The sequence below is a fragment of the Saccopteryx bilineata genome, chromosome 1 (assembly GCF_036850765.1).
Source record: "Saccopteryx bilineata isolate mSacBil1 chromosome 1, mSacBil1_pri_phased_curated, whole genome shotgun sequence".
Lineage (NCBI taxonomy): Eukaryota > Metazoa > Chordata > Mammalia > Chiroptera > Emballonuridae > Saccopteryx > Saccopteryx bilineata.
This window is the reverse complement of record NC_089490.1, coordinates 152,711,098-152,996,832: the sequence shown is the minus strand read 5'-3', so window position 1 is coordinate 152,996,832 and position 285,735 is coordinate 152,711,098. Positions and strand designations below refer to the sequence as shown.

Sequence of the window (285,735 nt, the reverse complement as noted above, 5' to 3'; positions counted from 1 at the left end):
ACGGGCCCGGCTCTCTTGGCTCCTGGAGCCGTTGTTCAGCCACAAGAGGGCGCGAAAACCCTTCTTTGGCCGGGGGTCCTTAAGGGCAAAAACCGGATTTGAAGAAGAGGGGGCTGTGCCTCGTTTTCTTGCTTTTAAAAAGAGGCATTATCTTGCTCAGGATAACCTCAGAATTCTTCCAAGAGAAACAGTTTGGTGGTTAGGATTCATCAGACCAGGGGGCTGCAGACGGTGGGCAAGTTTGGGATGGGACTGGAGGGAAAATGGCCACTCGCAGGGGTTGCTGTCACCCCTGTCCCCTTCCCAGGAAGCAACAGGATATATTGTTGTGCCACTGGCCTTGCTTAGCGGGTCTGTGGTTACCTGCAAGGCTGGGCTACCAATCCAGATCTGGGGAGCATGGCCAGGGGCCTGGAAGGGGCAAGGAAGCTGGACCCTTGATTCTCCTTACCCGGCTTGCCCACCCTGCCTTCTCCCTGACCAACATCCTTCTGTGTGCCATGACATTCTTTGTCTGTCTTCAAGTGCCGCAGGCTGAGGAAGCCCCAATAGGGTGTGACTTGGTCTAGGCGGATGTCAGTGGAGGGAAGACTCCCAGCTTTGCCAGCTTTTCCCCACCCTCAGCCCCATGCCTTGTGGCCCTTTGAACACCCCTCCCAACTCCCTTTATCCCTGGACTCCTGAGGATGGGGATTTCAAAGCCACTCCTGGCCCTTCCAACCTGTCCTCAGCAAGTGGCAAAAAGCTGGGTGCAGGGAAGAAAACCAAACAGCCTCTCTCTGCAGGGGGTGCAGTGTCTGAAATTCCACCATCTATGCTTGTCCCTCAAGTTTCAGGCCTCAGTTTTCAGGGAGGGAGCAGAGGACATAGGACATAAAAAGTCTAGGGTGGGAGAAGGAATCAAACAGTTTGTATCCAGGCACAAAGACACAATCAAGAGATTGTTTCAACAAATGTTTGTTGGACAGCAATGGTATGGCTAACTGTTTGGTTTCAAGGATCCTGAGCCCAGTCCTTCAAGGGCAACAGACTTAGAACAAGGGCGGAGCCTGGAATGGGGAACAAAGGCTCTATCTTATGGAAGGGCAGTCGGGGAAGACTTCCTAAAGGAGGAATATTGGAGCTGGGACTGTGAAGGATGGATAGGATGTTGTTTTTTGTTTTTTAAGTGAGAAGAGGGGGAGATAAAGAGACTCCCGCATGCACCCTGACCAGGATCCACCCAGTTCCTGCCATCTGGAGCTGATGCTCGAATCAACCAAGCTATTCTCAGTGCCTGAGGCCGACACTCGGACCAACTGAGCTATTCTCAGTGCCTGGGCTGATGCTCAAACCAATTGAGCTACTGGCTGCAAAAGGGAAAGAGAAAGAGAACGGGCAGAGGGAGGGGAAGAGAAATAGACAGTCACTTCTTACGTGTGCCCTGACCAGGGATTGAACCCAAGACATCTGCACACCAGGCCAACATTCTATCCACTGAGCCAACCGGCAAAGACCAAGTAGGAGTTTTCTAAGTGGGAAAACATCGGTCATTACAAGTGGTGGGAACTACATAGGCAAAGATCTAGAGGCAGGAAAAAATAGACTGGCTGGTTGTGGCAAATCCTCAGTGCCAGGGTGAATGTGAGGAGAAACTGTTTTGAAAGGTTAGCAGAAGGAACACAGGGCTGGGGCATTAAAAGGCAGGTTACTGGAGGTGAGGACTAGAAATACAGAAGAGAGTAATGGGTCTTTAATGCATATGGTGTTGGTGGGCCTGGCCATCTTTGCTGAGGAGCTGTGGGATTCCTCTGAAGATGTGTCTATCTTGGTCTCCCAAGGTGAGGCAGAGAGGTCCAGGGCAGGAAGCAATTAGAGAGGGGCTCCTGCTGACAACAGGTGGATCTCACTTGTCATTTGGGGAAAGTAAGGTCCAGAGAGAGGTCACCATTCATGCCTAAATAGCTCAGTGTTTTGGGGACCTGAGGCAACACTTGAACTTGGGGAAAAGTTATTCAGGTACTGTAGTTTCCAGGAAACTAGTGTTAGAGTTTGAGCTGTGCCTTGGTTCTGTGCCTCAGTTTCCCTTTCTGTCCATTGACCAGCATTCTGTGATGTTCTGAGTACTCTCAGAAGACCCACATCCTTCATGTCACCCACTGGGCCCCACGCCAGCTGCTCAGCTGTGTCCTGTGCCAGGCCTCATTAGGCTGATCCTGTTATCCTACCCCAGGGAGCCCCCTCCTGCCAACCCCAGACGCCTGTGGGACCAGCTCCAGACCGGCCTGGTGTGGTCAAGGTGGGAATTTTACAGGCCAGCTGCAGCAGGCTAGGCTAGATATGGTGGGTCCGTGGGTTCAAAAAGCTGTAACCCTGAGCCATAGACACACTGTCATATACACATTCACACTCCCTAGCTCAGCCTTCCTGAGAAGGCAGAAGTGGATGCAGGAAGAGGTCTCCAGGCACTGGTGGAAAATGGAGGACTGATCCTGCAGGCAGGTCACAGGGCCCCTATGACTTCTCCCACCTCAACTCCCTGCACTGTCCTTGGTTCTGTCCCTCCAGTCATACTGGACACCTTGAACAGGCACAGTCCTGCCTCCAAGCCTTTGCCCCTGCAGTTTCCTCCACCTGGAACACTCTCCCCATATCTTCGCTTGGTCCTAGCTCAATTGCTGCCTCTTCTTCTTTTTTTTATTTAAATTTTTATTTATTCATTTTAGAGAGGAGAGAGAGAGAGAATGGGGGGAGGAGCAGGAAGCATCCACTCCCATATGTGCCTTGACCAGGCAAGCCCAGGGCTTTGAACTGGCGACCTCAGCATTTCCGGGTCGACGCTTTATCCACTGCGCCACCACAGGTCAGGCAGCTGACTCTTCTGAGAAGCACTTCTTGACCACTCAACCTTAAAGCAACCCCCAGTCATTGCCTCACCTCATTTTATTTTTTGTTTTGCATAGTCAACATCTAAATTACCATATTTATTTCCTATTTATTATTCATTGCTCTGATTGACCGTGAGTTGTCAGGGTGAGGCCCTGGCTGGCCTTGGTCATCCTGAATTCCCTGCCTGGCCAGGCACACAGTAGGGGCTTAGTAAGTGTTTGCTAAGTTAATGTGTTAGGGGCAGAGCCCAGCCTGGAAGTCTGGGCTTTCTGCCATCTGGCCCTTTGTTTACTTGCTAGTTCTGCTCTGCTGTGTGTCTTTAAAGAAAACACTTTCCTGAAGCTCAGGCCCACTTTTTCCCAAACAGCAGAGACTATCAAATCCTCCTCATGTCTCCTCTCTCCCCAGCATTACACCTGTTACCTAAGAGTCCAAGGGTTGTGGAGGCATTGAGAGAACAAGTCTGGAGTCAGACCCAGGTTTAACTGCAGCTCATCTACTTATTTGAACAAGTCACTCTACCTCTCCAAGCCTCAGTTTCCCTGTGTGGAAAATGGGGCTAATAATAACATCTTTTCCAGGGACTGTGGAAAGAATTAAATATGGAAAGCCCTTAGTACAGTGCTTGGCACTAAATAAATGGAATAGCCAACATTGCTGGTGTTAATGTCATTGTTGTTGGAGAGGCCATATGGTACAGTGGTTGAGAATGTGGAGTAGGGAGTGTTGGGGCTGGGGCTTTGAGGGATGAGTAGGAGTTTGCCCAATTACTTGAGTTCAGATTCCAGGTTGGCCACTTACATTCTGTTTGACCCTAAGCAAGTCACTTCACTTCTTTGAACCTCAGTTTTCCCATCTACAAAATGAGAATAAAATAGTCCATACCTTGCTATGTGTCATTACATGCAAAGTACCTATAGCAGTAACATTGTTTGCTAGGATTACTATGAGCTATTATTATTATCATCACAAAGCAACCAGTGCAGTCCTCCCCAGAAATCACTCTCACTGTCTGTCCACCCCTCAGCTGCACTTTGACAAAGACAAACCCAGAGCCCCTTAAGACCAGCTCAGGGGCTGACACTTGATTCTCAGAGTGGCAGGAAGCCAGGGATGGTGCAAGCATGTGGGCAGCAGGCAACTCCTGGTTTGGAGGAAGAAGAGGCTACAGCCCCACCGTTGGCCAGGCCTGGAAGGGTCTGCTGGGTTGTCTGTGACTGTGCCCTCCATGAGGCTGTCCCGTAGGCTGGCCTTCAGCCTCTGCAGATGAAGCATCGGAACCAGCTGTGCTAGCCAGATGTTCCTGGTTTATCCCCAGATGTGTGTCGCCAGCTCAAGATTGCCCTGGGCTCCCCGTTCCAACCATGGGGTGGGGCTGGGCCCTGGGGCCCTCTGAGGGAGGGGACACATTTTTGTGGGCTGAAGAATTTGTTTCTTGTTTTATAGAACTATTGAGTCTTGCCTTCAGAGAAGCTCAAGTCCTACCCATCATGGGGCCTCAGTTGCCCCATCGTTGGCTTCCCAGGGAACTCCCAGAGGCCATCTGGGGAAAAGGAGACAAGCAGGGCTATCCTAGGAATAGGCCCAGCTACTGGCTCTGGAGCTGTCAGCACTACTGATGGGGGAAACAGAGGCACAGGCATGCAAACAAGAGTGTCCAAGGGCCAGGCCAAGCTGTTACTGTCAGCAGGGTCTACAGAACTTCACTGAGTTAAATATATGGCCCTCCAAATGAGGGAGGGTGTCTGGGGCAGTCCATTGTACAGCTAGGGAAACTGAGAGAAACAGGAGGAGCACATGTTACCCAGTCAGGAAGAGGCAGAGCAGGAATCTAAACTCAACTGTCTGGAGTCCACGTGCTGCATTGTTCGCAGACACATGCCCTTCTTCGAGTGTGCAGGCCACCCCCACGTCTGCCCATAGAGCCTCAGTCTGGCTCGCCCAGCCTGTGGGTGGTAATGACAGTCCAACTAGCCACCCCATGAAGCTCTCCCAGGTCCTTCTTGGCATTCCCATGGTGCTGGGTGGCTCCCTTTGGACACTTTCTAAAGATGAGGAAACCAAGTCACGGGAAGGCCAGGGATGTGGCCAGGAGTGAGGTGGGAAGGAAAGAGAAGGATGCACGTGGAAGGAGGCACCAAAAGCATAGAGATGAGGGAGCTGCAGCTGGCTCCTGCCTCTATGAACAGAATTATTATTTCTTTTATTTTGAGAGTACATTTATTAAAGCTGGGACAGTGAAACAAAGAAGGGACTAGAATAGAAGAAGCAACAGGATAATGACTACGTGGGGCTGCTTTCACTCTTTAGAAATGTTATGGAAAAGAAACGAGCCTACACTGGGAAGTCAGAGAAAAGGGAACCTTGGAGAGAGGTTCAGGGGTTAGCCCAGGATGAGCTACCACTGCCCATTGATTGCTCCCTGGTTGCAAGTCTTGTGGGGACCCGTATAATTAGGAGATGCATGCCTGCCTGTGGGGGAAGAAGAGGGAATGGGGAAGGGAAAGACATGGGCATGCTCTGGGAGGGAGAGCATATCCAGAATTAGACTGCCCCTCCAGAAACCCGTACTCCAGAAAAGACAGACACGGACATAGACACTATGCTTCAGGGCTGGGCAAGAGGGAGGGATCTGTGGCCAGGGTCCAAGATGGGGAGCGGGGAAGGCTTCCTGGAGGAGGGGCTTTAGCAGCTAGGGCTTTGAAGGATGAGTAGGAGTTTGCCTAATGGTGACAGGTCCCAATTCCAGGCCTCCCCCACACTAGAGGAATGAGTAGATTGAGGGAGGTGTCACTTTCCATCCTTCCTGTCCCTGGGAACAAGCATGAAGCAGGTACCTCCCTGAGGCCAGGAGCTCTGTAGGATAGAGACTATTAAGCTATTAACCCTGGGAATAGGTATTCCTGGAAAATGTCCCTGGGAAGCTCTGTGGAGAGGTGGAGCCCAGGGTGTTGTCTGGACACCAGGATAATAAGCAGCATTTCTTGGCATCAACAAGGAAGCTGCCAGAAACACCCATACACTCTCACCTTGACTGCTCCTTGGATGATTGGAAGGAACTGCCTAGTTGTGTGACTTTGGGCTACGCATCACATCTCTCTGAGCCTGATTCCCCTCCCTGCCCACCCAGCCCCTGGGGACTCTGTGGCCTCCAGCTAGAGGTGGAGATCTAGCTTTAGTTCTTTTTGTTGCAGTTCAGACTGGCCTGACCCACAAGAAGAAAGGGTGCTCAACTCCACTGATGGTGAGGACTCTCCAGGGTCTGGACATTGTCTGAGGGCTGGAAAGGGAACAGGCTAGTCCCTGTCTGAGCAGTGTGGGCAGCACCTGAGATGCCAGCAGGTGTGGACCTGGCCCAGGTATACCAGTGGTCAGGGCGGTTCTCCCCTGGGTCATTCTGCTTCCTCCACTTTCATATGCCTATCTCACAGCCCACTGTGTTTGTGCTGGTCACTGTTCCCCTGGGACCTTTGCAGTCTGGGCCCAACATCACTGAGGCTGTGTTCATGTGTGTGCCCCTGTGTCTGTGAACATGTACCCGGAATGCAGAATCACACTACTGTGTGAGCATGGTAGTGTTCAAGTGTGATCATGTTCAAATGTAATGTAAAATGCCAAAGTGTGAAAGTGCATGAGTGTGAAACAGTAGCATGTGCACATGGTAGTGTGCAAGTGTCATAAAGCATGAGTCTAAAAATGACCAAGTATGTATGAAGCATTAGTCTGTGAGTGTGGTAATGCTCGAGTATGTGTGTGAGAAAACAGGAGTGTGTGATTGTGTTCAAATATATGTGAAATGTTTGAAGATTTAGGGCAAAAACATCCAAGTGTATGATAATGTTTGAGTAGGAGTGTGAAACCCTAGTGTATGTGTGTGATCATGTTTAAGTGTAAGTGTAAGAACTCCTAAATGTGTATGTCATAGTGTTTAAGTATTTGAATGTGAGGGTTTCATTGTATATGAAAATGTCCAAAGGGATGATTGTGTGAAAACACTGAGTGTGTAAATGGAATATGTTTGGAAGTGTATGAGTGGGATAGTTTGTGGAATTGTAAGAATGGGTGTGAGTGAGTGTGAGCCTCAAAGTGCTGTGAGGCCCCCACCTGCCCAGGTCCACACCTCCATTACACAAGCAGACCTAGCCTCTCCCCTGTGCCCTCAGCCACACCCGCATCACCCCCTCCAAGTCAGGTCCGTGCCAGAGACAAACCAGTTGGGTGACCCCCTTACAGAAAGGCCCATTGTTAACCAATGCTTATCAGCTGACTTGCTGGGCCCCCTCTCTGACAGCCCACCTGCCTTCCTGTCCCCCATCAGAGCTCTGGGAGGGGGAATATAGCTTCAAGGCCACTGTTGGGGGACTCCTATGGCTAGGTCATCTCTTGGCTAGTGTCTCATCCACCTTTTCAGCCCCCTCTTAAGCCCCTAACAGAGACAGAGGACCACAGTCTGGTACTGTGCAGGGGACTTGTTCCAGCCTAACAGGGAATCTGAGGCACACTATTCCAAGACTTGGGTGTGAGAGGAAACAGGGTGTTAGGGTCAAGAGAAAGCATGCCCACCTGAGGTCTTGAGCTCTGGTGGGTTTCCCTGCTGTCTCCCCCTCCCAGGGGCGGAGGCCACCAGAGTTCTAATCTCAGTTCAGTGACTTTGGGTAAGTCATGTGACTACTCAAGGCCTAGTTTCTGCATCTGTTAAATGGGGATAAAGACTCTTGTGAGGTTGAAATGACTTAATATGTGCTGTTTGTAAAACAGAATCTGGTATAAAGTAGGTGCTCTTTAAGAATAAAGCGGGTGCCTGACCTGTGGTGGCACAGTGGATAGAGCATTGACCTGGATGTTGAACTTGCAGTTCAAAACCCTGGTCTTGCCTGGTCAAATCACATACAAGCAATCAATGAACAACTAAAGTGAAGCAACTATGAGTTGATATTTCTTGCTCCACCCCACCCTCCCCTCTCTGTAAAATCAATAAATAAAACCTTTAAAAAAAAAGGGGGGGTAGACTTGACCCATAGTGGCACAGTGGACAGATTGTCCACCTGAAACCCTGAGGTCACTGGTTCAAAACCCTGAGGTCGCTGACTTGTGTGCAGGATCAAGTTGGTTCCAAGGTCTCCAGCCTGAGCCCAAAGGTTTCTGGCTTGAAAGCCTAGAGTCGCTGGCTTGAGCCCAAGGTCACTGACTTAAGTCCCCACGTCATGGCACGTATGAGAAGCAATCAATGCACAACTAAAGTGAAACAATCATAAGCTGATGCTACTCACTTTCTTTCCTCTCTCTTTAAAGAAAAAAATCAATTAAAAAATAAAGAATAGCCCTGGCTGGATAGTTTGGTTGGTTAGAGAATTGTCCTGAAGTGCAGAGGTTGCTGGTTTGATCCCCAGTCAGGTCACATAGAACAGATGTTCCTATCTTTTCCCTGCTCTCTCCCTTCTTCTAAGATCAATAAAATAAACATTAAAAAAAAATAGAGGGGGTGGGTTTTGGCACCAGACAAACAGGCTGACCTCTGCTTGCTGCATAACCTTGAGAAGGAAATATTCTCCCACAGCCCACAAGGTCCTACATAACCCGCCCTGTCACCTCCCCTCCCTCACTCTGCTCTAGCCAGGCTGGCGCCTCCCTGTTCCTTCAATAAGACAAGCCTCGTCCTGCCCCAGGGCCTTTGCAAGTGCTCTGCCCTCAGATATCCTGCTAGCTCAGGATTTGTTTATGTACCCCTATGTCTGGGAGCTCATTTTCTACCACCACCATGACCACCAACAGTAATAAAAATTGTGATTTCAAATAGTGGCAAATTGGCCTTGGGTGGGTTGCTCAATTGGTTAGAGCATCCTTCCAATTTGCCAAGGTTGTGGCTTCCATTCTTCTTTAAGGCACATACAAGAATCAACCACTGAATGCATAAATAAGTGGAACAACAACAACAAAAAACATTTCTTTCACTCCCTTCTTATCTTTCTAAAATCAACAACAATAATAATAATGGCAAGTCCTCTGGGTAACTCCACAGCATTTGCTCTCAAGCCCAGCCCAGCCCCTGTGACGTGAGTTGTTAAAGAACCTGCCTTCCAATCTCAGGTCCATTTCTAACCAATGTCCTTTGAATGAGCCCCTCCCAATCGGTTTTGTGCCTCAGTTTCCTCAGCTGTAAAATGGAGATAATAGTGCCTCTCTGGTGGGCTCAGCGCCGGGTCTGGTATAGACCAGTCTGATATACAGCAGGAACTTAACAAATGCCCCGTTACTGTCTGGTGGGTGTAGGTCGTGCGTACGACTGGAGGAGAGCACTTCGTAACCACGCCCGGCCGGAGCTACGCAAAGCACATGCAAATAAAATGCAAACAATACGCAAATAACTGTTTCGCCCCTGGGCGAGCAGCCTATTATCTGAGGTGCGCGCTTGGGGACGCCCGGCACCCCATGGCCAAACCCAGTCGCTGACCCGCGTCCAGCCTGGCTTTCAGCGCTCTGTGTAAATGTTTACACCGGGCCTGTCGCCAGGCCCCGCGCGGGCCGGCACCAGGCAGCCGGGTGGGGGAATGTAAACGCGGGCTAGGGGCTGCCAGGGAGTGGGGAGCAAGTCGGACACGGTTGGGGGTTGGGTGCACCAGGCTTATTAAACCTACTGTATGCACTAAGCACCAGGTAATGGATATCCTAGGGGGGACGCTTAGGACCTGGGATAGGGGACAGTCAGGGAAGGCTTCTTGGTGGTGGTGGGGTTGGTCCAAGCTGAGACTGAGAGGGGAACGGGAGTCGAGAGGGAAAAGAGAGTGCTCTGGGTGGAAGGACCAGCTTGTGCGACATCTTGAAAATGGATCAAGAGCGGCTTTGGCTCATCGCAGTCCCTTTCTGGGCATCAGTTTATCTGTCTGGAGAGTAAACCCAGGATCTGAAAGGGGCAGTAAATCACTCCCAAGGAAATCATATGTAGGGAACAAAATCTCAACCCCAGAATTCCTGCCTCCCAGACTGCCTTCTAAGTACCAGGGCTCCTGGCCACCCTTGTCCTACAGTGCCCCCTGCTGGGAAATGACTTTACTGTTCACTCTTTCCCTGAACTCACTGGGCTCCAGCCAACCCAGCCTCCTGGCTGGATTGGCCAAGCTTGGTTCAGCTTCAGTATATTTGTACTGGCTGTTCCCCTTGCCTGAGATGCCACTCTTTTCTGCTGAGCTGAATCCTATGTTCAAATCTCAACTTTTCTTAACTCTCAAGAAAGCACTCTGGGTCTGACCGGGCGGTGGCACAGTGGATAGAGCGTCGGACTGGGATGTGGAGGACCTAGATGTGAGACCCCGAGGTGGCCAGCTTGAGTGCGGGCTCATCTGGTTTGAGCAAAGCTCACCAGGTTGGACCCAAGGTCGCTGGCTTGAGCAAGGGGTTACTCGGTCTGCTGTAGCCCCACAGTCAAGGCACATATGAGAAAGCAATCAATGGACAACTAAAGTGCCACAATGAAAAACTGATTGAGGCTTCTCATCTCTCTGCGTTCCTGTCTGTCTGTCCCTATCTATCCCTCTGACTCTATCTCTGTAAAGAAAGAAAGAGAGAAAGAGAGAGAGAAGGAAGGAAGGAAGGAAGGAAGGAAGGAAGGAAGGAAGGAAGGGAGGGAGAAAGAGAGAAAGCGAGAGAGAGAAAGAGGAAGGGAGGGAGGAAGGAAGGAAAGAAAGAAAGAAAGAAAGAAAGGAAGAAAGAAAGGAGGAAGGAAGGAAGAAAGGAAGGAAGGAAGAGAGAAAGAGAGAGAGAGAGAAAGAAAGAAGAAAGAAAGAAAGAAAGAAAAAGAGAGAGAGAGAAAGAGAGAAAGGAAGAGGAAGGAAGGAAGGAAGGAAGGAAGGAAGGAAGGAAGGAAGGAAGGAACTCTGAGATCCCCAGATGGGGCATACCCCTGGCACAGTACCCACCCCCTCCTTAGCAGCATTTTTCTCTTTTTATTTTTCCACAGTTAGAAGCGGAAGGCAGTCAGACAGACTCCCGTATCCACCCAGCATGCCCACCAGGGGGTGATGCTCTACCCACCAGGGGGTGATGCTCTACCCATCTGGGGCGTTGCTCTTTTGCTGCCTGAGCCATTCTAGCACCTGAGGCAGAGGCCATGCAGCCATCCTCAGCGCCCGGGCCAACTTTGCTCCAGTGGAGCCTTGACTGTGGGAGGGGAAGAGAGAGACAGAGAAGAAGGAGAGGGGGAAGGGTGGAGCAGATGGGCGCTTCTCCTGTGTGCCCTGACTAGGAATCGAATCCGGGACTTCCAAACACCAGGCCGACGCTCTACTGCTGAGCCAACCGGCCAGGGTTGCATTTTTCTCTTTTTAAAATGTATTTATTGATTTGAGAGAGAGAGAAAGAGACAGAAACATCAATCTGTTTCTGTATATGCCCTGATGGGATCGGACTGGCTACCTTTCTATATTGAAACAATGCTCCAACCAAACTATCCAGCCAGGGCCTTAGTAGCATTTTTCACAACCATATTTGGTGGTTCCTTCCTGAATCATGCCTATTATTATTGATAATTAAGCAGCAGTGGTTCAAATTCAGGGGCTCCACTGTGTCCCAGTACCTTGTGCCCATTTGTTGCCTGGCAGACTGAGGCCGTTTGGCTGACCGTCCCATGCCCGCAGGCCGAGGATGCAGCGCTGGAAGGCAGCAGCCTTGGCCTCGGTTCTCTGCAGCTCTGTGCTCTCCATCTGGATGTGTCGGAACGGCTTGCTCCTCAGCCACCACCTTGGACCCGCATTAGCCCCGCTCCGCCGACCACCTCGCACCCTGGACACCCGGATCACTCGCCTGGCCCAGTGTAAGCCCTTCCCCTGGTCTTGGGTCAGATACCCCAAACATAAGGGCGGCCATACTGGTGGAATTTCAGGCAGTGGAACCAGGCCACAGAGGCTTTTTAAAGATGGTGTGGAGGGAGGGTGCAAATCTCCCAGTGGCCTGGCAGGTTCCTGGGAACTGGGGTCTCTTGGTTCAGCTGTCACAAGGAATTAGGCTCTGTTCTTCAGGGACCAGGGGGCCAGATGGAGATTAGGCCGAGGAACTTAGCTGGGTGGCCCCCCACAGCACAGCAAGGGGAGGGGAAGGCTGGACCCATGGCCCCAGTGACCTACATGAGTAGGTCAAGGACCGGGAAGAGCGGAGACAGAGAAAGATTTGGAAACAGAAATCTAGACTCTGGCAGTGTGGCCACCTGGTCCAACTCCCCCCATGCCCCTGGTGCCTGCCCTCTACAAGTTCTGCGTGGGTCCCAACTTTGTTTGTGTTCTCAAATGTCCACATGGTATGCCGGTATGGGTGATTGGGGTGTAGGCATGAGTTGGGTGCATGCATGGCGACTGCAGGTGGGGGTTGTGTGTATGCCAGCCCTGCCAGGCCACACAGTCCTTTCTTGTCTTCACAGTGGACAAGGGTGGCCTCCAGCACGGACTTCACTTCTGCCTGCATCACTTGCCTTTGCGGGCTGCAAAGTCCTTTCCAGGACACTGGGTCCCAGAGTCATGGTGGGGCCCCCAAAAGCTAGCATTCCAGGACCTGGGACCAAAGTACCAATGGTGAAATCCCCTAGGAAAGGTCTCCATCCATGGGTGGGTGCCTGCCAGTCCTGTATCTCATCCCTGGGCCTAGCTGTACTGATCCCCCAAGGCCTAATGTTCTAATGCGCTGATGGTGGAATTTCAGACTTTGGGGAGGGAGGAGGGAGCATTCGCATCTCTTTGCATTCCAGACCCTGTGCACGTGGCCAGGCGTGCAGGAACAGATATACTAAAAGATTATTCACTGTTTATCTGAAATTCAAATTTAACTGGGCATCTGTATTTCATCTGGCAAACCCCCAAATAACTCTAGATGCACACCTTAGGGTGTGCACATTAAATGGTGAAATTTTAGGCCCCAGAAGTGAGCCAGGCTCAAACTTAACCTCAGAGCAAACCGTGCTGGCTATCCCAGTCCTGCCCCGGGCTTCAAGAACTTGGTAAAGGCTGCTTAGTCTGCCCCCACTTTCCACCCCCCAGCCACAACCACAGCAGGGACTCTGCAAGCCATATTGAACAGACAGGGAAACTGGCACAGCAGGACCATCACCTGCCTGAAGTTGTACAAGGTGACTGGCAGGACTAGGTTAAGAACCTGGGCTAGTCCGCTTTCTGTGACCTCCAGTGGAAACAGACATCCCCAGGGTGACAGACACTCTGTCCCCCTCAGGCTTCCCAGTAAGCGACTTGTTTTGACCGCCAGGTGTGCTAGCCTTGGGGGAGGCTGAGAGCTAACCTCGGGATGACTGCAACCTGTCTGGCTGAGAGCCTCCTGCCAGCCATTCCAATGTCTGCTCTTCTCTCCCAGGGCTGCAGAGTACAACAGGTCCTCGAATAAAGTCATTTTCTTGAATATAGTTTTGTTATAATGATGAAATACCATAGGCATTTAACTCTTGCTTATATCATTTAGCCTTTGGTAAACTGGTTTCATTCTTTGTTGTTTTGCCGCAGAGATGTTAAATAAGGACTTACTATACCAGAGCAGGGCCAGCCTCTTGAGAAATAAATGTAGGCTATGGGACCCTGGGATTCTGTGACTCTGGGCACCTCCTAGCAGTTGTGGGAGAAGAGGACTGAACTTGGGCACTTGATGGAAGTAGGAAGAATGCTGTCTTGGTTTGTCTCTCACTGCCACCTGCTACTGGTGTGGCCTTGGCCAAGTCTCTGCCCCTTTGGGTGCCCAGTTTCCTTATGTATAGCATGAATGTGACCCTGACAATAGCTGCTGCCACCCCATGGGGTGGGATCCTCACATAGGTCTCACATGTAGGCCTCAGAGTGTTCTGAGAAGCTGAAACAACTCGGTTTGACTTCTAGATGATGAGGAAACTGAGTCCCACTGCATGGTAGAGCAGTAGGGACAGGGTGGGGTTGGTGAGCAGCCCAGTAACTCAGAGAAGATATGGGAACTTTGGGTGGGGACCCGTGGGAGGCAGAAACTCAAACAGTGCTCAGCTAAAGGGTGAGGGGTTGGGGTTGGGGAAGCAGAGGTCCCCCCAATCTCAGTGTTGGTCTGACCAACACTGGTCAGAGAGGATGTGTCAGTGTCCTGGAGCAGCAGCATGGGGATTGGATCCAGTGTTCAGGGGGGTGCCCAGAGGGGCTGAGACCCAGATAAGCTCAGCTCAGGTGGGGCAGGCTGGAAAGTGGTCCAGGGCACCAAAAAAAGTTAGCCAGGCTCTGAGCATCTCAACATAGGGGCAGGGTCCAGAGTGAGGTATTGGTAGCCTTGGAGGCTCAGAGTGGGGGTCTGGATATGCACCCCTCCAACACCACCCAGAGAAGGTGCATGGGCAAGAATTTGGGAGATACACTAGCGCACCAGTGTCCCAGCACAGTTCAGTTTTTGTAGGCTGACAGCGAGGGTAGGGGGCTCCCTCCCGCCCACCAAGTGACCCTCCACCCCCTTCTCTCTTTCCTCGCAGACCGTGCACTGCTGCACGGCGTCCCGGACGCTGTGGAGCTGAGCGAGCTGACGCCCTGGGCCGAGCGGTTCCCGAGTTCGCGCCGTCGGGAGGGGTCCCGGCGGCGGCGGGCGCGCGCGCGGTCGGGAACGCGGCCGTGCGGGCTGCGCGAGCTCGAGGTGCGCGTGAGCGAGCTGGGCCTGGGCTACACGTCGGACGAGACGGTGTTGTTCCGCTACTGCGCAGGCGTATGTGAGGCGGCCGTGCGTGTCTATGACCTGGGCCTGCGGCGCCTGCGCCAGCGGCGGCGCGTGCGGCGGGAGAGGGTACGTGCGCAGCCGTGCTGCCGCCCGACGGCCTACGAGGACGAAGTGTCATTCCTGGACACGCACAGCCGCTATCACACGGTGCACGAGCTTTCGGCGCGCGAGTGCGCCTGCGTGTGACCCTACCTCACCCATCCGGGCCAGACTGCAGCCACTTCATCTGCCCCGAAGCTACCCAACATCTTCTCCCGCAACAGACTGCCCGTGCGCAGAAGATGCTGTCGAGGCCTCGAGACTCTTGTGATAACTGTACAGAGATAAATAAAGTGTGGAAAATCGAGCCAGGGCTTGATTGTGCGCACCAGTGGTGTACACCTCTTATAGGGGCAGGAGGATTGTGGGGAAGTGGTGACATCTCCATTGGGAAAAGGGGGATAGGTGCACGTATCACTGCAGGATGGTGGGGAGATCTTCTTTGTTTTGGAGGGTAAAGATTCAAAGAGAGTCCTGTTTCCGTGGTACAAGTGGGAGAATTAGGGCGATGTTGTCAGGGAAGGTCCTTTTCACCTCCCTGCAGGTCACTGTGCTCCTCCCTAGCGTGTCCCATCCCAGCAAGATGTTTCTGGGGAAGGAAGATGGAGTCACAATGTAGATAAGACTGAGGTCCCCATCCCCACCTCCACACAATGTGTGCTTTGGGGGAGGGAAGGGGGCGTCACTCTGTAGAAGCGGAGATGAGATCCTGGAGGGTCTGGGCCTCCCTCACCCGAAGGGCATCTTAACGCTGGGGCAGCCCTCAGAAGAGTGAACTCTAAGCCACTATCTCCTTTTCCTAGCTAAAAATACATGTGCGCTGCCTATCTCCCTGTGGGGATAGGTCTGGGGAGGGCGCCAGCTCCGTCCAGCCTAAAACCGGCGCCTGCCGGGGGCAGAGCAAGTCCCGAGGGAATTAGGTTCTGGGCCATAAAAACCCTGGCCAGAGCTTGAGGGGGGATTTATGACGGGCCTCCGCGGAGGATGGAAAAAGCACTGTGCGGTGTTTAGATTTGCCCGCGGTGTCACCTTGATGCTTGGCAGGCCCAGGAAAGGCTCCGGGTGTTGAGTTTCCAGAGCACAGGGAGGGATCGGTGGGTCCCAGGGTCTGAAGAGGGGCGGGTGAAGGGGCGGGTGCTGCCAACTCGGGACTAGCACCCAAAAGACCAGAGCGTGGGGACCCTTTCCCTCCAACCCCTCAGACTGGGGGCTCCCAAGGGAACACCCCCCTTTCTCTTTTACTGCTTCCCTAGACTGGCTCCTCTCCTCTTTCCCACACATCTGAGTTCAGGACCACCCTCCAACCACCTCATCCTTTCCAGACCCAATCCTTGTTCAGACGCTGGGAGGCTCAAATCAGAAGCTGCCCCCAAGAAGGCTCACTTAGCTAAGGAGGAACATTCCTCAGCTCCCTGCTCACCAGGGCCCTGGTTACAACTAGAGAAACTTGAGGCAGCTAACAGGCAGGACTTACATGGAGCTCCAAGAGCATGGCTTGGCAGCCAGGCCCCAGCTAGTGGGTGGTCTACTTGGAAAGCAATTTCAGGATAGAGGCTGGCTGGGGTCCCTGCCCACTCCCACAGTTTTCTGACTCTGAGGTTTGTGGTGGTGGATTCCTCCACTGTTTAGGTTGACTCAGCCCGGTGTGGCAGAAAGGCTGAAGTTCCCAGACAGTAAAGAAGGTAAGTCTTAGTTTCTCCATCCTAGGTGGACTGAGCCTCAAAGAGGGATGTTTCTGAGCTCAGGACACAGCAGGGAAATTGGCCTCGAAGACTGGGTTTGTGGCCCCTGAAGCTTGGCTGCCGTGTATGTGTATGATGTGTGTGTGTGTGTACACCCCCCCCCCCATCTCCCGGGACCTCAGCCTCCCTGTCTCCCACCCAGACCCAGCATCCCAACCACAGAGCTCTGGCTTAGCTTGCCAAATAATTGAAATGTAAACAGACCCCTGGGGCAGGGGTTCTCAGCTCATGCCACACACACACACACACACACACACATACACACACACGGCACAGACACTGCCACCCATACAAGGCTTAGCAGACAGGATCACAAGCAGACCCACAGCCAACATGCTTACATACTCAGTTGTCATTCATACTCAGAGCTGCGCACAGGGAGAGGGACACTGTCAAAGGCACCACTCTTTAGAATAAAAAGGTAGCCCTGGCTGGTTGGCTCAGTGGTAGAACCTCGACCTGGCGTGCAGGAGTCCCGGGTTCGATTCCCGGCTAGGGCACACAGGAGAAGCGCCCATCTGTTTCTCCACCCCTCCCCCTCTCCTTCCTCTGTGTCTCTCTCTTCCCCTCCCGCAGCCAAGGCTCCATTGGAGCAAAGTTGGCCTGGGCGCTGAGGATGGCTCTATGGCCTCTGCCCCAGGTGCTAGAGTGGCTCTGGTTGCAACAGAGCGACGCCCGGATGGGCAGAGCATCGCCCCCTGGTGGGCGTGCCGGGTGGATCCCGGTCGGGCACATGCGGGAGTCTGTCTGACTGCATTCCCGTTTCTGGCTTCAGAAAAATACAAAAATACAAAAAAAAAAAAAAAAAAAAAAAAAGGTCACAGCATCACACATTCTGTCCTATGCTCACAGCCATGCACACCCATGTTGATGGTCATGCTCCAAGTCCTGCATGATCATAACATCAGCATCACACTCTCTACCCTTTGCCCTTCGAGGGGTGGTCCCTGCCCTTGTGCTAACCCTGTCACACATTGACCTGACAGGCTGGCTCCCATTTCCTCTAGGCCTTATTCTCCCCACTCTGCCGGTCCCAGTAGGGTGAGGCCCTTGGCAGATGAGGTTTCTGAAAGCAGAAGTGGCTGGCTGGTAGGTGAGGTCCCAGCAGATGAGGCCCCAGACTGGCCAGCTCATGTGAACCAAGAGGCTAGGCTGGTTACTCTCTGGTAGCTGGACTCCTGGTGCAGCCACCAGCAGGCCTTGCAGGACATCAGGACCCTGCTGAATATGGAGGCTACAGCATCTCCTGCCAGCAGAAGTAACTCAGGTAGCGGGTATGGTCTTTGTCCAGCACCAGCAGGTACTTGGCCAGCTCCTTGAGGCTCTAGAAGTTGTCCACGTGGATGAAGGTGTCGGGCAGCAAGAATTGTTTGTAGTTCCTCCTCCTGGGGCCCAACACCATGGCATGGTCCAGGCCTGCAGGACATTCTTTCACAGCTTCTCCATGATGTAGCTGGGGTGCAAGCCAGGTAAAACTTCTACTGGTGTCATGGTCCAGCCACGACTAGTCTGTTACAGGGTCCTCAAACGGGAAAAGGTATGGAATTAAATAAATGATAGACAGAGAATTAAAGATATATACATAAAGATGGGTTCGGGAGGACCGCACGGCAAACAGTTTCTATTGCTCCTAAGCTGATGCAATGGCGGCCCCCAGAAGCACATCCATCTTTATTCAGGGAAAAAAACATGGTCCATTAGCAATTCAATTGTTTCCAAGACAACTCAAAGACAACCCCCACCATAGCATTTAGATCTAACTTTACACCAATAAGAAACTAACTTCCAGCCTCTTCTGGAGAACATGGGTGGGATAAGCAATAATCAGGTATAGCTCTTTGTTAACTGGGCAGGTGAGATGGGTGGTTAGGCCCAGCACCTGTCCCCTGAATATAAAAACACCCTGTTTATATTTTGATCCCCAACATACTGGGACAGCCACTCAGTCATTACCGTCTGGGACAGTGGCTTGTGGGAGCACCTGTACACATCCACGTTGCGATGAACTTAAAGCATCCGGTCGAGCCTGACCAGGCGGTGGCGCAATGGATAGAGGGTCGAACTGGGATGCAGAGGACCCAGGTTCGAGACCCCAAGGTCGCCAGCTTGAGCGCGGGCTCATCTGGTTTGAGCAAAGCTCACCAGCTTGGACCCAAGGTCGCTGGCTCAAGCAAAAGGTTACTCGGTCCGCTGAAGGCCCACAATCAAGGCACATATGAGAAAGCAATCAATGAACAACTAAGGTGTCACACGTGCAACGAAAAACTAATGATTGATGCTTCTCATCTTTCCGTTCCTGTTTGTTTGTCCCTGTCTATCCCTCTCTCTGACTCTCTGTTTAAAAATAAATAAATAAATAAATAAATAAATAAAGGAAATTGTTTTAAAAAAAAAACATACGGTCGAATCCTTCCTCCAGTTGGACACCACCAAGGCCACCAACTCGATCTTGGCTGAGACGTTGGCCAACTGGCCAGGCCAAGGCTCAAGCTAACCGTGCCACGTGAAGATGTCCAAGTCTTTGCAGTAGGACGTGGTGGAACAGTAGTACCCATACAGGGCCTTCAGCTGTGGTCAGTGACTGGACAGCTCCAGACTGAACCAGACCCAGCACTGGCCGGACGGCCTTGGGAAAGCAGAAGCTGTGCCTGTGGTCGGTATCTACCTCAGGAGGATGTATGAGGGCTGCACCCACCTGAGGGTACACGCTGTGGTCAACAGCCCACTGGCAGTTGACTGTGCTGGACCACAGCTCTGAGCAGCGGGATGCAGCTGCAGGGTGTTGACTGCCTATGTCCATGGCAGAGAAGCAAGAGTGAGAGGGCAGGGGGCCCCGAGATGGCCTGGCAGGGCTTTGACCACTCATTAGGAGCTATGGTGACAGAGTCCATTATCAACTAAGGGGACTACATGGGCTCATGGGACACATGCAGGTAAGAGATGAAGCACATGGCCAAAAGCAGCTGCAACAGCACCCCAAGGAGATGATGGTGCCAGAGATATCTTGTCTTGGCCCAGCAGAGTGGATCTGTGGGTCAGAGCAGCTGGGAGGAGGAAGAGTGGAGGCAGTATCATTGGTAACAAAAATAATAACCCACACGTAGAGGGTGCACAGGGTTACCAAAGTTAATATTCATGAGTCCCAAGGTAGGTAGGCACTGTTATGATTCCTGTTTTACAGATAAGAAAACTGAGGCCAGATGACTCAGAGTGAGGAAATGGCAGAGTTGGAATTTCAACAAAGACAGTCTGACTCAAGTCGACTTTTTCCTACCCACTGGGCAACTTGACTTCTCTACCTGGGGATGGGTTCTTACGGAAGGTGGGAAAGGTCCCAACAGCTCTTAAGCCTCACTTTGACCCTGTCCTTTCTCAGCTTCCCCAGACTCTTCCTCAATATGGGGAGAAGACAGAGTTGATTACAAGAGGCTCCCAGTGCACTGGAGGCTTAAATCTCAAGATCTGTCTGGGAGGGGCACAATGGGATTGGGTTCTTCTTTTTTCTTTTTCTTTTTTTAATTTTTATGTATTGATTTTGGAGAGAAAGAGGGAAACATTATTTGTTGTTCCACTTATTTATGCATTCATTGGTTGATTCTTTTATGTGCCCTGACTGGGGATCGAACCCTCAACCTTGGTGTATAAGGATGACACTCCAACCAACTGAGCTACCAGGCCAGTGTGGGATTTGGTTTTGAAAGTTATATAAGAGCTCACCAGGTAAAGTAGGAGTCAAGGAGAAGAGTGTTCCTGGCAGAGGAAACAGCCAATGCAACAGTCTGGAGATGAAAGAGAGCCTGGCATGTTTGCAGGGAGAGCAGAGAAAGTGCTAGGTGATGCCAGTGTGGACTTGATTTTATATTTACTGTATTTGGTGTTTTACATTCAGTAAGTGCTCAGAAACAGCTCCTCTGGGTCTGTGCTGGCTGATTTCCCTCAATTCCCAGTCTTTCCTGCCCCCATGGACGATCACACAGTCCTCCCAGACCCCAGTTCCCAACCAGTGGACTGGAAATCTAAGACCTTGGGCTTGCAGCCCTGGAACTTCCCGTCTCACAGATGATAAAACTGAGACCCAGAGAGACACATCTATCTCTCTTTTTTTTTTTTTTTTTTGCATTTTTCTGAAGCTGGAAACAGGGAGAGACAGTCAGACAGACTCCCGCATGCGCCCTACCGGGATCCACCCGGCACGCCCACCAGGGGCGATGCTCTGCCCACCAGGGGGCGATGCTCTGCCCCTCCGGGGCGTCGCCATGTTGCGACCAGAGCCACTCTAGCGCCTGAGGCAGAGGCCACAGAGCCATCCCCAGCGCCCGGGCCATCTTTGCTCCAATGGAGCCTTGGCTGCGGGAGGGGAAGAGAGAGACAGAGAGAATGGAGGGAGGGGGGGTGGAGAAGCAAATGGGCGCTTCTCCTGTGTGCCCTGGCCGGGAATCGAATCCCGGTCCTCCGCACGCTAGGTCAACGCTCTACCACTGAGCCAACCGGCCAGGGCCACACATCTGTCTCTTGCCTAAATACACACAACTAGAGCCATTATGATCCAGAAACTTAACTCTCTCCTCTTAATGTAATCCCAAACTTCTCTCCCACTTCGTATGTAGAGCTCAAATCTACAGCCCGAAACTGTCCAATAGAACTTTCTGCACCATCCAATTCACTGGCCACTAGCCTGGCATAGCTACTGAGCCCTTGAAATGTGGCTGTTGTGTCTGAGGAGTGGAGATCTTCATGCTCATTTACACTTAACCATGGCTATTCTCTTCTATAAATCAAAAACAACTTGAAAATAAAAAGGAAAAACAAACCAAAAGCAGTGTCTGGTTCTCAATTCAATAACTGGAAAACTTTTAAGTACATTTGGAACACGTTGGATGTGCAAATCGCCTTCTTCCACCATGTTTCATGGAGTCCAAGGACAGATCAAGTCTCTACAATGAAAGCTGAGTGTCTGTATTAGGTATGTTGGGATGAACACACCAAGACTTGAGGTGAAAAAGAGAATGAGGTGGCTCAGTGGATCAAGCGTTGACTTGGAATGCTGAGGTCCCCGGTTCAAAACCCTGGGCTTGCCTGGTCAAGGCACATATGGGAGTTGATGCTTCCTGCTCCTTCCCACCTTCTCCCTCTCCCTCTCTCTCTCTTTCTCTCTCCTCTAAAAAGAATAAATTAAAAAAATAATAATAAGCCTGACCAGGCGGTGGCGCAGTGGATAGAGAGTCGGACTGGGATGCAGAGGACCCAGGTTCGAGACCCCGAGGTCACCAGCTTGAGCACGGGCTCATCTGGTTTGAGCAAAAGCCCACCAGCTTGAACCCAAGGTCGCTGGCTCCAGCAAGGGGTTACTCGGTCTGCTGAAGGCCCGCGGTTAAGGCACATATGAGAAAGCAATCAATGAACAACTAAGGTGTTGCAACATGCAACGAAAAACTAATGATTGATGCTTCTCGTCTCTCTCCATTCCTGTCTGTCTGTCCCTGTCTGTCCCTCTCTCTGACTCACTGTCTCTGTAAAAAATAAATAAATAAATAAAATTAAAAAAATAATAATAAAAAGAATGAAAATATCTCAAGCCTGACCAGGCGGTGGCACAGTGGATAGAGCAACAGACTGGGACACAGAGGACTCGGGTTCCAAACCCTGAGGTCACTGGCTTGAGCGCAGGCTCATCTGGTTTGAGCAAGGCTCACCAGCTTGAGCCCAAGGTCACTGGCTAGAGCAAGGGGTAACTCAGTCTGCTGTAGCCCCCCCAGTCAAGGCACATATGAGAAAGCAATCAATGAACAACTAAGGTGTTGCAATGAAGAGTTGATGCTTCTCATCTCTCTCCCTTTTGGTCTTTGTGTCTCTCTGTCTCTGTCACCAAAAAACCCCCCACCATAAAACAAAAAAAAAACCCTTCAATAATGTTTATATTGATCACACATTGGAATAATACTAGTTTGAATGTGTTGGGTTAAAGAAAGTATATTATTAAATTAATTTAATAAAATATACTCCAGGTTGCCAAAACTTCATATGAAAATATGGCTACTAGAAAAATACTAGCTATACATGTTGCTTGCATTGTATCCCTATTGGACAGTGTTTGTTGCTCTAGAATTTCTAAGAAATGAAAACTACTGAAATGAATTGTAATTTAAAATGCATTGACCTGGCTCTGGCTGGATAGCTTGGTTGGTCAGAGCATTGTCTCCCAACACAAAGGTTGTGGGGTTCAATCCCTGGTCAGGGAACATACAGGAACAGATCAGTGTTACTGTTTCTCTCTCTTCTCTTTCCCCCTTTCTTTCTCTCTAAAAATCAATAAATACAGAAAAATGTTTTTAAGTGTACCTGTGATGACAACAGCTAAGAGCACAAGCGCTTTTTTTTTTTTTTTTTACAGAGAGAGAGTCAGAGAGAGGGACAGACAGACAGGGAGGAAGAGAGGTGAGAAACATCAATTCTTTATTATAGACCTTAGTTGTTCAATTGCTTTCTCACATGTGCCTTGACCAGGGGGCTACTGCAGAGTGAGTGACACCTTGCTCAAACCAGCAACCTTTGGGCTCAAGCCAGCGATTATGGAGTCATGTCTATGATCCCACACTGAAACCAGTGACCCCTCCCTCAAGCCGGATGAGCCTGTGCTCAAGCCAGAGACCTGAGCACTAGGTCCTCTGCATCCTAGGCCGATGCTCTATCCACTGCACCACCACCTGGTCAGGCTAGAGCACAAGCTTTGAAAAAATAATAATAAATTGCCTGACCTGTGGTGGTGCAGTGGATAAAGTGTTGACCTGGAACAAAGAGGTCGCAGGTTGAAAACCAAGGGCTTGCCCAGTCAAGTCACATATGGGAGTTGATGCTTTCTGTCCCTACCCCCCACCCCGCCTTCTCTCTAAAATGATTAAATTAAAAAAGAAATAAACAAAAAATAATAATAATTATCCCTGGCCAGTTGGCTCAGTTGTAGAGTCTTGCTCCAGCATGTAGATGTTCTGGGTTCAATTCCTGGTCAGAGCACACAGGAGAAGCTTCCATCTGCTTCTCCACCCCTCCTCCTCTCTTTCTTTTCCTTCTTTGCCAGTGGCTTGATTGCTTTGGTTTGAGGGACTTGGCTCCACGTGCTGATGGCTGGTGGGGCCTCCTGCTCAGGCCTAAAAATAGCTCGGTTGCCAAGCAATGCCCAGATGGATAGAACATCGCCCTGTAGGGGGCTTGCCCTGTGGACCTTGTGCAGATGTATGCTGCAGTTTGTCTGTCTCCCTCTTCTCACTAAAAAAAATAAACAAAAATAAAAATAAATAAAAAATAATAAAGAAAAAATAAAATGCACCAATCTTAAGATATCCTTGCCTGACCAGGCGGTGGCGCGGTGGATAGAGCGTCGGACTGGGATGCGGAAGGACCCAGGTTCAAGACCCCGGGGTTGCCAGCTTGAGCTTGGGCTCATCTGGCTTGAGCAAAAAGCTCACTAGCATGGACCCAAGGTCACTGGCTCGAGCGGGGGGAGGGGGTTGTTAGTCGGTCTCCTGAAGGCCCGCAGTTATGGCACATATGAGAAAGCAATCAATGAACAACTACGGTGTTGCAACGAAAAACTGATGATTGATGCTTCTCATCTCTCTCTGTTCCTGTCTGTCTGTCCCTATCTATCCCTCTCTGACTCTCTCTCTCTGTCCCTGTAATAAATAAATAAATAAATAAATAAATAAAAATATACACTCTGGATTGATGACTTCATATTAAACAAGGATGTAAAATATCTCATTAATAATTTTCTATATTGATTACATATTGAGATAATGCACTGGATGAAATAATAAATGTCATTAACATTAATTTTACTAGTATCTTTCTAATCTTTTAAAAAAGTTATTTATTGATTTTTAAGAGAAAGGAATGGAGAGAGAGAGAGAGAGACATCAATTTGTTGTTCCACTTGTTTATGCACTCATTGGTTGATGCTTATATGAGCCCTGATCAGGGATTGAACACATAATTCTGGCATACTGGGATGACATTCTAACCACCTAAGCTACCTGGCCAGGTCTTTCTATTCTTTTTTTTTTTGTAGCAGAGACAGAGAGAGTCAGAGAGAGGGACAGATAGGGACAGACAGACAGGAACAGAGAGAGATGAGAAACATCAATTCTTCTTTGCTGTTCCTTAGTTGTTCATTGATTACTTTCTCATATGTGCCTTGACTGGGGGGCTACAGCAGACCGAGTGACCCCTTGCTCGAGCCAGCGACCTTCAGCTCAAGCTGGTGAGCCTTGGTCAAACCAGATGAGCCCGCGCTCAAACTGGCGAACTCGGGGTCTCGAACCTGGGTCCTCCACATCCCAGTCCTACGCTCTATCCACTGTGCCACTACCTGGTCAGGCTCTTTCGAATTATTTTTAATATGGCTGCTAGAAAATCGAAAATTACAGCCTGACCAGGCAGTGGCACAGTGAATAGAGTGTTGGACTGGGATGTGAAGGACCCAGGTTTGAGACCCCAAGGTCGCAGGCTTGAGCACGGGCTCATCTGGCTTGAGCGTGGGATCATAGACATGACTCCATGGTCGCTGGCTTGAAGCCTCAGGTCCCTGGCTTGAGCCCAAGGTCTCTGCCTTGAGCGCAGGGTTACTTGCTCTGCTGTAGCCCCCACTACCACCACCCAATCAAGGCACATATGAGAAAGCAATTAATGAACAACTAAGAAGCCACAACGAAGAATTGATGCTTCTCATCTCTCTCCTTGCCTGCCTCTCTGTCCCTCTCTGTCCCCTCTCTGTCTTTCACACAAAAAGGAAAACAGAAAATTACATAGTGAAAGAAAAAAGTTTGTGGTTCCTAAAAAAGCTAAACATAGAATTGTTGTAAGGCACCAGAAAGCTGAAAAATTAATATTGATATTCTAGGAGAAAAGGTCAGGCTTTCCCGTCCCATCCTTCCTTTAGGGAGGGGAGGGAGAAGAATGTAGAAGTTTCTGGCTTACAAGAACAATGGGTCATTTAGGGGTGTTTTTTTTTTAATTTTTTTTAATTATTCATTTTAGAGAGGAGAGGGAGAGACAGAGAGAGAGAAGGGGGAGGAGCTGGAAGCATCAATTCCCATATGTGCCTTGACCAGGCAAGCCCAGGGTTTCGAACCGGCAACCTCAGCATTTCCAGGTCCACGCTTTATCCACTGCACCACCACAGGTCAGGTCAACCCGTCCTGGAATCTTGAGAGTAAAATACCTCTAAGCAAAGGAGGGAAGATGAACCTTAAAAGATTTGTAAACATCTTTGAGTGTGTTACCTTGAAAGTCTTAATGTTTCTGTATATCCCCTAAACAAATGTGTTCTTGTGCCATGATGTCATAATCTCTCCTGCCCGTGTGTGATATAAACAGCCCCTGAAATATTTTAGGGGCTTGTACACGATTTGGGTCTGCTGCCTCGTGTCAGCCATATGCGGCTGGCATATTTAATAAATCTCCTTTAATAAAACTCTTCAAAATTCATCTGGACTTGGGTCTCTATGTAAACCCGATGGAGTGAGGTACAGTACTTTTCAGAATCTGGGGTATGGTACTTTATAACATATGAGGGCTTGTAAGGCCAGGAGCCGTCATCGTGACCATTCACATGCAGGTTCCCATTGGATTCGGGCAGACGATAAAGAAATGGCGGAGTCAGAGGATGGGGGGCCATCCTATTTATTGGTGTCTCACCAAGACAGGCAAACCACAAAAGAAGACAAGGGAAAAGCAGAAAACCAGCTCTTCCCATGAAGGGCAAGGGATCAGGGGAGCCCCTGCAATTGTGATAGCAGGAACTGTTTGTCTGAGCTCCTGGTCTGTCCCACTTTATAGTGTAGAAAACCAAAATCCCTTAATCCAATATACAAACAAGGAAGTCTCCGATACAAAGTCACTCATCCAAGGCATAATTGGATTTCTCATGATAGTGCACCACCCAGATCATACAATCAGTCAAGGGTGTGGGGAAAAGCTTAGTCCCAAAACCAAACCTCAGGCTACAACAACCTGGCCTGCTTATAGCCTGTCCCCCACACCCAATATAAGTCACAAGCGAGCAAACATATATATCATGTTTACAAACTTATTTGACCAACAGGGCTTATCTGGGATCCAGTGTTTCATGTCACTGGGCAGAGACACCCCAAATCGGCTGGACTCTTGAATCTCGAGGAGAGGCGTCACCTGAGACGTTCCAGGGCTCCCGGATTTCCTGTGGGTTCGGACAGTTCTCCAGTAGACGCCTCCTGGTTCCCAAATTCAACAATTTGGACAATTCGGCAGAGAAATCAAGGGGGTAGGTAAGGCAACTCTTTGGCTTTACTGAATTCTAGCTTTCCTTTGAATTCTCGCTTTCGCTTTCCTATTTGGGACTAGAAGTAAGAAGAGTGGATTTGGGGGCTTTGCTGAGTTGTGACTCCGGGTGTTGGGCAGATAAAATGTATTATGCTCACTTTGTTAAAGATGGCGCTGCCCATGTGAGGCCATTGCCCAGGTGATATTAATGTGTGTTGAGAATCCTTGTAGCCTGGGGCTTAGTTTTGGAATTAAGCCTTTCCCACCCTTTTTGATGTGGGGTGGTACAATCCAATCATGCCTCAGAGAAGTGACTTTGTATTAGAGACTTCCCTATTTTTATATTGGATTAAAGGTTTTGAATCTACACTATAAAATGGGGGCAGAATGAGAGCTTGCGCTCTTGGTTCCTGAGATTATCATTAGAGGAGAGAGCAGAGCAGAGAGCAGAGAAAGGCCATGTGGAGGAGGCCAGGAGAAGCAGCCAAGATGGCGGAGTGTTGAGTGAGAAGTCAGTTTGTGCAGTTTGTGCAGGGAGGAGGAAGGAGATGGGAAACAGAGGTGAATAAGTCTGGTGAGCTAGAAACCTTTGATTCTAGGAAACTCAGATAAGTCAGTAGCTTTGTGAGCACTGAACGTGAGTGAGTTTTGGAGCCCAGTGAGTGTTTTTACTTGCCCGCCGGGTGCAAGCTAGGATTAAAGATGACGGCCCACCAGTTTTTGGCTCCGTTGTTTCTTTACCGACTGTCCGAATCCAATGCGAACCTGCATGGGCCAGGCGGCTGCTGTGATAGTGGCCCTGGCAGCCCTGGCTACTGGCTCTACACCGGGGATGTGGAACTCCAGTGGTGTAGGTAGGGCCTTCAGAACTACTTTGCTGTTTGTAACTAGTCTATAGTCTATCTGGATTTGGGGTATCACGTGGGGATTAGACGTGGTCTCACTCATGTGATATGCTCTCCAAGACCGAGACGTCGGTGGGGAGTTTCTTGGCCCTGTCCAGGTTTTGGTGGGGGACATTTGATTATACTTTGGGAGGATGATTAGTGGGGATTGGGTCCTGCTTCAGGCTCTTGGGATATCTGCTCATACTTTAGAAGGACATTAGTGGGAATCGAGTGGACCAGGTCCACCAGGTCTGCTGCGGGACTTCAGAGACATCAGTTTCTCTAAGAGAGGCATTAGTAGGGACTTCATCCTGCCCAGAACTTCCAGAGGTGTCTAGTTGTGCTCTCAGTAAAATGGCATCAGTGGGGACAATTGTTTCTTCTCTGGAAAAGACATTAATGGAGATTGGGTCTGTCTAGAATTAGTCTCACATCGCACTGAATCAATGGAGGCTGAGCTAACCTGGATTGATTAATCTCACTCACCTCGGAATTCCAGAGTCTTCTCTTTGTATTTATTTATCCAGATCTCAGTCTTTGTTTTTAATGTGTCTGTCTCGAAACCCCTGGTTTAATGGAATCTCTGGTGCCGTGGCCTCTGTGCACCTGAGAGGCCACGAGGGAGTGCCCTTCCCTTGTCTATGAAGCATTGTCTTTGTTTGTCAAAATATTCGGTATTGGCCCTGGCCGGTTGGCTCAGTGGTAGAGCGTTGGCCTGGCATGCAGGAGTCCCAGGTTCGATTCCCGGCCAGGGCACACAGGAGAAGCGCCCATCTGCTTCTCCACCCCTCCCCCTCTCCTTCCTCTCTGTCTTTCTTTTCCCCCTCCCACAGCCAAGGCTCCATTGGAGCAAAGTTGGCCCGGGTGCTGAGGATGGCTCCATGGCCTCTGCCTCAAGCGCTAGAATGGCCCTGGTTGCAACAGAGCTACGTCTCAGATGGGCAGAGCATCGCCCCCAGGTGGGCGTGCTGGGTGGATCTCGGTCGGGCGCATGCGGGAGTCTGTCTGACTGCCTCCCCGTTTCCAACTTCAGAAAAATACACACACACAAAAAAATCCGGTATTATTCTAATTGAAATAAAGCGCACTCATGATTTGTTTGTATATGTGAAGTCCTTTGTTTAATGTCTAAATGTGTCTGTTTTAAGGCCTGGCTTGAGTTTTGTGTCAAAATTGGATGTTTCTGACTAAAAAGCAATCTTAAGTGGCGAATTGTTGTTCTCTTTGTTCTCAAATTCTAGCTTCAGGGCACTCTATCTGATTTCTCCCCTGAAGAAATTATTCTCTTCTATAGGCTTCTTCCCTTGGTTTTGTGTAACAATTAATACCTCTATAGTCAAACACCCTTTTATTCCAGGTGCTAGTTAATTATCTATCTCATCTTTCTTGTTTTTACTAGTGCACTAATTCTTTTTTTTTCTTTTTTCTTTTGTATTTTTCTGAAGCTGGAAACGGGGAGAGACAGTCAGACAGACTCCCGCATGCGCCCGACTGGGGTCCACCCGGCACGCCCACCAGGGGCGAAGCTCTGCCCACCAGGGGGCGATGCTCTGCCCCTCCGGGGCCTCTGCCGCGACCAGAGCCACTCTAGCACCTGGGGCAGAGGCCACAGAGCCATCCCCAGCGCCCCGGCCATCTTTGCTCCGATGGAGCCTTGGCTGCCGGAGGGGAAGAGAGAGACAGAGAGGAAGGAGGAGGGGGGGGTGGAGAAGCAAATGGTGCCGTGGCCTGTGTGCACCTGAGAGGCCACACGATTCCCGGCCAGGGCACGCTTCTCCTATGTGCCCTGGCCGGGAATCGAACCCAGGTCCCCCGCACGCCAGGCTGATGCTCTACCGCTGAGCCAACCGGCCAGGGCCGTGCACTAATTCTTATATTCTCCTGGAACAAGTTTCAGTTTTGTAATAGGTACCGCCAGCTGGAACTTTTAATCCCCAGATAGTAAGAAAAGTCTGGAATATCATAACTGAGGATCCAGGCTGTCCCGATCAGTTTCCATACTTTAATCAATAGCTAAATTTAACAATAAATCTGCCTCAGCGGCTTAAAGTCTTGCTCAATGAATGTACAGAATGGGTGTCACGTCTTCTTGGTCAAGCCAAAATTGAGTCAGAAACAGAAAAAAGAATGGCTAAAGTAGTAGTAGCAGCCCTCCAAGAGACAAACTCTTTTAAGGATAAGGAACCCCCAAGGGAGCGAAATAAAGAAGGGGAAGAAGGAAGCAATTTGAAAGGGACTAGAGCTCCCTTAGGAAAATATCAGTGTTCGTATTACAATAGGGAATACACCCAGGAAAGTGTTTCTCCAGCCTCTCTAGGGGAAAGTGCTGGCAAGCAAAAGATTTATTTTTTATTTTTTATTTTTTTGAATTTTTATAAGAGTTTATTTGAGCCATACTGATGACATATGCTGGGGAGCAAGATCTCAGATGCTCTGAAGAATAACAGTGTTGCAGCTTTTTATTTTATTTTATTATTAAATTTAATGGAGTGACATTGATAAATCAGGGTATATATGTTGAGAGAAAACTTCTCCAGATTATTTTGACATTTGATTATACTGCATACCCCTCACCCAAAGTCAAATTGCCTTCTGTCACCTTCTATCTGGTTTTCTTTGTGCCCTTCCCCTCCCCCACCCCCTCTCTCTCCTTCCTTGCCTGACCCCCCCCACCCCCCCACCCCCGTTACCATCACATTCTTGTCCATGTCTCTGAGTCTCATTTTTTTGTCCCATCTATGTATGGATTTATATAGTTCTTAGTTTTTTCTGATTTACTTATTTCACTCCATATAATGTTATCAAGGTCCATCCATGTTATATTGTAAATGATCCGATGTTATCATTTCGTATGGTTGAGTAGTATTCCATAGTATATATGTACCAAAGCTTTTTAATCCACTCGTCCTCTGACGGACACTTGGGCTGTTTCCAGATCTTTGCTATTGTGAACAATGCTGCCACAAACATGCGGGTGCATTTCTCCTTTTGGAGCAGTTCTATGGTGTTCTTGGGGTATATTCCTAAAAGTGGGATAGCTGGGTCAAAAGGCAGTTCGATTTTCAATTTTTTGAGGAATCTCCATACTGTTTTCCACAGAGGCTGCACCAGTCTGCATTCCCACTAGCAGTACAGGAGGGTTCCCTTTTCTCCACAGCCTCGCCAGCACTTTTTCTGTGTTGTTTTGCTGATGAGCGTCATTCTGACTGGTGTGAGGTGATATCTCATTGTGGTTTTAATTTGCATTTCTCTAATGATTAGTGATGTTGAGCATTTTTTCATATGCCTATTGGCCATCTGTATGTCCTCTTTGGAGAAGTGTCTATTCATCTCTTTTGCCCATTTTTTGATTGGATTGTTTGTCTTCCTGGTGTTGAGATTTACAAGTTCTTTATAAATTTTGGTTATTAACCCCTTATCAGACATATTGTCAAATATGTTCTCCCATTGTGTAGTTTGTCTTTTTATTCTGTTCTTATTGTCTTTAGCTGTGCAAAAGCTTTTCAGTTTGATAAAGTCCCATTTGTTTATCCTGTCTTTTATTTCACTTCCCGTGGAGATAAATCGGCAAATATATCTCTGCGAGAGAGGTCGGAGAGCTTACTGCCTATGTTTTCTTCTAAGATGCTTATGGTTTCACAACTTACATTTAAGTCTTTTATCCATTTTGAGTTTATTTTTGTGAATGGTGTAAGTTGGTGGTCTAGTTTCATTTTTTTTGCAGGTAGCTGTCCAATTTTCCCAACACCATTTATTAAAGAGGCTGTCTTTACTCCATTGTATGCTTTTACCTCCTTTGTCAAATATCAGTTGTCCATAGAGCTGTGGGTTTATTTCTGGGTTCTCTGTTCTGTTCCATTGATCTATATGCCTGTTCTTATGCCAGTACCAGGCTGTTTTGAGTACAATGGCCTCGTAGTATAACTTGATATCAGGAAGTGTGATACCTCCCACTTTATTCTTCTTTTTTAAGATTGCTGAGGCTATTCATGTTCTTTTTGGTTCCATATAAATTTTTGGAATATGTGATCTATATCTTTGAAGTATGTCATTGTTATTTTAATTGGTATTGCATTGAATTTATAGATTGCTTTAAGTAATATAGACATTTTAATGATGTTTATTCTTCCTAACCATGAGCACGGTATATGCTTCCACTTGTTTGTATCTTCCTTGATTTCTTTTATCAATGTTTTATAATTTTCTGAGTACAAGTCTTTAGTCTCCTTGGTTAAATTTACCCCTAGGTACTTTATTTTTTTGGTTGTAATAGTGAAGGGGATTGTTTCCTTAATTTCTCTTTCTGACTGTTCATTGTTGGCGTATAAAAATGCCTCTGATTTCTGAGTATTAATTTTATATCCTGACACTTTGTTGAATTCATTTATCAGGTCCAGTAGTTTTTTGACTGAGACTTTAGGGTTTTCTATATACAATATCATATCATCTGCAAATAATGATAGTTTTACTTCTTCTTTTCCAACTTGAATGTTTTTTATTTCTTCTTTTGTCTGATTGCTGTGGCTTGGACTTCCAGGACTTTGTTGAATAAGAGTGGTGAAAGAGGGCACCCCTGCCTTGTTCCTGATCCTAAGGGGACTGCTTTTCATTTTTGCCCATTGAGTATGATGTTGGCTGTGGGTTTGTCATAGATGGCTTTTATCATGTTAGGTATGTTCCCTGTATTCCCACTTTGCTGAGAGTTTTGATCATGAACGGGTGCTGGATTTTATCAAATGCTTTTTCTGCATCTATTGAAATTATCATGTGGTTTTTCTCCTTCTTTTTTTGTTTATGTGATAAATCACATTGATTGATTTGTGAATATTGTACCAGCCTTGCCTTCCCAGAATAAATCCCACTTGATCATGGTGTATGATTTTTTCCATATATTGTTGGATCCGGTTTGCTATTTTGTTGAGGATTTTAGCATCTATATTCATCAGGGATATTGGTCTATAATTTTCTTTCTTTGTGGTGCCTTTGCCTGGTTTTGGAATCAGAATTATGCTCACCTCATAAAAGGAGCGTGGAAGTCTTCCTTCCTCTTGAATTTTTTGAAATAGCTTGAGGAGGATAGGAGTTAGTTCTTCTTTGAATATTTGGTAGAATTCCATTGTGAAGCCATCAGGCCCTGGACTTTTCTTTGTTGGGAGTTTTTTGATAACTGTTTCGATCTCATTTGGTGTAATCGGTCTGTTTAGGTTTTCTGATTCTTCCAGATTGATTTTTGGAAGATTGTATGTTTCAAGGAATTTGTCCATTTCATCTAGGTTGTCTAACTTTTTGGCATACAGTTCTTCATAGTATTTTCTTACAATATTTTGTATTTCTGTTGTGTCAGTTGTTATTTCTCCACTCTTATTTCTAATTTTATTTATTTGAGTCCTCTCTCTTTTTTCCTTGGTGAGTCTAGTTAAAGGTTCATCGACCTTGTTTACCTTTTCAAAGAACCAGCTCCTAGTTTCATTGATCCTCTGTATTGTTTGTTTAGCCTCTATGTCATTTATTTCTGCTCTGATCTTTATTATTTCCTTCCTTCTACTACATTTTGGCTTTACTTGCTGTTCTTTTTCTAATTCTTTTAGATGCAGGGTTAAGTTGTTTATTTGAGCTTTTTCTAGTTTCTTAAAGTATGCCTGTAGTGCTATGAACTTCCCTTTCAGTACTGCTTTTGCTGTCCCATAGATTTTGAGTTGTTGTATGCTCATTGTCATTTGTTTCTAGGAATTTTTTTATTTCTTCTTTGATCTCATTCTTAATCCATTCGTTATTTTTTTTTTTGTATTTTTTTTTTTTTCTTAAGCTGGAAATGGGGAGAGACAGTCAGACAGACTCCCGCATGCGCCCAACCGGGATCCACCTGGCACGCCCACCAGGGGCGATGCTCTGCCCACCAGGGGGCGATGCTCTGCCCCTCCGAGGCGTCGCTCTGCCATGACCAGAGCCACTCTAGCGCCTGGGGCAGAGGTCAAGGAGCCATCCCCAGCGCCCGGGCTATCTTTGCTCTAGTGGAGCCTTGGCTGCGGGAGGGGAAGAGAGAGACAGAGAGGAAGGAGGGGGCGGGGATGGAGAAGCAAATGGGCGCTTCTCCTATGTGCCCTGGCCGGGAATCGAACGCGGGTCCCCCGCACGACAGGCCAACGCTCTACCGCTGAGCCAACCGGCCAGGGCCTCCATTCGTTATTTAACAACCTGCTATTTAGTTTCCATGTGTTTGAGAGTTTTTGAGCTTTTCTGTTGTGGTTCATTTCTAGTTTCATGCCATTGTGATCAGAGAAAATGCTTGATATGATTTCAGTCTTCTTAAATTTGTTGAGACCACTTTTGTGTCCTAACATGTGGTCTATCCTAGAGAATGTACCATGAACACTTGAAAAGAATGTATATTCTGCTGCTTTAGGGTGAAAGGTTCTGAAGATATTTATTAAATCGAGTTGATCTAGTGTGTCCTTTAAGTATGCTGTTGCTTTGTTAATTTTCTTTCTTTTTCTTTTTTTTTTCCTTTTCCCTGTATCCTTCTGAAGCTGGAAACGGGGAGAGACAGTCAGACAGACTCCCGCATGCGCCCGACTGGTATCCACCCGGCACGCCCACCACGGGCGACGCTCTGCCCACCAGGGGGCGATGCTCTGCCCCTCCGGGGCGTTGCTCCGCCGTGACCAGAGCTACTCCAGCGCCTGGGGCAGAGGCCAAGGAGCCATCCCCAGCGCCCGGGCCATCTTTGCTCCAATGGAGCCCTGGCTGCGGGAGGGGAAGAGAGAGACAGAGAGGAAGGGGGAGGGTGGAGAGGCAAATGGGCGCCTCTCCTATGTACCCTGGCCGGGAATCGAACCTGGGTCCCCTGCACACCAGGCCGACGCTCTACTGCTGAGCCAACCGGCCAGGGCTGGGTCCTGTTTTCTTATCCATGTAGCTACCCTATGTCTTTTGATCGGATCACTTAATCCATTTACATTTAAGGTTATTATTGATATGTAATTGTTTATTGCCATTTTATTCTTTAAAATTGTATTGCTGCTTGACTGGGTGGTGGCGCACTGGATAGAGCATTGGACTGGGATGTAGAGGACCCAGGTTCGAGACCTTGAGGTCACCAGCTTAAGCATGGGCTCATCTGGTTTGAGCAAAGCTCACCAGCTTGGACCCAAGGTCATGGGCTCAAGCAAGAGGTTACTCCGTCTGCTGAAGGTCCATGGTCAAGGCACATATGAGAGAGCAATCAATGAACAACTAAAGTGCCACAATGAAAAACTGATGATTGATGCTTCTCATCTCTCTCCATTCTTCTTTTCTTTTTTTTTTTTTTTTTTTTTTTTTTTCTTCATTTTTCTGAAGCTGGAAACAGGGAGAGACAGTCAGACAGACTCCCGCATGCGCCCGACCGGGATCCACCCGGCACGCCCACTAGGGGCGACGCTCTGCCCACCAGGGGGCGATGCTCTGCCCATCCTGGGCGTCGCCATGTTGCGACCAGAGCCACTCTAGCTCCTGGGGCAGAGGCCACAGAGCCATCCCCAGCGCCCGGGCCATCTTTGCTCCAATGGAGCCTTGGCTGCGGGAGGGGACGAGAGAGACAGAGAGGAAAGCGCGGCAGAGGGGTGGAGAAGCAAATGGGCGCTTCTCCTGTGTGCCCTGGCCGGGAATCGAACCCGGGTCCTCCGCACGCTAGGCCGACGCTCTACCGCTGAGCCAACCGGCCAGGGCCTCATCTCTCTCCATTCTTATCTGTCTGTCCCTCCCTATCCCTCTCTCTGAATCTGTCTCTGTCTCTGAAAAAAAACAAAACAAAACTGTATTCCTCTTTTGCTATATTCTTTTTCTCCTTTGATCTGTTTACAACAGGCCCCTTAGCATTTCTTGCAGCCTTGGTTCGGTTGTAGTGAATTCCTTGAGTTTTTTTTTTTTTGTCTGGAAAGCTTTTTCTTTCTCCTTCAATTTTAAACGATAGCCTTGCTGGATAAAGTAGTCTTGGTTGTAGGCTCTTGTTCTGCATTACTTTGAATATTTCTTGCCATTCCCTTCTGGCCTCCACTGTTTCTGTTGAGAAGTCGGAAGTCATCCTTATGGGGGCTCCTTTGTAGGTGATAGTCTTTTTTTCTCTAGCAGCTTTTAATATTTTCTCTTTATCACTTAGTTTTGGTATTTTAATTATGATGTGTCTTGGTGTAGATTTCTTTGGGTTTCTCTTTAATGGAGTTCTCTGTGCTTCTTTTTTTTTTTTTTTTTTTTACAGAGACAGAGAGAGAGTCAGAGACAGGACAGACAGAACAGAGAGAGATGAGAAGCATCAATCAGTTTCTCGTTGTGACACCCTAGCTGTTCACCGACCGCTTTCTCACATGTGCCCTGACTGCGGGCCTCCAGCAGACCAAGCAACCCCTTGCTCGAGCCAGCGACCCTGGGTCCAAGCTGGTAAGCTTTTGCTCAAACCAGTTGAGCCCACGCTCAAGCTGGCGACTTCGGGGTCCCGAATCTGGGTCCTTGGCATCCCAGTCCGACGCTCTATCCACTGCGCCACCGCCTGGCCAGGCTCTCTGTGCTTCTTGAACTTGTGAGATGTTTTCCTGCCTTAATTGAGGGAAATTTTCAGCTATGATATGTTTGAGCAAAGTCTCTATCCCTTGTTCTTTCTCTTCTTCTTCAGGAACCCCTACGATGCAAATGTTATTTCTCTTCATGTTGTCACAGAGCTCTCTTAGAGTTTCCTCTGACTTTTTGAGTCTCTTTTCTTTTTTCTGCTCTGCTTCATGCCTTTATTTATCTTGTCCTCTAACTCGCTGATTCGATCCTCAGCTTCATCCATCCTGCTTTTAATTCCTTCCATTGTGTTCTTCATTTATGATATTCTTTTTTATTTATTGATTTTATTTTTTAGAGAGAGAGGAGTGAGAGAGAGAGAGACAGAGAGAGAAGGGGGAGGAGCATGAAGCATCAACTCCCATATGTGCCTTGACCAGGCAAGCCCAAGGTTTCGAACCGGCGACCTCAGTGTTCCAGGTCGATGCTTTATGTATCCCACTGCGCCACCACAGGTCAGGCCCATTTCTGATATTGTATTTGTCATTTCTGACTGATTCCTTTTTATTATTTCAATGTTCTTTTTTATATTTACTATCTCTTTTTTTTTACTATCTCTTTATTTAGGTGTTCATAATGATCATCTATTGTTGTTCTCTAATATCTTTGAGCATCCTAACTATCGTTATTTTAAACTCTGCATCTGGTAATTTGGTTATATCTGACTCATTCTGGTCCTTTTCTGGGGATTTATCTCGATTCATTTGTGTTGCATTTCTCTGCTTTCTCATTTTGTCTGTGTAAAAGAAGGTTTTGGCCACTGGAGTCCACTGGGTGGGGTCTCTGTGTTTCCTAGATGTGGTCTGTCTGCAGGCCCACCACCCCCTCTGCTCTTGCTGCCTAGGGCGTTCGGGTATGGGCGTTGCTGGTGCTCACCCACTGGGGTTGTTGCTGTGGTTTCCACCTCTCCTTCACAGGAGTGGCTGTGATCATGTGCTTGGGTATACAAGCCTTTTTGGCTTTGGCCTTTGCCCTGCCCCCGCGGGTGGCATTATGCTTGGCCTTGAGGGCAGGGTTGAGCACCTTTGCTCAGCTGTGGGTCTCCGCCTGATTCTGGGCTTTTGCCCTGCTCTTGCAGGAGGGGCCCACTTGTGGGATGGCTGCAAGCCTTGGCTCCACAGGCTGGGCCCGACTGCTTGCCCACACTCAGTAGCGGGACTCCACCTGTTCTGGGCTTTTGGCTCCATCCCCGCGAGAGGAGCTGGCTTCCAAGTCAGGCCACAAGCCTTGGTTCCATGGGCGGGGCAGGGCTGTGCTCCTGGGCCCTTGCTCAAGGGTGGGTCTCTGCCCCTTCCGGGACTCCTGCCATTCCCCCACAGGCTGGATTGCAGGCGGCCCGCAGCTGGGCTTGACCACTTTTGCACGTCCCCTCCTCCCCAGCCGGGCAAGACTGAACTCACACCTGAGCCTCAGTGGTGGCCAGCTGGCTTCTGCCCTTGCTGACAGAACCACGCTTCCGCGTCCCACTGCTGTCCACCCTCAGGTGAGCCCTCAGCCGTGTGGGTGGGGGCGCTGCAGCTCAGACCCTAACACTCACTACTGTAGTCCCGAAAGTTCCCTCCTTCTAAGCGACTCTGCTCTGAGTGCTGTGGGAGAGCTTGTTTGGCTGGTGTCCTGCTTCCCTTTGCTGGTATTACTGTTTCCAGGGGAAATATTCACTTCAGATTTGGGAAGTGACTCATCCCAGGGGTTAGGGTGGCTGTCTCTCAAAATGTTTCTCCCCATGCCTCCTAGATTACACTCTCTTCCTGCTACTCCAGTCCTCTCCTCTCTCCCCATCCCCTGGAGACCCGGGTGAGTGGTTGTGAGAGAGGTTTTCTGCGCGGTCCCTTTAAGAAGAATCCTGGGTCTGAGAAATCAGTCTCTTTCTCACAAACATATCCTGTCTTGTTTCCAGCTAAATACTGTCCATATGCCTCTTCTAGGCTCTGGGGCTGCAGGCTGGGGCTTTGTTCCTGGGACTCAGGACCCTCCCCTCTCTGCTAAACTCACTTCCTGCCATGCGACTCTCTCCCAGCTGCCGTTCGCTTCGGGGAGCTGGGCAGCCCTCTCTGCTTTTCCCCTTTTCCTACCAGTCTCAGTGTGGCTTCTTCAGTGTTCCTTGATTTAAGAATCCTCTTAGTTTAGTCCAAAGTTGGTTTTTTCAGATGATGGTTCTTAGAATTTGTTTGTAATCCACTTTGGTTCTGGGAGGTGGAAGTTGGTACATCCGCCTACTCCATCGCCATCTTGTCTCTCCCTTCAAGCAAGCGATTTAGATGAAAGACAAGAGAAAAACCGAGCTGGGATGTGCGTTGTGCGGAGCGACAGGAAAGGTGCTAGAGAAAGGGTGAGGAAATATAGAAAAGAAACTAGTTTCAAATATCCACCTACTGACCCAAAGAGGTTTTGCCCATTTGGAAAATACAGGGTAGGAATAGTATTAAAAATTAAAACTTTGCTTAAAAAAAAAAAGTGGAAACCTCATATAGGCTAAAGCAACTCACTATTGGGAAAGTAATTTTGTGAAAATTGTATTTAACTGCTCAAAGCAAGGCAGTTAGTTACAGGTAGCAAACTGGATTACACAAGACAAACAGCAGGAAAAAATATATAAAAGCAGCAGACTCCACTACCAGTCCTTGGAATCTGCTTCCCCCTTAGGTATCCTGCCCCTCATGTTGACTTAATAGTGTAAATTACTTTGGGTCAAAAGAGAGCCAATATCTCTTTGCCAGCTGGGTAGTTTGTACCAAGAATCCCTCATTGTGTAAAAAGTATTTTCCGGCCCTGGCCGGTTGGCTAAGTGGTAGAGCATCAGCCTGGCATGCGGGGGACCCAGGTTTGATTCCTGGCCAGGGTACATAGGAGGGGCACCCATTTGCTTCTCCATCCCCCCTCCCTCCTTCCTCTCTGTCTCTCTCTTCCCCTCCCACAGCTGAGGCTCCATTAGAGCAAAAGATGGCCCAGAAGCTGGGGATGGCTCCTTGGCCTCTGCCCCAGGCGCTAGAGTGGCTCTGGTCACGGCAGGGCGATGCCCCAGAGGGGCAGAGCATCGCCCCCTGGTGGGCAGAGCGTTGCCCATGGTGGGCATGCCGGGTGGATCCCGGTTGGGCGCATGCGGGAGTCTGTCTGACTGTCTCTCCCTGTTTCCAGCTTCAGAAAAATACAAAAAAAAAAAGTATTTTCCATGTTAAAATGTATATGTTATTTCAAAGGCCTTTTTCTAACTTTTATTTACTGTTTTATAGCCCTGTAATGTTGAAATCTTAGTTTAAACATTAGGAATTGTTAATAATGTTTTTTTATGTAATGTTTAGTTTACTATCATTTTGAAACAATATTGTTCAAAGCTAAGTAATATAAGAAAAGGAGTCATATCCCAGAACTCCTGTTTTTCTTGCAAGCTTTTACCCTCTTTTATTTGATCCAGCTAATAACGCTGCTTTTGTCTTTTTCCAAAAGTTTATATAGACAGGAAAGGACCCTCAAGCCCCTCAGCGAGATCTTCTGAGCATGACTTTTAAGGTCTATAATGACCAAAGTAGGAACAGGAAAGGCAAATAGAGCCCAAAAGAGATCAGAAAAATACTAGCTTTTGGCATATGCACTTAAAGGCTCCAGCATCCCAAAGGGGCTTCATAGGATTCCATCAGGGCCCTGCTTCAAAAGTGGAAAGAAAGGTCATAGAGTTGAATCCTGCCAGGCTTCTCAGTCCCACCAGGGGACATGCCTTTGCTGTGGGAAAAAGGGACATGAGAAGGTAAGCTGCTCCCTTGCTCTGTGGAGGGAGGGTTCAGTCTCTTCCAGCCCTAATCCAGCTACCCGGGACCTGACATTGCCCAGCCTGCTGGGACTTGCCACTGAAAGTTAAAGGTACCCAAGGACGTTGACCCCTCCCAATCTCATGTCACCATGAACGAGCCTAGAGTATTTCTTCCAAGTAGCAGGTAAACTGATCTCATTTCTTGTAAACAAGAGGGCCACTTACTATGCCTTGCTTAATATTTGAGTTTTATTTATCCCTCGAAGACCTCTACTGTGGGTATTGACAGTTTGATTTCTGTTGCGTTGTTTAATGTATAATATCTCCTTTATTTCTCTTGTCTTAATGCCCCCCCATGCCTATTCTAGGCTGGGACCTGCTCCTAATTCAATTTAAAAGCAGTGATCATTAGGACTTAGACTCTAGATACAGAATGTAGAATGTGACCACAACTCCAGTGCCTTGTGGACTTTTCTTGAATATATGTGATTCCTGCTCTTTGGGATATTTCTCAGAGTGAAGTAAAATTAGGTTACATTTGCAAAATAATATGAAGCAGTCATTATAAAGTACCATACCCCAGATTCTGAAAGGCACTGTACCTCATTTCATCGAGTTCGCATAGAGACACCCAGTCCAGATGAATTTTTGAAGGGTTTTATTAGAGGAGGAAATTTTAATATGCCGGCCACATATGGCTGACATGGGGCATCTGCAAACCCAAATTGTGCAGTGCCAAAAATAGCTCAGGGGCTGTTTATATACCCTTGATCACACACGGATGAGGGAGAGCATGACATCATGGTACAAGCTGGCAACATTTGCTTAGGGGATACACAGAAAAATTAAGACCTTTAAAGTAACACAATCTAAGATGTTTACAAATCTTTCAGGGTTCATCTTCCCTCACTAGCCTAAAGGTATTTTACCCTCAAGATTCCAGGAAGGGGGAGGGACTACAATCAATGCAAAGTGGTATGTAAATTCTGCCTCCTATTGAAAGAGAAGAAGTTTCCAGGTTAACCTTTATTTTATTTTATTTATTTTTGTTTTGTTTTTTTAAAGACTATTCAATGTTCAGAGAGGAGAGAGAGGGAATGAAGGAGAGAGAGAGAGAGAAGGGGGAGGACAGGAAGCATCAACTCCCATATGTGGCTTGACCAGGTAAGCCTGGGGTTTCGAACTGGTGACCTCAGTGTTCCAAATCTATGCTTTATCCAATTGTGCCACCACAGGTCAGGCGATTAACCTTTATTTTAGATTTAAAATGGAATGGCCTATTGTTCTTGTAAGCCAGAAACTTCTACATTCTTCTCCCTCCCCTCCCTAAGTGAGGGATGAGACAGGAAAACCTGATAGGAAAGTCTGACCTTTCCTCCCAGAATATCAATATCAATTTTCAGCTTTTTGGTACCTTACAACATGGTAATGGTATCAACATAGACTTAGTAAAATTACGTTAACATGTTAAAAACATTTGTGACTGTAAGAATTTTATTTTGAATCATTATATTGGTTAGAACTTTGTTTTTGTTTAATAATTTAGTAGGCTTTAGTCATTTTATTGTATTAGAATACTTTTTATAGTGTTTATTAACATTAGCTGTTTTAATTTTATTGTTTATTATATATTATTTTTCCAGTCTGCCTCAAAATAGGAACATAGTAATTCAAATGAGTAGATGCCACCCAAAACCAGTGGGGTTTTGGGACCCTTATTGCCAAAGGTTTATTCAAAACCAATTAGAAAAAGATTTTGCCAATAGAAAAAGAATAATTAAAGAAGCCAGACTTAAAATCTATTACAGAAGGCATAATATCTGAATGTTTAATTTATGTGCAAATAAATACTAAACAAAATAAGGAAATTATTAAAAAATCAGAAATAAAGGAATTTTCCCAAATAAACATTAGAAATAGACTTTAATAATTAATTAATAAACAAATAAAAGCTTTTCCTTCTAAAATAGGGCACAGTAACAGTTATTGGGAAATTACTATGTAGAATTCTTTCCAAATTTAGCTCACCCATTCTAGTGTTAGGTCTGCATTTGAGTCCACAGTCTCAAAGCTGGTAGGAAAGGAACCCAATATTAATTAGAAGCTAATTTGAAGTTACATTGTACCCACAGGCACCAAAAGGTTCAGGGCAAATAAAATGAATAAATCAAATCATAAAGGAAACGTAACCACTCTTTCCTTACGTGCTTGCAGGGTTGGCAGGTTACTCAGCAATCTATTCAAAAGACTGTCCGAAAGGCACTTCCAGCATTACCAAGAGATCCAGTACATCACCCAAGGGCTGACTCTCACGTGGATGCGTCCACACATTGTGCACACACCGTGATCCTGACAACTCCCACTGCTGCCAAGGTAGAAGGATAGCGTGCCCTACTCCAACCACAAACCAGAAGCTGGTTGGTCTATGTATGGTTAATGCATGAAGAAACTCACTAAAATTCCCTTTTAATCAGACAATGAAAACCAACTTAATTGTCACTAAAAGTTAAAAGTTTTAAAATGAAGAGTTCTGACTAAAGGTAAATTGTTATAAAAGCCAGTTAGTTTTATGTAAATTGAAAAAAGGTTTGTGTAATTTATAGGAAATTAATCAGTAATATTTATTTCTTTAGTGAACTGTATTGCTATTAATGCTGTCTGTTAAATATCTGTTACGTGTTATAAGTTAATATTTTCTACAAAACAGCCTCATGCTCTTCAGTAAATTAAGTCAGGAATTTGACTTAGGAAATAAAACCAGTGGGGATGTTGTAAGGTACCATAAAGCTGAAAAATTAATATTGATATTCTAGGAGAAAAGGTCAGGCTTTCCTGTCCCATCCTTCCTTTGGGGAGGGGAGGGAGAAAAATGTAGAAGTTTCTGGCTTGCAAGAACAATGGGTCATTTAGTTTTAAATCTAAAATAAAGGTTAGCCAAGAAACTTCTCTTTCAATAGGAGACAGAATTTACATACCATCTTTTTTTTTTTTAATATATATTTTTTATTAAATTTAATGCAGTGACATTGATAAATCAGGGTACATATGTTGAGAGAAAACTTCTCCAGATTATTTTGACATTTGATTGTGCTGTATACCCCTCCCGCAAAGTTAAATTGTCTTCTGTCACCTTCTATCTGGTTTTCTTTGTGCCCCTCCCCTCCCCTAACCCCTCTCTCCTTCTTCAACCCATCCCCCCTCCCCCAACCCCCCCGCCCCTGTTGCCATCACATTCTTGTTCATGTCTCTGAGTCTCATTTTTATGTCCCTTCTATGTATGGATTCATCTCAGTTTTTTTTCTGATTTACTTATTTCACTCCATATAATGTTATCAAGGTCCATCCATGTTATTGTAAATGATCCGATGTCATCATTTCTTATGGCTGAGTAGTATTCCATAGTATATATGTACCAAAGCTTTTTAATCCACTCGTCCTCTGACGGACACTTGGGCTGTTTCCAGATCTTCGCTATTGTGAACAATGCTGCCACAAACATGCGGGTGCATTTCTCCTTTTCGAGCTGTTCTATGGTGTCCTTGGGGTATATTCCTAAAAGTGGGATAGCTGGGTCAAAAGGCGGTTCGATTTTCAGTTTTTTGAGGAATCTCCATACTGTTTTCCACAGTGGCTGCACCAGTCTGCATTCCCACCAGCAGTGCAGGAGGGTTCCCTTATCTCCACAGCCTCGCCAGCACTTATTCTGTGTTGTTTTGTTGATAAGCGCCATTCTGACTGGTGTAAGGTGATATCTCATTGTGGTTTTAATTTGCATTTCTCTAATGATTAGTGATGTTGAGCATTTTTTCATATGCCTATTGGCCATCTGTATGTCCTCTTTGGAGAAGTGTCTATTCATCTCTTTTGCCCATTTTTGGATTGGATTGTTTGTCTTCCTGGTGTTGAGTTTTACAAGTTCTTTATAAATTTTGGTTATTAACCCCTTATCAGACGTATTGTCAAATATGTTCTCCCATTGTGTAGTTTGTCTTTTTATTCTGTTCTTGTTGTCTTTAGCTGTGCAAAAGCTTTTTAGTTTGATATAGTCCCATTTGTTTATCCTGTCTTTTATTTCACTTCCCCGTGGAGATAAATCAGCAAATATATTGCTGCGAGAGATGTTGGAGAGCTACATACCATCTTATATTGATTGTAGTTCCTCCCCCTTCTTGGAATCTTGAGAGTAAAATACCTTTAGGCTAGTGAGAGAAGATGAACCCTAAAAGATTTGTAAACATCTTTGATTGTGTTACCTTGAAAGTCTTAATGTTTCTGTGTGTCCCCTAAACAAATGTTGTCAGCTTGTGCCATGATGTCATGCCCCTGCCCCTGTGTGATCAAGGGTATATAAACAGCCCCTAAAATATTTTAGGGTCTAACACACGATTTGGGTCTGCTGCCTCATCTCAGCCATATGCAGCCGACATAGTTAATAAATCTCCTTTAATAAAACTCTTCAAAATTCATCTGGACGTGGGTCTCTGCATAAACCCAATGGAATGAGTTACAGTATTTTTCAGAATCTGGGGAACAGTACATTATAACAGAATTACCAAATCACCCAGCAATTTCATTCCTAGGTATCTATCCACAGGAACAGAAAAGAGGGACTGGAACAGGTATTTATTCATACACACATGTTCACAGCAGCATTATTCACAACAGCCAAAGGTTGCAAACATCACAAATGCTGATTGACAGATGATGGATAAACACAATGTGGTCCATTCACACAGTAGAATGTTATTCAGCCTTCAAAAGGAAGGAAATTCTGACATGTGCTACAATATGGGTGAACCCCAAAAATATTATGCTCAATGAAATAAACTAACCTAACCAGGTGGTGGCGCAGTGGATAGAGTGTTGGACTGGGATGTGGAGGACCCAGGTTCGAGATCCCGAGGTTGCCAGCTTGAGCGCAGGCTCATCTGGTTTGAGCAAGGCTCACTGGTTTGAGCCCAAGGTCACTGGCTCAAGCAAGGGGTTACTCAGTCTGCTGTAGCCCCCGGGTCAAGGCACATATGAGAAATCAATCAATAAACAACTAAGGAACCACAACGAAGAGTTGATGTTTCTCATTTCTCTCCCTTCCTGTCTGTCCCTATCTGTCCCTCTCTCTGACTCTCTCTGCCTCTGCCACAAAACCCCCCCCAAAAAAACCAAACAAACAAAAAAATGAAATAAACTAGAAGGGTAAATATGTATGATCCCACTGCTATGAAATATCTAGAATAGAATAATTCATAGATACAGGAAGTAGATTAGAGGTTACCAGGGCTTAGGAGGCTTGAAAGGGGAATGGGAGTTTTTGCTTACAGAGTACAGAGATTGTTGTTTGGAGTGATAAAAATGTTTTGGAAATATATAGCAGCAGTGGTTGCACAAAATGTGAATGGAACTAATGCATATTTAAAATGGGTAAATTGGCGCCTTGCCTACTTGTGGTAGTGCAGTGGATAAAGCATAAAGTGTGGACTTGGAACATTGAGGTCACCAGTTCAAAACCCTGAGCTTGCCCGGTCAAGGCACATATGGGAGTTGATGCTTCCTGCTCCTCCCCCCTTTTCTGTCTCTCTCCCTCTTCTCCCTCTCTAAAATGAATAAAGCCTTTAAAAATAAATAAATAAATAATGGTTAAAACGGCAAGTTTTATTTATTTATTTATTTTTGGCAGAGACAGAGAGAGAGAGTCAGAGGGACAAATAGGTTCAGACAGACAGGAAGAGAAAGAGATGAGAAGCATCAATTCTTCGATGTAGCTCTTTAGTTGTTCAGTAATTGCTTTCTCATATGTGTTTTGACAGGGGGCTGGGGGCGGTTACAGCAGAGTGAGTGACCCCTTGCTCAAGTCAGCAACCTTTGGGCTCAAGCCCAGGGGGTCATTGCTCAAGCAACCATGGGGTCATTTCTATGATCCCACACTCAAGCCAGTGACCTCGTGCTCAAGCTGGTGAGCCCACGCTCAAGCCTGCTACCTTGGGGTTTTGAACCTGGGTCCTCCGCATCCCAGTCTCATGCTCTATCCACTGTGCCACCACCTTGTCAGGCAAAAATGGCAAATTTTATATTATATATATTTGGCCACAATTTAAAAAATAATGTGATATGACAAAAACCTTTGGATTGTATGCTTTAAATGGGTGAACTGTATAGGAACTAAATTATTTTTCAATGAAGCTGTTTTAAAACCTGATGTCAGGCCCTGGCCGGTTGGCTCAGCGGTAGAGCGTTGGCCTAGCGTGCGGAGGACCCGGGTTCGATTCCCGGCTAGGGCACACAGGAGAAGCACCCATTTGCTTCTCCACTACCTCCGCCGCGCTTTCCTCTCTGTCTCTCTCTTCCCCTCCCGCAGCCAGGGCTCCATTGGAGCAAAGATGGCCCGGGCGCTGGGGATGGCTGTGGCCTCTGCCTCAGGCGCTAGAGTGGCTCTGGTCGCAACATGGCGACGCCCAGGATGGGCAGAGCATCGCCCCCTGGTGGGCAGAGCGTCGCCCCTGGTGGGCGTGCCGGGTGGATCCCGGTCGGGCGCATGCGGGAGTCTGTCTGACTGTCTCTCCCCGTTTCCAGCTTCAGAAAAATGAAAAAAAAAAAAACAACAAAAAACCAGAGCCAAAAACTGATGGGCCATCATCTTTAATCCTAGCTTGCACCCGGCAGGCAAGTAAAAAAACACACTGGGCTCCAAAACCCACTCATTCAGTGCTCACAAAGCTACTGACTTATCTGAGTTTCCTAGAATCAAAGGTTTCTAGCTCACCAGACTTATTCACCTCTGTTCCCCATCTCCTTCCTTCTCTCTGCACAAACTCTGCACAAACTGGCTTTTCCTTCAGCACTCTGCCATCTTGGCTGCTTCTCCTGGTCTCCTCCACGTGGTCTCTCTCTGCTCTCCTCTCTGCTCTCTCCTCTAATGCTAATCTCAGGAACCAAGAGCGCAAGTTCCTGTTCTGCCCCCATTTTATAGTGTAGAAATCAAAACCTGCCTGACCAGGTGGTGGCACAGTGAATAGAATGTCAGACTGGGATGTGGAGGATCCAGGTTTGAGACCCCAAGGTCGCCAGCTTGAGCGCGGGCTCATCTGGTTTGAGCAAAGCTCACCAGCTTGGATCCAAGGTCACTGGCTTGAGCAAGGGGTTACTCAGTCTGCTGAAGGCCCATGGTCAAGGCACATATGAGAAAGCAATCAATGAGCAACTAAGAAATCAAAACCTTTCATCTAATATACAAAATAGGGAAGGCTCTAATACAAAGTCACTTATCTGAGGCATGATAGGATTGCACCACCCCACATCAAAAAGGGTGGGAAAGGCTTAGTCCTAAAACCAAGCCCCAGGCTACAAGGATCCTGCCTGCCCACAGCTCGACCCCAACACACATCAATATCACCTGGGCAACAGGCTTCCATGTGGGCAGCGCCATCTTTAACAAAGTGAACATAATATATTTTATCTGCCCAACAATCCATCCCTATGCTCACTTTACTACCCACAATCTACACCACCGGCATCCCTGTGCAAGGAAATTAGGCACATTATACAAATTACAACAGCACAAATCATACAGTTTCAATAATCACAAAGGTACACTTCACTAGTCTCTAAGCACTTTGCCCAAAGCACAAAATGTCCTCGGTCTTCTTTCTAGCCATGGGAAAAGCTTCCTGGGGCAGGGAAAGAGCCTCTAGCAAAGCCACCCCCCATCAGGGTATTTCACATTGTCCAAAATCCATAAGTCCATCCAACAAAGGAGCCAGTGCTCACTCCAGTTGTAGTCCAGGAAATCAGCCCACACACATGGGGCGTCAGCCACCCCCCTCATCCCTGCCTTCCTGGCAGGTCTTACACTGTCTCAAAGAGGAGTACATGGGCCCTGGCCAGTTGGCTCAGCGGTAGAGCGTCAGCCTGGCGTGCCAGGGACCTGGGTTCGATTCCCGGCCAGGGCACACAGGAGAAGCGCCCATCTGCTTCTCCACCCCTCCCCCTCTCCTTCCTCTCTGTCTCTCTCTTCCCCTCCCGCAGCCGAGGCTCCATTGGAGCAAAGATGGCCCGGGCGCTGGGGATGGCTCCTTGGCCTCTGCCCCAGGCGCTAGAGTGGCTCTGGTCGCAACAGAGCGACGCCCCAGAGGAGCAGAGCTTCGCCCCTGGTGGGCGTGCCGGGTGGATCCCGGTTGGGCGCATGCGGGAGTCTGTCTGACTGTCTCTTCCCGTTTCCAGCTTCAGAAAAAAATACAAAAAAAAAAAAAAAAGGAGCACATGGCAATGGCAGTCAGTATTTCCATCTCTGCTCCGGAGAGCATGTTAGCGTCCAACCCTATGTCCCAAAATCACAGACCTACCAGGAACATAGTAAGTATTCCTTGCTGCTGGGTTCTCACCTTCTGGAGACTACGGATTGCCACTCCAGCCTGATGTTCCTCATCCTCCAAAGAGGAACTGGAAATATCGGCTCCTGCTGCCGGCCTTGCAGTCCCGGGCCCAGCCTCAGCCCCGACCTCAGCCTCGGCCCCGGCCTCCTGCCGCTGCTGGCTCTCCACAACATCCAGGGCAATCTGCAACGCACGAACTTGTGATTCCTTCTCCAGCATCTGCTCCATTTCCAAACGAATCTCGCGAACCTGGTCGGCCTCCTTCAGTGCTTGCTTCAGCTCCAGGGTCGCATCTCTTTCTCCCACATTTGCTCCAGCTCCTTCCACTGCTCGGTTTGCAGGTCTCGGGCAGCCTCTTCCACAGAGCTCTCAGTTTCCTCTCGCATGGCTGTAAGCAGTCAGCCAGCCTACGGCCCCTAAAAGGACAGCCATGGGGAACCATAACAGCAGCCAGTCCTCTACTCCACCACGCAAAGGTGGTGGCGGCTCCATATCCATCTGTATCGAATCCTGCCACAGACTACGTCAAATGTATGGCCAGTTGCCATGGCCACCACTAAGCAGCTTGGCCCCTGCAGGTTCGCATTGGATTCGGACAGTCGGTAAAGAAACAACGGAGCCAAAAACTGATGGGCCATCATCTTTAATCCTAGCTCGCACCCAGCGGGCAAGTAAAAACACACACTGGGCTCCAAAACCCACTCATTCCGTGCTCACAAAGCTACTGACTTATCTGAGTTTCCTAGAATCAAAGGTTTCTAGCTCACCAGCCTTATTCACCTCTGTTCCCCATCTCCTTCCCTCTCCCTGCACAAACTCTGCCCAAACTGGCTTTTTCTTCAGCACTCCGCCATCTTGGCTGCTTCTCCTGCCCTCCTCCATGTGGCCTTTCTCTGCTCTCTTCTCTAATGCTAATCTCAGGAACCAAGAGAGCAAGCTCCCGGTCTGCCCCACTTTATAGTGCAGAAATCAAAACCTTTAATCCAATATACAAATAAGGAAGTCTCTGATACAAAGTCACTTATCAGAGACATGATGGGATTGCACCACCCCACATCAAAAAGGGTGGGAAAGACTTAGTCCTAAAACCAAACCCTAGGCTACAAGGGTCCTGCCTGCCCACAGCCCGCCCCCAACACACATTAATATCACCTGGGCGACAGCTTCCTTGTGGGCAGCGCCATCAAAGTGAGCATAATATATTTTATCTGTCCAACACCTCAGAACTCACAATTGGGGAATTCACAGGCCTCTACTAGCCTCAGCATTCTCCAGCCAAACAAGCTGGGTGGCAATATACCTTCTCCAGCAAACAGTTGCCTGTCCCCAAGGCAGCAGGCAGTCTGCAATTTGCAATCTGCAGCCCTGAGGGCAAGCAGCCACAGGCTTCCATAGACATGCACACATGGCCCTGTCCCATTACAAGCAAGCAAACCTAAAAACACTTGTTATAAACGTATTTGCACAACAGGAAAGATGAGGGTTCTAGGCTGCTATGGGGGCCAGGAAGCAGTAGAGTTCCTAATCTGGAACTTTCCAGACAAATGCTCAGTTCCTCCTGATTTGGCCACTTCCCACACCTCCCTTCACCTCTGCTTCACCCAGTACCCACAAGATCCCTGGGACTGCAGCCAGGAGGCTTTTCCCAGGGGACACAGATGCATTTGCCCCAAGAGCATTACCTGGGGGCAGTGTGCAGTTGTACCGAGCAGCTGACCAGCAAGTTTAGGATTGAGCACGCTGGTCTCCCAGGGTGTAGATAAGGTGTCACCAGGAAGGCAAAGGAAATATACCTTTAGTAAGGTGACCAACTGTAAAGCCAGCAGGCAGGGCCAGAATCACAGCAGCCCAGCCCATGCAGGTTCGCATTGGATTCGGACAGTCAGTAAAGAAACAACGGAGCCAAGAACTGATGGGCTGTCATCTTTAATCCTAGCTTGCACCCGGCAGGCAAGTAAAAACACACACTGGGCTCCAAAACCCACTCACGTTCAGTGCTCACAAAGCCACTGACTTATCTGAGTTTCCTAGAATCAAAGGTTTCTAGCTCACCAGCCTTATTTTCCTCAATTCCCCATCTCCTTCCTTATCCCTGCATAAACTGCACAAACTGGCATCTCACTCAGCACTCCGCCATCTTGGCTGCTTCTCCTGGCCACATGGCCTCTTTCTGCTCTCTGCTCTGCTCCCTCTGCTCTCTCATGCTAATGATCCCAGGAACCAAGAGCACAAGCTCCCGCTCCGTCCCCATTTTATAGTGTAGAAATCCAAACCTGGCCCTGGCCGGTTGGCTCAGCGGTAGAGCGTCGGCCTAGCGTGCGGAGGACCCGGGTTCGATTCCCGGCCAGGGCACACAGGAGAAGCGCCCATTTGCTTCTCCACCCCTCCCTCCTTCCTCTCTGTCTCTCTCTTCCCCTCCCGCAGCCGAGGCTCTATTGGAGCAAAGATGGCCCGGGTGCTGGGGATGGCTCTGTGGCCTCTGCCTCAGGCGCTGGAGTGGCTCTGGTCGCAACATGGCGACGCCCCGGAGGGGCAGAGCATCGCCCCCTGGTGGGCAGAGCGTGGCCCCTGGTGGGCGTGCCGGGTGGATCCCGGTCGGGCGCATGCGGGAGTCTGTCTGACTGTCTCTCCCTGTTTCCAGCTTCAGAAAGAAAAAAAAAAAAAAAAAAAAGAGAAATCCAAACCTTTAATCCAATATACAAAACAGGGAAGTCTCTAATACAAAGTCACTTCTCTGAGGCATGATTGGATTGTACCGCCCTACATCAAAAAGGATAGAAAAGGCTTAATCCCAAAACCAAGCCCCAGGCTACAAGGATTCTGCCTGCCTTTAGCCCACCCTAACACACATTAATATCACCTGGGCGATGGCCTTCTCCTGGGCAGCGCCGTCTTTAACAAAGTGAGCATAATATATTTTATCTGCCCAACACCAACTTTTTTACAATGAAAAGGACAAAAATAAATTGAAGAAAACAATATCATAAATAAAAGAAACATTTTATTTATTGCAACAATAATACACTATAATATGATAAATACATAATAAAAATATTTGTAATATTTTATATTGTAATTATGTTTACATGCCTATTAATTTTTAATAATTGTAAGAAAAATACTCATATAGTAAAACTAAATATCAAACAAAACCACTAATTTGGAGTGATATTCGGGTGTATTTATCATTTTCTAATTAAAAAGCGTCTATTTTATGCAATTATTTAATCAAAATACATTATTAATAGATATGGTTTGAGGTTAGATTTCCATTTTAAAACTCGAATTTCGGGAAAATACTTGTAAATAAAATTATACGTATTCGGAAATTATTAAATAGATAATGAATTAATAAAACGTGAATTGTGCTGCCTGACCAGGCGGTGGCGCAGTGGATAGAGAGTCGGACTGGGATGCAGAGGACCCAAGTTTGAGACCCCGAGGTCGCCAGCTTGAGCGCGGGCTCATCTGGTTTGAGCAAAAAGCCCACCAGCTTAAAACCCAAGGTCGCTGGCTCCAGCAAGGAGTTACTCGGTCTGCTGAAGGCCCGCGGTCAAGGCACATATGAGAAAGCAATCAATGAACAACTAAGGTGTTGCAGCACGCAATGAAAAACTAATGATTGATGCTTCTCATCTCTCTCTGTTCCTATCTCTCTGTCCCTGTCTATCCCTCTCTCTGACTCACTCTCAGTCTCTGTAAAAAAAAACAAAAAACAAAAACGTGAATTGTGCTTACCTATGATTGAATATTCACTGAGAAAGAAATAATCTTGAGTCTACAATGTAGTACGTGTCGTGTCATGTTTCAGTAAGAAGTACACAAAGCCATTTGTGCGCTCAGTATATCGCGAGCTCTCTCAAGGTGTCCTGAGCAGAGCACATGCATTTCTTGTTTCATAATTGTGTCTCTCCGCACTGTACTGATCCCTGACAAATCATAATGTCAAATACAAATACGTCACATCACATGCAATGGATCAACTCTGCATCGATGCAATATGGACATTTACAGATGAGTCTTCCAATATCAAAAAGAGGCCTGACCAGGCGGCGGTGCAGTGGATAGAGTGTAGGACTGGGATGCGGAGGACCCAGGTTCGAGACCCCGAGGTTGCCAGCTTGAGCGCGGGCTCATCTGGTTTCAGCAAAGAGCTCACCAGCTTGGACCCAAGGTCGCTGGCTTGAGCAAGGGGTTACTCAGTCTGCTGAAGGCCCACGGTCAAGGCACATATGAGAAAGCAATCAATGAACAACTAAGGTGCCACAACAAAAAACTGATGATTGATGCTTCTCATCTCTCTCTCCGTTCCTGTCTGTCTGTCCCTATCTATCCTTCTCTCTGACTCTCTCTGTCCTTGTAAAAAAAAAAAAAAAAAAAAAAAAAAAAAATATATATATATATATATATATATATATATATATATATATGATTTTTATGTTTGCTTGCTTACCCTTTGCATTGGGGGCTGGGAAGCACCAGGTGTGTGTGTGTGTGTGTGTGTGTGTGTGTGTGTGTGTGTGTATATATATATATATATATATGATCTGTGAAATTGCAAATTACCTTCCTGCTTGGGAAGGGTCATTGTTTTGCTAATGTGTGCTGGAGGAGAGGTTTACCAGCCAGAAAGTTTTGAAAGGAAAGAGCTGGAGGGGAAGAGAGATTATGCCCCCTCCACAGAGAGGTGTGGTAGGATTTCTTTTCCCTCCCTGACCCCTTGACTTCTTTAGTGGTTTGCCTGTCTTGGTGAGATAAACCAATAAACAGAATGGCCCACCATCCTCTGGCTCTGCTATTTCTTTACCGTCTGCCCGAATTCTATGACAACCTGCATGTGAATAGCCATGATGGCAGCGACCCTTGGCCTTACATATTTTTGGGCAGATAAAATATATTATGCTCACTTTGTTAAAGATGGTGCTTCCCACGTGGAAGCCTTCGCCTAGGTGATATTAATGTGTGTTGGGGGTGAGCTGTGGGCAGGCAGGATCCTTGTAGTCTGGGGCTTGGTTTTAGGACTAAGCTTTTCCCACCCTTTTTGATGTGGGGTGGTACAATCCCATCATGCCTCAGATAGGTGACTTTGTATTAGAGACTTCCCTATTTTGTATATTGGATTAAAGGTTTTGATTTCTGCACTATAAAGTGGGGCAGACCGGGAGCTTGCTCTCTCGGTTCCTGAGATTAGCATTAGAGGGGAGAGCAGAGAAAGGCCACGTGGAGGAGACCAGGAGAAGCAGCCAAGATGGTGGAGTGCTGAGTGAGAAGCCAGTTTGGGCAGAGTTTGTGCAGGGAGAAGGAAGGAGATGGGGAACAGAGGTGAATAAGTCTGGTGAGCTAGAAACCTTTGATTCTAGGAAACTCAGATAAGTCAGTAGCTTTGTGAGCACTGAATGAGTGGGTTTTGGAGCCCAGTGTGTGTTTTTACTTGCCCACCGGATGCAAGCTAGGATTAAAGATAATGGCCCACCAGTTCCTGGCTCCGTTGTTTCTTTACCGACTGTTCAAATCCAATGTGAACCTGCATGGGCCAAGTGGCTATGATAGTGGCTGTGGCTACTGGCTTTACACATGTGTAAAGTGAGGAGGGTGTAGCCTGGTCTGGACTTCCTGGACATGTCATATGTGAGCTAAAGCCCCGCCAAGTTCTCAATGTAAAACGGAGGGAATAGCATTCTAGGCAGAGGGAACAACCCATACAAAGGCCCTGAGGCAGCAAGGAATAGAGGAATTGGAGGAAATTCAGTAAGGCTAGGTGTTCATGAGCAGGAGATGAGGTCAGAACTGATCAAGCCACATCTGGAGAAGTTAGCACTAGGGCGATAGCAGTTACACAAGGCTTCCACCAGTGCAGTTTGTGGGGAGCAGAGCAGAGACAGGAGGGCAAGAGAAGGAGGCTGCTGCAGGAGAGTCAAGGCCAAGGTCCAGCTCCCAAGTATCCCTACTTCTCTGTTCCCAGACAAACATTTGTGACAAGGCTTCATGCTGCCTGGAGTCCCCTTATCTGAATGTTCAGCTAGTCCCAGGCCAGCAGAGGTCCCAAGAGGCTGGGGCCAGGGGGTCTTCCAGGGCAAGGCGTTTGCAGAAGAGAGTGACTCAAATGTCCTCATGGCTCACTTTCACTCTTTGGCCGGTGGAATTATCCAGTAACTTATTAAAATATAACTCATGGAGGCCTGACCTATGGTGGCGCAGTGGATGAGGCATCGATCTGGAATGCTGAGGTCGCCGGTTCAAAACTGTGCACTTGTCTGGTCAAGGCACATATGGGACTTGATGTTTCCTGCTCCTCTCCTCTCTCTCTCTCTCTCTCTCTCTCTCTCTCTCCTTTCTAAAATTAATAAATAAATTTTTTTTAAAAAAATAAAATAAAATATAACTCGTGGAGCTGTCAGTTTTCATGTCACTTTGTCCTGGGTCTATGGCCAAAACTAGAGTCTTCCTTCCCTCAGCCACCCTGCTGATATAGAAATCAAAGACCAGAGAGGTCTTTCTTTTCTTTTCTTTCCTCTTCTCTTTTCTTTTCTTTCTTTCTTTCTTTCTTTCTTTCTTTCTTTCTTTCTTTCTTTCTTTCTTTCTCTTTTTCTTTTCTTCTTTCTCTTTTTCCTCCCTCCCTCCCTTCCTTCCCTCCCTCCCTCCCTCCCTCCCTCCTTCCTTCCTTCCTTCCTTCCTTCCTTCCTTCCTTCCTTCCTTCCTTCCTTCCTTCCTCCTTTCCTTCCTTTCTCTCATTCTCTCTTTCCTTCTCTTTCTTTCTTTCTTTCTTTCTTTCTTTCTTTCTTTCTTTCCTAATTTAAAGATCTTATTTATTCATTTTAGAGAGGGGGGAGAAAGAGAGAGAGAAAAGAGAAAGAGAAGAGGGGAAGTAGCAGGAAGCATCAACTCCCATATGTACCTTAACCAGACAAGCCCAGGGTTTCTAACTGGCAACCTCAGCGTTCCAGGTTGACTCTTTATCCACTGCGCCACCAAAGGTCAGGCCATTGGTTGATTCTTGTATGTGCCCTGATTGCGGTTCAAATCCCCAAACTTGGGATATTGGGATGTATTGTAGTAATATAAGGTTATAGTAATTAAATATATAGAAATATAAAAATATGGATGATATATAAAAGTAATTAAAAGGATATTAAAAATAATTATTAAAATTAAGTAAAGTTATGCCAGTTGGATAGGAATTAATATAGTGGCTTAGTGCCATAACTCTGTAATGTGATAAACAGACTCTGACTTACAAGCAGGGCCCAGTTAGTGTGTGTGTGAAGTTATACATAGATAGGAAGTGGCTTGGTGTTATTTACATTAACTTTGTAAATTAATGAAAATAAGAACATTTTAAAAAGTGGTTTAATGTAAACATTTCAGTAGATTGACATAAAGGGGATTCCCTGCGAGGAACTCCCAAAAAGGTGGTTTGAGGTGATAATCCTGTAGATTGACACCTGTTAGAAGGCGTTGGCTAGAAAAGGTACTAAAGCTGAGGGGCCCCCTGCTGCAGTAGTCGCCCAGACTCCAACGTTGATGTGGACTGTCTCCACGCTGCTCTGAGCTCTGACCAAAGCCAGCCGAGAGGAGCACGCTGACGGGGCCCCCTTAAGCTGTACCCAGGCACGCCAAAAAGATTTGTGAGTAATAAATTTCCTGTGTGATTATTGCAACTAATTTGTGTGTTGGCCGTGTCTTTCCTCCAGTGGCATTTAACAGTAGCATCCTCATAGCCGCCTCAAGAGTAGTCTCGAAGAGGCTGCCAGCCCTGCTGATAAACAGGAGTGTCCCACTGCACGGGAAGTCGAATCAGGGACGCCTTATCGACATAGAGCTTGGGCTCTACTGGGACAGAATGACTTTCTAACCAACTGAGCTAGCTGGCCAGGGCCTCGATTTCTTCCCTTTACATTGGGCTTGTACTAGTGTCATTGGGAGCACTCACTGTTACTGTCTTCAGAGGGACTGAGCCCCCTGTCAAGGGGAGGATACAGGCAGGATGGCACTACTGTGCAAGGAGTCTTGCTCAACACCATTTTGAGATGCCCCAGTGGAACCAGGAGGGGCTTTATGTGCCTGGGGTTGAGCCAGGAAGGTTCCAGGAGGCGTCTGCCCGAGAGCTGCTGAAGGGCCGGGACTGCAGCCGGAGGGAGGCCCCCCGTCTGTCCTTCTCCTACCTGCTTCTGGGCATTCTGGTTCAGACCCCCGTGTCAGCACATGGTCTGAAGGGTAGTGCTGTCCACAGGTAGTCTCCACACACAACTGTACCACAAGACCCCAAGAAGCTGGTCCCTGGAAGCTCTAGGTCACAGGTCACAAGGTCACAGGTAGGGTGTGGGTTGAGGCAGGAGCAGCCAAGCCGGGGGCACTAATGGAGACTTTCCATATAGCAGCACTCAACCTTGCCTGATTGGACCTCCCACAGGCCTGCTGCAGCCTGAACTCAGGGCAACAGGGGGCTGGTCAACCCATCAGCCTTGTGGGTAGTGTTCCTGGGGTCCGAAGTACAGCCAGGCTGAGCCCCGACCCCAGCTGAGCATTGATCCTGGGCTGAGGTCCCCATAGCCAAGAAGGGAAAGTTCCTAGGAGGCTTTTGGGGCTCCTGATCGCAATAATTCTACCCGCCCAGACCCTCCCTAGCAAGCCCTGTCCTTCCACAGGGACTAAATAAAACCATGAGTGTAACAAGGGTTAGGGAAGTCAGCTCACCTCCTATCCACCCAAACCACCCCACTGGCTCCGCAGCCAGGCGCGCTCCTGCACCGGCCCAGCGTCATGCCCGCAGCCACTGCACACAGGGACCCCGCCCTCGCCCAACCCTCCCCCGTGCCCTTCACACTGTCACTCATTCCCTCCACCCAGAACACCTTATCCTGCCCTAGCCTCTACCTTCTGAGAGTCACCTTCTTCAAGAGGCCTTCTGCCACTCTCCTTCCCATTATTCAATTTTAGGGCCTCAAATCACCTACAATTTTACTTCAGACCATTTGACATTTTTGTGTGGTCACAGAGCTGGGAAATGGGGAGAAGGTGGGAGGGGGGTTGGGTTTGAACAGAGGCCTCCTGGCATCAGGCTGAGGAGGAGCTGGGACCATGGTATGGGATGAGGTGGGACCCTTTGTGTTCCCCAAGCTGGGATCTCGGCCTACATCGAACCCACCAGCCCAGAGCCTTGTTTGGCTTGGGCTGGGTGGGTGATGGAGCAGCCAGACTGCTGGAAATTTCATTCCCCCTGGGGCCCCAGGGATGCCAGCCAGGGTGGCTGGCAGCTCAGGAGGAGGGCAGGGGGCCTCCTGCCTGGGACGAGTGAGAAATTAATCACACGTGTACTCTGGGGCGTAGGGGAAGGTGATGGGCTCTGAGGGTGGTGCTTGGGTATGGAGGGGGGCACTCTGACATCTTTTCAGGCTAACCAGGTGTCCAGGCTTCAAGGAGGGTTCCCATTCCCCTCTGAGCTTCAGAGAAACTTCCAGAAAGAAGCAGATCAAAAGAGGGAGAAAGGGTGACAGGTGCAGCTATCAGACATCAGTTCAGTTGGAGGGGCGGCTATAGAGACAAAGGGACTCCAGGCACCACCCTGTGCTCCCCTCTCTTCAGGGAGGAAGTCCTGTCCTGGCCTCCCTAGACCCCTGGCTTGCAGCCAGCTGGTGGAGAGAGGGGCTCCAGATGTGTGGTGTGCGTGGCAGGTGAGTGATGGGCCCAGCAAGGCTGGCTCAGGTCTGAGGTCACTGCCAGTCTTGGCAGGGGTACTCCAGGCGCCCCACACCCTCCTTCCTGGGTCCCAGTCCCAGTCAAAGGCATCATAGAGATCCCTGTCCACTGTACAAATAGGGAAGCTGAGGCTCAGAAAGTTCCCAGAATTCATATCCACCCCCAACTTAGTCTTCCTTGGCATTCTCCAGAGAGCAGCAACCCCCTCCCCCACCAGAATGTTCTGGAATGTTCAAGAAATCCTCCTTTAGCAGTAAAATCTACTTGCAGCCCTTAAGTGGTGGTTAGGCTAAAACTTGGGCCTGTCTGACCTCAAAGTTCTTGGTTACAAGTGCTTCAGAGAACAGACTTTGACCTTGGGCTGTGTGACCTTGGCTGAGTTATGTCACTTCTATGAACCTCAGTCATCTTATCTTGTCTGCAAAATGGAGCCAACACCAACTGATCCTCCCAGAATCCTCAAGGGTCTCTGCACACCATCTTATCAAGGAAGAATTGTGGGCAGAGGCTGAAAATGGGCAGAGGCTGGAAACCCACAGGCCTGGGGTCCTGGCCCTTCTGGACCTTAGGTTCCACTCTCATGGTATTTTTTTTTTAATTTTTTTAAAAAAATTTTGACAGAGACAGAAAGAGAGTCAGAGAAGGGACAGATAGGAACAGACAGGAAGAGAGAGAGATGAGAAGCATCAGTTCTTTGTTGTGGCACCTTAGTTGTTCACTGATTGCTTTCTCATATGTGCCTTGATGGGAGGGTGGGGGGGGACTACAGCAGAACAAGTGACCCCGTGCTCAAGTCAGCGAGCTTGGACTCAAATCAGAGACCATGGGATTATGTCTATGATCCCACGCTTAAGCCAGCGACCCCATGCTCAAGCCAGAGACCTCGGGGTTTCAAACCTGGGTCCTCTGTGTCCCAGTCCGACGCTCTATCCACTGAGCCACTGCCTGGTCAGGCTCCCCCCTCCCTTGGTATTTTAAAGAAGGCAGCCTCTCCCTACCCAGGAGCCGGTGCTGGGGCGGTCACGTGGGGAGGGAGTAGGGAAAGCTTGAGGTAACAGGAACTTGGCACCCCTGCACTGCCTGCCCTCTGCTTTCTTCACCCTGACCATGGCGTGTTGGGGTCTGCCCACCGCAGGTTCATGTGGCTTAAATTGCAGCCTGTGGTGGGTGAGGGGGTGGGGGGCTAGACACGTTTCATTTTCCAATTTCTGGAAATAAAAGCTGTGGGGCTATCTATTGTTGAGTGGAAAAGAGGCTGTTGTAAAACTGTGTGTGAAAAAAACAACACAGCATCTAGGTGCGTTGCTGCTGCTGGGAGAGAAACTTCCAGGGAACACGGGGCTGGGGAACAAAGGGCCCTTTCTCTGTCTCTGGAGAGGGTTAGTAGAGCGTGTGTGGCAGCTTCGGAATCAGAAAAGCCAGTGAAGGTATTTTACAAGAAAGAAAAACAGCTTGGAGAAGATCTGTTGGGACAAGGATATGGAAAAGAAGAGGTTTTGTTGGTTTGTTTTTGAAGGATGTTTTCCAGTTTTCTGATATACCTGTCCCTCCACTGGCAAAAACCCGAGCCAGGAATGCGGGCAAACTGGGCACTGGCCCAGCCTGGCAGTGAGAGGCCATGTGTGGAAAACGTGCCCTGATTTTGTCCTCCATCATCCCTATTGGTAGGCTCTCCAAATGTCCTGGAAGTCCTCATTTATAGTCAGAATCCACATGCAGCCACTCTGGTCCCTGGCCCAGCTGCAGGCCCTGGCCTGGCCCTTCGCTTAAAGACTAACAGTTCTGGGGTTGACCTTGGAACAAGGGGAGAGTGCAGATGAGAGAATTTCATGCTACATCTCACCTATCCTTTGCTCAAGACCCCCATCAACCTCAGAGGTAAAGCCCACAAGTCCTGCTGTATCTCCAATGGGCCTCCTCACTGTATCTCAGGAACTTTGCAAGTGCTGTTCCCTCTGCCTGAGACTCTATCCTCCTAATGCCCACATAATTCCCTTAAATATCTCCCTCTTGCCTGACCAGTTGTGGTGCAGTGGATAGATCATTGGCCTGGAACACTGATGTCCCAGGTTCGAAGCCCCAAAGTCACGGGCTTGAGCACGGGTTTGCTGGCTTAAGCACAGGGTCACTGGCGTGAGTGCAGGATTATTGACATGATTCCAAGGTCGCTGGCTTGAGCCCTGAGGTTGCTGGCTTGGGCAAGGGGTCACTGGCTCGGCTTGAACCCTCCGATCAAGGCACATACAAGAAGCAATCAATGAACAACTAAAGTGAAGTAATTATGAGTTGATGTTTCTTACTTTCTCTCTCCATCTCTCTCTTCCTGTGTTTGTCTCTTTCTCAAAATCTCAGAATCAATTAAAAAACACATCTCCCCCTTGAATCATTTTACTTCAAATTATCTCCCTCCCACCAGCACTACCCATCCCTTTTCCTGCTATATTTTTCTTCATAGCAAACACTACCATTTAACTAGACTATATATTTGACTTCTTTGCATCATTTATTGTCTCTTGCCTCCATCCCCCACCAGAATGTCAGCTCCACGAGGGAACTTGGTCTGCTTTGTTCCCTGCTGAGCCCGGAGCACCTTGAATAGTGCCTGGCACACAGGAAGGGCTCAAGAAATACACCTTAGCCCTGGCCAGATAGTCAGTTGATTACACAAAGGTTGCGGGTTTGATCCCCGGTCAGGACACATACAGGAACAGATTGATGTGTATCTTTCTCTCCCCCTTCCTCTAAAGATCAGTAAAACAAACAAACAATCAACCAATGACTGCATGAATAAGTGGAAGAATAAATCGATCTTTCTTTCTCTCTGTCTCTCTCCCTTCCTCTCTCTCTAAAAAAAAAAGAAGCACACCCTGAATGAATGAATAAAAGAGCAAATAAGTGAACAGTAATGAACACACTGGAAATCTCTCCTGTTTCTTGGTTTGCCATTGCCTCCCCTGAAGACACGGAGCCCCATGGGGCAGGGCCTGGCTCTCTAGTATGTACCCAACAAGTGCTCAGTAAATGAATGGCAGTGTCTGTGAGTCACTGCAGACATGAGTTCAGAATCTTACTTGGAGAATTAGAAACAAAGACTCCAGGGGACTCTGGACTTTGGGGCAGCAGTGACCTTTGTCCACACTCTCCCCTGCCCCCCACCCTGACCGCCCAGTCAGGGGCTGTCTCCGAAGGGCCTGCAGGTGAGCTGGTCCTGAACCTGGGTGATACAGGGTGAGCGACAGGGGCTGAGTGGAGCGGGATGGCAGGCGCAGGCAGATGAGGAATGCTCCAGCCCAGGAATGAATAAACAGGTTCCTTGGATGTCAGACATTGGGAGGCAGGGGATTCTTTGAACTTCAGCTTGGCTGAGGACATTTGGACAAGGACTGCAGCCAGGGGGTGTCATCAGGGCTAAAATTAGCATCTGATTTCTGCTCAGCCCCTCTCTCCAGGGACAGAGGGGAGGGAAGGTGGACCAGCCATCAGTGAAGTGAGCACTAACTTTGTGCCAGACCAAGCTCCTTGAATATGTTAATGCATTTAATTCTCTCAATGACCTGACAGGTACTATAGTATTAGTAGTCGTAGTATTCCCATTTTATAGGTAAGGAAACCGAGGTAGAGAGAAAGCACTTAACTCACAGTCATACAACACAAGGGGCAGGATTTGAATCCAGGACTTTGGGACTGTGCCCTCACCACTAGGGCCTTGCTGAAGGCCAGAGAGATGGCAGACTTGACACAGTAGGGACTTGAGAGAGGCAGACACGTGACCCCTTCTTTCTTCTCCCCCGGGACCTCTGGAGCCACAGTTCTAGCACCAAATTCAAATACGTCCACTGCACAGATGTCCCCTGTGTGGTTCATTGTACAGATGTGTGTGGGAATGAGTGCCTGGGGAGGGCAGGGATCCAGTTAAAGTTATTGGATATTTTCTAAAAAAACAAAAAACAAATATCTTATCTGCAGTTGGCAGATAGATGTGGACTCAACCTCCCCAGGGCTCCTCAAAGGCTTCTCCTGGGCTCCTTAGAAGGCCCAAGGTCCAGTACATAAGAGGGTCACAGCTAACAGGGAGGCCACCAGCATCCTGTGGCGACAGGGTCCCTCTAATGGGTTAGTATTTTTTTTTTTAGACAGAGACAGAGAGAGTCAGAGAGAGGGACAGATAGGGACAGACAGACAGGAAGGGAGAGAGATGAGAAGCATCAATTCTTCGTTGTGGCTCCTTAGCTGTTCATTCATTGCTTTCTCATATGTGCCTTGACTGGGGGGCTCCAGTAGACTGAGTGACCCCTTGCTCAAGCCAGCGACCTTGGGCTCAATCTGGTGAGCCTTGCTCAAACCAGGTGAGCCCCCACTCAAGCTGGCGACCTCGGGGTCTCGAACCTGGGTCCTTCGCATCCCAGTGCGATGCTCTATCCACTGCACCACCGCCTGGTCAGGCTGATGGGTTAGTATTGATCAGTATCCGGGCATTCATCCATAACACATGAGGAATAGCGGAGGCCCACTGTTGCTAGGGATGAGAAAAGGGTGCCAGAGAGGATCCAGCTGGATTCAAATTTCAATAAACAAATAAATCACACCTTAGTTTAAGAATGTCCCATATATCGGACGGGTCATAGACTAAACGTGGTTCATTTTACATCTAAAGTTCAAATGCAACTGGCCGTCTGTATTTTTATTTGCTTAATCTGACAACCTTAACTGGGGATATTAAGGAGGGCAGGCTGGCAATAATGGCCTGCTAATAAGGTGACTCCTGCTGAGTTTCCCAGGGGCTGGAGTAGAAGGGTGGGCTGGGAAACAGGATGGGGAGGAGGCCTTGGGCCTCTCTGCACTCGCCCCCCCCCCCCCCAGCTCCCTCCAAGTCTTGCCTGCTCTGGCTCATTATTCATTTTTAATGGTGGTCACTGGGCCAGAGTGTGGGCAGCAACACCTGGGACTGAAGCTCCCACAGCAGATGGCCTCACTAATGGGGGTGAGGAAGGGAGCCTTGGCCCACCAGGGGACTGGCCCAGGACAGGAAGTGTCCAATTTGGGGCAGGAGCAGGAAGACAGGTGGCCAGGGCTGCATCTCGGGCCGCCTTCACTGGTCCCTAGTGTCAACTGTGCTGGGTCCTCCTGAGCCCCAAATGTAGGGGTGAGGGGCTGCTCTGCCATTCCTGGCTTCCCCCAGCCTCTGGCTCCCCAGATGCTGCCATCGCCCGAACTTGTTACCCTCAGGAGCTTGCTGAAGCCTCAGCCACACTGAGGAGTACAGACTGAAGCTCAAGAAGGGGCTGATGGATCACCAGTGGCAGAGCTGGGATTCTTGGCCTTGCCCTTTTATTTTCTTAACTCTAAACCAGGGGTCCCCAAACTTTTTACACAGGGGGCCAGTTCACTGTCCCTCAGACCGTTGGAGGGCCAGACTATAAAAAAAACTATGAACAAATCCCTGTGCACACTGCACATATCTTATTTTAAAGTAAAAAAACAAAACAGGAGCAAATACAATATTTAAAATAAAGAACAAGTAAATTTAAATCAACAAACTGACCAGTATTTCAGTGGGAACTATGAGCCTGCTTTTGGCTAATGGGATGGTCAATGTGCTCCTCTCACTGACCACCAATGAAAGAGGTGCCCCTTCCGGAAGTGTGGTGGGGGCCGGATAAATGGCCTCAGGGGGCCACATGCGGCCCGCAGGCCGTAGTTTGGGGACCCCTGCTCTAAACCATTCTTTATGCTAGTCCTCCTGCCTGGTCACTCTTTCCCCTTTCTCTAGAAAATCTTCCTGGACACTCAGGCCAGATCAGGTGCTTCCTCTTCGTCCTCCCCCCTCTGAGTGTGACCAATGCAGCCCTGATCAACCTGAGTTGTAACTGGCAATGTGTCTCTCTCCTCTACTGGACTGAGTCTTCGGATGGTGGGCTGGGTCTGCCTTGGTCAGCACTGTGTCCCTACCACCAGACACAGGGCCTGTGACATTGCAGACCAAAGTGCACTGGAGTCAGCCACAGAGCCCTGGCTCTACTCCTCTTTGCTGTGTAACACTGGGAAAGTAGCTGTCCATCTCTGAGCCTTTATTTGCCCATCTGTAAAATGAGGTACTAGCACCTCCTTCTTATCCTGATTTGCAAAGAAATAATGTTATATAAAAGATACTGGAACGATGTATGGCTCTGGGGTGGGGGAGGCTCAACAAATATTTAAATATTTATGCAAATTAAAACACCTAGAGGAATGGCCAGAATCTGAAACACTGACAACACCAAATGCTGGTGAGGATGTGGAACAACAGGAACTCTCACTCATGACTGGTGGGAATGCACAATGGTGCAGCCACTTTGAAAGATAGTTAATTGATTTCTTTTTTTTTTAAATTTAAGATTTTCTTTTATTTATTCATTTTAGAGAAGAGAGAGAAAGAGAGAAGGCGGGGAGGAGCAGGAGGCATCAACTCCCATATGTGCCTTGACCAGGCAAGCCCAGGGTTTCGAACCAGCAACCTCAGAGTTCCAGGTCGATGCTTTATCTACTGCACCACCACAGGTCAGGCAACAGTTTGATGATTTCTTACAAAACTAAGCATACTCTTACGATATGATCCAGCAACCGTGCCTTGTAGTATTTACCCAAAGGGGTTGAAAACTTATGTCCATGGCCCTGGCTGGTTAGCTCAGTCAGGTAGAGTGTCCTCCCAAAACATCAAGTTTGCAAGTTTGATCCCTAGTCAGGGCACATACGGGGAGCAACCAATGAGTGTACAACTAAATGGAACCATAAATGAATGCTTCTCTCTCTCTTCTTTCCTCTGTCCCTCTAAAATCAATTAATCAAAAAGAAAAGTAGAAATAAACCCAAATAAACTTACGTCCGCACAAAACCCTGCACATAAATATTCATGGCAGCTTTACTCATAATTGTCAACATCTGGAAGCAAGCCAGATGTTCTTCAGGAGGTGATAAACTGGGACATTCAGACAGTGGGATGTTATCGGTGCTAAAAAGAAATGATCTATCCAGCTGTGAAGAGGCATGCAGGAAGCTTCAAATGTGTATTACTGAGTTAAAGAAGCCAGTTTGAAAAGACTACAACTGCATGATTCCAACTCTGTGACATTCTGGAAAAGGTGAAGCTATGGAGACAGCCAAAGGATCAGCGCTTGCCAAGGAGGGATGACCGGGTGGCGCTCAGAGGATTTTCAGGGCAGCAAAACTACTCAGTATGATACTGTAATGGAGGACACACATCATCACACAATTGTCTAAACTCACAGAATGTACACCACCAAGAGTGAGCCCCTCATGTCAACTGTGGATCTGGGTGAAGACGTGTCAGTGCAGGCCATCGACTGGAACAAATGTAGCCACAAATGCAAGGCCTTAATGCAGTAACGGGAAACTGTGTGTGCCTTTGGGGGGCAAGGTGGTATATGGGAACTCCGTACATTCTGCTAATTTTTCCTGTAAATCTAAACGCTTCTAAAAATAGTTAATTAATTTAACATTGTTTTTAGAAAGGCTGTGAGTATATCACCCATATACAAAATGACATTTACTGCATCATTAAAATTTTTTTTAAAAGATTTTATTTATTCATTTTTAGAGAAAGAGAGAGAGTGAGAGAGAGAGAAGGGTGGGGGGAGCAGGAAGCATCAACTCCCTTATGCTTCCTGCTTGACCAGGCAAGCCCAGGGTTTTGAACTGGCAACCTCAGCGTTCCAGGTAGACATTCATCCACTGTGCCACCACAAGTCAGGCCCACCATTAAAATTTTTTTAAAATTTATTAATTGATTTTAGAGGAGGGAGGGATGGGGAAAGAGAAAGAGAGAGAAACATTGATTTCTTATGTTCCACTTATGTGTTCATTGTTTGATTCTTGTATGTGCCCTGACCAGGGATAGAACCTGCAACCTTAGCATATTGGATGACTCTCTAACCAACTGAATTGCCTGGCCAGGGCTGCTGCACTACTTATAGTAGCAAAAACTTGGGAATAAAAAAATGTGCTTTAAAGGCACGACAATCTAGTTGCAGGATAGGATGTTTGTTTGTTTTGTTTTTTTTTTCAGGATAAAAAGCAAGAGATATTTTTCTAGTCCTGTTATTCCTTGTGATGCTTCCATCCTAGATAACCTTTACTACATTAAACCCGAATAGTCAACTTAAGCCCTTCAATGCCCATATTGTATATTGAGTGTAGGACCAACATTCAATACCATGTTGAATTGAATTCCCAGCAACCAACAAGATTGTGGCTGTTTGATGACAAGGGAATTCCTGCTTTCCCTGAATCAGACAACCTTTTCAAATGGGTGCAGATCATCCATGCAGTAGCTGGCACAATACATGAAGACCTGAGGTACAAACTCTCCCTAGAGTTCCCCCGTGGCTACCTGTATGTGCCCACGGTGAAGCTCCTCATGCCCTGCAACCACCTCAACATGGACACCTAGGTTAACATCTGCCTGAACATCCTGAACGACAAGTGGTCTGCCCTTTGTGACATCAGAACCATCCTACTTTCCACCCAGAGCCTGCTAAGACAAGTCAACATCAATAGCCCACTGAACACTTATGCTGCCAAGCTCTGGAAAAACCCCACCACTTTTAAGAAGTACTTGCAAGAAACCTATACAAAGCAGTTCTACAGCCAAGAGTCCTGACCCGCCTGTCCAGCCTTTCTCCTTGTTTTATTTTATTCTTTGATGGTCTATCCTTGCCTTGATTTCTGTATAGGACCCTGTATCTTCAGCTGTGGTGTCATATTTGTTTTGTTTCCGGTTTTCTTTTTTCTTTTTTTAGGTGAGAGGAGGGGAGATAGTGAGGCAGACTCCCACATGCACCCTGATGGGGATCCACCTGATAACCTCATCTGGGGTCAATGCTCAAGTACCAAGCTATTTTTAGTGCCTGTGGCTGTCACGCTCCCCTCAGCTCCCAGAGCCATGCTAGAACCAATCAAGCCACTGGCTGTGGGAGGAAAAGAGAGAGATATGGGAGAGAGAGAGAAGCAAGAGGGGGAGGGGTGGAGAAGCAGATGGTAGCTTCTCCTGTGTGCCCTGACTGGAAATCAAACCTGGGATGTCCGTACGATGCTCTATCCACTGGCCATGGCCTTGTTTCTGTTTTTCAAATTAAGTCTGGTTGAGCCTCTGTGATGACTATATTAAATAAATACAGTAAAAAAAGAGCAAGAAAAAGTTCTTTACAGAAATGTATTGTTATGAGGGAGCCAGACTAAGATTTGTGAACCAACAGGGATAGTGTGCTATGTTTCTGCAGGGGGAAAGTAAATATACAGTCATGTTTGTTTCGGCATGGAACATGGCTGGAGGGGAAAACAAGAAACCTGGCCAGGCCCCTGGGGAGAGCAGCAGGTCGGGGGAGAGGTGGGAGGGTGAATGGCAAATTTTTTCTGAATACCCTTTGGTATATTTTAAATTCTGTGGCCTGGGTCTGTTTTACCAATTGAAAAATCAACTGAGGTATATTTTAGAAAGACAGCTGTGAAAAAAACGAGCAAAATTAAAGTGTCTGGATGTGTGTACAAAAAAGGAGGGGGAGTTTAGGCCAGGCCGTGGGTCTGCCTGCAGCTCCTCCATTTGGGCTGAAAGTCTTCCCATGGGCTCTGAGCTGTGCTCTTGCCTGGCTCACACCTTTCTTGCTCTGGTTCAGCAAATATTCAGAGCCCAGCGGGTCCCTGGAGGTGAGACGTAGGCTGGGCTGGGGCCAGGCCTGATGGAACCCCTCATGACTCAGCCAACCACCCAGCATTCCTGGAAGCCACCAGGAAGCTTTGCTGGCTCTGAGGAGGGACCTGTAAACACCAGTATGGGGCTAGGGGCTGAGCCAGGCTATGCTTGGCTCCCAAATCCAAGGAGGACCTGAGGGAGGGGAGAGAGTGATTGGAGGGTAGCTCGGGGTGGGGGAAACTGCTCCATGCCTCAGTTTCCATACAGGCCAAGTCTTCTCTGGCAGTGGATTCCAGAGATGACCTGCACCCAGGGAACTAGGGGCTTCGCTGGGTCCTGAGCCCTAGATGTCAAGCCAGACAGGGTAGGAAGAGGCAAAGCTCTGCCCCACTTGCAGACCCCTGAAGTGATGACCAACCCAGCTTTGGCTTTAGGCTTTGAGGGTCAGGTGGGAAAGTGGGCTTTACTTCCCTGCCCCCCCCCCCGAATCCAGGGTCCTCCTTTCCTGAAACTGCCTCCTTCCCCTCTAGGATGGGGTCCTGCAGGCTCAATGGCGTGTTACCCCCAAGGCATCCAGGTCTTGGCCCCCTTTTGGTGCTGCTCCAGGGGCTCTTGCCAGGACAAGAACAATGTTTTCCTCCAGAAGGGCCCACTACAATGGAAGGACAGATTTCGTGGCATCTGGTGCCAGCACTCCCCACGGCAGTAAATCCTGCCCTCACTTGCTGTGTCCACCTGGGCAAGATGCCTTACTTGGCCTCTCCTCTCACTCATGATCCCCCCACCCCACCGCATGGCCCAGCTGTTATGAAGGGTTCAGCCCTGAGGCCTTTACACGCTGTTCTCTCTGCCTGGAACACCCCTTCCCCACAGTACCCCAGACTGGCTTCTTCCGGTCCCTCCCTAACCACCTCAGCTAAAGACAACCTCACCATTGTACCTGTGTCTTTTATGTCACCTTAGTTTTATCTCTCAAGCACAGTTCATGACCATTTACCTGTTTGCTCATTTAAAAAAATTATTCATTTTAGAGAGAGAGAGAGAGAGAGAAGGGGGGGAGGAGCAGGAAGCATCAACTCCCATATGTGCCTTGACCAGGCAAGCCCGGGGTTTCGAACTGGCGACCTCGGTGTTCTAGGTTGATGCTTCATCCACTGCGCCACCACAGGCCAGGCCTCATTTTTAACTGTTTTACTATTTCTCCCTCTATACCAGACTTTGAACACTCAGACGGCAGGGTCCTTGTTGGCTGATGTGACCTCAGGCTTGAGACTATGCCTGGCATAGATAGGTGCTCAATAAACACGACTCTTGACTTTGAGACTTGAGTATGGCTGGTTTCTCTCCCCTGCCCCCCTCCCCAGTCATCTAATTGGATGAAGTGAGGGGGACCCTGCCCAGAGCTGGCATCCAGGAAGCAGGGGCTGGGTCACACATTTATGGAGTCCTATGTTTCTAGGCTTGGTGCTGACTCAAGGGTACCAGCCAGAATGTCTCAGATCTCAAGGAGACCCATGTCTCAATAAACAATACACAATGGTGACATGGGATTTAGAAGCTAAATGCTACAGGCAAAAGTGCAGAGGGGAAAGGGAGTGTGGTGCCTGCTGGCCAGGTAGGATGACAAGTAAACGGGGTGTCAGGGAGGCTTCAATGAGGTGACATTTGAACTGAGATATGAAGGAGGTAAGGGGGAGAGCCGTGAGGACTTCTGGGGGAAGAGCAGTCCAGGTAGAGGGAACAGCATGTGCCAAGGTCCTGGGCTGGACCATGTGTGTTAGAGATCGGGGAGGAAGCTCATGTGGCTAGAGCAGTGAGCAAAGGGAAAAAGGAAGTGAGGGCAGGAAGGAGATGGGCAGGTTGTGCAGGGCCTTGTGGGCCATGGGGAGAAGTGGGGCTTTCACCCCAGAAAAGTGGGAGCCCTGGAGGGCTGTGGGCATAAGAGAGTCAGGACCTGACTCGGGTGCTCATAGGCACCCCCTGGTGGCTGTGGTGGGGCATACAGCCTGTTGTTCGTAGGGGAAGAGAGTCAACTCTGGGACACCAGGAAGGAGGCTGGTGCAGCAGTCCAGAGATGGAGACTGCCTGGAATAGCTGGGGTTGAGGCAGTGACGGTGGTAAGAAGTGGGGGTAACCTGGACATGCACACATAATGTTTTCCATCGAGGAGAAAATTTTCATCAGGGCCGAGGGTGACCAAGCAGTAAGGAGGGGACCTGACTCATGCTCACAGGTACTATCTGGTGGCTGCTGAGGGGAGAACAGACTGTGTGGAGTTGGGACCAGGGTGGAGATGAATGCACTGGTCCAGGCTGGTGATGATGGGGGCTGGGCTCAGGGGGAACCATGAAAGGGGAGAGAAGTGGGCAGACCTGGGTGAGACTGAGGGCAGAAGGGCTCACAAGGGGGTGAAAGAGCAAAAGAGCCCAGGCAGTGGGGTCAAACCCCAGCCCCTAGAAGTCTTCTACATTGCCTCTTGTGTTCCCAATGGATCAACAGGTACCTCAGCCTACACCCAACAAAACTTTGTGCAGGAACTGGAGGGGGTGTAGTTTTGTTTTGGAGATCCCCTTGTCCATTGGGTTGCGTTTGTTCCAGTCACCGACAGCTCCACTTGGAAGGTCTTTCTGAGACAATTTATATGTTGTATCCAACAGTAGTCCATAACAACAAAAGAACACCGCTGAGTGCCCACTGTGAGCCCAGCCCTCTGATGTCACCTCTCTGGGCCTCAGCTTCCTGTCTGTAAAACAGGGCCTAACAGCTGGCAGGTGGGAAAGGCTTTAGTTTTTCTCCTCCTGTCTTATTGAATCCCTTACATTTCCTTGGGTTAGAAAGAACTCAGAGACCCATCTGGCCCAACAGTTCCTGAGGGCTTTCCCCCACTGGGAAGTCTCTCAGGGCTAGTCCTCAGGAAGTGCCTGCTGGGGTAGGAAGGGAGGCCCTGCGATCGCTCTGCTGCTGTGCGCTCTCCTCCGCGCCAGGCCTGAGATCTTGCCATGACCTCTGTCCCATGTACTTCACCCTGGTGCACATCTGGAAAGATTTCTTCATCTTCACCTGGGGGCAGGAGGAAGTCTGCACAGGCCTTCCACTGCCCCAGGGAGGGGCTGCTCGAGCAGAAGCTGGGGTTTCAGGCGGGAGCGGGGACTGGATGCTCTGAACAGGAGCCTGCGTGTGGGGTGGGATGATGTCAGCCCCTGAAAGACTAGTAAATGTTTACAGGCAAGGGGGCCTGGGTTTTGGGGGTCCCTGGAGTCTGGCAGGCAGTTGCTTCCTCCTGCCGCATTCTGGGAGGCCTGGCAGGTTTGTTTTAGTGCTGGCGGCTGGCCAGGCAAGGGCTGGGCGGGTGGTGAGCGCAGCCCCTGGTCTGAGTTGTCTATAGAGGGGAAACCAAGGCTGGGAAGCAGGAAGAGGCTGGCTGGCTGCAAACTTCACCTTCCTTCCCACCTGGCACGGAGCTTGGGCTTCAAGGAGAAGTGGTGGGGGAGGCCGAGGATGGGTGTGCAGGAGAGGAAGGCCCAGGCGGACCTGGTTCTGGCTGCCGTCCTGGCACTAAGTGACCAGCTCCCTCCCTGCTCCAGGACTCTGTCTTCCCTCCATGCAAGGGTCTTGGTCTGTGGTACCTACTTCTACAAGTTGTTGCCGCTGCTGCTTCGGGCAGGATGAATGGGAAGTGGATACGGAGGCAGGGACAATGTGGCTCCTCTATGGACACCACAGGTCTGCGGACCTGGGGGTGGCCAGCCGTCCAGCTGAGCATGGTGGGCTCTGCCCCCTGCTGGCCACTGCAGGAACAGACTAGGCTGGTGCAGGAGCAGAGGGGCCTAGTTCCCCAGAGGGGAACCAAATATTTCTGAGGGACCCTGTTAACTCTACTTCTCAGGAGGGAGAACTGAGGGCAGATCAGGAAAGCACCACCTGCTGGGATCTGAAGGCAGGTCTGGGAACCCGGCATGCTCTCAGGGCTCTGGCAGGCCTCTGGGCCCCTCCTGTCAGAGCCCTTGGGGGGGGGGGGTGTCTCCATCCCTTCTCAGGGAACCCCAAGGCCAGACTCAGAATGCCTGTGCCCGTGAAGGAAGGGCCTTCATGGGAGACAGGGAGACTAAGGCAGCAGGGCACAAGAGAACCGGAATGACTGTGCTGGGCACTAAAGAATCAGCAGTGCGGCCAGCGGTGGACAGCGGCAGTGCCCATGTTTTTGGTCCACAGAGGTTTAGTTTTAGCTGATCACTACCCGACTGAGTTATTACCTGCGGTAGACAGAAGAGGAAAGCAAGGCTCTAGGTTTGGCTTTCAACCATGTCTAGGCCCCAGGGGTGGGTGTGAGAGAAAGAGGAAGGGACAGGGAGGACATGGGTAAAGAGGGGCAAGAGGGCTGCAACCAGCCTAGCTGCCCCTGCCGCTAGGACCACCTGCAGAGCCCAGACCTTGCCAGGGCACAACCCAGCTCCCCGGGGCGGGGCCTGGAGAGCTCTAATTTATGACCCTTCTCAGCGTGTTGGAGCAAGCCAGGCCTTCCTCTCCAGCTGCCAGGAAGCACTGAGCCAGTTTTGCAGAAAGCCTGGGGGCTCAGCCGGCCAGTATTCTGGGGCTGCCTAAATCACTGTGCCTGACAGCTGGTCCCCCGTGAGGATCTGAGTCTCTCCTTTTGTTGCTGCCACAGGCCCTTACCCTGCTGCCACAGTTTCCCAGTGGCCTGTCACCCACCTGTCTGATGGGGACAAGGCTCTGGGGCCTGGCCATCTGGGCTCTCTGCTCCAATGCCCAGGAATTTGGAGTTGGGCTGTGTGTAGGCCTTGGGCGTATTTTCCAAATGTTTTTGGCTTTGGGGGGAGGCCTAGACTGGGGATGACCTGTGACCTGCAGGGGAGTGGCAGGAAAAGCTGTGAGAGGCTGTCCCAGCTCCCACCCACAGGTTCCTGCCTCCCAATGCCCTCTCCCTGCTTCAAGGCCCCCTTGGTGCCTGTGGCTCGGTGGGAGAACAAACCCAGATGCCTAATCTCCTGCCCCGTTCCTCCTTTCCACCCAATCCATCCTGATGCACCCTGGCTGGCACTGGCCTGCCACTGTACCCAAGAACAGCAGGTGAGGAGGAAAGGGAGATGCACACACAAATCTACACAGAATTTAATTTTAGGGGCATTTCCACTTGTCCAGGGTTGAGGGACGTGGTGGGGCTCACACCTTGGGCTCTGCGAATAACCTCCAGCCCTCCAGCTGGCCCATCTTGACCAGGGCTGCTGTTAAGCCCATGTACGCGCAGGCTGCAGCTCCAATCCCGTAGCTGTGGGCTGTAAGGGTGGAGAGTGGTGTTAAGCTCTGTGCAGCCTGCCCCTGCCCCTGCCCCTGCCCAGTCTGAGCAGGCACCCCTTCCTTAAGGGATTAAGTCACTTGGCCCTCTGACTTGGAAGGTGTGTGTGAAAACTAAGGCTGAAAGAGAGGCAGGAATACTGGCTGTCGAGGCAGGGGGCATTCAAGCCGCATTGGTGAGTCTCAGCCTGTGCCCCCCTTGTAGGCACAAGGCCCTGTGTCTGCCATGTAAGCTGCCACCAGAACCTCTGCTGAGGGTAGGGCTCACACCCCTTCACAGGCCTGGGGGCACATGTCAACCCCAGACTTTGCCCAAGGCCTCAAAGCAAAGGCAGGATGGTGCGGGCTGCTCCCTCTGTGGCATCCCTCCCTCTCTGCCACCTGGCACCTTCCGACACTCCCAGCCTGTTGGGCCAGGGTAGTTGAACTGCGTGTGGTCTCTGAGGCTATGGGAGGCAGGAAGAAAGGTGCCTGCTCCATTTCAGGTGTTTCCACCATGCCAGGCTGGCCTGGGCTTGCCCCGCCCACCAGGGAGGCATGCTCTACTGGGTCCCAGGTGACCTCAGGCTACCTTAGCCCTGTCTCTGAGCCTTAGTTTCTGCATCTGTAAAGTGGGGATGGTGAGAGTAGCACCCCCACAGGGCTGTGTGTTCAGTCCTTCAGTCAACTAGGGCTGTGGAATGGGGAGAGGGATGGCAGTGCGAGAGCCAGTACCACCACCTCCGTGTTCATGGGCTGATGGCAGAAACAGGCAGTGACCTCTAATTCTCTGACAAAGTACAGCAGACAAAGGAGAGGGATATGGAATGAGGGTGGCGGGGGTCCTAGATTGTACACAGAGAAGTTGGTGACAGAGGGAGCTGTACTGACATCTGGGGGAAGAATGTTTAAGCAGAGGGAATAAACAGCCCATGCAAAGGTCCTGGGGCAGAATGGTACCTGGTGTGTTGGAGGAACAGGAAGGACAGGAGGGCTGTGAGGTGGGTGTACGGCAGGTGCTTAAGCAACAGCAGCTGTTACTATCATTAAACTGGCTGGTAGCTGAGGTTCAAAAGTACTGGGAGCTTTCACGGAGTGGGTGTCCTACACACTTGGCCTTGCCTGGCTGCCCCCGTCCAGGACATAACACAGAGAGCAGAGGGTCAGTGGGGCGGGGGGCAGGGTTGGGGAGCTCACTCACTGCGTGCTCCCAGGGTCAGGCCTCCAGCGCAGCCTCCAATGAAGTAGTTAAGGGGGTCGTCGGGCTTCTCGCGGACCTGAGCACTGACACAGGAGGCAATGCCAAATATGGCACCGATGGCAGCTGTGGGACAGATGGGAAGGGGCAGGCACTGAGTCAGGGGCCCAGAGGGGCGTGCAGACAGACCATGTCAGAAAGGACCTTGAAGAGAAGCAAAATGCTGCCCCAGGCTCACTCACCTGCAGTAAATGTGTACCTTCCTGTCCTGGCCACACCCTCCAGGAAGGAGTCAGGGGGCTTGAGTGCAACACTGTAAGCGGAGGTGATCAGGCCTGCAGGATGAAAGGTGTACGAGGTGGCTCAGACGACTTGGTCCTCTGCATTGAGCAGTGGTCCTGGCTGGGGAGCAGGCCCCTCTACCACCTGATAAGCCCTCTCTTCCCTGGTCCCTACTGCACTCCCCAAGGTAGCTCAGCTGGGATGGGAACGGGGTCTGCCGCTACAAGCTGGGGCTGTCACCTTGCCTCTAGCCCCCAGGTGTCCCTCCTAAGACCGCTCCTGCAGAAGGCCTGCTGAGTCCCCTTCACCCTCATGGGCCAGCCCACTATGCAGAGGACATGTGGACGGGCCTGGGGCCTCAATGGCCAGGCTGCTCCCCAGCCTTGAGTGTAGGCATAGCTGCCACAGCAGCACCCCCAGAGACTCTGGTACCCGGGCCCTACTCCCATCAAAGGTTCTATTCTCCTGTGGGGGCTGGGGCTCCCTGGCCTAATCCTCCTTGGCAAAGGCTTGACTCCTGGGGCGCCAACATCTCCTCGTTGCCACCAAAGGCCCCCTCCCTGCTGGCAACTCTGGCCTGGGCCCATCCCTCCCACCTGGCTGGCTGGGCGGCCCCCATTCCCACTTGGCATCGCTACTGCTGTCAGTTTTTCCATCTCTGCCACTGGCCTGGCTACCCTATCCCTGACATCGGCTTTTACACATGAGGGACCTGAGTTGGGGCTGGGACTAGAACTGAGCGTCAAGTGGGTTGCAAGGACCAAGGTTCTCTCCTGAAGCATCCTGAGTGAACACTGATCTGGGCCACTGTGAGGGTCTGGGGTGAGGCTGGGGCAGGCTCTCAGCAGCTTCCTCCACCAGACCCTCCTCAGTGAATGGGCAGACGAGGGTCCACCTGGCTGGCTGCTTGAAACCAGAACAGCTCAACAGGGGCTCCCCGTCTTTGAGCTGCCCCTGCTCAGGGAAATAACGTACCCTCCTCTCCCTAGAGACCCCCAGTGTTGCCCAATTGTCAGCGGGGACCTCTTGGGGCAAGCCCATTCCATCCCAGAGAAAACAGAACTGTTACCTGCCACGTGGCAAGCATAGGCACTGCTCTACTCACTCTCCTCAGGGACTGTGGGGCTCAGTACCCTTATTATCTGTTGCATCCTGGGAGGAAAAAGGAGGTGGCCTCAGAGAGGCAGAGAGACTTGTCTGAGGTCACCAAACAGAGCAGTCTGGAAGCCAGGTGAGTCTTCCCCTACCTAGGGCCATGGTTGAACCCTCACAGCAGCCCCAGGGAGTGGGCTCCTCAGTCCCCAAGCTTCCTACTTCTCAGGAGCCACCCACCAGGAGCCACCCACGGGACCTTTCAGGCTGGGCAGGGCCGTCCACACTAGCCTAGGCTCAGATTCAGCACACAGAAGCTGCTGTGGGAGACTTTTCTCTCTGGATAATGGAGTTAATATTCAGAGTAACTGTAAGAAAAACCAAGATGGCACCTTACATCCCAAGTGGATAAACTGAGGCCCAGGTATGAGGGGAAAAGAGTCACATGGAAAGAGAGCTCTAGTATACCTTCAGTTCACACAATGTTATTTCTTTTTTTTTTTTTTCTTCTCTTTTCTGAAGCTGGAAATGGGGAGAGACAGTCAGACAGACTCCCGCATGCGCCCGACCGGGATCCACCCAGCACGCCCACCAGGGGCCACGCTCTGCCCACCAGAGGGCGATGCTCTGCCCCTCCAGGGCGTCGCTCTGCCGCGACCAGAGCCACTCTAGCGCCTGGGGCAGAGGCCAAGGAGCCATCCCCAGCGCCCAGGCCATCTTTGCTCCAATGGAGCCTTGGCTGCAGGAGGGGAAGAGAGAGACAGAGAGGAAGGAGGGAGGGGTGGAGAAGCAAATGGGCGCTTCTCCTATGTGCCCTGGCCGGGAGTTGAACCCGGGTCCCCCGCACACCAGGCCGACGCTCTACCGCTGAGCCAACCAGCCAGGGCCCAGTTCACACAATGTTACATGTCAAATTTATCCACTAAACCCCCCCACAAAAGAGGTCTCATGTGCAAAGCACCTGTCTGCAGACTCTCCAATCTTTTTTCTCCTGACCTCATGATGAACCCGTGTCCCCACTTGACCTCAGAGAGGCTGGATAGAGGGGGTTAGACTCTGTTCCAGCCCAGCAAGCACTTTCCCCCAGGAACTGTCATTCCCACATGATACCCCCACCCCACCACTTGTAAAGAGGCCTCGTCAGAGGGGGCTCCTAGTCCTGCCTGGAACCTGGTGAGTCTTGATCTCAGGAGCTGGGTCAGGAAAGAGTCTCTAAGGAACCCCTGAAGGAGAACCACTGACAAGATTCAGTGATGCCCCCAAACCCAGTCATACAGTGAACTCTGGAGGCACCTTATCAACATTATCCCATATGCCTGTGGCCATGCTGGACACAGAGAGTGCTCTGACAATTCTGCGTGCTCTTAGAAGTCCTTGAACTGGGAGTGAATGACCCAAGAGCCCCCTGATTATTCCAGGATCAAGCCTGTCCCATGCCAACTCTCCCAAAGCAATCACCCAGTATGCTGGCCTGCCATAACTCCTCATGCTGCAACCCCCAGCACACAGAGTCTCTGACTTCCTCAAAGGACTTCTTCCCCAACACCTCAGCCTGCTCGAGTTTCCTCTTAGCTTCCCATAATGACTTCCAGACATGGTACATTTGTTCATTCATTCATTTAGTTACTGTGTGCCATCATTAATTCATTAACTCGGTTCACCCATGCATTCATTCAGTCACACCCACATTTGTATGTGGGTACAAATAGCTACTGTGTACCCACAACCATTCAATCAAAAATTCATTCACTCGCCTGACCTGTGGTGGCGCACTGAATAAAGTCTCCAGGTGGAATGCTGAGGTCGCTGGTTCGAAACCCTGGGCTTGTCCGGTCAAGGCACATGTGAGAAGCAACGATTACTATGAGTTGATGCTTCCCGCTCCTCCCTCCCTTTTATTCTCTTCTCCCTCTAAAAATCAATAAATAAAATCTTAAAAAAAAATTTATTCACTCATAGTTACCATGTGCATTCATTCATTTATTCACAGTTACTGTCTTCTTTCCTTGAACACCAGTTATGGTGCAGCTACAAGGTGTTGGGCTCCGCTGGCAGTAGGGCTCCCTCCAGGGGCTCACCAGCTCAGGGAAGCCAAACATGAAACCAGTCCTCTTGTGAGGGCTCAGCAGAGGTAAGGAATGAAGGAGTGGGTAGGTGAGGGAAGATAAAGGAGCATGTTTAAGCCAAGTTCTGCATGGTGAACGGCGGCTAGTGAAAGTGCACATACACACTCCCACTCAAACACCAGTGTTAATGTCTTCCTCAGTTTCAAAATGCCCCAATGCAGTGATTTTCAACTGGTGTGCTGCAAGAATTTTTAATGAGGTCGCCAGTTCGAAACCCCGGGCTTGCCTGGCCGAGGCACATATGGGAGTTTATGCCTCCTGCTCCTCTCCCCCTTTCTCTCTTCCTCCTTAATTTAAAAAAATGGAAGAAAAAAAAAAAAGCATAAATCGCCTTGGCCAGTTGGCTCAGTGGTAGGGCTTTGGCCCATCGTGTGGAAGTCCTGGGTTTAATTCCCAATCAGGGAACACAGAAGAAGCGACCATCTGCTTCTTCACCCCTCCCCCTTCTCTCTCTCTCCCACTCTCCTGCAGCCATAGGTCAAATGATTCAAGGACGGTTGGTCCTGGGCTCTGAGGATGGCTCCATGGGCTCACCTCAGGTGCTGGAATGGCTTGGTTGCCGAGCAACACAGCAATGGCTCCAGATGGGCAGAGCATTGCCCTGGTGGAAGGCTTGCCAGGTGGATCCCGGTTGGGACGCATGCAGGAGTCTGCATCTGTTTCCCCACCTCTCACGTAATTAAAAAAAACCCCACATATGTGTGTGTGTGTGTGTGTGTGTGTTTTAACAGAGACAGAGAGAGAGTCAGAGTAAGAGAGAGGGATAGATAGGGACAGATAGACAGGAACGGAGAGAGATGAGAAGCATCAATCATTAGTTTTTCATTGCGACACCTTAGTTCAGTGGTAGTCAACCTGGTTCCTACAGCCCACTAGTGGGTGTTCCAGCTTTCATGGTGGGCGGTAGCTGAGCAAACAAAGTATAAATAAAAAGATAGATTTAACTATAGTAAGTTGTTTTCTTTTTTTTACAGAGGCAGAGATAGACAGGGACAGACAGACAGGAATGGAGAGAGATGAGAAGCATCAATCATCAGTTCCTCGTTGCGCACTGCGACTTCTTAGTTGTTCATTGATTGCTATCTCACATGTGCCTTGACCGTGGGCCTTCAGCAGACGGAGTGACCCCTTGCTTGAGCCAGCGACCTTGGGTCCAAGCTGGTGAGCTCTTTGCTCAAGCCAGATGAGCTCGCACTCAAGCTGGCGACCTCGGGGTCTTGAACCTGGGGGGTCTTCCGCATCCCAGTCCGACGCGCTATCCACTGCGCCACCACCTGGTCAGGCATATAGTAAGTTGTTTTATAAAGATTTATTCTGCCAAACTTAGCAAAAATCTGACATAAAGTACTTGGTAAGTAATTATTATTATATGCTTTAACTTGCTGTAACTCTGCTTTATAAATTTTATAAAGTAAAGTTACTTCCCTACTTTATAAATCACCATTACTGTGGAACCTGTGGGCGGTTAGAAAAGTTTACTACTAACAGAGATACAAAAGTGGGCGGTAGGTATAAAAAGGTTGACTACTCCTGCCTTAGTTGTTCATTGATTGCTTTCTCATATGTGCCTTGATGGGGAGGGGGGAGGCAGCACAGCACACCGAGTAACCCCTTGCTTGAGCCAGCGACCTTAGGTCCAAGCTGGTGAGCTTTGCTCAAACTAGATGAGCCCACGCTCAAGCTGGCGACCTTGGAAGTCTCGAACCTGGGTTCTCTGCATCCCAGTCTGACGCTCTATCCACTGCGCTACCGCCTGGTCAGGCCATATATTCTTAAAACATGCAATATCTGATTATTTAGTCAGGGGCACTGATATCTTTTTTCTTAGATTGTCATATAAAAAAATGACAACAGTCAATACAACAGTAGCTATCTGGAGTGAATGAATCAAAATTATACCTATTTTTTCATCAGATTGGCAAAAAATATATTTTTTGGTATGCTACAGAACTTTATCTTATTTTAAATTAAATTTAATTAACTATAGAGACAGAGAAACAATTTTTTGTTCCACTTATTTATGCATCCACTGGTTGATTCTTGTATGTGCCCTGACTGGGGATTGAACCTAGGTCAACCTTGGTGAATTGATATGATGCTTTAACTAAATTAGCTACTGGTCAGGGCAGAATTTTAGTAGTTTCTGTGTGCCATGAGATGAAAAAGGTTGAAAATCGCTGCTCTAAAGCACCCATTTCTCCAATCTTCTCCCTGAAAGGCCCACACATCCTTCAGTTGACCCTCCCTCCACATTAATTTCCAGAGACACAACCATGAACCTCCAGACATTCGCCAATGTCAGCATCTTCCCATAAAAATTCACCAGAATAACTTCTTCTACAGTGACCCGATCTCACACTACTCAGCCCTCCCAGGCTTTCTAAGTGCCCCCATAGGAATCCCATTACACACACACACCCTTAACTGTCCCAATACCTTGCCATTCAAGCACTCTACATAACCCATCCCCTGGGATGCCCTCTTCAGTCTTTTCTCTTGACGACCCTCCATAAGGACTGTGGGCACACATTCCTTGCCCCAGCCACCTCCAGGAGATCAGCAGACCTGGATTTGCAGCCTGGCTTCAAAAGACCCTGGGGCAGTTAATACACCTCTTCGACCTTCAGTTTCCATTTCTGAGAAATGAAGATGATAATGGTCTTAATAAATATGTTGATAATGATAGTGATTATTAGGTCTACCCTAATGCAAATGCCTCCCAATGGGGACTCTGCTTCTACTAGGCTGTTTCAGGAGCTGGAGATACAGAGATACAGAGGTGGCCAAAACCACAGTATCTACTTCCAGGGAGACTGAGAATGAAAGGGGACTAAAAGGGGTAAGACTCAGGGGTTTTCCCGGCAGCGGAATGCCAGTTCTGTGGGTCCCCTCACACCCTCAAGGCTTTCCTTGTAGTAGTCCTCCACCCACTACACCTTCGATCTCCTCAGCATCCCTAGGATCCCTCTAGTGGCCCCAGTAAAACTTCAGGTGTCCCAAACCATCTGACTCCTCTGCATCCTAAAAAGACCTCATCTCATTTCAGAACTTCCTCAAACTTGTGTACCCCTCTCAGATATTCCAATAACACATGACCTCTCCCCGAAATAATCTCAAAGTTACCCTGTTGGGGAGTCTCAGGACTCTCCCGCTCTGTAACCCAGATAAAGGCCCTGTCTCACTCCAAGACCTCCAAAGAGCCTGATGATCACTTCAACAATAACTTCCAAACCCCAGCATCCAGGGACCGCTTCCAATAATGCCAGTGACTAGCCTGTAACATGGACCACAACCTCCCTGTGCCCTCCAACTCTGCGACACTCCCCCGCCCCAAAAGAAACTTTTCTCTCACACAATACGTCCCCATGACTGTCCTGGACACCCAGTCGAGGACCACCTACCATCCCGCGAGATTCCCAGCCCCGATGTGACTGACACCCTTGGATAGCTTCAACTGACCCTATGACTTCTCTGCACCATCTGAATTAGTCCGACACTCCGCAAAGTTTACATCGTAAAGGCGCCCCCCAGACACCCTGACAACAACCATACGCCACCCGGCCAGTTCCCCCGGTCACCCTCGGATCGCCCCTAGTGATCTTATGACCTCCCTGCACCCTCCGCCCTCGGGGCCTGGCTGGCCGGTGCTCACCAACGGCACCACTGATACTGGTGCTGGCGTAGGCCTTGCGGTGACACTCAGTGCCGTCGGGGATGTCCCAGTACCTCTGAATAAGCGTCCGCGCCATGGCTACGCACCCCGACCCCCACACTATACACCGAACAGTACCCACGGGCCAAGGGCAACTGTCGCTCGCTATCGCGAGACTTCCTGGATGGCGCGCGCAGCAGCCTTTGCGGACCGGCCGACAACAAGCATGCAACTTTATTGAGTGCCGCGGCCAGAGAGAAACACGGGTTGCGCGCACGCGCCGAGTTTGGAACTGGCGTGAAGAGGGCGTGTCCACCGGCCGATTTCCGGAAGGGGAACCTGAGGTCAACCAGGATCAGGGAAGGTAGATCTCACTAGTTCTAGCTCAGAAAGACCTAGGTTAGGAGTGGTCTGACTCCCGGAGGTGGGGGCGTAATCTAGGGGCTGGATTATAATAGGAACTAGGTAAATCGCCAGTCACAGGTTAGGGAGCGGGCGGGGCAAAACTGCGTTTAATAGGAGCAAGAGGGTGGGGCAGCGGGAATGTAGCCGCTCCTAGCGCCAGAATCTGCGTGGGGGGCGTGGTCACTCACTGTGGCCAGTTCCCCATGTCGGAGTCTGAACCACGTGCGACTATTTTGGGGCGTGGCCAGATCTAGAGGCGGACTTTAATGGGAAAGTGACCAATCCTAGGGCTAGGGTCTTTGAGAGACGTGGCCTGTGCTCAGTTTCAGGCTTGTCTAAATCCTACGCCAGATAAAGTACGCGCTACGCTTGGGGGTGTGGTAAGTACCAGAGACATTTCTGTGAGGGACCTGACCAATCCGAAGCTGTAAGATTGCCTAATTGCGTGGTCGTGGCTAAACATGTGGATCTGAGAGTAGGGCAGCCTATTCCGGGGATGTGGTCAGGTTTGTTTGGTCGCAGAATCCGGACCCATCCTCGTGTCACTTCCTGAGCAGAGTGACCAATACCGTTGCCAGAGCCTGAACAGGGTGTGGCGTCGGAGGGCAAGACGGGGCCCAGGGGCGAAGTTTCGAGGTGCTGGAACCAGTAAGGGTGTTGGGGCTTGAGGAGGGCACCACCCAGTCGGCTGTGGCCAATCCCATCTAGGTCTTGAGCGCCTCTGGGGGCGTGGTCCATCAGGGAGCGAGGCGGGTTCCGGGCAGCTCAGGGGCGTGGCTAGGCCTGGATCGCCGCGGGGGCCATGGCCGCGCCGCCGCCCCTGCAGATCCGCGAGGCGAATGCACACCTGGTGGCCGTGCACCGGCGTGCTGCAGAGCTGGAGGCGCGGCTGGACGCGGCGGAGCGAACGGTGCGCGCCCAGGCCGAACGCCTGGCCCACCACGACCAGCAGCTGCGCGCCGCCCTAGACGAACTGGGCCGCGCCAAGGACCGGTGAGGCCCGGGGCCCGCCAGGTGAACTTCTAGGAGGAGGTGGGCGGAGGCGGAGCCGTGATTGGAAAGGGAACACTGGCAGGGGGAACTGAATGCATCCACGTGGAGGCTGGATTACTAGAGGGACTGAAAAAACACACCACAAAACTTGAACTAGTCATCAGCATGTAAAAAGATGCCACACAAGTGTGGATTTTTAAGTTTTCCACAAGGCAAAAATCAGCTGAGGCTGAGTGGTGCAGGAACTGCCAACTTTCTGAAGTAGATATTGGGAGCCATGACAGGTTCTCGAACAGGAGAGGATGTGATCTATCAGAAGTTTTAAAGAGTCCCTCTAGCAGCTAAGAATTGAGAGACAAGTGCATAGGGAGGTGCTGAGGCTCAGGTGGGAAACAGATCAGAGCTGGTTGGATTCATTCATCTTTACTGAGCACCTACTCTGTCCCAGACACTGCTGGGTACTAGGGCACATCTGTGCAACTCTGTACACATAACTAAGACATTTAAAACTTGGGTGATGGGGTTGTCATGGAGGTACACACAGGATTCTGAGGGGACCCAGAGGAAGGCTTTCTGGAGGAGGAGTCATCTCAGCTGAACAGCAAATAGGAAGATGTAGGAAAATGGGACTGCAGTAAGAGCTAGAGGGAGCCATGAACCTGCTCAGGATGGGTGGCTTAAACAACACATTTATCACAGTTCTGGAGGCTGGGAAGTCCAAGATCAAAGTACTAGCAAATTCAGTTCCTAGTGAGGACTCTTCCTGGCTTCCAGATTGTGTCCTCACAGGGCAGAGACAAAGTTTTCTATTGTTTCTTCCTGTAAGACCCATCATGAGAATCCCAATCTCATGACCTCATCTAACCATACCTTCCAAAGGCCCCCACCTTCTGATACCACACTGAGATGTAGCAATTCAACATATGAATTTGGGGAGGAGATAACCATTGAATCCATAACAGTGGAGGCCTTGAGGCAGTGGTGAGGGAGCATAGCCTTTATCCTGATGATGATGGGGAGCATCACAGGGGAGGAGTAGGGAGAGGAGCACTTCTGGTCCCCAGTACCATTAATACTTTTATCTTCTTGCCAGTGAGATTGCCGCTCTCCAGGAGCAGCTGCTGACTTCTGAGGCCACTGTCCACAGCCTGCAGACTGCCGTGTACCAGAGGGACAAGCTCATCAGGCAGCTGCAGCCCCGGGCTGAGCTGCTGCAGGACATATGCCGCCTGCGGCCACCCCTAGCTGGACTGCTGGAAGCCCTGGCTGAAGCCGAGCGCCTGGGTCCCCTGCCAGCCAGTGACCCTGGCCACCCACTCTCTGACGAGCCCAGTTTACTCCTTGCCAGCAGGACTGGGGAGGATGGAGACAGAGAACACTTCCAGCCAGCAGTGTTTGGGACCACTGTGTGAGCCAGAGCACAGATTCTAGAATGGAAATAGAGGGTGCCTGTGGAGACTTTTTCAATTACTGTGGATGTTCTTAGTGTCCCAGAGGGTACCCCTATGGCAAAGCCATAATCCTTTCCAATATCAGAAACCTATCTATGACTCGCTAAAAAGACTCCTTGAAAAATTGGCAACATTGACTCACACAAATCTAGATTTCTGGCTTCTGACTTGGCCATAATTGCCTGGATCTGAACCCAGAATACCCTCTGTAGCCAGAGCATGAGTTTTTTCTCAGAAAGAGAGAGCAAGAGAGGGAGGGAGACTAGAAGAGGAAGAGATGAGAAGCATCAGTTTGTAGCTGCATCACTTTAGTTGTTCATTGATTGCTTCTCATATGTGCCTTGACCAGGGGGCTCCAGCCAAGCCAGTGACCCTTGCTCAAGCCAGCAACCTTGGGATCATGTTGATGATTCCTCACTCAAGCCAGATAAGCCCACACTGAAGCCGGTGACCTTGGGGTTTCAAACCTGAGACCTCAGTGTCCCAGTTAGACACTCTATCCCAGCGGTTCTCAACCTGTGGGTCGCGACCCACAGGTTGAGAACCGCTGCTCTATCCATTGTGCCACCACTGGTCAGGTCAGAGTGAGTTTTCTAATTAGCCCTCTCATCTCTCAAAGCCAGATGTTTGGGCCCTGAAGCATCTGAGTTTGAGACCTCTCTTTCTGTGGTGAAGGAAGATGGCATAAGTTCCACATTTTTCTTTTCCCTGTCCTGATTTTCATTCTCCTGAAGCATCCTCTATCCCAGGCTAAAACTTTTTCTTACTCCATCCCAGACTAGAACGAAGAGCTTCATTTCATGCCATTCTACATTAGTTATTTTGAAGACAAATTTTAATCCTGGATATTTTTTTTTCTAACTCTGACCTTCCCTCAACCTATAACCCAGAAGGCAGTGCCTGTGGAGCATGTGAGATGCTAGCAGCCAGGCTGTACTGCCCAGTAAAACTCGGGCATCCCTTAACCTTTTCTTGATAATGTGCTGCCTTAGGGCCTTTACATTGGCTACTCTTACTGCCTAGAATGCTCTTCCTGCAGATCATGATTGGTTCCTTAGTACTCTGTCTTTGCTCAAATGTTACCTCAGAAAGGCCTGCCCTGACTACCTTAATTCCTCCCATGCCTTGCCATTGCATTTGTTTTTTCTTTATAGACCTTCTTACCATCAGTGTAACATCCACGAGGGCAAGGTTTTTGTTGTCACCAGTGCCTGGTACACCCCGAGACCTCAGTAGGAATAGGATGGGTCTAGTGGGACCCAGAGTCAGGGGTCCCCAGAACTTCGGATGAGCCCCCACCAGTCCAGCTTTTGTAGTAAGCAGCTGGCTCCTTTTTTATAGTCCCTAGAGAATCTATTTTTTAACCCCGTTTTTCTACACTGCCCTTTTGGCCTGAGACATTCAGGGAGTTTTGCTTTTTATCAAACAAGGGAAACCCATGCCCTTCTCAGCCCAGTTGAAGTGCTGTTTCTTTGCCTCCTTACTCAGGAAGTTGTCACACCAGGAACCACTATGGGGCAAGGCCCATTTCAGCCTAGAATGGTTGGCACCCATCCCGTCTTCAGGATGGTACCTTCTGCCTGCTTGGTTGTCTAACACGAACCTTGTTAGTGTATAACAACAGCACCATTCTCTCTGGATGAGAAAGGGGGGGCTGTTGGTATGAAGAAAGGCAGGCTGGAACCTGTCTGTGCTCAAGAATAAATGGTGTCATTTGTTGGCCTTGATGCTTCTTTATTCCAGGTGTGGGGGCTGGAGAGGGCCCCAGTGTGGTTCCTGGTCCTGGGTGGGGCCCTGCTGGGTGGAGGCTTGTTAGTCACAGGCGCTTGTGCCACTGGTACTCTACACACACAGCTGTGTCTAATCTGTGCAGCCACCTGTGGACACAGGCTTGCCCCATTTCACAGCTGGGAAAGTGAGGCGAAGAGGTGAAGTGAATAGGCCTTTGGGTCAGGAGGGCCTGGGCTACCACCAAGGTTTGGAGGAGTTATTGTTGAAATTCTGACTCTTAGAGATGTCAATAAGAGCTACATTATTTGTGGGTAGGTTTTACATTTTCTATAGAAATAAAATTGACATTTGTAACACTCATTAAAAAATACAATGCAGTATTTCCCTGCCTACCTGAAGAACTTTGGACTGCAGCAAGCCATTGTAATATGTGCAGCAAAATGTCACTGGTTATTCAGAGCTGTCACTGGTTATATCAGCTGTGGCTCGGATTGCAGTGTTGGGTCACTCATAATCCACAGATTGGTTTCTGACGGCAGTAGAGACTCCTGATCACACCATTGTGCTGTGTACAAGGCCAAGCTTTGAAAACCTCTAATGATCTCTGGGTCTATGGAGGCGGGAGGTTCCAAAACATGGCCCACATTTTAAGTCCTGGGAAATCTGATATCCTTTTTGATCCTCCTGGTTGGCATAATGCTCTCTCAGTTGGCAAAGATGTCCACAGTCTGGATCAAAGGCTGCCTTGATGGTGGCTTTGATTCCTCTTGGATTAAGTCAGGGGTCAGGGCCACTTCTCTGTTCTGTACCACAGCCCCCTGGCTCACCAGCTTGTCATGAGCAAGCCCAAGTGATGTTCAAGAACTGAAAACCACCAAAAGACACATACAACAAAAACACCACGACTGGCCCCTAAATAACTACCTGGAACTGCTTTGTCCGAGTTAACTCAGCTGTGTCCTGGCTCAGCTAGCTCTGGTCTCAGGATCTCGCACTGGATGTGGGCCTGGGCCATCTCCAACCCTTCTGAACTCAAATCCCTTAGCAGCTTTGGCTGCTGCTATGAAAAGGGGTAGGGAGTCATTGAAGCCCAGAGGGGAAGGGGACCTGCCTCAAGTCACACAAAAATTGAGTCTTGGGCTCTTCCATCCAGGACACTGGTGGTCCCTGCAAGGTTGTGACTCACCCTTTCTCACTGTGGCCAGAAAGAGACACCCTCTCCCAAACTCTGGTTGGGGTCTGGCTCTATCCTAGGCCTCAGCATTGCAGAGCTGGGCATGAACAGCACGGAGGGTGGGTGGGAGTACCAATGACAGCACTGTTCTGTCCCTTCTGGCACAGTCAGGGTTACAGCTGGGGCCCCTCCCAGTCTCCAGAGCCACTGTCCCTTAGCAACAATCCTACCAGGCAGGATGCACTGCCAACACTGGACAAAGCGGGCAAAAGCCAGCTGAGTGGAGGACTCCAGGACTGACAAGGCCAGGTGAGTGAGGAAGGGGCACCCAGCTTTTGGCCTGGCCACTGAGCAGAAAGCCCACTTGACCTCTCTCTCTCATCAAGCTGCCCAGAATCTGTACAGTATGGATACAGTGGATGCTACTATGGAGAAGCTCCGGGAACAGTGCCTGTCTCGAGGTGCCTCTGGCATCCAGGGCCTGGCCAGGTGAGCAATCCCCTCACCCCTTCCTGACCACTTAGCCCCAGGGCCCACTCTCCAGCTGTGCCCCTCACTCCTAGGTTTTTCCGCCGCCTGGACTGGGACAGGAGCCGAACCCTGGATGCGGGGGAGCTCCAGCAGGGCCTGGCGAAGCTGGGGCTGGTGTTGGACATGGCTGAGGCAGAAGGTGTATGCAGGCGATGGGACCGTGATGGCAGTGGGACACTGGACCTGGAGGAATTCCTAAGAGCACTGCGGGTGAGCCCAAGCTGACTGGTAGCAAGTCCCTTCATCCAGCTGTCTGGGGGGTGTCAGTAGATACGACACCAGACACCCAGGAATTCATCACTAAGAGGTGCCTGCATAGGGATCCCCTGTGCTCTGCACTCTGCCTGGAGCTGTTGGGGTCCCTTAGTTTCCACTCTCCTTCAGCCCCCCATGTCCCAGGCCCGTGAGGCAGCCATTGCAGCGGCGTTCGCCAAGCTGGACCGCAGTGGGGATGGCGTGGTGACCGTGGATGACCTCCAGGGAGTGTATGACTGCCGCTCCCACCCCAAGATGCAGAGTGGGGAGTGGACAGAGGAGGAGGTGCTCCACCACTTCCTGGACAACTTTGACTCCTCTGAGAAGGATGGACAGGTAGGTAACTAAGGGGTGCCCCCAGCCCCTCCTGTATGGCCTTTCCATCCCTAAGAGCCTATCTGCCTCCAGGTCACCCTGGCTGAATTCCAAGACTACTACAGTGGCGTGAGCGCCTCCATGGACACAGATGAAGAGTTCGTGGCTATGATGACCAGTGTCTGGCGACTGTGAGCAGCAGCATGCACTCACTCAGCTGGCACCACTGTAGCATACGACCCCCAACATGATACCCCTGAACCACTAGCTGGGTAGCCCCAGGTGTGGGGGCTAAAGGGGAGCTGGAAGATTGAGGCTGAAGAACTGGTTGGACCCAGTCTCACTGCAGATGCACCCCCAACCTTCGTTCTGCCTAGCAAATCCCTAGCCCTGTTAGCACCCGTGCCCCTCCCTCATGGTCCCTGGGAAACCAGGAGGCCCCTAGTTGGGTGTGTATGAGAGTGTGCTGTGGGGTGGGAAGCAAATGCTCTTCCCTGAAGCCAGGCTCTGTGGTGAAGCAGCATGTCTTGGAAGGCAGCCAAGTTTGGTGGCCTATCCAGGCATGGAGTGTGGGACGGGCCAGGCCGCAAGCAAGCCAGGCTGCTCCAGAAACCTTGCCCTGGGAGGCAGAGGCCATTCCTGGACAGGCCCTCAAGTTTCCTGAGGCTCTTGGGGTACACAGGAGGCCAGGGGTTTAGTTAAAAGTTTTAATGTAGATCCCAAATACATTTCATATGACAATCTTACATAAATGTTCCAAAACACATGGGCATTATCTGGTTTTACTTGTCACTAGTTGGCTAAGGCGTAAAGCAGAGAAGTGGGACCAGATCTGCTGGGGAGGGTCAGGGATGGGCCTCCGGTGTCTTCCCAAGGTTCAGGCTCGGGCTGCACACAGTTGGCCCAAGTGTGGGTAGCACAGCTGCGAACACCAGGATTTCTCCCTCTTTATATGGGTGGGGCTGGGCAGTATCTTCTGAAATCCCTTGTGGCCCTGTGCACAGGGGCCTTCTTTGTAGATGGGCAGTGTCCAGCGGGCTCTGGCCCTGCTCTGGGGTGAGGTGAGCATGACAACAGCTCCAGGCATGCTCCAAGTGTTTGGACGGTGACCTATTGTCTGGAACCAGTCCTCTCCCCTTCCTCAAAGGCCTTGCTAAGGACCCCCTCTGCTTGTCATGAAGGCCCTCGGACCTGGATGGTCTCAGCAGGGATGATGTCCAGGGTTGGGCAAAGAATGGTCAACAGCAGGAAGCAAGGTGTGTGCCTGGGTGCCTGATGATGCGTGACCCACCTGATGGGGACAAGCAGGAGGGGAGGGATGCTATGTGCTCCCAGCCATCTGCTCATCCCCTTTGTTGTCAGCACCTGTGGGAAGCAGTGGCCTTGCCATCAAGTCCCAATTCTGGAAGGCACCCCATCCTCCGGGTCAGGCCACCAGACCAAGATGTCACCTGGGGCAACGGCAACAGGAAACCAGCCCCCTTGTGCCCTCCTAGATCCAGTGACCCTTTTTAGATAAACTCTCTCCAGGCATGAGGCCTACCCCTCAACACCCCATGATAATCCGGAGGAACCCTCCGGGTAGGGAACAAGTGGGGGCCTGCCTCCAAGTGACCCTTCAGATTACCCCCAGCTTCGCAGTAAGGCCCCAGCACATAAGCTGTGACCATAGAGAAAATGAGGACATTGGAGCTGCACCTGTTAATACAGGAGCATCTTAATCTAAGAACCCCAAGACAAAGCTTTGGGAGGAAAATAATCTAAAAATATGCACCCCAAATCATAAAATGGGAAATGGGAGATAGAATGTCCAGCAGGGCCAGTGTTTACACTTGTGGGGACAGACCTGGTAACCTGGGCAGGTGGCAGGAACCCATGGGTGTTGCGGCGGCATGAGATGGGTGAAGAAACCAGGCATCCCAGTCTCAGTGAGAAGCCGTGACAAGTCTTAATGTGCCATTTCAATTCATAGGGAGGAGGGAAGAAATGTTCTTTTTGCTTTGCTCATCAATATGATGAGGTCTCGTGTCCCAAACCACATTCAAGCAGTTCCCAAGTCTGCTTCTGAATGGGCCATGCGGATCCGGACTGTGGCCAACCCAGTGGGGAGTGTGGTTCCCGAGCCCCGTGCCTCGATGCTGCCGGGGAGGGGCGGGCAGGTGGGTGGACAGACGGACAAAGCAGCAGGCTCCCGGGCGGCCAGCTCCCGGCGCTATGTGCTCCCGGCCATCTGCCCGTCCCCTTTGTCGTCAGCGCCTGTGGGAAGCAGTGGCCTCGCCATCAGGTCCCCACTTTGGAAGGCAACCCATCCCCCAGGGCCAGGTCTCCAGACCAAGACTTCACCCTTGGGCCAACGGCAACGGGTGAGAGGGGATCTAGGAAACCAGCCCCCTTGTGCTCTCCAAGGCAGGGACTGCTGGCTCACCGCCTCCTGTGGCCCCTGATGGAGCCAGGACATCGTCATCGTCACTGTCATCCTCATTGGATGGGGCTGCACCAGGCTCAGGGACAGGTGTTCTGGCCTCCTGTTCCTGCTCCACACGGCTGCGCAGCGCCAGGATGCGGTGGTGCAGGGCCGCATACAGCTGGCCCGTGTCCTTGGAGCTGGCCTAAGGGAGGCAGAGAAGTGATGGTTATGAGGCGTCATGGGGAGACCACTTCCTGGGCCTCTCCTCGACCTGGGGACCACAGACTGAAGCTCCCACAGCCCAAGCCCACACCCTTCTCCCAGTAGCTCCCAGAGTTCGTGGTTGGGCCAGCTCTCGGGGACAGTGGCATCCTGACACTCTTATTGTGGGGATGGGCCTACCTAGAGGCCTCCCTGCTCTCCATGGCCCAGGCCCTCAGTGCAGTGCTCAGTGCTCCCCACAGAGGGAAAGCCCTCCATCCAGCCCTGTGGTGACCGACCATATGTGCTGGGAGCTTCCCTCCTGTATTGGCTTGAGATCGCTGCCATGTCCTGGGGTCTATTCAGATTTGGGTAGCCCCTCCCATTCCTAGGGCTGCTCACCGAGATCAAGAAGACCTTCACACCCTGGTCCTCGGTATCCATGGCCGTGATGCGAATGCTCTTCTCACTGGCCTTGTCAATCTGCATCTGGGCCCATAGCTTGGTGTTGAGGATCAGTCGCAGGCTACCCTGGGTCCGCATCACTGCAACCAACAAGGCCACTCAGCCCTGGTCCCCTACCCCCGCCCAACAGCCAGCTAGAACAGAAAGCCTGGAAGGAAAAGCAAACCCCAAAAGCGAAATCCCATGATTCTGCCAAGGTCTGTGAAAGCCTGCCACCTGTCCACTGAGCAACATCCATCCACATGCTGGGCATGCCCAAGGCCACCAAGGCCACTAGGGGGGTCAAAGGCTACATGTCAAGAGGGTTTTGTTGGTCCACACAGCACATACCAGGATGGCAGCTCCCTTGGGGAAGGGAGTGATTAGGTGGAATAGGAGGCAAACTACAGGGAGGTGGAGCCAGACATTCATGGGCTGCACAATGGGTATACTCACATTTTATGCAACATGTGTCACATGGAAATCAGTACCCCCTCACTGTCCCCCACTCACAGGCCAAGTCCTAGCCCCACCCTGTGGTTTTCTTAGAAAAAGGGTTGAGGCTCAGAGCTTCGATAAAGACAGACTGAGGGAGGCAATATAGCAGAGAAAAACTTGGTACAGACCTTTCCTCTCTGGACATACTTGTAACATGCCCTGTCCTGCCTGCAGCAGGTCCAAAGCCATGGTCAGCCTGTCTGATTTGTCAGAGCCCACTCGGCCCATCCGTGCCCTGACCCTATGGACATGGGTGACCTCTTGCCTGCCTGGCAATGCTCCCCACTGGAACAAGCCTGGAGATTAGAAGGTGTTACCCCATCCTGGGCCACAGATAGCTAGAAAGGATGGGGAGTGGCTTGGGCCAACTTGCAGACGCCTGTGGGGTCCTGGGCGCCAACAACTGACTTCTCTGTCCTTGCAAGCCAGAAATGTCCAGCTCTGAGGCAGTGGAGCTGTTTAGAAGGGCTTAGAGAAAAGGTCTGTGACAAGGATCGAAGGCTGTGTGGGGTGAAAGAAGAGGTTCCTGGGATGGATCCCAGTGAAGGAGGGAAAGGTGTAATGCAACAGAGTAGGCCCTAAGCTGCTGCCTGAGGAGTGGTTGATGAGCTGTGGGGCTAGAAACACTGTGCTCTTTCTGTCCATGTATGGTACATTTGAACATTTTCCTAAGAAAAAATGAAAGAACAATGGATGGGATGTCCATGAGGAAAAAGGAATGGTGCCCAAACAGAAAGGCCCTTTTTATTCTTGTTCCAATCTTAGGGACAATTCTAAGGATGCAGTGTGAGCTACTACTGGGCCAGGAATCACTGTTTCTGTAAAGGCTGGAGGACAATTTTAATTTGGGAAGATAAAAAAGAAAAAGTAGAAAAGTGAACACATTTCACAATATAGACACATGTACATGCTGATTCTCTTCAAATGTGTATGTATGTATGTGTATGCTCCCCCTTCCCACACACATCTGTTCTTGTAATCAGCATACTTCTGGGAATAAGATTCATGTACAGACGGTCCAGGAGCATCATAAATGTCATCAATAGGGAAATGATGACATACATTCATTGTCAACAGAGTATATTAATATGAAAGTTTTCCCTAACAGTCATGTTTTTAAGGAAAATTTAATGACAGGAACATGCTCACAAAATAGTGAGTGAAAAGATCAGAATATAAAATTGCCCCATTTTCTTAAAAAAGAACCACAGAACAGGAGTGAACCACCCAATGTTATTAGCAGAGATTTCTCTTTATAAAGAGATTGCAGCTGTGTTTGATTTCTTCTTTTTCTGTTTTACCATTACCATAAAACAACTGGCAATTTCATGATCGAAAGTAAGTTTAAAAATTGCTAAGTACTAGAATCTATGTAAAGTAAACACAATAAACTAGTAAAAAAAATTGCTATGTTCTTTTATCCACTTTCACACTCAGAAAGAGGGAGTCATGAAAGGGCTGGCAGCTGGATGCTCTGGGTCAGGCTTCAGAGTGTGGGTACTGGGGGCTCTCCTGTGGGGACCCACTTCTCCGCTCCTTGGGCCAAGGGGCCGAGTTGGGACCTCACCTTTATTGCTTTGGGAACTCTGCACCAACCCAGACCCTCTCCACAGGGGACCTACCGCAGCTCACCTAGTCGAGACTGTAATGTTCCATCATCAGTTGATGCCATGTCGTTGAGTCTGAGCAGCCCCCGGCCTCTCTCTACCCATGACTGTGAGGTCTTGTCAAAGACAAACAGCTTACACTGGATCTGAAACACAAGGTGGTCCTCTAGGTGAGCAAGGACCCTGGCTGGGTGGATGCCACTGTGGAGGGACCCCTGAGAGCCCCCATCTAACTCCCATGAACTACCAGGGTCAGCAAACTACAGCTTGGGGTACACATTTGGCCCTTGGCCAGTTTTCTGTTCTGCCCTCAAACTAGAGTGAATTTTATACTTTTAGAGGGATATGTAAAAAATTAAGGAAATGCAAATCAAAACCACAATGAGATGCCACTTCACATCCATCAGGATGGCCACAACCAAAAAGACAGATAATAAAAAGTATTAGAGAGGATGAGGAGAAATGAGAAACCTCACACAGTGCTGGTGGCTACTATGGAAAATTTCTCAAAATGTTAAACAAGAAATGAGTTCATAGCCCAGCAATGTCACTCATAAGTATCCATCCAAGAGGAATGAAACAGGTGTTCAGAGGAGAATATGCACACAAATGTTTGCAGTAGGAGAATTCTGTAATAGCTAAAAAGCAAAACAACCCAAATATCCATTAATACAATGGAGTATTACTCAGCCATAAAGTTGTGAAGCTCTGGCCCTGGCCAGTTGGCTCAGTTGTAGAGCGTCGGCCTGGTGTGCAGGAGTCCCGGGTTCAATTCCCAGCCAGGGCACACAGGAGAAGCGCCCATCTGCTTCTCCACCCCTCCCCCTCTCCTTCCTCTCTGTCTCTCTCTTCCCCTCCCACAGCCAAGGCTCCATTGGAGCAGGGTTGGCCCAGGCGCTGAGGATGGCTCCGTAGCCTCTGCCTCAGGCGCTAGAATGGCTCTGGTTGCAACAGAGCAACGCCCCAGATTGGCAAAGCATCGCCCCCTGGTGGGCATGCTGGGTGGATCCTGGTCGGGCGCATGCGGGAGTCTGTCTGACTGCCTCCCCATTTCCAACTTCAGGAAAAAAAAAAAAAAGTTGTGAAGCTCTGATACACACACCGTAACGTGGATAAACTTTAAAAACTTGATGCTCAATGAAAGAAGCCAGACACAAAAGGCCACACAATGTGTGATTCCATTTATGTGAAATGTCCAGAACAGGCACATCCCCAGAGATAGGCAGTGGAATTGTGGTTGCCAGGGGCTGGGGGAGGGAGGTGGGAAGTAACTGCTAATGAGCACAAAGTTTCTTTTTGGGGCACAAAGATGTTCTCACTGATAGTAGCAACAGTTGCATATCTGTGTAAATATATTAAAAATTACCAAATTGTATGTTTTAAAAGGGTAAATTCCTTAGTATATGCATTATATTTCAATAAACTGTTATCTTAAAAAATAAAGACTATCGGCCCTGGCCGGTTGGCTCAGTGGTAGAGCATCGGCCTGGTGTGCAGGAGTCCCAGGTTTGATTCCCGACCAGGGCACACAGGAGAAGCACCCATCTGCTTCTCCACCCCTGCCCCTCTCTTTCTTCTCTCTCTCTTCCCCTCCCTCAGCCAAGGCTCCATTGGAGCAAAGATGGCCCGGGTGCTGAGGATGGCTCTATGGCCTCTGCCTCAGGCGCTGGAATGGATGCAACAGAGCGATGCCCCAGATGGGCAGACCATCGTCCCCTGGTGGGCATGCTGGGTGGATCCCGGTCGGGCGCATGTGGGAGTCTGTCTGACTGCCTCCCTGTTTCTAACTTCAGAAAATTACAAAAAAAAAAAAAAAAAAAAAAAAAAAAAAGACTATCAACAGAGACCATTATGTGATACTTAACAGAAAAGGTTTGCAGATTATTATGTCAGTATATCTTACCATGGATAGATTAAAAAATAATGTTGAGTGGGGAAAGAAGTACCCCTAAAACCTTCATTAAAAACTCCCCTAGCCTGACCAGGCGGTGGTGCAGTGGATAGAGCATCAGACTGGGATGCAGAAGACCCAGGTTCGAGACCCCAAGGTCGCCAGCTTGAGCGTGGGCTCATCTGGTTTGAGCAAAAAAAAAAAAAGCTCACCAGCTTGAGCCCAAGGTCGCTGGCTCAAGCAAGGGGTTACTTGGTCTGTTGAAGGCCCACAGTCAAGGCACGTATGAGAAAGCAATCAATGAACAACTAAGGTGTTGCAATGCGCAATGAAAAACTAATGATTGATGCTTCTTATCTCTTCATTCTTGTCTGTCTGTCCCTGTACCTGTCTATCCCTCTCTCTGACTCTCTCTCTCTGTCTCTGTAAAGAAACCCCCCCCTCAAAAAAACTCCCTTATATAGCCTGACCAAGTGATGATGCAATGGATAGAGCGTCGGACTGGGATGCAAAGGAACCAGGTTTGAAACCCCGAGGTTGTTGGCTTAAGCATGGGCTCATCTGGTTTGAGCACAGACTCACCAGCTTGAGCATGGGATCATAGACATGACCCCATGGTAGCTGGCTTGAGCACAAAGGTCGCTGGCTTGAGCAAGAGGTTACTTGCTCTGCTGGAGCCCCCCAGTCAAGGCACACGTAAGAAAGCAATCAATGGCCTGACCAGGTGGTGGCACAGTGGATAGAGCGTCGGACTGGGATGCCGAGGACCCAGGTTTGAGACCCCGAGGTCGCCAGCTTGAGCGCGGGCTCATCTGGTTTGAACAAAGCTCACCAGCTTGGACCCAAGGTCGCTGGCTCGAGCAACAGGTTACTTGGTCTGCTGAAGGCCCGTGGTCAAGGCACATATGAGAAAGCAATCAATGAACAACTAAGGTGTCGCCCTGCATAATGAAAAACTAATGATTGATGCTTCTCATCTCTGTGTTCCTGTCTGCCTGTCCCTCTCTCTGACTCTGTAAAAAAAAAAAGCAATCAATGAATACCTAAGGTGCCGCAACAAAGAACCGATGCTTCTCATCTCTCTCCTTCCTGTCTGTCCTTCTCTCTTTAGCAAAATAAATAAATAAATACCCCTCCCACTCTCTAAACATAGTTTATAGACACACATGTATGTGTGAAAAAATGAAAAGCGGATGAATGGGCACACAGATCTAGGTATATTGGTCCAAGCCAGGGATGAAGAGGGGGACAGGGAAAGAGTAGGAAGTCTGAGTGGCATGTGTCATTTCCTCCCCTAATAAAACAACATGAGGTGCCAGTGTGACAAAATAACCATAGCTATAACTTTGGGTAAGAAGAGAAGTCACAACAATCTTGTAATTCCCTAAACTATTACAATGTTTCAAAACAGACTCCTTTTGTTGGAAAACAAAGCAATGTAACTCCCAAGAAAAGCCCCACCAACAAGATACTAAAGGATGGGGACTCAGGCCTCTCTGTCACTTACAAGGGAAGACTAAGTGTCTGGAGGATGTGGCTTGAACCCTTGGTCACTAGACTCCCAGATGCATGGTGGAGCGCATGCGACTGATGGCCCTCACACCCTCACACTTCCACCGAAAGGCCAGAGGCCCACTGTGGCCACCTCACCTGTAACACGTTGCTCTCTGCCTCCTCACCGGTGATGACTTCCACTTTTTCCAACAAACACTTCCGTGCTGTTGCCTTGGTATAGGCAGCTGCCGATTCAGCCAGGGACTCTGCAATGGTATTAGCTAAACAACATTGACTATTGACTTGGTGGGGGGAGGATGTGTACTTCACACAGACAAAAGGGTTGCTGCCTTAACCTCAAGGGTACCAGTTGCCTCAGCCAGGCTACCCTGGAACTTGGAAGTGGACCCAAAACATGCTAAGTAGTTTGGCCTTAGGATCTGTAGGGAGGTCAGCTGGGATGGCTCCAGGTCTCCCATTTCACATTCAGCAGGGGACAGATCTCTAAGAGGGCACTGAAGACAAACTCCCTCTACTGCCTCCGAGTGTGGAGGGAGAGGGCAACAACCACCTCAACCACCCTACCCCATATCACCACACAGCGCCACGGCCTAGCAGTTTATACTTGAACATGTCACCTTTCTGCTCACTGAAAACCAGTGCCCATGGCTGTTTGGCTCTCCCAGTGGCTGGTTCATGAGGGTCCTTATTACTTTTTGATTTGGTCCCTACATCCCTCTCAGGCAGGGGCGTGGGTGGATAGTATCCTGTCACTTGGTACCCCCTCCCACAGGTAGCAGGACTGCAACATACCTTTCTCAGGGGTGGCCTCCTGGGATGAGGACTCGGACCCAGACTCCACCGCTGAGTTTTCCCTGTTGGCATCTGAAGTGACTTCATTTAATTTGGGTGGGCTCTGCAGGGAAACGAAGGCACACAGGGAGGAGGGTGTGTGTGGGCAGTGCTCGCAGGCTAACCACTACACAACAGAAAGCCCCTCAGCGTGGCGGCAGCTCTCACAACTACCCTGCTGGGCACAGGGCTGCTTTCTGCCCACCACTTCTCCTCTGCAGCTTTGGGGATCCTCCCAGCCCTGGCAGACAGGCTTTCATAGTGCTTCCTCACAGGGCAGGTCTCAGACTGTGTCACGCTCCACCCCAGCACCACACAACAACCATCAAGAATCACTGGTTTTAAAACCTAACAGAAAAGTGTTCTCATAGGTTCACCCTGTGCATTGCAAATGAACTGCCCATGAGTCCCCAAGTGGGGGCCTCTGTGGCACTGCTGGGAGGCCACCAGCTGACATTACTTTGGGCTACAGCTTTCACCTGTCTTGTTAGGTAGTTCTTTGGCTATTTCATTCTAACAGAAAAAGGACAGTACTAGTGCTCAAGAAAAGCCACAGGAGGCTCCTTAATGTAATGTAGGCTGAGACAAACACGGAAAAGAATTAGTTGGGCCCCAAACAGCTTCTTAGCCACACTGATAATGAAAATAGCAGGGCTGTGTGCATTTGGGAAAAACAGGGCCAAAGTGAAGAAGCACGTAAACAATTCCAGAATCCAGCCCTGGCTGGGGTGTATGTCAGGAGTACACGGGACACAGGATCCCTCCAAGGTCACCGCACCCATCCCCTACTCTGTGCTGCAGCCTCGTGGTAAGGTGGGGCTGACCATCCTTGGCTCCAGAAGTGGCTCAGGGGGGCCCAGCAGCATGTGGCTAAGGACTATGGTCTGATGGCTGTCATTGCAGCTAGCCTTAGCCAGGAAAAGGCATGGCCTGTGACTCAGGGAAACCTGTTTTAGGATGAGGAGAGACAGCAAGCAGATAACCCTGTCCCCAGCTTTAACCTGAGTCTTATCTGGGTCTTCTCTTATTTGCAGCTAAAATCATCCTAATTTCCTGAGACAAAGCAGCAGCCATATCCATGTCCCTTTGACCTGGGCTGGGGAGTTCTAAACCTTCTGGGCCTCAGCAAGAACAGTCCCCACAGGGGTCACTTACCAATACACGCTCACTCATGTTCTGGCCAAATACAAATTTGTTGCTGGTGACATCGGCACTATTGGTCGAGTTCTCTAAACTGAAGAGAAGATGGGCTGTGAATTCGGGGGCGGAACCTGGTGGGTAACAAGAGGCAGCTAAGCTGCCACTGGCCCATGAGTTCTACTCTGGACATGAGATGATAGAGATCACTCTGAGGGCTGGGCTGGACAACCCCACAGAACTGAGGTCCTGCCTCAGGTGTCCATCCAAGTCCACTGTCCTGGCCCCTCCACAGCTGTGCCAAGTGGGAAAGAAGGGAGGGGCTGAAGGGCAATCGGGATTCTGGAGGATTCTGCCCCCTGGTCTGGGTGCTGCCTTCCCTTTGGGCCCAAGTCTGGGTGGATGGATGACCCAAGCCCCTCTGGGGTGGAGGCTCACCGCACATGAGGCTGGGCACAGGGCCCGATACATACCTGGAGCTGATATACTGAAGAAAATAGTTGGTCGTGGTTGGCGTTTCTGAACTGGGGTGCCCGACATTCTCCATGTCCGCTGCTTCAGTGTTCTCATTTACTAACTGGGAAACAGAAACTCACTCAGAGAATGACATATTCTGGACCTCTCTGCCACCTGGCACAGCTCAACATGTATCTCCTATCAATGTGCATGTTGGGGTTTGTGTGCATACTGGGTGCTGGTGCTGTAATCAATTCCACAACTTTTTACTTTTAATGGTTAAGGTACAAAAACAATTCATAAAGTGTTAGGGTGCTTTTTCTACCTTGTTAAAAAAAAACAACAAAAAACCCAACGCCTTTAGACTGGCATCTTGTTAGCATTTTCCTCGATACTTCTGTACCGACATCACAGACTGCTTATAAATCTGGTGTTTTAAGGGGTCCATTACGAACATAAAGAAAAATATTTTTTTCTTATGGGCTTTTTTGATGCCAGCTGCCATGTCTCCTACATAACATATGTGACCAAAGCTGTTCCCAGAAACCCTGAAGGGTGAAAGGATGGACCTGGTCCTGTGGGCGAGGCAACGCGGGCTCGGAAAAGTCAGGAGAGCACGGCCTGGAGTCACCCTACACAGACAGGGTGGGATGTGGCCAGGACCTCAGATATTGTGTGAAGCCTGGACTTCTTGCAGACATTGCCCTTGGCCCAATGTCAAGGCAGTATTCCCCTGAACTTGAGGAGCAGACTTAACCTGACAAATGACTAGGCCCCGCCCCCAGTGCCAGTGGATTTCAAGGCTGTCCTTCACTTTTGTCCTCCTCCCTAGAAAGAGCAGTCCTTAAGGGACTCATTATTTCATCTAAAGTCATGCAACATCAACACCTACTTTTGTCTCTGGGGCACCTGAGCTTCTCTTGGTCAGTGACACTACAGGATGCAGATGGCACAACTCATCATTCTCAATGAGGTGACCTTTGTTTCCTTATTTCAGGGTCTCTCACTCTCAGCATCAATGACATTGGCACACTGTGGGGTGTTGATCAGCATCCCTAGCCCACATTTCCTTGTGTGACAACCACAGATGTCCCCAGACATGGCCACTGATACTGCCTCTCAGCCCTCTAAAGGAGCCATTCTTGCCAGATGAGCTGCTGGAAATGGCCCAGAAGAACATTGCCCCTGTGGCCAGGAAAGGTAGCGCTGCCCACTCTAGTCTTCCGGGGCCACTAGCACACAGGGTGCAGAGATGAGCCCTGTGCCTGCAGATGCCTTCCACTCTGGCTCAGTCCCCAGACTAGACCTAGCTGCCTGGAGGTGACAGATACTGTTGCTACTATGGGAGAGAAAACAGTATCTTTCCACCTGCCCTAGTTTAAAAAATGTGACAGCTCTCAGTCAAGAGCGGTTTGATCCCATGGGGAACATTTAACACTATTTGGGGACATGTGCTCTTGTCAAAACTGGGAGGGTATACTCCTGGTATCTAGAGTGTGGGGACCAGATATGCTGTTCAACAACCCACTTTGATGCGCAGGTCAGGCCTCCCAACAAATAAGCACAATCCAGTCTCGATGCTGCTGGTGCTGAGACAGAAAACTTTGAAAGAAACAAAAATCTCTTACTGGCTGCCTCTCTGTCCCCTGCCGCCAGGAGCCACTGCTGAATCCACTCAGGATGGAGAAGTGGCAGGCAGCCTGCGTGGCTAAGCAGCAGAATATAGGAAGTATGCACAACAAGCAGCTGCTGTCTGGGCCAGGAGTCACAGGAGCACCCGGCAACACACAACAGACTCCTGTTGTTGAACCTTGGGGGGGGTCCAATAGCTCACCCAGCCCTCTGAACACGTACCTTAACTCTGTCCCTTAAGTTCTGCCCAAACACAAATGCTTGCTGTGCAACTTGCTCCTTTTTCTCATAGTTGTCCTCCTCGGAAGTATTGCTAGAATCATTTTTCTGGGGTTCCTTCTCCTAGTTAAACAAAACAACAACAACTGAAAAGAAGGGACACATTAGTCCCAACAAGCAAGCTGAGCCATCTTACAGAATCACTGTGTCCCTTGGCGAGGGTCCCTGGGCTGAGGGACATCTGAGGAGGGGTTATCTAATAGAACAATCAGGTAGGCGGACCCCGGAACTGGACAGGGAGAGAGCTCTTGGCAGCTGGGGAAATGGGGAAGACAGGACGACTGGGTCTCTCTCCAGGGCACAGCTGCACAGCTGCCTGACTGTCCCAAGACCCAGCTACCCAAGTTTCCAAGAAATATATGTTTTTGAAACAATTTATATTTCCAATTTTGCTAACTAGTTTGAAGGTGGGGGCTCAAGGAAGTTTCAGAGTTAAATTGTAGACAATCATTTTCACCATTTGAGCCTAAGCACCTATAGGAAGGAGGGGGTGGGGAAAGAAGAGGGTAGAGAACCTCTGGCAGCAACTTATCTGCCGAAGTGACCGAGTGCAAAGACACACAGACGCAGTCTGGCTTGTGTATGAGGCATGGTGCAGTCCTGCAAACTGGACTCCAAACCTGCCTCTGCCAACCCCAGACTGTTGCTCTAGGAAATGCCTGTCTTCCAGCTGCTCTGAAGCACTACTGGAATACAGATGTTTCTGGCCTATATAATTCTAGAACTCCAAAGGACTGTTTTATTTTTAAACAAGTGATTTCTGCCTGACTGGTAGTGGCGCAGTAGATAAAGGGTCACCTGGGATGCTGGGGTCCCAGGTACAAAACCCTGAGGTTGCTGGATTGAGCATGGGATCATCGACATAATCCCATGGTCTCTGGCCTAAGCCCAAAGGTTACTGGCTTGGCTGGCACGTATGAGAAGCGATCAATGAATAACTAAAGTGATGCAACTACGAGTTGATGTTTCTCATCATCTCTTTCCCTTCCTATCTATCTTTCTCTTGCAAAAAAAAAAAAAAGAAAAGATTTCTGAGCTGACTCCCCAAACTTCTTCAACTGGAAAGGGCACATGTGCATGAATCCTCAGAGTCAATGGAGTGTGGAACAGGGAGGGAAGACATTTCTCCAGGTAAAATGGTGCAAAGCCCTTCTTCTGGGTCCAGCAGCTCCCCGGGGCTCAAAGGTTAGTGTGCCCGCTGGCAGGAACACTACTCTGGAACATGTGGAAATGGGATGCTAGACTCTACGGCAGAGCTCTGCTCATGGCATCTCTCTCATGGAACCTGGGAAAGCCCCCACTCTTGGCGTTTGTCAGCTGTAGTTCTGTAGTAATACTGCTGAGCAAATCCAGACAGCTTGAATACAGAACACCACCAAAACTGCTCAGAGCAGGTAACACACTACGTGCTCGGCAAAGCCTGAGAAGTCTCCTGTGAGGTGCATTCCCTGTCTCAGCACAGACGGACCTCTGCTGCTGGCGCCTTGTCAGGTGAACTTCTCTGTGTGGGGTTGTTGGGTGATGTTGATGTTGCTGCTCCTGTGCAGTCTGCCGGGACACTGAGCCCGTTGGTGCCGCTGCTTGGGACTGTGGGGACAGAGGACAGAGGGAGAATAATGGAGTTAGTGCTGGACCACCTCTACTGCTTCTTTTGTCACCATTTGGAACAACAGCATATAATTTCTCACTTTATAAGGAAGGGCCTGGTGTCATCATGAAAAACAATAAATTCTTAAAATAAAATCAAAACCAAAACTAAAACCTCACAGCAGTGAAAATATCTTATTATTGCTTATTCCACAAAGAACTGTGCAACTTTTCAGTGTATTTAGCAATACTGCTAATGAAGGGAAAAAAGAAAAGGAACAAATATTGGAGAAACAGTTATGAGTTTTATAAAACAAGTTTTACAAATAGTATCTTTATTCTATGCATTTTTTCTTTAAATAGTTGACACACACAGTTTTATTCATTTATTTATTTATTTATTCATTTTTAGAGAGGAGAGAGAGAGAGGAGAGAGAGACAGAGAGAGAGAAGGGGGGAGGAGCAGGAAGCATCAACTCCCATATGTGCCTTGACCAGGCAAGCCCAGGGTTTCGAACTGGCGCCCTCAGCATTTCCAGGTCGACGCTTTATCCACTGCGCCACCACAGGTCAGGCGACACACATAGTTTTAAATATGGCATTGACTGTTGAGCATCGTATAAAAAATTTCCCATATAGTTAAAAACTCTTTAGAAATATTAACTAGTTCCCTTGCGTGGGATGTTACACTGCTTCTGACGAAGAGCTCTTGAATTGCAGAGAAAGACCAAGAGGAAGACAAGAGCTCAAATCTCAAGGTTGGTGAGTAAAATGAAAACACATGTGAAAGTTACCCCTTGAGTTTGAGACTGTAGAGTTAAGTTCTGCTTGTAAACAGGTAGGCATGAATTTGAACTGCTGGCAGAGTGGAGGAGGCGTTTACGAGGCCAATGCGTGCACAAGGCATGTTTTGCACCAGCAGTCAGGCTCAGCCTCCTGTCTTTACTGGGCTCCCCAGGGGTGTAAAGGGTTGTTTTCCTAACACACTATTTATTTGTAAGTGCATTCAGCAGAAATGATCAAAGCCACCTATATCAATACATGACTGTCCCAGGTGTGACTTCTGAAATGCTCTACCGTGCCATGCGAGCCCGGGCACCAGGACCGCATTCCTTACCGGCCTGTGAAAGTGCCTTTGGCTGTGGGGCTTGTAACACTGCCGGGCGAAGCACACTCCGCTGCTGCTCCTTGGGCTTCTGGCTTGGCAGACCTGGGAACAGAGGTCGGTTTGCCCAGGGCCCTTGGACCTTGTGGGCAGAAATGCAACAGCTCAGGCTCTCGGGCACTTTACACACAAATTACACCCAGCAATCCATTTAATGTTCCTCACAGGCTAGACTGTAGGGAAGTGTGTTTAAAAAACAAAAACAAAAAAACCCTCAAAAAACAAAGCCAAGATATTTTCTTTACAGCTAGACATGCAGAGTCTGGCTATTGTTGCTTTTATATGTGATTAAATGGCATTCCCATTTAACTGATCATGTTTGTGAATTAATTCACTGAGTAATATTTCAGGGAAGCCAAGGGACAGCTGTTCTCAAGTGCTGGGCTCAAAGAGTCAAGCACAGACATGAAGGAAAAGCAGAGGAGCCACAAGGCAAGTTTAGGATGCTGTTTGGGGTCACAAAAAGGTACTCTTTGCACCTGCTTTTTAAAATATCACTTTGAAAAAACACCTCTGCCAAACAGAACTTGGGCAAGGACCATGAGAAAATGTATCTGGCGCTGCCTAGACTCCCATGAGAGCTGACAGGTTTGGATGGCGCCATCCCTTGGCCCTGCTCACCAGCAGTGTGCTACTCGGCTAATCAAGGTTAATGCCATGGCATGCTGGGCTACAATGCTTTGGAGACACAGCCTGAACCAACTGAGCTATTGCTGGGCACAGAGCCCAAAGTCCCACACCAAGCCAAGCCTGTTTCTTTGCCATCTATACACATCAGGGCGGCACAGGGCTCACATGTGGGAGAAGCTCCCTGGTCTGATAGGCTCTTTAAAGCAGCTTTTCAAGGCTCATGTGTCAGGGAACAGCCCAGAGTGTACTTGTGGAGCTCTCCTCCTTTAAGGTGGGCACCTACCTGCACTGGGTGCCTGGCCATGGATCAGTGTTGGTGGCTTCAACCGGAACCCACTGCTCTTTTCTTCTATAAGCACAAGACAAAAGATAAAAGCAAGCCTCCCTGGGGTAGGGCAGCAAGGCTGGGAGGGAACAGGGGCAGGAGAGGGCTGTGGTCTGGGCCTCAGTGGCCATGGGCCTGTAGAACCAGGGAAATGATTCAAAATTGAAACACACAGAGAAATCCTGTTTAACCACCAGGTCTGAAAGGCAGCCCCGGTAAGGAAGAGGGGGCTGCAGAAAGTATGGCTCCGGGAAAAGTGCTGACAATGGAAGACCAGAGGGCATCAAAGGTGAAAAACAGAAGTAAAGATGACCACTCTACCAAGGAGCCCTTCCAGCTGGAGGGTGAATGGAAGTCTGGTCAACCCATGAACCAGCGGCCTGCCAGGAGCCTGATTAGCAGGACCCCAGAGACCCATTGCCCTTTCCTAGAGAACTTGTCAGGGATATGTCTCTAATCAGGAGAGATCTCTCTCTCTACTATCAGCAGATGTCTAGTCAATGAGACATGTTTTCTATGGCAAAAGATCAAGGGTGGCAGACAGCAGGCTTGCTTGTTCCAGATGTGCCTAGAAAGCTTTGTCTCATTGCTTAGTAAGAGCACTGAAGGCCCAGGAGAAGGAAGCAGGGCTGTCTGTCCTAGCCACGTGCAAGGAGATAGGGAGTCAACCAGGACTCAAATTCAGGCTGACAAATACAGGGGCTCCAGGGATGATCAAAACCTGGTTTCTGCCTGACCAGGCAGTGGCCCAGTGAACAGAGCGTTGGCCTGGGATGCTGAGGACCCAGATTTGAGACTCCAAGGTTGCCCGCTTGAGCACGGGCTCACCAGCTTGAGTGCAGGGTCCCTGGCTTGAGCATGGGATCATAGACATGACCCCATGGAAGCTGGCTTGAGTAAAGGGTCACTGGCTTGGTTGGAGCCCCCTGTCAAGGCACATATGAGAAAGTAATCAATGAATAACTAAGGCTGCAACTAGAGTTGATGCTTCTCATCTCTCCCTCCTGTTTCTCTGTCCCTGTCTGCCCCTCTCCTCTAAAAAACCAAACCAAACCAAACCTGGTTTCTGCTCAGCCACATGTCCATAGCTCCCTTAATCTGCGCATCTTGATGACTCTGCCTATCTCAGAAGGGGATGGGGTGGAAGGGACAGTTTAATGCAATCCTTTGGTGAGAAGGATCAGCATAAAAAGCCCTGTGACTCCAAAAGGACAGGTCTGTGCCTGGGAAAACAGAATGACAGCTGCATTTTGGGCTACCAGAGGTAGCCTTTCTTTTGTGCTAAGGTCCAACCCATCAGAAAAAACCCTTGTTAGGTTGAAGAAAACAAGATCATTATATAAAAATTAGTTGTGCATTTCCTTCTTCCCTCCCTCCCTCCTTCCTTTTGAGAGAGAGAAAAAGACAGACAAGAAGGGAGAGAGATGAGAAGCATCAATTTGTAGTTGCAACTCTTTAGTTCAACTGATTGCTTCCCTTATATGCTTTGACTGGGTGGTTCTAGCCAAGCCAGTGACCACTTGCTCAAGCCAGCGACCTTGGGCTTCAAACCAGTGACCTGTGGGCTCAAGCCAGCAACCATGGGATCACTTCAATGATCTCATGCTAAAGACAGCAACCCCATGTTCAAGATGGTGAGCCTACGCTCAAGCTGGATGAGCCCCATGCTCAAGCCAGCGACCTCAGGGTTTTGAACCTGGGACCTCAGAGTCCCAGATCAACGCTCTATCCACTGTGCCACCACCAGCCAAGCAGTTGTGTATTTCTATATACTGTCAATGAACAACCCAAACATGAAGTCAAGAAAACAATTCCACTAACAATAAACACAAAGAAAAAGAACATACCTGAGAATAAATTTAACAAATAAAAACTATAAAACATTGTTGAAAGAAAGTAAAGACTTAATATAAGTGGAAAGACATCTCAACAGGTCACATAGTATATGATTTCATTTATATGAAATGTCCAGATCAGACAAATACAGAGACAGAAAGTGAATTCATGGTTGTCAGGGGCTGGGAAAGATGAAATGGGAGTGACTGCTCAAGGATATGGGGATTTCTTTTGGGGGTGATTAAAGTGTTCTAAAATTAATTATGGTGACAGTTGCACAATTCTGCAGATATACCAAAAACCAACCAACTGTATGCTAAAATGACAACACAAATGCTTTGTTAAACCAAAACTTCAGGTAGGAAACAAAATCAAATAAGAATTCTGGATGAAACAGAAGGGCCCTTTTCTTGTTGTCTGTCTACATGTTGCTCAGCCAAACTGCTCTACTTGGGCAAAAATAGATTACAGAAACTCTCACTGCTAGTTAGTGAAAAAGTGTAGAGCCTGCTGGGCTTTGAAGTCCTGTGTTAGTGGGCTGGTGTCTCTACCATTAGAGAGCTCTGGGTCATAAAAACCAGTCAGAAGAATCAGACAGAACAGGACACAGGGGAAGACATGCTGCCAGATGTTCCTTTTTGGTGTGTGACAGAGACAGAGAGACAAAGAGAGGGACAGACAAGGACAGACAGGCAGGAAGGGAGAGAGATGAGAAGCATCAATTCTTTATTGTAGCTCCTTGGTCTCCTTAGCTGTTCACTGATTGCTTTCTCATATGTGTCTTGATGGGGGGGGGGGGAGCTACAGCAGAGTGAATGACCCCTTGCTCAAGCCAGCAACCTTAGGCTTCAAGCCAGTGACCATGGGGTCAGGTCTACAATCCCATGCTCAAGCCAGCAACCCTACGCTCAAGCTGTTAAGCCTGAGCTCAAGTTGGCGACCTCGAGGTTTCAAACCTGGGTCCTTTATGTAGTAGTCCAACACTCTATCTACTATGCCACTGCCTGGGCAGGCCAGATGTCCCTTTTTAAAAGGAAAATACTGAATTACATTTCTAAAGCTCAGGGTTATTCAGAGGATGATTGGCAACTTAAAAACTAAGAAACTGACATAAAACTAACAATTTAGATCATTTTTAAAGCCCTTAGGAGCTGGCTCTGCAATGTTCACATTTTGACTAAAGGTTGATATCTACCACTATGCTCTGTGCAGAGCCAATGCTAACAGCCATTGACCCTTGGGGCAGACACAGACTGATCAGTGTGGGTGATGGGTCCAGAAATCACTGCCATTGAACATCCATTAACTTTGGACCCAGTGCCAAGCCAACCCTGAAGATGCACAGGAAATCTATGCTGAATGCTACAGTGAACCAACGGACAGACAGACAAGGTATACAATGCTTCTAATGGCAACTGGGACTTGGGACAAAAGGGGCCCAAAGCAGAAGGTAGGTGTGCATGTAAGGCAGTGAAACCCTGGAGGCCCCATCTTCACTAAAACAAATGTGATCTCATATAGCCTTCAGAAACTCACTTTCCCTGCAACATGGTCAGAGTATAAAGAAGAGGCATTGCCTGGAGGCCAGAGCCCAATCACACATGCCAGGGTAATGGGGGTGGCACAGGTGGCTGCACTGGTGTCTTCTAGAGGGCACATGCATACCTTTCTGTGAGCTTGCTGGTGGAAGAGGTTTCTCCCTATGGGGCAACCTCTTCCCTCTTCCAAATCATGTCTGAAGAAAGCAGGCTTCTTTGAGGGTGCATCTGCCTTGCCTAAGAAAGATCCTGAGTGATTTTTGAGAAAGCAATGCTCACCACCTGAGGAATTCCAGATTTAACATGTATTAGAATTTAACCTGATATATATCAGAGGTTGAAAAGACTCCAAGAAAAGGCAGCCTGGTGGGGGTTGGGGCCTGTGTAAGCGTGGTGCTGGTGCAGGGTGAGAAGACCTCTGGGCCACGTACAGGGAATGGAGCAATGAGTAAAAGCACTGAGGACAAAGGAAGCCAGGTTTCTTTCAGTTAGAAAACAGGTAGAAATACAGAGGGGGGAGGCTAACACAAACAGATGAACCCTGTTGGCGCTGAACTAGAAGTATCCACATGAACCTGGGGTTATCTACACATGCAAGACACATAGAAATATGAGTAAACATAAGCACATGTATACATAGAAGTATACGTGTGTATGTTCCTAGCTCTGTGGGTGTGTTTCCCAAGCTCTGGTCATTGAGAGGTCCTGGGAGCACTGACAGCCCAATGGCAATGAGCACTTGGAGCACCCAAATTTTGGTTTCTTGAGACCAGGTTCCATTAAGAAGAACCAGGACCCCTTTGAGAAAAGGTAAAAGATGATGAGCCTGGAACCTCTTAAGACAGAAAGTAAAGAACCTGATTAAAAGAATGATGAGGACCTGGTAAGAGGACACAGAAATGTGGCTGGATGAGGTCCACTGGCCAAATCTGGAACAATGAAAATAAACCAATGATTCAAGTAAATTCTGAGTATTAAAACAAATACTAATAACAACAGATTATTACCCAGTGACTAAAACGGGAATCATTAATCCCTATTGAGACAAATGACCAAATAAAGTGAGGAAAAGAAAGCTGTTCCTTACAGAAGAAAGCCAATAAATAAAAGTTGGCGCAATAATGGGGCAGAAATCTCCACTTGGTCACCATCAGAGGAATAATTCAAGCAAGAAAACATCAATGGATGCTAACAGAGGAGGGCAAAGTGAGAAGGCAATTTTCTTGTGTCTCTCAAAGTATCTCTCCACAAAATTGCAATCACAAAAGGGGAGGGAAGAAGTAATTTTATCGTGGAGAAACCAGCAGATTCTGCCCATATCAAGTGATCAAAGCCAACCCTGCCAGCATCAGGACGAAGGTACACACTGTGCACTGGGGTGCACTGGGAAGAGCACAGCTGCACCTTTGTGGTATTCCAGCCCCAAATACACAACCTGGGGGGAGCACCAGGAAACCCTGGACAACCTGACTGAAGGGTTTCTCCAAAGCAACTGGCCTGTAAGGTCTCAAACATCAAGGAGAGAATGAAGACCTGTTCCACATGGAAAGAGACAAGAGATACATGATTGGAATCTGATGCCTCTGCTCTGAAGAATGCATGGAGCCACTAGACAAAGGGATAGAGAAGTGCTTTATAAAAATTCTCCGCAAGTTCTGTATTTTTTTCAAAATCAAAGTTAAAAAGTAAAAGACAGGCAGGCAGACAAGAAAAAAGAGGTTCACTTTGCAGAGCTGATGTGCAAGTCTAACATGACTGGCACACTGTATTGGTACCGGGGACCAGGGACCAGGGACTGTGTCAGAGCCTCTGAAGGTGGACTAGATTGCCCCCCTCTCTCAGGGCTGCCCGCCCTGCTCTCAATCTGCTGCTGGATAATGGTTTGGGGGGCACAGAGAGGGAAGGAAGGCTGTTACGCACAGACCTCAGAGATGACTGTGAGATTCATAAAAAACATGGATAAAGGGATCAAGACGTGTGCTTCAACAACTGATCCCTCAACCAGGACAGACTCACAAATGCTAACACTGCCCCCACAGCTCAGAATATGACCTGCTAAGCCAGTACCCCAGGTACAACCAAACACCTTTAAAAACCAAGCTCCTCTTCAGAACAGAGAAGGGGTCAACTCCAAACAGTTAGCTTTTAGAGCTAGAACAAATTTAACTGTTTGAAATGGTGCCATCAAATCAATCCTCAAAGTTGTAAAAACTCGCCTCTTCCCTCGACATGGCTTGCATGCCACAGTATGAGTTATCTCACAATGCTTTTGAAGTCAGCAATGAATTTATATAAGGCAGGTTGAGTTACAGAATTCGGGTGGTTAAACTTGCTCATTAAATCTTTTATGAGAAACTTTCAGGAATTATTGGAGTTGGTTCTCTTGCAAAAGACCAAAAAAGGCAGGCTCCATGTTCTTCAGAGAGAAACAAGCTGTTTTCCTTAAAGTTTTAAAGCTGTGATTAAATATATGTATTTAACTGAACACATCTAAGCAATATTAATTAATGTAAGAACTTAATACACAGAAAAGGGGGCTGGGAAGTTACATTTCATATTAGTTACCTTTAGGATAGTAATGAGTGGGAGGCTGGCATTCTTTTAAGTCTATGTATTTCTAATTTGCCTTTTTAAAAATGATATGAACGCATTAGTTGTGCAAAATTTTGAAAAATGAAAAATGTGTCGTCCCCCCCCAAAAGGATATAAAAAATTCTTTCTAACCAGGCCTTACTTACAGAAACAGAAATAGGGACTTCGAAAGCCTGTCACATTGGATTCCAAATGTACAAGCTGAAGAGTTGGGAAAACACTTAGGAACTGAAAAAGATCCCTGATTTCAAACTGCCCGTTCCTATTAAGATGTTATTTCACAATACCAACTGCTTTTCACCCCAGGAATCCCCCAGTGACTGGCTGTGAAACACAAAGGGACGTGAGGGCTCACCTGGTTCTGAGTCAGAATTGCCTGCAGATGGCTCGCAGAAGGTTGATGGCATAAAAACATTGTTTTTTGATACTGTCAGCAAGGAGGTGCAGGCAGGGGAGGGAACAAGAGGAAAAACAGAGTGAGTAGGTGGGGCAGACATGTCCCAGATCACCTCTCCAATCTGAGGCGCTGATTTCACACTGTGGTGTGGGAGTTGGGGGTCAGCGTTATAGGGCCTATAGAGACTCCAGACTCTCTAAAGCAAGAAGAGGGGCATCTCCAGCCTAATAGCCTCTGTCTAATGTCTATCATGTGACTCTGGTATATTGTGGCCACCTCTCTTGTCCTGTGCTCCTGGCTTTTCCTTGGCATCCTGGGCCCCTGCAAGGGCAGCCAAGAGAGAAGCAGAACACACCAGATGTTCCAAGTCTAACCTGGGCCAAACCTCAGCCCCAGCTCCTTGTCACGGGTCAGGGCTCAAAAGTTGGTTGCACCCCTACCCCACACCTGTTTAGAATCTTTTTTTTTTTTTTTTTTTTGTATTTTTCTGAAGTTGGAAACGGGAAGGCAGTCAGACAGACTCCCGCGTGTGCCTGACCAGGATCCACCCGGCATGCCCACCAAGGGGCAATGCTCTGCCCATCTGGGGCTCCGCTCTGTTGCAACCAGAGCCATTCCAGTGTCTGAGGCAGAGGCCACAGAGCCATCCTCAGCGCCCAGATCAACTTTGCTCCAATGGAGCCTTGGCTGTGGGATGGGAAGAGAGAGACAGAGGAAGGAGAGGGGGAGGGGTGGAGAAGCAGATGGGTGCTTCTCCTGTGTGCCCTGGCCGGGAATTGAACCCGGGACTCTTGCACGCCAGGCCGATGCTCTACCACTGAGCCAACCGGCCAGGACCTGTTTAGAATCTTATTGGCACTGTTCATCTTTCCATTTACTCTGTGGATTGGAAGCTAATTAACTCTTAGACCAATGCACTACAGAGGGAAGGTGTTTGGTGGTCCTTTGCCCCTTCAGTTTAGGGCCACAGCTCTAATCACTTGTGTCCTTTCTTTTTTTTTTTTTAACAGAGACAGAGAGAGAGTCAGAGAGAGGGATAGATAGGGACAGACAGACAGGAACGGAGAGAGATGAGAAACATCAATCATCAGGTTTTCATTGCAACACCTTAGTTGTTCATTGATTGCTTTCTCATATATGCCTTGACCATGGGCCTTCAGCAGACCGAGTAACCCCTTGCTCAAGCCAGCGACTTTGGGTCCAAGTGGTGAGCTTTGCTCAAACCAGATGAGCCAGCACTTAAGCTGGCGACCTTGAGGTCTCGAACCTGGGTCCTCTGCATCTCAGTCTGACGCTCTATCCACTGCGCCACAGTCTGTCCAGGCTCACTTGTCTCTTTTCTGCTGCACCTTCCTAATGAGAAAGTGTGATTCAGCAGTAGACAGTGAACAGAAGGAATACAATCATAGCCAGGAAGCAGACGCTTCCTTATGCCAAAGAAATACCTATGCAACAAGCAGGCAGAGGCCCTTAAAAAAGGATGTCCACTACAGCCTAGACTGCAAACTGTCTGGACAGTTCCATAATGCCTAATTGATGATAGACAGCACATCATTAGGGGTAGTCCTATGCAGTTGCGCAAAAGGACATAGCAATATCTAAAACAAAACATTAAAGAAAATAGGTAGGAAATCAAGTGTTATAATAGAGACAACCGTGAGAGGATGCTCACTTTCTGCACTGACCATTAAAGTTTGCTTTCCTTTGTAAGCAGAAACAAACTTTCCCAGAGTGTTTTTTGTCCTCTTAAATGGATACCCATAAGATTCACAGCTGTAAATGCTTTATACGAACTTCAGCGTGGGTAACTGGAGATCTCCCAATACATGTATATCTTTAAGTCAGGGCTACAGAGACCAAGACAGAGAACACGTGAGAATGCCAGAGTGGACCAAGTCCAGATGAGATGGGGGCGAGAAGGACCAGCCCTGTGGCAGCACTGACCTTCCAATCTGCAGGGGGTGTCCCTAGGATTGAGCAGCCCCAGAGTCTCCACCTAGAACCTGCCCCTTTTCTGTACCAGATTTGTATAAGCCCTGGCCAGTCTGCTGGCCTCTGAGCATATGCTCAGGGCATGCCCGGTCCAGACACCTCCAAAGGGGCCCAGCCTGGCCCACCAATAAAGGCTCCATCAAGTCCTCTCCTCTGGGAGTTCGGAGGCATTTTACCACCAAAATGTTTGTTGGGACCACTCAGCTCATTATATACTTTCACTTCTCACTTTCCTGCAGTCTTTGGAAGATGCACATGTGATTAATGGTCAGAGACCCTAATAGAGTCAGACTGTCCCTTTCCCACTTTATGGGGACGGTTTTTCTTGGTACATCTTTCTTATCAGTCCACTAGGTCACATCCCTCCATCAGTGTCACAGATTCCAGACTAGGGTACCTGGTGCCACACCCCAGGCAAGCTCTAATTTTACTGTGACAGACACCAGGTCTCAGATTGATTCTAACTGGATCTGGGTAGGAGACAGACAACAAGCATGACATGTTGGAGGGGAACAGTGGGCTTGTCAACACAGGTGCTTTTAGCACTCAAGGTCTATAGCTGTTACCTGACTGTGAAGGTGGGAACTGGGTTAAAGAGGACGTTCTTTCTCGCTTGACAGGAGGGCAGTAATTTCCATCTTCTCGGTCAGAATCTACAGAAAGTAATGAGGAGGAGGAGAAAATCAGGCTGCTTCCACTTTTATAATCGAAGATAGTGAAATGTTTTGGAGGTTTCCTCACCTTCTCCACCTTCAGGGCTGGAGCTGCCAGCTGACCTCTGAAACGAGAGCACATGTCAGGGTGAAGAGAGGGCCAAACTGCCTTCTCACCTAACAGCTCATGAACTCGGTAATGAGCGGATCCTGAGAGTAGTACTGCGGGCTAACTCCCTGAGCTCAGCCACCCGAGTCACAGACGAACTTTCAACCTCACACTCAGAACTCCCCCATGAACCTTCTGCATTTTGCTGAGCAGGCCATGTGCCAAGGAATCCTCTTAATGACTATAGTACACTTACAGCACAAGGGAAGGGTTAGTTTGTTTCTCCAAAGGTTACACCTAACTGGCATGTCACCCCCAAATTAAACACAGTGAAACTTTATCTGGCCAAAATGCATTTTGCCAAGAGCTGGAAAGTGACCCCATCTCCATTTTGAAGGGGAAATGGACTGCTTATTTTTACATGCTGGCCTAACACTGGATAGTGGTGGTTGCCATTCCTTGCCCTGCCACTTTCCATGGTAAGGCACCCTGTCTCAAGGTAGGCTATTGTTTCCAGAGCAACTCAGGCCTTTGATGCCTCGGACTAAAGTCTGCTGCAAAGCACTCAGAACATAACAATTCAGCCGACTATAGAACCCACCAAACACACACATGCTGAGAGAAGGTGGCCGGAAAACCTCCTTGTTTAGTTTTAGAATGTGAACTAGCAAAAAAAAATTATTTTTCTTAAGTGAGAAGCAGAGAGACAGACTCCTGCATGTGCCCCAACTGGGATCCACTCAGCAAGCTCCCTGTGGGGTGAGGCTCTGACCATCTGGGTCACTGCTCCACTGCTTGGCAACCAAGCTATTTTAGTGCCTGAGGTGAGGCCATGGAGCCATCCTCAGTGCCTGGGGCCAATTTGATCCAACTGAGACATGGCTGCGGGAAGGGAAGGGGGGGGGGAGCAGATGGTCGCTTATCCTGTATGCCCTGACCGGGAATTGAACCCGGGACACTCATACGCTGGGCTGACACTCTACCGACGAGTCAACTGGCCAGGGCCCAACCAGCAAATTAAGAGGCCTGAAATGAGTCCCCTCCCAACTCAGGAAAATACCTCCCTTATGTCCCTTCTCAGGGACTTGTGCTTCTTGAGAACTAAGCAGCCAAAAGCAAATGTGGAGGGGTGAAGCCAGCAGAGGAGCCACTTTTCTTAATTTCAGAAAAGTCCCTAAGGCTGGCTCAAGTTTAGCCAAAGGACAACACCCTGCCTGGGGGAGCTGAGGGATGAAAGGAGCGGTGCATGTGAAAGTGCTCTGCATTGCTGTAGAGCAGGGGTCCCCAAACTACGGCCCGCGGGCCGCATGCGGCCCCCTGAGACCATTTACCCGGCCACACTGTACTTCCGGAAGGGGACCTCTTTCATTGGTGATCAGTGAGAGGAGCATAGTTCCCATTGAAATATTGGTCAGTTTGTTGATTTAAATTTACTTGTTCTTTATTTTAAATATTGTATTTGTTCCTGTTTTGTTTTTTTATTTTAAAATAAGATATGTGCAGTGTGCATAGGGATTTGTTCATAGTTTTTTATAGTCCAGCCCTCCAACAGTCTGAGGAATAGTGAACTGGCCCCCTGTGTAAAAAGTTTGGGGACCCCTGCTGTAGAGCATATGGAGAAACAGTAACTGCACTCAACCAAAGCAGACAAAGGAGCTGGAGGGACCTTCCTGAAGCCCAGGCAGCTGGACTCTTGCTGGTGACCTGATACTCTCTTGTTTTTTTCCTGAAGCTGGAACCTCAGACTCTATTAGTGAGAACCTCCTAAAGTCCAGGCAAAACCTTTCTCATAGAGGGCCAGGAAGTATTTGTTTTTTAATCTTTTAAAAATGTAAATACCGCCTGACCAGGCAGTGGCACAGTGGATAGAGCATCGGACTGGGATGCGGAAGACCCAGGTTTGAGACCCTGCGGTCGCCAGCTTGAGCACAAGCTCGTCTGGGTTGAGCAAAAAAAAAAAAAAGCTCACCAGCTCGGACCCAAGGTTGCTGGCTCAAGCAAGGGGTCACTCGGTCTGCTGAAGGCCCGCAGTCAAGGCACATATGAGAAAGCAATCAATGAACAACTAGGGTGTCACAATGAGAAACTGATGATTGATGCTTCTCATCTATCTCTGTTCCTGTCTGTTTGTCCCTATCTATCCCTCTCTCTGACTCTCTGTCCCTGTAAAAAAAAAAAAAAGTAAATACCATCTTAACTTGTGGATGGATGAGAGGGTGTGGACTGACGCTCGTCTTGAAGAATGGTGAGAACCTGGACAGTAAGAAAAGGATCCCAACCTGAACCCTCCCTCTGGTGTGAAGCCAATGACTCAGGTTTGAATCAGAAAAACCAGCCTGGGCTTCTTGCTCCAACTCTGTGTCCTAAGAGCTCCCTGTGTCTGTGAAGGGGAGAGAAAGACATTGTCTCCAGCTATGTCTCAAGGGACTGGAGACTTAGAGCCCATCCACCAAAGTGCTTGGGAAACATAAACCCTGTAATAGGCTCAACAGTCCTTGGGGCATAGCACTGAGCCCAAATGAAGCAAGAGAGTGGAGTGTGAGGCTGCTCAGCACCCCCCTCAAAGGCTTGTAGATCGTAGATCTAGTCATCTCCCAGCTTAGCAATTGCCTAAATGGGAAACCTCGGGCAAATTATCCTGCTTGGAAATCATGGAGCTGGAGCCTTCCCAGGGAAGGCTACAATGGGCAAGCAGGTGATGCCTGCTCAGCCCAGAGCCTGACCTTGTTATAACTGTTCATAGTTCATACCTGGTGGTGATTGTGCTCTCCCAGCAAGCTCACTTCTGCTGGATGTTACACCCTTGGGCAGGACTTAAGAGGTTAGGCACAGGTGTGAACAAGGAGAGTTGGGATGTGAAGTAATGTCCTGGGGCAACCAGGTCAGGAGCCAGGTTTCGGGACCCTTGGACAGGGTTTTTTAGAGGAGGATCCTGAGCCCAGGACTTAGTGTGGGGGACTGAGAGCTGCACTCCCACAGCTCTATGATTTTGCAGAGGCCAGGGCCTGGGGTGACACCTGATATTTAGAACATCTCCTCTTCAGGTGACATCATCGAGCTGCAGGCTCCAAGCTTCTGACTATTTCTTTACAGCAAACCCAGCCCACCCCCACCCCTATTCTCAAGTTCTGTGGCTCTGCAGATCCTGTGGGACCTGCCACTTCCTGACTGACTTTTGGGACCTAGAAATGGCCACCCTTTCTAGCCTCTATAGACACTGCCCCCTCATCCACTGATGTCCCCCTTTCCCTCAGGTCTTTCTTAACTTCCCATGTGAGAATAAACTCCTTGGTCCTCTGGCCTCACTGCTTCCTCTTATTTTGATTATGTGATCTGTGTCAGGGTCCCCTGCTAGACTCTTAAGTTCCAGGAGGGGCCTGGCCCTCGGCACTACACAGCAGCAGCTTGCTCGGCATTTGCTCAATGCAAGGTTAGGGAGAAGCAGTGGAGGCCTGTGTTCCTGAGTTATGCACAGGGCAATCAATGGCCTGCTTCCTGGCCAGTGGCCCTAAAGTTGTTAGTTTCCACGTGTTTTTTTGGTTGTTGTGGAGGATATTCCTCTAACACCTCAACCTCAAGAGGCCTTCACACCTAACTTTCCTTTGCCTGCTGGCCATCTAGGTTAATTTCCAAACTATCAATTTTGCAGGGCTCCTTCTGCTATGGATTTCTTATTTCATTCCACTGTGGTTGGAGAAGACTGTACAGTTTTAATCCTTTCAGATTTACTGAGACTGGTCCTGTGGCCTGGCAAGTGGTCTGCCCTAAAGAACTTTCCTTGTACCTGTGAGGAGAATGTGCACTCACGTGCTGTGCTGTTTGAGTCTTTGATGTCCTAATCCCCTGGTCGGCAAACTGTGGCTCATAAGCCACATGCAGCTCTTTGGCCCCTTGAGCGTGGCTCTCCCACAACATACCACGTGCAGGCGCTACCTCAATAAGGAATGTACCTACCTATATAGTTTAAGTTTAAAAAATTTGGCTCTCAGAAGAAATTTCAATCACTGTACTGTTGATATTTGGCTCTGTTGACTAATAAGTTTGCCGACCCCTGTCAGACCTAATGCATCGTCTGGATGTTCCACTGATAATGGAAAGTGCAGTACTGAATGAAGTCTCCAACTGTTATGATTGAATTGCCTATTTTTCCTTCAGTTCTGTCAGGTTTTGCTTCATGTATCTGGGGCCTTTTAATGACACTTAAGTTTCTTACCTCTGCCAAACTTAGACATCTGGATCTTCTTAAGAATGTGAACGGTGCTAGGAGCCTCCCCCAGACCAGGAGCTGGGGCCTCTGGGCTTCAGCCCCACCTCTCAGTGTCCAGGACTGCTAACCAGGACTGTCCTGCCCGTTCCTCCTTGCTGTCATACTCCAGCTTCTCTGCCTCCTTCCTGTTTTCTGAGCATGTCAGTACTGCTCCCACTTCAATGTTCCTTCGCTGTATGCTACTTTCAGGCCCTGGAATGCTTTTCCTGCAGGTCTAGTCACTGTGACCTCCCTAAGGCCTTTCCTGACCACATCCAGGGTGAACCCAGGTGCATGCCTAGCTCACTGCCCCAAAAGAGGAGGCAGCTCCTTTCCACCCCACCCTTTGGCTTTAGCCTCTCTTAGGCCTCTACTCTTGTTTTGTGTATCACAGTTGGAAATAACCTTCTGTGTCTGTCATCAGCTATAATGAGGCCTTTGTCTATCTGTTATGCACACAGCTCATACATGCAAAACCCAGGACATGGCGCACAAAAAGTCTCAACAGTATTTATAGTATGAATGGAGCCTGCATTGCTCACTATAGCCTCTTAGGTAACCTGGAGAAGAAAAGTATCTGGCCAGACAAGATTCAGACACTCCTAGATGCCCGACTCCAGGAGACCCTCAAATCCATGCCTCAAGTCTCTTGAAGAACCATCCCATAGGTATGTGGTAGGCCTCCTGGTCCTGGAAAAGCTGGGTGGCCAAGGCCTGGGAACAACACAGGAAGACTCTCTCAAAAGGAGAACCTTCCCAAAACTACTGGAACCTCCTATAGGGTCTGAAATAGCTGAGAAGCAGTGAGGAAAGCGACGCTGGCAACTGATGTCAAAAAACCCACAAAGACAGAATGTAAGGTGAAATTATTTCTGCATGCCTTTGGAAGTGCTGACTCTTCCAGAATCTTCCATAGCTGTCTGTCCACGTGAGAAACAAGTGCCCCTACACCCTGCTGGAGAAGGGTTGAGTTTGCTATCAGAAAAAAGTCTGGGGTGAGCAACTTCCCTTTAACTCCCTCACTGCACATCCCATGCCCTATAGGAGGCCAGTACCAGCTCCACCAACACTTCCCTTGGATGGCCGTCTGAGAGTCAGGACCTCTTCTGTGTCAGAGCAGTGTGGTGCAACACCTCATCTCAACCAAGGGAGTGGCTACTCAGGGGTCAGTAGAGAGCAATGCTTGGGACTCCAACTCCTCAGACCCCAGAAGTCCGCAACCCAAAGTTCAGGAACCACCACTACAGAGACTTATGTAAGGAGGATAGTTCTAAGAGCAGGTTTTCAGGATCTGTGCTTCTTGGGAAGGAGTGAGGACAGATAGGGTGTGGAAGCCCCCTTTCCTATTTCTTCTCTCCCCACAGTAGAATCCACCTCTGTGAGGATGACACCTGGGGGACGATAGGGTCAGCGCCCATTTGGGATGCCACGATGAAAATATCCCCAACTAATACGGATATAAGGAGGGCAAAGAGAAAGTAGAACAAAGATAACTCTTCAACTGATTTCTCTGGCATCAGGATAGCATGAATGAATGAAGCAGGCTCACAAAGATGGAAAAGTCCGCTGAGACGGCAGAGGGCCGGGGGCTGGTAAGCAGGCCAGCCTGCAGAAGAACTGAAGGAGCCGCTCACCGCATACTGCAGGGTGGCACTGGTAGCCCTGCCAGCTGGTGGGGACAGGCCGTGGCGGTCCTCTCCCCTCAGAAGCCACCAGGTCCTCTAGGGAAGCAGCTCATTCTGGGAGGCGTGTAAATCCGTTGCCAAGTACAAAATTGGGGGTAACGTCTAACCCAGGATGGGAATGCAGGCATGGGTATAAAAATGAAAAGGTAAAAATTACAATCATTATATTTATTATCTTGCTTCAAAAAACAATAGTTCTTGTGAGGATGCCTGATACGGCCTTGAGGGAGGCATAACTGTCAGCCTGGGGAAGGGGATGGAGCTGGAGACTGTCTCAGATACTGACATAGACACAGGCACACAGGCAGTATGCAGGAATGAAAGGCACTGCCTTACTGACCTCCTGGAAAAGACCAGAAAGCAAGACCAAGTCAGATAAATTCCTTCCAGAAAATGCTGGATACTATTTGGCCTGCCTGGGCCTTAGTGACTCTAGTCTGGAGTGACCAGATAGAAAGTCGCTGGTGGGATGAAAAATCAAATAAGAGGCCCTGGCCGGTTGGCTCAGCGGTAGAACGTCGGCCTGGCGTGCGGGGGACCCAGGTTCGATTCCCGGCCAGGGCACATAGGAGAAGTGCCCATTTGCTTCTCCATGCCCCCCCTTTCTCTCTGTCTCTCTCTTCCCCTCCCGCAGCCAAGGCTCCACTGGAGCAAAGATGGCCTGGGCGCTGGGGATGGCTCCTTGGCCTCTGCCCCAGGCGCTAGAGTGGCTCTGGTTGCGCCAGAGCGACGCCCCGGAGGGGCAGAGCATCGCCCCTGGTGGGCATGCTGGGTGGATCCCGGTCGGGTGCATGCGGGGAGTCTGTCTGACTGTCTCTCCCCATTTCCAGCTTCAGAAAAAAAAAAAAAAAAAGAAAGAAAAACAGAAGTGGCCTCCAAAGACACGATGTAGAACAGGGGTGGAATGAAAGTCAAATCCTGTGCAGGAGCTGGAAGATGAGGGAAGTTGTCCAGCCAGGCGCTCATTCCAGAATCTTTCTAAGCTTCCTGGTGGGTCTCAAAAACATAGTTAAGGCTAATCAGTGCCTTGACTTGGAGCTTTAGTCCAGCAGACTTCAGCCAGGTTCCGGGTAAGCACGAAACTATTTGTTGCCTCCAGATCAGAGAACTGAATCTGAATGTGGTTTGGTCTTCTTCAAACTGCCTGCTGAAAGCCAGGAAGTTTGATAAATAGACTTTTCTGGTACCGAGTCTTACATGGCTACAGTGCTGATGAGACTGAAAAATGAGCAGGGCCCTTTTACACAATTCCATGAGCCACAATTTACCATAAAGAGCTCGTGCTTTATAGCCCCCGAGGAATCACAGCGTAAGGAAGATACTGAAGATGATGGATGAGATCTGCTGAGTAATATGTGGGTGGTTTCCTGAACTTGGGTGTGGTACAGAGCAAGATCCAAATTGTTCTGATGCAAAAGCAATAAGTTAACAACCAAGGTAAAATCTCAGCCCAAGAAGCTGGGATCAGGTTCCTCTGCCTTGATTTATGCCCTCATTGACCTAAAAACCAAAGTATTTGCTGCCAAGACACAACGGCTATAATCTAGCTGTGTGTTATTCTCAACCTTCCCAGTCAGAGATGTCTCTGTAAGTTGTGCTTTTCAAACTAGACAGTAGTAGATACTTCAGAGCCTCTTGGGCAGATCCACATAAGGTCATCTGTTCTCAGGGCACAGAGAACAGGATGTCCTATGTGAAAGAAGGCTGAAGATGCAATAACAAACAATACCCGACTCTGGAGGAGGTTCAAGGGTTGTTCTGTCCCCAACTAAAAGAGTGATCACCTCCTAATCATTGCTCTGTCGGCTCTTGTGTGAGGGCTATGATGCCAGAAGACTGTGGCACAAGTGCCTCCTCGCTGGAATCCTTACTGAGCTGAGTACACTTCATTACTCCAAACCTACTACTATGCAATGAAGAACTGCCTCCCCGCCACTCCCCACCCATGTTGAAAACTATTTCTTCTTTATCCACTACAACATGATTCCTCCAAAGTGTTAAAATATGACTCTGATCTCACCTTGGCTGAACATGACTTCTTCCTGCATAGCCTAGGATGTGGTGTCTGTAATGGAATTTTAATGGTTTCCTGAAGAACACAGGGTACTGGTGATTTAATATAGGAATTGTAAAGGTCTGGGGCTATGATGCCCTGGAAGGTTGCCTGGTGTTTCGTATGGCAGAGCGGGGTCCTATGTTTTCTTGGTAAGTCATCTTTCCCTGTCATGACACTGGAGTACTTTGTCATGAGGTACCTAGAGGATCGAGTTTTCAATCATGAATATACAATGTTTATCTTTCCCAACTTATCAAAATCCAAACACTCAAGATACTTCTTGTTTCTGAGAGTTCACATTCTTCACCTAGAATCTTCAAAAGCCTTAATACAAAGATAAAGGGCTCAGCGGTCCGCTCTGGATTCAAAGAACAGTCTTCACTCCTTCTTCTTGCTTTGATTGAAGACAATCAGCAGCTCACCACAGTCCAGACACAATCAGTCTTGCAAAACAATTTGTTAGATACCGTCTCTTCCTCAGATTAAAGAAGTCAGAGCTCCTCATGTTTCTAAGACACTGAATTCCAAGGCCCAGATTCAGGGAGAGTAGAAAGAAAAAATGGAGGGAGGAAGAAGGGGTCAAATTTGATTTGGAAGGTTCTATCTACTACTTAATTCCTCTTTTGACCCTTCATGTCTTTTAGGAAACAAGACTAGCTTTTTGCTATGGGTATATATTTTCCCATCTAGAAAAGTCTCCATGTAAAGGGGACCTAATCTTCACTGACTTTTTGGCAGCAGGAATTAAAGTGAGCAGAGACCCTGGTCACCTGTTCAGTTATCAGCTGCTTATAATCTAGAGTCTGGATCTGAGGGACCCAGAGGGTAAAGGGCTGGTCTGGGTTGGGACCCCTGGGCCATGGAATACTGGGTGGAGGTGGACTTACCCCTGCCAGTTCTCGTGGAAAAGGAGGAAGCTGGGCTTCAGGAGCGCTGGCTGAAGCGCTAGCAGGGGCAGGAGGCTCTAGAGCATGCTCACCAGCTGACTCAGGGTGACCTGTGCCATGGTGGGGAGCCTCAGCCTCCCCCCGAGGCTCCTCTCCCGAATCCGACAAGTCTTTTTGCTCTGCAGAGGACTGGGAGCAAAAAAGACAATTTTCCTTCAATGTAAACAAAGGCTGCAACATGGGACAGGAAACAGGGACAGGGATCGAAGGGCTAGAGATGGCTCAACTTTCATCAGTTCCTGCCCAGGAAGATGAGCTAAGAAAGCTGGCAGAAAGTGAAATCAACATGGATTTGCTGCTGTGTGACTGCAGGTTGCTTAGGGTATGCAGGAGGCTTCATTTTCAGAAAGGAGGTCTGGAATGGAGCTACTCTGCTTATGTGCTGTGAGTGAGGAGAAATACTCCTGGTCACGACAATGAGGGCAGTGCCTCTATCAGCAGGGAGCAGGGGTGGTTACAGGTTAATAACACATCTCCTCAAAGATACTGATGAGGGGAGCTGCCCTCAGTACCATTTCTGTCTGCTAGGAAAGTGGGGAAGTAGACCTTGGACACCACACAGCTACAGAATGGGGCATCCAGGGTCAAAGGCTTCTGCATCTCACTCTAGTTCTTCTAGCACTTTTCAACTTGTTCTGGTTAAACCTGAGATAAAGAGCTTTCACCTCTCAGTGAGTGCAGTTGTGGGGTGACAAAACAAGCTGGCAGAGACATGGAGAGCTGGTTTCGTATTGGTGGGAGGGTGGGAGTTTAGCTGGAAGAGCAAGCCCTTTAACCTGGGATTTCCCCAGGCTGAACACCTTGGGCAGGGGCTTACTTGGGAAACAGCCAGGATAAGAGAAAGCTGACTCCAGAAGTCTTCGTCCTTGAAAGCACAACACTGCTGGCATTCTTTGAGCTTATTCTTGGGCTTCCGGGGGATAAGGGGGAGGCAAGGTACTGTGGACTGAGAGCTCTGTGGCCAACTCTTTTCTTGAGAAATGGGTTATAAGGCTGGTGTCTGGAACAGATGGGTTCTGATCCCCAAACCTCCTACTTGGCATCACCCACAACACGAAGCCATTTCTCTCAATTTGTCAACTAAATGACCACATAACTACCCTGCTTCCCTACAGACCCTGCTGCATTTCTTCTGAGTGTGAAGTGACTGAGACCTCTTTAAATAGGATGTGTGTGTGTGTGTGGGGGGCTATTTCTTAACAATGAGAGCTTGTCGGATGAAAAGAACTATATAAAGACGATTTAAGGTAACTTTCAAACATTCTTAGGAAAGCAATAGCAATACAATGTTAACTCATATGTACATCTACAAAGTCACCAGGATCAACTCTTCCTATCCAGGGGGGACCCACTGACACAAAGGCCTTCCTTCGCACGCTGTTCCTTCAACCTGTCTAGGGCATTAAGATAGGTTTGTGCACTAGTTGGCTGCTACTTTATGGGTAGTTTTAATACCTGACAAGTGAAAAACCAGAGGTCTATGGGAAACTGCCTATCTCTAATTAGAACCACTTGGATGTTTTTCTAAATCCTTGCTTCTAGAACATACATGTTCAAAAGCCCTCATGGCATGGTGGACTCAAGATGAAAAGTCTAAATTAGAGGACCAAAAAGGAATACAAATGCTATTCCAGCATTTTCTCCTTGGGTCTGAGTGCTTCTGTTGACAAGAAAAGTTAGCTCTGGAACCAAGATAGGGCCTATAGTTTTTCAACATGCTTGTTAAAACCAGACTTCACATCCAGACCCTAGATTATACAACCTAAAATATATATGGCTGACAAAAATAACAAAACAAAAATGTGCACACAGGCCTGACCAGGTGGTGGCACAGTGGATAGAGCGTCAGACTGGGATGCAGAGGACCCAGGTTCGAGACCCTGAGGTCACCAGCTTGAGTGTGGGCTCATCTGGTTTGAGCAAGGCTTACCAGCTTGAGCCCAAGGTCGCTGGCTCGAGCAAGGGGTCACTTGGTCTGCTGAAGGCCCCCCTCCCATCAAGGCCCACATGAAAAATCAGTCAATGAACAACTAAGAATTGATATGTTTCTCATCTCTCTCCCTTCCTGTCTGTCTGTCCCTATCTATCCCTCTCTCTGACTCTGTCTCGGCCACAAAAAACCCCCCAAACCCCCCAAAACAACAAAACAAAAAACTGCACACAGGACACACGTGTTATACACTAACAGTAAGTTTCAAAATGAGGTCTAAACATACTACACAGCGTTTACAGCAACAAGGGGCTTTCTACTCTTGAGCATTTCTGTAACTGTTTTTCTGTCTTTCTAACTAACTGGCACTATCCTGCCAGTGCAACCTCAAAGCTAACAAATGTTAACAAATGTTTGGAAGATAAACTGAAAGAAACATTTGATCATCACAAACAGAAAGACAATTTATTAGGAGATTCAAAATCTCTTCCCACTAAAAAGAAAAAAAACCTGTCTCTATTCAAGGCAGTTTCCATGTATAAGATGCAACTTTTCTCAAAAAATTTGGGGTCTAAAAACTAGGTGCATCTTACTCAGTGGTTGTAGATTTTTCACTTGCATTTCCCACTTTTTTTTTTTTTTTTTTATTTATTCATTTTAGAGAGGAGAGAGAGAGAGAGAGGAGAGAGAGACAGGGGGGAGGAGCTGGAAGCATCAACTCCCATATGTGCCTGACCAAGCAAGCCCAGGGTTTGGAACCGGCGACCTCAGCATTTCCAGGTCGACGCTTTATCCACTGCGCCACCACAGGTCGCATTTCCCACTTTTTTGTGCTTGTTTTTGTGCTCATTGTTGAAGACAGTGATTCATCATCAGACACAGATGAGGACAAGCTAATGGATGGGAGTTTTGATAGTGATGAGGAGTTGTATGAATTTTATGAAGAATAAAACTTGAATTAAATAACTTTATGTAATACAATTCTTTTCAAAATTTGGGCCCCAAAATTAAAGTGCGTTTTATATACGGGAGCGTCTTATACATGGGGAAATACGGTAATATACGATTTCGTTTTTTGCTTTAAAAACACAAATGCATGTAAATATGAGCATTTTAGGAAGGGCGCCACCTTGAGGAAGCCTGGAGACAAGGAAGGAAGTAAAGGCAATTCCTGTGTACTAGGACTGGAGTTCAGACTGTGGGACAGATGATGGGAGGATAAGAGGATTTGACAAATTGACCTGAGATGCCACCAGCAGGCACTAACAACAATTCATAGTTTACTATGAACACATGGACCATCAATGAAACTGACTGGTGTGGCTTTACCGCCAAATAAACAAACAAACAAACAAACAAAACACCTAGGCTGGCAGCTTAATCTTTTTCCCTCCAATTTCAAATCTTTTTATTCTTTTTAAGATTTTATTCATTCATCTTAGAGAGGGGAGAAAGAGAGAGAAGGGGAGGAGGAACAGGAAGCATCAACTCCCATATGTGCCTTGACCAGACAAGCCCAGGGCTTCAAACCGGCAACCTCAGCATTTGGGGCCATCACAGGTCAGGCCAATTTCAAATCTTTTATCTCAATTATTATTCAGTAATAATAGCTGGGCCTGTGGTGTACTCTTTTTTGAAGGGGGGGGGAACAGGGGTTCTTTTTAAAAATTTTTTCCCCTGTTGATTGGGGGGGAGGAGAAGCATTAATTTGTTGTACCACATAGTTGTTCCATGTAGTTGTGCACTGATTACTTCTCATATGTGCCCAGATTGGGATTGAACCTGTGACCTTGGTGCTCTGGGACAATGCTTTCTACTGAAACACCCAGCCAGAACCAACAAGGGCTCTTTGAAGTGCATCCCACTGGGTGGTTACAAACCATTTATTAACAAGGAAGTTAATGCTCCCTCAGTGACAGTGGGACTACTTGATCTTTGTGGATCAAGAAGTGTTTTCAAGCCCTGGCCGGTTGGCTCAGTGGTAGAGCATTGGCCTGGCGTGCGGAAGTCCCAGGTTCGATTCCCAGCCAGGGCACAGAGGAGAAGTGCCCATCTGCTTCTCCACCCCTCCCCCTCTCCTTCCTCTCTGTCTCTCTCTTCCCCTCCTGCAGCCAAGGCTCCATTGGAACAAAGATGGCCCGGGTGCTGGGGATGGCTCCATGGCCTCTGCCTCAGGCGCTAAAGTGGCTCTGGTCGCAACAGAGCGACGCCCCGGATGGGCAGAGCATCGCCCCCTGGTGGGCGTGCCGGGTGGATCCCGGTCGGGCGCATGCGGGAGTCTGTCTGACTGCCTCCCCGTTTCCAGCTTCAGAAAGATACAAAAAAAAAAAAAGTGTTTTCAAAAATAGCTTAAGGAACATACTGGTGACAAGTGGGACAATTTATATATTGGAGAGGAGACTTCTGAATTAATGATAATTTTCTTAGGGTAACAAAGGCCCTGGGGCCACGAAGAGGAACATCTCTATTCCAAAGAGTATTTAAAGAGAAACATCAGATGGGTGCAAATCATAGTTGAGTGCTTCCAGCATTTATTTATCTATCTATTTATTTATTTATTTATTACAGGGACAGAGAGAGAGTCAGAGAGAGGGATAGATAGGGACAGACAGACAGGAATGGAGAGAGATGAGAAACATCAATCATCAGTTTTTTGTTGCGACATCTTAGTTGTTCATTGATTGCTTTCTCATATGTGCCTTGACCACGGGCTTTCAGCAGACCGAGTAACCCCTTGCTTGAGCCAGTGACCTTAGGTCCAAGCTGGTGAGCTTTTTTGCTCAAGCCAGATGAGCCCGTGCTCAAGCTGGCAACCTCGGGGTGTTGAACCTGGGTCCTCCACGGCCCAGTCCGACACTCTATCCACTACGCCACCGCCTGGTCAGGCAGCTTCCAGCATTTATGACAAAGATGTTAACAGTGAAGCTGGGCAGAGAACACCCAAGAGTTCTTAGTATCATTCTTCTAACCTCTGAGAATTTGAAAATTTCAAAATAAAATGTTGAATAGAAAAAGAGGAAAAAATTTTGCTCAGAAAAAAAGCAGTGCCAATAGCTTTTCCCTAGCTCTGCTTCTGCAGCATAAGGGGATGGATGGAAAGAATGTAACTGGAAGGCTCTCAAACTCTCCTTGTCAGAAGTACTGTAGCTGCTCCTTGAGGATCTGCCCTCTGTCTTCCTTGAGATGGGAAGCCAAGGGGAAACAAAGCTAGCTGAGTTACTGTTAACTTTCTGCCTTACTCTTGAGCTGTCATAAGCAATAGAGAAAGGAAGATTCTGTGTCCATTTGGCCACTAACTACCTGACAGCTCAGAAAGAGGCCCTAAAGGATAGTCACAAAGCCTCCTCCAGCTCCTGCTGTTAAACCAGAGGTTTCCCATACCCTGTAGGTGATTTTTTTTTTTAAGAGAGAGCAAGACAGGAGGAAGGGAGAGAGATTAGAAGCATCAACTCACAGTTGCTTCACTTTAGTTTAGTTGTTCATTGATTGCTTCTCATACGTCCCTGACTGGGGAGCTCAAGTCGAGCCAGTGACCTTGGGGTTTTGAACCCAGGACCTCAGCATCCCAGGTCAATACTTTATTCACTGTGCTACCACTGGTCAGGGTCCTCTTGGTAATTTTGTGACAGAAGTGGAGAGCTCAACTCTGAGAGTTGGAGATTATTTTTAGACACCCATTAGAATTGGCTCTGAGTCAGTATTTTTTTTTTTTTTTTTACAGAGACAGAGAGAGAGAGAGGGATAGATAGGGACAGACAGACAGGAACAGAGAGATGAGAAGCATCAATCATTAGTTTTTCGTTGCGACACCTTAGTTGTTCATTGATTGCTTTCTCATATGTGCCTTGACCGCGGGCTTTCAGCGGACTGAGTAACCCCTTGCTCAAGCCAGCGACCTTAGGTCCAAGCTGGTGAGCTTTTGCTCAAACCAGATGAGCCCGCGCTCAAGCTGGCGACCTCGGGGTCTCGAACCTGGGTCCTTCCGCATCCCAGTCCGATGCTCTATCTACTGCGCCACCGCCTGGTCAGGCCCAAGTCAGTATTTTTATAAGATCTATATTTGCACATTTTAAGATAATGCTGACCATCTTCCTAGACACTCTTCTGGTTCCATGTTATCCATGTACATAATCTACATCAACTTTAGAAGGTAATACATAATACATGCAAGTTATCCTTTGAATTGCCGTACAAAGCAACAGAACCAGAAGAAAAGGGGGGTGGGAGGAGATAGAAGAGGGTAAAGGAGGAATAAATGGTGATGGATGGAGACCTGACAGGGTGAGGAAACACACAATATAATATACAGATAGTGTATTATAGAATTGTATACCTGAACCCTATAGTTTTATTAACCAATGTCAACCCAATAAATTCAGTAAGAAAGACAGACAAGACAAACAAAACCAAAGCAACAGAACCACCTCAAATGAGAAAACAGCACTGAAACAGGAATCTGCAGTATAACAGCATTTTAAATTCAGCCGAACAAATACTACATTTTAGTTTTTCATACTGTTGGTTACCCCAAAGTCCTCAGGTTTAAAGAATTACTAATTCCTATTGCTCATTTTAAACCCAGGGTCAGCAAAATTTTTCTGTCAAGGGCCAAATACTAAATATTTTTGACTTTGCAGGCCATCGGATCTGGGTCTAAATTACTTCACATAGCTGTTACAAAGTGAAATCAGCCTCAGCCACTATAATGGGAATGGGAGTGGCTGTGTGCCAATAAAATTTTAATTATAAAACTAGAGGTGGTGCCTGGGCCTTAGTTTGCTAAAAGTGATTCAAAATATTATCATAATAAAATTCAAAATTGTGGAAAACCCCGATTTAAGGGAAAATATGAGAAGTGACGTTTATATTTAAAAGAGAAATCAAATATATCCATTTCTAAAAAGCTAGAGGAAACACATCAGCCCTTCAGTGACCCTTTACCAAAGGAGAGATGATGAAAAACACAGGTAACGAAGCTATATGTATGTTTGTCAGGGCCCTGGGGAGAGTAGACAGCAGAGGTTGATGTATCTTGCAAATACCACCTGGAAAACCAAAACAAAATGGGAAGAACATTTCCTCAGGTTTTGTGATTTTTTTCTTCAGTAAAGGATTAACAATGGGAACGTTTAAGGTGAGAACAGCCTGAACACAAACCCCTCCCAATACAGAAGGCTCTACTCAGTGTGTGGAGGTGTAGATGGAGCGAGGTTGAGGGCAGCCCCCTTTCCGCCCGTACCCTCTGTGCACAAGCTCTTTTCTTGGCATAGCACTTGAAAGTATTCCGGGAAAACTGGGCTGCACAGAAAGAAAAGTCCGGCCTCTCTTCTCAGATCAAAGGATAAAGTTTACAAGCAGTAGCTGGGTTGCCAGGAGTCCCAAATTGCTAGACCAGCACCCACAACCTCAGAGCCAGCTGACTGGGGATCCGTCAGAGCACCTGGCCTGTGAATCTCTAGCCCTGAGCCAATTTTCAAATGTTTTATCAACAAGATTACAAATGGATTTCAGAACACACTTGGTCACTCAAAATCTTTCCATGGGGCCCTGGCCGGTTTGCTCAGTGGTAGAGCGTCAGCCTGGCGTGCAGGAGTCCCGGGTTCGATTCCCGGCCAGGGCACACAGGAGAAGCGCCCATCTGCTTCTCTACCCCTCCCCCTCTCCTTCATCTCTGTCTCTCTCTTCCCCTCCTGCAGCCAAGGCTCCATTGGAGCAAAGATGGCCCGGGCACTGGGGATGGCTCCTTGGCCGCTGCCTCAGGTGCTAGAATGGCTTTGGATGCAACAGAGCGACACCCCAGAGGGGCAGAATATCGCCCCCTGATGGGCATGCTGGGTGGATCCCGGTTAGGCGCATGCGGGAGTCTGACTGCCTCCCCGTTTTCAGCTTCGGAAAAAATGAAAAAAAAAAAAAATCTTTCCATGGGCATTAAATTACCTGCTGTCCTGGGCCATGGGTGGGGAGGGATCATCCATTTTTTGACAAATAGAGGGAGTGTTCATATAAACTTGGGAGGCACCACTACGGAACATCAACTAACATTGGACACAACCCCAGCCTTCCACAATGATTTGTCAGAGCGGGATATAAAACCTGTGATTTCAAAATAAATAACATGCAATGGTTGAAATGTGACTGCAGTACCAATCAGGCCTTTGACAGGCTGCCAGCTTATCACTATGAATAAGGCAAGGTACTTCAACAACAGTGTGATCAAGACATTTAAAATCCAAGAGGGGGAAGAAACCCAACAAAGAGGGATGGTAAATATACAATGCAAGCCAACTAATAATTATTCTAAAGGCACTTATGCCAAGTTGGTTGAGGGAAAATCTCCCTAATATCTTTAAATGTCCTATTATTCCCCCTTAACCATCACTGCTCTCCCTGCTCTCACCCCCAATTTTTCTCTCTCCATCCTCCATCCTTTCTTCTTCTCCTTCTACCTTTTTCGCCCACTCTTTTCTCTCCTACTAGTGTTCCTAATATACAGTAGTATTTCTAAATCAGATCATTAGAAATGACAAGAAAGCATTCTACTCTACCATTTTTTTAAAAGAAAGGTCTCTGAACCCTTTCCACACACACCTATCTCAACTTTTCCGTCAATGGTAATCTAAAACCTCTGGACCTTTTTCCTTCAAGCTCAATGTGAAGGTTTAAAGGGCAGAAGTATCCTTGGCCATGTGACCTGGGGAGAGAGATCTCTGGAAGAAAACACGTGTGAAGAGAACATACCAGCCCCTTACCTTTTGTCCTTTATCCTTCTGAAACACAAAGACAGGTGGAGCAATGGCAGGCTTTTCTGCAAAAAGAAAAATTGGTGTTTTTCCCCCCAACACTATTTCATACAGTAAACAAAGCTTAATTTGTTTGTAATAAGTTAAAAGCAAAAAACAAACCCAATATAAAACTAGTAACTCCAAAGAACATCAAATCACTTAGAAAGGTTTCTTGACATGGAGGCACGGGGCATTCAGCTTGTGACAAAGTGACACTTATCGGTAGGATATGTGAGCGTATTACACACCAATAAAAAGGTTTTAAGACTCACTTAGAAGAGGCCACCTCACTGATCAAGGGAAAATAGTGGGAGGTGGCAGCTATTCTGCACCACCAACTGTGGCTTTGAAGGAATTTAGAGAAGTCAGATCTTTATGTGGCATCTCCTGAATTTCAAGTGCAGAGACTAGTTTAAATTTTTTAGTTTTATTTTTTTCAAATCTGCAGGCCAGTTGAGGTCAGGGAAAACCAGTTTGCAACCTCTGCCCACAAGGCTCATGCTCTTTGGAGAACACTGGCCCAATATTTCACCGGGTTCTCTTTAGTGAGCAGTCATTAACAAAAAAGGAATTTATGGAGTTGTAAAAGTCTGAGAGTCATTCTTACATGGCTGCGGAAGGGAAAAAACCCTTTGGGATGTCCTGTCACATGATGGGGCCAGGACTATGCTGTCTGTTGTTCTCAGGCAACACCATTTATCTCCTATCCGGGGCAGCCAGGAAACCTCCGCCGTCAGCCAGGGGACTGTAAACGAGGACTGCCTTATTAACCCAAGGGGGAGGCCCCTACTTGTCATGGGGCCTGGGTGCAATGGCTCTGGGTGTTCTTATGAACCCTGTGGGGAACACCCAGGACCTCCTTCAGCATTCAAGGGCAGAGTGGATGGGAACCATGAATTTTGGGGAGAACCACGAATTTGGGGGCACCTGCACAGTCCTGCTGTCACAGATCCCCCAGTTATGGGAGGCTGAGATTAACCAGGAACCTACATTCACGTAGCTCTGCCTCGGCAGAACTGCTACGCAAGATGGGGACATGGTTCACAGTTCATAAGTGTGCTTGCGTGGGAAGCAGGTAAGGGTATTTGTCTACAGTGTCAGGAAAACGTCCCTGAGAAGAGGCTGCTGTGCTGAAGTCTCAAAAAGAGCCTGGTTGGGACAGTGACAGATGGCAGCCACGCCAAGGATTTGGGAAGTGTTGTAAAAGGAATGGGGAGCATGGAGGTTGGTTTAGGTTTAAAGAGATAATAGTTTGTGGTAGTTTGTGGAAGGGGACAATGCAGGGAGCCCAATGAGGAGGTGACAGCATCACCCACAATAAAAGTGGGGTAAAGGTGAAGTATAAGAAGGAAAAGGAGCAAGACTGAGACAGTCAAATGCAGAACAGATGCCAGTCTTAACTTAAGGCAATGGCCCACTGATGGTGACCATTCCCTCTGCCATGCTCAATGAAGCTGCACCATACACAAATCAGATTGACCTTGACAGTCCTCACTGTGAACAGCCCATGGTAAACATGGGTGAATGACATGTGTGAGACCAAAGTGCTAAAAGGAGGAGGGTGGAGGGATCACCATCAAGGCTTCCTAAGCAGCTATCTCCTGGCACAGTGTGTAGCTGCTCCCGGACAGATCAGAATAGATGCTTCTTTCTCTTCACAGCAGGGATCACCAGCTGATAAACTCTGTATTTATGGGTTTAGGGTCTCTTTCCCCTACTAAGATGTTAACTCTAGGCAATAAAGGACAGTAAAGAAATGCTGGAGGGACTCTGGGGATGGCAGCAGGTATCAATACATGTTTACCACAGGGAATCCCAGAGACATTCTGGTGCTATCCTATAAACCACAATCTCAGCATCAGGGGCTGGACGTCGCGGCCCCAGCCTTGCTTCTGTGTTCAATTCCTGGCTAGCAGCAAGGTGTTGAAGGGCACAGGAAGAAGCCAGGGTTTTGGCCAGCCCAGCACTCCCAAACCCCCATTTTCTTCAGGGAACCACCCTTTCCCTACCTCCATGTTTCAGATGGATCCTAACGCTGGCTTCAGGCCTGAGGAGAGTACTGCATGCCCTGATCTCAGGGGACACTGTGACGTGTAAGACCAGGCTGCTGATGGTGAATAAGACTCAGGTCCAGGACTTTTGTTGGAGCTACTGGAGGAGGGAAGCTTTTCTCTGCTGAGCTGGTGAAAGGTGACCCTAGGCTGCCAGCAGTGGCCTGTCATCACAAGGGACCTTGGACTGGAGCCAATTTAGTGGGAAGCAGGAGAGGAAACTGAACCCTACTGCTGGAGGTCCAGAGTCCAGCAGGCCCAAGCTAACCTCATCCCCAAAACTTTTCAGCTAGGTTAACTGATGCTGATTTTTGCTTAAGGCATTCTGAGCTCAATTTTTGCTCAAGGCATTCTTTTCCTTTTTTAAGACTTTATTTATTCATTTTAGAGAGAAGAGAAAAGAGAGGAGAGGGAGAGAGGGAAAGAGAGAGAGAGAGAGAGAGAGCAGGAAGTATCAACTCCCATATGTGCCTTGACCAGCAAACTGAGGGTTCCGAACCAGCAATTTCAGCATCCCAGGTTGATGCTTTACCCACTACGCCACCACAGGTCAGCTTCCCAAGGCATTCTGAGCTGATTTCTGCCCCTAGTCTCTAACAGCCTGCAGCTGAAGAGGTGGGACCTCACTGTTGCAGACTTCATTACCACTTTTCTTTCTAGAAGAAACCTTGGACTGGCCTCACAAGGAAGCAGATGCTTCTTTCTCTTCACAGCAGGGATCACCAGCTGATAAACTCTGTATTTATAGGTTTATGGTCTGTCTCCCCTACTAAGATGTCAACTCTAGGAGATCTGGAAACTGCCTGGTTCCCCCTCACTGTACAGTGGTACGAGAACAATACTTGGCACCCTGCAGGGATTCAACAAAATCTGATGAAGGGATGAGCAAGAGGAGAGGGCACTAGAGAAAATGACTGCTGGGTTAGTAAGGGAGAACTAGATGAAGAGAGAACCATCTGGATGTCAGAGAAAGGGATTTCTGATCTGCAGGCACACAGGAAGGCAACCATGGGAGGACTGGGCTGCCTGTGGGCCCGAGACAGGACAGGGCAGGACCACATGGCAGCATCTAGGTGTGAGCTGGGAGAGGTCCCATCTGAGGAGGAACAATTCTGCACTGCAACTGACATCACTCAGTAGAAGGCAGAGGGGCATTATGGAGGGTTCTGAGTTCTCCAAAGCAGCCACCCAAAGAACAGGAATATCAGGTGAGATCCAAGCAGATCTACCCTTATTAACTCCCAGCACTTGTTCCTCAAGTGACCCTTGCCACCATCATCATAGTTCAGACCTTCCTTCTCTGCCTCTACTCTTACCCTCTTAAGTCTGGCTTTTGCAAGCAGTCAGAACCACTGGTACAAAATGCATGCTTAAAACTCTGTAACACCCTCCCAGACTAGAGTTGGAGCTCTTTCAAACAGGCAACACCCTACCTGACCATCACTGTGGCACTGTCCCTTGCACACCCATGCTTCTGTCACACTCTAGACTTCTACCTGGTTTAGTCGCTCTGCCTTGAACACATTCTCACCTTCTCATTCATGCTCAAGACTCATTCATATATAGACATTATCTCCTTTAGGAAGTTTGAATTGTGGTCCCAAAGCATGCTCTGGCTTATATCCTCCAGGGATCATACAGAGGCTACTTATCAGGGAGACTGACTACAGCAAACAAAACAACTCTGTGCCCCAGCCTGCCATCCGAAGTGCATCATGAAAAATTAATTAATAAAATTTGAACTAAACCCCTTTTGTACTTCATATGTTAACAACAGCTGCTGCGTAATCACAAATATCTATAAAGCTCTTATTCTGTGCAAGACATCACAGGAAGAATGGGAACAAGAAGATGAAGGCAGAAAACTTTAATGTAAAACATCTGATTAAAAGGGAGGAGTGTGCCTGACCTGTGGTGGCGCAGTGGATAAAAAGTGTCAACCTGGAACACTGAGGTTGCCAGTACAAAACCTTGGGCTTGCCTGGTCAAGGCATATATGGGAGTTGATTCTTCCAGCTCCTTCTCCCTGCTTTCTCTTTCCCTCCCTCCCCTCTCTAGAATAAAAACAAACAAACAAACAAACAAACAAACAGGAAGGGTGTGTTTGTATGCAAGGCCTGGAGTTTGTAGCAGGTTATCTGCTCACTGGCAGCATCTACCCCTGGAACATAAGCTCTGCAAGAATGATGCCTCTGTTGGGTTCACCTCCATATCTTTAGAGCCACACATGAAACAAGCTCAACAAGCAGTTCTAGAATGAATGAAATGTCCTTCAGTGGGGCTACGACTGGGGAGGCCAAGGGTTTTAGTAGCCCACCTTGGGTCCCACTGGGACCCTCACTAAGGGTAGATTTGGCAGTCATGACAAACCCAACCACTGCACTAAAACATAGCAATGAACTTCAGTCAGTTCTTCACCAAAACCACAAAGCACCAGTTACACATATTTCATTTCCATCCACTTAGCTTAAATAGGGCCAGAAGCCCTTAAATTGCAAATTAGTACTGATGTTACAAAGTAACAATCAGCATACACTCCTTTCCAAGTAGAATAGCCCCACGCTTAAGGGAACTGCCACAGATTTTTTTTTTTTTTTTTAACAGAGACTGAGAGAGAGTCAGAGAGAGGGATAGACAGGGACAGAAAGACAGGAACAGAGAGAGATGAGAAGCATCAATCATCAGTTTTTTGTTGCGACGCCTTAGCTGTTCATTGATTGCTTTCTCATATGTGTCTTGACCGGGGGCCTTCAGCAGACAGAGTAACCCCTTGCTCAAGCCAGTGATCCTGGGCCCAAGCTGGTGAGCTTTGCTCAAACCAAATGAGCCTGTGCTCAAGCTGGCGACCTCAGGGTCTCGAATCTGGGTCCTCTGCATCCCAGTCCAACGCTCTATCCACTGTGCCACCGCCTGGTCAGGCTCACAGATGGTTTTCTTTAACTGTCCCTATCACCAAACAGCTTCTGGTTGTCAAACAATGAAGTTTCCTTCTATGATCTGCTTGAACGCCCAGCACAGCCTTTCTTTTATAAGCAAAGATAAAATCACCACCAGAAATTTCTAGAGACCCAGGTCACCATAAAGACCTAAAATATTACAACGTTAATCAAATGCAGACTATATTCCATCTACATTCTGCCAACCAGGTGTTTTTGTGTTTTGGTTTTATCAAATGCTCCCTGATCCCAAATTAGTTTATAAAAAAGCAGCCTGTCTAGAGCATTGGCTTGACACAGCAGCATAGGAAACCTGACTGACCAAATGCTGCCCAAAGTTATTCGACCAGGAACTCCCCCTTCCAAAACACCCTTGATAAAGCCTGAGAACTGTGTTCCTTGGACGACTGCGACCTACGCTGGTGTGTGCAGTGGGATGGGATTCAGAGCCCCCAAGTTGCCTCAAACAACAGCCCCACCTCTAGGTGGCATGGGCTCCACTGTCTGGGATGTGTCAGGTGTTTTGGCCCCACTGTAGCTTTCCAAGTGCCACATGCCAAGTCCAAGATGGCTACTGCTCAATTTGAACCCCTCTTGCACCCTCCTCTACATACCCCTCTCAGTTCCTGTACCTCGATAATACCAGGCCAAGCCCAACTGTGAACACAGATAACGATCACACAACCCAATGGAGCAAAATCCTGACCTCCCAACCCCCAAAACTGTGAGTGTGTGTGTGTGGTAGCTTGTTGGCCAGAGGCAGAAAGGAGTGGCCCCTGATGACATGCTGGCACACAGCACTGGCTCTCCCTTCTGTCCCCTGCCACACTCCACCTAACTGTGAGTTTCGGATACAAAATGGGACAGCTCAGCTGTGATCCCAAAGGCAGGACCTATGTCCTGAATCTGGTCTTTGCAGTCCCAGTGGTGAGCACAGACAGGTAAGCCTGAGTGCAGAAAGTTGCTCATCTCTGCTCTTATTCCAAACCTCTACCGATGTGTTGGTCCCCTCTGCACAATCACCCTAACCCCTGCTCTCAGGGCCCTGCTTCCAAAGGCACTGCTGACATGACTGCAACTGTCAGGGCTCTCTGCCCAGCCAGTCCAGCCTGGGACCTACTTCCCTAGCTACACTTCTTGCCATGTTCACAAATTCAGTTATAACATTCACTGGCAATTACAATATTCATGTAGTTGTCACTAATTGGAGTGCTCACTGTGTGCCAGGCACCATAATGGCTTCTAGTGTGATGGTGACACAGACAGACAAGGTCCCTGCCTCCCAGAACATGATGTCAGACTTTAGTTGAATATTACAACATAGGGGCCATACAGAAGGGACTCAGAGCATGAAGCTGGGGCACTCAAGCTAGTGAACCTGCAAAAAAGGAATGGCTTGGGCCTGACCAGGCAGTGGCGCAGTGGATAAAGGTGTCAGACTGGGATGCTGAGGACCCAGGTTCGAGACCCCGAGGTTGCCAGCTTGAGCGCGGGCTCATCTGGTTTGAGCAAAAGTTCACCAGCTTGGACCCAAGGTCGCTGGTTCGAGCAAGGGGTTACTCGGTCTGCTGAAGACCAGAGGTCAAGGCACATATGAGAAAGCAATCAATGAACAACTAGGGTGTTGCAATGTGCAACTAAAAACTGATGATTGATGCTTCTCATCTCTCTCTGTTCCTGTCTGTCTGTCCCTGTCTATCCCTCTCTCTGACTCCCTCTCTGTCTCTGTAAAAAATAAATAAATAAATAAATAAATAAATAATGCTTTATTAAAAAAAAAAAAAAGGAATGACTTGGGGAGAACTTCTTGGAGGAAGTGCCATTTTAGCAGTAGGACAAACAGCATTTAACCAGGTAACAAGGAATAGGGAGGAATGAGGCAACAGAGAGCAAGGAGAAACTTGAAGGTCAAGGTGGCACCAGTGGACTGACTCGACTCTCTAAAACAGATGGCAAAACAGACCACGGCAGCCCAGGGCAACAGGAATCGAGTGTGCCACTCTCCCTTTGCTAGGTCTAAGGTCTGCACATTCATGCTGGCATGGTTGTGCTCCTAGAAGGTAAGCACCAATCACTCTCAGGCAGTTCCTTTCCTGAGGAAATGAGCTGAAAGTGGCTTGAAAGACAGTGGGGGTCCCTGAGATGCAGGCTCCCTCCTCACCTAAGGGCCTGCAGGGAATGCAGGTCTTTGGGTGGGAAGGTTTTTAAGGAGGCTGTCCCTTCTCCTAAAGCAGAAACTACTGGTGCCCCAGAACCTACAGAAAGACCTCAGATGGCTTGGGTGCAAGTGTGAGAAGTGCTAAAAGCCGTACCCTACAGTCATGTCCAGTTTTGGTGTATAATGTCTTTGTCAGGAAGAGAGCTTATAAACTGCCCCCTCCAATAGTGGGTAATGAAAGTCTAAAGGAGGAAGGAGTTTTAATAGCTCCACAGTTGAGAGAATTAAAATAGTGAGCTTCCAGGTACCACCTCTATCAGTAGGCCAGGGACTGAACTCCGGAGTTTTATCTGTCTTTTCTGCTCAGAGATGGATTGGTGGCAAAAACCCTAAGGAAAGGAGTTATGTGTCTATTTTAGAAGCAGCATGGAAAAGGGATGGAGAGTCAGTCTAAGAAGGAAGACCCCGTAGGAAGAGGGTGACTGAGGAAAGGAGGCAGAGTCCTTCCTACAAGCAGGGAAAGGAGAACCAAAAACTTACCTGGACCCCAGAGGTGGCCCCAGGTAGAACAGTGTGCTTTCCAACCTCCATGGAAACAGAGGTCTTGTGATCCTGTCTTTACACTTTTTCCAGCCTCTGTCACATTATTCAGAGCAAAGACATTCCGAAATGGAGTCTCCCCAAACCCCAGGATGATGTCTTTCATGGGCCAACAGTCACTGAGCTCCCAGTATTTATGGGCTACGCAGGTGCTCAGTGCTTTATCTGCATCATCACTGTGATTCTCCACAACTACCTTAGGAGGTAAGTCATCCCAATGTCCTTATTTTACAGAACAGGAAATGAAGACTCAGGCTGAGGTGGGCTTGGGTCTCTAACAGAGGCAGTTCTGATTCTGAAGGCCAAGCAACTGAGCTACCCTGCTATCCACACAAGTGTAAAACGGAGAAGTCAAGACCCCAGTTTGCTGCCTGACTTGTGGTGGTGCAGTGGATAAAGCGTCGACCTGGAACGCTGAGGCCGCTGGTTCGAAACCCTGGGCTTCCGTGGTCAAGGCACATATGGGAGTTGAAGCTTCCTGCTCCTCCCTTCTCAATCTCTCTCTCCTTCTCTCTCTCTCTCTTCTCTAAAATGAATAAATAAATAAAAATAATTTAAAAAAAAGAAAGGCACATATGGGAGTTGATGCTTCCTGCTCCTCCCTCCTTTCCTTCTCTCTCTCTCTCTCTCTCTCTATCTCTCTCTCCCCTCTAAAATGAATAAATAAATAAAAAATAATCAATCTCTCTCTCCTCTCTAAAATGAATAAAGTCTTTAAATAAATAAATAAACTTCACCATCAAAAAAACAAAAAAATAACACCCCAGTTTGCTTTCACCCACCTTTTCTGCTCACGTGGGCCTTCAAGCTAAGAAATAGACACACTTTTCTTCTGAGAACATCAGGAATAAAGCAGCTGTTGGTTAACATGCTAAATAAACATCTATGGAAGAGTACAAATGGAACTAGAGGGCCAGCAATGAGTTTTGGGGTGGCCCCAAGGCTTTCAACAAGTAACATGACCATTTGCTTTTGTTCAAGTATGCACTTAAGCCCAGAGCTGAGCCTTTGAATCCTCAAGGAAAAACCAAGACACATTCCAAGACACACACTCAATGGTGAAACAAATATTTAACCATGTAATGCTTCTCATAACACATTCAGATTTTAAGCTGAAAACACATTCTCTCCACTCCTCCCTTTCATATAAACTTTCCATCTTCCTGCTGTGGAGGGATTAAAATACACAAATACCGAAGGCCAACCTGTCCTGTGTCAAGCTTTGGCACCCCCCTGTGGCTGCCTCCAGCCTTTGTTGCTGACAATCTCTGTTAAACTAAATTACACAGAAGAAAATATGCAGACTCAGGAAAACACACAGAGAAGGGAATCTGGATTGTCTTCCCTGTTCTGTTTATTCCCCTCCTAAATGATGGCCCAAACACCTGCCAGGGAACAGCCCCCTTGGAAAGCCACTTGGAATTCCTGTCTAAAATGTCAGCAAGGTACTTGTGTAAAATGAACTTTTATCCTGGGCTGAGATGTCTTAATCATCTTATCTGTGCAAAAAATATGAAAAGTATCTTGCCAACACAAATAACAGTATTAATATGTGGTAACTGCTTTAATCCTGTGACACCATCCTAGCCCTGCAAGTCATTTCTTTTCTCAGGAATTATTATAAACAGTTCTGGGCAGCAACATAAAGGTAAATTTGTCACTGATATGTTAACTGTTGCAAAATAATCTTTGGCGAAGAATGACACCGATCTCAATCATGCTGTTGCTAGGTGATGCCTCTCTTTATTTTTTAATTTTATTTATTTATTTATTTTTTATAGAGACAGAGAGAGTAAGTCAGAGAGAGGGATAGACAGGGACAGACAGGAACGGAGAGAGATGAGAAGCATCAATCATTAGTTTTTCGTTGCGCGTTGCAACACCTTAGTTGTTCATTGATTGCTTTCTCATACGTGTCTTGACTGTGGGCCTTCAGCAGACTGAGTAACCCCTTGCTCAAGCCAGCGACCTTGAGTTCAAGCTGGTGGGCTTTTGCTTAAACCAGATGAGCCCGCGTTCAAGCTGGCGAGCTCGGCGTCTCTAACCTGGGTCCTCTGCATCCCAGTCCGACGCTCTATCCACTGCACCACCACCTAGTCAGGCGGTGATGCCTCTCTTAATGTTAGTATACCACATGCTCAGTGGCTGCCCAGCCCAGCTAGTGGAGGGTGGTGGGCCCCTGAGTTCTTTTTTTGGGTATTCGAATATATTTCTCTTCAGGCAACTCTCAACTAGTCTCATGGAGATCATAGGTGGACAGTTTTGGGAGATGATGCTGTTTTTTTATTTTATGCATTTCCCCCCCCGAATGGTTTTTATCCTGCCATTAAATCAAAGACAGTTTTTACTGCTCTCCTCTTACTGCTAGACTCCTATACTTAGAAATGGTGAGAGGAACAAGCAACTTACAATTGTTGAATGATGTTTACTAGCCCAGTGGCAGGTGCTTAACACAACCAGTTGCATTGAATGTCATTACAACCTCCACGGCTTAGATATTAGTCTCTCTGATTTGCAAATCATGAAACAAAACTGAAAGGTGCCTTGCCTAAAGTCACAAAGCTGGTGAATGGCAGAGGAGGGAGTAGAATCCCAAGCTTGGCTTTCTTTTTTTTACAGAGACAGAGAGAGAGTCTGAGAGAGGGACAGATAGGGACAGACAGACAGAAACTGAGAGGGATGAGAAGCATCAATCATCAGTTTTTGTTGTGACACCTTAGTTGTTCATTGATTGCTTTCTCATATGTGCCTTGACTGTGGGCCTTCAGCAGACTGAGTAACCCCTTGCTAGAGCCAGCGACCTTGGGTCCAAGCTGGTTAGCGTTGCTCAAACCAGATGAGCCCGCGCTCAACCTGGCGACCTTGGCGTCTCGAACCTCGGTCCTCTACATCCCAGTCCCACGCTCTATCCACTGCACCACTGCCTGGTCAGGCCCTGGCTTTCTTTGGGAGGTAGGCCTCACATTACCCAAAACACCCTCAGGCCAAGCAGCAGTCTACCTCCAACTTATCTGCCTTGCAGCCAAATGCTCTACCCCTGCCCCACCCACCCAGACTAAACTGCTGGGGGGAAGACCTTGTATTTTGGGCATATCTGTGTTTTGACTTCAAGAGAAACCCCATAAACCTATTAAATAAATCATAGAAAGTCAGCAACTTCACCTAACACTGCTGATAAAAGCAGGAATCCAGTGTTGACAGCACTTCTGTATTCTGCCACGAGAGAGCATAACAGCACAGCTGAGGTGAAGTGAAAGTGGCCGAGGACTAGAGCCAAGTTCCAGTAGAGACAACAGAAATCCCTCACAGGAAGGAAATCTAAGGACTACAGAACTTCTGCTGAGGCTGCAGACCCAAACTGATGAAATTAGAAATATGGGCTCTGGTTTTGTGTGCATTCAAATTAGCTTCAACCATCTGTGGCTCAAGTTAACTCAGTTTTTTTGTACACTGTCCTCTGTTCAATAGGGAAGGTAGCTACCCCCAGGCAGCTGCAGAGAGGACCAAATGAAATGATGCACATGAAGTGGTTGGGAAGTGGCTGGCACACAATATGAATTTCATGTGGGCATTATTATCATTATCATAATTATACATAGAAGACTGCAAATACTTTGATGTCACTTTAAAGCATGGGCCCTCAGGCCCCCAACAATGATAAATACCTCATGTTTGATAGGGTTTGGCCCTTTCCAAGAGCTGCCCGGACAAAAACACTCAGTAGCTCAGAATCTCTCAGGCCCTTCTTTCTTTTTTTTTCTTTTTTCTTTTTTTTTTGTGACAGAGACAGAGAGAGGGACAGATAGGGGCAGACAGGAAAGGAGAGAGATGAAAAACATCAATTCTTCGTTGCAGCACCTTAGTTGTTCATTGCTTTCGTATATGTGCCTTGACTGGGCTACAGCAGACCGAGTGACCCCTTGCTAAAGCCAGCGACCTTGGGGTTTCAAACCTAGGACCTTCCCGTCCCAGTCCGACACTATCCACTGTGCCACTGCCTTGTCAGGCCTCCCAGGCCCTTCTGAAGCCAAGGGATTCACTGAAGGGAGCCCTTTTCTGGAAAGTGCCATCTAGCTGAGCCTTACTCCCAGCAGTACGATTTATTGAGCACTTGCTATGTGTCAGGCACCATGCTCAGAATGATCACAGCTCTCTAGTGGGAACAGAAAACAAGTACCCAGAGGTGTGAGAGGTAATGAAATAATTCTAGAACCAGGTACCATGAGGAAGATAAAGCAGGGGGAGGGAAAGAATGACTGGGTATAGGGTGAGTGGGTGGATAGGCCTCTCTGAGGTGTCATCTGACCCTCAGACAAAAAGGGGTAAAGGCTGAATGCACTGGGCAGAGGCCCCCAAATATAAAAGTCCTAAGGACAAAAAGAACCTGGAGGCCAATATGGCTGAGGGTTTCCACAGGGAAAGGTGGGAGATGAGGTTGGGGAGGAGGCGCTGTGGTGAGGAGCCTGGATTTCTCGTCTAAAGGGAGGCCAGTGGACAAGTCTAAGCAGGGGAGTGTCACAATCTGGTTAATATTTTTAAAAGATTCACCCTGGCAGCGGTCCTCATGTGAGTTAGAAAAGTTTTATAATAAAATATTGAGGAAGATCATCCTGGGAGTGGCAAGAAGAACAGATTTCAGGGAGGCAGGAGTAGGATGTAAGGGACTAGTGAGGAGCCTCCAGGAGTCATCCATGTGAGAAGTGGCAGTGACAAGGGCAGCTCAGGCTAGTCTTGTGGCCTTGAAGACAGGGCAAAGTGGATGGAGTAGAATATTTTGGAGATAGAGCCTACTGCTCCCTTAGGTATGGGGATAGAAGATAATTATAATCAGGCTGTGAAGGCACGTCTTGCTCTCTCAGTGGCAGATGCTGACAGCTGAAACAACTCTTGCTCCTCTCACAAGACTCCACAAGCAGGGTGCACCCCCTCCTCCAATGGCAATAATGAGTGAATAACCCAGACCCTGGACTCAGATCCCCAATGTCTTTTCTCCAATGAGCAAAACTCTCAAGAACTGTCTTCCCCACTCCCACTGTGCTATTATAGATGCAGCACAGGCATTAATTCTGAGTCAACAAATTCCCAAGATTCTGTGTGACAAACCTGAGGGAGTTTAACTTAGCCATGGTATTTTAAACTTACTGCAGAAGCAAGGCCTGCCTTCTAAACATCTGCAATTTTCTATTTTTCTTTGACAAAGTGAGAGCGAATGTAGTGCTCCACAAGTCAGTTTTCAGGAGAACAAGTTCCCATAAAGTGGATGGTACTGATCCACTGGAAAGGACAACCATGGGCTTTTCAACTCAATAGCAGGAGGATAGGCATGTTGGTACTGGCTAACTCTCCCTGCTTCAGGTCCTGTGAAATCAAATAGCCTAGACCTGGAACATCTCTGAAAGCCCTTTCCAGCTCTAACATTCTGTCAGGCTCTCACGTTGGACCTTGAAAGGTCATGAAAAACACTGTTCCTCCTTATCAATAGGGATATGAAGTCCACAATGCCTAGTTCAGTGCCAAAAGGCCACAATGGAAAAGGAAGGTCAGGTGGATGAGCCCTAAGCTCTAGTTGGCAAATAACTTATGCCTGGATAGTTTTATTTACTTTTATAACCCAGTAGTTCTCACCAGGGTGATTCTGTCCCCACTGGGAACAATGGGCAATGTTTTGGTTATCACAATGGGTAGAAAATGCTAATGGCATCTAGTAAATGGAGACCAGCAATGTTGATCAACAACATCCTACAGTGAACAGGATGTCTCCCAACTACAAAGAATGCTACACCTCAAACGTCAACTGTGTTGAGGTTTAGCAATCCTGCATTAACTATTTGAAAAAAGACTGAGTTAAATCCCTAGCTTACATTATACACCAGAGTAAGCTCCTGAAGTGTCAGACAGTACAATCCAGGGTGATCTCCAGCTTCTTTCTATGAGTTACTTCCTTTCTCTCTCCCCACTCAGTTTGTGTATTTAAATGTGTACAATGATTACAAATCACTGAGCCTCTTGGGGGCGGGGTTCAACAAAATCCCATAACCCAGGAAGTCTCAAATGGGGGAGATTCTGCCCCCAAGGGGACAGCTGACAATATCTGGAAACATTTTTCCTAGTCATTACCAGAGGTAGGTAGTACCATTGCCAGGCATCATGTGGGTAAAAGTCAGGGGGGAATGCTAAACATACTACAATGCACAGGATGGCTCCATTAACCCCTATGCCAATAATGATGAGGTGGAGAAACACAGCTATAACCCCAAAGGAGCTTTCTCTCTACCCAGCACCCAATCAGAAGAGTAACAGCCAGTTATAACTGACATGTACCCACACATGCCAGTGAGTCAATGACCAGGCATATGCTCCCTCACACAACTATCCTCAGACTTGATTAGCATTATTTCCATTCCACAGATGTAGGAACTGAGGTCAAACAACTTGCCCAAGTTCCTGGACAAGCAAGCAGCAGAGATGAGGCACAAACTGAGGACAGTTAATCCAAGCACTTGCAACTATGCCACAAGTTACCTACTGGAGCCTACTGGTCAGTCTCAGTTTAAAATTCCCCTGGGGCTGGAAAGACGGGAGAAGCCCACATGGACCTACCTACAGGCCCCACTCAGGCCCTTTACACTGGGGATCCACATCACATGACATGGGTTCTCAAACTTTTTGGTCTTGGAACCCCTCCCCAAACTTGTAAATTATTGAGGATCCCAAATCCCAAGAGCTTGTGTGGGCTATAGCTACTGATACTTACCACATTAGAAAATTTAAAAGTATCAATATATTAATTTAAGATAACAGTAGTTTGTAAAGGTTTACCTAAATACAATTTTAATAAGGTTAACTTTTTGAAAACAAAACAAACTAGTGAAAAAAAGGGGCATTATTTTACATTCTGATAAATCTCTTTAACATATGGCTTAATAGAAAACAGCTAGATTCTCTTATTTGCTTTTGCAGTCCATCTGTTGCTATTATAACTGCTGGAAAAAACTCCACTGTCCATTCAAAAGAGAATAAGAGTGAAAAGATCAAATTATGTCTTTGTATCATTATGAAAATAGTTTTGAACTTGCAGTCCTCTCGAAAAGGTCTTGGGGACTCCCAGGGGCCTCTGGACAACATATGCTACAGTGAGTACTAGCATCAGAGGACTCTGAATCCTGAATTAATTGCAGAAAACGCTTTCCGCTGAGATTAAAGAGTACCCTGAGTGGGAAGAACTCTGTGCCTAAATGGTGTACAATAGAGTTAAAATTCAAATGCCAACTCAGGTCCAGTATGCACCAGAAAAGGAGGAAGTGGGCCAGGCCCCAAACAACTTGGTGGGGACTACTGTGTCCAGGAGGACACACAATCTAACTCAAGGGTAGCAGCAGCTGCTCCTCAAACCTGGCAAGCCACACTGTATAGAATGCAGACTGAGACTGGTTCCTATTTTTTCAAGAGAAATCAGTAACTTGAATAATCCCCCCCCCCCCATACACACACCAAAACCACGGAATTCTTAAGTGTGGGCTCCTAATTAAAAACAAAGAAAAACCTAAATGGGCCAAATCAAACAGGTCTGCTTGCCCCTGAAGCAACTTTGTAACTTCTGCCTGTGGTTTTCAATTCTGGCTTCATGTCATAAAACATCTATGGGGCTTTTAAAACTACCAACATCCTGGAGCAATCTCTGATGATACACCGCCCAAGCATCAGTTTTTATTTTCCTCCACAATCTCCTTAAACAATAACCAAATGGGATGTGCAATCAGGATTAGGATGCACAGGAAGTGCTATGCAATCGCACTGCACGCCAACAACCAAGCAAACTGTGGACACGCAGGGCTTTGCTCTGAGGTCCTGTGCTATATAATTTGCTACCGAGCAGTAGTATTGCAGTCACTCTGAACAGGACTCCATGAGACCACAGGAAAGTTATTGCACATATGTGGCAAGAAAGAATACTGATCAAACAAAAACAAAGTAACTTGCTGCTTGCTGACCACACTACCACTAGGTCCTGAGTAGACAGTGATGCAAATACAAACCCATCTGCCTCTTGACTGCTTCAAAGTACCATGGAGAGCTACCAAAGCTCAGTCAAGTCAATACCAGCCACCTCTGCCATCTGCCTCTCTCATGTACATGAGATCCCTCAAATGCACCCCATGCTCCCGCAATGGTCCCCACCTCCCACAGCCTATTCTCTGTCTGAACTCAGTAGGCCAGAATTCAACTGATACCTTAAATGCTCCCTTTGCCAACTGTAAACACTGTCCCTTTTCCAAACTCCATTCTAACCTCACCAAATTCCTGCCACCTCCATTCACTCCACTGCCCTGGACCAAAAGCACATACCAGATCCAGACTGGCCCTAATACCCAATGAAGGTGCAAGGGTAACAGCATTACTGGGGTTCCATTTTCTAGTTAATTGAGAGGCAGGCTGCAGACATGGTTGACAAGTTTAAACTCACAGAACTACAGTCTTTTCAGTCTACACAGAGGATCCTGGACAAAAATGAAAATTTCTTCTAAGTGTATAAAGATTTACAGCCTTTGAAGTAGCACAGCATCCCTCAATGTCATTAGGCCCCACTTGCTACAGATATGAGAGGCAGTGCAGAGTCAAATGTACACGCTCTGACCTCAGGACAATTCCCAGAGTAAATGTTTATCACAATTTCATGAAAAATTTAAAAACAGATGTTTATCATTTATCCTAAAAATTAAGTTGGGGTAGGGTAGAGAATCAAGTGAACTGAGGAGTCCAACTGAGTTCTGGCTCATCAATAAAAATTTAATTTCAACTCATTCTCTCAGGGCTTAGGTTTTAAGTCAACATGTAAGGTAAAAAATGAGAAAAGCCAAACCACCGTTGTAAATCTCTACTGACAGATGGTCAAGCTAGATCAGTGGTTCTAATCCGGGGGCAACTATGTCACCACCCTGCCAGGGTACATTGGAGACATTTTTGATTGTCATAACTGGGGAGGGTGCTACTGCATATAGAAGATCAAGGACAGGGAAACCAATCAACATCCTACAATGCACAGGGTAGCCCTAGAACAAAGAATGATCTGGCCCCAAATGTCTATAGTGCTGAGGCTGAGAACCCATGGCTAGATGATCATGCACTGCCCTGAAAGGCAAGACAGAAAACTTGGAAGGACCAGCTTGCTCTGGTCTTCATCATGGGTTGACCTCAGGGCTATCTCATTCAGTGGGGTAGATTCATCAGAGCTATTCAGATTAATTTCTTTATTCTTTTTTTTCATTTTTTTAAAAAAATTTTTTTGTATTTTTCTGAAGTTGGAAACGGGGAGGTAGTCAGACAGACTCCTGCATGCGCCCGACTGGGATCCACCCGGCACGCCCACCAGGGGGCGATGCTCTGTCCATCTGGGGCGTTGCTCCGTTGCAACCAGAGCCATTCTAGCGCCTGAGGCAGAGACCATAGAGTCATCCTCAGCGCCCAGGCCAACTTTTGCTCCAATGGAGCCTTGGCTGCGGGAGGGGAAGAGAGAAACAGAGAGGAAGGAGAGGGGGAGGGGTGGAGAAGCAGATGGGCGCTTCTCCTATTTGCCCTGGCCGGGAATCGAACCTGGGACTCCTGCATGCCAGGCCGACGCTCTACCACTGAGCCAACCGGCCAGGGCCCTTTTTTTCATTTCTTAACTCTTTCTTTGCTGAGCACTTAAGCTAAATGTGTCCATAAGTCCATTTTAGTAAAAATAGCTACCATTTACTGTTTATTACTGTGTGCTGAGACAGATGCTAAGTAATAGATATACATTATTTCAGCCAATGCTCCCAGCAATCATTGGATATGATGATCATCATTCCCCTTTTACTGGTGAAGAAACTGAGGCTCAAAAGGGTTAAGAATTTGCTTAAAGTCACTTAGAGCGAACAAGGCAGGGTTAAAACACATCCAATTTACAGGGCAAAGCCTGTGCTTCACAATCACTTTATACTAGTGGGTCTCAACTGCCAATGGTACTTCTTACTCCCTACCTTGGGACATTTTGCAATGTCTGAAGACATTTTTTGTTGTCATGACTCTTGGGGAAGGGGTGCAGGGGAGGTTGTGTTCTACCGGTATCTTGTGGGTAGAGTAAGGAATACCACTATGCTGCTAAACATCCTATAAGGTGTAAGCCAGCTTCTGCCACAAAGAATCATCCAACCCAAAATGCCAACGGGGCCAAAGCTGAGAACCCTGCTATATACCATAGCTTAGGTTTCCACCATGCATGTCTACAGGCCAGTAATATTTCAAATGTATAGGATATCTTTTAATGCTGGGATATAGAATTCAAGATTTCCTATAGCTCAAATACACTCTGCTTATCCCCTTCTCATTCTTAACTTTACCAAAGCAAATAAGCTGCCATCAAATCCTGATGTCAATCTATAATAGAGAATGACTCCAAAGATAAGATGATTAGAGAACGAGATATATCAATAATGAACTGCCAGGAAAAAGAGACTATCCCAAAACACAAGTGTAAAATACACACATACACACACACTCTCTCATTCACTTACTCCCCAACCCCTCAGGAGAGAAGCATTCCAATTGGACTTTAAAAGTCACAGAGTAGAGGACTACCAAGAAAGGGCTGTGGGAGTCACTGTCAGTATCCCTCAAGAGATCACCATGGCAATGAGGGCCAACATATGTTGTATTGGGCACACCACTGGAAACATTTCTTTGCACACAAGCAGCACTCCTAACCTGTCACTCAAGCCAGTGGCTCTTAACCCTGGTTGCATATCAGAATCTCCTGTGCTGCTTTCTAATTCTACAGATGCCCAGGGTCCACATAACACCTCACAGAATTAAAATGGATGGGGTGTAGGGATCATTTATGGTTTTAAGAAAGCTCCCCAGGCAATCCTGATGCTCAGGTTGGGTGGCTAGTCTCTCCCTCAGACTCACAGAGGTGGCAATGGCCAAGAGGAAAAAGAAAGAGTGTGAAGATGAACTTTAGGATCCCAGTATGGAGACACAGAATTCAAGAGGGCATTTTCAGTTTAAATACCAAGAGGAAAAGCATGTAGATGGAGGCAGTCCTTAAAGTTTCAAAATGCATAAGCAAGGAAGTCTTAGTTTACAAACTGAAAAAAAAATTAAACATCCAATCCAAATCCAGAAGTGGAATCATGGAACACATAATGACCAATTAAAGGATGGAGGGATATGAGAGACATAAAAAAAAGTCACTGAGTTGATTTCCTGAGGACAACTATGCTAGAACTAGTGTCAGAGGCAAAGCACTAGGTACAACATCTAGTAGGCAAAACATTCCACTTCTCTAATTTACATTTACACATTCCACTATGTCATTTACAACTGACAGCTAATGTGTCAGAGGGTATGCTAGAAATGGTATGCCTGGAAAACAGAAATTCGTAATTTTCCCTTTATGCTAAAAGATACACCTCAGTGAAGGTCCTCACTGAATTAATTCGACAAACACTTATTGGATATCTACTCTGTACCTTACTGATGTAAGGGCTCCATCAGTGATAATGACAGAAAGCGTTGTCTTCATCGAACTTATATGCTAGTTGAGGAGTAGTTGAACAAACAAGTAAACCTAGCATGTCAGATGATGATCAAGTGCTGTGGAGTAAACTAAAGCAGAGTAAAGGAGATAGTGATGTGGATACAATTTAACAGAGGTGGTTAGAGAATCTCAATAATAATCTTTGAATAAAAACCTGAAAGAGGCCCTGGCTGGTTGGCTCAGCGGTAGAGTGTCGGCCTGGCGTGCAGGGGACCCGGGTTCGATTCCCGGCCAGAGCACATAGGAGAGGAGCCCATTTGCTTCTCCACCCCCCCCTCCTTCCTCTCTGTCTCTCTCTTCCCCTCCCGCAGCCAAGGCTCCATTGGAGCAAAGATGGCCCGGGCGCTGGGGATGGCTCCTTGGCCTCCGCCCCAGGCGCTAGAGTGGCTCTGGTCGTGGCAGAGCGACGCCCCGGAGGGGCAGAGCATCGCCCCCTGGTGGGCAGAGCGTCGCCCCTGGTGGACGTGCCGGGTGGATCCCGGTGGGGTGCATGCGGGAGTCTGTCTGTCTCTCCCCGTTTCCAGCTTCAAAAAAATACAAAAACAAACAAACAAACAAAAAAAACAAAACCTGAAAGAGGTGAAGGAGTGGGCCTTGGGGATATATGGGGAAGATTCAGGCAGAAGTACCAGCAAGCCCAAAGGCATAATGGAGGGAGCTTATGGACTATTTAAGGGACACTGAGAACCAGGGAGAGAGTGGTGGGAGAAGAGGACAGGGAGGTATCAGGGACCACTATGGCTTCTGGGTTGAGCAGTTGTTAAATAGGTAAGGGTAAAAGGGAAGCCCAAGGGGCAGCAGTGTTGGTGGTCAGTGGTTACCTTCTGGAACTATTTTTCAGGTGGAACTGATAGGATTTGCTGTGGCATATAAAAGAGAGGAGTCGACACAACCTCAAGGTTTTGGACTTGATTCAAAGAAGGGACTTGCCATTTACTAAAACGGGGGAAAGACTATGGGGTGGGTAGGTTTTGGGGAAAAAGATAGGGACTTTGTTTGATATGCCTATTAAATATCCAAAATGGAGATGTCAAATATGATGCTACATATAAGTCTTGAGATCAAGAAACTGGTCTACGGCCATACCACCCTGAACGTGCCTGATCTCGTCTGATCTCGGAAGCCAAGCAGGGTCGGGCCTGGTTAGTACTTGGATGGGAGATCAAGAAACCGAAGGGACCAAAAATGTAAATATATAAAGTATGTCATATTGATTCCTGTTTGTCCCTCTTCTGCCTTTAAACGGATCTTATAAATGGAATGCTCAACTCTCTAGGGCTCCTTTATCTTATAAAAGAGATGTGACATAAAATGGCCAAGTTTTTGAAGACAGACCTCATTGATTCACATCCCTGCTCCATACTAGTTGTATGACCTGCTTTGGACAAATAACCACTCTAACTCAGTTTCCTCACCAAGAGCATGGCTACAATACCTCCTCACAGAGTTTTGAGTATTACCCGAGATAACACACGGTGATCAAGACTTTGAACATTACCTTATACCATCCCAAATGCTCCATCAGGTGATCACTTATTATCATTCATGCACTCATGCGGTACAGTATTGAACCTCAGGGCACCCTCTGATAGCAGGGAGCATGATATTGGGAGTCAGGGCCAGGCAGGGAGATAGCTCGCCTGCTGTTGTGCACCTAGAAAAGGAGGGAGCTAAAAATAGGGCTCGGAAGTCCCGAAGCTACAGCTATTATCAACACCACTGTTGATTTAAGCAGACATCGGCTTATGGAGTGTTTTCTCTGTGGATTCGAAAATGTAACCTTGTCAAAACGCTCATATGGGATGTAAGCGCTCCACAGAGAAGGGTCTCACAGCCCGTCTCTCTGGAAGTGCAGCAAAAAAGACCCAAAGAGAAGCAAGGACTTTTAGTGGTACACGTCCTGCGGCTGGCCTAATTGCGGGTAGATGAAGCGCGACTCTCGGGCGGCCAGGAAGGATCTGGGGGAACTGGCGGGAACTGGGGGCTGAGTTCGGAGCCGGTGGGGGTGGGTGGTGGTGAAAACAGTCCCGGTGTCCTCCATCCTCGGAACGGGGCAGGCCCGCGGAGAATGAGAACCCTACAGGGCTAGTGGGTGGGTCGGAAGAGGGGGTGGAAAGGTTGGGTCCCCAAAAACGAGGGGGCGAGAAGGGAGAGAGTGGAGCGCTGGGCCCACCACCAGGCCCGGAGATCTATTTACAACCGAGGCCGAGGTGATGAGGCCGCATCTTCCACGCCCTTCAGCGCTCAGCCTGGTCCGCGGGACAGCAGGACGTCAGGACCGCGGCCCCAGCGGCTTCCTGGGTCCTCCAGCCGGACGGCCGCAGGGTCGGAGCTGGCGGGAGTGATGGGCCGGGACAGTGAGCACGGCCAGAGGACGCAATGGGGGGCAGCTGCAGGACCCACTGCGCAACTATGCCGGAGCGGACGATCCTCCACACTCCGGGGTGCTCAGCCCTCAGGCCTGTGGCCGCGGCACCTTCCCCCGCCCGTTCCCTGGCCACCAGCTGGTCCCCGACGGCGCCTCCCCTACCTTCGTTCGCCAGGTCCGCCATTTTACTTCCTCAAGCCCTCCCACAACGCCCCGCGCCGGCCGCCGCTCCCCTGCTTTCTGCCAGAAACTCTCGCGCGTGCGTACTTCCCAAGCCAACGCCAAGCAAGGCGGTCAGCTCGCGCCTGCGCGCTGAGTCTGACGCGGAGTCGAGCTCGGGATAACTGTCAGGGCCCGGCCAAGCTCCGAGCACACGCTTGCTCGGAGCTTGGCGGTATCCTTTTTCCCGCCGATCAAGGGGGCGTGAACAGGGCGGGGCGCATGTGCAGCGCCCTTCGCGAACATCGCTAGCAAGGTGCAAGAGGCTTTCTGTGAGGGGGCGCGGCGGGCTTTGGGTTTGACGTCCTGTCCCTGCTTTCTGCTTGTTTTCAGCGCGGGATCTCAGCGGTGGGAGAAGGAGCCATCCACAGAGCCGTGATGAAAGCCTTCCTGTAGGTAAATCCCTTGGTATGTGGGCGGGGGCGGGGAGACGGAGCTTTTCACACGCGCAGGTCGAAGACCAAGGGGGAGAGCCTTGTTGAGGGGTGTTGGGGCTCCCTGCCACCTCAGGCTTCGGTTTCCCGTTCTAAGGGGCAAGTACATCAGGCAGACGCTTTCTTAAGGCCACATGGGGAGCCGGGGGAGTGGTTGGAAGCAAACAGAGGTCAATGGTTAAACATCACTGGCTAAAGGGGGCAGTGTCAGTGGGGGAAAACTCAGGCCAAAGGACTTGATCTCTCTGAGCCAACAGAATGGGAGCCCCAGGATGACCATACCCCGATGCCCTGAATGGAATAGTGCCTGGGTACAGAGCCGGGCTTGGAGTTTCATCTGTAAAATGGGCTGGTCAACCCCACAGGCTGATAGGAGAATGTTGAATCCCCTGGAGTCAATCTCGACTCCCCTGCTATATGAATCAATCTGAACACCCTGTCGACTTTGCTTCACTCTCCAAAGTCCAGCCCAGACCCAGTCGTTCTCACCAGCTTGACTGTCACCATCCCAGGCCAGACCATCCTCCTCTTTCTCAAGGAAGACTGGACAGCCTCCTCTCTTCCTTTCTCTGTTCTCCTTTTCATTCTTTTAGAGCTGCAGGCTCTGTTCTGTACACAGCAGCACACAGAGGAATCTTTTAAGAATACAAATTGAAAAAAAAAAAAGAAAGTACATTTTTGATTGCCAAAAATATATATTTAAATTAGAGGCCCTGGCTGGGTGGTTCAGTGGATAAAACGTTGTCCTGGCGCATTGAGGTCGCGGTTGGATCCCTTGTCAGAGCGCCCATGAGAAGCAATGAGTACACAATTACACAATTAAATGGAACAAGTTGATGCTTCTCTCTCTCTTTCTCTCAAATCAATGGGAAAACAAAAAATCTCTATATATAAATTGGATCAAGGGCACATCTATCCTTAACGCTTCCAAAGAGCTTTCTGCTGAACTTGGAATCAATTCCAAACTTCTTATTCAGGCTTACACAGCCCCCTGAGCTTTGCTCCCATGCTCCCCTTGTTCTTTGCAGTTCAGTCCCATGCCTCTTTCCATCCTTGGAGCACACTAGAGTCCTTCCAGCCTCAGGATCTTTGCATTTGTTGATCCCTCTTCTTGAGACTTTGTGTCCTATGTCTTATTTAGGTTTGAACCCCAGTTTCACTCCTCTGGAGTGATCTAAACGAGAAAATCCTTTAGTTTATAGGCTACATCTATCTTGCGAGCTAAGTGGTTTTACATTTTTAACTGTTGGGGAAAAAAAATCAAAGAAGAGTAATATTTTAGGGAATGTGAAAATTGAAATTTAAATTGCAGTGTCCATAAATATAGCTTTATTTGAAAACAGCCACACTTACTTATATTGCCTATGGCTGCTTTCCAGCTGCGAAAGCAGAGCTAAGTCCTTTTAACAGACAGTGGCTAACAAAACAAAATATTTACTATTTGGGTCTTTATAGATGTTTGCCAACCTCTAATCTAGGACACATGTATCTATGTTGTCCTATACACATATGTATAACCAGTGAGGTGTGGTAAATGTTTAGCAACTGCTCTCTGGGGGAGAATGTGTGTATGTCAATGTGTGTATAATTTATTATAAATTTTACTGATATTTTCCTATCACTTTCTTAAGTCTGGAAAGTAATAAACAATTAATTGAACTCTGGTTTATAGTGAATTTCTTGATGTGACTACCTCATGGCCGATATCAGGCTAGTGGTGTGAATGTCACTAACCGCAAAGCTAGGAAGCGATGCATAGTAGCACATTTGATTTTTTCTAGAGCTTGCTGTTTTCAGTGGTCCCCAAACCAGCAGCATCCATATCACCTGGAAGCTTGTTAGAAATGCAGAATCCTAAATCAGAATTGGCATTTTTAACAAGCTACCCAGGGTCTTCCTATGCACATTAGATCTTGAGACTCATTTGAGACTCAAAAAAATTTTTTTTTTAAATTGATTTTAGAGAGAGAGAGAGAGGACGGGAAAGAGAAAAGCATTCAGTTGGTCCACTTAGTTGTGCATTTATGGGTCACTTCCCGTGTGTTCCCTGACCGGGAATCAAACACGCAACCTTGGTGTTTTGGGACGCTCCAACTGACTGAGCAAACCAACCAGAGCGTGTTCAGAAACTTTTAAATGGAACTTTATTTATTGTTGGAGATGGGGTATATGTATTTAGTGTTATTAATTTTTTTCCCCAACTTTATTTAATTGACACTTGGATTCTGCTACTCTAGATTTTGCCACGAGGCTACAGGCACATGCACAGACCTTGAGTTAGAAATTCTCCAGGAATAGCTAGAATGTCAGTGCTGGAAAGGGCCCTGGGGTGGGGTAGAGGTGGGGGTTCATCCATTCCATCTGGTGGTATGCAGCAGTGTGTACACTTAGGTTTTCTCATTTCTAGCTTGTTGGTTCCATTATATTCATTACATATAACCCCTTTAGGCCTTTGTTTTACCTCTGAACCCTCTGACCTTTAATGAATTAATACTTTCTTTCTCTGCCTTTTTATTAAAGTTACATTAAATAGATACTGTACATCACCATTTAAAATAGAAAACTGCAAGCCATGAATAGGAGATGATTGTAAAATATACAGGAAAACAAAGTAAGGTTTTAAAGTTCTGGGTGGCTACTGTTGCCTGCCAAGGTGCTAGGCTCCAAGCTTGCTTTTTCTTTGTTGTATAAAGAGATTAGCAAAGTATCGGAGGGGGATTAAAAGCATATTATCACTTACCTAAACTTTCTCCTTGACAGGATGAAAAGGTGTGAAAAATAATTGAAAATGATTATAATCCATGTTATTTGGTGTCATTTAATGCCATGTCTACATGTCTCCTAAAGTCATTTCATATACTACATTCATCCCACACTTTGGGAAACTCCCAGAAACATGTCATCACTTGCTAAATATAATCTAGTTGTGGTTTTTTAAGGCACATAGAGAAATGCTAAACCTATCAACCTCACAGGCCAATTTGAATTTCCACTAGTTTCACAATTTTCATCACAGTATCAGTGGCTACCAACATTGTGTCCTTTAGGCTTTCCTTAACTTTATCTGGTCTCCACTAACAAACAGTTTATTGAAAAATATTTGTTCCTCACCTGTGGTGGTTTTAAAATATGGCCCCAAATTCTTTGACTGTCTTCCCTTCATGAGGTGTTCTCTTTAATGGGGGTGGGCTTGTTACTGGTCTATCAATATAGTAGAAATGACACTATGTAACTTACAAGGCTAGGTTTTAGCAAGGACAGAGGATATAACTTCCACCTGCTTTGTGGTAACACTTGCTCTTAAGGTTGTCTGCCATCATGTAAGTAGTCTAACTGCTCTGAGGCTGCCATGCTTTAGGGAAGTTGAGTCAAGGAGACCACAAACCCTGAGAGAGCCTAACTCATGCTGTTCCTCACATACAGACACTAGGAATAATAAATTAAATGGTGGTTGCTGTTGTAAGCCACTAAATTTGGGGGATGTGTGTGTTGGGAAAACAGGTGTGTTAGGCTTGCTTGCTTGTCCTTTGGCTGATAGTGCGTGAGCATGTGGCAGTGCCACGTGTGTATAGTCTATATAAGGCATGGGGCAGCTGTGTTAGGCTTGTTCGCTGGTTTACCAGCTGCATGCCCTCTGTCTGATTAGTGCGTGAGCATATGGCAGCCGCAAGTGTATGGCCTCTATAAGGTTAGGAGTGCCTGTGCTTAGGGGGATCGCAGGTTGCCTGCCACTGTGAGGGGCTGTTTTGCTGTTTGTTTGCCTGAGAGGTGGTTTCCCCTCCTGTCTGCTTGTCTGTCATTGTGAGACTTGATTAAACGGAAAGGTCCAACCCTTTTCAGCTCCGCAGTTTTTCTACTGTCTGCCCAAGTCCAATGTGAACCTGCCTGGCCTCGGCCACCAGCATTATATCTGGCATAATGGGCAGGATTCGGAGCAGATCGGTATGGAGCCAGCAACACCCATGAAGGGTGGGGTAGAGGAGTGGTCACTGTTCTCCAGTGTATGGATCCCAGTGGCTCTCCTTTTGGGGGCTGTAGGCTGTTTTTTTACAATCCTGAGAGAAGAAACTAAGACCTCTATGAGAAGCTGAGCGAGGTCGAAAGCTCCAGGATGAACTGCATACTGAGTGGCAATAACTGTGTGAACTGGAGTGAGCACTGGAGAAGGCCGACTGGGTTTGAGAACTACAGAGCACTGATGGCGCCTGTAACTGGAGTGATCTACAGGTTTGTTGCAGTTTATCCTGGAAGTTGAATGTTGGCAGTAGCAGTTGTTGGAAGAACAACTGCGGGTTCAGCTTCAGGCCGAGAGCTGGCAGCCGCAGGAGCCGAGGATGGAGCTGTGCTGGCGGAGTGACTCTGAGTCTGTGGGAGCAGTCATTTCCAGCTCCTCTTCTCAGAATGAGGAGTCTTGGGCTGAAGCTGCTGTTGACACACTCAGAGCTTGGCTAGAGGTTGTCCAGAAGGTAAAAACCCAGCGGCAAAGAGTACTTGCTGAGTCCCTGGTAGGTTTGTTGTGATTGTGGGGCATAGGAGTGGATGGCTTCATGCTCTCTGGAGCAGAGATAGAGAGGTTGGCCACTGTCACCACGCGCTCCTCCTTGGGGCAGTGTCTTCAGGGTTGCCAGGACGGAAGGGATGGGGGGGGGGTAGGCCTGAGGCCCCATGTGAACCTAGTTTCCTGTAATGGACCTTTATCTTGGTGATTTGTACAGACAGCTGGGCTGTCTATAATGGACTGATCTTGGACTGCAACTATGAGAGACCTGGGGGCAGGGGGCACCTGCGGAAGCCTTCCCGCACCGGGAAGCTTCTCTCACCCAGTTGCAGAGATGCACCAAGGACACTTTTTGGTTTTAATGGACATGGGTGGCCCTGGACTGTACAGGCCCTATGATGGGTGGCCTTGTTGGCACCATGGGGTGTGGAGTTGGAGGTGGGCCTCCAGTTAACTCCCTGGGCAGAGTGCTCATAGAGACATTGGAAAGGGTACCTTTGGGTATTTGTTATTTTTGGAATGTATGTAATGTACCTATTGTGAAATGAACAACCCTAAAGGGGTAGAATGTGGGGCAGCTTTGTTCGGCTTGCTCACTGGTTTACTGGCTGCATGCTCTTTGCCTGATTAGTGCGTGAGCACATGGCAGTGCCACGTGTGCATAGCCTATATAAGGCTATGGGTGCTTGTGTTCGAGAGAGATGGGGGATGGCGGATGCACACAGATTGCCTGCCTGCCACTGTGAAGGGTCATTCTTGCTGTTTGTTTGACTGAGAAGCAGTTTCCCCTGCCTGTGTGCTTGTCTGCTGTTGTGAGACTTTATTAAATGGAGTGGCCAATGCTTTCTGGCTCCGCAGTTTTTCTACTGTTAGAATCCAGTGTGGACCTGCCTGGCCTTGACCACCGACATTACACAAGGCTATGAGTGCTTGCCCTCAGGGTGGATTGCGGATTGCCCCCCCACCCCTGTAAGGGGTTGTTTTTGCTGTTTGTTCGCTTGCTGCCCTGAGAAGCGGTTTGCTCGTCTGCTGTTGTGAGTCTATTAAACAGGAATGGCCCAACACTTTCTGCCTCCACAGTTTCTCTACCGTCTGCTCGAATCCAATGTGAACCTGCCTGGCCTCACCCACCAGCATTACAATATGTTACACAGCAATATATACTGCTCACAAAAATTAGGGGATGTTTCAAAATGAATATGAAGTGATAAAATATCCCCTAATTTTTGTAAGCAGTATATATTCACCAGACCTACTATGCATCAGGCACTGCTTTACATGTTGAGGTCCAGGATGAACAAGATAGACCCTGCCCGAAGCATTGCATTCTGTGAGGAGACTTGACAGTAGGTGAGTAAAATAATTTGAGGTAGTGACTAGTGCTACAAAGATAATAAAACAGCATGTTGTGACAGTGACAGAAGGGGATACTTTAGGTTGGCTGGTCAGGGAAGACCCCTTGAGGGGGTGACATTTTAGTAGATCTGCAGTAGAAGCATTCTAGACAGAACAGAAAGGTCCTGAGGTAGGAACCAGGTTGGTGAACTGGAGGAGCAGCGAGGAGCTCAGTGTGGCCAGGGCAGCGGGAGGAGATGAGGTCAAGGAAGGGGCAGGCAGGGCTTTGTAGGTCACAGGAGTTGAAAGTTTTTCCTAATACAAAGGTTGGGAGTGGGAAATGGAGAGATCCAAATTGTTTAAAGTGCTGACTAGCCTCTGTGCTGCCTGCTTTCTCCTTGGCTTACCAGGAGACAAGTTTGAGGTCCCCCTGAGCCTCAGATGTGCTCTGAGAACTGTGACTTTCCTTATCCACAGCCAAGATGGAAAATGGCTTCTATAGTGGGGCTCCAGGTAAAAGGGCCTGGTATAGCTGTAATTCTGTTCTTGTTTCCCTACTGTGGGCTTGGAAACCAGCATGTGAGGAAGTATCTGCCCTGTGCCCAGCCCCACACTGAGGTCAAGGACCCAGAGATGAATCTCATACAATTCCTCCCTCAGGGAGCTCAGGTGCAGGGAGAGGCAAGTCATCCTAGTTGCCTCCCCTGCTCAGCACTGTTCCTGACCTCAGTTCAGTCTCTGAGAGCAGGTGCCAATGTGGCTGACAATGACACTGAGTCAGGGGACCTCTGACCTAAGCTGGGTGCATCAGCTTCCCTCCCATATTCAGCAGCAGTTAAATATGGTATGGAATACTTACCTTACCCTATTTTACTTATAATTTTAAAAAGGTTAACTTTCAAATTAAAATAAATTCACCTACCAAAAAGTTGCAAATATGGTACCAAGATATTCCACATAGCTTTTACCCAGCTTCCCCAATATTCTTATGTAAACAGCGCAGTGATGAAAACCAGGTGATGCATCGACCTGGAAACGCTGAAGTCGCTGGTTCAAAACCCTGGACTTGCCTCGTTAAGGCACATATGGGAGTTGATGCTTCCTGCTCCTCCCCCCTTCTCTCTCTCTCTCTCTCTCTCTCTCCTCTCTAAAAATTAAAAAAAAAAAAAAAAAAAAGAGAAAACCAGGTGACCCTGGTGCAGTACTATTCACTAATGTACGAATCTTAGTCAAATTTTATCCATTCATCACTAATGTTTTTCTCCTGGTCCAGGATCCAGTCTAATCTCCCCCAGTGCATTTAGATGTTTCCATAGTTGCCTTTAGGTAGGGATCAATTCCTCAGTCTTCTTTTTCTTTGACCATGACAATGGGAATGAGTATTGTCTAATTATTTTGTAGAATGCCCTTAATTTGGGGTTGTATGATATATTCTCAGGGTGTTAGGAGGCTCGTGTCGATTTGTGTCATTACTGATGATAATTTAGATCAATTGGTTTGGTGTTGCCAGGTTACTACTTTCCCTTTGTAGTTATTGAGTATCTAGAGGGGAGATAAATAAATAGGGAAGATTTGAGGAAGAGGAGAGGCAGAGGGAGGAAGTTAGCTTTTTTCACTCTGTTGCTTGTGGTCTTTCCAGGAATGTTGCAATTTAGTAAACAAAACAGCCCCTAGTCTAGGCAAAATCCAAGCTCACAGTATCCACGAGCCAAAAGGAAGAGGCCAGGTCACACAGTGATCACTGGGGGACAGCAGAAGATTGGGATGAATTTAAAACAGCTGCAGGAAAAAAAAAAGCAATTCATTCGTTCTAAGTAACTACACTTCCAGGACTCAAGGGTGTGCATCCATAGGGGTCTGGCATTTCCTGGGAACCAGGTCAGGCTGCACTGGCTCCATGAGAGGTGTAGCCTGCCTCGGTTGTACCACACCTCCACACGCCCAGCAGTACGTATGAGCCACCTCTTAAAAAAAAAACACAAGTGGCCCTGGCCCCTGGCAGGTTGGCTCAGTGGTAGAGCGTCGGCCTGGCATGCAGGAGTCCCGGGTTCGATTCCCAGCCAGGGGACACAGGAGAAACACCCATCTGCTTCTCCTCCCTTCCCCCTCTCCTTCCTCTCTGTCTCTCTCTTCCCCTCATGCAGCTGAGGCTCCATTGGAGCAAAGTTGGCCCAGGCGCTGAGGATGGCCATCTGCCTCAGGCGCTAGAATGGCTCTGGTTGCAACAGAGTGGAGCCCCAGATGGGTAGAGCATGCCCCCTGGCAGGCATGCCGGGTGGATCCCAGTCGGGCACATGCGGGAGTCTGTCTGACTGCTTCCCCGTTTCCAACTTCAGAAAAATACAAAAAAACAAAACAAAACAAAAAAAACACAAGTAAAGCCAAACAAAAACAACGTAAAAACAACGTGGCTTGTGATCCTGGGAGAGCTTCTGGGGTCCAAGAATTTCTTCTGAACCTGCCTGCAAAACTGATGGGTTTTGGTTTGGAGATTGGGTTGCAAATCCCCAAAAAACACCTCTGGCAAATGTAAGCAAAGGGGGAATTTGCTTGAAAGTTAAGAGGATGCTAATAAGATCAGAGAAAGAAGAAGAAATGGGGCAGTTCCAGCATGTCTCGGGTGGGTAACTGCTTAGGAGTATCAGAGAGGCATCTCCCAAGGATGCCCAGATTTCAGTTGCTTTAGTCTCAGAGTCATTCAACTCCTAGGTCAGAATCCCAGGGGGATGGTGTCCTCAGTTGGGCCCAGCACACTTATTATTAATCCTGGCCTTGCCTGCTGTCCCACTTCCATTCATTTCATGCTTCCACCAGATGTTGGAGTGCCTCTAGATGCCCAACTATTGGTGAGATGCCATTTGAAGCATCCTGATGCCAATGGAGTCATCCCTGGGCAGTCCTTGTTTTCCCTCCTGTTACCCCTCCTGCCCCATCACTGACCCTGTGCTGACCACAATGATCTGCTTCTCCTCACACAGAACAAGCCCATTCCCAATGCCTGGAATAGAGTCCATCAGTATGTGAGAGCACCCACATAGAGATGGTATTTAAAACCATGGGGAAAAGTTCATCCCAAAAGAAGGTGGAACAGACGCTGGATAGCAAAATACCAGTTGTCCATAACAGTGGATTCTAGAAGGACCCATGACTTTAAAATAGGGTGAGAACTACTCTCTGGTATTGTACCGTTTGATATATATGAATACTCAATACATTACAGCCCAATACCATACATATATGACCCACATATTAATATGTACTGAAATTAAGATTTTATGAAGCCATGTTTATTTTTACTACATTGACACTCCTGATCTATTTCTATCCTGGTCCATTAAAAAGAAAGCTAAACTGTACTTAAGCCACAAGCATGATTTCATAAACCAGTTGGCCTGTCGTTGCGCAGTGGCTCTGGCAGGCCTCTTAGCCTTCTTCTCCACCACCACACTTCAGTTCAACCCCCACAGCCCCCAATTGTAGACCTTAACAAGTACCTAGTTGACCTCCTTGCTTCTGGTTTCTTCATGTGTAACCCACCCTGCCAGAATCAGTCCAGCTTTGATAAAAAACTCTGGCAATGATCTCCAGAGTTTCTCTTTACTTGGTCCATTCTTCATCATTCCTCCATGTTCTCTCCTTCTTTCTCCTACCCTCTCCTGATCACCAGGACTAGAACCTTCTCCCAGAAGCCTTCCTCATTCATTAATTTACTCACTAAATGTTTGCTGAGCACACACTGCTAGATTTAGGAAATAGTCTTGAGCATAAGAGACAAGAGTTAACACCTGCAGTTAGGGTGTGTGTGAGCATCTTGCTTCAGAGTTCTTGCTACCAGTTCATAGAAGTAGGAACATCTATGGGTCCCCCTGCACCCTTCTCCGAAATGTGGCCGTTACTGAATTCTGACCAGGGTCCATTAGGGCTGTAATGATCACCAGGGACCCAGGCTTCTTCTGTCTCATTGTTTTGACATCCTTATTATATATAACATCTACCTCAAGATCTAAGATGGCTGTTGGTGCTCCAGCCATCATGTCTGCATTTCAGCCAGCAGCTTCAATTTTCCCATGTGTACAGTGGGGGTAACACCTACCTTAGAAGGTTGTCAAAAAGAGGAGGAAGAGAAGACCAAAGTGTCTGTTGTGAAGCTCCTGTGATTAGGTAGAAGCTCCTAACGGCTCTTAGTAGGAGTGGGTTCCCATTATAGTATGTTGCCTGCTCCCTGGAGCCCTTCCCAGTGGGTCTTCCAAGGGACTTGATAGCCTATGGACCTTTAGTAGCCTCTCTGCTCATCTCTCTAGCTCCTGGGGCATTGACCCATGCTCAATCCCTAACCAGCTACTCAGTCCTCAAGGGCAAGGCCTGGTTCTCTTCCTCCAGGGACCCTGCCACCCCAACACCCAGCCTGGCTCTCTGAGGGGGAAGGTCAGGGGCGGCTGCTGTTTGGTGCAAGGGCTGGCACTGCTCAGGGCATGAAATCGTGAGCCACAGGTTAGGGCAGGTCTGGGCTCGAGAGCCTGGCATGGAAGCAGTACAGATTCAGGGCTCAAAGGGAAGGGAGTTCCCCAGGCTCAGCCACAGAACTTCTGGGGCCCAGTAAAATGTACAGACAGGCTCTTTTTCAATTATTAAGAATTTCAAGATAGTGACAGTAGATCATTGAGCCAGTGTTTTTCAACCACTGGTTTGCAGACCAGTACCAGTCTGCCAGAAATTTCGTGCCGGTCCATGCAAGAGTTAATCATCTGATGTTGTAAGAAAAGCACTGCATTAGGTCAAGCACAGGCCCTGGAGTCCCAGCCCAGGGAAGTGATGGGCGATTTAGTGTCACCTGGGGGCCTCAGCACCTTTTTTTTTTCTTCTTTCTTTCTTTAGCAAGGGAGAGACAGACCAAGATGAGAATCATCAACTTGTAGTTGTGGCTCTTTAGTTGTTCATTGATTGCTTCTCATATGCGCCTTGACCTGGGGGCTCCAATTGAGCCAGTGTTCCATTGCTCAAGCCAGCAACCTTTGGGCTCAAGCCAGGAACCATGGGATCATATCGATGATCCTGCGCTCAAGCTGGAACCTGTCATTAAGGCCAGATGAGCCTGTACTCAAGCTGGGAACATCAGGGTTTTGAACCTGGGATGTCAAAGTCCCAGGTCGACACTCTATCCACTGTGCACCACCAGTCAGGTCCTAGGGCCTCTTACTAGGACAGAGAGGCCTCTTCTGGGGCCCAAGGCCAAACATCCCTGAGGGTATGTAGGGCACTGGCCTGGCAGTGCAAAGCCGCTTTTAGGGGAGGCTGGTGTGGAATGGCATCATTCTCTCTGTAGGGTTTCTTCTGCAGGGTTTCTTCAAAGTCCCAAGACGCTGTGTCATAGTTTCCTGGGAAGGGGTGGTCACAAGTGGATTCCCAGCACCTACCCCAATCCCAAGATGCAGGCTTTCTGTGACTGGGGCCTAGGGATTGGCGATTTTGGTAAAAGGCGAAAGATTTATATGATTGGAAGAGAACCAGAGTATGAGATTGGCAGTTTTGGAACAAGCTCTGGCATTGGTTCTTAGGGGATTCTGGAGTTTGGACCCACCACTCTAAAATAAACCTTGAGAACAACTGGTGGGCTGCTTCAGTGGCTGGAGTATGGATTAATTCTGTAATATCTGAATGAATTTAATCTGTTTACAAATGGCCTCGACCATCCTGGGCTGAGAATTATTTCTTGCCATCTTTGGCCCTGGGCTGGCCTTGCCAGTGCCCTCCAGAAAGCTGAAAGGAACGTGCTGGAGGCTGCTGCTTCCCAGCAGGCTAGGGCAGGGGATAGGAAGGGAGGGAGGGCATATTCTCCAGGACCACTAGGGGGCTGGAGTATGGATTGTGACCCCCAAATGGGTATGCTTAATGTGTTTATTGCAATGAAAATGAGGATGGGCTTGGAAGGCTCGTGTCTTACTGTCATTTGTAGTCTTCCCTATGGAATCCTGCAAAGCACAAGACAGAGCCTAAGGCAGAACCCAACTGGCACTGGGGAAGAAGAGGAAGGCCATTATAGTTCATGAACCATGAACCTCAATGCCTTCCAGTAGAGGAAGACATTCTTTCTGTCTGATTTCATCCAAGTCTTGAACTCTAAGACCAGACAAACATTGTGATCATCATGGACTTCAGGTTTCTAGAATGAACGTGTATCTTTCTCTTCTCCCCTGCCCCCCACACATCAGTCGAGGGCTGAGGTAGGCACAGTGCTCCTGCTTGACGTGAATGAGAAAAAATATTGGGAACCAAATATTCTGCAATACACATTCATAAGAAACGTTCTAACAACAATTGGAGCACAAAACTATTGGTATAAACATATTTCCAAAAGGAGAAACTATTGCATTGCATTAGATGGAGCTTCCTAGACTAGAGAGTTGTCTTTCTTCTTTGCAGTTGCTTTTGGGACGGAACTCTCCCAGGGAGCTAACCAAGTGTAACATGTTGTGATGGACACAGTTTCAAGTTCAGGGCTATGAAAGTCCTTGGGATGTTTGTCCCCAGAGAGGATCTCAACTTTGAACAAATTCAAGATGGGACCTGCCTGGGGTCATTGTGCTCCAATTCCAAGGCAGGCATTCTAGAAAATTCTGTGGAGCAGGCTGCAAGCACAGCTATTTGTGCAAACTTTGGATGGTGGCCCTCTTAAGGCACTGCAGAAACACTGACTGCCGTGGCCCCCTTGAACAGATGCATTCTAGATTCAGCAGTTTGGCTTCATGTTGGCTGTGACCTTGGACAGAAAACTGGACCGAGCTGAACGGAGAAGCCTAACATGGAGGTGCTGACCCGCCAGTATGGCCCTTCCAGCTCTGGGCGGGGTGTGTGGAAGTGGCCCGAAGGTCACAGTCCAGCAGACAGAAGAACTAAGACAGTGCGGAGGAAAAGGTGATTTGGGTGGCACCTAGAGGAGCCACTCAGGTGCTCAGAACTGGGCGTGACCTTCAGCTATGGTGAACAACAGTTTTTCTTTAAGAAGAATAGCGTGTCCTTTCAGGATGCCCATGCTCTGGGACCCTATTAGTCAAATCGAGGTCACTTCATGTAAGAGGCACGACTGCGGTGGAGCTTGAGGAGGCCAGGTGGACCTGGGGAAGGGCCTCAGTGCTAGGTACCCTACAGGGAGTGGTTCGGGTCGCTGCGCTCCCGTTTTACCAGGGGCTCACCCAGGCTGCGGGCACGCACATCGGCTTCACTGCTGCGGTCTTCACTGACGTCACTTGTGGGGTCTGTGTTGGGGAGGGAGGGAGAGAGAAGTACATCCTCAGAGAGGTGCCCAGGTGTTAATAGGCCTTAGCTCTGGTCTGGTTAACTTGATCCTTCCTGCCCTTCTTAGGTGTGACCTTCCTTGACCAGTGCTCATTTGCCTGGGTCACATTCCTAGCAGTTTTTCCTTTAGTGCTTGGTCCTCCCACTCCTGTGGGACAGAGAACAGACTGGAGGTAGGGGGGGCTTTCTGCCCTGCTCCCCCTTCAGGCCCCCCTTCCCACCTCATTCCTGGCTGTGGCCCTGCTTCTTGGGTCCTGGTATGGGAGTGCCCAGGAACCAGGAGTAAATGTCGCCTGGAGTACACATGAATGGCAGGGCTGCTCCTATGAGCCCCATCTAGGGTCAGTCATTTGGAGGTATCACTGGGACCCCTACTGCTGCCCAGGTGTCACCTGCTGTCTGGATGCCAGCTCCTGAGGCCATCAACCCACCCCAGGGGCTGCTCTGATTTCTACCAGGCCAACGGCAGGAGGAAGTCTCATGGGAAAGCCACAGACACACCCACCTTTGTCCAGCAGTGTCAGTGACAGGGAGGCAAGGTCATTGAACTGAAAGAGAGAAGGCCAGAGTCAGGGCCCTCCACAGCGTGGGTTCCAGTGAATATTAGCAATGTCATCCACTCACAGTCAAAACAGGCTTCGCTTTATAAGTGAGGGGTTCAGCCCTGGCCGGTTGGCTCAGCGGTAGAGCGTCGGCCTAGCGTGGGGAGGACCCGGGTTCGATTCCCGGCCAGGGCACATAGGAGAAGCGCCCATTTGCTTCTCCACCCCTCTGCTGCGCTTTCCTCTCTGTCTCTCTCTTCCCCTCCCGCAGCCAAGGCTCCATTGGAGCAAAGATGGCCCGGGCGCTGGGCATGGCTCTGTGGCCTCTGCCTCAGGCGCTAGAGTGGCTCTGGTCGCAATATGGCCACGCCCAGGATGGGCAGAGCATCGCCCCCTGGGGGGCAGAGCACCGCCCCTGGTGGGCGTGCCGGGTGGATCCCGGTCGGGCGCATGCGGGAGTCTGTCTGACTGTCTCTCCCTGTTTCCAGCTTCAGAAAAATAAGTGAGGGGTTCTGACATAAGAAGTAGCTGTGATGCTGTGTCCCATCTGACACTTTCTTGCCTGCGTCTGAGAGCTGGAGGGTTGAGCAGATACGACTGCTCAGACCAGCAGGGATACAGAGGCCGTGGCCTATGAATAGTGTGACAGTGAAGGAATAACTGGCATCTGTCAGGGCTTATTATGTTCCAAAACCCGTATCACCTCACTTCTTTCTCAAAACAACCCCACATGACCCAGAAACTCCACTCCTGGGTAGATACGCAAAACAGGTATTCAAACAAAAACTTGTACACACGTTTACTGCATCACTATTCATAAGAGTCAAAAAGTAGAAACAACCTAAATGTCCATCAAACAGATGAATGGACAAACAAAATGCTGAATATCCACATACTAGAATATTACTCAGCCATGAAAAGGAGTGAAACACTGATACTCGCTACAACGTGGATGGACCTTGAAAAGATGGATGCTCAGCAAGAAAGGCCAGACACCAAAGGCCACATAGTGTATAACTCCATTTATGTGAAATGTCCAGAACAAGCAAATCCACAGACGGGAAGATTCATGGTTCTTAGGCGCTGGGGAGGATGATGGGGAGTGACTGCTAGGGACAAGGTTTATCTTTGGGGTGATGGACTATTCTGGAATTAGATAGAGATGATAGTTGCACAACACTGTGAATGTACTAAATGCCACTGAATTGTCCACTTCAAGATGATTAAAGTAGGGTATTTTATGTCGTATGCATTTTACCATGATAACCGCACCCCTCACAGGATTGGGTGTTTCAGGACTCATTCAGAAGTAGGAAATCCTGCCCAGGGGAGAGTAAATAGGTGGCAGAGGTCTTTGAGCTGCAGCATAAGAGCTCTTTCCTGCCCACTGTCTACTGTGTCATGCTCATTAGCCTCCTCTCACCCCTGTAGGCTGCTCTGTTGCCTCACCTCTCCCATCACAGCAATGGGTGTCTCCCCAGTTGCCTTGGCAACGCGGTGCTCCACCAGGTAGAACATGTACTCGTCATACAGCAGGCGGATCAGGTGGAAAGAGCCAAAGCTGGCGGCACTGCGCAAGGTGAGGTCTCGGATCACCATGGAGCTGGGGGGACAAGCAGACAGAGGCTAGGCACCTTCCAGGAGCATGGAGCCCCACCAGGCAGGCAAACCAGGCTTTTCTTCAGTTCTGAGGTTGTCTGGGGACCCCTTAGACTTATGAGGGGCCTGCCAGTTGCCAGACCACCCTCGTGTCCCAGTGTGACTGAGGTCAGGACTGGCAGATGGGAGGAGGGCAGGAGCAGTGGCTTGAAGAAGAGACCACTGAGAACATAAAGATGACAGTCTTTAATGTAAGCCTTAGAGCCCGCCTTTGGTAAGGAGTCTTCTGAGTGCCTTTACTGACTCCCCCATAATTGTCCGCCTTTCCTCGCCTCCTGCCACTCCTCAGTCAGTGGAATAGGCACCTACAAACAAGACAGAATTTCAGGATGCTATTGCCTGTGAGGTTGGCAAACTCTAGCCCAATCCAGACCAAACCCAGTTTATGACTGTCTCTGTACAACCTGCAAGCTAAAAAAGGTTTTTAGCCTGACCAGGCGGTGGTACAGTGGATAGAGCGTTGGACTGGGATGCCGAGGACCCAGGTTTGAGATCCCGAGGTTGCCAGCTTGAGCGCGGGCTCATCTGGCTTGAGCAAAATAAAAAATGCTCACCAGCTTGGACCCAAGGTCGCTGGCTCAAGCAAGGGGTTACTCGGTCTGCTGAAGGCCCGCGGTCGAGGCACATGAGAAAGCAATCAATGAGCAACTAAGGTGTCGCAACGAAAAACTGATGGTTAATGCTTCTCATCTCTTTCCGTTCCTGTCTGTCTGTCTGTCTGTCCCTATCTATCCCTCTCTCTGACTCTCTCTCTCTGTCCTTGTAAAGAAAAGAAAAAAATAAATAAATTTAAAAATGGTTTTTACATTTTATTTACTTATTTATTTTTTTAAACATGTTTATTTTATTGAATTGAGAGAGAGAGAGAGAGAGAGAGGAGGGTGAGAGAGAGATAGGAACATCATTCTGTTCCTGTATGTGCCCTGATTGGGGATTGACTGGCAACCTCTGTGCTAAGCGATGATGCTCTAACCCAGGGGTACTTAACCTTTTTATACCTACCGCCCACTTTTTTTTTTATTTTTTTTTACAGAGGCAGAGATAGATAGGGACAGACAGATAGGAATGGAGAGAGATGAGAAGCATCAATCATCAGTTTCTCATTGCGCGTTGCGACTTCTTAGTTGTTCATTGATTGCTTTCTCACATGTGCCTTGACCGCGGGCCTTCAGCAGACCCAGTAACCCCCTGCTGGAGCCAGCGACCTTGGGTCCAAGCTGGTGAGCTCTTTGCTCAAGCCAGATGAGCCCGCACTCAAGCTGGCGACCTCGGGGTCTCGAACCTGGGTCCTTCCGCATCCCAGTCCGACGCTCTATCCACTGCGCCACCACCTGGTCAGGCCCTACTGCCCACTTTTGTATCTCTGCTAGTAGTAAAATTTTCTGACTGCCACCGGTTCCACAGTAATGGTGATTTATAAAGTAGGGAAGTAACTTTACTTTATAAAATTTATAAAGCAGAGTTACAGCAAGTTAAAGCATATAATAATAATTATGTACTTTATGTCAAGTACTTTATGTCAGAGTTTTGCTAAGTTTGGCAGAATAAATCTTTATAAAACAACTTACTATAGTTAAATCTATCTTTTTATTTATACTTTGGTTGCTCTGCTACTGCCCACCATGAAAGCTAGAACACCCACTAGTGGGCGGTAGGGACCAGGTTGACTACCACTGCTCTAAGCAATAGAGCTATTTGGCCATGGTGGTTTTTACATTTTAAATGGTTGGGGGAAAAGCCAAAATAAAAATTATTTTGTGACTTATGAAAAATACCTGAAATTTACATTTCAGTGCCCATAAATAGTTTTATTGGCACAGGGCCATGCTTATTTGTTTACATGTTGTGTGGCATGTGCCAATAAAACTATTATTCAAAAATACTATCTGATTCTTTTTAAAAAACAAAAGTAACCCCTCATCTAAAGTAAGTATATACATGGCAGCCAACCAGAAACCCTAGTCTACAAACCCATCTGCCATGTAGTCTGGAACACTCAAATGCCCATCTCAGAGCTCACCTATGCTCAGTTAAGTCTAATTAATCACTATTGTAGCAACAAAAGAAACAGGCAGTAAGGGAGACACAATGTAAATATAGGATATTACAGTAATTAAATAAGGGGGTCATGGCGGAGTTGGGGGTGAGCCCCTGATGCCTTAAGCCTAGTAAGCAAATAAAAATCTAAGCCCAGTCAGTCAATGCTGGAATCTGAGAGTGAAACTTACAAACAAGGAGTCACAGACAGCTAGTCCCCAAATAAGGCAGCTGCTGGAGCTGGAGCCAATCAAATTATGTCCCTGCTTTTTTTGCTTCCTTATCTCCATAAACACCTCACTGTTGTTCTTATTGGTGGAGGTTCCTGACCACCTTGGGTTTGAGGATGCCCAATGAATTGATGTTTGCTCAAATAAATGTTTGGAAATTTTAATGTGCCTCAGTTTAACTTTTAATAGGCTGAAAATGTCTATACTTGTGTATTCACAATGGGGCTGCAGGTGAGTCAGTAAAGATAGCTGATAACACATTAATTTATTTACTCTCTTTGCATCTTCCTGGGCCAGCATGCAGATACACTCTGGAGGCAAGTTTTGTTCAGCCATGGAGAAAGAGAGCTGGCTTCAGCTAGTTGTAGCTTTGAGATGGCTTAGGAAGGGGAACAAGGAAGGAACCCAGGTAGTGACTGTCTATGTCCAAATTGGCATTTTAGAAAACAAAGGTCACTTGAAAAACATTCATGAATGTAAGGGCCACATTTATAAGTGGACAGGGTGAAAGGGCTTGGGGTTTGTGATGTGTTTTCCTTTTAGAAGTTTCTTTGGCTCTGTATGGCCAACCTCCTCTCCCCCAAAGTAAATGAATGAACATGGACTGCAGGACCCCTGGGAAGGAGGCTCTCTCCCTGTCCACCTTTTCCTGCCTCTCCTTCCATTCCCCACCCCAGAAAGCTGTGCTTGGGTTGACATTGTGCCAGCTCCCTTCCCCTGAATGCTGTTTGTCAGCCACAAGGTAACAGAGATCTGGATGCATCTGAGATCTCAGGCTGTTCAACACTGTCTGTTTTCTGCTGCTTTGTTAGGGGACCCCAGGTCCACATGCTTCCCATCTCTGGCCCACCCAGCTTGTTCCAGCCTCCCTTTCTCTGAAACCCTACACTGCCTTCTGTGGATTGGGTGCTGGTACTCTGTACCCCTCCACCCCCAGCCTCAGCATCTGGTACAATGCTTCAGCTCAAATAGATTTTCTGAACTATCTCCATGGTTGCTTGGTATGTTTTGGGTTCTCCACATAGGCCAGTAGCTTCGTGCAGTAGGAACATCAGCGGAACTCCACCAGGAGAAGCTCAACCGAGCTTTGTGACTCCCCATGATGTTCCTGCCCACCCATTTACTGTTTTTGGTGGATGCTACAGAAATAAGTCCCTTAAACCTAATAAAATGAAGTCAGGTAGTGTTTCAGTCCTTCTAGAGAAAAACACCCCCTGTCACAGAGGCAAAGACCCCTTTCAGCATTAGTTGCATTCTTGCTCTTGTTTACACATTTCTGCATCATAAGCTCATCCTGCTGCTCTTAACTTCTCAGATCATGACTTTCCCTTAGACATGCCACCACAGGGATGCTGTCTCTGTACCCACAGACTCAGAGGTGCACCCCCTTGCTTGTCCATCATCTCAATTTTACTATATAGTACATTTTGGCTCAGTTGGCGTTTCCTTTTGTGGCAATGGGGTGTTAAGCTCACAGATGAGCCAGTCTGTATATTAAGTTTACATCTTGTTTATTCACCTAACCAGCATTTAGGTGCTGGGGATACTACAGTGGACAAAAGCAATGTTCTGACTCTTGGGGAGTGTGCTTCATCACAGAGGAGACAGAAAACAGAATAAGGTGACATGTGACCATAAGAAAAGCAGGACATGGGGGACAAAGGATAAGATGTGTATAATTATTGACGAGGTCTGGAAGGGCCTCTGTGGTGGTGATCCAGCCACATGGCTATGTGGCAGAATGGTGTTTGAGGCAGAGGGAGAGTAGTACAAAGACCCTTAGGTGGCAAGGTTAGAGTAGAGCATGAGGAGGGAGTTGGGAATGGAGTTACTGGGCAGTTGGCTGACAGACCAGCTTTGGGATCACATGGTCACAACTGTGTTAAAGATCCATAAATAAATGAGTATGTCTGAGTGCTAATAACACAGTTTTGCACAATCAGGTGAAGGGTTGTCTGACCTACCAGCTGTAGCTCCCTGGTTGGCTGGATTGTGCATGGCCTTAATGCCTTAGAATGACTACCATTTTCCTGGGGTTAACTGCCTTGTTAAAAGAATGCTCAATTTTCCATGTATTTATCAATAACTGAAACCAGGACTGCCCTACAAAACTGCCAGGTTGCTGTCAGCAAACACGATTCCTGTCTTCTGGGCAGCGTCCCTCCTGAAGCCCAGTCCCTTTGCTCCCGTCTACACAGGTGGGAATTGCAGCTTGGAAACTGCTTTCCTCCAGAATTCTGAAGATACTGCTTTCTTGCTGCCTAGCTTCTGCATTCTGGTTCAGAAGACATTGTTCTGGTTCCTAGGCCTTCAGTATGGCCTTCTGCTTTCTCTTGGAAGCCTTTATGGTTGTCTTCCAACCATGCTGTCCTGAAATTCCACAGGGATGCTCCTGGGGGAGGCTGTCATTCATTGTGCTGGGAATGTGGTGGCTTCTTCAATTTGGAGTCTGGTGCCCTTTAGTTCTGAGATAGCTTCTTTTTTTTTAAAAAAAAAAAAAAAAAGGAACACTTCACGAATTTGCGTGTCATCCTTGCGCAGGGGCCATGATAATCTCTGTATCGTTCCAATTTTAGTATACATGCTGCCGAAGCGAGCACACTGAGACAGCTTCTTGATTACAGCTTCTTGGTTTTATTTTCTTCCATTTTTTCTCTCACTTAAAAAAATTTCCTATCAGTTGGATATTCGACCTTCTGGATCAAATCCTTTCATTTTTCTTTCATGATTTTTCTCACATTTTTTTTTCTTTCTCCATATTATTTTCTCTTGTTTACTTTCTGTGACAGTTTATGTGTCAACTTGGTTAGGCTCTAGTACCCATTATTTAATCAAACAGTGGTCTAGGTGTTGCTGTGAAGGCATTTTGTGGCTGTGGTTCACATCTATCATCTGTCGACATTAAGTGAAGACTACCCTTGATAACATGGGCCTCATCTAATCAGTTGAAAGGCCTGCAGAGCAAAACTGAGGTCTCCCTGAGGAAGGAATCCTACCCATGCCTGCAGTGTCACCTGCTGCCCGAGAGTGTCCAGCCTGCTACCCTGCCCTGTGGATTTCAGACTCTCTGGCCCCCACAACTGCATGAGCCAGTTTCTTGAAATAAACCTCTTTATATATTAATATATACTAATTGTTATTTCTATTTTATATGCAATTATGATTAACTATAATATGTTTACATATATAATTAAAAGTATATATATTCTCTGATGCACCTGACCCTTGCCTAGTACCATTCTGTAGCAACACATGGACCACGGAGGAACTGACACCAATTTCTGCCTCCTGCTTGCACTTGGTAGTGAGTAAATAAAGCCTGATGGTTGCTCCCCATCTGGGTCACTGACCTCACTAAGCACCGCACACCGTCTCCCACACTCTGCTCTCATGCATCTCCTATTGGCCGCCATAGCTGTCCTGTTCCCCTTGTCCTGGAGTTCATGCCTTTTCACTACTTTACTGCCACTTTGTGGGGTTTGGTAGGGAGAAGAAATAAATGCATGGGCTCAAGCTGCTGTGTTCCTCCAGGAGGTTTGATGACAATTTCTGTCTGCTGAAGCCAGCCACCCACTTTTAGGCCATAGGGGCCCTCTGGGTTTGGCCCTGGAAGCCAGCCCACAAGGATGAGGCCCACAGATGGGGTCCTGGTTTGGGTGTTTGGCCAGTCACTGAAGGTGCAACAACCTCTGGAGCCCCCACCCCTTCCTCCCCTCACAGAGTTCTCAGGGAGATCAGGGGTACTTACCTATAAAAGGACCATTTTAGCAGGAACTGCCGGGCAGCCTTTGGGAAGCTGGGGCTGCCCGCGTGCTGCTTTAGGACCTGGGTGACCACGTTGTCAAGCCAATTGGCCCACTGGTCCAGGGAACTCTGCTGCTGCAAGGTCAGCTTGAAGTCCTGCTCCAGCCGCTGCACCACACTCTCCTTGCACTGACATACCCATGAGGCTTGCTCCTGTGGGTGTCAGGGCGGTGGGTCAGTGACATACCAATACCATGGGTGAGAACAAGGGACCCTAACTGTGGCCACCTTCTGAGCACCAGCTCCAGGCCCAACTTCATGCACACATCCTCACCCTTGGCCTTTTCCAACTGTACTCCAGCACCATTATACCAAATTCACAAGGGCAGAGACAGGTAGACTAGAGAGGGTACCTTCCCCTCATATAAGGACTTAAATCCAGGCTTCTTGGATCCATAGCTCTGATTATACCATGTCTTTTTTTTATTTTATTCATTTTTAGAAAGGAGAGAGAGAGAGAGAGAGAGAGAAGACAGAGAGAGAAGGGGGAGGAGCAGGAAGCATCAACTCCCATATGTGCCTTGACCAGGCAAGCCCAGGGTTTCAAACCGGCGACCTCAGCATTTCCAGGTCGACGCTTTATCCACTGCGCCACCACAGGTCAGGCCATACCATGTCTTTGTGTTTTATTTTTGAGTGGTCACTCTTGTGAATGTGTGTATATATTTAGTGGATAAACCCGGGCCTGAAATAGACATAAATACAGTAGCAGGATCCATTTGTCCACATCCTGAGCTATTCTAAGCCCAAAGAGAGAACCATGAATGTGGCAAGAGGGAGGCACATTTTTAAAGAAAACGAACCAAGGTGATGGTCACAACTCCTGGAGGCTAAGAGTGGAGACCTGGGGTCTCTGGGTGGGCCAACCCTGACTCTGGTTCATGCAACAGAAATGTGTGCTGGGTGTGCTGTGGGTCGAAGCTTGTGCATTTATGCATTTTTTAGAGGTGGAAGGCTAGGTCAGAGGGGTGGGGGTGATATAGATTTCACCCCTGTTCTGTAGCCTGGCCCAGGAGCCTCATCCCAGGCTATGGGGAACCATGTTGGGGAAAGTCACCTGCACATTGGCAAAGTCCACGCGGTTGAGGTCACTGAGCATCTGGTTGATCTGGGAAGTATTCTGAAGCACAGCCCGGGCTGCCTGTGCCAGGTGATTGAGGGATGTGTATCTCCGCAGTGTCTGGGCAAAGGCACTGACCACGCCAACCTGTGGCCAAGGACAGCATGAGAGGGTGAGCTGCATGCACAAACTCAGGGGAAGCCTGTTCTCTCTTCTCCTTGGCGGGTAGGTGGGGTGGGGTGTGCACAGGCTCAAGAACAGTTCAGGGGCAGGGAAAAGGGAGCGACCCTTCTGACAATCTCAAGGACCCAAAGAGTGAGAACCAGTGAAAGACACAGATGTCACCAGTGCTCACGTGGCACGTATCGCAGATGCTGTGGTATCACTAGATTAGAATTTAATTACTTCAGCTCTCTGGAGGAGGTGGTGAGAACACAGGTTCATGGGAGCTGCTTGGTTAGACTCTGTGGGATTGGCTTGGGAATCTGTGATTTACCAACTACTTAGGTGATTTTTTTTTTTGCAAAGTTGGAAATGGGGAGGCAGTCAGACAGACTCCCGCATGCGCCTGACCGGGATCCACCCAGCACACCCACCAGGGGGCGATGCTCTGCCCATCTTGGGGCGTCGCTCTGCCGCAATCGGAGCCATTCTAGCGCCTGAGGCAGAGGCCACAGAGCCATCCTCAGTGCCTGGGCAAACTTTTGCTCCAATGGAGCCTTGGCTGCAGGAGGGGAAGAGAGAGACAGAGAGGAAGGAGAGGGGGAGGGGTGGAGAAGCAGATGGGCGCTTCTCCTGTGTGCCCTGGCCGGGAATCGAACCCAGGACTCCCGCACACCAGGCCGACGCTTAGGTGATTCTTTAGCTCCTTAGCCTAACAGAATTTCAGGCTGTAGGCAGGTAGACTAGATACCCAGAATCTGGCCTCGTACATGGTAGCTCCTTAAGAAATGTGTGTGAATGGTTGCAAAAGGTTATTTTCATTTTTGCTTATGTGCCAAATCTCCCCATTTAATTCTGATTTGTGGCCAAGACTATATAGTAGTAAGGGGTAAAGCAAGAAAATTAAATTCCTGTCTTTTCATGAGCATAGAACATTTGATCTGCCGTGAGTTGACCCAAATGTGTCACATCAAATGGCATCTTCCATCATGCCCCTCCCTGCCAGCACCTATCCTACAGGAACAGCATCTTCAGGACTTCCTGAAGGGACCACTGATCCTCAGGACACACAGGAGTGACTAGCTTTCACTGGGGCCCAGCGGTCCAGTTTCCTTGGAGCAGAGGCAGAGGAGCCCCAACCTTCCCAGCACAGCAGGGCCTGTGGGGCTCCCAGGCCTCTTACTTCTGGCCACCAGAGTAATCTGAAGGCCCAGACCCCAATCCCAGGCGTTACCTTCGTCTGGATAACCTGTTGTGGGAAGTCGCTCATGGCGTTCGTCAACCAGCCTTCCAGACTCTTGGCAAAGTTACGAATGGCCTGTGTCAAGGTGCCTAGGAGATGGAATCACGATAATAATGAGAAAGGCAGAGTCTCATGCACCAGGATCAGCCATGAGTATATGAGATGCAAATGTATTAAAAGTTACCACCCAGCAAGCAACACAGAGAAAAAGAGAACGGAGCAGTGCAGGCATGGGGGACAATTTGGGATACTTCGTGAGGGAAGCCTGATAAAAGAGTTAAGGCCTGTCCAGATTGTTCATCTCTGTTCACCTGTCTACATCAGTGGTTCTCACCCAGGGTGATCCTGCCCCCAGGGGACACTGGACAATATCTGGGGATATCTGTGGATCTCATGCCTGGGGGAGCTCTTGGCATGAAGTGCATGGGGGCCAGGGATGCTGCTCAACCCCTACCATGCCCATGACGGGCCCACAGAGTGACCTGGCGCCAGTGTCAGCAGTGCTGAGATGGAGAGACCCTGATACACATACATATGAATATATTCTACCCACTTCTCAAATTTATTTTGAGATGGCTTACAATAAGAAACAAGTAATAAAGACTCTTTAAAAAAAGAAAAAAATCCCCCGATATAAAAGTAATATACCCCAAACTTAAACCTTAATATAGACACTCAGTTGCACACTACACTTAACAGTCATCCGGCAGGCAAGTCCACAGGATAAATGCAGTCGTTATGCCGTTTCCCATTTTCTGGTACAAAAGCAGCAGACCGGTTCATTAAGACTGGGGATTTCCAAGAGTTGACAAAAATGTGCATAGATCACCTGCCAGATGCCCACTGGAGTCATTGATTAAGAGCAAGGCCTCAATGCTCAGCTTGCTTGCCCTTCACTTGGGACAATGCTTCTGCCCACAGGATGCTGGAGCCCACGGGAGAGCCTGGAAGTCAGAAGCTGGCACAATGGGTCCCCCCTGGTGGTGGACATTGTCACCACCCTCAGAGGCCTGTGAGGACCTAGGAAGGACCCCCAGCATATGTCAGCTCTAACAGGTAATAGCCATAAGGCCCACAATTTCATTTTCCCCCCTGCTTTCCTCAATTAAGTATGCTAGAATCTGGAGAAAGTTTTATAGAGTCCTTCCTTTGGTGCCAATGAGTCACGGGTTTGGGAGGAAGCTGAGCTCAGTCTCAGATCAAACCTGGGGGAAATTGATTGAAAGCGGATTCAGACCATCCTCAGGGCTTTCAGCAAATGCAGCAGTCTGGAGGGAGAGGGATGTCATGTGACTTTGGTCCCACCCTCTAGAATATCCTTTTGGAGACATCAGAAACCCAGAACTCCATAGCCTTGGGCAGCAGCATGAAGCTCTAAGCCCAGCACAGGCCCAGGTGGGCAGTGACCTTTACTAGAGCCACACTAGGCGCTCCCTCTCTCTCTCCTTTGGGTCAGTGACAAGGAAATACACAGGCAAGGGTGAGCATCTTCCTAAGTGACTAAACTGCTGCTCTCAGTGTCCCAAGTCTGAGCTGGACCTGACAAGTTGGCTGCAGGGGTGCAGGGACAGAAAGGAGAGAAGGCAGGTTAGGTGAGATGCTTACTGGGCACCGGCCGCAGCACATCGGGGATAAGGACCTCCACTAGGGCCTGGTAGAGGATGTGGTCACAGCTCCTCATCCACTTAAGGATGGGTTCACATTTACACAGAGACACCAGCTTGTCCTTTGGGAGGATGGTAGCTTCAGGATCCTCGTCACTGTGGTGGAATGGGGGAAACAATGTGAGCCATGGTCTGGAGGCCATGCAAACCCTGTGCCCACCCTGGCTCATATTCCCTACACGGGTCATGCTGTCTCTACCCCTGCCTGTGGCCGAGGTAATGACTCTGTGGCCACTGCTAAAGTGACTTCTCTTTGTGATGACATATGGTCACCAATAAAGTCACTCACTTGAAACAAGTGAGTGGGCAATGCAAATTACAAATCAATTGTTAGAAGTATAAAAACAACATGTAGTTATGAGGGGAGCACCAATTCATGGAAAGTTGATGCATTTGTCTGTGGGTTGCAATGTGGCTTTCTTTGGGCCTGTCTGGGGTGGCGATAACAGGTACCTGGCCGGTAGAGAGGCAGGGCCATCGCTGGAGGAGGCTTTAGAATTCCAGAAGGAAAGCCACAGCTTCTCAATGTAGTGGAACTGAAGGTTCATCACAACATCTAAAGTTGCCTGCAAGTAAAAATGGCTGGTTAGATGCACAAATGTGCATGTTCAAAATGGTGTGGATCACATGTCATCAATTGGGGGGAGTGTCTTTTGAAATCTAGAGGGAGACTACAGTGGAGATGGAAATGGATGAAGGGGCACTGTTCAGGGGCAGATATTCTATCTGCTCTTTGGCTAGAAAGAGCAGGGACCTCCATGTTGTCAGGAACATTTGGGGATGTATGAGAGTTTGGTGTGCCCCTGTGTGGGCTCTACCCAGGGGCCACCTGGAGGGGGCAGTCACCTCACAGTGCCGCCGATAGACTAACTGCAGGGCCTTGACGTCCTGCAGTGTGATGCTCTCCTGCAGCAAGAGGCTGCTCAGGTCAGGTGCAGGGAACTCCGGGAAGACGTGGGAGACATCTGGGGGCATGGAAGGAAAAGGGGTCGTCAGGAGACCTGCAGAAGGTCAGCATGCAGAAGCCAGGCTGGGAGGCCCGTGTGCTGAGGAATGCTGTCTGGATGTGCCAGGAACAGCTTGACAACCCTAGGATGGCATCCTGGCTCCCATGAACAGTCACAGTTTTTGTAAGCTTTGGTTTTCTCAGGTCCATAATAGGAACAGCATCATTACCTCTCAGCCACAGGAAATATGCCGAGACAGACAAATCACTGAACTAGAGCTTCGGACACAGTGAGTGCTCTCATCCTAGCATAGGGGCCAGCCAAATAAGTGCACCTGGAAACAAAGCTGGCCCTGTGGGGACCTCCCAGGCCTGACAACCTCTCCAGAAGACCCAACATAGGAGGGCTCTGTACAGGCTCAAAAAATACACTATAAATATACCCAGGCCACTGATGTCTCAGAGTGTACATGCTTATGACAGTGATCCCAGTGCCCTCCCTGGGTGTGTCCAGGTAGCAGGCTCTGAGTTTGGAGGCAATCTCAAGAAAGCGCTGGGCTATCTGGGTGAGGGTGGGGACGGTCTCTTCCATGGCTCCCAGGGAAGAGGGTCAGGCAGCCCTATGTGAGGGCACCCACCGGGAGGGGAGAAATCCAATTTTAGGAGGGCCTTGAGCATCCAGGTAAGCAAGGAAGAGAACATAGAAGGGTAGCCAAGTCCTGCTGCTGCTCTGAGCCTACAGGTTTTAAAATAGGACATGTAGTCTTCTCTCTGATGGGGATTTCATTTTATTTACTTATTATTTTTTGATGGTCACTTTATACATTAATTTTGGGGGCATACGTTGATGGTTCTGAAATCTCAGGGGGCCTCAAAGAAGGTTTTCTAGAACTTTCTATGTAAATGAAAACATGTCATACAAGAAAACTATTTAATACACGTCTCTAGATGCTGCTGGTGCCAAAACCCACAAGTACCCAGAAGTGCTGAGGAGACCGGGAGCTTTCACAGCAGGCCTGCCCCCAAGATGGGGGCGTCACTGCTCACCTATGTATTGCTGGTGGTGCTGGCTCTGGGCGGCCATGGCCTGCTCTGGTGTGCTGTGCAGGCCGGTGTGTGAGCCATTGTCCCCAAGGCTGTCCGACTTCTGGGCTGGCCGGCACCTGGGTAGGGGACACACGTGCCACCATGAGGCCCCAGCAGCACTGCCTAGAAGGGGCCCAAGGAGCAGAGGGCTGAACAGGATGCAGTCTTGTGTGTGTGTGTGTGTGTGTGTGTGTAATTTTAAAATAATTGTGGTCAAATACACATAACAAAATGTGCCATCTTAATAATTTCTAACCATGTAGTTCAATGAGTTCAATGTAGTAAATATACATTAAGTATATTTATGTTGTTATACAACCATCATCACCATCCATCTCTAGAACTTCCCATATCCCCAAACTCTATTCCCATAAACACTGACTCCCACCATCTACTTTCTGTCTCCGTGGATCTGACTCCTCTAGGGACCTCTTGAGCCTGGACCTCCTACAGTATTTGTCCTTCTGTATCTGGCTTCTCTCACTGAGCATAATGTCCTCTAGGTCCATCCCCATTAGCACATGTATCAGAATGTCCCTCCTCTTTATGATAGAATATGTATATTATATTTTGTTTATCCATTCATCCGCTGTTGGATACTTGGCTTATATATATATATATACACACACACACACACACACACACACACAGTATTCTAATACTTCTCTCTTAGAAGACAAATGAACTTCTTTACATAGAATCTCAAGTATCTTACTATTATATGGTCTTAAAGGAAATTCTGAGACTTTCCTTTTGCCCTGAGCCAGAAAGCAATGGATAGTCTGCATAGGTAGCAAACTGAGAAACATGAACAGAGAAGGGCTTCCCAGGCCACTTGTCACTCTTGAGCCCAGAGGGATGCTTCAGGTGGTGTGCATGACAGGAAGGACCCAGTCTGAACTGGGAGTGCCTTTGTAGAGAGTGGGGCCAGGCTCGCTATGAAGAGGAAGAAATGCCACTGATATATTTATGGACCACCTTACTCAGGGTGGTTCCAAGTATTGCCACAAAACACGTAACTGCTCCTAAAATTTGTGCTTCCCGGTATATAGATTCATAGGTATCTGTAGGGGCCAAAATCAAACAACAGGAAGCTCTTGAGTCCATGTCTATGGACCATAAGGGTCAGGACGGTTCTGTTCTGATGTATTGGCTCTTGGAGACTCTATTCTGTAACCTCCAACTCCTGTGATCAGCCTTGTGGTTGGGAGTCACTGTGACACTTTACAGCAGCTGAATTGGGATTTTGAGCCACACAGACTGGCAGAGGTAGGAAGGTGCCATGTAGGGGTGAAGGGGCACAGTACTCACCCTAGAACAGTCTGGACTCTGGAGAGGGAGCCTGGGGGACTGGAAGGCTGCCAGGGTAGTTACATTCAAGTGAGAACCAGAACCAAGGCAAACTACAGCTGTTGAGGGCCATCTCTGCCACTTGTTTTGTAAATTCACATTTCAATGTCCAAAAATAAAGTTTTATTGGCACATAGCCATGCCTACTCATTTATGAACATCTGTGATGGCTCATGCACAACAGCAGACTGCGAAGTCATGACGTGCAAAGCTCAAGGTATTTGTTCTCTGGCTCTTTACAGGAAAATTTGCTGACTCCTGCCTTAAAAGATGAGTAAGTAAAGAGAACATTTCAGAAAATGACCGGGACTTTCCAGCCATCAGATCAAAATGTCAGGAAAAAAGCAGCAACTTAAGTCTATAGGCTTCTCAGGTTATGTTCAGTGCTCTCTCTTTCATTTCCCGGTAGTTTAAAAATTAAAGATATGTGATTCCAACTTTATGACATTCCGGAAAAGGAAAAACTATAGACTATAGAAGACAGTAAGTAGATCAGGGGTTTCTGGGGCTTGGGACAAGGAGGGGTGAATAGGTGAGGCACAGAAGATCTTTAGGGCAGTAAAATACTCGGTATGGGTACTGTAATGGCAGGTACATGTCATTATACATTTGTCCCAATCCATGGAATGTACAACACCAGGATGAACCCTAATGTAAACTATGAACTCGGGGTGATCACAATGTGTCAGTGCAGGACCATCAATAGAACAAACGTACCACTCTGGTTAGGGGTGCTGTTAGTGGGGAGGCTGTGCACATGGGGGGCGGGGGGTGGTATGTGGGAAATCTCTGTACCTTTCTTTTTTTTTTTTTCTGAAGCTGGAAACGGGGACAGACAGTCAGACAGACTCCCGCATGCGCCCGACCGGGATCCACCCGGCACGCCCACCAGGGGCAACGCTCTGCCCACCAGGGGGCGATGCTCTGCCCCTCCAGGGCATCGCTCTGCGGCAACCAGAGCCACTCTAGCGCCTGGGGCAGAGGCCAAGGAGCCATCCCCAGCGCCCGGGCCATCTTTGCTCCAATGGAGCCTCGGCTGCGGGAGGGGAGGAAAGAGACAGAGAGGAAGGAGGGGAGGGGGGTGGAGAAGCAAATGGGCGCTTCTCCTATGTGCCCTGGCTGGGAATCGAACCTGGGTCCCCCGCACGCCAGGCCGACGCTCTACCGCTGAGCCAACCGGCCAGGGCCTGTACCTTTCACTCAATTTTGCTGTGACCTAAAACTGCTTTAGAAATGTCTTTTTAAAATTTATTTTTATATTTATTAATTTTTCAGAGATGGGGGGTCAGAAGTATCAACTCATAGTTGCTTCACTTTAGTTGTTCATTGTTTGTTGTATGTGCCTTGACCAGGGAAGCCCAGGTCAAGGATACTTGGTGCACACACACACACATACACACACTATATAAACCAATAACCTCAACTTTCTAGGTCGATGCTTCATCCACTGTGCCACCACAGGCAGGCTTTTTTTTTTTTTTTAGAGAAGAAAACACTCTGGAATTTCTGTTAGCCTGTGAGGGTGCCTCCTCAGCTCCTGGCCCCTGCTAGCCTCCCTCTACGCCAGTGGAGGTTAATGTCTTGGCTCTCTCAGGATACTGGAGACTGAGGTGTTTTCTCCACCACAGGGTAGGAGACCTTTGTATAAATTTATTTAATGTTTGAGAAACACCCTCCCCATATTCTTCCTAGAAAAACTCGGGCCCCGTCCCCTACCTCAGGCCGCCTCCGCCCCGGTCACTCACCTTGGTTTCTGATGTACAGGCTGCTGCCGCATGGCCATGTACTGGGTGTCCTCCTGTAGCCGGTTCAGGGGAGAGTCTGGCTTCAGACGGATCCCATAGTAATGATACTTGGAGTTGCCCCTAGAAACCAAACATCGGGATCAGCTCTTCCTACAGATGTCCTAAAGGACAGGAGGTGCTGTCTTGGCACCTGTACTTTGGACCCTCCTGTTCAGTGTTTCCTGGACTGTGGGAAATGCTCATGGGCTGTTCTGAGGCCAGAGAGGTTTAGGAAGTTCGGCACACTACCTCCCCATCTGAAGGTTCTCTTCTTGCATTTTAGTATGAGAAAGGCTCTGAGAAGTCCTGCAGTCAGAAAACCAGTTCTGTGTCTGTATCCTGTTAAAGATATTCCCTGTCAAGGATCAAAGATGGCAGAGGATAAGAGAAGAAGTGCCCATTCTCTTGGCCAGGATGCCGGCATCTGAGAGTGCATGAATGAACCCTGCTCCCCACTTCTGTGCACTTCACTGAGAGCAGGCTCTGAGTCTGCCACAGAGCACGGCCACATGAGCTGTAGGTCACTCACTTTAAGTAGATTGTGGCCATTTTTTTTTCTAGTGAGAGGGGTGTCCGTATAATTGCCTGGTCAAGTTTATGATACGTGAGGTTCCCCGATTGCTATAGGCCAAGGGCAGGCCACAGTGGGTTGGTCTGGTATAGCAAAGAGCATCAAGAAACAGTAAATCCAACTCTGGTAGATAGTCCAGAGGCAGTTTTTTAAAAACCTGTTACGGAAAATTTCAAACAAAGAGAGCTGAAGTGAACCCCATATCCAATCACCAGGAGATACTGAACCACAACCCATGCCCTGGCCCTGGCTAGGCCAATGCTGTTGCCACTTTGGGGCAACTCCAAGTTCATTCAGCTATGTCAGTCAGGATGCGTGGGGAGAAGGAGGGAACCTCATATTCTCCAAAAACTTGATTTCTGTGTAAAGGAAGAAGAAGGATGTGGGGGCGGTTGGACACTGCCCTCTACCCACCTGGTGCCCAGCCGCCGTGTCCTCAGGCCCATAAACACAGAGCGAATCAGTTTCCCAAAGGAGGCGGCATTCACAGGGTCCAGCTTGTGCTCCTGGCAGTGCCGAAGGTAATGGTTATAAAGAGAACTTCGGGGTAGACTGACGCCTTCAGCAGTTTCGTAATTATCTAACAGCCACTGGAGCTGGAAAAAGAAAAACACGTTTCTGATTGTCAAATTTCCCGAAACACCAAAATGCTAAATGGACTATTAAGAAAATCACATGCCTTCCCTCCACTAACAAGATGAGGAAATTCATTGCCACTCTCATGATTTGGGTTCAAGAGACTCTGGGCATGTTACTTAGTAGCTTCTTTTCACTCGCTTCTTGATTCCTTCAATTTTCAGCCTGGTATTCAGGTTCCTTTTTTTTTTTTTTGTATTTTTCTGAAGTGAGAAGTGGGGAGACAGAGAGATAGACTCTGCATGCACCTGACCAAGATCCACCTGGCCCATCTGGGATGTTGCTCCGTTGCAACCAGAGCCATTCTAGCACTTAGGGCGGAGGCCATGGAGCCATCCTCAGTGCCTGGGCCAACTTTGCTCCAATGGAGCCTTGGCTGCAGGAGAAGAGAGAGAGAGAGAGAAAGGAGAGGGGGAAAGGGGGGAGAAGCAGATGGGCGCTTCTCCTGTGTGCCCTGACCAGGAATTGAACCTGGGACTTCCACACGTTCAGGTTCCTTTTTAACCAAGACAAACATGCATGGATGAAGACCTCATAGAATCTGTCCTTAAAATCACTTAAACACACACAGACCACCTGACCTGTGATGGTGCAGTGGATAGAGCTTCAACCTGGAATGCTGAGGTCACCAGTTCAAAACTTCAAGCTTGCCCAGTGAAGGCACATATGAGAAGCAACTACGAGTTGATGCTTCCCGTTCCTCCCCCCATGCCTTTCTGTTTCTCTCCCTAAAAATCAATAAAAAACAATCTCTAAACACAGACCCACATGCTGCTTAAACAACAAATGTCTCCTAAACCTGTAGGAACAGAGATCAATTCTAATGATGAGAAAGAGGCCGATTCAAGAAAACCAAGGGGCCTATGAGCACCATGCCCCTCATCGGCAGTGGTCATCAATGGAAACAGACTAGTATCTCCTGCAGGCCTCCAAGCGGAGGACAGATGGAAACTGACTAAAATACCTAAGAGCTCATGTGCTGGGCCTTGTGCTCAGGCTAAGGCAGGAAAAAGAGTTGAAAGCTGAAGTTGTGAAGTTGCTGCCCCCAGAGGTTGGCAGACTTGGAAGAGCAGGAGCCACCCTTATAAAAAGCTAAGACCCCAAGAGGGGCGATGTGCCCAACTAGGAGCCTCAACCACAGTGCCCCAAAAGCTGTGGTTTGATTCTGGCGTCCGCTCTGCTGTGAGTACAAAAAGCTTTAACCATGTGGGTTTTGGGGACTGGCAGGAGCCATGTGCATAGGCACCAGCCTGGGGCAGGATCTCATGAAGGAGCTAGGCTCACTGTGGGAGGCAGTGGTCTGTCTAAGCTGCCACCCCTGTCCAGACAACCCCCTCCACTGGCCCAGACCCCTCTGCAGTCCAGCCATGCTGGGCTCCTGTAAGTCCCCATGCCCTCTGCTTCCTTCCAGACCCAGAGTGAGCATCTCCCCTGGGAATCAGCACCCCAGCCCCCTGCCCATGGCCTGCACCCCACTGTACTCCACATCCCCTTGTAGCCCCACCCAGACTTAGCATGCAAGCTGGGAAGTCGACTTTCATTTCCCTTTTAAAAAGTTTAATTATGGAAAGGTTCTAACATGCACAGAGGTAGCAAGAATAAGGGAACTTGTGTCACAAAAAATCTGTTCAAGGCCCATTTTTATTTCTTCTAAGCCCTACCTGGGCCATTCTAAAGTGAAGCCCTTCATCACATCTCTGGACCTCCCTACTCTCACGAGGAGCCAGCTGGGGTCCTGGATGTCAGAATGAGGGTAGTTTTAGAAATGGGGGAGGGCACGCTGGAGGTACGGGATAAAAGTAGGGGACAGGTCAAAGATCCCAGTGAAAGGACACGTGGGGAACTATCAGAGCAGAGGGTTTTTTTTAACAGAAAGACAGGCATTGGGCATCAAGAGGGCCTAGGCAGTGGGCTCTGTGTTTGGGAGGAGGGGTTTCAAGTATTGGGCTGTTGTTCAGGGCACAAGTTGGAACTAGATATATAAATCTGGTACCAAGGAGACAATGCAGGGTCTTTGGGCATAAGGGGTGCATAGAAAGGCTGAGGAGGAAGAATAGTGACACTGGGGGAAAACAGGAGAGGTCCCCTCCACCTGCTGTGCTCCTGCAGTGAGGCCTCTTAGCTGCACAACCATCCTCACTGAGGGGCTGGCCACAGCTCCTGCTTATCCCTGAGGATCGGGTCTGAACCAGCAGCCACCCCACTGCAAAACCTCCTGCAGTCTGTTGTTGACTGTCCCCAAGTGTGCCCATGAATGGCCCTGAAGTGTATCCTCTCCTGGGCTATAAGTCTATGTGACTAATAAATGGCTCTCCACTCTGCTTAGTGTGGGTGTTGTGTGTTTGGCCATTCCTGTAACTCTAGGGTGGGACCTACTCTCACCAACAGGGTGAATGAGAGACAATGATGACAGGGAGATGGGAAGGAGGATGCAAAGCATCAGTGCAGGAGGGTAGCAACTATCAAGGGAGGAGGGGTCTAGGCAGGGTGTCTGGCTGTGTGAGGTGAGCCAGAGGTCATGGGAAATAAGAAAAGCCCCTGAAAGAGACTCATCTTCAAGTGTCCTTTTGGAAAAAGAACATCATATATTTTATTTTCCATCAAGTCATTTCAAACTCCTCTTAACAGTACTTTTTAGGTAGCACAGTGCCTCCCTACTCCTCAGAGCTTCACTCTAGTCCAGGGCTTAGAGTCTTAGGAGACATCTCCTTGGTCCTCCCTTGTCCCTGACCTCTCTTCCCCTGTTTGCAGCCCCAGGATCTTAAAGATGCCTCAAGAAACACTGACCAGAGAAGACGAAGTCCCAAAGAGCAAATGGGACCCCTGCACATGGGCACAAAAGCTGGAGGTTTTTCCTCTCTGCCACCCAAGGTAGAGGGGCTCAGGACACTACTTCTTAGGGAATCCTCCATGGACAAGAGAAATGGGGACCAGGAGCTCATGTGATGACACTGGTCCTGGGCTAAGGGGTGAGGCAGATTGTATGGCTGGAAGGGGCACTGCACCAGGGGTCCTGAGTGATGAAGGCTAATACCTGGCCCAGGCCCACTAAATAAAACTGGCTCATACATAAAGAGAAAGGTTTGGGAAATATGACTCCTTTCCCCCAACCCCATATTATTTATATTAAAAGTAGACTTCTCTGGGTAATTCTGTTGAATTGACATCAAAGTCATCATGAAATAAAGCATGGTTAGCTTCCTTCAAGTATAAGTGACTACAGAGAACTGACCCCACTGGCAGTCTCCAAAAGAATAGTTACACTCCTCTCTCCTTTGCACTGAGAAGTTACCAGGAAAGAAAACTGATCTGAGTGGCAAATGAGAGAAGACATGAAGAAGCTGAGGGAGGGAGCAACTGAGGAAATGTTTCAGGCAAAGGACACGGCCCACTCAAAGGCCCTGGGGCAGGGCCATGCCTGGAGTACTGTAGGAACAGCGAGGCCTGTGTGGTTGGAGCGGAGTGACCAAGGGGAAGAGAGAGAGAGAGAGGAGTTGAGGGCAAGAAGGGGATGGGGAGGTCATGCAGGGTCATTTCTATGACCTTGGCTTCTACTTGGAGGGCAATGGGGGCCCTGTAGGCTTCTGAGCAAAGAGTTGCAAGGATCTGACTTGGGTTTTAGCAGATCTCCTCTGGCAGCTGCTGTGAGAAGGGCCTGGGAGCCAAGGGTTGGCTAGTAGATGGCTTCGACAATCCCTGGGAGAGATAGTGTGTGTTTGTCTGTGGTGGTGGAAGTGGGAGAAATAGTCTGATTCTGGGTTGTTCTAAAGGTGAGGTCAAAGAGCATCAGGAAGAGAGGTGCTCAAGAGGAGACGGAAAAGCAAGGATGAGCACTGCAAGGACTTGGTGAGCAGGGAAGATGAGGTGAGGGGCAGGGGTTGGGGTGGGCAGTGTCAGCCCTGGACACTAGGGTATGGAATTGAGGGATGGGTCCAGATGGTTGTCTAGAGGAAAACAACCTGTCCTGTCAGCAGCTAGGGTGGGTTGGCAAGGAGGTGAGGGTAGGTCAGGAATACTGAAGAAACAGTGGTCCTGTCAAGACCACTGCTAGGCATTTGCCACAAGAATTTGGAGCAATTTCTGGTCAAGGGACCCATCCCATGAAGTTGCTTCTCTAGCCAAGCTCCAGCTTAGTCTGCAGGTAACAGCTTTGTCCTTATACCAGCCTGTAGTTGGCCACCAGCAAAAGGCTAAAGGATCTTTGACAATTTGGGTTTCTTGATTAAAAAGTCATGTAGTCTGAAGACAATTAGTCTAAAAGTAGGGCTTGGAAATAAGAGTTTACTTTTGTAGACAGTGGCCACCTCCCCATGACAGTGACTTTGTGAACATGTTGTGGGCTCCATGAGTCAGCAAGGGTCAAGGTGGGGGGGCTTTTCAAGCTGGGATCTGGGGGACAGTAAGGTGGTGGCTCTGGTAGGAGTCTAACACCTCCACTGCTCTTGGCTGGGACCTTGACCTGAGGCTTCCCCAGGCCAGGACAACAGTGGGGAGGCTGTAGTGACACCCCAATGGGTGAAGGTGCCTTCCTCCTCAGCACCAGCTTTGTCACCTCCTTCCTCTGAAACAGCGATGCCTTGTTTTCATGCCACCCAATCACAGCTACCCCTATTTTAGAGACTGCTCACTTGAGGCCCACCTCCTGCAAGATTTCTACATCAGGCTGTGAGTTTCCTTCAACCTGAAGACCCCTGGCTCTGAGCCCCCAGGGCAGCATGGGAAGCTCTGGCGGAATCTTGGCATTGGCTCTGGGCATTGCCACCCGCACCTACCCCAGGACCGTGCACTGGGAAGGAAAGGCGCTCCACAGAAGACAGCAACAGTTTGAGGCAAACCTCTGTGCTGGGCTCCTGGGCAGACTTAGGTTTGTCTAGGCGGGTTTTCTCACCCCTGCCGAGCTCCTGCCCTCACAGGCCAACCTCCCTGGGTGGACACTGATGGGGCATGCCTCCCAGTCAGGCTCATCTCTACTCTGGGGTTGGGCTGGCAAAGGACTGGGGACTGTGGCCCGTGTCATCCAAAACTAAAGCAATCTCAGCTATAGCTGCTTTGGTGACAATTGTCAAGAGTGAGTGTGGCCAGCTGACCAGAGGACAGGCTCAGCCAGCTGAGACCATGACAGTTGTCAGCGGGACACACTGCACATCTGTGAGGCAGGTCATGTTCTTTACCTCTCCTGTTTCTCCCACTCTCACACCTGCAAGGACAGCTCCAGGGGGATTCTACCCAGTGTACACAGTCAACTCTTTAGAAAGATCTATTCCCTTTGATTCTAAATCCTCAAACCCCACAATTCCAGATGGAAGGAGGCTCAACCACAGATCTCCAAGGAGAAAATAGATATGGGGAGATTTTCCTGCTCAAAAGGTCCACTCCAGAATCTAAACTGGCTAAAGCACCCAGGAAAGTCTGCCTTCCAAAAGAAAAGTGTTAGAAAGCCAGGAGCAGACCTGCAGCCAGACCAGCAGCTCATGCATTTCCCCCAGAGACTTTTTTTTTTTTTTTTTACATAGGCAGAGATAGACAGGGACAGACAGACAGGAACGGAGAGAGAGATGAGAAGCATCAATCATTAGTTTTTCGTTGCGCGTTGCGACTTCTTAGTTGTTCATTGATTGCTTTCTCATATGTGCCTTGACCGCGGGCCTTCAGCAGACCGAGTAACCCCTTGCTGGAGCCAGCGACCTTGGGTCCAAGCTGGTGAGCTTTTTTGCTCAAGCCAGATGAGGCCGCACTCAAGTTGGCGACCTTGGGGTCTCGAACCTGGGTCCTTCCGCATCTCAGTCCGACACTCTATCCACTGCTCCACCAACTGGTCAGGCTCCCCCAGAGACATTTTAAATTTCCCATGGACACAAGACACTGCCCTGTTGGGATTTGCGCCCCACCCTGCCTTCCTCACAGGGCTCCCCCAAAGCTGACCTGTGCCAGGCCCAAAGGCTATGATGATGTGGCCACGTGTCTGCTCCACAGCTGAAGAACACCTGTCCCAAGTCAAACAGAGATCATCTCCACTGAAGAGACTGTCATTTGCAGACATTTCTACCTGAGACACTCTGAGCTTAGGGTAAGTGTGGGAGGTGGGTGGGAGGTGACCTTCCCTCCAAGCACTCACTGAAGATTTTCCCTTCCCAGGTATGACCAAGGGGTGATACTGTCCAACAGTGATGGAAAACAGGGTGGCCACGACCCACTTAGCGTGGGGGGTGTGGCACTTGGGAGGGGCCTGATGGTCTATGGGTTTTTGTTTGAGACAACTGGTGTGAAGCTATTCTTCCTAGAGACTGGCCTCTGAGGCTGAGGAGTACAGGCCCTCATCATGTGTGCCTGGAGCAGCTGACCACGCCTGTGCCAACTCATTAACCCTCAAATTTTGGGGCCTTTCTCTAGCTGGGCTCTGCCCTAGAACTACTGCCTTTTGAGCAACACTTTACTTCGAATAAATCCAGTACAAGTCTTGATGGGATCACAGAATCATGATAGATTATATGGGACTTCTTTTTCATTGATGGTTTAATTCTCAAGAGAATGAAAGAGATTTGGGGTCAAATCCCAACCTAAATGCTTGAAAAGCACACTCTGACTTCAGCGGCCTATCCAACTTTTAAATCTCCAATTACACATAAAGCTGAACTGAGAACATTTGGAGGAGCAGGAAATAAGACTCCTAGTTGGTCACCTGCTCCAGTGCTGTCATGCCCCAAGAAGTTGCCCAGAGACTAAGACCTCCTGGCATGATTCCCATGATCAGTTTTCCCCAGGAGGCAAGTGAAGGAGAAAGACTTTACAAAGCCCAAATCAGAAGGAATGAATTGCTTTGCATTTTTCTCAAAGTACCTTTTTTTTTTTAAAGAGCTGATCATAGGAAGCTTGACCAGGTGGTGGTGCAATGGGAAGAGTGTCAGCCTGGGACACAGAGGACCCAGGTTCGAAACCCTGAGGTCGCTGGCTTGAACGTGAGCTCATCCGGCTTGAGCACGAGCTCACCAGCTTGAGTGTAGGGTCACTGGCTTGAGCAAGGAGTCACTGGCTCAGCTGCAGCCACTTGGTCAATGCACATATGAGAAAGCAATCAATGAACAACTAAGGTGCCGCAATGAAGAAATAATGCTTCTCATATCTCTCCCTTCCTGCCTGTCTGTCCCTATCTGTCCCTCCCTGTCTCTGTATCTCTTGCTAAAAAAAAAGAAAAAAAAAAGAGCTGATCACAGAAAACTTAGCTAAGAAACTATGGCATCCCCAATCTTGTGCCATCTTTTGTTGTTGTTGCTTATTTTAGTGTTAACTTTATTTATAATGCTTGTGATCTGCCAGGCATTGCTGGAAGCATGTCACATATATTAAATAATCTAATCCCCATAATACACCCCCAGAGGTAGGTATTCTGATCATCTACCTTTAGGAATGGAGAACCTGCCTCCATCCTCCCTACACTGTGGAAAGATATTTTTGCTGCATGTAGAACTTTAGGCTGGCTTTTCTCCCCCTTTCAACACTTGAAAGGCATCATTTCATTGCCTTCACTGGTTTTGAAATGCCCACGCAGGTACGTGCACAGTGGGGCAGACCACCAGGTGACACACACTTACATGGCTGTTGAGTAAACCGCTTTTGTGTGATGTGATCCCTTCGCTTTTTTGGAGGTTTTCAATCGCCATTTCAAGCTAAAGAAAATGTGTGCAGAAACAAAACAAAACAAAATGGAAAAAAAAAGGAAATCACATGGTTAGCATCAGCCAAGATTTGTTTTTTATTAATATCCAAATAATGACTCAAGCGCCTACAAAATAAAAACAAGGTTTGATGCAGGCAGGGGATATGGGTTAAGTCATGAGTTGAAGCTGCAGCCAGGAATATTACTGTATTACATGCAGATGAGCCCAGGAGCCCACTGAGCACAAGCAGCAGGATGAAGTTATGATGTGAACACTGGCTACTGAGTGCAACACAGCATCTGCATGTGCACATACACAACATGAACATTTAGTTGCTGCATAAGTTCAAGTGTAAGCAAAGCCAGCAGAATAATTGACTACTGCTCCCCACACATGTCATCTGTTGCTAGGGAGAATCAGATGACCAACAGAGCCCAAGGGCAGTTGGTGGCACTGACTTCCTGGCCAGCCTGTCCTGTCACAAACCAGGGTCTCTCTCCTGGATTCTTTGGGAAAATATCAATGAGACCAAAAACCAAGGCTTTTCCCTCAGAGGTATAGGATCCTGGGGCCACTGGACATATCACAGAGATAAGCTCCTGAACGTTTATGAAGCGTAGCTGTACAGAGTGTTATATGGCAATGAGAATGGAGTCATAGGGGAAACTCATGTGGAGCTATCCGGGATGCCTTCCTGGGGGAAGAGGCTTCTCATTTGGGTTCTAAGAATTTCATGGAGGTGAGCAGCTGACATGGTGCCACAGGTCTAAGCAAAGGAGAAAACACCCAACTGTGTGTGGTTACTGCATTTGTACGTGCTGAATTTGACCTTGACTTGTATATGGAAAATGGAAATTTAAACTCTGCAGCAGCCCACCACGATAGGCAGAGAACTGCAATGTAAGGAAATGAACCCAAAGCATACACTGTCTGTACTCATATACCAGTAATGGAAAAGACTTCATTGATGCTTCTGTAGAAAGTAGGTTGAATGTGTATTCCAGAAAGTGCAGCTGGACTAGCTCAGAAGCAAGAGGGTTACTGCTTCACCCATCAGTTCTTTTGACCACTGTAGTTTATGTCTACTCATACCATTTATATTCAACATTGTACTAGAAGTTCTGGCCAGGGCAGTTAGACAACAATAATAAATAAAAGGCACCCAGATGGGAAAGGAAGAAATGAAACTATCTCTTTTGGCAGCTACCATGATCTTAAATATAAAAAAAAAAATCTTAAAGGATGCACAAAAAACTAGTGCTCATAAATGAATTCACAAAAGTTGTGGGATATAAGATCACCATACAAAAATCAGTTACATTACTAAGCAATGAACAATGTGAAAAAAAGTTTTAAAAATCCCATTTACAGCCCTGGCCGGTTGGCTCAGTGGTAGAGCGTCAGCCTGGTGTGTAGAAGTCCCGGGTTCGATTCCCGGCCAGGGCACACAGGAGAAGCGCCCCTCTCCTTCCTCTCTGTCTCTCTCTTCCCCTCCAGCAGCCAAGGCTCCACTGGAGCAAAGATGGCCCGGGCGCTGGGGATGGCTCCTTGGCCTCTGCCCCAGGTGCTTGAGTGGCTCTGGTCGAAAAAGAGCGACGCCCCGGAGGGGCAGAGCGTCGCCCCTGGTGGGCGTGCCGGATGGATCCCGGTTGGGCGCATGCAGGAGTCTGTCTGACTGTCTCTCCCCGTTTCCAGCTTCAGGGAAAAAAAAAAAATCCCATTTACAATAGCATCAAATAGAATAAATACCTAGGAATAAATTTAACAAAGGAGGTGAAATACTTGTACAATGAAAATTATAAAGCATTGTTGAAATGAAAGATAACCAAAATAAACAGAAAGATAGCCTATGTTCATGGATTGAAAGACTTAATATTGTTAACATGGCAATACAACACTTTTCATATTGAACTATAAAATCAATGCAATCCCTATCAAAATTCTCTATTAAACTTTCAGTTGAGTTTCAGAAGTGGACAAATTGATCCTAAAATTCATATGGCTTTGCAAGCCACCCCAAATAGCCAACACAATCTTGAAAAATAAGAACAAAGTTGGAAGACTCACACTTTCCGATTTCAAAACTTAATACAAAGTTATAATAACCAACACAATGAAGTATTAGCATAAGAATAGACACGTAGATTGATAGGATAGAATTGAGAGTCTAGGAATAATCCCATACATCTATGGTCAATTGATTTTTGGCAAGGATGTCGAGACCATTCAATAAAGGATAAACTTTTTAACAAATGGTGCTGGGATAACTGTAAAGCCACATGCAAAAGAACAAAGCTGGAAGGCCCTGGCTGGGCAGCTCAGTTGGTTAGAGTGTCATCCTGATATGCCAAGGTTGTGGGTTCAATCCCCGGTGAGGGCATATACAGGAATCAACCAGTGAATACATAAATCTGTGGAACAATAAATTGATATTTCTCTCTCTCCAAAAATTAGTAGATTAAAAAAAAGAATAAAGCTGGACCCTTACTCACACCATATACAAAAGTAAACTCAAAATGGATCAAAGAACTAAATAAAAAAAAGTGAGAACTATAAAACTCCTAGAGGAAACTATCAGGTAATCATGTAAAACAAGGTTATCTTCATGACCTTGGATTTGGCAATGGATTCTTAGATATGACATCAAAAGCACTAACAAAAGATTTTTTAAAAATTTAAAGACAAATTGGACTTCAAAATTAATTTTTTTTTTACATCAGAGGATACAATTAAAAGGGTGAAAAGACAGCCCACAGACTGGAATAATATTAATAATTCATATAGCTGATAAGGGTCTTATCTTTAGAATATATAAAGCACTCTCACAACTTAACAAAATGACAACCCAATTAAAAATGGCAAAGGGTTTGAGTCGGAGGGGAGCAAAGGAAGTGTAATTGGGGGGCACATTGTTGGGGGTTGAGGGTGTTATATTGAGTGGGACACTTGAATCCATGTTAACACAATAAATTTAAAAATTGAATTTAAAAAATGGCAAAGGGTTTGAAAAGCCATGTCTCCAATAGGCACATGAAAAGATGCTCAACATCATTAATCATTAGGGAAATACAGACTAAAACCAATGAGACACCCTCTTCATAACCACTAATATGTCTAAATAAAAAAAAAAAAGAACAAATGTTGGAAAAACTGTAGAAATTGGAACCCTTATACATTGCAGGTAGAATGTCAAATGATGCAGTTGCTATGGAAAACAGTATGGCAGGTTCTTAAAAAATTAAACATAAACTCAAACTGTAGGACCCAGCAATTCTACTTGAAACAGGCGTTCAAACAAAAACTTGTACACTAATTGGCACTGCGTGCCTTATTTATGATGGCAAAAGAATTGGAAAAACCCAAATATCAATCACAGATGAATGGATGATGACAAATGGTCGATTCACACAGTGGAATATTAGTCAGCCTTTAAAAACACTGACACTTGCTACAATGTGGATGGACCCTGAAAACAACTCTCAGTGAGAGAAGCCAGACACAAAAAAGACAGAGTGTATGGTTCCACTTATATGAAACGTCCAGAACAAATCCACAAAGAGAGAAAGCAGATTGGTTACCAGGGGCCGAGAGAAGGGATGGGGACTGTTTTTTTTTGTTGTTGTTGTTGTTGTTGTTTTTAACAGAGACAGAGAGTCAAAGAGAGGGATAGATAGGGACAGATAGAAAGGAACAGAGAGAGATGAGAAGCATCAATCATCAGTTTTTCGTTGCGAGACCTTAGTTCTTCATTGATTGCTTTCTCATATGTGCCTTGACCACGGGCCTTCAGCAGACCGAGTAACCCCTTGTTCGAGCCAGCGACCTTGGGTCCAAGCTGGTGAGCTTTGCTCAAACCAGATGAACTCGCGCTCAAACTGGCGACCTTGGGGTTTCGAACCTGGGTCCTCCACATCCCAGTCCGACGCTCTATCCACTGCGCCACCGCCTGGTTAGGCGGGATGGGGACTGTTAATTGGTAAAAGTGTTTTCTTTTGGGAAGATGAAAATGTTCTGAAATTAGATAGGGTAATGGTTGCATAACATTGGAAACATACTAAATACAACTGAATTGCACACTTTTAAATGGTTAAAATGGTGAATTTATGTTATGTGAATTTTACCTCAATAAAAATATGCAACTAATTAAAAAATCTGTTAGTCTCTCTTGCAATTTGAATGAATCTTTTACTCATATGCATGGTTTTAACATCATGCACTGGTATCTTGGAAAATGTTCGTTCACTGAGTTTCCAGATATTCCAAATGTTGACACCTTTCATTACACAATATTGAAAAATCACATTTGGGCCCTGGCCGGCTAACTCAGAAATAGAGCCTCAGCCCATCGTGTGGAAGTCCTGGATTTTTTTTGTACTTTTTTTTGTATTTTTCTGAAGTTGGGAACGGGGAGGCAGTCAGACAGACTCCTGCATGTGCCTGACCAGGATCCATATGGCATGCCCACCAGGGGGCGATGCTCTGCCCATCTGGGACGTTGCTCTGTTGCAACTCCTTTCTTTCTGTCTCTTTTTTACCCTCCCACAACCAAAGCTCCATTGGAGCAAAGTTGGCCAGGCGCTGAGGATGGCTCGATGGCCTCTGCCTTAGGTGCTAGAATGACTCCTGTTGCAACGCACAACGCCCCAGATGGGCAGAGCATTGCCCCCTGGTGGGCATGCCAGGTGGATCCCGGTCAGGCACTTGCAGGAGGCTGTCTATCTGGCTTCCCTGCTCTCACTTTAGAAAAATACAAAAAAAAAAAAAATCACATTTGTCAGTATCACTTCCAACCTCATCAGAAAGATACTGGTTTTTCAAAATTCTCTGTTTCTGCCCTGACCGGTTGGCTCAGTGGTAGAGCGTCAGCCTGGCGTACAGGAGTCGGGTTCGATTCCTGGCCAGGGCACACAGGAGAGGCGCCCATCTGCTTCTCCACCCCTCCCCCTCTCCTTCCTCTCTGTCTCTCTCTTCCCCTCCTGCAGCCAAGGCTCCATTAAAGCAAAGTTGGCCCGGGCGCTGAGGATGGCTCTGTGGCCTCTGCCTCAGGTGCTAGAATGGCTCTGGTTGCAACAGAGCAATGCCCCAGATGGGCAGAGCATCGCCCCTGGTGGGCGTGCCAGGTGGATCCCGGTCGGGCACATGCGGGAGTCTGTCTGATTGCCTCCCTGTTTCCAACTTCAGAAAAATACAAAAAGAAAAAAAATTCTGTTTCTTTTTTTGGTGGAAAATATACTGGCAACAGAATCTGTCAGTTGTTTTTGTGTATATGCCAGGTTCACACATTCATTTTTGAGAAAATGTCTGCTACATCTCTGAGACTGAATAATAATATCTGTTAGTCTTTAAGTAAAAATGACATTTCATGAAAAAAAGTGACTAGTTCTGCTCACATCTCATGACACAGAGGCTTTTCATTTTCTTTTTTACTGAAAGCATGATGATGAAGAATACAGTGACTTCTAGGAGAGTTTGATGTATCTGCCTTGATTCCTGTCTTGATTTGTGCCCATCTGTTTCAAGAGTGTTGATTTTGCACAATCAGTGCAAGTAATGACACAGGGAAAATGGCAAATAATGCCTTAATATTATTATGAAAAGTTTTCACCTCATAGAGCCCCTTAATGGATCCCTGGGACACCCACAGGTTTGCTGGACATATTTAAGACTGATTTCTGGGACAAGATGGCGATGGAGTAGGCGGACGTACCAACTTCCACCTCCCAGAACCAAAGTGGATTACAACTTAATTTCAAGAACCAATATCTGTAAAAACCAACTTTGGACTAAACTAAGAGGACTCTTCAACCAAGGAACACTGAAGAAGCTACACTGAGACTGGTAGGAAAAGCAGAAATGCCGAGAGGGCTGCCCAGCTCCCCAGAGTGAACAGGAGCCTGGAGAGACTCGCTTGGCAGGAAGTGAGTTTAGCAGAGAGGGGAGGGTCCTGAGCCCCAGGAATAAAGCCCCAGCCTGCAGCCTCAGAGCCTAGAAGAGGTGTATGGACAGTATTTAGCTGGAAACAAGTCAGGATACAATTTGTGAGAAAGAGACTGATTTCTCAGACCCAGGATTCTTCTTAAAGGGACCGTGCAGAAAACCTCTCTCACAACCACTCACCCGGGTCTCCGGGGGATGGGGAGAGAGGAGAGGACTGGAGTAGCAGGAAGAGAATGTAATCTAGGAGGCACGTGGAGAAACATTTTGAGGGACAGCCACCCTAACTCCTGGGACGAGTCACTCCCCAAATCTGAAGTGAATATTTCCTCTGGAAACAGCAATACCAGCAAAGGGAAGCAGGACACCAGCCAAACAAGCTCTCCCACGGTACTTAGGGCAGAGTCACTTAGAAGGGGGGAGCTTTCGGGACTACAGTAGTGAGTCTTAGGGTCTCAGCTGCAGCGCCCCTACCCACACGGCTGAGGGCTTGCCTGAGGGCAGGCGGCAGTGGAAGTGCGGTTCTGTCAGCAAGGGCAGAAGCCCGCTGGCCACAACTGAGGCCTAGGTGTGAGCTCGGTCTTGCCTGGTTAGGGAGGAAGGTATGCACAAAGTGGTCAAGCCCAGCTGTGGGCTGCCTGCGGGGGAAGGGCAGGAGCCCCAGAAGGGGTGGAGACCCGCCTTTGAGCAAGGGCACAGGAGCACAGCCTTGCCCTGCCCACGAAACCAAGGCTTGTGGCCTGACTTGGGAGCCAGCTTCTCCCACGGGGGTGGAGCCAAAAGCCCAGAACAGGCAGAGTCCCACTACTGAGTGTGGGCACGCAGTCCTGCCCAGCCTGTGGAGCCAATGCTTGCAGCCATCCCATGAGCGGGCTCCTCCTGCAAGGGTGGGGCAAAAGCCTGGAATCAGGCAGAGACACACAGCTGAGCAAAGGTGCTCACCCCTGCCCTCAGGGCTGAGCATAACCCCACCCGCGGGGGCAGGGTGAAGGCCGCAGCCACCGAGGCTTGTACACCTGAGCACGTGATGACAGCCCCTTCTGTGAAGGAGAGGCGGAAACCACAGCAACAGCCCCAGTGGGCTGGCACTGGCAACCCCCATACCCGAATGCCCTAGGCAGCAGCAGCAGCAGAGGAGGTGGTGGGCCTGCAGACAGACTACACCTAGGGAACACAGAGGCCACACCCAGTGGACACCAGTGGCCAAAACCTTCTTTTACACAGACAAAATGAGAAGGCAGAGAAATGTAACACAAATGAATCAAGAGAAATCCCCAGAAAAGGACCTGAATGAGTCTGATATAACCAAATTACCAGATGCAAAGTTTAAAATTATGATTGTTAGAATGCTCAAAGATCCTAGAACAATAATAGATGGTCATTACGAACACCTAAATAAAGAGATAGCAAATAGCCCTGGCTGGTTGGCTCAGTGGTAGAGCATCGGCCTGGCGTGCAGGAGTCCCGGGTTCGATTCCTGGCCAGGGCAAACAGGAGAAGCACCCATTTGCTCCTCCACCCCTCCCCCTCTCCTTCCTCTCTGTCTCTCTCTTCCCCTCCTGCAGCCAAGGCTCCATTAAAGCAAAGTTGGCCCGGGCACTGAGGAAGGCTCTATGGCCTCTGCCTCAGGCACTAGAATGGCTCTGGTTGCAACAGAGCATTGCCCCAGATGGGCAGAGCATCGCCCCCTGGTGGGCATGCCGGGTTGATCCCGGTCGGGTGCATGTGGGAGTCTGTTTGACTGCCTCCCCATTTCCAACTTCAGAAAAATACCGAAAAAAAAAGATAGCAAATATAAAAAAGGACATTGAAATAATAAAAAAGAATGAGTCAGAAATGACAAAAAATTTTCAGAAATGAAGAACACAATGGAAGGAATTAAAAACAGGATGGATGAAGCTGAGAATCGAATCAGCGAGTTAGAGGACAAGATAAATGAAGGCACGGAAGCAGAGCAGAAAAAAGAAAAGAGACTCAAAAAGTCTGAGGAAACTCTAAGAGAGCTCTGTGACAGCATGAAGAGAAATAACATCTGCATCATAGGGGTTCCTGAAGAAGAAGAGAAAGAACAAGGGTTAGAGACTTTGTTCAAACATATCATAGCTGAAAACTTCCCTAAATTAAGGCAGGAAAACATCTCACAAGTTCAAGAAGCACAGAGAACTCCGTTAAAGAGAAACACAAAGAAATCTACACCAAGACACATCATAATTAAAATACCAAAGCTAAGTGATAAAGAGAAAATATTAAAAGCTGCTAGAGAAAAAAAGGCTATCACCTACAAAGGAGCCCCCATAAGGATGACTACTGACTTCTCAACAGAAACACTTGAGGCCAGAAGGAAATGGCAAGAAATATTCAAAGTAATGCAGAACAAGAGCATACAACCAAGACTACTTTATCCAGCAAGGCTATCGTTTAAAATGGAAGGAGAAATAAAAAGCTTTCCAGACAAAAAAAACCTCAAGGAATTCACTACAACCAAACCAATGCTGCAAGAAATGCTAAGGGGCCTGTTGTAAACAGATCAAAGGGGAAAAAGAATATAGCAAAGCCTGACCAGGCGGTGGCACAGTGGATAGAGCGTCGGACTGGGATGGCGAGGACCCAGGTTCGAGACCCCAAGGTCACCAGCTTGAATGCGGGCTCATCCGGTTTGAGCAAAAGCCCACCAGCTTGGACCCAAGGTCGCTGGCTCCAGCAAGGGGTTCCTCGGTCTGCTGAAGGCCTGTGGTCAAGGCACATATGAGAAAGCAATCAATGAACAACTAAGGTGTTGCAATGTGCAATGAGAAACTAATGATTGATGCTTCTCATCTCTCTCCATTCCTGTCTGTCTGTCCCTGTCTATCCCTCTCTCTGACTCACTCTCTGTCTCTGTAAAAAAAAAAAAAAAAGAATATAGCAAAAGAGGAATATAGTTTTAAAGAATAAAATGGCAATAAACAACTACATATCAATAATACCCTTAAATGTAAATGGATTAAATGATCCAATCAAAAGACATAGGGTAGCTGTGTGGATAAGAAAAGAGGACCCATACATATGCTGTCTACAAGAGACATACCTTAAAACAAAAGATGCACCTAGACTGAAGATAAAAGGATGGAAAAACATATTTTACGCAAATGGAAATGAAAAAAAAGCTGGGGTAGCAATACTTATATCAAACAAAATGGACTTTAAAACAAAGGCGATAGTGAGAGATAAAGAAGGTCATTACATAGTGATAAAGGGAGCAATCCAACAGGAAGATTTAACCGTTATAAATAGCTACGCACCTAATATAGGAGCACCTAAATACATAAAGCAGACTTTGATGGATTTAAAGGGCGAGATCAACAACAACACTATAACAGTAGGGGATTTCAATACCCCACTAACATCACTAGATACATCCTCAAGAAAGAAAATTAACAAAGCAACTTAAGGACACACTAGATAAACTTGATTTAATAGATATCTTTAGCCTGACCTGTGGTGGCACAGTAGATAAAGCATCGACCTGGAAATGCTGAGGTTGCCGGTTCGAAACCCTGGGCTTGCCTGGTCAAGGCACATATGGGAGTTGATGCTTCTAGCTCCTCCCCCACTTCTCTCTGTCTCTGTCTCTCCTCTCTCTCTCTGTCTCTCCCTCCCTCTCCTCTCTAAAATGAATAAATAAATAAATAAAATTAAAATAGATATCTCCAGAACCTTTCACCCTAAAGCAGCAGAATATACATTCTTTTCAAGTGCTCATGGTACATTCTCTAGAATCGACCACATGTTAGGGCACAAAAGCAGCCTCAACAAATTTAAGAAGATTGAAATCATATCGAGCACTTTTCTCTGATCACAATGGCATGAAACTAGAAATCAAGCACAACAGAAAAACTGAAAAATGCTCAAACACTTGGAAGCTAAATAGCATGTTATTAAATAACGAATAGGTTAACAATGAGATCAAAGAAGAAATAAAAAAATTCCTAGAAACGAACGATAATGAGCATACATCAACTCAAAATTTATGAGACACAGCAAAAGTAGTCCTGAGAGGGAAGTTCATAGCATTTCAGGCATACCTCAGAAGCTAGAAAAAGCTCAAATAAACAACTTGACCCTGCATCTAAAAGAACTAAAAAAGAACAGCAAGTAAAGCCCAGATGTAGTAGAAGGAAGGAAATAATAAAGATCAAAGTGGAAATAAATGCCATAGAGGCTAAAGAAACAATACAGAGGATCAATGAAACCAGGAGCTGGTTCTTTGAAAAGGTAAACAAGAGGCCCTGGCCGGTTGGCTCAGCAGTAGAGCATCGGCCTGGCGTGCGGGGGACCCAGGTTCGATTCCCGGTCAGGGCACATAGGAGAAGCGCCCATTTGCTTCTCCACCCCGCCCCCTCCTTCCTCTCTGTCTCTCTCTTCCCCTCCCGCAGCCAAGGAGGCTCCATTGGAGCAAAGATGGCCCGGGCGCTGGGGATGGTTCCTTGGTCTCTGCCCCAGGCGCTAGAGTGGCTCTGGTCGCGGCAGAGCGACCCCCATAGGGGGAGAGCATCGCCCCCTTGTGGGCAGAGCGTCGCCCCTGGTGGGCGTGCCGGGTGGATCCCGGTCAGGCGCATGCGGGAGTCTGTCTGACTGTCTCTCCTTGTTTCCAGCTTCAGAAAAATAAAAAAAATAAAAAATAAAAGGTAAACAAGATCGATGAACCTTTAACCAGACTCACCAAGGAAAAAGAGATGACTGAAATAAATAAAATTAGAAATGAGAGTGGAGAAATAACAACTGACACAACAGAAATACAAAATATTGTAAGAAAATACTATGAAGAACTGTATGCCAAAAAACTAGACAACCTAGATGAAATGGACAAATTCCTTGAAACATAATCTTCCAAAAATTAATCTGGAAGAATCAGAAAACCTAAATAGACTGATTAGAACAAATGAGATTGAAACAGTTATCAAGAAACTCCCAATAAAGAAAAAACATGGGCCTGATGGCTTCACAAGTGAATTCTACAAAATATTCAAAGAAGAACTAACTCCTATCCTTCTCAAGCTATTTCAAAAAATTCAAGAGGAAGGAAGACTTCCAAGCTCCTTTTATGAGGCGAGTATAATTCTGATTCCAAAACCAGGCAAAGACAACACAAAGAAAGAAAATTATAGGCCAATATCCCTGATGAATTTAGATGCTAAAATCCTCAACAAAATATTAGCAAACCGGATCCAGCAATATATTAAAAAAATCATACACCATGATCAAGTGGGATTTATTCTTGGGAGGCAAGGCGGGTACAATATTCGCAAATCAATCAATGTGATTCATCACATAAACAAAAGGAAGGAGAAAAACCACATGATAATTTCAATAGATGCAGAAAAAGCATTTGATAAAATCCAGCACCCATTCATGATCAAAACTCTCAGCAAAGTGGGAATACAGGGAACATACCTCAACATGATAGAGGCCATCTATGACAAACCCATAGCCAACATCATACTCAATGGGCAAAAGTTAAAAGCAATCCCCTCAAGATCAGGAACAAGGCAGGGGTGTCCCTTTTCACCCCTCTTATTCAACATAGTTCTGGAAGTCCTAGCCACAGCAATAAGACAAGAAGAAGAAATAAAAGGCATCCAAATTGGAAAAGAAGAAGTAAAACTATCATTATGTGCAGATGATATGATACTGTATATAGAAAAACCCTGAAGTCTCAGTCAAACTACTGGACCTGATAAATGAATTCAGCAAGGTAGCAGGATATAAAATTAATACTCAGAAATCAGAGACACTTTTATACACTAACAATGAACTGTTAGAAAGAGAAATTTTTTTTTTTAACAGACAGAGAGAGAGAGGGATAGATAGGAACAGACAGACAGGAACAGAGAGAGATGAGAAGCATCAATCATTAGTTTTTCATTGTGACACCTTAGTTGTTCATTGATTGCCTTCTCATATGTGCCTTGACCGTGGGACTTCAGCAGACTGAGTAAACCCTTGCTCAAGCCAGCAACCTTGGGTCCAAGCTGGTGAGCTTTGCTCAAACCAGATGAGCCTGCACTCAAGCTGGCTACCTCAGGATCTCGAAACTGGATCCTCCGTATCCCAGTCCGACGCTCTATCCACTGCGCTACCGCCTGGTCAGGCCGGAAAGAGAAATTAAGGAAGCAGTCTCCTTCACCACTGAAACCATAAAAATAAAGTACCTAGGTCAGCCTAGCGTGCGGAGGACCCGGGTTCAATTCCCGGCCAGGGCACACAGGAGAAGCGCCCATTTGCTTCTCCACCCCTCCGCCGCGCCTTCCTCTCTGTCTCTCTCTTCCCCTCCCGCAGCCAAGGCTCCATTGGAGCAAAGATGGCCCGGGCGCTGGGGATGGCTCTGTGGCCTCTGCCTCAGGCGCTAGAGTGGCTCTGGTCGCAACATGGCGACACCCAGGATGGGCAGAGCATCGCCCCCTGGTGGGCAGAGCTTCGCCCCATGGTGGGTGTGCTGGGTGGATCCCGGTCGGGCGCATGCGGGAGTCTGTCTGACTGTCTCTCCCTGTTTCCAGCTTCAGAAAAATGAAAAAAAAATAATAATAAATAAATAAAGTACCTAGGAATAAATTTAACCAGGGAGATTAAAGACTTGTACTCGGAAAATTATAAAACATTGATAAAAGAAATCAGGGAAGATACAAACAAGTGGAAGCATATACCATGCTCATGGTTAGGAAGAATAAACATCATTAAAATGTCTATATTACCCAAAGCAATTCATAAATTCAATGCAATACAGATTAAAATACCAATGAGTTACTTCAAAGATACAGAACACATATTTCAAAAATTTATATGGAACCAAAAGAGAACACGAATAGCCTCAGCAATCTTGAAAAGGAAGAATAAAGTGGGAGGTATCACACTTCGGATATCAAGTTATATTACAAGGCCATTGTACTCAAAACAGCCAGGTACTGGCATAAGAACAAGCATATAGATCAATGGAACAGAACAGAGAACCCAGAAATAAACCCACACTTTTATGGGCAACTGATATTTGACAAAGGAGGTAAGAGCATACATTGGAGTAAAGACAGCCTCTTCAACAAATGGTGTTGGGAAAATTGGACAGCTACCTGCAAAAAAATGAAACTAGACCACCAACTTACACCATTCACAAAAATAAACTCAAAATGGATAAAAGACTTAAATGTAAGCCGTGAAACCATAGCATTTTAGAAGAAAACATAAGCTTTAGGCTCTCTGATATCTCTCGCAGCAATATATTTGCCGATTTATCTCCGTGGGGAAGTGAAATAAAAGACAGGATAAACAAATGGGACTATATCAAACTAAAAAGCTTTTGCACAGCTAAAGACAATAAGAACAGAATAAAAAGACATACACAATGGGAGAATATATTTGACAATACGTTTGATAAGGGGTTAATAACCAAAATTTATAAAGAACTTGTAAAACTCAATACCAGGAAGATAAACAATCCAATCAAAAAATAGGCAAAAGAGATGAATAGACACTTCTCCAAAGAGGACATACAGATGGCCAATAGGCATATGAAAAAATGCTCAACATTACTAACCATTAGAGAAATGCAAATTAAACCCACAATGAGATATCACCTCACACCAGTCAGAATGGCGCTCATCAACAAAACAACACAGAATAAGTGCTGGCGAGGATGTGGAGAAAAGGGAACTCTCCTGCACTGCTGGTGGGAATGCAGACTGGTGCAGCCACTGTGGAAAACAGTATGGAGATTTCTCAAAAAATTGAAAATCGAACTGCCTTTTGACCCAGCCATCCCAGTTTTAGGAATATACCCCAAGAACACCATAGAACTGCTCCAAAAGGAGAAATGCACCCGCATGTTTGTGGCAGCATTGTTCACAATAGCTAAGATCTGGAAACAGCCCAAGTGTCCGTCAGAGGACGAGTGGATTAAAAAGCTTTGGTACATATATACTATGGAATACTACTCAGCCATAAAAAATAATGACATCGGAACATTTACAAGAACATGGATGGACCTTAATAACATTATACGGAGTGAAATAAGTAAATCAGAAAAAACTAAGAACTATATGAAGCCATACATAGATGGGACATAAAAATGAGACTCAGAGACATGAACAAGAATGTGATGATAATGAGGGTGGGCGGGAGGGGGGAGGGGGCGAGGAAGGAGAGAGGGGTGGGGGAGGGGAGGGGCACAAAGAAAACCAGATAGAAGGTGACAGAAGCCAATTTGACTTTGGTGGAGGGGTATACAGCACAATCAAATGTCAAAATAATCTGGAGATGTTTTCTTTCAACATATGTACCCTGATTTATCAATGTCACTGCATTAAAACTAATTTAAAAAAGATTAATAAAAAATAAATAAATAAAAAGCTATGAACAAATCCCTATGCACACTGCACATATCTTATTTTAAAGTAAAAAAAAACAAAACCAAAATGGGAACAAATACAATATTTAAAATAAAGAACAAGTAAATTTAAATTTAAAAAAAATTAAAAATCAAACTGCCTTTTGACCCAGCTATCCCACTTTTAGGAATATACCCAAGGACACCATAGCACTGTTTCAAAAGGAGAAATGCACCCTCGTGTTTATGGCAGCATTGTTCACAAGAGCGAAGATCTGGAAACAGCCCAAGTGTCCGTCAGAGGACGAGTGGATTAAAAAGCTTTGGTACATATATACTATGGAATACTACTCAGCCATAAGAAATGATGACATCGGATCATTTACAAGAACATGGATGGACCTTGATAACATTATACTGAGCGAAATAAGTAAATCAGAAAAAACTAAGAACTATATGATTCCATACATAGATGGGACATAAAAATGAGACTCAGAGACATGGACAAGAATGTAGGGGTTACGGGGTGGAGGAGAGGAGAAGGAGGGGGTTGGGGGAGGGGAGGGGCACAAAGAAAACCAGTTAGAAGGTGACGGAAGACAATTTGACTTTGGGTGATGGGAATGCAGCATAATCAAATGGCAAAATAACCTTGAGATGTTCTCTCTGAACATATGTACCCTGATTTATCAATGTCACCCCATTAAAATTAATTTTAAAAAAAGACTGCTAAGCCTGACCAGGTGGTGGCGCAGTGGATAGAGCGTCGGACTGGGATGCGGAAGGACCCAGGTTCGAGACCCCGAGGTGGCCAGCTTGAGCGCGGGCTCATATGGCTTGAGCAAAGAGCTCACCAGCTTGGACCCAAGGTCGCTGGCTCCAGCAGGGGGTTACTCGGTCTGCTGAAGGCCCGCGGTCAAGGCACATGTGAGAAAGCAATCAATGAACAACTAAGAAGTCGCAACGCGCAACGAGAAACTGATGATTGATGCTTCTCATCTCTCTCCATTCCTGTCTGTCTGTCCCTGTCTATCTCTGCCTCTGTAAAAATAAATAAATAAATAAATAATTTAAAAAAAAAAAAAAAAAGACTGCTAAAAGTTGTGGTGTTATAAGCATAGAGGAAAAGAATACAAATTAACACTGGCTGTGTAAGACCGTCTTCAAAAACCCATAGCTATGAAATAGGATTTAAGCAAATCCACTAATACAGAAGATTAATTTAATGTACAGAAGATTAATTTAATGTACAGTGGAATGTCCAAAGCAGTTTGGTATGTTTTTTAAAAATTTTTTATTGATTAATTTTTTTTTTTTTTTTAGAGAGAGAGCAGAGATAGAAAGAGAGAGATGGAGGAGAAGCTGGAAGCATCAAATCTTTGTAGTTGCTTCCTGTATGTGCCTTGACTGTGCATTCCCAGAGTTTGAACTGGTGACCTTAGCGTTCCAGATCAATGCTTTATCCACTGTGCCACCACAGGCCAGGATGCTATGTTTTAAAATAAAAATATCACTTAAATATTTTGAAGGTGATGAAGGTCAGAAAACCACCATCAAAACCCCTGAAGGCCAAATGCGAGACTGGGAGGTTGATGCCCAGTAGTCAGGACTGAAGGCCCAGCGTGCACGCATATCCAGCAGAGGGCGCTATGGTGCCACCTCCTAGCTCCGCATATGAGGCTGTGCAGCATACTTGGGAAAGAAGCATCTGGCACTTGAACTTGACCTGACAGGATTCTTATTGTATAAGTACAAATGCCTTTATCAGTCCTCTCAGTGGCTGGAGAAGTTAGTACTTAATATTTAAATATGCTTAAAATGGAAACTAATTTTATATTTGACTGGAATTTGTTATTTAAAAAATTTGGCCCCGGACAGGGTTGCCAGGTGGATCTTGATCAGGTATATGCGGGAGTTTGCCTCACTATCTCCTCTCTTCTCACCTTAAAAGAAAAAAAAAATCATCAAGTGCTATATGCACAGGCCCACATGTCAAACAGCATGGAAGAACCAAGGAGGCATACAGTGGTGCACCATCCCCACCCCAAGCTGAAGCATCTTTCCCTAAAATCATTCCTGCATTTTGACCTTCTGGTAGCCTCCTTCATATTTTGGTATTATATATACCAAAATGCATCTATTTCTTGACTTATCAGGAATTAATCTTTATTTTTGATTTAGTGCAATACAGCCTGAACTCCTTTTTATTGGCCCTTTAATATAATTTGTTTCTGCCCTATGAATTATTAGCAGAGGCCTCCTTTAAGGACTCATTTGGACAGAGGACAGAAAATGTATAAGGACTTATGATCAAAGATAGAGCGTCTGAAGAACTTAATGTAATAGCAGACAGCAGACAAGCTTTAAAACTCCCAAGTATGGCCCTAGCTAATTTGCTCAGTGGATAGAGCATCAGCCCAGCATATTGTTCTGGTTCGATTCCCCATCAGGGCACACAAGAGAAGCAGCCATCTATCTCTCTTCCCCTCCTTCTACCCCTTCTCTCCTTCTTCCCCTCCCACAGCCAGTGACTCAGCTGTTCAAGCATTGGCCTTGGGAGCTAAGGATAGCTCAACTGGCCTGAGTGCATCATCCTCAGGTGCTAAAAATAGCTTGGTTGACTTGAGCATCAGCCCCAGACAGGGTTTGCTGGATGGATTCTGGTCAGGGTGCATGCGAGAATCTATCTCACTATCTCCCTCCTTTCTCACTTAAACACAACTCCGAAATATATGAAAATTAGCCAATTATATAAAATTTAAATTTTTTTTTACTTAAGGACTATATTCATGCTTCCTAAGGGAGGGTGAAGGTAATAACCTCAGAGGCCATCTCTACAAAGAGCCAGCATGACCACTCTTGAAGAAACAACCATTGCTCCAGGCTGGGTCTGCCCTAATTCAATATTCAAACCATGCCCCCTGGGGCTAGAAGTAGGAAGGGGCAGGGATGGTCTTTGGAAAGACCAGGGAGAAGTAGGGAAAAGGATACTTCTTGAAACCTGCTATAGCTTACCCTTTATCCTAAAATATAGCTTATTTATGAGACTGTAATAGGAGAAAATAAAAGTTTAGTTGTTGCATGAACAAACCTCTTAGATCTTTAAAGAAAATGGAGAATATTTTAAAAGGAAAGCAGTACTACTGGAAATTTTAGGTGGGGCTAAAAATCGTAGAATTAGGTTTGGAGAAAGAAACTGCCCTGCAGTTAGGAGCCAGGTAGGAAGAAGGAGGAACAAGGGGATGGATCGATCACTGCTAGGGAGAGGGGGAGGTAGCCTTAGGGAAATGGGGCATTTAAAATCTGTCAGTCTATTTTTATTTTGCTAATTAAACATTTTAAAGTTATGTAAGTAATATTATATGTGCTTGCTGTAAAAAAATCTGATCAGGCCAGAGGCATATAAGTTTCCATACTGGGCCAAGATGGGGTGGGGTCAACAAGGCACCCAGGGCACCAAACTTAAGGAGGTGTCCATGCTTAATTAAGGTCATCCAGGACAGGGTCAGAACCTGGAGGTGAAACCCTCCTTAAACTTGGCACCCCAGGCACTTTGTCCTTTGGATTATATCAAGGAGGTTTGACCTGGGATGAAATGACAAAAGCAAACTTCTTAGTTTAGTATGTCTGCTCCATGTAGTTAAAAAAAAATGCAATAGAAAAAAATTTTATAAAAAACTCACCATTGGATAATTCACTCTTTTTTTTTTATTGATTTGAGAGAGAGAGAGAGAGAGAGAGAGGAAGGGAGAGAGGATGGAAGAGAGAGGGGGAGGAGAGAGATGAGAAGCATCAGCTCATAGTTGCTTCTCTTTAGTTGGTCATTGATTGCTTCTTATACGTGCCTTGACCAGGGGGCTCAAGCTGATCCGGTGACCCCTTGCTCAAGCCAGTGATCTTGGGCTTTAAGCCAGTGACCTTTGGGCTCAAATTAGTGACACTGAGTCATGTCTATGATCCTGTGCTTAAGCCAGCAACTCCACGCACAAGCCAGTGAGCCCTCACTCAAGCCAGTGACCATGGTGTTTCAAACTGGGAACCTCATTGTCCCAGGTTGATGCTCTATCTACTGCGCCACCACCAGTCAGGCTGGACAATTCACTTTTAAGATTTATAATATTGCGAGTATTTAAGCTCTTGTTTCCTGGCACATCATCTGCTTGGCTAAAGTAAACTCATAAAATATATTTTAAAAGATTTGTAATGCTGATGAAAGTTTAACCAGAAATAAAGACTCAAGAAAATCTGTCACCAAAAGTCTGAAATCACTCATTGAGGGTGTAGGTGGTAAATTGCTCTGGTCTTCATACTCAGGATTAACCTAAAGCCCGAAAACTCTAACATAAAAGAATTGGCAGACATCAAATGACAGATACAGGAGCCATATTCTATTTCTGTTGCAACCTCAAGGCCATTTCTGTTTGTGGCTCCCAGAAAGTCCCTCAGATCTCCACTGCAACCTTGACATACTTCCATGCCATAACCAAGCTGATAAACAACACAGAGCAGGCAGAGTCAGGGATCAGATCCTCATCTGAGATGATCGCTCCTAGGGCCTTTCATGGGGATGTGTGACAAAACACAGCCCATTCATGGATTTCCAATTGATTTTAAAATTTAACTATTCAAAAGCAACCCAGACAACAAACTACAATAGCCAGTACCCAGGGTATGAGCTGCACATTTGCCTACAACTAAGAGGGTGTGGACCAGAGAGAATGCTGCTGTTTCTCAGTAAATTTATTGCCTGCAATTCCAGTATATTCTGCTATTATAAACTATAAAACTCAGCCTGCCATATCCCTGAAAGTTAATGTAACATGTGAGGAACACTTTCTGATCACTAACAGCTGTAAAGGTAGGTCGACCTAGCCAGTCCTCTGAGGGAGAAGAGTGTCTAGCCCCTATGACCTCCCAGCCCCTGCTGAGCTGACAGCTGGAAAGGGCTGAGAAAGGTGAGGTGCATGCTAGGGCCCCTCAGATTGAGCCGTAGGCACTGCCCTACACATGATGGCCTCTAACAGCAAGTGACTTCTCTCCATGACTGTCTTCAGAGCCAGGTCTGGGGAGCACTCTGGGCACAGAAAAAGATACGACAACAAGACTCAGGCAGCCTCTCTGATGTCAGGGTGACGCCGCAAAGAACAGGGATGAGGCTAGAACATCACCTTCTATTTCAGGAGATTAGCCAAACACCAAAATAGAAAGTTCTTTTCTAACTGAAAATCAATCAATGTAATCCATCATGTTAACAGTCTAAAAAGAAAAAATTCATATCAATGAAGAAAAAACATTTGACAAAATTCAACATCCATTTATGGTAAAGATTCTCTGAAAAGTAGGACTAGAAAGGAACTTCCTCAATAGGGCATTTATGAAAAATTACAGCTAACATCAGACTTAGCAGTAAAAGACAGATTTTCCCCTAAGGCTGGAAACAAGTCAAGGATGTCCATACTCACTGCTCCTATTACAGAGTGTAGGAGTTCTAGCCAGTGCAAAACAGTAAGAAAAAGAAATAAAATTGTTATCCAGATTGGAAAAGAAGAAATAAAATTGTTCTTATTTGCAGACAACAAAAACTTAGAACTAAAAAGTGAGTTCTGCAAGGTTGTGGGAAGCAAGGACAATAGCCAAAAATCAACCATATTTTCACATACTAACAATGAAAAGTTAGAAACTGAAATAAAAATTAATACCACTTACAATAGCTCAAAAAAACATGACCTACTTAAGTATAAACCTAACAGAATGTAACACAGACTCTGCATGTTAAAAATTACAAAATGCAGGCCCTGGCCGGTTGGCTCAGTAGTAGAGCATCGGCCTGGCATGCAGGAGTCCCGGGTTCGATTCCCGGCCAGGGCACACAGGAGAAGTGCCCATCTGCTTCTCCACTCCTCCCCCTCTCCTTCCTCTCTCTCTCTCTCTCTCTCTCTCTCTCTCTCTCTCTTCCCTCCCGCAGCCAAGGCTCCATTGGAGCAAAAGTTGGCCTGGGCGCTGAGGATGCTTCTCCACTCCTCCCCCTCTCCTTCCTCTCTCTCTCTCTCTCTCTCTCTCTCTCTCTCTCTCTCTCTTCCCTCCCGCAGCCAAGGCTCCATTGGAGCAAAAGTTGGCCTGGGCGCTGAGGATGGCTCTGTGGCCTCTGCCTCAGGCGCGAGAATGGTTCTGGCTACAACAGAGCGACTCCCCAGATGGGCAGAGCATTGCCCCCTGGTGGGCGTGCCGGGTTGATCCCAGTCGGGCGCATGCAGGAGTCTGTCTGACTGCCTCCCCGTTTCCAACTTCAGAAAAATACAAAAAGAAAAAAAAAGAAAATAACAAAAATTACAAAATGCTGCCTGACCAGGTGGTGGCACAGTGGATAGAGTGTCGGACTGGGATGCGAATGACCCAGGTTCGAGACCCCGAGGTTGCCAGCTTGAGCGCGGGCTCATCTGGTTTGAGCAAAAGCTTACCAGCTTGGACCCAAGGTCGCTGGCTTGAGCAAGGGGTTACTCGGTCTGCTGAAGGCCCGCGGTCAAGGCACATATGAGAAAGCAATAAATGAACAACTAAGGTGTCGCAATGCGCAACAAAAACCTAAAGATTGATGCTTCTCATCTCTCCGTTCCTGTCTGTCCCTGTCTGTCCCTCTCTCTGACTCTCTCTCTCTGTCTCTGTAAAAAAAAACAACACAAAAAAACAAAATGCTGATGAAGAAAATCAAAGAAGATCTAAGTAAATGGGAAAGTATACCATAGAAGACACAAGACAATTGTCCCCCAAATTGATCTCCGGGTTTAGTGCTGTTTAATCAAAATCTTACCAGGAATTTTATATATATTATATAAATTTAATATAAATAGCTTATATAATATTGAAGAAGTATAAAGCTGGAGGAACTACTCACTATAAAGCTGCAATAATTAAGACTGGAAAAGAAACAGGTGCACAGATCAGAGAAACATAACAGAATGTCCTGAAACAGATCCACACATGGACAGTTGATTTTTGACAAAGGTGCAAAAGCTATCCAATGAAGGAAAAACAAGTCTTTTCAACAAATGATGCTGGAACCATTGGTGGTGGCTTCATATGCATAAAAATAAACCTTGATCTAAACCTTATGTCTTATGCAAAAGTTAACTCAAAATGAAGCAGATCTAAATGTAAAACTGTCAAAACTTTTCAAAGAAAACAGAACATTTTTCTGACCTGGAGATAGGTGGAATTCTCAGGTATGACATCAAAAGCTTACTTTTTTAAAAAAAGAAAAATCAATAAATTAGATTTGATAAAAATAAATTTTTTTTCTCTGCAAATGACACTCTTAAGAGAATGAAATGATACTCAAAACTGGGAGAAAATATTTGCAAATTGCATTTCTGACTGGGGACTCATCATATAGAGAACATATAAATATATAATTTTTAAAATTCAGCAGTAAGAAAACAAACCCAGTCTAAAAACTGGCAAATGTGCCTGACTGTGGTGGCGCAGTGCCCTGGTCAAGGCACATAAGGGAGTTGATGCTTCCTGCTTCTCCCCCCTTCTCTCTATCTCTCTCACTCTCTCTCCCCTCTCTAATATCAATAAAGTCTTAATAAAAAAAATTTAAATCTTTATAAAAACAAAATAAAACTGGGCAAATGACTGGAACTGACACATCACCAAAGAGCATAAATGAAAGGCAAGCATGTGAAAAGCTGCTTACCATCATTAGCAATTAAGAAAATGCAAATTGCAACCACAATGAGATACCACTGCATACCTACGAGAAGGGCTAAAATGAAAAACGCTGATGACACGGAGTGCTGGCAAGGAGTGGAGTAACAGGAACTCTTACACAGTGCTGGGGGGAATGTGAAATGATAGGACCACTCGAGGAAACTGGTGGTGATCTCTGATAAACACATAACTTACCGCATTAGCCAGCAATCCTCTCATAGGTATTTACTCAGAAGAAAGGAAAACATTTGTCCATACAAAAACCTGTAGTTGAGGACTGATAGCTGCTTTATTCATAATTGCCCCAAACTGGAAACCTCCCCATTATTCTCAACCGGTGAAAAGACAAGCAGTAATGCTACTCAGTCACAAATAAGGAGGAAGTTCTGGTTCATGCAACAACTAGACTGGATCTTAAAGGCACCACACTGAGTGAGAGAAGATGAACCCAAAAGGTCACTACTGAATGATTCCCTTTATACACAGTCCTGGAACAAACCTATAGTGATGGAGAAAGTGTCAGTCGGTGCCAGGGGTTGTGGGTAAGGGGAGGTCATGACTGCAAAGAAATACCAGGAGGGAGTTTAGGGCGAGGCAACCCTCTGGATCCTGATTGCGGTAGTAGTTACACGAATCCGCAGGTGTCAAAACTCAGGGTTGTACATCCAAAAAAGTCCATTTCAGGGCCCTGGCCGGTTGGCTCAGCGGTGGAGCGTCGGCCTAGCATGCGGAGGACCCGGGTTTGATTCCCGGCCAGGGCACACAGGAGAAGCACCCATTTGCTTCTCCACCCCTCCGCCGCGCTTTCCTCTCTGTCTCTCTCTTCCCCTCCCGCAGCCAAGGCTCCATTGGAGCAAAGATGGCCCGGGCGCTGGGGATGGCTCTGTGGCCTCTGCCTCAGGCGCTGGAGTGGCTCTGGTCGCAACATGGCGACGCCCAGGATGGGCAGAGCATCGCCTCCTGGTGGGCAGAGCGTCGCCCCCTGGTGGGCGTGCCGGGTGGATCCCGGTCGGGCGCATGCGGGAGTCTGTCTGACTGTCTCTCCCTGTTTCCAGCTTCAGAAAAATGAAAAAAAAAAAAAAAAAAGTCCATTTCACTCGTATCAATTTTAAAAATAAAATAACACAAACTAGTTTTGAAAGTTGTTTTTAAAGTTGGTGTTGTTTTGGACAGGAGCATGGCAGAGACATTTTGGCATAGCTCTTAAGAGAAATTTCCTCTTGTTTAGTTTAGTCTGGTTTCACATGGATGGACTGACCTAAGCCTCTGAGAGGCTGATAATAATGACAACAGTAATGATGATGTCACCACCAGTAGCAGCAGCATCGACTAGCATGGAGGTTTTTGGTTTTTTTTCACTCATATGCAATGTTCACAATAGCCCATGATGGAAGATTCACCCCCCACTTTTTTTAACCAGTGGAAGAACTGAGGTTCAAAGAGGCCAAGACTTGTCTTGGGTCCCAGGGCCCAGCTGAGTTGGCAGCACTCCTTTCCAGGGCTCAGGCTGCCTTCTATTCACAGTCCCTGCTTTTGCTACTAGTCTATTTAGGGGCCAAGCCTAGTACATACCGTCGCTGGTGACGACCGGGAAGTGTGTGCCAGGGAGTGTCTGGTGCTGTCCATCCCCCCATGGATGAGATAGGCTCCCGTGCTGGAGACGATGGGGCTCCCCCCGACATCCATGGTGATGCCCACCATGCTGTGGGAGGGGACCACTGGTGGGGAGGAGCCTGCCACGGTCACCTGGGCATCGCCCGGGGCCTCGAAGTAAGATGCAGCACTGCTCGGGGCGTACATCGGAGGCTCAGGGTTATAGGCATAGGCCGTCCGCCTGTCAGAAAGAGAGGAGCCTCCTGTGAGTCTTGAAGGAATCCAGTGAAACTTCATGTCAAAGTGGGAGCCTGAGCATATGGGCAAGTCAGACTCCAAAGGCCTACACAGCACAAAGTTCAAAGCAATCATCTCTGAAAATATTCAGGATCACCCATATTTAGTCTGACCCATTGCAAACCAGTTATTAAAAATTCTAAGTGTGATCCTGGCTGGTGGCTCAGTGGATAGAGCATCAGCCAGGCTTATAGAAACCCTGGGTTCAATTCCCAGTCAGGGCACACAGAAGAAGTGACCATCTGCTTCTCTCCTCCCCTTTCCCCCTTCTCTACCTCTTCCCCTCTCACAGCCAGTGGCTCGATTGGTTTGAGTGAGGCTCCAGGGGGTTAGGATAGCTCAGCTGGTCAGAGCACATCAGCCTCAGACACTAAAAATAGCTCAGTACTCGAGCATTGGTCCCCAGACTGGGTTGCCAGGTGGATCCCAGCCAGGGTGTATGCGGGAATCTATCTCACTATTTCCCCTCCTCTCACTTAAAAAAAATTCTAAGTATATATAAGGGGTTGTATGAGAGAGCTCCTTTGTGCAGATGGAATAATTCTGTGTCTTGTTATTGTTACATGAAATCTATATGTGAGAAAAAACTGCATGGAACTACACAGATGTGGACATACACAGGCAAACAAATGCGTAAAGGCTGATGAAATAGAATAAGGTCCATTGGCTATTTAACAGTACCCTCCCAATGTCACTTTCCTGGTGTTGCCCTACAGTCATAGAAGATGTCACCACCAGGAGAGAGTGGGTGAAGGGTACTTGGGACTCTGTGAACAAATTTTGCAACTTCCTGTAAGCCTATAATTCTATCAAAAAAAAGGTTAAAAATGAAACTGCATAATAAAAAGAATTTCTAAGTGATATTAAGAATTTGTTTATTCCTTTAACATCTAGATCAAATTTTTTTTTTAATTTTTTTTATTCATTTTAGAGAGGAGAGGGAGAGAGAGTGTGAGAGAGAGAGAGAGAGAGAGAGAGAGAGAGAGAGAGAGAGAGAGGAGAGACAGAGAGAAGGGGGGAGGAGCTGGAAGCATCAACTCCCATATGTGCCTTGACCAGGCAAGCCCAGGGTTTCAAACCGGCGACCTCAGCATTTCCAGGTCGACGCTTTATCCACTGCGCCACCACAGGTCAGGCTAGATCAAATATTTAATTACATATGTTGACCCTGAAAATGTTAAGTTCTACTCCAGTAATGCTGGCCGTAGTAAAAGATGGCTGGTAATGAATGGTTCCTCCTTGGTGGTGAATAAAGGTTAGTGACCTGTCCTGTGGGAAGGCCCTTCTGGGTGGCAGGGTGGCCTCAACCTCTGGGAGGTGCACAATCCCATCCTGTCCCCCAGGTGACATATATAACAATAGTACAATTGAACCCAGGAGGCTGACACTCCTTGCTCAGATGTCATGGGTTTTGTACATACTCTATTGTCTGTCTGCATTGGAACCTTCAGTGTAGTGCTATAGAAGCTCACCCAGCTCTTTGACCACACCACACCCTCACACGTGATCCCTGAACTTTCAAAAGGGATCTCTCGAAATCAAATGAGCAAAAGGACTTATGTCTCGAGTACAATGAGTTTCCCAAGAAATCCGTCATTTTCTGCCCTAAGCATCACATAATTCTCAAGCAGAAAACCCTATAAATCCCTAACAAGTAAAAAAATCAAGTATCAACATCATAAAAAAAGCCAGAAGTTAACAAAAGGCCAGGAGAAAATAGAGATAGAAATGGTTTCTGAGTTGTGAAGATTGAATTTTTAGACTTAGAAGTTAGATTAGGGTTTTGTATTATTGTTGTTTGATTTTCTTTCTAAGACTGCCTTTTCCAGAACTAAAACTACAAAGGTGTGTGATTTCTGAAATCTCTGCAGGGCAAGGATAGCCTAATCTTATAGTAATGGTTCTAATGTATCACTCAAAGAAAAAGGGAGAGGAATTTGTGCAAACACATCCCCAAATGGACGGAGTGGGAGGGCTGTGAAGGAAGGTTCCAGACGTGGCCTAAGGTTCTCTGTGAGGACCATTCCGAGAGGACGGAAAGCCACGTACAAAGCTCCATTCGTGTAGACGGCGTCTCCGCTTTCCACGTACTGCACTTGTGGCGGGTATACGTGCTGCACCTGAAACATCAGATATTTTGTGTTACACAGTACAGTCCACTTGTTCATGATTTTCCATTACTTAAGCTGAAAATAACTTTTATGAACACTGAGGAGTACTGCATTTTCAGTTTTCCTGCCCATAGTTGGCACCGCTAGAAAGAAACTAGGAGAGACTGTCCCGGAAAGGCCATGCAGGAGAGGAACTATCACTGATTTTCTGTGCATGTGCAAGTCGGTGGCATCTGTTCCATGGGGAGAGGAGCCCAGTCGACAGCTGGGAGCAAAGCTGTGGAGCAAAGCTGCAGAGCAGAGTTGGGAAGGGCGGGGGCCCGCCAGCCACTGGGCAGAACCAGAGTTGTGGACAGAACATCAACCTCAGAGTGCTGAACCTGTCACCCACATCCAAAGGCTGGGCAGAGGGCTCAAGCTGGCCACCCTGTACATGCCCCACACTCTATGTACACCCTTTGGGTGGCCCTGGTACTCCTCCCCAGCAGAAGGGTCAGCGCAGAACTGGAAGAAACAATGGGCCTAGAGTGGGGGATGGAGAGGAGTGATGAGAGGACCCCAGCATATCCCCTCCTGGTCCCTGTCAGTTCAGCACCTCTGCTGGCCCTGGTGGGATATTGTGGGACACTGGCTCTGGTGGTGGAGGTCCAGGACTTCATATGGAGGACTCTAGAATCTCACCACAAAGGGAACCTTAACCAATACCTAATTCAACCTCAATTTGGGGTAACAAAATTGAGGGCTGGGTCCCTTTGTGACCTCTTGATAGGCTGGTGTGTGGAGCTGATTCTCACTTCCAAGGACAACCCAATACAGAGTATACTTAGACACGCTCAACCCTGGAGTAACAGCATATCATCAGGAGTCCAGGGGTTGCCATGCTCAGTGGGCTTTGCCTTAGGGGACCAGGTGAAATGCACAAGTCACTTAAGTCCGAGTTGCCCAGAGAGAAAGAGGTGGTGCTAGCCCAGCCTCAGAGGAGGGGAAACTTCTGGAATCATCACATTGGTTTTAGTCTCCCCTCCCTTGAGGAGCTAAGTTTCCCTTCTAGGCCTGCTCAGAAACTCTTTGCTCCCCCCCCCCCCGATCCCACAAGACTCCCCGATTCTCACACACAGACAGACCCCTCTCCACACACTACTCTGAGAAGGAATCCTTGAAGAAAAAGGAGTGTTCTCTGGGGGTCTTAGTCATCTCTGTATTTCACCCATGGCCCCTGTCAGGCAGGAACTTGCACTAATTTTAATTCAGCATCTTGCAGAGCACACACCAGGTCTTTGGGCCAGATCTGACTTGCCTGTTTTTTGTAAATAACGTTTTATTGGCACATGGCTATGCCCCTTCTTTTACAGCTATGGCTGCTTTTGGAGATAGCAGAGCTAAGTGGTTGTACCGGAGACTGTTTGGACTGCAACAGCAAAAAAAAAAAAAAAAAAAAAAAAAAGCACTATTTGGCTTTTCCCAGAAAAGGTTTCCTGACCACTGTCCTAGATGCCATTGACCGAGCTGCTAGTCTGTGCTGCTATTTGGTGGGTGAGCCCATGCCCTCAAGTTTTCTTCCCAGATAATGTAATTTCAAAAGAGCCGCCTCCTTCATGATGGTGCTCATCAGAGGGTACAGCACTTGCCTGTGGAGGGGTTTGCTTCCCCAGGAGGTTCCATGTTCCTTCAATCCAGAACCTTTGCTGTCTGCATGTCTACCTCAGTACCCAGTGCTCTGTAGAAGGGCTGGCTTTCACCCCACATGTTGAATTTCTGAATGAATAAAAGATCACCAGCTGTCTTAGCTTACTGCAAAACTGTATGAAGTGATGCCTAATCAGGTGGTAGTGCAGTAAATGGAGCATCGACCTGGGATGCTGAGGACCTAGGTTCGAAACCCCAAGGTCGCTTGCTTAGGCATGGGCTCACCAGTTTGGGCAAGGGGTTGCTGGCTTGAGTGTGGGATCCAGACATGATCCCATGACTGCTGGTTTAAAGTCTAAGGTCGCTGGCATGAGCTCCAGGTCACTGGCTTATGCAAGGGGTAACTGGCTTGGCTGAAGCTCCCCAGTCAAGGCATATATGAGAAGCAATAAATCAACAAATAAAGTGCCGCAACTATGAGTTAATACTTCTTATCTCTCTCCCATCCAGTCTGTCTGTCTCTCTCTTGCACTAAAATCAAAAACAAAACAAAACCAAAACCTGTTTGCAGTGAGATTTTTTTTTTTTGTATTTTTCTGAAGCTGGAAATGGGGAGGCAGTCAGACAGACTCCCGCATGCGCCCGACCGGGATCCACCTGACACGCCCACCAGGGGACGATGCTCTGCCCATCGGGGCGTCGCTCCATTGCGACCAGAGCCACTCTAGCGCCTGAGGCAGAGGCCATGGAGCCATCCCCAGCGCCCAGGCCATCTTTGCTCCAATGGAGCCTTGGCTGCAGGAGGGGAAGAGAGAGACAGAGAGGAAGGAGAGGGGGAGGGGTGGAGAAGCAGATGGGCGCTTCTCCTGTGTGCCCTGGCCGGGAATCGAACCCAGGACCCCTGCACGCCAGGCCAATGCTCTACCACTGTGCCAACCGGCCAGGGCCAAAAGATTTTTTTTAAACATAGTCTCCAGCCCTGGCAGGTTGGCTCAATGGATAGAGCATTAGTCTGGTGTGCAGACGTCCCAGATTTGATTCCCGGTCAGAGCACACACAGGAAGCAACCATCTGCATCTTTTACCCTCCCTCTCCCCCCTTCTCTCTCTCTTCCCCTCTCGCAGCAGGTGGCTCGATTGGTTTGAGTGTCAGCCCCGGGTGCTGAGGACAGCTCAGTTGATTTGAGCATCAGCCTCAGATGGAGGTTGCCGGGTGGATCCCAGTTGGGGCATGTGCAGGAGTCTGTCTCTCTATCTTCCTTCCTTTCACTTAAAATAAATAAATAAATAAATAAATAATAAAACAAAAACATAGCTTCCACAGAACCTTCTGATAAGAAACTAAAGACATCAATGAAGAAGGAACATCAATGACAAAAAAGAATGCATAATTCATAGAGGGCTCCAGATCACTAAGTGTTAATATGTCCCGTGTGCCCTGTGCTGTGGTTACCTGCTGTGGCACCTGCTGGACTCTGGGGAGGGTGATTGGCTGCATTTGGGCCCCTTTGGAAGCTGAGCCTGCTGCCTGGACCAGCACCCTCTAAAGGGAGGAGAGAAAGACATTCAGACTTGTCAGAGGTTAGGCCTGAAAATAAACACAGATTACAACCAGAGCTATGGCTGTCTGGCTTGCTGCTGCTCTACTACCGGACACACAAAATTACGAAAATGTGAAGTTCAATGGACTCCAGAGTCAAGAGAGAAACAGGAGTGGTTTTTTTACATAAAGCAAGGGTTTTAGCAATCAATGACTTCGATTCTATGATTTTCCAATCATTGGTTTTGATGATTTTGTGCATTGCTTTCTAAACACAACTGTACAAAAATAATTCAACAGGGATCCGGCACTCTGTGAGCTCATGATCAAAGACAAAAAGAACATAAATGAAGCAAAAATCAATGGGTGAATGGATATACACAATATGTCCATCCACACAATGAAATATTACTTGGCCACGAACACGAAAAGGAGTGCAGCGCTGACACTCTCTACGATGTGGATGAACCATAAAAACACGATGCTCAGTGAGAAGCCAGACACAAATGGCCACACAGTGTGTGACTCCATTTATGTGAAATCTCTAGAACAGGCACATCTATCAACAGACACAGGAAGTGGGTTAGTAGTTGCCAAGGGCTGGGGAGGGGGGTGCGGTTTCTTTGCAGGGCTGATGAGTGTATGAAAAATGCCACTGATTTGTTCACTTTAAAATAGTGAATTTTATATTATGTAAACTTTACCTCGATTAAATAATAAAAACATTAAGGATTTACATTCATACTCTCTAAAGCTGAGCTGTCCAATACAGTGGCTACTAGCTGTGTGTGTAGCTGGATGGCTATTTCCATGTCATTTGATTTAAATAAACCATAAAATTCAGTTCCACAGGTGCACCAGCCACATTTCCAGTGCTGAGTCATGTGGCTGGTGGCAGAACACGTGTGCATGGTGGGAAGTTCTGCTGGTCAGCACAGGAGGGCTGAGAGAGGAAGCATGGCCAGGGCATGAGAGGGGAACTGAGCTACAAGAATTCCTCTTTCTGTCAAGGAACTGGTCAGGAAGACCGGGATGCTCATTGTTCAGGGAATGCATGCAGCTTGCCGGCAAGGATGCTGGAGAAAAGGGAGTTCCCTGGATAGGTGGAAGGGAGGCTAAGCTCCTGCAGTAGACAGTGCATCTGGGAAGGGGGGGGAAGAGCAGGAGGGTGGGGATGTTGCCATGGGGGCAATGGAGTGGTTGGATGCAACTGTAACAGGGACAGGAGCCCGGGAACCTGGGAGGGACAAGGTGGTCATGGCAGGGCCCATTTTACCCACTCCCACACCCCATCTGGCAACTACCAATCTGCTTTCTGTACCTATGAGTTTAATGTGTGGTTTTTGTGTGTGTGTGTGTGTGTGTGTGTGGTTTGTTTTTTTTTTACAGAGACAGAGAGAGAGAGGGATAGACAGGGACAGACAGACAGGAACGGAGAGATGAGAAGCATCAATCATTAGTTTATCGCGCGTTGCGACACCGTAGTTGTTCATTGATTGCTTTCTCGTATGTGCCTTGACCACGGGCTTTCAGCAGACCAAGTAACCCCTTGCTGGAGCTAGCGACCTTGGGTCCAAGTTGGTGAGCTTTTTGCTCAAACCAGATGAGCCCACGCTCAAGCTGGCGACCTCGTGTCTCAAACGTGGGTCCTTCTGCATCCCAGTCCAACGCTCTATCCACTGTGCCACCACCTGGTCAGGCTAATGTGTGTGTGGTTTTTTTTGTTTGTTTCACATATGAGATCATATGCTACTTGTCTTTCTCTAACTTATTTCAGCATAATTCTATGTAGGTCTCTCCATGTTGTTGCAAATGGCACAATTTCATTCTTTTTTATGACTAATATTCCATCATATCTGTGTACCACATCATCTCTATCATCTATCCGTGGATAGATACCTAGCTTGCTTCTTCTGTATCTTGGCTACTGTAAGTAATGCCACAGTGAACATGGGAGTGCAAATGTCTTTTTGAGTTACTGCTTTGGTTTTGAGAGAGCCTTAATGTAGAAATTCTCTCCACAAATTTTAAGTGTATCTACTCTGATGCTATATTCAATTTTGAACCAAATGCTGAGAATTTTCACTTATCTTTTGCCTTGCCCATAAAGTCTTTCTGTATAAAAGGGTCATTTCCAAAGTAGAAGAAAACTTCCCTTAAAAGAGAAGAACAAACTAAGTCAGCTTTGGGGGCAGGGCTTTCTTTATGAGTTTTTAGCATCTATTCCTTGGTGGAACCTTTTAAACAAACAGTTAAAAAGCCAAATAATGTGACATGGGGGAGACAGAGAAGGTGTGGCTATTTCAACAGCCACAGCCTTGAGGCTGAGAAGGCAATTCAGGAGAACACAGATTCCTCCCTGCTGATTCAGGTGCTTTTCCACACTGGCTGCACTGGTCTTCTCAGGCTGGTCTGTTACCTGTGGGGAGGCTGGCACTGGCTGGGCCACGGGCGCCTGGGTGGCCGCTGATGAACACAGAGCCACAGACGTTGGCGAGTCCGCTGCACCCTCTGAACTCTGCATGCTCAGTTCTGAAAAGAGGCAGAGAGAGGGTGAGTGGCAGGGTTGCAGTCACAAAGCCCACAGAGGCAACTGCAAGCAAAGACAGGACAGGTGAGTGGGAATTCCCTATAGCCTTCCAGGATCAGAGCAGGAACTCGGCCAGGCTGGGTGAGGAACAGGGAACAGGCTGCACAATTGTTCCAAAGAAAGGGAGAGTGGAGGTGGGCAGGGGCTCTTCTTCCAAATGTCAAACCGAAGAGTAGGCCTGCAGGGTTCCTCAGTGGCAGGCCAGGACAACTGCTTGTTCCTGTTCCAGGTTGATTAGGCTGAACTATTTTCAGGACTCATGGAACTATTTACTCATTTACCTAGCAAGTCAAAACTCTTGGTGGACGCCTTCTGTTTGGGGGACTTTCAAGTGCATTCTCCTAGGTTAGGGTCTCTCCCCCTCGGCACTATGATATTGGGATATCCTGGGCTCTGAGGGGTGTTGAGTAGCATCTCTGGCCCCAACCTGCTAAATGCCAGGACCACCCCGTCTGAAAGTTGTGACAACCAAAAACATCTTCATACATTGCCCAATGTCCCCTGGTAGCAAAACTCCCCCCAATTGAGAACCACTGACCCAGGGAGACAGAGTGAGAGTAAAGAAACAGCTTCTCCTGGGCAAGATAAAAGCCCTCAGGAACTGCAGCAGTACGTCAAAACTGACTTCTGTTCCTAGAGATCTCTGTCCATGAGAAAGCATGAGTGTTTCTTTGAGGCCAGGTGTATACATCTTTCAAATAGGTAGTTCTAAAATTCTCTACAAAAATACTTATTTAATATCAAAACAAAGTGGCAAACAATATAAAACCATTCTAGAAAATGCAGAAAATCAAACTGTCTTCACGTTTAAATAAACCACTGAATACCTTACATATTTGAGAAGCAGTGAAATATGCAAGCTTCACAGAGAGGAGGTGGCTTTGTGGTCAGGTACACCCATCCTTGTCCCTGTCCTGTCCTGTCCCTGGCTCTGAGCATGTCACCCCATGAGTAGAGTCACCTTGCCCCTGCCTCATGGGGAGGCCTGAATGACAGAGCACATCACAGAGCCAGGACAAGAGGCAGATTAAGGTCGGTTGAGGCCCTGGGCACAGAAGAAAATATTGGCCCCCTTAAAAAAAAGAAAGAGACAAGGAAAATAAAAATACATGTTAACCCAATATTTTTAAATAAATAAAAAATATCATGTACTATTAATGTTTAAATTGCACATATAAAACCAAACTTAGTGTCATTAGAAAAAAGTGTAAAGTTGGGGTTTTGCGGGGACCTTCAGAAGTCTGGGTCCAGGGCACGCGCCTGGTGCGCCCACCATTAAATTCACCTCTGCCCAGGACATAGTGTCAGAACTTTTATATATGTTTCTCTATCATCTCAAGTATTCCTACCTACAAGAATAAGTGTGAAGCCTGACCAGGTGGTGAGGCAGTGGATAGAGCATTGGACTGGGACGCAGAAGACCCAGGTTCAAAACCCTGAGGTTGCTGGCTTGAGTGTGGGATCATAGATATGACCCCATGGTCATTGGCTTGAGCCCAAAGGTCACTGACTTGAAGCCCAAGGTCACTGGCTTGAGCCCAATGTCGCTGGCTTGAGCAAGGGGTCACTTACTCTGCTGTAGCGCCCCCCCCCCCATCAAAGCACATATGAGAAAGCAATCAATGAACAATTAAGGAGACTAAGGAGCCGCAATGACTTGATGCTTCTCATCTCTCTCCCTTCCTGGCTATCTCTCCCTATCTGTCCGTCTCTCTGACTCTCTGTTTCTGTCAAAAAAAAAAAAAGAAAGAATGAGTGTGAAAAAAATATTAAAAAATCCTCTTTTTTAAATGCAAAGAAAAACTGATAACAGAATAAAATAATTTGCATAAGGAAGCATAAAGGGGTATGTGTCTTTAATCTGAGTGTTTTTGTTTAATCCCATCATTATTGACAGCGACTATTTCATGACTTCCTCCAGTCCCCTCTCAAATGCCTCTGGTATCCTGAGAACCACTGAATGGATCTGCGGTCTCTGTGCATTTTTGTTTCCTATGAGCCTGACTCAGTTGTCACCACTAGATGTCCCCAAAGCCACATGGTGACTGGCACCTCTTACCTCCTTTGCCTGTTTCAAAGGAGACTGACTTTCCAGTGGTGTATTTCCTGGGTCTCCAACTCTCTCTACCTTTCTGAGAGAACTAACCTTTGGAATATTCTGTTGGAAACTGCTTAATCGAGGTCTCTTACTTATAGTTTTCCCTAACATTTAAACCAGTCATTTGCACACTATATACCATTAGAAGCCAAGAAGTGGGTAATTTCAGTAACATGGGTCAGAATTAAGTGGATTTAGAACTCATTGTAAAAAGAATCCACTAGTGCCTGACCTATGGTGGCACAGTGAATAAAAGTGTTGACCTGGAACGCTGAGGTCACCGGTCAAAACCCTGGGCTTGCCTGGTCAAGGCACATATGGGAGTTGATGCTTCCTGTTCCTCTCCCCACCTCTCTTTCTCTCTCTCTCTCCTAAAATGAATAAATAAAAATATTAAAAAGGAAAGAATCCACTAGCAATAAAATGAGAAAGTTGACTTCACTGAGACCAGGTCTTCCACAGGCAGAAATAATTTTGCTCCAAACTCTCAGCCTTTTTGAAGCAAGGAGAGCTGTAACAGCATTGGGGATAGATAGTGAGTCCGTGCTTGGCTGGCTTACTGTGGCCAGAAAACACCTTTCAGAAAACAAATTATTCCATATCATGCAGAATTTTCATGCTAATACATTCCCTGGTTTAACACAGTATTTACCATGTACTGTCTGAGTTATCGCGCTGTTCCGCTTACATTGTTTACAGCAGGGTCAGCAAAGTTTTTCTATAAAGGACCAGAGACTTTTTGGTCATCCAGCCTCTGCTGCAACTACTGACACTGCCATAGTGGCACAACAGCAGCCTTTGTGGACATGTAAACAAATGAGCTTGGCTATGTTCTAACAAAACTTTATTTCTAAAAACAGGCAACAGGTGATAGTTACTAGTGTTTGGTCCATATAATCTGGGTTTGCTAAAGTGATGTGGCTCCAGCAGGTGGTAGAAAAATTACACTGGATTCAAAGCCTTGTGGTCCACAGGCCCTCCATCTAGTGCACAGTTCTTGTGGCCATACCTCGCCAGCATGGGTAGACTGAAAGGGGCTGCAGAGGGCGACTCAAATTGTTGGGGCTATGGAGCTGCTCACATGTAAAGACAAATTGGAATACAAACACAGGTCTGAATGACAATGGTGCGCTAAAGCTTATGAAGTCACATTGATTCACCAAACCCTGGAACCCCAGAAGCCAGGAACAGCCCTTAAAACTTAGTGTCTCTCCAAATTCACATCCACCTGGAATCTCAGAATATGACTTTATTTGGAAATAGTATCTTTGCAGATATAATCAAGGTAAGGATTGAGATGAGACCATGCTGGATTAGGGTGGGCACTAAATCCAAAGACAGTGTTCTTGTAAGAGACAGAAAGGTCACACGGTAACGAAGGAAACATGAAGACAGAGGCAGAAAATGGAGTGATGCAGCTACCAGCCAAGAGACAACAGGATTGCTGGGAGCCAGCAGAAGCTAGAAGAGGCAGGAAGGATTTTACCCTAAAGGGATCATGGCCCTGCCAACATTTTCTAGTCTCTGAAACATTAAAGGATAAATTTCTGTTGCTCAAGCTATCCGGTTTCTGTTATCTTGAATGACGACAGCCCAGGCAACTCAAACAGGGGTCCATACAATGTGGAGCACAAAGGACAAGTAGGGACCAGACATACCACAAGATAATTTTGTGTAGTGCTTCAGTGCCATGCACAACCAAGGCAGTTGATACATACTGATCAAATGAATGAATATTTTAGTAACTGCTTAGTATTATATTTGATACTGAATTATACAAAAGTATAGTGCCTCTGCTTTTTTTTTTCTTTTTCTACAGAGACAGAGAGAGAGTCAGAGAGGGATAGACAGGGACGGACAGACAGACAGGAACGGAGAGATGAGAAGCATCAATCATTAGTCTTTCGTTGCACGTTGAGACACCTTAGTTGTTCATTGATTGCTCCCTCATATGTGCCTTGACCACGGGCCCTCAGCAGACCGAACAACCCATTGCTTGAGCCAGCGACCCTGGGTCCAAGCTGGTGAGCTTTGCTCAAACCAGATGAGCCCGTGCTCAAGCTGGCGACCTCGGGATCTCTAACCTGGGTCCTCCGCATCCCAGTTCGATGCTCTATCCACTGCGCCACCGTCTGGTCAGGCAGCAATAGCGCCTGACCTGTGATGGCATGGTGGATAAAGCATCAACCTAGAACACTGAGGTTGCTGGTTCAAGGCCCTGGGTTTGCCTGGTTAAGGCACATATGGGAGTTGATGCTTCCTCCTCCTCCCCCCTTCATTCTCTCTCTCCCTCCTGCCCCGTCTCTCTTCTCTCTAAAATGAATGAATAAAGTCTTTAAAAAATTTTTTTTTAAATTATCAATAGCATTTCAGACAGTGAGAATCTAGGATAGCACTTTATAAAACAGATAATAATACATGGGATTCATATTTTGAGAGACAGTACAGATGGAAAATATAAGTAAATTTGTAAAGATTTCAAACATTTTTAAATCTATCTGGCTATTTTAGGATATTTGGGGCTATTTTGGGAACTGTAGTAACCTTTTGAGACTGACTGCTTTACTCCTCCTGAACACATCCCTTAATACTAGTATTGGAGAGAAAGACTGCCATATACTGCGTGAGCTAGCTTGGCTGCTCTGATATATTAACACACAATATACTTGTCTTCAAAGAGCATGATTTAAATCCCTCCCTACCCATCTGAGATAACGTTGTAAGTTGTACATAAGCTGATCCAATTTTACAAAAATTAAGAAAAAACAACAACACCCCAGCTCCATTCATCAAAGGCTCTTAGCACAGCAAAATTTAAGATTTTTAAAATACGGTTTTTAAAAGACAAGCAACAGAGCACTGGCTTTCAATAATGGTGGGGCAAAATGATTGGACTAACCCGCCTGCAGATAACAATGATAAAACCTGAGCAAAATATTTTTTTAAAAACAAAACTATTTTGGCCCTGGCTGGTTGGCTCAGTGGTAGAGCGTTGGCCTGGTGTGCGGAAGTCCCGGGTTCGATTCCCGGCCAGGGCACACAGGAGAAGCGCCCATCTGCTTCTCCACCCCTCCCCCTCTCCTTCCTCTCTCTCTCTCTCTCTCCTCTTCCCCTCCTGCAGCCAAGGCTCCATTGGAGCAAAGATGGCTCGGGCGCTGGGGATGGCTCCATGGCCTCTGCCTCAGGCGCTAGAGTGGCTCTGGTCGCAACGGAGCGACACCCCGGATGGGCAGAGCATCGCCCCCTGGTGGGCATGCCGGGTGGATCCCGGTTGGGCGCATGCAGGAGTCTGTCTGCCTGCCTCCCCATTTCCAGCTTCAGAAAAAAAAACAAAACTATTTTGCTTGACCAGGAAGTGGGCGCAGTAGATGGAGTTTCAGCCTGGGATGCTGAGGACCCAGGTTTCAAACCCCGAGGTTGCAGGCATGAGCACGGGGTCACCAGCTTGAGCGTGGGATCATAGACATGACCCCATACTCACTGGCTTGAGCCCAAAGGTCACTGGCTTGAAGCCCAAGGTCACTGGCTTGAGCAAGAGCTCACTGGCTCAGCTGGAGTGGCTATAATAAATAAAAATAAATATAATAAAATAAAAAAATATATAATAAAATAGATTTCAAGACAAGGAATATTTCTATAGATAATGAGGGACATTTCATCATGATAAAATTATCAATTTATCAGGATGACATAATCATTATAGATGTACATGCATCCAGTAAAACAGCTTCAAAATATATGAAGAGCCTGACCAGGTGGTGGCACAGTGGATAGAGCACAGGAATGGGACGTAGAGGACCCAGGTTCGAAACCCTGAGGTCACCAGCTTATACACGGGCTCATCTGGCTTGAGTGAGGGCTCACTAGCTTGAGCATGGGGTCACTGGTTTGGGCATGGGATCATAGACATGACCTCATGGTCGCTGGCTTGAGCAAGGGGTCACTTGCTACTGCTGTAGCCCCTGGGTCAGGCACATATGAGAAAGCAATCAATGAACAACTAAGGAGACTAAGGAGCCACACGAAGAATTGATGCTTCTCATCTCTCTCCCTTCCAGTCTGTCTGTCCCTATTTCTCTCTCTCTCTCTGTCTCTCTCTCTCTCTCTCTCTCTCTCACACACACACACACACACACACACACAAATACATGAAGAAGAAAATTAACAGAACTAAAATAAAAATAAATAATCATGGTTTGAGATTTTTTTTGTGTGTGTATTTTTCTGAAGCTAGTCAGACAAACTCCCGCATGCGCCCCACCGGGATCCACCCGGCACGCCCACCAGGGGCGAAGCTCTGCCCACCAGGGGGCGATGCTCTGCCCCTTCGGGGCGTCGCTCTGCCGCGACCAGAGACACTCTAGCGCCTGGGGCAGAGGCCAAGGAGCCATCCCCAGCGCCCGGGCCATCTTTGCTCCAATGGAGCCTTGGCTGCGGGAGGGGAAGAGAGAGACAGAGAGGAAGGGGGGGGGGTGGAGAAGCAAATGGGCGCTTCTCCTATGTGCCCTGGCCGGGAATCGAACCCGGGACCCCCGCACGCCAGGCCGACGCTCTACCGCTGAGCCAACCGGCCAGGGCCTGGTTTGAGATTTAAAACACCATTCCTTCAGCAATTTTGATAGAAACTAAAAAAAATATCACTAAGGATATAGATTATCTAACACTATGAACCACATTGATCTAAATGACATTTATCAAACACAGGAACCAAAAGTGTACATTCTTTTCAAATGTACATGAAATATTCACTAAGTGGGTCATATTCTTGGTCAATAAAGCCAACACATTTCTTTTTTAAAAATTAATTATTTTTAAATTCATACTACAAATCTTACAAAAATAAACATGATAATAAGGAATTACTATTAACAACTTTAGCCAACAAATTCAACAACTTAGAAAAATTAACAGTTAAAAAATCCCACAACACAAGGTAAAAAAACTCCAGGCACAGACAGCTTCACTTGTGAATGCTATCAATCACCAAAAAAGGGATTAATACACAAATCATTTTATGAGGTCAGCAAAACACTGATACCAAAACTTGATAATTACAAGAAAAGTATTAGACCAATATCTGTCATAAACACTTTGTAAAAATCATGACAAAATAATAAATCTAGTCCAGCAATATATATATAACCAATATACCCTATACTTACATTGTCAATTAATTTTTGACATCGATGTCAAGACAATGCCACAGAGTAAATAAATGGTATACCCATATGGCAAGAAAATAACCAACTTCAATCCCTACTTCACACCCAGTAGTGGGATTCAGCCGGTTTGCACCCGTTTGGCAGAACCAACATCTAATTTTTTATTGAGTTCAGCTAACCAGTTGTGAAAATTGCACTTTTTTAAAATAAATTTTTATTAATTTTAATGGGGTAACATCAATAAATCAGGGTGTAAAATTACACTTGTAATCAGGGTTGTCTCTAAGGTGGTTCCTGGGCAGCCACCCAATGTGGAAACCACAAATTTACATTTCTTACTCTTTTTTAACATTCACCTGCACAACAGCGTATTCTATTTTTGTTTTTGTTTTTTTCGTTGCAACACCTTAGCTGTTCATTGATTGCTTTCTCATATGTGCCTTGACCGCGGGCCTTCAGCAGACCGAGTGACCCCTTGTTGGAGCCAGTGACCTTGGGTCCAAGCTGGTGAGCTTTTGCTCAAACCAGAGGAGCCCGCGCTCAAGTTGGCGACCTCGGGGTCTCGAACCTGGGTCCTTCCGCATCCCAGTCCGACGCTCTATCCACTGCGCCACCGCCTGTCAGGCTTGTTTTTGTTTTTTTTAAGTGAGAGGTGGGGAGGCAGAGACAGACTCTCGTATGTGCCAACCAGGATCCACTGGCAAGCCCTCTACCAGGAGATGCTCTGCTTGTCTGGGATGCTGCTCCGTTGCTCGGCAACTGAGCTATTTTAGCGTCAGAGGCAAGGTCATGGAGCCATCATCAGCACCTGAAGCCAACTGGCTCCAACCAAGCCATGGCTGTGGGAGGGGAAGAGAGAGATATAGAGAGAAAGCAGAGGAGGAGGGGTGGAGAAGCAGATGGTCGCTTCTCCTGTGTGCTCTGACCGAGAATTGAACCTGGGACTTCCACATGCTGGGCCGATGCTCTAACGCTGAACCAACAGGCCAGGACTGCAACAGTGTATTCTAAGCGCCTGTAGTAATGTTCACTCTGTCCATAGGTGAAAAAAAATTGCAAGTGAGGATGACAATCAAGAAGCAATATGGAAATATCTTAAATACAGTTTTGTTTTTTATGTCAGGTATTATTTAATATTTTTTCTTTAATATTTTAAAACTCGTTCCTATAATCTAGTTTTGTGTACCTCTTTTATTGTTCTTAGTTAAGTATTCAATGCATGAAATAATAAACTATCTCCTGGTATATGGTTTTTTAATACTTAAAATGGTCATTAGGGCAGAGAACCAGTTGTTAAATTATTTGAATCCCACCATTGCTCACACCATACACAAAAATGATTTCAAACTGGAACACAGACTTACACAGAAACGCTAAAACCATAAAACTTCTAAGAGAAAATATAGGGGTGTAGGCAAAGATTTCTTAGGATGCAGAAAGTCATAAGTATGAAAGAAAAACTTGATAAAGTTGATTTCATCCAAATTTAAAACTTTTGCTCATTAAAAGACTTCACAAAGAACACAAATCAGTTAGCCAGTCTGGGAGAAAATATTTGCAGAACATATATCTGACAAAGAGCTTTTTTCCATAATATATAAAAAACTCTATAATTCAACAATAAGAAGACAAACTATGTACAAAAGACTTGCACAGGAACTTTGCAAAGATATGCAGATACTCAAAATGTATATGAACTAGTGTGTAACACTGTTAGGTCACTAGAGAAATGCAAATTAAGACTACAACGAGATAACCACTAAATGCTTATTAGAATGGCTAAAATCTAACAACCAATGTTGTAAGCACATTAAGAAATTATAACTCTCACACACTTGTGGGAATGTAAAATGATACTCATATTGGAAAAAAGGTTTGGCAGTTTTCTAGAAAGTTAAACCTAGCCTTTAACCTAGCATTCTTCTCCTAGGTGTTTATCCAAAATAACTAGAAATACATGTCTTCAAAAAAAAAAAAAACTTGTATGAGCATGTTTATAGCAGTTTTATTCACAATTGCCAAAAAGTAGAAATAACCTAACCCAAATGTCCATCAGCAAGAGAATGGATCAAAAACTAGATTGTGGCAAGTTTAAAATGCATTTGGTAATTCTTAAAACAACCCCTAAAAAAGTACAAACAGATATAGCTAACAAGCAAAAAGGGGAATACTATTCATTAATACAAAGGACTGAATTCATATAAGCAACATGCAAGTGAATCTCAGAATCATCATGCCGAATGACAGAAGCTGGACCCAAGGTACAGAGTGTAGAATGGAGTAAACTAATCTCGGGTTTAACACAAAATCAGAACATGTGGGACTGGATGACTGGGAAGGGACAAGAAGGAACTGCCCAGGGAGATGGAAGAACACGTTCTCTATGATGAGAGGGTGTGCATTACATGGAATATCCAAATATTAGATGCCAAGATTTGTGTATCTACTGTATGTAAACACTGGCCTAAAAAAAAACCTGTAAACATATAATAATGAAGTGGAGAAATGGTACAAGAAAGGGAGAAGGCTGATTACTGCAGAGGTCAGTAATGGGGCTGGCTATACAGTTTTCAATAACCTGAATGTTGACTTTGTTAATGTTTGGAATTTCCATTATAAAATGTTAAAAAAACAAACAAACAACACACCAATCCAGCTATTAGCTTTCAGCCCACAAGAATAAGTGCAAGCATGTTGTATTGCTGGTTTGCTATGCTAGCAGCCCCTGAAGAGCAGTAGTTCCAGCAGTCCTTCTGGAATGTGTGAGGCTGGATCTAAGTGACTCCTCTACCTGGTAGAATAGGGAGCTTCAGGGGAAGAGAAGTGACCAGCCCCAGGACAAGGGCACCAAGTGGCCATATCCATCCTCAAGTATGGGAATCCCCCTTTTCCTGCTTAGCTGGGTTAGGTTCCATGAAAGATCACCCTCGAAGCCGTCTCATAGGTATGAATGCAAGTCTGTGCTTCTGCTCTGAACTTGAACTTGTTATTGAAACTGACCCATTCATTCAGTTTCTGTCTCTGTCACAATCTTTTGTCCTCTCCCCTGTTTTTCTTCCCAAGGCAGAGACCCAAGCATTCTTTCTCTGACTCCCTTCATCTGTGGCCCCTTTAGACTGGGGTCCAGAGGCCTCAGGATTGCCAATGCAAAGGAGAGAGGCCTTGAACACGACCTGGCCAAGTTGGCCCAAAGCTCCTGGTGGCTCAGAAATACACCTGGTGTGTTGTTTCTAAGTCAAGTTCTTTTTATTTGTCATCTGGTCCAAGATAAGGGCAGACTGGAAAATAAGTGGGAAAGCGCAGTGTCATTGCTGCACCTCCCCCTCCTGGGCAGGTACCAGAGTGTAGAAGGCACATCTGAATTTCTGGTGTCACTGCCAAGCACACCCACCAGTTAGGACACTCCTGAGGTTCCTGGGTATATGTGAGAGGGCATAGCAGACCTATAGTCAGCAGCCCTGGGTTGCGGCCTCAGTGAATGAATCTGCCTGGGCACAAAGGGAAGAGACTTCTGTTTACAGGAAATACTCTGGTTACCTAGTAACCAGTAATGACAGGAAAGGAAATGCAGGAAATGCTGAGGGCAATTTCTGGGCCCATTCCTGGCCTGACACTGACTCACCAGGCCCTGAAGCAATCTCCTTTCATTGCTGTTATTCCATATGCCAAGCAGAGGTCTGATTGATATTTAAAAATATTTATCATCTTTGGGTAATTAGGGAATATACACAAATGTTTTTTAGTTCCCTTCTTTCTGATTGGCTAATTAACTTCCGCTGTAGGGAGACACAAAGTCTAACTTTTGCTTTGGGGAGAGACACAGGTCTCCTCAGCCCATCAGTTCATGCTCTCCTGGTACTTGGTGGCATCTGGATGGCACTGGGGTTCATTTTCCCCAAGAAAGCAATTAATTTCTGCTTTCAACAAGAAGCAACAAGTCCAGAAGACTCTCAAGTCTTCTTTCAAAGACAGGCTTCTGCCTGATGCTTATACAGACATTCTAGTGTTATTATAGTGACCAGAAAAGTCAGGTCCATTCTTTCTCTTAGACCCCCTTCAATTTGAGGCCAGGTCTAAGGAGCAAGTGATGTGTGGTAAGGTTCTGTATTAACTGTCCTTGATTGCATGAGGTCCCTTGTCCAGCCCTCACCATAGCCCCGCTCAGTTGCAGGCAGTGAGAGGAAACTCACACATTTGAGGATGCTTTTACAGTCCATGATGGTAGAAACCATGTCCTTTCTTACACTTGGATCACTCCCAATGTACCCAGTGGTCTCAGGCTCAGCACTGCTGACATCCTCTGTCCTGGGCAGTGTGGGATGCTGAGAGGCATCCCTGGCCTCTGGGAGAATCCCCACCCCTACCCTGAGTCTCTACAGTGCCAAATGTCACCTGGAGGGGGACAGGATAGCACCGAATAAGAACCACTATTTTTGGGGGGTGGGGGGGAGGCAGGGAGAGACAGAGACAGAAACTTTGAGATGTTCCTGTATGTGCCCTGACTGTGAATTGAACTGGCAACCTCTGTATTTCTGTAAGATGCTTCAATCAACCAAACTATCCAGCCAGGGGTGAGAACCACTACTCTAAATGAATGTGAGATGGGCCCTGGCCGGTTGGCTCAGTGGTAGAGCATCGGCCTGGCGTGCAGAAGTCCCGGGTTCGATTCCCGGTCAGGGCACACAGGAGAAGCGCCCATCTGCTTCTCCACCCCTCCCCCTCTCCTTCCTCTCTGTCTCTTCCCCTCCCGCAGCCGAGGCTCCATTGGAGCAAAGATGGCCCAGGCGGCCCTGGCCGGTTGGCTCAGCGGTAGAGCGTCGGCCTAGCGTGCGGAGGACCTGGGTTCGATTCCCGGCCAGGGCACACAGGAGAAGCGCCCATTTGCTTCTCCACCCCTCCGCCACGCCTTCCTCTCTGTCTCTCTCTTCCCCTCCCGCAGCCAAGGCTCCACTGGAGCAAAGATGGCCCGGGCGCTGGGGATGGCTCTGTGGCCTCTGCCTCAGGCGCTAGAGTGGCTCTGGTCGCAACATGGCGACGCCCAGGATGGGCAGAGCATCGCCCCCTGGTGGGCAGAGCGTCGCCCCTGGTGGGCATGCCGGGTGGATCCCGGTCGGGCGCATGCGGGAGTCTGTCTGACTGTCTCTCCCTGTTTCCAGCTTCAGAAAAATGCAAAAAAAAAAAAAAAAAAAAAAAAAAAAAGATGGCCCGGGCGCTGGGGATGGCTCTTTGGCCTCTGCCCCAGGCGCTAGAGTGGCTCTGGTCGCGACAGAGCGAGGCCCCGGAGGGGCAGAGCATCACCCCCTGGTGGGCAGAGCGTAGCCCCTGGTGGGCGTGCCGGGTGGATCCCAGCCGGGCTCATGCGGGAGTCTGTCTGACTGTCTCTCCCCATTTCCAGCTTCAGAAAAATACAAAAATACAAAAATAAATAAACAAACAAACAAACAAACAAATAAATGAATAAATGAATGTGAGATGTCTGAGTAATGAGCTGGATAAATGGCCCTTGAGTGAAATGAATTTGTTGCAGGTTAAGAATAACAAAGAGGGGTCTCTACTGGCCTAGACACAAAATTGTTACAATTCTGCCAGACAAGGAATGTGGAATTAGAGGGCAAAAACAAGGGACCCTGTAAAGGCTTCCCACTATTTCCAAGAATATCAAATTCCAACTCCCAAAAAGCTGTGTTCCAGTAGTTCTTTGCCTAAACCTTTTGGGCACCCTGTCATTTCTCCAACAACTCATAAAATTTTTCTTTTTGCAGCAGGGGACTTTGAAGGATCAGGGCTAGCCCTGAGTTCCTCTGAAATAAAATATCTGCAGAGTTCAAATTCCTTTTTCTTTGGTAAGAACTGGGCATCTGTTCCTGTTTTCTTCTCAGTAGCCAAACTTTCCCTTTTTCTCCAGCAGAGGATCAGGCCCAACTCCTGGAAACTGTCTGTCTATCTGAAAGGTTCAAGGCAGGAGGCAGCCAGATCCCAGTTGGCCCCTTAAGTCACAGGCTGTCATCCTTAGTCACATAGGACAGCAGCCTTTCCTCTTGTCCTAATGAGAGCACTCTCTTACTTCCCTCTTAAAGAGACATATTTGACTACTAATTTAAATATGGCCTGATTACCAAGCTAAGGCCTGATTACCTTGTCTGGGATATGATCTGATTTTGGTTGCAAGTGACAATGCCATGGATAGATTCAGGGAAAATATCTTCACTGACATTTTCACCCAACAAATGTTTTAGGCAGGCTCCTGATACCAGCTCTTATTAGTAAAAACTTAAACACCACAAGATTTGTAGTCCATAAAATAAAAATTCTCCCCAGTTTGGGAGCTGGGTGCCCAAAAGTTTAATTCAGAGGGAATGGGAATTGGACGCTGAATGGTAGACCAGCTGTCAGCCACTCTTTTGTGCTGGGAGCGGACAAGAAAAGTGTCACACACTCAGACATGTACACACAAACCATACATGTGTGTACACATGCTCACACCCACACATACATGCCCATACATGTACTCACATACTGCACACAAACACACGTGTGCACACACATATGTATACAGACAATGCACACATACACATGCATATATACACAAAATGGGTACACATACAGGTACATACACACATGTATACAAACACACAAATACACATGTACACACAAACATATACACATGCACATACAGAAACCATACATATACACAAACACATATACAATACACACATGTATGTACATACACGCACAACAGTCGCTAATGCAAGAAAAATGGCCCAAACCACTCAAAAGACCCTGTTGCCATGTTTTTACTCTAGACATTTTTCTATTAAATTGAAAGTTAACTAGTCCCAATAGGGGAAAATCAATGGTTCCTATAGTGAAAAGGTAGGGGACCTATGTTTACATATTTGTATGTGTGCATTTTAGAGAAAACTTCAGAATACATGTTTTTCTCCATAGAGAACTTCCTCATCTTGGGAATCAGCTCTGAAATGGTAACCCTGTTATCTACTTTATGGTACAGCCTCTTTCCCCCAGTTCTCAGCCCTGTACCCCACTGCACAAGCCCCCGTGTCCTTTGCCCCTTCCCCTCAGCACATGTCCCTCCATCTGCCCAGATCCTGACCCCAACATTTCCACTCTCTTCCCAACACCCTCAGTTCCCATCATGCATTGTCCATGCTGGCTTTCCTGCTACAACGGCAGAGTGGAGGGGCTGTGACAGAGACTGACAGAGCCTATCTGTACTGCTCACAAAAATTAGGGGATATTTCTAAATAAATATGAAGCAATAAAATAACCCCTAACTTTTGTGAGCAGTATATTAATCTCTGGTCCTTCCCAAACCTCTGACCCAGGTGTGGGCGTGTGTCCCAGAGCTTCCATCTCAACAGAAAACCTGCTGACCAGGCTGCCCTCTGCCTTTTGCTCAGGCCCCATTCTTGTAGTTCACAGCAAGTTCCATCATGCCATCTCAGAGTCACATCTACTGCCACCATGACACCATGCCTTAGTTCCTTTGCTGGCCCAGATCTGGGGATAGAGCTTGTTCTGTTTTGACATCTTTGTCTCCCTCTCACACTAGTCCCTCCATGCTTACGACAACAGCCCCATGGTTCATTCCAACTGAGGTTGTAGTGGCCAGTTTCCAGGATCATCTGAACTTGACCTCCCCAAAGTGTTTGGTGTTGCTCCTTGAGATTCTGTTCTCTTGTCTGGTCTCTTCTTCCCTCTGAGGAAGCCTTCTCAGACCCCTACCCTGGCTCTTCTTTGTCCCACACCTCACGCTAAGTCCTCCCCTCCCCCTACTCTGTCAATCTTCACCACAACTTCCAACACCAACACTTGCCCAGCTCCAGGTTCCTTTTCCAATTGCCTTCCAGACCTGAAGGGTGCTACAACAAATCCGAAAGGGAACTTCTTTCCCCCAGACTTGTCACTTCTTCTGCATTTCCTCAGCCATTGGGCTGTAAGTCATTGGGCACCTCCTTTGGCCTCAGGGCCACATCTACTGGTTACCCTGCCCTGCTGTCTCCACTAGGTACCACCTCTCCTGCCTTGTCACATACCTAGAAGTCTGGATCTGCCTCCAGAGTGGATGCATATTCTAAATCCATAGCTACACCAAGATGGAGTTCCGAGATATTCTGAGGTCTGTGACCCTTGAGAAGATTGAGTGCCATGCCCTAGATAGTTCCAGGTATGCCTTTCACATTACAGGACAGTGCAGCCTATTCTGGGTGGTCCAGACCTTCTGACCTGAAGACTGTCGACACCTAGCCAGCCTGAGAGTGCTGCTCTGTGGAGTGCTTCAAAAAAGGGACAACTGGTTCTCTTCCTATTTCCCATCCTCCAATAGATCTTAGTTCCATCAGGGAAAAGACATAACAGCTTAAATAAGAAACTCGACTTCTGCCTGACCTGTGGTGGCACAGTGGATAAAGTGTCGACCTGGGAATGCTGAGGTCGCCGGTTCAAAACCCTGGGCTTGCCTGGTCAAGGCACATATGGGAGTTGATGCTTTCTGCTCCTCCCCCTTCTCTCTCTCTCTCTCGCTCTCTCTAAAAAAACTAAAGTTAAAAAATTAAAAAAAGAAATTCGACTTCTGAACACATGCTGAGATGGGAGGAAGACAGGCAACATGGATTTCAGGCTCAGACACCACCAAGTTCAAATCTCAGTTCCATTACTTGATGTGGCCTCAGTTTCTTCATCTGCAAAAGGGGTGGGGAGGATGAGTGAAATGTATTGGACATGCCACCTCAAGCCCAGACCCCAGCCAGTGCTCCATAAATAAATATAGTTGATCCCTAAACAATAAATACAGTTTGAACTGTGTGGATCCACTTATATGAGGATTTTTTTCAATAAATGTACTGGGAAATTTTTTTGGAGTTTGCAACCATTTGAACTTCTTAGGCAGATCACCCCTATGTTTTTCTTAGTAATATTTTATTTTCTCTAGCTCACTTTATTGTAAGAATACAGTATATAACACATAGAAAAGCAATTTTCAACTGGTATGCCACAAAATATTTTTTAAATATGAATACCTGTTTAGTTAAGGGTACTGACCTCTTTTCCCTTAGACTGTCATATAATAAGACAGCAGACAACATAAGAATAGCCATTGGTGTGAATGAATCAAAATTATGTCTATTTTTTTTCAGATTGTCAAAATACATAGTTGTTTTTTGGGGGCTTTTTTGTTTGTTTTTTTTTACAGAGATAGAGACAGAGTCAGAGAGAGGAATAGACAGGGACAGACAGACAGGAACGGAGAGATGAGAAGCATCAACCATTAGTTTTTCGTTGCGCATTGCAACACCTTAGTTGTTCATTGATTGCTTTCTCATATGTGCCTTGACCGCGGGCTTTCAGCAGACTGAGTAACCCCTTGCTAGAGCCAGCGACCTTGGGTCCAAGCTGGTGAGCTTTTTGCTCAAACCAGATGAGCCTGCACTCAAGCTGGCGACCTCAGGGTCTCGAACCTGGGTCCTCCGCATCCCAGTCCGAAGCTCTATCCACTGCGCCACTGTCCGGTCAGGCAAAAATACATAGTTTTTGGTGTGCTGCAGAATTGTAGTAATTAGTTTATGTTTTCCATGAGATGAAAAAAGTTGACAGTCGCTGACATAGAACATATGAAATGTGTTACTCAGATGTTTATGTTATTTGTTAGGCTCCCAGTCCACAGTAGGCTATTAGTCATTAAGTTTTAGGGAAGTCAAAATTATGTGTGGATTTTCTTTTTTTGTTTGTTTGTTTGTTTGTTTGTTTGTTTTTACAGAGGCAGAGATAGACAGGGACAGACAGACAGGAACGGAGAGAGATGAGAAGCATCAATCATCAGTTTCTCGTTGCGCATTGCGACTTCTTAGATGTTCATTGATTGCTTTCTCACATGTGCCTTGACCGTGGGCCTCCAGCAGACCAAGTAACCCCCTGCTGGAGCCAGCGACCTTGGGTCTAAGCTGGTGAGCTCTTTGCTCAAGCCAGATGAGCCCACGCTCAAGCTGGCGACCTCGGGGTCTCGAACCTGGGTCCTTCCGCATCCCAGTCCGACGCTCTATCCACTGCGCCACCACCTGGTCAGGCTATGTGTGGATTTCACCCCCATATTGTTCAAGGGTCACCTGTATGACAAAGTAAAAAGGGTCAAGGACCCCAAAGACAATCACAGGACGACAGTGGCAGTGATCACCTCAGCACTGATTGTGTGCAAACTCTGGGCTAAATAAGTTACACGAGTGTTCTTCCTTAGTTCTAAGGAAGCTATTCCATTATCACCCCATTTAAAAAACAACAGATGGGCCCTGGCCAGTTGGCTCAGTGGTAGAGCATAGGTCATGTGTGAATGTCCAGGTTCGATTCCTGTTCAGGGCCCACAGGAGGCACGACCAGCTGCTTCTCCACCCCTCCCACTCTCCTTTCTCTTTCTTTCTCTTCTCCTCCCGTAGCCATGGCTCAGTTGGAGCAAGTTGGCCCTGGGCACTAAGGATAGCTCCAAGGCCTTGCCTCAGGGGCTAAAATAGCTCGGTTGCCGAACAACGACAAAACAGCCTCAGATGAGCAGAGCATCGTCCTGTAGGGGGCTTATCAGGTGGATCCTGGTTGGGACATGTGTGGGAGTGTGTCTCTCTGCCTCCTCACTTCTCACTTAAGGGGGGAAAAAAGACAGATAGACCGAGGCTCAGAGAAGTCTAGCAATGGGCCGAAGGCCATACATATAGCATGAAGGGGCAGTGCTAAATCTGTACCGAGACTTCCTCCTTTAACAGAAGGAGGGCACAAGTTTGTAAAAAAAAATCCGTATCTTCTGCTGTCTGTACTACACAGAGCCGTATCCTTCCCAGATAAACTGCTCCTCAACCCTATGGCAAAAATAACTCAAAAACAATAGCAGGAGGAGTTTGGTGTTTTGCTTGAAGACGCTCCCATGTATAAGACGCACCTTAATTTTGGGCCCTAAATTTGAAAAAAAAAAAAGTATTATATAAAGTTATTGAACTCAAGTTTTATTCATCATAAAATTCATACAACTCTTCATCACTGTGCGAAAAAAGCGGGAAATGCAAGTAAAAAAATCTACAACCATTGTATAAGACGCAACCAGTTTTTAGACCCCAAATTTTTTGGGAAAGGGTGCATCTTATACATGGGGAAATATGGTATGTTACTGGAGCTCTGAATGGACTGACAGGACTCACTGAATGAGTTACATGAACCCAGTGGGACTTGCACATGTCCCTGCCCTGTCTGGTTCTGATTAGGAAACAACTTTTATTCATTCTTGTAACTGGAGGGAACTTGTAAAACACAACCCTAACAATCACTGTCCCATTTTTTGCCACAGGAGTTGCCCACAAAGTGTGTGGTATTTTAGAATGATAACATCTTATACTGAACCCTTGACCAATGGGCACATTCAAAACCTCTTTTACTCCCACCCCTGGAAACCAATGCCAATTGTTTTCCATGTCTGTCTGTCCTCTTTAAACCTCATGAGCACATGTTCCCTCTCCACACAGGCACATGTGTTTCCTGTGGCTCTTCCCTTTGCTCTGTATACAGGTTCACTGCCACTCAATGGAGAAAGCCAGGCTTCCTCTGATTTCTGACTGTTTAATTACAATGGCTATCCAACCCCTTGGGTCAATCCAAATAGAATCCAATGTACCAGGCATGGAGCCCAGGCCTGTGGGACTGGAGTGTGGACCATTATCAAATTTTATTTATTTATTTATTTTTACAGGGACAGAGAGAGAATCAGAGAGAGGGATAGACAGGGACAGACAGACAGGAACGGAGAGAGATGAGAAGCATCAATCATTAGTTTTTCGTTGCAACACCTTAGTTGTTCATTGATTGCTTTCTCATATGTGCCTTGACCGCAGGCCTTCAGCAGACCAAGCAACCCCTTGCTGGAGCCAGCGACCTTTGGTTCAAACTGGTGGGCTTTTGCTCAAACCAGATGAGCCCGCGCTCAAGCTGGTGACCTCGGGGTCTCGAACCTGGGTCTTCCGCATCCCAGTCCTATGCTCTATCCACTGCGCCACCGCCTGGTCAGGCAAGTGTGGACCATTATGCTGTGCTATCTCCACCTTCATGTCTATGTCTTTGCAGAATCAGGAGTGACCAGTGTGGCGCCAGTGGTCCAGACCTGGAGTGTGACAAGGCAGGTGGCAGTCATTCTGGCACGAAGAGCTAATGGAGGCTGGACAGGTGTCCCTGCTAGTACCAGCAGCTACAGTAGAGCCTGCCAGGATGAGACTGACATGACGCCATGGAGCAGGGCCAAGGCCAGGCTGGAGAGCACTCTGTTCCTCAAAGTCTACCTGCCTGTTACAGCTAAGAACAGAAGGGCTGCTCAGTTGACAAGGGGGGTAAGGAAACCCACCAGTGGTTTCACAGTGGACCAAAGCATGTCAGTGAGCAATGATTAAAGCCCTCCATCAAATCACTTCATTATTCACTGCAGGTTTTCTGGCCTCAGCACTGTGGATATTGGGCAGGAACATACTCAGTTGTGGAGCCATCCTGGGCACTTCTGGGAGCTGAGCAGCATCCTTGGTCTCTACCACTTGATGCCAGGAACACCGATTGCCCAGCTGTATCAAGCACAGATGTCTTGAGACATTGCCCAATATCCATGGGGGGCAAAGTCAGTGGGGCTGAGACATATTGCTCTGCCTTTTCTGTGGCTACTCATAAATTCTAACCTGCATTTTAACACAATCTCCAGATCTGAATCATATTCAAGTTTAAGAAGCATGGCTCTAACCCAGGGTTTCTCAGCCTTGACAATACAGACTTTGGGGCTGAATCATTCTCTATGGGGCCATAGTGGACACTGCCACTGTCATAGGGGCCATCTACTGCCACCATGACACCATGCCTTAGTTCCTTTGCTGGCCCAGATCTGGGGATAGAGCTTGTTCTGTTTTGACATCTTTATCTCCCTCTCACACTCGTCCCTCCATGTATCCCTGGCCCCCAATCACTCAGATGCCAGGAGTACCTTCTCTCCCTCAGTCATGACAACCACAAATGTCTCCACATATTGCCCAACAGTGTTCCCTGGTGGGCAAGACCATCCTCACTACACAGCCTCACTACACACAGCATTTCCAATTAGCCAAACCCATTCTTCTTGCTTGGTGCCCTCGGTTCTGCTTCCTATCACACAGCTATTCACACATTTGGCTTTGGGACCAGCCAGGCTTCCTTGAGAAAACCAAGTCTGGGTCTTAGTCACCTTTGCAACCACTTCCTGGCTCCCTTTCTCCACTTCTGGTTCCTAGCATGTTCCCCATAATGATCCTCCAGAAATATTTTGAAGTGAATGGGGGTATGGGGTTCCTGCTGCTCAGGGCTGTCCAACTACACCATCCACACAGGGCCAAACAATGGCCTTCACCTTCATCCAGCTAGGGGTCCAGGTTCTGGGGTGGAGTTTCATTGGTATCCTGCTTTTTAGATTATACCTTGTCCTCTTAACAGCCTTTCTTTCTGCTCACTTGCACCCTGGTTTCTATCTTTTTTTTTTCTCCCTTCTGAACACTTTCCAGCAGGTGGGGAATGCATGAGGCCAGTGAAAATATGGACAACCTAGAGGTTGCCTTAACGCATCTCCTCCTATTCCACCTCTCAAGTCTTCAGAGAGGCCCAGACAGCCAAGGGTAGAGGAGGAGCAAGACAGGACAAGGGACAGGCCAGGAGCTTCTTCTTCCTTGATAGCATCTCCTGGGTTCTGAGTCTGATGACAACCTGGCATAGAGCAGGGCTGTCTGGTGACAGGGGTTTCTTGTCCTGTTCCTCAACGCCATTCCTAGGGACAAGCAATGACCACAGGCGATGGGCAGTACCTCCATGACTGATTCAGGCAAAGAGGGGGCTGACTTCCTTCCTCCTACCAACATCGCATACAAGACCTTTCCAACTTACCCCTACCTCCCCTCCTGCCATTAATTTACATCAAAATTTAAAAAGGGAAGAAATGACCTTGCTAAGAATAAAACACAATTTGAAATCATAGCCCTGAAGGGGCCCTTTTACCCAAAGAATGGAGGATTTACCCAAAGATGCTAAGTGGTTGGCTCAAGCTACAAAGCCTGATACGGGGTAAAGTAGTTCCATGGAAAAAATTTTAAAATAATTCATTTAAAAGAACATTTTAAAATGAGACAACAGTTCCTGAAAAATGACTTGCCCACATTGAGACTGGGTGTGAAATAGTTGTCTGGAATGTAGGGAAGCATTGCTATTGGGAGGATTTTTAAAAATACTTAGTGATCTATAACCTCCCTCTGCAACAAGCTGCAGGAAAGGTCATGGATTTGAGTGAACCTTCGGGGAGTCTTCGAGTAAGTCAGAATTCATGTCGATTCCAGCAGGGCTCACTGTAATTGGATCTTAACTGCTGCATCTAATAGGGCTGGCGGCTAAAGAGCCTTTTTTTTTTTTTACAAGATTGCTTTTAGCTTTTCTAGAACATAAATGAAACCCCATTATAAGTTTTGGCTGCAAAAGAGTTGGAAAACTTGTTCAGAGACTTTAAATTGTCCCAAGACGTTAACTGGAATGCTGGCACGGCAGTACAATGAACATTTTTTTGAAGCTACAGGGTGAACTGCCCTTATTAAAAAAAAAGAAAAAGAAAAAAAAACTGCCTTGGCCAAATAGTTCGATCAGTTAGGGCATCATCCCAATAAACCGAGGTTGTAGGTTCGATCCCCGGTCAGGGCACCTACAGGAAGGAACAGGTCAATGTTTCTATCTGTCTGTCTCTCTCCCTTCCTCTCTCTAACATCAATCAATAATTTTTTTTTTTAAAAAAGAAGAACATTCATACAACCTACGCAAGTCTCATCAAAGGGCTGTTTTACTGACCATGGGCTGCAGTGTTCTGATATGGGCGGCACTTTTGCGGCTGTTGCTGCATTAGTTAGACAGATTGTATCCATTCAAATAAGTCAGGATCAAGTCCCCACCAAAAACTTGCACTGCCTAATATTTCTCAATTTATAGCCTTGGTTGGTGGGGGGGGGGGGTTCTGCAAGGAGGGAAAGAAATGTGTCACTGGCTATGACTGAAGTTCAGGGGCAGTGTTTACCTAAGCAACCAGTCCTAGTAAACAATTGCTATCTATGGCTGGCCCAGGAGGTGTAGGGGAGTGACAGCGTTTTGATCAAAATCCAGTTTGTGGCTGTGAAGTGCCCATTAACAGGGTGAGGGTTTTCCACTCCCCTGTTGGTGGGAATACACCTGCTTCCCCTAATATAAGACACACAGTTCCCCTGAGGGACAACACCTTCTTCAGAGGACTACTGAAGAACTAGAAGGTTCTGGGTTCGGTTTCCATCATCAGTCAGCCTCGCATGTGAATGACTTCATGTGTGAACAGTCAGGGTTCAATTCCTGGCTTTTCTAATATTCTTGGGTAGCAGGAATGAAAGCAGTGTGTTGAAAAGTGCTTGAGAAGTTGCAGCTCACCAGGGACCTACGGTAGTAGGCTGGCCGGATAATGCTTTTATAAACATGAGGAAGTAGATCTAAAAACAAATTCCACTTAAGACTGAAATACGTCTCCAGTTGAAGAGCAATCTAGGACAGGTTCAAATGGATAAAAGTTTTTTTCCCCAACATCTCCTCTTGGTTTATATACAGGGTAAGATGTCAACATGACAATATGCTTTCTTCTAAGTAGACCCCAGGTGGACCCAGTTCTACCTGTCATGGCAGATCAAACACAAACACAATTTAATCAGAGAAAAATATATGCAGATGTTCAATTAAAGCCCAGGAGTCTGCAGTCCTGGCGCTGCTTGCCGGCCCTCATTGTTTGCTGAGTAACAACGGTTGCCAGGGACAACGCAGTCCACTCCCGTCTCCAAGAGCCTGTTGCTGGGCAACAAGGAGAATACTTCCCAAACCAAACAATGTCATCCCAGGAGCAATCCTCTCTATCTCATATTAACCAGATCTAAAAAAAAACCCTCCCAAATATGTAATCTATTATTTTCAGAAGCCCTAAGAGAAGGGCAAATAATCTCTTCTCTATAGCAACCAAGGAGAAAACAGTTTACCATATTTGTTCTGAAATAACAAAACCAGAGAAGGAACAACTATGTCCGTATAAGCATCACAGGAGGGACTTCTCCAGCTTTTCCTAGTGCCGGAAGAGAAAGTTCCTTTTTCTCCAAAGAGAAAGGATTTAGTTAACATCCAGCAAACAGTGTGTGACAGTTTATAGCCACACACGGGTTTTCTGGGTAGTGATTAGACAAACTAAAACAACCTGGGGATTAAACTATTTGAAAATGAATGTAAGAGAAATAGCTTCTAATTAAAAAGACTTTTGAAAACATCATGTACATACAAAATAGGTGCAAAGCGAATCTTTGACTCAGCATTAGAAACGCCTCCTAGGACTTTGCCTGAAGGAACTTAGAGCATCTGGCGTCCCTTTGGCAGCTCTTCCTGCCCCAGTAAGCCAGGGGAGGACTCTTGAAAGAGGAAGCCAGGCCACATCAGAGGCCCTCAGATAGCGAACACACAAGGACACAGAACCCCAGAGAGGCGGCAGGGAGGTCTCTAGCATTGGCCAATCTTGACCCACAGGAAAGTAAAAAAACAACTTAAAGCGAAAGTAAACAGCCTTGGCTCTGTCCGAAGTAATGCATGCTGAGCATGGTTCCCTGTAGCTTTGGAACTGGAACAGGAGCAGGCAGCACCCTATCCTACAAGGGGGAGCTTAGAGTTGTAAGCAGATGGCCTTATTTTGGGGGGAGCATGCCCAAGCACTGTAAAACATTTTGACAGAATGAGAAACACATGGCGTCAGCAGCAACAGGTACACATCTTAGGTGATAAAAGCGCATGATAACACATAGCCTTTGAGAAAGACACAATTAGTGTACAAAAACCTTTGTTTTCTTAAGATAGTCTCCAGGAGTTGATCTTAAAATAAACAGGAGGGAATCAGCATATCTCCCTGAGAAGAAGGGAGGTGGATCCATACTGTTAGAATCTGAACCTGGGCTCCATGGAGATGAGGAATTTGAAGCTAGACTCTTGGGCCACTAACCACTGGTAAAGCAGTAATATGGAAGGTGACACATCTCTAGGCCTGGAGGTGAGACCACCGGCAACCAAAACCATAGGTGTTGCTGCTCGGGCACTGCCCTAGGGACACTGATGATTCTGCCTGGACTCTGCATCCAAAGGGAGGCTCTGAAGTGCAGCTGTGAAGACCCCAAATTCCATCTCTGAAAGGGGCTCCTACCTGCATTATTCATTGATCTCAATTAAAAAAAAAAATTACTGACTGCCTAGCATAGTCCAGGCATTGACAGCAATCAAAACAGACACAATTCCTTCCTTCAGGGAACATATATTCTAGTACAGTGGTAATCAACCTGGTCCCTACCACCCACTATTGGGCATTCCAGCTTTCATGGTGGGCGGTAGCGGAGCAACCAACGTATAAATAAAAAGATAGATTTAACTATAGTAAGTTGTTTTATAAAGATTTATTCTGCCAAACTTAGTGAAAATCTGACATAAAGTACTTGGTAAGTAATTATTATTATATGCTTTAACTTGCTGTAACTCTGCTTTATAAATTTTATAAAGTAAAGTTACTTCTCTACTTTATAAATCACCATTACTGTGGAACCAGTGGGCGGTTAGAAAATTTTACTACTAATAGAGATACAAAAGTGGGCAGTAGGTATAAAAAGGTTGACTACCCCTGTTCTAGTGGATAGCGAGCGGGTGTGGTAGGGTGGTAGTTATAGACAGTTAACAAAATAAATAAAACAAATATATAGCATGTCAGATGATGATAGGTGCCAAAGGAAAATAATGGAGGAGGGACAGGGAGTGCTGGGGTGGGGTGAGGTTGCAATTTTTAAAGGGTTGTGTCACATGGCTCCCTGAGAGGACTCATTACATAGAGATGACAGAAGTGAGGGGCAGAACCCTTCAGATATCTACAGAAAGAGTGTTCTAGTGGAGGGAACAATATTTTAGTGGAAGAACAGCCAGTGCAAAGACCCTGAGGTGGGACTATGCTGAAAGACTAAAGCTGGGTGAACCCAGAGACAAGAAAGAGAAGAAAAGACCCCTATAAATTACCACATGAGCTCTGGCTTTTGCTCATGGTGAAATGAACATGATCAGAGGGTTTGAGCCCAGGAATGACACATTTAACCAGGTCCCTCTAGCTGCTGGCTGAGAACAGGAAAAGGAGGAAAAGGCCAAAGGCAGAGAGAGCATTTAGGAGACTAATGTGATAACCCAGATGAGAAACATGACCTGTACTGGGAGATGGCAGTGGAGGGGTACAAAGCAACTCGGTTATGCCTAATACTGGAGGTGGACTCACAGCTTCTGTTCATGGGTTAGATATCAAGTGTGAGAGAAAGGAGTCAAGAGGTTCTCAAAGGTTTTTGGTAACTGAAAAGATGAGATTAAAAAACCCTGCAGGAGAAGTAGGCTTGAGGAGCACCCAAGTGTTGAGTTTTAAAGGTATGAAGTGTGAGAGGCTCTTAGACACCCCAGCTGGGCTGCTGAGAAAGCAGGCAGGTATATAAATGAGAGCCTGAGGTGCAAGAGGTAGGCTAGAACCATCAGTGTACAGAGGATGTTGGCTGGAGCCACCGGTGTGTAGATGACCTACTTAAATGGCCGAGCTCATCTAGGGAAAGCAGAGAAGAGGCCGGGCTCTTCGGCTGACCACCATTTAGAGATCCTAAACTAGAGAGAATCCTGCAAAGGAGCCTGAAAAGAGGAGGCCAAGGAAGTAAGAAAGGGCAAGTGGTGTCCTGAGCATCAAGCGAAGTGGGGGCCAAGAACTGATCACTAGATTCAGTGAAGGTAACTGTGACCATGTCAGAGCAGTTCCAGGGGAATGATTAGGCAAAAGTCACAGAGATTGAATTGGATTCAAGAGAGATCAAGAGCCTGGCCTATGATGGCGCAGTGGATGGAGCGTCTACCTGGAATGCTGAGGTCGCCGGTTTGAAACTTTGGGCTTGCCTGGTCAAGGCACATACAAGTAATGAGAGAACAACTTAAGTGAAGCAACTATGAGTTGATAGTTCCAGTTCCTCTCCCCTCTCTCTGCTCTCTCTGTAAAATCAATAAATGAAATCTTAAAAAGAAAAGAAAAGAAAAGAAAAGAAACCAAGAGTTGTGGAGCTGGAGACTTTGGGAACAGACAACTCCATAGAGGAATCTGCTAGAAAGAGGAGAGGAATGAAGTGGCACCTGGAAGGGGAAGTCCAGTTGAGAGAGGGTTTGTGAAATGGAAGCAGTAATAGCAGGTGTGTATTGTAATGGGCAGGACCCAAGGGAGGGAGATGGTGCAGGCAAGTGGAGAATTGCTAGTGGATGTCCTTGCACAGATGGGACAGGATGAGAAGTCTTACAGAAGAAATAGATGAGGGCTTGGCCAGATGTAGGCAGACAGACATTTGTCCACTGGCCTAGGAGAGAAGGCAGCACATCCATCTGGATTTAGGGAGGTGGGTAACAGGAAGTCATGAATGGTTTACCTCAAACCCGGAAGTCCCTTCAGAAAGCTCCTGATCCCCAATCCTATTCCTCAGCCATGGGATCCCTGCATCACAATTCCAGGGTCCTCCCAAGTCTAATTTGGTGTCTGACATCTAGAGTGCTGGCCCCTGCAAGGTGCGTGGGAGGCCTTCAACCTCAGCATGGTGGAAGGCTTGAAGCCACAGAGTGGGAGCTGGGAATCGTACATGACTCAGGTCTGCAGACCTCTCACCAGTCTTCAGCAGACTGTGGGCTTAGAAGAGTGAAGCTAGGGATGAGTCCGTAAACTGTTTCCCTGGGCTCCAAGCTTCAGGATTCTATATGACCATGCTAGAGTCTGAAAGTTTATATCCCCCCCAAAATTCATATGTGGAATACCTAATGCCCAAGGTGATCATATTAAGAGGTAGGGCCTTTGGGAGGTGCTTAGGTCATGAAGGTAGAGACCTCATGAAGGGGATTAGTGCCCTTATATAAGAGAGACCCCAGGGAGCTCCTTCACCTCTTCTATGTACGGACACATGAGAAGTCTGTAACCAAGAAGAGGGCTGGCACCCTGATCTTGGACTTCCAGCCTCTAGAACTGTGAGCAATAAACTTCTGTTGTTTATAGCCATCTAATCCATGGTATTCTGTTACAGCAGCTCACATAGACTAAAACAGACCAATACCTGCTCTCCCACCCCATGGTTCTCCTTCAACAGTCTATCAGAAGCCTCATCCTTCCTGCTTATACCCACACACAATTTGCTCTTTTTACTGCTTTCATATGGTTACTATAGACCTCTTTTCAAATCCACCATACATGCAACCTTAAATAAGAAAAAGTTCTAGAGTCACATAGAAAAATAAAAGTGTATTTCTTGCTAGGTCATGCTTGAACTAGGCAAGATTATGAAGTAATTCAACAGATAAATGAGAGAGGTTAGGCGTCTTGCTGTGAGTTTCAGAAGTAGAGTTCTCCCACTGTGGCTAGTAGATGGACTTGGGCCAGCCTGAGGAGTGTCTACCTGTCTAGGGAGGGAGGAAAACTTCTGTTGCTTTTAGTGCTCATCAGTCTCTGGGGATTGACAATATATCTCAATTGGCGTAGGACTAAATATCTAGCCAAAGATCCTTCAGCAACATCCAGTGAGCTCTTAAGACATAAAAATGAATCAACAAAAGGCAAAATGAGAAATATTTATCCCACCTGTCATTTCCCCTCTCCTCATCTTGACCCTCGGTCCAATCCTATGAGAACAAAAGGACATTTTATTGTTTCTGTGAAAGTTTCAATCTCAAAGCCACACCTCAGGGCATTTTAACAAAATGGAGTAAAATCGTTTTTGTTGTTGTTGAACTCACTATTCTAATTAAACTCAAAACTGAAATCTTGGCAGTATTTTAGTTTTTAAATTAATTAATTCTTACTAATGGTAAGAAGATACACTGAAATTGATTCCATTTTAGAAAGGCAATCTAATCAAAAGACTTTCCTATTCCATCAATATTGAGATGAGTCTTCATTTTTCTCAGCAAACACTTCCCACTGGCATGGCGTCTGGAATAAATACTACAGAGTGTGAAACGGGCAAGCAGCTTACAGTGTCCGGACAAATGCTTAGCTTCATTTAGTTCTGATTTTGGTGTCTCCATTCCCAGCTCTGTATTAAGTCAGCTCCCAAAGCTGAGTAAAGGATCATTTATGAAAAAAATAAAATAGAATGTCTTAGCTCTGCTTAGAAGGTGGAAAAGGAAACAGATGAGCACTGTGAGACATAATTCAAGAAACGGTGAGCGGGCCTTCCCATCCTCTCCTCTCCCTTTTCGTTCTCACTCAGAGTGCATACTCGGACAAGCAGTCACCTTTCAAACCCTCCCATGTGCCAATACTGGTTCCAGTTCTCCTTGCTTCTGGAAGTCCTGGTAGCTGACATAACCTAGCTATTGGGTGATTGTGACCACTGTTACATTTGAACAGCATTTATTACCATTACACCATGTTTTCTAAACTTTTTTTTTATTGATTTTGAGAGAGGAAGGGAAACAGAGAGAGTGAGAGCGAGAGAGAGAGAGAGAGAGAGAGAGAGATAAATACATTTGTTGTTCCACTTATTTATATATTCATTTGTTGATTCTTGTATGTGCCCTGACTGGGGATAGAACCCACAACCTCAGCATGTTGAGATGACACTCCAACCAACTGAGCTATTAGGCCAGGGTTGCATGTTTTTTTAAGATAAGTATTTGAGATTTCCATCCACATGGAATTTGAAACTGAATAAGGAAAAAAGACTGAATTGGCAAAAACACCACTAAAGCTTACTACACTCTGGAATAATGAAGATGCAATTGTATTTCTGGGTAAGTCAAATCCTCATTTTATTATTTAAATTTCATGCATAAGATTAGATTAGATGTGGATATTGACTCAATAATTTGGGCTAAACGGTCCTCTTTGGGGAGCTCAGACATCTATTTGCCCAGGCTATTGCTCAGCCCACGCTGTGCAGGGTAACATATGTGAGGGTGCAGAACACCAGCAGAAAGCTGCCAGAATCTTCTCTCTCCAGCAAATACAAAGTGTGTGTTTTATCCTTACACATGAGTGACCATGGACAACCATAGGACTTCTTGGCAACTGCTTACTCTTGGGCACTGGAGGCTCACAGCAGTGCCCTGGTCAAGTTCAACTCTCGGGAAGACAGAAGATGAGTGAGGGGCAGCCTCACTCAAAGTGGCTGATGTTGGTCAGAAAACATGGACTTCCATTTCTTTACACATAAATGGAGAAAATAAATTCTGTCTGATCTATGGGTCATTGTGTTAAATAAAATGAAGCCTACCATGCATGGGGTTTAATTGCCAGTATAGCACACAGAAGGTTGCTCAATAAATGCTAATTAGTCATTGTTGTAATCTACTCTAATATATGGAACCAAGACTAACTACTGCTTTTTGCTTATTTAAATTTCTGAAGCTCTAAAAGCAGTTATGCAGTTTGCTATTTGGGATTTCAAAAACAAGTGTGACAAGTTCTTTGGGGAGCAACTACTGTTATGTACTCTATTCATTCCAGGGCATATTTGGGCCCAATACTTAATATTAGTCTCTCTCCTAGCATCATGCCAAATGTAGCAGCTCTCCTTCCAAATTAACACTGCTGTATTACTCTCAGAAGGGTTGCATCTTATCATCAGCTCCTCTTTCCTTCTCAGAAATTCTGCCCTTCCATAAGACCTCAGAGCACATACAGTACACTTTCCATGACTTAGCATCTCACAAACTGCTTGACGAATGGTGAAGGATGCTGACTGTATTTAGTGCCATTCTTCCTGGTGAGAGAGAGCTGGTGAGTTTAATTCCCCATAAGGAGATCCTCTTTGCTTTCTGTCCTTTGCTCCAAGATTCTGTGGTTTGCATCATTAAATAGCTGGCTTTGCCAATGCCTTCTCCAGCACTAATTCAAAGACATGTGAGAGTTCCTGGAGTGTCCTCCTTGAGCATGTGCGAGGGAGGCATGCAGCACCAGGTGCTGGGAAAGGGGTGGAAATTCTCACCTGGAACAGGGGACCCTCAAGACTTAGGGTATGTCCAAACCACACTATCAGAGAATGAAGTCGTATCTCCCTTCCCCCTCAGAATTTATCTTATAGAAATACACATGTCCAGGAAGGCACATGGTCACATGAACAGTGTACAACAATGTTTATGACAGCATAATTCACAATAGCCCCCAAGTAAAAACCCACATGTTCATCAACTAATTAAACAAAATGTGGTCTGTCTACACACTAGAATGTTACTTGGCTATGAAAAGAAGTAAAGCACTGACACTCACTACATGGATGGACCTTGAACACATGATGCTCAGTGACAGAAGCCAGACACACAAGGTCACACAGTATGGGATTCCATTTATGTGAAATGTCCAGAACAGGCAAGTTCAGAGACAAAACCAGATTATTGGTTGCCAGGGGCTGGGGTAAGGAGATAGGGAGTGACTGATAATGGAGATGGGAGTTTCTTTTTGGTGCGGTATAATGTTCTGGAATTAAGAGGTGATGGCTACACAACTCTGTAGATACACTAAAAACTACTGAACTGTATGCTTTAAATGGAGGAGCTTTATGGTACATGAAATAGATCTCAATAAAATTGTAAGAAAAAAAAAAGGTATATGGAAATGTCCCTGGTAGCATTATTTGAAGTCACAAAAAAACTAGAAACAACTTAAATGTTCATCAATAGGAAAATTATTCAATAAATTATAGTACATCCTTGCTGTATACTTTGATGCCATTAAAAAGAATGAGGTAGCCTGACCAGGCAGTGGCGCAGTGGATAGAGAGTCGGACTGGGATGTGGAGGACCCAGGTTCGAGACCCCGAGGTCACCAGTTTGAGTGTGGGCTCATCTGGCTTGAGCAAATAAAGCTCGCCAGCTTGGATCCAAGGTCACTGGCTCAAGCAAGGGGTTACTCGGTCTGCTGAAGGCCTGCGGTCAAGGCACATATGAGAAAGCAATCAATGAACACCTAAAGTGTCTCAATGAAAACTGATGATTGATGCTTCTCATCTCTCTCCATTCCTGTCTGTCTGTCCCTATCTATCCCTCTCTCTGTCCCTGTAAAAATAAAAAAAAAATGAGGTACATTCTCCAAAAAAGATCTCCAAGATATGCAATGCCTGCCACACAGCAGTTTCTCAAATATTTGTAGAATGTATGCATGTGTGAAAACTCAAACACCCCAAAAGGTGAGCACAATTATACATAAACTAGAAAGAAACAAAAAGAGGACAAAGTAAATTTACTGAATGCCAGGCACTATTCTAGGCTCTGAGCATTCTAAGGTGAATAAGAGCGATGAAAGCTCTGCTCTTGACATCCTTGTGCAGGGGAATCAGACAAAAGACCAGACACCAGATACACAAGGTGATTGCAGAGAGATCCAGGCTGGGACAAAAGGAGATGGTAGAGGGAAATGACCAGGACAGTGGTGGAGAGAGGCTCCCAACCTCTCGACAGGCCAGCTGAGACCTGACCCGAGCAGAGGCCAGGGGCCAACCTTGGTAGACGTGGGAGAGAGCCCTCCAGGCACAGGGAATAGCAGGTGCAAAGGCCTTGGGGGAGAAAACGGGGATGTCCAGAGAGAGAGGTCAGCAGAGACTTCAAGGGCATAGCCACAAGTCCAGACTTTAGTCCTGTTCCTGAGGGAAGCCCAGGGTGAAGGCACAATATAATCTGACTTATGTTTTTTCTAAATTTTATTTTAAACAGCAGATTTTTTAGACGATTAGGAGAAAAAATGAAAACAGGAAAACCAAGAAGGAAGCTCCCTCAGCATTTACTATGTTATAATTTTAATAATTAATACTTCTTAAGTTCTTACTTGAGCTTCTTAAGACCTATATATATAGCAGCTGGGCAAAAAATATATCACCTTATAAAAGAAGCCAAGTAAAGTCAGCCCAGTAAATGAAAGGTTAAATCATTATTTAATTAATAGGAAAGTAAATGATGGCCTCTACAATTTTATTGCAGGTAATTATACACAGTCAATCATCATAGCCTACAAGCATCAACTTGCTTCTTAATTCAGTGTGAATTTTTCCTTGTAAATGTCATTATCCCAAAATTAAATAATTTATGAGTGTATACTCATTTTTTAAAAGGCATATAAAAATGTACACAGAGGAAATGGACAAGACATTAAATCTGTACTTTGGTTATAGTTGCTTGCCAGTAGTGATTAATATAGTAAATTGATTTCAATCAGGGGTTGGCAAACTTTTTCTATGAAGGGCCAGAGAATATTTTTTGCTTCATAGGCCAAAGGGTCTGTGTCACTATTTCTATCAATAGAAAGTCATCACGGAGAGTAAGGAATGACTGTGGCTGCCTTCATGCCCTTTAGGACTCCACTGAAGCCTGGGGCAAAGGAAAAAAATCAGCAACACTGACTTGGTTTTTACTTAAAATTCTGATATTTTGTTCACCATGGATTTTTTTAGCACTTGATTTTTAAAAATACTGCATTAAAATATTATTTATCTTGATGACTGAGTTTTTTGGTACCACCCATCTCTTAAATTTTGTGCCCAAGGTGAGTGCCCACTTGCTTCACCTACTCCCAGTCCTGGAGCTGGCCAATAAAACTTTATGGACATTGAACTTCGAGTTTCATATAATTTTTGTGTCATAAAATATTCTTTTGATTTTTTTAATTATTTGAAAAATGTAAAAAATATTCTCTGCTTGTGAGACTTACACAAAAACAGGCATCATGTCAGACTTCACCCCAGGTTTAATTCGCTGACTCTGTTTTAGATGGCCATTTAGAAAGCATTTCTTAGTGATCTTTATATTTACAAAAAAAACACCTGCTAGAGTGGGCACTCGAAGGACTCAACAAATTAGTCCTATTGTCTCCCTTCTGAAATTTCTGCTAAAGTTCCTCCTTATTCTTTGTTCACCCCAGATCCCCAAATGCACAGCATATGTGTCCAGAATGTGACCATGTATAAGACAAATTGTATAGTTCAGTGGTCCCCAACCCCTGGGCCGCAGACTGGTACCGGTCCGTGGGCCATTTGGTACCGGTCCGCAGAGAAAGAATAAATAACTTACATTATTTCCGTTTTATTTATATTTAAGTCTGAATGATGTTTTATTTTTAAAAAATGACCAGATTCCCTCTGTTACATCCGTCTAAGACTCACTCTTGATGCTTGTCTCGATCACATGATACATTTATCCATTCCACCCTAAAGGCCGGTCCGTGAAAATATTGTCTGACATTAAACCAGTCCATGGCCCAAAAAAGGTTGGGAACCACTGGTATAGTTCACTAGCACTAAGTACAGTTGCATTGTTGGACAACTATCACCACCATCCATCTCTAGGACTATTTTCATCTTGCAAAAATGAAACTGTACTCACTGAATAACCTACTCATTAGCCCCTGGCACCCCTCATTCTTTCTGTCTCAGTGAATTTGACTCCTCTAAGAACCTCCAGTGAGTACAATCGTACAATATTTGTTCTTTTGTGGTTGAATTACTTCACTTAATACAGCTTCAAAGTTCATCCATGTTGTAGAAGTCGTCAGAATTTCCTTCCTTTTTAAGGTTGAATAATACTACATTGTGTGGATGGACCACTTTGTGTAGATGATGTTTATCCATCATCTGTCAATGGACATTTGGTTTGCTTCTACCTTTTGGCTACTGTGAATGCTGCTGCTTTGAACACAGGTGTGCAAAGATCTGTTCCAGTGTCTAAGTACCAAAAAGCAGAACTGCAGGATTATATGGTAGTTCTATGTATAATTTTTTGAGGAACCTCCATTCTGTTTTCCACCGCAGCTGCACCATTTTACCTATGCACCAGCCATGCATAAGGGTTCCAATTCTACACATTGTTGCCAACACTGTGTTAATTTCTTCTTTTTAAATAATAGCCATCTCTAATGATATAAACTGGCATTTCATTGTGATTTTGATTTGTATTTCTTTCTTTCTCTCTTTCTTTTTCTTTGTGTAGGAGACAGAGAGCAAGAAAGAGAAAGAGAAAGACAGGAAGTGAGAGAGATGAGAAGCATCAACTCATCACTGCAGCACTTTTAATTGTTCATTGATTGCTTCTCATATGTGCTTTGATGGTGGGGGGTGCTCCAGCTGAACCTGTGACCCCTTGTTCAAGCCAGTGACCTTGGGCTTCAAGCCAGTGACCTTTGGGCTCAAGCCAGCGACCATGCATTCATGTCAATGAACCCATGCTCAAGCCTGCAACCCCGCACTCAAGCTGATGAGCCTGTGCCAAGCTGGATGAGACTGCATTCAAGCCGGTGACCTCGGGTTTTTGAACCTGGGTCTCTAGCATCCCAGGTCAATGTCCTATCCACGGGGCATCACTGGTCAGGCTGATTTGTATTTCTTAATGATTAGTGATGTTGAGCATCTGTCATGTGCTTATTGGCCATTTGTATCTTCTTTAGAGAAGTATCTATTCAAATATTGACCCATTTTTTTTTTTTTTTTTTTTTTTTGTTTGTTTTTTTTTTTTTTTTCCTGAAGCTGGAAACAGGGAGAGACAGTCAGACAGACTCCCGTATGCGCCCGACCGGGATCCACCCGGCACGCCCACCAGGGGGCGACGCTCTGCCCACCAGGGGGTGATGCTCTGCCCATCCTGGGCGTCGCCATGTTGCGACCCTCCTGGGTGTCGCCATGTTGCGACCAAAGCCACTCTAGCGCCTGGGGCAGAGGCCACAGAGCCATCCCCAGTGCCCGGGCCATCTCTGCTCCAATGGAGCCTTGGCTGCGGGAGGGGAAGAGAGAGACAGAGAGGAAGGCGCGGCGGAGGGGTGGAGAAGCAAATGGGCGCTTCTCCTATGTGCCCTGGCCAGGAATCGAACCCGGGTCCTCCGCACGCTAGGCCGACGCTCTACCGCTGAGCCAACCGGCCAGGGCCTTGACCCATTTTTTAATTGACTTGTTTTTTGCTGTTGAGTTGTAGGAGTTCTCTATATAGTCTGGATATTAACTCTAATAATAGAGATATAATTTGCAAACATTTTCGCCATTCCATGGATTGCTTTTTCCATGATACTGTCCTTTGATGCATGAAAGTTTTTAATTTTCATGAAGTCAAATCTATTTTTTTCCCTTTTTTTTTTTTCTTTTCATTTTTCCGAAGCTGGAAACGGGGAGGCAGTCAGACAGACCCCCGCATGCGCCCGACCGGGATCCACCCGGCATGCCCACCAGGGGGCGATGCTCTGCCCATCTGGGATGTCACTCTGTTGCAGCCAGAGCCACTCTAGCGCCTGAGGCAGAGGCCACAGAGCCATCCTCAGCGCCCTGGCCATCCCTGCTCCAATGGAGCCTCGCTGCAGGAGGGGAAGAGAGAGACAGAGAGGAAGGAGAGGGGGAGGGGTGGAGAAGCAAATGGGCGCCTCTCCTGTGTGCCCTGGCCGGGAATCAAACCCGGGACTCCTGCATGCCAGGCCAACGCTCTACCGCTGAGCCAACCGGCCAGGGCCTAATTTTTTTTCCTTTTGTTGTTTCTGCCTTTGGTGTCATATCCAAGGGATCACTGCTGAATCCAATGAAGATTTTCCCCTATGTTTCTAAAAATTTTATAGTTTTAACTTTTACATTGAGGTATTTGATGCATTTTGAATTAATCTTTGTATATGGTTTAAAACAAGGACCCAACTTCATTTTTCTGCATGTGGATATGCAGTTTTCCAACATAATTTGTTGAAAAGACTATCCTTCCCCCATTGAATGGTCTAGACACCCTTGGAGTAAAATATTACTATTATTATTTTATTTTATTTTTCCAGAGACAGAGAGAGGGATAGATAGGGACAGATAGACAGGAACACAGAGAGATGAGAAGCATCAATCATCAGTATTTCATTGCGACATCTTAGTTGTTCATTGATTGCTTTCTCATATGTGCCTTGACTGCGGCCTTCAGCAGACCAAGTAACCCCTTGCTTTAGTGGGCAACCTTGGGCTCAAGCTGGTGAGCTTTTGCTCAAACCAGATGAGTCCGTGCCCAAGCTGGCGATCTCGGGGTCTCAAACCTGGGTCCTCCACATCCCAGCCTGATGCTCTATCCACTGCACCACCGCCTGGTCAGGCGGAGTAAAATATTATAAACAAGTAATTAAAGTTAAGTAACAATACCTGAGGATCTAATCTTGCCAGAAAGACTGCCCGAAAAGTGATTTTGTGAAAGAAGCTAACATACATTAGAAGTCTACTTTCCCCCAATGGTAACAGTCAAGTCTGTGTGTAACATTTAAATTTATTTATTAATTTTTAGAGAGGAGAGAGAGAGGGAGAGAGAGAGACAGAGAGAGAAGGGGGGAGGAGCTGGAAGCATCAACTCCCATATATATGCCTTGACCAGGCAAGCCCAGGGTTTTGAACCGGCGACCTCAGCATTTCCAGGTCGACGCTTTATCCACTGCGCCACCACAGGTCAGGCTGTGTGTAACATTTATTCCTAGTCTCAATGGTGACTTCCCTATTATTTTCCAATGAAATTTGTGTATAGCTGACCCACACCACTCTACAGAGATATAAATGCCACACGAGGACCCCTCCCTACCTTTTCTGTTTACAACAAAGTGTTAGTTAAATTTTCACCTAATTTTTGTTCTTCTGTTTTTTAAAACCTAAAGAGTTCTTAGAAAATGGTTTAAACTCTATAATTTGCTCATTCAAATGACTCCAGCAGGATGATATAACTGGGTCCACAGATTCATGAGGGTGTACTTCAGAGAGTCTGTGAACCTGAACTTAAACAAGAAATTCAAGTGGGGGGCACATATGTCTATTCCTGTTCTTCTGGGGGGAAAATCCCAACTTTCAGCAAATACTGAAAATGGTCCTGATAGAAGAAAGGTTAAGAACTACAGGGCTCTAGTGATATGTGTTTTATATGTTTTTGGGAGAAGAGTCTGTTTTTAACTTAAGTTCACAAATTCCAGGATTCCAATTTTTAGATGAACCTCATTGTATAGTCTAGGCAGGTCGTGACTACCAATTAATTTACTTCCTGGAGGACGGGCAGAATGGTGGCAGTGGGCCCCCAATCACATATGGCAGAGACATGGGGCCAGATGGGACAGTCACAGGAGTAGATTGAATGCACTCCCCGTCTCTAGTGGAAAACCACAGTCCGAAGGCAGCTAGATTTCTTTCCCACATATATTGAGGAATTCAAACAGTTCAGGAAGTGATCATGCTGATAATTAGCTAAATCTTCAGTGCTATCGTGACAATAACTAACACAAAGGCCACCAATCCCAGGAAATGCTGCAGATTTGAGGAAACCTGAGAGAGAACCATCTGCCAGTGGGGAACAGTGGAGAAAAAATAAGTTATGGTTTTTTCTAGGGTCTATCCCAACCAAACCAAGGACATGGGCCTAATTTGCCATCTTTGGAAGCTGACAAGGGGGTTAAGATGAGTTGTGCTTACATTCTCATCCTAGGGAAGCCCATCACCAGTTCTGTTCCTCCCGAGGTCTAGTTAAGTCTCAATTCTGAAAAATCTAGCTACAAAAAACAATTTCAAAATCATACATAATATATATAAAGTAGGACCTTGGCTATACATAGAAAGATTGAAATGTGGAAAAAGTTAGCTTTTTTGATCTATAAACACTAATTTTTTTCCTTATAGATGAGCCATTACGCATTTTCCTTATGTGTTACTGTTACAGTGTGCTCCCCTATGAAGCCAACTGGTTATAGGTGTGCGCTTTTCCCACATGGGAGCCTGTTTCCTCGCACCATCATCTATAGCAGTCATTCATTTCAGAAATCACTACTGGGCACCATGGTTTGCACATCAAGTTGCAGAGTTGGTCCAACCTGCCCAGAGGGGAGCAGCTGTCCTTGAGGGACAGCCACCTGGCCAAGTATTAGGGAGCTGGGGACCAGAACAAAAAGGAACCAATGCTGACTGACTGCAGAGCACCTTCCCACTCAGAGTGTTGGTCTAAAACCTCACCCCCAACCTCTCAGTCCTGAAAGACAAAGAGGAATGCCCTGGAAAGAAAGGCCTGATGCTGTGGAATTAAAATTTTTTTAAAGGGTACAGCTTTATGGACATAAAAAGGCAAAGGGATTCAGCATACAAAATGGATGCAGCCAGATAAAGACTTTTTAATTACAGCAAACAGGAGAAGATAATAAGGTAAATATCATTCCTCTCACCCATAAAGGAAGCAAAAATAATGTTAAGTACTATTGAAGATTCTAAGGGGTTTCATAAGCCTCTAAATCAGCATCTTGATGTGTCAGGTGTTAGTCATATATACTGTAACTGGTGCCCTGTGTTAGCCTAGTGCTCAGCAAACTGCTCTGTAAAGGCCCAACAGCAATTGTCTTAGGCTTGTGGATCAGCCAATCTCTGTGGACTATTCTACTCCTCTGTCGTAGGGCACTAGCCACCATAGACACTATATACATGAATGAACGTGGGCCTATGCCAAATAAAATTTTAGTGATGGACACTTGTGAATTTCATATAATTTCATGTGTTCCACAATATTATTCTTTCAATTATTTTTTCCAATCATTTAAAATGCAAAAAAAACAGTCTTAGGTCTTGGCTGTACAAAATCAGGTAGTGGGCTTGATTTAGCCTACGGACTATTTGTTGACTCTATACTAGACAGACGCAGGCATTTGACTTACGTCTCTAAAAGAGAACTTAAAATAATTCTAGATAAATAAATGGACAGGTATCAAAAAGCCTGTATAATTACAGTAGGCCCTATATTTATCAACTGGTTTTACATCTGTGGAATCAACCAATTTTGGGGGTTTTTTTGTTTGTTTTTTTTGTATTTTTCTGAAGCTGGAAACGGGGAAGCAGTCAGACAGACTCCCGCATGTGCCCGACCGGGATCCACCCGGCACGCCCACCAGGGGGCGATGCTCTGCCCATGGGGGGGGGTCGCTCTGTCGCGACCAGAGTCACTCTAGCGCCTGGGGCAGAGGCCAAGGAGCCATCCCCAGCGCCCAGGCCATCTTTTGCTCCAATGGAGCCTCGGCTGCAGGAGGGGAAGAGAGAGACAGAGAGGAAGGAGAGGGGGAGGGGTGGAGAAGCAGATGGGCACCTCTCCTGTGTGCCCTGGCTGGGAATCAAACCCGGGACTCCTGCATGCCAAGCCGAGGCTCTACCACTGAGCCAACCGGCCAGGGCCAGGAATCAACCAATTTTGGATCAAATATATTTGGCGGAAAAAACCCCAGAAAGTTCCAAAAAGCAAAACTTGACTTTGCTGTGCGCTGAGCAACTACACTGAATCCACATGGATAAAGTGATGTGTGGGCACACTCTGTTGTATGTAGCCTCTATGCAACTAGGTAATGTGCAAACACTATGCCATTTAATATAAGGGATTCGAGCATCTGAAGATTTTAGGGTTTATGGGGGTCCAGGACCCAAACCCCTGAGGATACTGAGGGATAACTATATAGGAACATCCTAAAAATCTCAGTGTGCAGAGGGTCAAGGACACTCTGAGGGTGAGGACTGACGTCCCTGTCATGTCTCCCTCCTAGAGGAGGGAGGAGAATGCAAGATTTCAGGGAGTCTGTGAAAAGGAGGGGCCCACAGGCCAGAGCTGGAGCCTTGTCACAAGGGAAAGAAGATGGCTCACAGGTCCTGTCAATTCTGACCCTCCCTCCCTTCTGCCGCCTGATGTGTGTGACCCGCACATTCATGATTCAGCTCTCTGGGCATTTCACAGAGAAGGAGAAACTTGTGGATACATGAATATTGTAAAAGATGATATCTTCACATAGACAATATTCCAAAGATGTACAAATAGCCAATAAACATAAGAAGAGATGCTCAATATCATTAGTCATTTGGAAAATGAAATTAAAAACCACAAGATACCATTTTATACCTACTAGGTTGGCTATAATAAAAACAAGGGAAAATAACAAGTGTTGATGAGGATGTGGATAAATTGGACCCCTCCTACACAGCTGGTGGAAATGAAAAATCGGCAGCTGCTATGGAAAACATTTGGCAATTCCTCAAAAAATTAAACATGGAGTTACCATTTGGCTCAGCAATTCCACTTTCAGGTACAGTCGTCCCTTGCCATATCATGGTTCACTTTTCCTGGCCGCCTCACTATATCACAGATTTTTTTAATTGTATATATCTAATTTTGTATTGTGGGTTTTTCGCTATATTGCAGGATTTTGTGGTATATAGGTATTTTTATAATTTATTATTTTAATTATTTTTGCAGTAAAATAAGCATTTTCTAGCCTAAAAAATTGAAAATATAAAATATATTAGTTAAAACATATTAAAAGAATATTAAATTGAAATAAAATATATAGCATACAGCAGATGAGTATACAAAGACTCGCACATATGGAAAATGCAACTACGGATGCTTCCACTTAAACTAGTTTGCTCACGTGAGATCGTACAGGGCACACTATTGGCTGATGGGTGGGTGTCTTCTGCGTATAGCATGTGTTCAGCATCTTGCCTTGTCCATTTCACATCAATGTCTGATGGCTGCATGTAGTGTTGCTCTGCAGTGTAGTGTTTTTGTGAAATTTTCATTAAAAAATTGAATTTATTTCAAGCCCTACAATGTCACCCAAATGTTCTGAGCCTTCTAAGGCTTCTGGCACAGAACTCAAGTGCCAGAGGAAGATGCTTACCACTGCAGAAAAGGTGGAACTCCTTGACATGCTAAAGGAAGGGAGAAGCTACGTGGCTATGGGCTGCCATTACGTGATCAATGAATCTTCGGTTCTCAACATAAAGAAGGACAAAAAGAATATAAGGATGATGACAGCAGTGTCTCTTAACAAGTCTGCGAAGAGGGTGGTAACTTCCCGCAATAAGGCCATTGTGAGGATGGAGTCTGCATTGGCCCTGTGGATCGGTGACTGCAGAAAGAATCTCACTGGACACCAACACCATCTGCACAAAGGCCAAGAAGCTTTACGAAACTTTTGCTAAAAGTAGTGACGTTTGGCCTGACCAGGCGGTGGCACAGTGAATAGAGCGTCGGACTGGGATGCGGAGGACCCAGGTTTGAGACCCCAAGGTCGCCAGCTTGAGCACAGGCTCATCTGGTTTGAGCAAAGCTTGGACCCAAGGTCGCTGGCTTGAGCAAGGGGTTACTCAGTCTGCTGAAGGCCCACGGTCAAGGCACATATGAGAAAGCAATCAATGAGCAACTAAGGTGTCGCAATGAAAAACTGATGATTGATGCTTCTCAGCTCTCTTCATTCCTGTCTGTCTGTCCCTATCTATCCCTCTCTCTCTGTCTTTGTAAAAAAAATAATAATAATAATAACATAAAAAAATAAAGAAACAAATTGTTAAAAAAAAAAAAGTAGTGACGTTTGCCACAGTGACGAGGACAAGGACACAGAAGCAGGACCATCGAGTGCTTCTCCCACCAGACCAACGTCATTCAATGCCAGCAAGGGCCAGTTTGGCAAGTTTCAGAAACACTTTGGACTTAAGAGTATTTCTCTGCTTGGAGAAGCTGCCTCTGTGGAAAAAGTCGGAGCCGAGGAATACGTGAACAACACATTCAAAACCATCATCAAGGAAGGGGGCTATAAGCCTGAACAAGTTTTTAATATGGATGAGACGGACTTATTCTGGAAGCAAATGCCGTCTTGCACTTTTATTATGAAGGAAGAAGCCAAAGCCCCTGCATTTAAGGCCCAAAAGATCATGTAACTTTGATTTCATGTGGAACTGCTGCCAGGGCTTACTTATAAGTAAAAAAAACCCAAGGGCCCTAAAAAGCAAGAAAATGTGCTGCATGGGTACATGGGTACTGGATGCACAACCCCAAGGCCTGGATCACGAAATTCCTCATGTCAGATTGGTTCCACCAGTGCTTTATCCTGGAGGTCAAGCTTTATCTGGCAGAGAAAGGCCTCAAATTCTAAGTGCTTCTGATCATGGACAATGCTGGAAGTCACGCTGTCGATGTGTCCTATGATGGTGTGCAGATAGTATTCTTGCCGCCGAACACCACATCGCTGATTCAGCCCATGGATCAAGGAGCTATTTGCATTTTTAAGGCTCTCTATACGCGAAACCTCGTTGAAGCTGTGAACTTGGACAAAGACTTCTCACTAAAGGCGTACTGGTGTGACTACACCATTACATTGTGTCTCCTAAATATTCAGAAGGCCATAAAGGAGATGAAGAGTGACACTTTAAATGCCAGCTGGAAAAATTTGTGGCAAGTGGTCCATGATGATAAGGGATTCTCTCTTGATGAAGTTCATCACTCCGTGGTAGATAAGGTCATGAAACTGGCAAAACTATTGGGAGGAGATGGCTTCAATGATATGACTCCTGATGACATTAATGACCTGATTGATGCCCACTCACAACCATTGACGCATGAAGACCTGATGGAGATGATGAAGTCAGCAACTGAAGAAGAGGAAGATGAACAAGAGGAACTAGGGGTTGAAGAAGAGGAGGTTGGCCTAACACTCGAACACCTCGCAACCATGGTCAGAATGGCCAAAGAACTTCAGTGAGTGGCTCAAGAACGGGACCCCCAGATACTTCGTTCGCTGCAGTCCTCAAAAACAATTGAGGGTGGCATGTCGGTTTATAAGTCTTCTTGCCCAGAAGAAAAAGCAGCGCCAGGAACTCCCCATAACTATGTTCCTCAGTCGGAAGAAGAGACCAGTTACGCCTTGGCTTTAGCGAAAACTAAAGTTACATATGAGGACGAAGATACTGCGCCACCTGATGAAGCGCCTGATGAAGTGGCGCCTTCAGAAGAGCTGTAATGCTCTTTTTGGCTGTGTAGTACATTCATCTCATCGTCATCACCTTCATCCTCATCAGTACTGCACATTAATTCATCATCATCTTCATCATTCAGGTTGTAGTATATTCACCGGTGACTACCCATATAGAATCTTATATGTTGTTAAAATTATGTAGGTTTAAGAGTGTAGAAAGTGTTTAAGAGCATAGCAAGTGTTTATAAGAGTGTGAGAAAGGTTAATAACAGTGTAGGAAAGGTTTATAAGAGTTTTGGGAGGGTTTATAAAGCCTTAAAAAATATATAAATAATAAAATAAATGAAAGGTCGCTACTTCGTGGATTTTTGCCTATTGTGGGGGGTTCAGGAACCTAACGCTCACGATGGATGAGGGACCACTGTACTACTACCCAAGAGCAATGAAAATCTATGTTCAGTCTGACCAGGCAGTGGCACAATGGATAGAGCATTGGCCTGGATGCAAGAGGATCCAGGTTCAAAACCCTGAGGTTGCTGGTTTGAGCATGGGCTCACTGGCTTAAACAAGGGGTCACTGGCTTGGCTGTAGACCCCCCTCCCCAGTCAAGGCACATATGAGAAAGCAATCAATGAACAACTAAGGTGCCTCAACGAAGAATTAATGCTTCTCATCTCTCTATCTTCCTGTCTCTCCTTATCTGTCCTTCACTCTGTCTCTCTCACTAAAAAATAAAAAAAATAAAAAATAAAATCTATGTTCACACAACTACTTGTCCACAAACATCCATAGCAGCATTATACACAAAAACCAAAAAAAAAAAAAAAAAAAAACCAAAAAAAAAAAACCAACTCAAATATCTATTAAGAATAAATAGATAAACAACAGTAGTCCATCTATACACTGGAATATCATTCAGCCACGAAAGGGAATGAACTTCAACACAATTTGCTCCATGGAAGAAACCAGTCACCAAAAAAACCACATATTATATGAGTCTATTTACAGGAAATATCCAGAACAGGCAAATCCATAGAGGCGGGAAGATTAAGGTTGTCAGAGAGGGGGATTGGGAGTGACTGTTAATGAGCACAGGATTGGTTTAGGGGTAATGGAAATGTTCTAGAATTAGATAATGGTGATGGTTACATAGTATTTTGAATATCAAAGAAGCCATTAATTTTACTTTAAAATTGTGAATTTTAATCTCAATTTAAAAAAGAAATGACACAGCAAGTGTTGACAAATGCCAGACAAAAAGAAAAATAGATGATATATTATATGAGCTAAAATGGTCCCTATATTCTTTATCTTAAAGGAAATGAAATTTAATGTTGTTTGAAATAATGAGAAAGTTAGGTATGAAAACTTGGTAAAATTTTTTAAAGTTTTCAGAAACAAACTTTGCTTTTTTTTTTTTTTTTTTTTTTTTTTTTTTAATTTATCATTTTAGAAAGGAGAGAGAGAGGGAGAGGAGAGAGAGGAGGGGGAGGAAGGAGCAGGAAGCATCAACTCCCATATGTGCCTTGACCAGGCAAGCCCAGGGTTTCGAACCGGCGACCTCAGCATTCCAGGTCAACGCTTTATCTACTGCGCCACCACAGGTCAGGCCAGAAACAAACTTTGTTAACAAACAAAATACATCCAATACACTATCCCTGAGACTTTCTATTTAAAAACCTCTAGTAATGAGGTTGGGAGGATGTAAGGAAGTCTGTTTCAGAAATGCCAACACATTTGGTTAAATGTGTCCTGTAAATAGAACCAATGGGGGGCAATGAATGAGGAATGAACAGCTAGAACAGGCATTTCACCATCAGGAATTTGAAACCAGATTATGTCTCAGTTCCAGATTCAAGAGAATTTTAGACTTTCTGGCCCGATGCCTAAGAGAATATCAGCACCGGCAAATAAAGGAGCAAGTAGTTTCTAGAAGATTCTACTACATTCGTGAAACACTAAAAACGATAAACCAGGTAAGGTTAGTGTTTCAGAAGTCTTAAAGGATGTTAAAGAGAAAAATATTCATTGAATTTAAAGTGGGAGAAAAGCTCAGATTAAGGATGGATGACTTTATCCAAGATTCTGGAATTCTGGTTTAAATTGTTTGCATGGAGAAACTGTCTTCACTATGAGAAGTCACCTACACAAGAAATAAAGGGGTTCAAAAGCAGGATCTAGAGACCGCAGGAGTGGACTCCCTACTAAAGCTGGCAGAAGCAAACACTACAACAGGAGCTAGGGTCCCTTTGCTGGCATATGGAAGACAATGACTCGACTTGGCAGGTTATGAATGGAGGGTGGCCCGCAGGTTGCATGCTGGACTTCTAGGACAGGTCTCTGCTGGGAAAGCAGCAGAATGAATGCTTTGGAGAACTATCAAGTTAGCAAAGAGCTGAAAGCCACATATCAATGGGGAATTCAAAGAGGAGGGGAAATGCTGTTGCTACGTGAGAATCAATCAGCTTAGAGTCAAAGCAACTAGCATGAACTTGTGTGAGCACAAACCAGCTGTGAGGCAGGGCCTCCCCCAGAGCCACTCACAGCATGGCGCAGCTCTGGTGATAGACTGGGGCTGAATCAGGCACACAAAGGCTATGAAATGGACAAAGCAGAATTGACCAGGAAGTAGGGGCTGGTCCAGGGAGAAGTTATAAGGGGCCTGAGAACCTACAAAATAGCAGGCAGAATCAGAAAGACGCATTCTCCATGCACTTTCCTGGAGGGAGGATGCACGTTTTCACTAGCTTGTCAAAAGTTTCATGACCTGCTCTTTTATGAATGGGACTTAGGGGTAAAGGTCAGGCATATTGTGACAGTCCCATGGTATGGGTGGGAGTGGGAGGGGGTAGCGCCAGTCAGTCATGCTGGAGATGGTGTAGGTGCAGGCAAGGACACAAGTGGACAGTGACCTTCACTGCAGGAACAGTGTGAATGTAACGAAAGAAATCTAACGCAGGAGAAGGAAGTCCCTTGGACCCAGCAATTCTCCTTCCAGGAATTTGCCAACACCCCATACACAGATGCACAGAGATGTTTGGACAGGCTGTTTACTGCAGCCTAGCTGGTAAAATGAAATAGGATCAATGCAATACCCCTCAATAAGGGGCTAATTCAATACCTCAATCACAGCTGTGCAGTGGTATCTTATGAAGTTACGTGGAGGGAATGAAGTGGACACATAAACAGTGGTAAGGAAAGACACAGACTAAATAGTAGATGGGAAGAGCAGGTTTCAGGAAAGTGGACAGAATATGATCTCTTTTTAGCCAAAAAAAAAAAAAAAAATTAGTTCAGTCATGAAAATGAGTGAAGCACCGACACTCACTACAGTGTGGACGGACCTTGAAAACCTCTCAGTGAGAAAAGACAAACACAAAAGTCTACAGAGTGTGTGATCCCATTTAAGTGAAATGTCTAGAACAGGTACATCCACAGAGACAGGAAGTGGGTCAGTGGTTGTCAGAGGCTGGGATGAGGGTAAATGCTAAGGGGGATGGGGCTTCTTTTAAAGGTGATGAAAATATTCTGAAACTAGGTAGTGGTGATGGCTGTATAACTGTGAACATATGAAAAACCACCAAAGGCTGCCATTACTTGATGTAGGCCATGCCCTCTGAACAGCAATCTGGGTTTGTTTTCCTCACATATTAAATACAAAGCCCTATGGGAAGTGTGGTAGGTATAGCTGTCCCTATCCTCCTGAAGAGTACAACTGAGAACAGGAAATAAGACACATAAATCACCATGTCCAAGTAGCCTTGTGATGCAAAATCTAAGGGCTGTGCCAATTCAGGAGTCACTGCCACTTCTGGATGATTATTTCCATGGTCCTTAACTAATACTCTGTCATCCAGGGGATACCTGGCCATGTCTGGAGACATAAATATGTCACAACTTGTGATTGGGTGGGTGCTTTTGGTGGGAGGGTGCTTTTGGCAGGTGAATGCTGCTCAACACCTACAGCAGTGGTCCCCAACCCCGGGGCCATGGACCGGTAGCGGTCCGTGGGCCATTTGGTACCGGTCTGCAGAGAAAGAATAAATAACTTACATTATTTCCGTTTTATTTATATTTAAGTCTGAACGATGTTTTATTTTTAAAAAAATGACCAGATTCCCTCTGTTACATCCATCTAAGACTCACTCTTGACACTTGTCTCGGTCACGTGATACATTCATCCGTCCCACCCTAAAGGCCGGTCCGTGAAAATATTTTGACATTAAACCGGTCCGGGGCCCAAAAAAAGGTTGGGGACCACTGCCCTACAGTACCCAGGATGACCTCTCACTCTCCACCAAGAATGATCTGGTCTCTGGCCAGTTGGCTCAGTGGATAGAGCATTGGCCCAATGTGCAGATATTCTGGGTTCAATCCCCATTCAGGGCACATCTGAGAAGTGACCATCTGCATCTCTTCCCAACCTCTCCCCTTTCTCTCTCTTTTCCTCTTGCAGCCAGTGGCTTGATTGGTTCAAGCTTCAGCCCCAGTTGCTGAGGATAGCTCAGATAGTCTGAGCATAGGCCTCAGATGCTGAGGATAGCTCAACTGACTTGAGCATCAGCCCAGACGGGAGTTGCTAGTTGGATACCAGTCAGGGTGCACACGGGAGTCTATCACTCCTCCTATCACTTAAAAAAAATTAAAAACGTTAACAGTGCTAAGAAGGAAAAGTCCATGCCCTCATCTGACACTTTCCTGTGCAGCCTATCAATTAAAATCTCAAGGCTCCATGGTGAGAGAGCATTAAAGAAGGGTATTCAGAGAAGAGTAAGATTGTCATCAGTAGTAATGACATTCCAGAAAGAGGGGAGACCAAAATATAAGACCTGTTTAAGGGATGGCAAGCCCTTTTGGAATACAGTGAAAGATGAGGCAATGAAAATGGAGATGGGACTGGACAGAGACAAGCCTGAACCAAGTTTAGGAGGGTGTGGTTATGACAAAGGGGAGGGAACATTCAATCAGTATGGCTAACAAAAGTAGAGAGAAATTGCCCAACCCTTCCTCTTGGCATAGCCCAGTAGAACTGAGTCTGGTGAGGGGAGGAGATGAAGAGATAAGTAAGATTCATGAGACTAAGGAACCCCGTCTATGCAGGTACAAAGCTATGTGGAGTGCACGAACCGGTGCTGAGCTGAAGGCTGTGGAAACAGTGCTCCTAGGATTGGAGAGGGGAACTGGATCCCTTGCAGCAAGTAGGATAAAGAATTCCAATCACCACTGGAGCTACAATAGAGGCAGAAGCTAAGCTCTGCAGAACCCACAAAGGCGAGAGGAGAAGCTTCCAACCAGAAGTCTTGTTGCCCTGTCGCCACTTCTAACTTCACCATCCTGCAGTTTCTAAAATAGCTGCTAGCTGCTGAACCTTTCCCTTGCACACTGGGTCTCCTCAGCTGATAAATACATGCCCAGTTGTGACCTAAGGCCAGCAATTAACTGAGTCACCCAGGGCTTCCAGAAATACTTTCTATTTACTGCCAGTTGTCATTTTAAGAGTTGGCTGTATAACCATACCATGATTTACATGATATATGTAATATACCTGAAATAATACAGCTAGTCCATGCTTTAACTTCAGCTCTGAATGTCAGTGGCTAATGACTGCTAACAATTAAAAAAATTTTCTAGCATCTTCTCCCCTCTTAATATACTGTCCACATGACAATATATTAAAACACTTAAAATATTCAAATAATTATATGATGTTTGAGATTTAAGGCCCACAAATATTTGCTGAATGGACAAAGGCCCCAGGGAGGTCCTCACATAAAGAAGTTCCTCATAATTGAATTCTTCTAGAAAATGAAGAATTCTTTGAAGAAGCCGAAGCACGTCCTTTAAGCTGTTTTCTGTGGGTCTAGAATTGCAAATCTATTTTTCCTCAGAGCAGGCTGTATGTATTCTGAGAACAGCAGAGGTGGGAAAGTGCCATGTGTTTTCTTTGGGTTCTCCTGGCCAGGGTAGAGCCAGAACATATTTGCGGGCTAGTAATTTTTTTGGAAACTGCTTCCAAAGCCTTACCCCATGGATCACCTTTTGGACAGAAATGTATCCTAGAAACAAAGCACTGTTTCTAAAAGATAAACAGTTTGCATTTTGAAAATGTAAGTATAATTAAGTCCCATTATGACTTCAGGAATGGACTTTTATACCGCTAGGATGATTTAAACACGTTTCAGGGAGGCAGGCGTTCATGAGCCAAGCCTTCTGTCTTTCTGTGCAGACTGGTCCCAGTCTAACCATTCTGGTCTCCATCAGGCCTCATGCTTTCTGGAGCTCAGTCCTTGAGTCACTCCCCCTTTGCCTGCAAAGTCCATTTCCAGTTACTCCTACCATCTAAGAATCCCTTCAATACCTCTTCTGTCCAGCATATACACAATGGCCAAAAGGTGGGAACAACCCAAGTGTATGAGGACAGATAGATGTCTGGATAAACACAATGTGGTCTGCCCAGACAATGGACTATTATTTAGCCCTGAAAAAGAAGAAAATTTGACACATGCTACAACATGGATAAACCTTGAGGGCATTATGCTTAGTGAATTAGCCAGACACAAAAGGACAAATACTGTGTGATTATACTCATATGAGGTCCCTAGAGGAGTAAAATCCATAGAAACAGAAAGTAGATGGTGGGAACCGGGGAATGATAGAGGGGGATAGGGAGTTAGTGTTTTATGGGGCTAGCGTTCCAATTTGGGAAGATAAGAAAGTCTTCCCAAAGAGATGGATGATGGTGATGACTGCACACAATGTGAATATACGTAATGACACTGAACTATACACTTAAAATGGTTAAAATAGTAAAGCTTATGTTTCAAAATTTTATATTTTGCCACCATTTAAAAAATTCACTTTCCTCTGATTCTTAACTGGTTTCCTGCTCCTTGAATTTTGACAGCTGTGCCCTGGCCTTCTATGCTCCCTCCCCGCCCTCTCCTTGAGTGACCTCATCTGTTTTCATGACTGAAATGGCCAGTTGTATGCTGACAGCTCCTAGATCCTGACCTCCAGCCTGGCCTGTGCCTCTCAGCTTCAGACCCCAAAATCCAGCTCTGCATACTGGAAATCAGCCCCACTTAGATGTCCCAGAGACGCCTCAAGCTGGGCAAGCCCGTGACTGAACTCATGACTCTCCTATCCAAAAGCAGCTTCTTCTGTGGCCCCTGACTCATTGAAGTGACATGTTCTATCTGATCCCCAAAGTCAGACACCTGCTAATTGCTCGGGGATCCTCCTGCCCTTTGTCCCACAGTGAGTCACCAGGTCCCTGAAGTCCCTGAGAGCCCCACAGCTGTTTTCCCCAGCACCTCCCAGCTGGGGCTGTCACACAGGCCCTCGTCGCTCTTTGCCTGGACTATGGCAACAGTAAATCTATCTATCGCCAATCTCCAGACACTAAAACTTCTGATGCATCTACCAAAATCATAGCTATCACAAAGTTGCTTCCCCACATACCTCTCAGCCCAGTGCCAGAGAGACAAATCCCATTCATCCAGCTAGTGGTCGCAAAAGTAAATATTTTAGGCTTTGTGGTCCACATTCCGTCTCTGTCACAAATACTCAACCCTGCTGTTGCCTTGCAAAAGCTGCCAGAGATGGTATATAAATGAATGGGTGTGGCTGTGTGCCAATAAAACTTTATTTACAAAAACCAGCCTTCAGTTGGCTGACACCTGCTCTTCTCCTAATCTCCCTTGTACCCTGCACTCGCTTGCTGAAAATGCAGCCATACCACCACTCTCCCCACTGACAGCCCGCAGAAAATCACTACCCAGAATCAGCTTAAATCCATCTCATAATGACACTTCTGGATCTCTTTCTGGATACCTTTCTTGGCCCCTCCAGGAAGAGTGGCTTCCCGCCTCAGTACATTAACTCAATGTGCCATACAGAGACATCCAGCACAGCCCCTTTGTGAAGCTGGCTTCCTTTCCTAGTTGGTATTTGGTCTTCATAACCTCATAGGATAGTACTTGACTTAGAGAGCAATGAATAAATGAATGATGAACAAATGTTAGAGGCCCAGAAAGAAGGTCTTCCCGCAAAAGACTGGACACTACAAATCTGACGACAGGCAGAGAAATCTACCAACAATCTAATTCACACTTAGAATAGCACCCAGACTCTTCCCCTTGGTCTCTGCGACCCTCTGCCTCTCCTCCTTCTGCTCACCAGGCATCAGACACGCAGCTGCCTTTTTCTGCCTTGACCAGGCCCAGCTGATTCCTCTTGCCCCAGGACCTTTGCACCTGTTGTCCCCCTGAATGGAAGGCTCTTTCCTCTTAAGTCCATAGGGCCACTCCCTCTCATCATTTCAGTCCCAGCTCAATTGTCACCTCCTGAAGAGTCTTCCTGGACACCAGCAGCCCAAGCCTTAAATTTATACATACACACAGACACACTCAAAATAACTGCAAAGATTTTATTAGAAATAGACTTACTGCATATAGCATACATCTGGGCTTCACTCATTTCATGGTAAATAACAATTGTTATACTGGGCCATTACATGTAAATTTTACATATTTTTAATGGCTTTATAAACTTTTTTTTAACATGGACTATGGTAGCTGTAATCTGATTCACAGCATCTGAAGTCCACTTGCTGTACATATCACATACAGGTTGGGAAGTCAACTATATTTTCAGAAAGTCATAGCATTCACAAAAATGAAAAATAAGAATAAGGAGTTGCCAAGGAATAAAATGAGGTTTTCAAACATACAAAACCTGTGGATCATAAAATAGGAATGCATTTCAGGAAAAAAAGTGAGGTGCAGCCAGGAGCAAAGCCAGGCTGTCTGCCCCTGAAGGCTTAACTCAAGTCCTGGCACGAAGACTATGCCAGGTCTCACCTCCAAGTGGCTGATGCCAGACTTCCCACTGGCACTGAAGAGCCAGTGATACAGAGAAGAGAAACCAGTTTTTAAATGCTCTCCTCTCTAAGTTGTGCCCACAGGGCTGGTCACTCAACAAAATCTGTCCAAAAATGTGATATTTAGGGCGTAATTTCAGAATGATCTACACTACAACTAAGATGAGAAACTAAGATGAGAGACTGCGGCCCTGGCCGGTTGGCTCAGTGGTAGAGCGTCGGCCTAGCGTGCGGAGGACCCGGGTTCGATTCCGGCCAGGGCACACAGGAGAAGCGTCCATTTGCTTCTCCATCCCTCCGCCGCGCCTTCCTCTCTGTCTCTCTCTTCCCCTCCCTCAGCCAAGGCTCTATTGGAGCAAAGATGGCCCGGGCGCTGGGGATGGCTCTGTGGCCTCTGCCCCAGGCGCTAGAGTGGCTCTGGTCGCAACATGGTGACGCCCAGGATGGGCAGAGCATCTCCCCCTGGTGGGCAGAGCGTCGCCCCCTGCGAGTAACTTTTTTTTTTTGGTTTTTTTTTTTTTTTTTTTTTTCTGAAGCTGGAAACGGGAGAGACAGTCAGACAGACTCCCGCATGCACCCGACCAGGATCCACCCGGCACGCCCAGCAGGGGGCGACGCTCTGCCCCTCCGGGGCGTTGCAGCGAGTAACTTTTTCATTTTTGCAGAGAACTTACATTTGCAGAGTGACATATTTGTACTAATGAATTTCTGTGCTAATGAAGGGCATTTCCTACCCTAAAACAGGCAGCATAAGGCTTGCCCACTCAATCAAGCAAGACATATTCACTGAATGTCTATTCAGCATTTGGTACTGGGCAAGAAACCAAAATAAAAAAATAATCTCAGGCCGCTTCTGCTTATCCCTTTAATAATAATAATAACAATAACAACAACTCTTTGCTGAGTATATACTATGTGCCAGGCCCTGTGCTAAGAAGTTTATAAATCTTACTTCTAACAAAGCAACCATAAAGCTACTATTTCCTATTTCACAGATGCCAAACCGTACCTGGCGTCACTGAGCTAATAAACAAAGGTACCACACTTAACCCCCTCTTTACCAGGCCCCAAAGCTCAACTACACAACATGTCCCATGTCCAACATGCAATTTTTCCTTCATTCTTCCCTCTGCTCTGTTCATCCAATCTGAGCTGTACTGAGTCCCATACATGGCTGTATGTATCAGATAAGGAACAATTCTTAATTTCTACATATGCTTTCCCATAGCTGTGCAGCAAACATTTATTTATTCATTTAACAAATATATATTGAGGGCCTACTCAGTGCTGGAATTATTTTCAGCCCTGGGAATACAGAAGTTTCCTTCCCTCACTGAGCTGACATTCCAAGAGGAGATAATGATAGCATCATCAACATGCATAACATACAGCACATCCGACAGTCATAAATGCTAAGGAGGCCAAGAAAGAAGGGAAGGTGGCTAAGAGTGCATTGCTATCAAATGGGAAGGTAACACTTTTGAAAAGGCTTGAAGGCCATGAGGGAGCATCCTCTTCCCACTGCCCCAGTGCCTGGGCCAATAGCTCTACAGGCAGAGGGCTTGGGAACTTCTGGGAGGCCTGCAGGACTGCAGTGGAGTGAGCACGGGGGATAGTGGTCAGAGATGAGGCCAAAGAGATATTAGGGTGGGTGGCCAGAGTTGGAGGAAACTTTGCTTTTGCTCTAAGTGAAGGTTCTGAACTAAGGAATACACAACAGGCACATTATGAGCCCCCCCCCCCCCGCCCACAAAGTTAATAGGATAGAATCATCTAGAATCAACAGGTGATAGTGGCTAATACAGGGGGCTGGCAGTGGAGGTGGCCAGATGTGGTCAGATTATAGGTCCCCACTGAAGGTCGAGTAGGCAATTTTGCTGATGACTTGAGAGAAAGAGGAATGCGAATAATACTAAAGTTTTGACCTGAGCAGCTGAGAGAAGTCAGAAAATATTTATGAAGGGAGCTTAGAGTCCAGGAGGAGCAGATTTGGGGGGAACTATCCTGAGCTCAGGTTGGCCACCTCATGTTTAAATTGCCCATCAGATTCCATCTAGATGTGTTCAGCAGGAAGCAAGCCAGACTTTTCTGCTAGGAAGCTTTTAGAAGCCTGTCTCCTCACTCCTCATCTTCGTCTGAGCTGCTGGGGCATGAATTCCCCCAGACTTAACCACTCTTTATCCCACACCCTACTTGATTCTGCGTCTTCCACTACTCAAGTTCTCCCACTTTTATTTTTTCCTCTAAGAATTACTTTGCTGATTTTAGGGTTTATAAAAAGCATATACGTAGGTAGTTTTCAGTTTTCTCTTTAATTACCAATGTATACTTCATTCATTCATTCATTCATTCATTGGACAAATTAAGTACATACTCTGTGCCAGACACATGTCTAAGAGAACATGGCCTATGGTGGACCTAGTTGCCATTTACATTCTAGAAGGGGATCAAAATGCCCCTTTCAAAATGTAAGTCCACACTCTCTTACAATAATAGTGAAATCCAAAGAGCTCTGAAAATCAGAAGGTTTTGGTAAATTTGGCACAGACTCACTTGGCTACAAATCTGACCTCAACTGACATGAGGTTGTTCATGATCCTCATCTACCTAATTTAGTGGGGATCTGCATATAGTTCCATGCAGAAATACAGATGTGTGTGGTGGGTTTGCCCAGGCTGGGGCTTTCAGACATGGGTCAAAACTTCTACTTTCCTATTCCTGAGTTCATGAGGGTCCCCACAGCAAGGCAGTTTCTCTGAGAACTTCTTGCTTTTTAAGTAGTTTCATATTTTTCAAATAAGTAGGTATGTATGGGGGGGGTAGTATAGTATTTAAATAAGTGGTCAACCAACAGATAATTAAAAAGAGCCAAATGTATTATGATAAGATATGGCTCCTCTAGGCTCTAGAACAGCAGTTCTCAACCTGTGGGTCGCGACCCCGGCGGGGACCGAACGACCAAAACACAGGGGTCGCCTAAAGCCATCGGAAATTTAAAAATGTATTGTATAATAAATATGTATTTTCCAATGGTTTAGGCGACCCCTGTGTTTTGGTCCTTCATCCCCCTCCGGGGTCGTGACCCACAGGTTGAGAACCGCTGCTCTAGAATTTTATAAGCAAAACAACCAATGTGACTATAAAAACATCCAAAATTTTTACTCAATTACAATATTAATTACAGTTAAATTAATTAAATATTGATCAACAGTAATTTTATAACTTGAGTCTAAAACCACAAATTAGATCTAAGGAATAAGAAGAGTCAGATAAACAATTTCTCAGTATCTTCATTTCTGCTGAATGGCTCCATTGCTGGCAGTGTTTTTGTGATAATTGTGGTTAAAAGATGAATGTTAAGGTAATATGTATCCTTCACCTAGAAAGTAATATCAACTGAATTTCAAAGGACTTGTTCCGCTAATTAGAGGTAATTAATTAGTCTGTCCCTGTCCTCCTGATTCCCCTTTTGAGTGTCTGGGTAGTTTATCTGGGACAAGAGAGAAATATACCTAAAGGGCTAAATAATTCAGTATTGCTTTTACTTCACAGCAAACCATTTCTGAACTCACTCCTGACCTAAATCAGTTGGAATATCGCAGGATCACAGAATTGACAATCGTTTCCATTATATATTATGGGAAGGCCTTGCAATAAAAATTACTAAGTCCTCTCTGATACTTCATCAAGCCTGTGGGAGAAAGCGCACTAGTCATTAAAAAAATTAAATTTCTTTTCTGGGAAGGGCTTACCAAACACTCATTTCTCTGGTCAAAGCAGGTAAGTAAACTAAGGTTATTTTAGAGTCAGTTCAAGTCTTTAAACTTGAGTGGGTAACCAATGCCCCCTACTCCCCCAAACAGAGGATAAGGATCTTAATATAAGCTAATAAAGACTCTTTCAGGGTATGAAGCAAGAAGATGAAAACATATTGCCCTGGCCTGGTAGTTCAGTAGAGCAGCGTCCTAATACGTCAAGGTTGCAGGTTTGACCCTCAATCAGGGAACATACAATAATCAACCAATGAATGCATAAATAAGTAGAATAGATGTTTCTCTCTTTCTAAAATTAATCAATAAATAAAATTATTAATTTTCCTCTCTCAAAAATAAATAAAAACATATTGATAATGCGTGTAGTAAAAAGATAGTTGATGTTTTGTTCATTACCATCATTATTTTGTCGGAGAAGTCAGAACTGAGAGCCTTGTATAGGTTTAATATTTTGGATTTGCAAAGATAAAGTTGATTGGAAGGGGAAAAAACTCATGAAAGTCTTCGACACTGTTTATTGCACAAAACAAGGAAATAACTGGAGGGAGGCATCACAGGCAGACGCAGGAATGAGTTCTATGGGAGAGCGCAGCTCTGGACTCCTGTGCTGTATCCTGCCCTCCTCTCTCATTCCTGCGATGCAACCAGGAGGTTAAAATTAGGATGATGAACCACCCCCGTCGTCGCGCTAATGGCAGGGGCAGCTCTGTCCCGGAGGCCCTTGAAATAGGCCCTAGGAAACCCGACTTTTCTAGCCCAGCGGCGAGAAAAACCCAAAGGGTCGGAGCCGGAGGGATCAACACGGCTCCTTCCAGAACGAAAAGGAAAGGAATAAAGAGCTTTTCGGGGCGCGGGGGCGGTATCTAATGGGTGGGGTTTGGATTCACACACACACGCACGCACGCACGCACTCACGCACACGCACTCCCACAACCGCAGGAGAATATGCCACCAAGGAGTTTGGGTCACAAGGTGTGCTCTTTAACAAAATAATAAATTAATAATAATAATAATAATAATAAAACCTTTTGGAGAAACTTGCTTCGCAATCAGTCCAAATAGGGGAGCTGCGGGGTGCGAAGGAATGTGGGGTTAAGAAGGAGGTGGAAAAGGGAGTGTCAGAGGAGCTAGCTAAAAACTCCTGTATTTAGTGGGGGAAGGTGAGAAACGGGTCCCCAGCAAGCCGGATTCTCTGGGAGTTTGTGGTGAAAAAGTGAGAAGGGGGAGGGGTCCTCCCCTAGACAAGCGCACCGACTTTTGGTTAAAAAGTGCAAAAGGGAGGCAAGGGCGCCCTCAAATTCAGTATGCTGGGGGGATCAAAACGAAGAGAGGGTCTCCAAGACACCCCAAACCCAGGAATTTAGGGTAAAGGTGAGAAGAGTCTTTGAGGCCCTCCTAATTAGAAGTTTGAGATTAAGAGAGAGAAGGGTCCCGGGGAGCTCCAACTTAATAGATTTGGGGAATAAAAGGGAGAAAAGAGGTCCACAGGCACTTCCAATTCAGGGAGTTTAAAGGAAGTTTGATAGGGCTTGTCCGGGAGCCTCCACTTCTGGGTTTTTGAGGGTAAGACCGAGAGGGGTTCCCGGGCGCCCTACCCCGGAAGTTTTATAAAAAGTGAGGCGATGGATCCCAACCTCCCCCCGAGTCAAAAGGAGAGAGAGGTGTAGGGAGCCCCTAAACTCAGCCGCTCCTCTGACACTGGGGGTGCGAAGGCGGATTCCGCAGGCGCGCCGCCCCGGACGTTTAGGATAAACTGCGGGGGCTGCGCTGCACAACCCTTGACCCCCGTGCCGAGCCCCCGTCGCCCCCAACACTCGCAGCCCGGGCCGGGCCCCGGGCGGTCGCATCGGTCACCTGGAGTTCTGGCCGGGAGTTCGGGCAGCGGCTCCCCCGGCGGCGGCGGCGGCGGCGGCGGCGGCGGCTGCTGCTGCTTGTTGGTCCCCGTTGGTAAGTAACAGTCTCCACGGCTACAGTCTCTATGGCGGCGGCGGTGCCGGCGGCGGCCGCTCCTTCTCGCGCTCCCGCCTCCTGCCTCGCGCCGCCTGCCTGCCGCGATAGGGCGGGGCGTTGTTACCAGCAACGGTTACCAGGCTCCACGCCCCACCCCTTCAACGGCCCGCCCATGCCCGCCTCAAACGGGCTCGGAAGGGCGGGACGCAAAGCCCTGCGGTGCTCTATTGGTTAATCGCGGTGCTTGTCAGAGGGGGCGTTTCCCGGCAAGGAAAGTGAAAGGCCTGGCCAATCGCCGCGAAGGGAGGCGGGGCTTGGCGGGAGGCGCGCGCGGCTCTGAGGGTTGAAGAGCAGGATGCGCTCGGGGACCTAGGTCTGGAATGTGGGCTCATGACTTCCGGAAGGCCGAGTTTTGCGGTTCTTCGTTTATTTCACAGACGATAAAGGGATATCCAGGTGACATGGCTATGACTAAGTAATGACAAAGCAAGATGCTTTTCCTGTAACTGTTCTGCTTTGCTAAATCTAGTTCTGCTTTTGTAACCTTGCTTCTTGCATCAGCCAGGACTAGACAAAACCCCGACATCCGCTGGTTGGGGCTCAGACTTGGAGTGCTAACTCCTCTGGGCCTGCTGGCATAATAAACTGGTTCTCCAACTCTGAGTGTCGCTTGGCTTCTTGGACCTTCCAGTCCGCCGTAACATTTGGTTCCCCAACCGGGAAGTCAACCGTGCTGGCCCTTTGCGCCAATGGCCTAGCAGCAGTGGCCACCCAGCGCTTAAGGCCCTCTGTGTGAACGAGGTGGCGCCACCCAACATATTTCTCGGGACCTCCTTCCCAGAAGTCCCTACGCCCGATGGTAGCCAAGGCCAACCGGACTCAAAGGAGAGACGGACTAACTTTTTTGGGACATACATCTGGATAAGGTAAGGTCCCAGCCAGACCGGTTTCCGGAGGGGAGGGGAACTTGATCACCTCCCATGGTCTCAGGATTGAGACACTAGATAGGGATACCCCGGGAAAAGCGGGGAAATGTTATAACTTATGAATCAGTATTTATGTGAATGACTGATTGTGGCTCCATGGTGCAAGCTATGGAGTGGTCCCATGGTGACATCATAAGGCATAATGGTGACTTGTCTCCCTTTCAGGAGGCAACCAGGTCCAGGATTTATATGAGTTCACCTTAGTTAGCCAAGATGAGCCTTAAACTCTCACAAGAGAGGCGGCCAGGAGGGCAACTGGTCTCTGAAAAAGGGGCTCTCACTCTTTGTTTCACGACTCTGGACACAGGAGGGGTTATCAGAAGGTCATATTTAGACTAGAATAAGGTCTGGTCTGGTCAGTCCAAATCCACCATCTTGGACTGCATGCTTAGGAATTTTAAAAAGGGGTTTTCCAACGACTACGGCATGAAACTGATCCCTGGAAAAACTCTGCACCCTCTGTGAACTTGAGTGGCCCACCTTTCAGGTCATGTGGCCCTTGGAGGAGACCCTGGACTTGTCAGCAGTTAGGATGGTCTACTGGATAGTGACAGGAAATCCTGGTCACCCAGATCAGTTCCCTTACATAGATTCCTGGTTACAAATTGCACAAACTCTGCCCCGTGGATTTGATTCTGCGTTAATAAAACAGAGTGGAATCCTTGCAGCCCAAACTCAGTCCCCAGGGTGACTCAGACAAATGAAGCCCATTTATTAAGGAGACCCAGAAGAAAACCCTGCACCCCCACTGTATGTCCCAACCACCCCGCCAGCACCAGCTACCTTGCCTGAGAATCCACTACCATCGCCTGACCGGGCGGTGGCGCAGTGGATAGAGCGTCGGACTGGGATGCCGAGGACCCAGGTTCGAGACCCTGAGGTCGCCAGCTTGAGCGCGGGCTCAACTGGTTTGAGCAAAAGCTCACCAGCTTGGACCCAAGGTCGCTGGCTCGAGCAAAGGGTCACTCGGTCTGCTGAAGGCCCACGGTCAAGGCACATATGAGAAAGCAATCAATGAACATCTAAAGTGTTGCAACGAAAAACTGATTGATGCTTCTCATCTCTCTCTGTTTCTGTCTGTTTGTCCCTATCTATCCCTCTCTCTGATTCTCTGACTCTGTAAAAAAAAAAAAAGAACCCACCACCATCAGTATCCCTGCTGTGCGAGCCTGAATCTGACAAAGCAGACCCAGAACCTCTTGGGAGATGCCTGCAGTCAGCCCAGTAGACATCCGCCTACCAGATGCCTCTACGGGAGACCCAAGGACCCCAGCAACTAAATGCAGATGGCAGCATACAGTGGGACAGTCTGTCTTATATTATCAACCCTTCACCACCATGGATCTTTTGAACTGGAAACACCACATGCCTTTCTATTCTGAGAAGCCTCAGGCTCTCGTAGATCTCCTAGAGTCCATCTTCCAAACTCACCAGCCTACTCAGGATGACTGCCGCCAGCTGCTTCTCACCCTGTTAAACATTGAAGAGCGAAGGAAAATCCTGATTGAAACCTGGAAATGGCTATGAGATCAAGCTCCGGCAAAAACCCTTGATGTGGAGGCTCCAGACGCCAAACTGGAGTGAGACTTTAACACCGAGGAGGAAGGAATTCCCTACATCTACACCATGAGGTGCTTCTCCACAGAGTCTGGGCGTGGGCTAAGAAGGCCACCAATATGTCCAAAACCACCTCCATGACTCAAAAACCTGATAAGCCTCTCGCTGACTACTATAAATGGCTCTGGGAAGTGTTCTGAGTTTACACCCTGTTCAACCCTGAGGCAGCTGAAAATTAACAAATGGTCAATGCCACCTTTTTGGCCCAATCCTATCCCAACATATGCCACAAGCTCCAGAAATTAGAAGGCTTTGCTGGAATGAATGCCACCCAGTTGTTAGAGATTGCCAACAAAGTCTATTTCAACTGGGAACGA

At 47.1% G+C, this 285,735-nt stretch overlaps 6 protein-coding genes, 1 long non-coding RNA gene, 1 other non-coding gene and 1 pseudogene across 25 annotated transcripts in view; 4 read left to right on the top strand and 5 right to left on the bottom strand.

Annotated features, from left to right (window-relative positions):
• The window catches only part of NRTN (neurturin), a 15,883-nt gene extending 963 nt beyond the window's left edge, over positions 1 to 14,920 (top strand). The window contains exons 2-4 of one of the 4 annotated variants that reach the window (XM_066253368.1): positions 6,063 to 6,112; positions 11,499 to 11,674; positions 14,336 to 14,920. In XM_066253368.1, the coding sequence (XP_066109465.1) occupies positions 11,506 to 11,674; positions 14,336 to 14,760 (594 nt within the window). In that variant the 5' untranslated portion in view covers positions 6,063 to 6,112; positions 11,499 to 11,505 and the 3' untranslated portion in view covers positions 14,761 to 14,920. Of the gene's footprint in view, positions 1 to 6,062; positions 6,228 to 11,462; positions 11,675 to 14,335 lie in introns of those variants that run through there. The other 3 variants (XM_066253369.1, XM_066253366.1, XM_066253367.1) reach the window with 3 other exon arrangements.
• Positions 14,921 to 17,589: 2,669 nt separating this feature from the next.
• On the bottom strand, positions 17,590 to 48,457 carry LOC136319389 (3-galactosyl-N-acetylglucosaminide 4-alpha-L-fucosyltransferase FUT3-like; annotated as a pseudogene).
• Positions 48,458 to 72,722: 24,265 nt separating this feature from the next.
• NDUFA11 (NADH:ubiquinone oxidoreductase subunit A11) lies at positions 72,723 to 81,442 on the bottom strand. Its single transcript, XM_066274768.1, has 4 exons — positions 81,253 to 81,442; positions 74,343 to 74,435; positions 74,104 to 74,226; positions 72,723 to 72,904 (listed from the first exon to the last, which is right to left on the bottom strand). The coding sequence occupies exons 1-4, from the start codon at positions 81,347 to 81,349 to the stop codon at positions 72,792 to 72,794; spliced, it is 426 nt and encodes a 141-aa protein (XP_066130865.1). The 5' UTR covers positions 81,350 to 81,442; the 3' UTR covers positions 72,723 to 72,791.
• A 206-nt stretch (positions 81,443 to 81,648) lies between these two features.
• VMAC (vimentin type intermediate filament associated coiled-coil protein) lies at positions 81,649 to 85,823 on the top strand. The gene is made up of 3 exons (XM_066274756.1): positions 81,649 to 82,037; positions 82,366 to 82,650; positions 83,744 to 85,823. The coding sequence occupies exons 2-3, from the start codon at positions 82,460 to 82,462 to the stop codon at positions 84,060 to 84,062; spliced, it is 510 nt and encodes a 169-aa protein (XP_066130853.1). The 5' UTR covers positions 81,649 to 82,037; positions 82,366 to 82,459; the 3' UTR covers positions 84,063 to 85,823.
• A 130-nt stretch (positions 85,824 to 85,953) lies between these two features.
• CAPS (calcyphosine) lies at positions 85,954 to 88,303 on the top strand. 2 transcript variants are annotated; one of them, XM_066274743.1, is made up of 4 exons: positions 85,954 to 87,495; positions 87,597 to 87,747; positions 87,922 to 88,128; positions 88,201 to 88,303. In XM_066274743.1, exons 1-4 carry the CDS (start codon positions 87,413 to 87,415, stop codon positions 88,300 to 88,302), a joined length of 543 nt encoding a protein of 180 aa, XP_066130840.1. In that variant the 5' UTR covers positions 85,954 to 87,412; the 3' UTR covers position 88,303. The 2 variants fall into 2 exon arrangements, with proteins under 2 accessions (XP_066130840.1, XP_066130831.1); XM_066274734.1 differs by having other exon boundaries at positions 87,570 to 87,747.
• Positions 88,304 to 90,036: 1,733 nt separating this feature from the next.
• On the bottom strand, positions 90,037 to 153,408 carry RANBP3 (RAN binding protein 3). 10 transcript variants are annotated; one of them, XM_066274642.1, is made up of 18 exons: positions 153,314 to 153,408; positions 131,443 to 131,498; positions 122,704 to 122,892; positions 113,809 to 113,845; positions 113,634 to 113,720; positions 111,034 to 111,105; positions 104,671 to 104,736; positions 103,710 to 103,802; positions 102,474 to 102,592; positions 100,949 to 101,068; positions 99,112 to 99,215; positions 98,657 to 98,735; positions 97,463 to 97,565; positions 96,806 to 96,930; positions 93,290 to 93,410; positions 91,118 to 91,260; positions 90,533 to 90,716; positions 90,037 to 90,363 (listed from the first exon to the last, which is right to left on the bottom strand). In XM_066274642.1, exons 1-18 carry the CDS (start codon positions 153,333 to 153,335, stop codon positions 90,320 to 90,322), a joined length of 1,764 nt encoding a protein of 587 aa, XP_066130739.1. In that variant the 5' UTR covers positions 153,336 to 153,408; the 3' UTR covers positions 90,037 to 90,319. The 10 variants fall into 10 exon arrangements, with proteins under 10 accessions (XP_066130739.1, XP_066130760.1, XP_066130731.1 ...); XM_066274663.1 differs by having other exon boundaries at positions 96,806 to 96,915; XM_066274634.1 differs by having other exon boundaries at positions 90,037 to 90,716.
• Positions 153,409 to 153,437: 29 nt separating this feature from the next.
• LOC136334494 (uncharacterized) lies at positions 153,438 to 189,185 on the top strand. 3 transcript variants are annotated; one of them, XR_010731163.1, is made up of 4 exons: positions 153,438 to 153,762; positions 168,904 to 169,051; positions 178,589 to 178,723; positions 188,456 to 189,185. It is a non-coding gene; the product is annotated as an uncharacterized lncRNA (long non-coding RNA). The 3 variants fall into 3 exon arrangements; XR_010731164.1 differs by having other exon boundaries at positions 153,438 to 153,766; XR_010731166.1 differs by lacking the exon at positions 168,904 to 169,051.
• On the bottom strand, positions 165,265 to 282,892 carry RFX2 (regulatory factor X2). 3 transcript variants are annotated; one of them, XM_066274601.1, is made up of 18 exons: positions 282,720 to 282,892; positions 224,945 to 225,057; positions 222,439 to 222,528; positions 219,299 to 219,369; positions 216,932 to 217,193; positions 193,294 to 193,368; positions 185,483 to 185,664; positions 184,459 to 184,578; positions 181,325 to 181,440; positions 180,178 to 180,296; positions 179,785 to 179,897; positions 179,273 to 179,427; positions 177,659 to 177,756; positions 176,260 to 176,409; positions 175,147 to 175,355; positions 168,922 to 169,075; positions 167,436 to 167,478; positions 165,265 to 166,890 (listed from the first exon to the last, which is right to left on the bottom strand). In XM_066274601.1, the coding sequence occupies exons 2-18, from the start codon at positions 225,047 to 225,049 to the stop codon at positions 166,778 to 166,780; spliced, it is 2,175 nt and encodes a 724-aa protein (XP_066130698.1). In that variant the 5' UTR covers positions 225,050 to 225,057; positions 282,720 to 282,892; the 3' UTR covers positions 165,265 to 166,777. The 3 variants fall into 3 exon arrangements, with proteins under 3 accessions (XP_066130698.1, XP_066130709.1, XP_066130719.1); XM_066274612.1 differs by lacking the exon at positions 282,720 to 282,892 and adding an exon at positions 266,139 to 266,221; XM_066274622.1 differs by lacking the exon at positions 193,294 to 193,368.
• Positions 173,895 to 173,998, bottom strand: LOC136321623 (U6 spliceosomal RNA). Its single transcript, XR_010728769.1, has one exon. It is a non-coding gene; the product is annotated as a U6 spliceosomal RNA (small nuclear RNA).
• Positions 282,893 to 285,735: the final 2,843 nt, after the last annotated feature.

Bases quoted from the DNA above. Each gene is read 5' to 3' on its own strand.
- NDUFA11 (XM_066274768.1), bottom strand. From the start codon at position 81,349: ATGGCGCGGACGCTTATTCAGAGGTACTGGGACATCCCCGACGGCACT. The intron at 74,227-74,342 runs GTGAGTGAGCCT...TCTGTCCCACAG, and splicing joins AAGGTACACATTTACTGCAG to CTGCCATCGGTGCCATATTT. The intron at 72,905-74,103 runs GTGAGTGAGCTC...CCACCCTTACAG, and splicing joins CCTGACCCTGGGAGCACGCA to CCCACAGCTACGGGATTGGA.
- RANBP3 (XM_066274634.1), bottom strand. From the start codon at position 153,335: ATGGCGGACCTGGCGAACGAAG. The intron at 131,499-153,313 runs GTAGGGGAGGCG...TTCTTTTTGCAG, and splicing joins GGCGGACCTGGCGAACGAAG to AAAAGCCTGCCATTGCTCCA. The intron at 93,411-96,805 runs GTGAGGTGGCCA...CTTGTGTTTCAG, and splicing joins CAGAGAGCAACGTGTTACAG to ATCCAGTGTAAGCTGTTTGT.
- RFX2 (XM_066274601.1), bottom strand. From the start codon at position 225,049: ATGCAGAGTTCAGAGGGTGCAGCGGACTCGCCAACGTCTGTGGCTCTG. The intron at 219,370-222,438 runs GTAACCACAGCA...CTGATGTTTCAG, and splicing joins TCCAGCAGGTGCCACAGCAG to GTGCAGCACGTATACCCGCC. The intron at 176,410-177,658 runs GTAACGCCTGGG...CCTTGGCCACAG, and splicing joins AACAGGTTATCCAGACGAAG to GTTGGCGTGGTCAGTGCCTT.
- CAPS (XM_066274734.1), top strand. From the start codon at position 87,413: ATGGATACAGTGGATGCTACTATGGAGAAGCTCCGGGAACAGTGCCTG. The intron at 87,748-87,921 runs GTGAGCCCAAGC...ACTCTCCTTCAG, and splicing joins AATTCCTAAGAGCACTGCGG to CCCCCCATGTCCCAGGCCCG. The intron at 88,129-88,200 runs GTAGGTAACTAA...ATCTGCCTCCAG, and splicing joins CCTCTGAGAAGGATGGACAG to GTCACCCTGGCTGAATTCCA.
- VMAC (XM_066274756.1), top strand. From the start codon at position 82,460: ATGGCCGCGCCGCCGCCCCTGCAGATCCGCGAGGCGAATGCACACCTG. The intron at 82,651-83,743 runs GTGAGGCCCGGG...TCTTCTTGCCAG, and splicing joins CTGGGCCGCGCCAAGGACCG to TGAGATTGCCGCTCTCCAGG.